This window comes from Gymnodraco acuticeps, unplaced genomic scaffold (assembly GCF_902827175.1).
Source record: "Gymnodraco acuticeps unplaced genomic scaffold, fGymAcu1.1, whole genome shotgun sequence".
Classification (NCBI taxonomy): Eukaryota; Metazoa; Chordata; class Actinopteri; order Perciformes; family Bathydraconidae; genus Gymnodraco; species Gymnodraco acuticeps.
Genome location: NW_022990673.1, coordinates 4,339,225 through 4,619,257, shown reverse-complemented (window position 1 = coordinate 4,619,257; position 280,033 = coordinate 4,339,225). Strand labels below are relative to the sequence as shown.

The window sequence follows — 280,033 nt, the reverse complement described above, 5'->3', positions numbered from 1 at the left end:
GAGGCCTCCTTACAGCCCTTTCGCTCTAGGCCCACCTTGGGTTGCCTCACGGGCAGCGGCGGCGAGGGCTCTGGCGTGGCTCGTCGTCATGACGACCACAACACATCTCGAGCATGTGCGCCCGCTCTCAGAGTGTTTCTCGGAGTGGCAGCGCGTGTGTCTGATGGACAGATGGATGAGCAGGCTGATCAGCAGAGGGTACACCCTGCAGTTCGCCTCTCCCCCCCCCACAGTTCAATGGGATACAGGAAACACTCCTGTCCTCCCAGAAGCTATGTCTTGCGCTCCAATCCGAGCCGCTGGAACTCCTGTTGAAAGAGGATATTTCCAGGGTTCCTCAAAGGGAGGGAAATCAGGGGTTTTCACTCCCGTTATTTTTCTAATCCCGAAAAAGACTGGGGCAATGAGACATCCTCGATCTGTCAGTATTCCACATGCTGACGATCAAACAGGTGCTGGAATGTGTTCACCAGGACGACTGGTTCGCTTCCACCTGAAGGATGCATACTTCCACGTAGCCTACCCATCATCCCAAAACACAGAAAATTCCTGCGTTTTCTCATTTCAGGGAATATCAGACCAGACAATCGTCTGCCGTTCGGATATTTCCTGGCTCCTCCCGTTTTTTTGTAGAGAAGGCTGGAGCCTACACAGAGGAGGGATGAGAGTGTGGTTTCCTCTGGACGACCTGCTATTTGCTGGCTCGCTCTAGGGAGGAAGTCGCTTTACAGACGGTACATCTCGTATCGCATCTGTCAAAGCCTGGGTTTCATAATAAATTGGAAGAAGAGCTGTCCTCTTCCCTCTCTTTATCTGGGAGTGGAATTAAACTCAGCCAGCAAAGCGTGGCTCTCGCGGCAGAGAGTGGAGAAACTGACAGCTCTCCTCCGGCATGTCACAACCCACACAGCCCTCTCCGTGACGCAGCTGCTCGGCGTTGGCGTCAGCTGGTCACGTGATGATCCCCTTGGGTCTCTTCCAACAGGGGGACACTCCAGAGGTGGTTCATTCGCTGCAGAAGCCTGCTGTTTTTAACCTAGCCTATTGGTTTATAAACTGCAGAGCTCGCGGCATTCCTCTGTCCCAGATATGCCTCCTACACACGGTCATAATAAATCTACGAGCACCGTTATAACGCCTCGTGTGGACAGCATACACACACCTCTCATCCTCTGGGCGTGTACGCGCCTCATGATGAGAGACGGAGTGAAATGCAGCGTGTGGAAACTCCCTCGCAGCCCTTTTGCCTCACGGGCAGCGGCGATGGCGTGGCTCGTCACCATGACGACCATTACGGCACATCACAGAGAAGCCTCTCCCCCCCAGCAGTTCCATGGGATACAAGAAACACTCCCGTTATCCCAGGAACAGTGTCTTGACCGGTTTACTACCGCTATTTTTCTAAATCTACGGAAAAGAACGGGGGAGTCGCCCCGTTGCTGTACAATCAAACATGTGTTGATTTGCACAGACAACAGGCCACGGCTATGGAAGCAGATACCTCAATCGCCAGGGAGGAGTACGATCTGCGCAGCTTCTGAACGCAGCCAGGCGGCTGCTGTTCTGGGCGCGCACACACGTTGCTCTCCATCAGAGCAATGTATATTCCCGGCGAATTTAACCGAGGGGCTCGCAGAACGCAGCAGCCGTTGTATGCGAGGAGTATGGAGACTCAGACCTGTGTCACGCACACTGAAAGGCGCCTCATTGGGATTTGGCTTTGGTGTTACGCGCACTAAAGCAAAGCCCCATTTGAACCTGATCAGGTTCCCCTTAAACTGTTTTCAGCCAAAGTAGTAGGCCTACTACTTTTGGCTCTATCAGAGAAAAGGGTGAGTGATTGGTATGCTCTCTCTATGGCTCCGTCAGCTCTCCGGATCCAAGGAGATGGCAGTTCAGCTGTTTTACGCCTAACCCGTCTTCATGCCTAAGGTCATCACAACTCTTTTAGGTCAAGAGTGATCACCCTAGCTGGCTTATTCCCCCCTCCTCACAGGTCGGAGGAAGAAGCTACGTCTAATCTCCTCTGTCCTGTGCGCGCACTGTCTTGCTATGTGGCGCGCACGGCGGCCTGGCACCGTTCTCAGCGCCTGTTTGTGCACTATAGAGAGCGCTCGATCGGGCAACCTCGGTCTGCACAACGGCTGTCACACTGGCTGTGTGAGGCTGTGTCACAGGCATATGTCTCCTCTGGGGTGGAGCCCCCGGAGAATATCAAGGCACACTCCACCAGAGGAATTTCCTCCTCCACAGCGTTGCACGGAGGAATGTCAGTGGAAGATATTGGCACTGCTGCATCTTGGTCTTCCCCCTGTTCATTTATTCATTTTTATTTGAGGGATGTTTCCCATTCCTTTCTGACGCACCCTGTACTGGGTGTCCTGTCGGAGTGAGTGACGTCAGGGATCCAGCTGTGCGCCTTTCTCCTGCCTCTCGACACGCGGAGAGCGGCCCTTTTCCCCTCTTATGAGAGGGATGTTCCTTTTTCCTCTGACACACTTTGTACGGAGTGCCTGGTCAGAGTGAGTTACGTCAGGGATCCAGCTGAGCGCTCTCCTACCTGTCTGATACGCAGAGAGCTGCTGTTCCCCCTCTATGATCGCAGGACAAGGTGGGACCTTCGTCTCTACTTTCTCACAGCGGCCGGTATGTATTGTTCCCAGCCTTCACCCCGTCGGGAAGACAGGCATGTTTTGCTATGTTCCAGGACTCGACGGTAATGCGCCATTACGCATGGCACAACAGGCAGGGGTGTGTTATTGAGCAGGTGTGTCTGTGCTTCTAGTGCCGGGCGGACCCAGTGGGGCGCAGACTACATCATGCTTCGCCCTTAACCCAATAGCGATAGCCTTAGAGGGCGAAGCCATATACGAAATAGAACTGAGGTTACCTACTGTAACCCAGCTTCTATGAGTAAATGGTGCAGCCCTCTAAGCGCTGGGCCCCACTGGCTCTACGAATAGCTGAAGAAAAGTTATATTGTATTTAAACTTTTTCATACCAAGGACCACTTAACCAATAAAAAAACACTCGCGGACCACCTAACTCCACAAATATCCAAAAACACATCGTTTTTTACAAATCGCCTGAAGATTGTACAAACAAGTGGCAACATGTGTGATGAAGGTGCTTATCTGAGCTATATCATGCAATCGAAAGAAACTTAAGCTCGTTTCATTGCGGAGATATTCCCGCGAGAGTGCGAAAAACTTAAATAAATTTATTTATTTCAAATGTGACATTTTACCAATATACTCACGGACCACTAGGGGGCGCTCACGGACCACACTTTGAGAAGCACTGCTCTAGACCGACAATTTTTTGGAGCTGGAAGTGAACCGGATTCCGGAGCTAAGAGGCGGCCCCTCTGCAGTGTGAACAGGAAAAACCGGTACTTTTCAGGCTCCAGCTCCGAGACGGAGCTGAAAACGCGTTGGTGTGAAAGGGGTCTCAGAGAGACACGAGGAGAGTTGGAGCTTTGATGTCAAACACTGATGGTTTATTTGGAGTTACGGCCAGAGAGTTGACAAAACAGGTGGTGTGTCACGAGTTGACACAGCGGTTGCCAAACCAATTCTGAAGAACTCTTTCTGTAGCTCGAGGTTTTATCTAGTTCGGAGTGTAATAATCAACATTCTTCATCAGTGAGACTAAACAAATATGGACCCTGAATATAACTAGAGCTCTCGTCCATAGAAAAGAATGCGCGCCAGGGAACCTTCGTCCCTGAACAGTAAACTACCTCATGGCGGCTTGTGCTCTGTCATAGACTGGCAACAACAATGCGCCCAAGCTGCCCCTCCTTAAGAGAGATAGCAGCAATACCCAAGGCCGTAGACATATGCCATGGGAAAGGAGACAGTGAGAGGAGAAAATTATGAACTGTGTCAAAGGTTGAATACCTAAGCAAATTATTTCCCTAACACAAGGGAGTCAGCTTGGCAGGGAAAAATCGAAGGAAAAATCACCACATCACAAATTGCCAGTATGAAAATGTCATCAAGCTAAAACTCATCATCCAAATGTTTCTCAGAGGAATGACATTACAGGTGACTTTTAAACATGGTCATTAGAGAGGTCACCAAGACGACCATTAGCTTTCTGTCACTCATCTCCGTCACACCTCATTGGTGGATGTTGTGAAGCATTTCTTCTTGTTTTTACGCACCTCAATTATATTTAGCACCTGGGACTTTGGTCTGATGTTTTTCTAAAGATTTTAAAAGGCTCCCCCCCATTCACCCCTCATACCCAGTCAACCCAGCCTATTACCAGAGTGATGGTCAATTGAGAAGATCAATTTGCATAATGGAGCATTAAATTGGGCCCCATCACAACCCACCTCTCAGCAGCGTGCTCCCTTAGAGGGCTGAGAGCGGCAATTGCTGTTGAAGGGGTGGCATGCATCCTCCCTGCTGGAGTATTCTTCCACCATGCAGGCTGGTGAATAAAGCACCAGTCACTGAATAATGTAGTCTCTTATTCATGAATAATCTGTTGCCGGATTGAAAAGTCCATGCTAAAGGAATGCCTGAGTCCAAGACTAAGAACATTTTAAAGTAGAATCAAACCTCAGATTGAGATGTTTCCCCAACTTTTTCCTTTGTTCCTTTAAAAATATATTTCCATACAACTCAACAACATTCTCAATTGCTTTATTGGGAAAACATATTTTGTCCCAGTTTACTGTCACAGCTTTAAACATGTTGTTCGCGTTAATTGCAACAAAACAAAACAGAAAGGAAACATAGTGCATAGTTGAATTTAGGCGACAACACACATAGGTAAGGTTTAATAAAATGTCTAGTTTGGCTAAAATAGGGGAGGTTTTTAAATGTATTTAAGTTACCTTTGTAAGAAAAAAAACCTTTTGGTTTCACAGTGGACAAAAGACCCAATACACACCTACCTTTTCCCTGCACAGTCTTGCGTGGACTGTCAATAGAAATGTGTTTGTGTTAGGTCAAAGACAGATGAAATTCACAAGGCAGTTTCATTGTAATTCATTTAGTGTCATATCTGATCTTCTATAAAAGATTTCTCACTAATTATTCCCATTATTTTCTTAAAAAGGACAGTTTCTTCTTAATGTCAAAAGTCACTCTATCCTCTGTGCTCATCCATTCCCATTATCTTAACGATGTACTTAATTGCAAGGTCCATCCTCATTGTGTGCAGTGGTCATTTTTGGACACAGAGCAGATCATTTTGATTAACACCCACCAAGGAAATATAAAACCTTTATCTTAGGCAGATTAGGTGAGCTTTTAAGAAGCATGTCAGTGCCTAAGGACCTGTGACGAATTGCATCCAAAGAGCTGCTCGGATCTGAGGCCGGCGGGCTGTGATTGATGTGTGCACCGTGTGAGTGGCAGGGAAGAATGAGATAGAGCCGTCATGGCCTTCCTCTCCACCGTGTTGCCTTTGTTTGAGGGGTTTCCTCTGGGGAGAGAGCTGTCCAGTGGACACAATGCTTGAAGCTCCTTGGTGTGCAGGTTTTGTTAACTGGCCATTTGAAATGCCCATTTGGCATGGTGGGAACTGGTGACTGGGAGCTAAAAAAAGAGAAATGCAATTGAATGCACTATTGAGAGGGACTTAGATGTGTGCAGTGCCTCATCCACAGTTGTTCACATAGATGTGTTTTAAAAAAAAAAAAAAAAGTTTTAAAAAACCTTTTCACTATGTCACTTTTGATGAGGAGGGCACTGGGTGTACAAGTGATTTGCTCATATCATGAATAGTAATGGAAAAACTTTAATTCCCATGAGTTACCTTTCCCTGCCACAGGCATCCTGCTGGGCTCCTGGCAGCCCAGCAGCCGCGGCTTGACAGGTGATTGACATTAAAGAACTAAAGGATTCAGAAGCAGTTGCGAGTTTTTGGTCTTATACGTTTTTATGAAGCGATTGTCAGATATGTTTCTGACTTTGCAAAGACCAGACTTGTTTTGGTCTGTTTTGTCTCAATAAGTCTTTATTTGGAGCCTCACACAGCCTGGTTGCTGAGGGGATTAATTGGTACTGCACGAGTGAGTGCAATCTAATTTCCCTCCACCAGTTGATGCACAATATTCAAGATCCCTTAACAGGCAGAAGTGAAATACATCTTAAGGTCTTGTTCCAGTTCAATGTGTTGTCTGGTAAGTACAAGGTGAGCGTGGCGATGCTCACTGAGGCTGTCACTGAGGCCGGAAAGCAAAAACATCCTTCTATCTGACTTGAATCTAACACCTTCTTCATTCCATTTTAAATGTCACGACCAAAAGACAACATGGCTGGGTATTTGCTTCAGATCCACCCATTAGCATAAATAGAGAATCAATTATGTCAGCCCTGATGGAGCTGATTATGCACAGACAATGAATGCTGAAGGAAGAAGTCATAATTACAAGATGACCTATGTCGCCTTTCCACCATCACCAGTGTACCACCACCATGTTGGTATTTCAAGGGTGAGCTGGTAATTGCCTGATAAGAATTGCTGGAAAAAGGAGGGGGGAGCAGATTGACCCCTTTTGCACACCTCTTTTAAAACAGCACACTTGCATTGCCACATGCTGCAATTCCTACCAACTAACATGGTCGCTCTACAAGCAAAACATGACACACTTATTGTATGCATGAACAGCAAAACTTGTTTTAGACCTGTGTCAGATTATTCGTACTGCTGCCCATTCAATGATAATATCCAGAGCAGCGGAGGAATACAATTCAAATGGCTCTATCTCCTGAGGCAGAGATGCTGTGATGTGCCAGCCACTCAGCAGCAGAGCAGTGCACAGAAGTGGGTCTTACTACTACCATGTCATGCCTGTCAGGATGAGAGAGGGGGTAACAGAGAGGCAGATAGAGCAAGCAAGTTAAATGTGCGTAAAGGATAAGAAGCGGGGGGGTTTAACTCTGCTGTTGAATAAAAAGCACAGCTGATAAAACCATATATGCCGGGTGCCAGGGGAAACGTCACCAAGGTAATATTAAAGAGCCACAAATGACTATTTACTAAATGAGAATTGTGCCCACATCTTTAATACCAATCAGGACCAGAGGCCCCCTCTAAGCCGTTCGTTAACCCGTTTGCCGCAATCCCCGGCAGTCCCATGCCTTATCTATGAATCAGTCTTTCTAAGAGACCACCATGCATTTAAAGCAGAGCCGTAGTTTTTGCTTTGACTTTAGGAGATCCACTGCCAGCTGGAGTCATGCTGGGAAAAACGCGATGCAGCCTCCTGAATTACAAGTTATAGTAGCAAATGCGTTTCAAGATGTTTTAAATTATTCATATTGTTGGAAAAACAGCATCCTCTTTTGAGGACAACTTTAAAGGATCTCTTTCCCCCAATCGCGTAATATTGTTGACTATATTATTGAGAGTAATCGGCATGCATGTATGTATCAGTCAGAGCATGAATCAGTGTGAGATCAGACACAACTTCGTCATTTATACTCGTCTGTCTCACCGCTTGCTTTGAAGGGCCTGGCTGCAAAGAATAATGAGGATGGAAGGTAATTTAGGATGACTTGGGTACCTGCCAACACACACATAAAGATAACACCACCGAAGATCTGGAGAAATCATCAGAAGATGAGAAGAAAGTGTAAGGAAGTGGCTAGCATGTGTTTGGAGAAAAAGATAGAAAGTTAGATCATGTAGAGATAGATACAGAGAGCAGTCAAATACAATGTTCTGTATTATGACTGGTATTTGACAGAGTAACAATTGCCTCAAAAATACTTTAACTTTAATGATGGATGTTGGATGTTATCTGACTGCTCTATAACTGTTCATCACTTTTAAATTAACGGTTGGATCCGAACGCATGAATGGGGTTGCTGAGCAACTGTGAGCATGTTGTTGCGGAAAACATGGGAAGCACAGTTGGTAATACAGTATTATATTCTTTTATAATACAACAAGTACCATTTATGCAAAGTGAATGTGGCATGCTTGTTGTACTGATGGAAATCAAATAAATATAACCTAATGGTGTACCATCCCATTGTTGGAGACTGAAATTCATTCTTCCTGCTCATCTCAGAAACAGTCCTTCTTGCAAATCATGCCACATTGTTACCACCTTTTAAGACAGCTGTGCACAATTGTGTCTGGCAGATGTCAAGTCATCCTGGCAAAGCAACACAAATCTGGGACAGTTGGACTCAGGCAACAAGCAGACGGGACATCTTCTAAGTCCAGGCTACCACAAGAGGACACTGTTGATGTATCAGCCCGGACGCTTGTTTATAAATATTGATTTCCCCACCCTTTTTATAATTCCAAACTACTTACTGTAGGTTTAACATAACACGTTTTCGATGAAAAGGTATAGTGGGAATATGCTTTCATCATCATCATCATCATCATCATCATCTGTAAATTGGGTTATTAAATAGTTGAGAGGCCTCTTATTTCATACTCTATCTGAGAGAGTGCGTGTGCGTGGAATATAGTGAGGGGCTATATGGCTATAGCTATTTTACTCTCTAATAACCTCTGTTGAAATTAGGGTTTTGGGGATTGAGATAGCAGCTGATTATCATTCTGTGTTATTGTGATAAGCATGCAAAGAAAACTACACAGGACATAGCCAATTATGAATATGAAAACCTATTCATTGAGTCAAGCCCTATTATATTCAGACTATAACAGCCTGACACAATAGATATCCTCTGCTGATTCCCAAATGACTTCCTGTCATGTTGATACAGATACAGGTTTAGCTGAAGTCCATGGGTGTGGTGAATTATAAATATGGATGCCTAATCACTGAGCAAACAGTATTAGACTACGTGCATTATTCTCTCATTCCCATAAACATCCAGATACATTCACAGTCATTCATGCTGCATGCATGTCCATGCGGGTGTATAATTATCAATGAGGACGTCTAGCCAATGGAAAAAGTATTGACAGAGATTCCTCTGGTATAGCTTTAATATGTGCGTATGTTGACACCTTGTCACCCTGTATTTCACTCAAACACATACAGATGTCAGTATAATATATTTCAACGGTCTCATTATAGGCATGTGGTGGCCGTAAAAAAGGATTTATCCCCTATATTTCCATAAACATCTTATCAGTTTAATCCAAAATAGGGTTTTGTTGATCTTTTTGATTATTGTGAGTTATTAGGGTGGACACTTGATACAGCGTGTGTTCCCAGCAGTCCCATTAACTCACACTTATTTCAAACACAGTTTATTGGATATTTGTGGGAAAGTTGAGTCATTATCATGGACAGATTCAACTCTTTCTCCCTGTATATCTCACTCATATTGGTACGGAGTGGGCCGCAGTATGCATATTATTCTTATTATCATAATATACTTTTTCCATATCCCAAATTCTATGTACTTAACTGTTTTTTACTTATAAGAAATAAGCAATATATATGCACCGACATACATCAATCAATAGATGGCTGCTGACCAATGGAGTCTGTTGCTTGGACATCTTTACACTTTGATTTTTGAATAAACTAGGGAAATTGTGTTTATTAGTATTCTCAATTACTGTTCAATAGTGAACTTTAAAGGTGCTAATTGTATTAACTTTTTCAGGCTAGTTGTTTCCCCCTGCTCCAGGACTGCATGCTAAGCTAAGCTAACTGGTAGCTGGATGAAGCTCTACTGTATATTGAACATATGTTTTCATTGAAGTCCCAGCAAGAGAGCAGATAAGCATGTTTTTTCAAGATATCATGTTATGAGCCTAAACTGGAAAAAACCCTATATATTACTTCAAATAATTAATGCTTATGTTTCCAAAATATGTTCCTTATTGTGTTTCACCAACCACCAGCACACTCAAACACTTTGTGTTTCTAGTATGCAAACTATCTTTCTCAGTGTTGGTGTTGATGGTGAGTACATTAGGAAACCAAAGACTAATTAGGTTGGGAGCTGACACAATTATATATTATATAATTTTACAAAGAAAACAAAAAGGGGGGTCCGACACATCCTTGGAGAGCCTCTGTGCTGCTGTGTAGATGAACAGTGTTAAAAACAGAACTACAATCAATTAAAACAGTCTGACATATTCAACAGAACAATCTTCAAAACAAGGTACATTATTGTAGAAATGCTGTAATTTGTACTATCACTACCATAAATCTACGGATGTCTCCTTATGTAGTTTATTTGTTGTGAAAGAGGGAGTAAGGATATTAAGATATTGAAAATTAAAGCCACGCCCCTAATCACTGGCTTTGCCAACCAACCAACCCCATCGAGACATTGCTCTCTGTCTGTATTCCCATCAACTACCACTCGTCGATCCTGAAATTAAATGTCATGATTCACCAGACATCTATTGCTGTTTCCTCTGAGGTAAAATAGTGGAATATGTTACACGGCTGCTCTTTAACCTCTGTATAATACTCCATATGCCTTCAATCCACTTTCTACTAGTGCTCCCAGCTCCTTCTCTCTTCATCACTGAGCGGGTTCTCATGAATGCATGCTGACCCTGCACGCCTCCTCAGTATGCAGTGTGTGTGTGGGGGTGGGGGGGCTGTAGTGGGTGGTTGTGTGTTTCTGTGTGTGTGGTAGTGTTGGTATATACACAGCAGCAGTCAGGGTGGCGAAGCACTGAACGTGTTATATATCTAGATGTGTGTTCGTATTTAAAGACTTCATGAAGGCATATTAATGACAGGGATGTGACATTGTTTATTTTCTATTATTATTCCATTTGCAAGAAAATATTTAACTGAACAAAGTGTCACTTGAAGTGGTTACAAACTAAATGAGGAATTGTTGTTTATTTAATGATAGAGTATAGTTCATGTCCCCAGTTAGCCTACAGATAACACAATTATAGAAAAATGTTCCTTGTCTTTGTCTTCCTTCCAGACTACTATTACCTCGAACAGTACTGAATCTATACCTCAAAAGCTACATCCTAAATGAGTCCCTTGTTCAGTCATGCCCACTATGCCATGTATCAGTGGCTCCCGACCTGGGGGATGGGACTCCCTCAAGGAGTCCCAAGATAAATCTGAGGGATCGCAAGACAATTTAAATGATGTGAAGAAAATAGTTGTTGAAATACTGAATACTTTAACCTCTTTGGGGCTCTAAAGTCCTTCAATTGAAACAGTCTGCGGGGGAATATTTACTTTGTGGAAGAACTTTTCACATCTTATGTCCACACCAACGCAATAACCTGTGTTGTTGTGTGATGTTGTGTAAAAAAAGGTTAGGGACCACTGCCCTAGGCTGTGTAGCAGACACTTAAGAGTTTACTCGGTGCTGAGCAGTCAATAGAGATTTGGGGTCTTATGCCGTCATTCCACCATTTCTTTTAAATCACAACTGACAGGTGCAATGTCTGACAACTGACGTTTTAGCATCTATTACTGTATTGCAATGAATTGCATTCATTTGTTCATTTGTTCAGTGTTTACATAGAATGTGGACACTCAAATAGAAAGGCTATTGGGCTTTTTTGGGGGCTTTTTTTTCAATTAGCTTGTTACTATATAGGCAATGGGTTTGTTTGTGTCTCTGATCTTCTTACTGTTCTTCTTAAGTGTGCAGTCTCATTTGGCAAAAGGTGATTTAACTTACTGCTATACACCAATCAGTTTCGCAGTATTTTTTATCCAAATGTGATAACGGTTGCTTATCTTTTTTCACGCATGTTGTCACTGCCAAATCTGATCAAACAACACACACACACACACACACACACACACACACACACACACACACACACACACACACACACACACACACACCACACACACACACACACACACACACACACACACACACACACACACACACACACACAGACACAGACACAATGAAGCGGATTGAGTGTTACATTCTTAAGAAAAAGATCACAAAGCATTTTTGGATTTGCATTTGCATACAAATGTTAATTGTCTGAAATGTGCTGTGTACATGTAGCTGTATGAAGTTTGTCATTTTCTAAGTGGGTTTTTGCCCCAGTAATGGCGGTTTTGCAAACAGAAGCTGGTGAATAAATCTACTTACAGTAAACAAATCAACACCTCAGTCATATCTGCCTTGGGCAACTCAGTCAAACTTTTCTTATTTCTTATCTTGCATGCAGGCCAACAACTTCATGCCTATAATATTGATTGAACAACATCTATTGTCTTACATTGAAGTGTCCTGTGTGTGCGTGTGTGTGTGTTTTTTTGTGTGATTTTGTGATTGAGAAGATGTGGGTTTGCTGTCCTGGCTCCAGGATGGTGGAATGAGCTCCCCATTGACATCAGGACGGCAGATAGCTTGCACATCTTCCGGCGCAAACTGAAAACTCATCTCTTTCGACTCCACTTCGAGCGTTAGAACTATTAACGAAGCACTTTTATACTAATAAAGGACTGGCTTATCTAAAGCCAGTTGAGTAGCACTTGAAATGTTTTTGCTCTATGAAACCTGATGTACTTATATGATTCTGTTTTCTTCAAGTTGTATTTTGTTGGTCGAACGCACTTATTGTAAGTCGCTTTGGATAAAAGCGTCAGCTAAATGCAATGTAATGTAAATGTAATGTAATGTAAATGTAATGTAATGTCTGAGTGTTAGTATAGACTGGTTATGTGTCTTCCTTTGTGTGTGCGTGTGTGTGTGTGTGTGTGTGTGTGTGTGTGTGTGTGTGTGTGTGTGTGTGTGTGTGTGTGTGTGTGTGTGTGTGTGTGTGTGTGTGGTGTGTGTGTGTGTGTGTGTGTGTGTGTGTGTGTGTGTGTGTGTGTGTGTGTGTGTGTGTGTGTGCAGCACAGAACAACTGACATGGCTGTTAACTTGGCCACGTCCAAACATTCACAGCTGTTGTGATGTCCTCTGTGGCAGTCTTGACACTCTACACACTTTCATTCTGAAATACGCATTCACAATTAATACTGATTTGATTATGTGCTAACACCATATTATATTGGTTATATGGTGGAAAAGCAGGAAATGCTGAACGTTAGAGAGCGAGGGTACCTCACATCTTAGTCTCATCACATTGCCTTTGATGAGTTTATCACGTCAGGGTTGGCTAATGAGTTTGAAAGGCGAGTGACTGCTTTGCTCAAGGCTTGCTGACAGCAGTAAAAGCCTGTGAGCCCTCCGTGGTGAGGCCTTAGATGTGGAGTGGCCTTGTCTGGGGTTGACAGCTCACCACAATAGAAAAGCCACGCTGGATACACTCTTTGTTATGAGATAATCAATGTGAAAGTGATCAATAATTCAGCTTCAGTCATTTGAGCTGGTCCAATGACTCTTTTTGTACTGCTCCTTTGTTCGTTGTGTGTGTTTGGAAACAGTATTTATTCAAGTAACTCTCTTCATTTCTGCCACCTGGGCTTTGTTTACTTGTTCTTTCCTTACTTTTTGTTTTTGTTTTATCAATTTCATGCTATGATGAGATGCTCCTACATGTAGAATGTCCTTTACATCCTTTACTAATGATTATCAAAAGCATAAAACTTGCCATGTGTCACATACCACTATAGCTATCATCATGTGAATAGAGACGCATGTTCCTAACAGCTAATCTGAAATATCTCGTATCAAATTTTTAAACAGAGGTCAGTTTTAGTCCAGAAAAGTGGTTAGGTCATTTTGACACATTTGAATCTGAAGCACTTGATTGCAGTAAACCAAGCGATCCCAATGGAAATAATCTAGGATTATCCTGTTGCGACACTTATCTGCCACATCTCTGTAATGGATTTCCCCAAGACATCAAGAAGCACAGTTTCTGCAGACTGCATAGACTTCACTGCCTGTCATCTTTAATGCAATGTTATGTCCATATGTGAGAGTGAGATCTCAGAGGATTTCTTTATGCCACTTAACACAAACCAACTCTGCCAGCTTGCCTCACTGGACCTATCTATCTATCTATCTATCTATCTATCTATCTATCTATCTATCTATCTATCTATCTATCTATCTATCTATCTATCTATCTATCTATCTATCTATCTATCTATCTATCTATCTATCTATCTATCTATCTATCTATCTATCTATCTATCTATCTATCTATCTATCTATCTATCTATCTATCTATCTATCTATCTATCTATCTATCTATCTATCTATCTATCTATCTATCTATCTATCTATCTATCTATCTATCTATCTATCTATCTATCTATCTATCTATCTATCTATCTATCTATCTAGGGAATTGTTTCTTAAAATATCAAACAGAAAGTCCTAACCTTTCCAAGTGGCAGGATAAGTACAAACAGACGGTTGCGCTGCCCCTTGAATAACAAGTCAGAGTCATGCAGTGGGAACAGATGGATCAGGTTTAGAGGGGGCCCTGATGAACTCTGGCAGTGTTTCAATCGCCCATAGTGTAGCGTTGTCCTGGCAGGCGAGTGGGGTTTGTTCGATGTGCGTCACTTGTTCCACGTGGAGAGTTGATTATGTGGATGGAAAAGCATCTGATCTGAAGTAAGTAAGTAAATAAGTCAGGTTTATTTGTAGAGCAAGAAAGAACAAAAACTGCTTTCAAACCGTGATATAAAAAAAATCAAAACCATATATTTAGTAAAACAAACAAACATTAACAGCAGAGAAACGAACACTAGACAGCACGAGGCAAGACAGGGCTAGTTTGAATAACTGGGTCTTTATCTTCCTTTAAAAGGCATAAACAAAGAGCCCAGATCCAAAGTCTATAGAATGAGCATTTCAGAGTGTAGGAGCCACCTCTTCAAAAGAACAGTCACCCGAGGGATAACCAGTGAGCTCTGGTCCAAAATTATTTAGTGACCAACTGTGGATGTAAGGATGGAGGAGGTCAGAAATAAACTCAGGTGCAAGCAACTCAAAACGAATCCTGAACTAGTTGTTGTGTTCTACCTCTCATAAACACTTTCCAGTGGGCCTCTCAGATGAGCTCTGGAGCTCGGCCCAGGTATTAGAAGATGTAGGCTAGCCACAGGCCATCGATGAGAATATCTTGCTCCCAGTTCCCTCATTCCATGCTTTCTATTTTCCATCCCTCCCCCTCTACACTCCTCCCTCCAAGTCTCCTAGGCATGCTGCACCTGTCCCTGCACCAAAAATACCTAGGGATGGCAGCAACACTGCAATCTGTCACCTCCAGGGCTTCACTGACATTTGTAATCAGGAGGTGATAGGATCACTGTTATAGACGATATTTACCCCCTTAGCAAACACACTCCCCATACTCAAGGCTTACCTGGGAGTATGATTTGTGGGGATTGTTGTTGTGGGAGTGGTACACACTGGTTTTGGAGAGAGGCAACAAAAACAGGGGCTGAGTTTCCATCTGGAAGCTTTTTATTTCTGCACAGTCTGTTGGGTAGACACGGCTTTGTGGTTACCAAGGCAGAAATACATCAAAGGATACATGTGATGGAGTCCAATAATTGGAGTGTCGGGATTAAAAGCCAATATGTAAAACACACTTTGCTCTTTCCCACCCTTTCATGCTTTCTTAGTCTCACACCAAGGGGGATAATGATTTCTCCACAGGAAAAAAAGAGAGGTTCTTGATGGGTAATGCTGTGGATGCAATGCAAAGAACACAGCATATTAGTGCATTTCATAAATATTGTAGATGTTAAGCTTTATCAGGCTTCAACAGTGTGCATGCCCGTACCAAAAAGTGCCATATGAAGTTTGAGGAAAAATATTTAGTTTGCACCCAACATACTGTATCTACCTGTGCCAAAACGTTTGTTACATCCCATTGGCAGTTTAAAAAAATGTGTGACGAGGGCACATTTCCCTGGCCACTATAACACATTTATTTTGAATCACTGGATGCAGCAGCCTCGGGGAAAGTAACAAACAATCTCTTGAGCAAAGTGTTCTGAATGAATCCCTAATGGAAAATGCATTTTGTTTGTCTACCAGCAATGCAAATGGATAATTACTACAAGAGTGAATAGGAAAAATGTCTTATGACTGTCAGGACCCTGCTGAGGAGAAGACTCACACACAGGCAGATGTTACCCTTAGGCGACTGATCTAAAACAGGAGACCTCACTCCTCCCTCTTCTTACCTTGAAAAAAGGAGGCAAAATTATAAAATCATATCTTTATCTGCGAGAGGAACAGTGTGTACCTTCATTAGTGCAGCTGTGGGCTGTTGAGGCAGACAGGTGAACAGGGCAAGTAATCAAATGAGAAGTTCAAAAATCCTCCAACCCCACCAGAGAGATAAGCTGCGTTCCTCCATCCAACTTAGCTGCTGTATAATTAAGGGTTATAGAGTGTCTCTCTCTCATCCCTCTATTCTCTACTGCTCTTTGTCAGAGGCAGCCTATAAAGTCGGCTGGTGCTGTGTCCCATTTTCCCAGATAAAAAATGCCTACCCCTCTATGGTTGAATAATGGTGTGATGCCCTTGCTGCGCAGCCCCTTGGGGATTATGTTTCAACAGTGTCCTGCCAGAGTAAAGGTTGTGGCAGTAATTAAAACCAAATATTTAAGAGTTGGCCAGCAGTCCGATGCTGAATTTTGAGATCAATGTGAGCCAAGCCCAAGGACCTTGTTGCCTGCCCAGGGCTCTATGTGCCCCACAGAGAAAGTCAAACAGATTGAGTCAGCTGGACTGCTGGTTAACTCAGTGAGCTGTAGGGCTGCAGGCCTCCTGGGACGCTTTTTACTGAAATGCTTTATTTCTCTCAATTCGTAAAATAGAGATTTCAAGTCCTTGATGGTGATCGGCTGAGTTTGAACCCAACAAAATGTCAGATGAGTTTATCATTTATGAGACTCGAGAATATTAGAAGAATATCATATGGGAGTGTCAATTGCTGTTTATTTGTGTGTGTGTGTGTGTGTGTGTGTGTGTGTGTGTGTGTGTGTGTGTGTATGTGCGTGTGTGCGTGTGTGTGTGTGTGTCTGTTTAATGTGTTCTTTGTAACAAACCATCTGAAACTTACATTCTACACAGTGTTTTATAATTAAAGTGCATGTTTGATGCACATGCACACGTTGAAAGACAGTATTATCCCCTGGATAGCTCAGGTCACACAACATCCACATCTGTGTTTGTAAATCCAGACATCACCGTGTTTACACATGTTAAGATCTGCCTCTCACCCAGAGCAAAGCAGCGTCAGAAGGTCAGGAGCTGGGTAAAGGCCAAGGTTTGCTCCAAAACAGGTAGTTTGTGTGTGTGAGTGAGTGTGTTGTTGAGCAAGTCTGAAGGCATTCACGGTATTGCATCAGTTGAATGTATACAAATAATTACAGAATTTGTGAAAAATTCAGCCACTCACATTTTACTGGTAAAACAAGTCTATTTAAATGGACTTCACTTTATCTCTTGCACCTTCAGAACCTATAGAACAATGCATAAAAATAGAGATGAATAGCCTTAATGCTAATCTTTGGATTTACAACAGTCTATCTATTATAATAAGAGCTGCTCAGACGCTAGAAAACTATTAATTGATTGATTGATCATATTCAACACGTTGGTCAACTGTCGTTTCAAACGTGCTAGCCTTGTCATTTGACCTTGACATAGGTGTTAAACGCATTTTAGCATAAAGCTTGCTATCTCGTTCTTGTGACATTTTTAACCCAAATAGTTGCAATTACTGTATAGACACAACTGTTCGATACTGGCCATGGACCAGTGTAACAAGCCCCCTCTGTCCCCTCAATTAGGCGCTTTCACACTGCGGTACTTTTCCCACAAAGGTTCATGTGAACTTAGTTCATGTGAACTCTTTTATCGCGTTCACACCAAAAAGAGCCGGTACTAAAATTAGTTCATGTGAACCTTTTTACCCCCTCGAAAGTCCCTGCTAGAGAGCAGGAGGCGCTTTCACACTGCGGTACTTTTCCCACAAAGGTTCATGTGAACTTAGTTCACGTGAACTCTTTTATCGCGTTCACACCAAAAAGAGCCGGTACTAAAATTAGTTCATGTGAACCTTTTTACCCCCTCGAAAGTCCCTGCTAGAGAGCAGGGACTTTCGAACGGCTCTTTTGTGAGAAAAGAGCTACATTTCTGATTGGCTGGGCGGATTGCAAACCACGCCCCGCAAAACTCCCAAAAAGTTTTGTGAAGCCGCCATTTTATTATCCTCGCATTAACATTATTAGCATTAGCATTAGCCCAGCGCAGAAACGCAGAGAGACTAACTTATGGCAACACAAAATAAAACATGGGAGCGGTGGAGATGAGGAGGTGTCGGCGTTCTGGCGATTTACTCGGAAGGCTTCAGTAGAAGCTGCTGGGAGTCCCAGCAGCTTCTACTGAAGCCAGTCCCTAACTCCGGGGACTTCCGGCCGGGGACTTTGGGCGGCAGTATACGCCGTGAAGTGGTTTGCGGCCTGCCAGTAAACCCAAAGCAGAAGAAGAACAAGTGACGTCAGCGGCTTCATTTGCCTAATCCACCACCAGGGACTTTTTCCAGTGTGAACGCGATCTGTATTTAGTTCATGCAAACTAAAGAGTTCACATGAACTAAGTTCACATGAACCTTTGTGGGAAAAGTACCGCAGTGTGAAAGCGCCAGTGTCTGCCTCTTCCTGTGTCTGCCCTATGAATGCAAAAATAGTAATACCCAAAATAATTATATAGAAGAAGAAATCATCCCATAAAACTTCAAGAGCTTTGGGGCCACACTTATCCTGGTGCTGCAGCCCCTTTTGAGTTGAGTCAGTCTTTTGATTCACTCACCTTAAGTCAAAAAACTATTCAGAAACCAGAATCACAGGATGACTGCCAGCTCACTCCCTGGCAGCTTTCTCCTGGAGGCAGTCAGTGGGCTGGCAGATAACATCCTTTGAGGATCATCACATCCTCTCCACTATTTCTTCCTCAGGCTAAATACTTACTGCAACACCTGAAAATATGTGTGTTTCTCAATCATTTATGCCCTCTGCATTCAAACACCTCAACGCCTACAAAGGAAGGAAAGTGTAAGTCACAGCAAACCAGCAGTAATAACCAAGTTCTGAACACTTTCGAAGGACTTTCATGTATATTTTTTGTAACGTTTTCAGCATTTTTGGTGAACTGATTTTGGAATTGTTTTCCACCGGCTAAATGCTGAGGTTTTTGATGTCAGTGAACTAAATGTTGACAGATTTTTGCTGAAATAAACAAAGCCTCATTTGTTCATTTGTACGGGCACGTCTGCACTTTTAGAGTCAACACTGTTTCTGTTGGTAAATGATCATATAAAGCTAATGTTGGAAGCGTGGTGTAGGAATGGATTTGTTGAAAACAAAAAACATTATAAGTCCTTTCTGCGGAGGGGCTTTTGAGCCCTGCATTCAAAGTCTTTCCATCAAAGGAAGTTCATACACACGGAGGCTGGAAGTGGAAACGGGAAGGCTTATGCATATGTTCACTTTTTGATTAATGTAAACAGCTACAGTTAATTAACAGCCTCAATAAGGCTGCTCAATTGTTTCATGTTAATAGGCAGCTACAAAAACGATATCATGATTATTTTGACCACAGTTAAAGCTGTTCTTTATTAAAGGATATATTTGTAATCGTTGACGCAATTCTTTTACGAGTACCAGTGAAAGTTAATATTTACCTTTTTTGTCTGCCTGGCTGGATGCTTTCCTCTGATGAAGATGCCAGTTTATAATTATGCCATATCTCACAAAATTGGTTTCAATTTTTCTTTACGTTTTGAATGGCTACTGTCTTTCACTATACACCACAGTAGAAGAGAAAGTGCTGGATATGTTTTTCAGGAAAAAGCCTGCCTTCGAGATCTGGGTGATCATGTTTTTGTATATGCAGTCATGGTTAGATGTCCCCCACCTTTGCTTAATACTGTAAGGGCAAAGCACTGAGTCCTCTCAGCGGACAGCAGTGCAGTTTGACAAAATGGTTTTGAAGGCCACTAAAGGGCTCTTTTGATGGCTTCCTCCCACACACAGGCTTTTTCTTTCTTGACCATGAAGGCAGCAATTTCTTAGGACTGCTTGGCAATCAACCTATATCCAGACTTAAAATAGGAGTTCACTTTTTAAAATGACACAAGGACCAGTCCGACGGAGAATCCCATTCAGCTACTGAAGAAAGTGTGTTTCTAAAGTGCTGCACTAGGTCAAGAAAGTCCATGTTGGTGATGTCCAAGTAAAAAAGTGGGTGCTTTACAAGGAATGACCAACCCAGTCTCACAAAAAAACGTGTAATAACTACGTTGGTCCACAACTTGGGACATAGTATTTCTACAAAAACGCCTCTGAAATTGTAGGATCCCTACGTTTTTTTCACCAATGGCTGACGTCTATGTCACGTGATCTTCAAATTTCTCCCTGCAGAAAAAAAAAACATGGCCGAACTTCGTTTTATTCTCGGTGGAAAATGCCTATTTTAAGGTTAGTTTGGCCATTAAAATGCGTTTTGATGTCATTTGATGCAAGAAATATGAGTTGTTATTTCAGATGATGTGTGCAGTGGATGTACATGATCTTTAGTTTGCTAGTTATTACGAAGATTACTTCAGGAAATGGTGTCTATACAACGTTTTCATTGTTACCAAGGTGGTTGCTAGGGACGCTGCTATCAATATTATTTATGTTATGTTGTGTAACTGTTTAATGGTGTTATCTTTATTGCTACCCCCTTCCCCGTACATTTATAGTGTTGGTCCACAGCGCAAACGTATTAGTTTAACAAAATCCGCATCTAAAATTGTGGCATAGATACATTATTTTCCCCTGTGCAATTCTCCATTTACTCAACAATAACACATAATTATCCTTGTGTTTATTTATTTGTTTGATTAATAAACACAAGTTGGAGTCCGTCAGGACCGAGGGTCGGAGCAGCTCATTTGCTTTAGAGAATATTACACCCGGAAGTAAGTATTCTCTCCGCTTCGCTTGACAAACCCTGTGATAGTCCTCAAGCTCTGTGATTGGATGTTTGAGTGTGCTCCGAGGGTTACGCCGAGCGTCGAACAGCACTTGAAATGGGATGGAACCCCTTCCCCGTCAATATATATATATGTATAGTGTTGGTCCACAGCGCAAACGTATTAGTTTAACAAAATCCGCATCTAAAATAGTGGCATACGTTATTTTCCCCTGTGCAATTCTCCAACCCAGTCTCACATCTCACATCACATCGTCATAAACAAATACCGGAAACAGACCGAAAACATTTTTTCAAAATAGAATAATACTTTATTCCGAGTGTGCTTGCTTTTCTCTTTGAAAGTCATCACATAACGGCATTGTAATACACGGTTCGGCTGCATTAAATATTACATATCTGCCGTAGTTCTCTATTTATAGAACCCTGATGAGAAGACTTCTAAACAAACAGGAAGAGCTGCCGCCAAAACTGAAAACGTGACGTGGATCATAAATATATCAGCAATTAAACAACATCTTACATTTATTTTCACACAATACGTCTCCTTGCAGTATCAACACTAATTCGGCTGACTTTTATATTTGATCCAATTGGTAGATAGGCTGTATTTACACCATAAAGGTGCACAGCTGATATAAAGGGACACCTAGTGGTTAAAGCATGTTATTGAATTTCATTATTTGTATTATTAGATATTAATAGGATCCCTATAAAGTATATTTATTACTCGTTATTCTCTACTAATAGTTCATTAAAGACTGTATATCATGACAATTTTGCACATCCCTTTCAAGATTTCAAGATTTTTTAAGGTTTATTGACATATCATATACACAATCGGTGTAGTTATGCAATGAATGAAAAACTTGGGTCGCAGGTTCCTCAACAGTGCGTTACAAGACATCTATCAATATTTGTGTATACCTCCAGCAATGTTAACTATGTTGAAGCACTTATTTTAACTGATATTATACATATGTATTATACTCTTATAAGATGTATGTAGATAGTATAAGAAATGTGCAGAATATGACAGTTTAATGGTGGAGGTATACACACATATTGATAGATGTCTTGTAATCCACTGTTGAGGAACCTGCGACCCACGTTTTTCATCTCCGACCTTGTCAGGTATTGAATAATCAATAAATAAAGAACACAGAATTATTCAATATAAAACACAGAATTTGTGTGATTATACTAAATGATTTACAAATAAACACCACTGCATATTTACAACTGTTACACATGCTGCTGTAACGCAAATGTTTCCAACTTGGGATCAATAAAGTATATCTTATCTTAAGATGATCGATGGCTACTGCCATATTTGCAAAATTTGCCTCTGAACCTTGACAAGTGCATGTTTCAGGCTTATCAATTAACAACAAGAGGGGTCACAGACATAAGACCAGCTGTTAAATAAAGCTCTTCTGACCTTAGCTGTCATGTGGGTATATATTAATGCTGCCCATTATGGGCACAAGCAATTTTCACCCATTTATTAATTATATGTTATAAATTTGAGTGTTCCTATCCCCTAAACCTCCAGGGATGTACACAGTTTAATACTAGCAACTTCTTATTATGGGAAATATGAAAACGTCTTTTAAAACTACAATTCCCAGTAGAGACGTGCCATAGATAGAGAACATGTTGCGAAACACAATAGCCAGCATGTGTAGTTCTGGGGGGGAGGGGACGTTCAAATCCAGTTTTGGACAGTCTGCCGTGGTTCCATCTCATTTCAAGTGCTGTTTGACGCTCGGCGTAACCCTCGGAGCACACTCAAACATCCAATCACAGAGCTTGAGGACTATCACAGGGTTTGTCAAGCGAAGCGGAGAGAATACTTACTTCCGGGTGTAATATTCTCTAAAGCAAATGAGCTGCTCCGACCCTCGGTCCTGACGGACTCCAACTTGTGTTTATTAATCAAACAAATAAATAAACACAAGGATAATTATGTGTTATTGTTGAGTAAATGGAGAATTGCACAGGGGAAAATAATATATCTATGCCACAATTTTAGATGCAGATTTTGTTAAACTAATACGTTTGCGCTGTGGACCAACACTATAAATTGACGGGGAAGGGGGTAGCAATAAAGATAACACCATTAAACAGTTACACTAACAGAAATAATATCGATAGCAGCGTCCCTAGCAACCACCTTGGTAACAATGAAAACGTTGTATAGACACAATTTCCTGAAGTAATCTTCGTAATAACTAGCAAACTAAAGATCCTGTACATCCACTGCACAAATCATCTGAAATAACAACTCATTTTCTCACATCAAAACGCATTTTAATGGCCAGACTAACCTTAAAATAGGCATTTTCCACCGAGAATAAAACGAAGTTCGGCCATGTTTTTTTTTTCTGCAGGGAGAAATCACGTGACATAGACGCCAGCCATTGGAATGAATGGTGAACAAAAACGTAGGGATCCTACAATTTCAGAGGCGTTTTGGTATAAATACTACGTCCCAAGTTGTGGACCAACGTAGTTATTACACGTTTTTTTGTGAGACTGGGTTGGGAATGACAAGAAGTCGAGAAAGAATAAAAACAATGACTGTCCAAGAACTTTCATCAAAAGTAAGCAGGACATTGTTTTGTGTTTATAACCATTTATGTACTGTTGAATGGGACACAACTGGCAAAACCATTTCTATAATTATGTACCCAATTTGCAGCTATGGCTTTAGAGAGCTAAAATTGGGCAGAAGCTAGAAAGCAACACTGCAACACCTCTACTTAACTTTAGCTGAGATTGTAACAACACCACCACAACACTCAACAAGTATACATGTCCTACTTGATCTTCTTTTGTTTTACTGGCTGTCTATATTTGTGATTCGCTCCTGTGAGACGCAATTGGCTGGCGAGGGTTTGGTTGCTCTGAATAGCGTAGATGCCCGTTAGTGTTGATCAGTTGTTTGCATGATTGGGAGGAGCCATTCTGACCTGATTTCATGTTATCTAATGGGAACACTGGTGTGCATTGATTCTCTGAGGGACAATGCCTGAAATAAAAAAGGACCTCTTTTACACAGGTCAAGGGTCAGAGTTTGCTTAAAGATCATATGAAAGTAGCAATAAAAAGCTAACCAGAGACCAGCAGGGGCACTCAGGATCATTTGAAGTGGCCAAGGGCAGAAATAAAGCATGCTAGTGTCCCTTGAACACACAAGACAAGATTAAATAAATGCTTTTGTTAAACCCTAAAGAGCAACCTCACTGAATCGGGATGTTGGCACATTCTGTAAAATATGTTTTGAAACAATCCTAACTCAAGACTTGTGTTAGCATTGTACTCTATGAGCTAATTTTGTAGCGTGACATTATTAACATACAATCTGGGTCAGTGTCATAAATATAGGGCAATTAATTGGTTTGATTTCAGGTCTCTGAATTTAGACCCACATCAGAAAAAACAGATGTACGTATTCCACCGGGAGGACACCAAATTAAAAGAAAAACACAACGGTGGTTGTGCAAGTGCATCAGGTTGCACTTGAGTCTCTGAGGAGAATTTTAGGACTACTTTACTGTAGATTCCAGCAACTTAGAAAATAATTAAAATTAAATCAGAGGTACAACTTACAAATATGTTATTGTAAACATAAATTTGATAATACTATAATTATACAACGAATGTGCTGTTTATGTGATAATTTGATCAACATCATTGTCATTGTATAAATCTGTCATTTAGTATTTGCACCTGTAAAATTGACCAAGGTTTTACTCATAGTAAATGCTATCTGCTTAACTCTCTTAATGCAAAACATGCAAAGTATATGTTTGTACATTACAGTGGTTCCCATCTCTCCATTTATTTAATTGCCACTGCTGTTATTTCTTGTTTCACGGTGCAGAAACTTTAGAGCAAGTGTTTGGAAAACATCCAATTACAAACTAGTACTGCTACATATCCTGCCTATTGCATGCAATTTAAAACAAGTAATTACGATATTGATTAGCCATTGGCCAGTTGTATGTCAATACTTTGACGTGATTAAAACTAGTGTGGTGGTTCTGTTAGATTACATGCTTTAATATTGGTGGGTAAATGGTTCTGTGGTTTAAAGGTGGGGTAGGTTTGAGAAACCGGCTCGAGATACACTTTTTGTTATATTCCATGGAATGCTCTTAACATCCCGATAGCAATGAATATCTGTGCTTTGACAAAAATCCATAAAAGAATTCATCTGTGGAAGCCGTAGTACTGTAAAAAGCCGGCCCGGCTAAAATAACTGGATGGGCTACCTGCCTGTCAGCCTTCCATCTGTGCACAAACTTATCTCGTGCCCTCATTGGTCATGTGCGCATTCATGTGTGTTGGAGGAGGGGCTCTGTAAGGAAGTGGCAGATTTTTTCCAGCTGTGTATTTTCAAATTCTAGTGCACTCAAGCTGGTTTCTCCAAAATTACCTACCCCACCTTTAATAACTACCATGTTTTAAAACTAAAATGTATGTTATTCATCCCATTCCCAACAGCAGCTAAAATGTTGTGAGTTACATATTATTAAATATATGAGAGCTAAGGTTTGCAGACAACTTGTGACTAATTTGACTTATTTCACACATTGCATACATTAATATTTAAGGGTTTAACCCAATGTGCTTATAGTGTAGAATTAGAAAAGATTAAACTAGCCTACTTTTTTAAATTATGAGCAGCCAATAGTAGGAGTGCCATTAGAGAAAAATAAAATAAAATACTAGTATATTTATTTTTGCTTGTGAAGGTTTTATTGCAAATTGCTAACTTTGTTTATGTTGATTATTTCCTCTCTCATTGAACTGATAGCAGCTATCTTCTGTTAGGAAAATATTAAGGGGGTAGTGAGTTGTGCAGTGGTTTGGGGAGGGGGGCAAATAAACTGAAGATAGAGTGTGGACTGTGAAACTGTAAACGCCACGTGGATATAAGTCTCAGGAGAGTTTATCTGCAGCTCATGTCACGCATGGTAGGTAAAATGAAAACAGCATCATTTGAAAAATTGGACAGGACTACAGAGTTAACACATCAAGCTAATAGCTTAAATTTAAAGGAAAATGTTTAAAATGACACCTTTTAGACCTAAACGCTTTATAAAACATCACATGTAGATTACACCATTAATATACGTTTAACTTGAAGCGATACCTCACCTTAAATGTAATGAATCTTAAATACTCATCTGCAGGATTACAACGTGGCTGTTTATAGTTTTATCCTCTTTAGAGAAAAGCATATTTTGGTCATCTGGATCACAAAATATATTCGTATGGCCTCCTAGGTAAGATGCATAAATTATAAAAGTTCCCAATTCAGTTCCTGCCGCGGACAGATTTGACGCCTGTCATACCTCTCTGTGTCTCTCACCATTTCCTGTCTGCATCTCCACTGGGATTTGATGGAAGTAAATCCGAGTAACTGTGATCACCATAGTAACGTCACATATGGCTCATGCAGCTAAGTCAATTTTCTCTGCTGTCCATCCATGTTCACACTTTTTTTTTTCAAAGAAATAACACCAATTCAACTCTTTTTACTTTGCCTGTTCAGAAAAATACCATGTGCACATTACATAATAAAAGTATTGCAAACTGAATTAAATGTAGACATGCCAACCGTAGAAAATCTGTGTCGTTTGAGCTGCTTTGACTGAATTTTGTTTTGTTCTTTTAACAGCACAGTAGAAAGCACTGTTCTACATAGAGTTATCCCTGCATGAAGGTGAAGGTTAAATTATCTGTCAACTATTATGAGAGGTTAGAGTATGTGATGCGTAATCCATATTATTTGACAGGTTGGAGTGAAAATAAGTTGTGATTGGGCTTGTGGTTTGTGGGAATCCAAGATTGGTATGTGAGGAAAGTCTGTTTATTGACAGAAAATCTAGAAGAATGTGCCAGAGAGTATTAACTTCTTCAATCATTTTTGAAATATCCAACGCTGCGGACTTGAGTTCCTCATCCTTATATAATGGGCGGGTCGTGAAGCTGATGTTAACACATCTGAAGCTTTAGCCTTGGCAGAGACTTGATTCAAGTGACCTCTTGTAATTCTCTGGACCAAAGAAATAAACAGAAATCAAAATGATTTTCTATGCAGTGCAATTGATTGTCTTGGCACGCTCCATAATTACTATGATCTGTTTCTTTCTCCTATTCCCCAGGGGAGCACTATAGTTGCTTTCTCACTGTTTGCTGCAGCCTGGTCACTATATTCCCGCCCTGAAGGAGCCTGGGAACAAGGGCAAATCAGCACCTCTGGGGGCTCAGCGGGGGGGCACATCATGGTCTGATGAGACTCGCTTCCTGCAAAAAAAACGTTTATTTATTCTGCCATCAAAGACACCTTGTAATACTAATAATTCCCCTGCATTATCCCACACAAGCATGGAAAGCCTCTTCATTCTTCTCCTTGTTGTGTGCTTTTGTGCGTCTGTTATGCAACACATATGTTCACTCTAAAAACGAATTCAGGCGACCTTTCACCTCCACTTAATTAAATGCATGGTTGCAAGATAAAAATGTGAGTTAATTGATTTAGATAAACATTTTAAGTTGCAAACATTAATTTATTAGTTGTGTTGACGTAATAATGTTGGTAATTACATCAACTTAATATTGTGTGTAATTTGAACTCTGATTTCTGCGTTTAATTGACTTAAAACAAAATTGAAGTTGTAGTAAGTAATGCAATTGGCTTGATAACTTAATTGTTCTACACCTTGAGTTAAGGATTTCAAGTCCACTCCCACTTAACATACCTGGACAAGTTCCCACAGTTAAGACAAATAGAAATATATAAAGGACATTATCATTCAAATACAGTAGATAGCCTTGTAGTTGCACTGTATAAGCAAATTGATGTTTGACCAAAATTAGCATTCTTTGAACCGTGAATAGTTCTGTGAGAGGATACAAAGTAAAAAATACTAATAAAAATACTTTGGTTACTATTGTGATATCACTTTTTATTCAAAATGAATCTCGGTGAAGCAGATCAAGGACATGCTTCTTGAGGTAGGATCATTATTTAGAGTTGTCATTGAAATGCAAGTTGTTGGCAGTCACCCATTCAGAATATATTCATTTAGGTCATTTCTCTTTTTTTCCTTTTTCAAAAATAGCACAATGCAATTGAAGTACGCAGAGAACTATAGCCATCCGCTGCCTTGTCGTGTACCTTGGAGAAAAGGAAGAGGACCTTTTCAAGGAGTTTAGCGACGTAATTAAAAATCTTGAAATAAAATAAAATCCACGGGCCCAGTGTAAAAACACAGGACAAAAGCACTGCTCTGTCAGTTACATTTTGAAGCATATTGCACTTTTGGCCACACCCCAATCAATAATTTCTTAGCAACGTTCAGCATGGATAGGTGTTGACAGCAATGGCATGGGAAAAGGATTGTGTACAATTTGAAAAGTGGCTTCTGCTCTTCACTTAACCAGTTCACATATTGTATGGAACCTGCAAAAAAGATGAGAAGATACACTAAAGCGTGCACGGTTGGGATTGACAAAATCTGTCCACATGCATTTAAACACTAGGCAAAGTACTCAAAAGCACCTCTGTGTGTCTTCAGGACCACATTGCCATGACGACACACACATGCAGACTCAATAGGTGAAAACAATACCAGCGTTGCTTTATCAGCTGGTAATAATGGCTCTGAATTCGCTAAGAGGGACAGTTTAAAAAGAATGCAGTTACCTAATTCATTATCTCTTATGCGCTAACCTATTATTTAATGTGCTTCAAAAGGACATGAATATCGCCTTCATCAGTGACCGGTCCACCCCAGGATCTGACCATACGATGGCAACCATCGTGGTCGAGGGAAACAAATGAATGAGCAAGCGTTCTGCGTTAAATGTGTTCATACTGTTTGAAATAATGACTGTCGGCAGTGTAAACATCTTTGTTACATCTTTTGTATAATTGATGTGTGTGATCTGCAGATTGGTGGCCATTGAGAGTTTGTTTCTGTAGTTCTGGTTTTAAATATGCAAAGGCCTCTAACTTCGTTGTGATGGCAGCATTTATTTGCTGTGTCCCCATTTCCCATGGTAATATGGCTAATGTGTTTATTTATTATTTGGGGGGCAATTTAAATGTGTGTTATTTATCTTTTTTTTCAAGATTTAAATGAAGCTCAGCGCAAGTTCTTTCAGGAAGACTGGGTGTAAATACATTCACTCCGCAGCTGCATATAATCAGCTCATCACAGGCGTTCTCTTTAACCTATTACATTTCACCTCATTCTCCAGCAGCCAATCACAGTGCTGCAGCCAAACTATAAAATGGTTCTCCTCTCTCCTGCAGTCAGCTGTGATTTCAGGTGTTCATGCACCTTATCATATGGCATGTGTCAATAAATGTTCAAACAAAATGAATTATCTCCTGATTGAAACATCATGTGTTGAAATAAACAACTGCAGTTCAAAATAAAAAGTGAATTGCCTAATATTTTTGTTGTGGAATCAATTAATTTCTTTCTTTAAAGGCAAAAACATGAAAAAGCTAAGAAAATAATCTATTGAATACAATATATTTGGAGCAACTTAATTTATAAATGGTTGTAAACTTAAAAACGTGTGTTCACAATGATGGTAATTAAGTACATACAACTTAAAATTCCTTTTAAATCATGTGGGAAAACAAGTTGGAACAACTTAATTGTTGGAGTAATCAACTTAAAAACTTGTATCCCGAATGATGGTAATTAAGTACATACAACTTAAAATTCCTTTTAAATCATGTGGTAAAACTAGTCGGAACAACTTCTTCTTTTGAATAATCAACTTCAAAACTTGTGTTTATAATACCAATTATTAAGTAAGTGGTAATTAAAAACACCTCTGATTGTAGAGGAAAAGCCTTCTCCCCTAACTCAAATAACTTTGTTGCTTTAAGACAATTTCATTAGAAGTTGTCTTAACTCAATAAACATTGATGCAAACTGTTGCGTTGATTTTCTTTGTTGAGCCAAGGCATTTGTTTTTAGAGTGTTGGATGGTGATTGCAGACTTGAAAGGAAAGGGCAGAGCTTTGAGGCCACAAGTATTTTGAATAGAAAGCATACTGTCAACATACAGTGTGTTGTGATAGGAAATCACGCTGGCTTTGAGCTACAGCTTGGCAGATCTTCTTTGTGGGATAATATGCCGGCACTGGGACCAGAGCTGCAGCACTTCATATGCACAGAGGTCATTAAGAACTGCAACGTCTCAAACCCTGGGTTATGTTGTTCATCATCGCTGATAAGCTCTCTGTATCATTACAGTTTTATCTCCAACTTGAGGGCATTTCCTGTTGAGTTCACATTTTTGTGTTTACTACAAAAAGAACAACACCACAGTTTATACACTCTAAGGTTTATAGTCTCCCGAAAGAAGCAGATTTTGAGTAATGTGGTTTATGGAGATATCTGACTCTTTAGCGGCTAAATGCTCCCCTATGTTCACCAGCTAGTCATCAACTTTTAATTTCTCTCCTGTGGTGCTACATGCCGTTTATTGGGTATATCAGAGTTTTTTTTGCTAAAAAGTGATGCATCTGGAAATTAAAATGATGAAAGCAGTGCAACAAAACTAAATGAAACAGGAACATTCAGTTGTAGGCTATAAAATCAAAACAATGTGAAAAGATAACAAAAATGCTTGGTAAAGTTGGATGAAAAGCCATTTCATCAGTTGTAAAAGAAAGCTATTGATTAGAGCAGACATATTAGGAAGAAAAATATCAGAAATTGAAATGTGTTAACTATGTTAAGTAAAATAACTGCAATTACATTTTATACAATAACAGTTTGTGTTGAATCAGAATCTGCGCTATCAACAATTACATCATTTAGATACATTGAGAAAAATACGTTAAAGTACAATGAGCCCTATAGAAATTATAAGAATAATCTAGTATAAAACTGAAATAACCCAAAAATGGTACTTCAGAATCAGAATCGGGGAGAATTGGGTACAGTTCTTTTAATTTGTTACATTGAACTCGCATTGAGTAGGGAATTAGGGCTGACCAGTGTGTGGGGCGGAGACATTGGGGGTCCTGTGCTCTCACCCTCGCTCCCCGCCACCAATTCTTCAGATCAGAGGGGGGAGTGAGTCCTGTTGCTAGGATACGGAGCATGGCTCTTTAAAGGGAGCATGAAGAAAACAGTGAAGCAAACAAATCTCCACACAAACAAACCTGCCTTTTCAGGCGTTGCAAATGACACCATCCACTTTTAAATGTGTCGTCATAGAGACGACATTACAGAGTTTGTCGTTGGCAGGAGGATTATATAAATTAAGGAATTAATTTACAATTCAAAATGCATCAGTGATATTGACATATAGGGCCTATCAGAGGCACAACCATTAATTCTCAATTGTGCATTTTTTCATTGGATGCATTAAAAAAACATTAAAGCTTTGTCTCAGCGCATCAAGAAAACACCCTTTGTGCTACAGCCAGGTGGTTGAAGTTCAAGGCACTTTGTTAAAGTGACTTTTTCTTCCCATCAATCAACAGCACTACTGACCCTAAAACCCCACGCCGTAATTGCCTTCAGGATTAAAATGGATCGGAGCCTCCGCTGAAATCCTGCATGCATTTTCCATTAGTTTTCACGAGCAGGAAGTCTGCAGATGCAGGCTGAAAGTAGGGACGCAAGGAAAATCTAGGATTAGTTTTTTCCCTTCTTATTATCTTTATAAATATTCAAAATACTCAGGGGTGTATACAAACCATACATGCTCCTACACACTGTTTACCATGCAGCGTATACTGTATAGCAGCTTTTTGATTACAGTTGGAAAAAAGGTTGTGTAAACCCTGTGTGATTTTTCACATAAATGTAATATTGTAACAGATCTCTTCTAGGAGATATGATCGCTTTAGGCCTTGTGTTGTCTAGAGCAGGCAATAGATGTCATTATATCAAACATTAGATTACATTATATTAGATTACAGCTGGGTCCCTGTTATGAATACAGAGAAGGTCAAATGACTCACTAGATTGCCTGTAATATGATTACAGTTGAGTCAATGCAGGATAAGAATTCATGAAAGACAAATTATGTCATCAAATGAATTTCACAGAAGCAATGAGTTGTCTTAATGTTTGCTGTGGAAGCCAGTTTGAGATGTAAACACAAGCAGAATCAAAAGACATCAGCATGTTTATAATGCAACGAACCCAACAATACTGTTCACACAGTAATTGGACCCGAGCTCAGTTGGCCATAAATAGAACATTACATGCAGCAACTAAACATGTTTCCCCCCCTCACATTAATGAATATTTACTCCCTCCTCGCCCTCTGCCACGTGCATTGTTTATTTATTTCCTCTCTCTCACACAGTGTAAAGCATGTCCTCGTGCAGTGCTGGGGAGACAATGCAACCTGTTCCCATTAGCAGATAATGATGAGCTGAGTCCTCCTCCAGTGAAAGCTGTAGTTAACCTTGTGTGTGTGCTCACTACAGACAGGCTTTAGCATATATATGCCCCCAATCTATAGTTTACTGCGTGTGGATCTGTGCCGACAGAAAGCAGAAATATGCGTCGTTCTGTATTGCCCATTTACTACTCCCCTTTATCCCCTTATTTTGGCTATTACCATCTCTTTGACTTGTCCTAGATTTCCCCCCACTTGTCTTGACAGTTCCATAAACTACACAGGATCAATAGATGCACAAGACTGCGAGGCTCCACGTTTCTACTCAGACAACAGCAAACTGTATTTAAAAACTGCTTGTTAGTCAAATGTTCCACTCTGTTGCCCTTTCCAGCTGATTCAGTCTTGTTTTCATGTCTCCTTCTCTGTCTTCTGCATTCATTTCAGCTAGCTGAATCAATGTTCTTTTATTTCAGAGTATGAATGGAAATAGATTTCTAATGTTTCATATCGCTGTGTGGCAGAATATCTAAGCTTCACAAAGGGATATCTTGATTTCAATACTCTCAGTGGATTTGTGACTAATAGTCCTTTACTCAATATTTGTTCTGGAAAATCAAATGATCACTTGCAATGGCATGAGGCTTTCAAATGCGCTGCCCTTTGCAGGAAAGCGTTTACTGTAATCCCTCTCACTGAGAAGAGAAGATGTTTGATGTGGGTGTTGTGTCCAGCCAATCCTCGCTGGGCCACTGAAGTCATATCTGTAAAAGCTGCTTGATGAATAACGTTTATGTAAAGTCTGTCTGCCGGGCTGGAAACTTTCTGGTTTAGTGACCCGCGCATTCATCAGAATACCTGCACACGTTGCTCATCATATCATTCCCCAGTCTGATAGGAAACATGAAAATACATTTTCTGTCATTTTGCCGTTGTTTGTGCCTGTTGGATGGCTGGGGGAAGGTGAAAGGAACAAGCTGAAAAAGGCAATTTGATCCCACTGTCAGTTATCTTCATGCATATTGCTCCTGTGAGAAACAACTGAAACAATTTGTTTTTGTGTTATTGAGCGGTGGCTGTAATGACTCCATTTCTCTGCTCGTTCGACACTGAAATTTGTGTGTGGCAGTTCAGCGGCAGATTGCTGATCCAAGTTGTTTCCATCCATAAAACAACACGCAGGGCATTTTGAACCCAGAGGTTTCATAATCAGCATTGTTTTGTATCACTAACCCAGATTTGACCCGCACTGATTTGCAGGTGTAGTCCTATGAGATTTCTAAGGTTTATGCATTGTTCTGTGATTGATGTATTTAAGTTAGCGGCGTGGCTCTAGGGATGGCAGTGTTGGTTCAAGAATGACATTTCTTTGGATCAATTGCCTTTAAATGAAATACAGCCATTCGTGGTCCCCAGAGGATGAATTGTAGTAACATATGATCTTTTGACTTTTCCTTAAGTGCCATTATAAGGATAGAATGTAATATAATGCCCAATCTTATGTTTTGTGAACAAATGCTTGAAAAACTACATTGGAATCAGTTATGTTTCGTAAAGTAACAAGCGTCTTTGGCTCCTCAAAAGTCAGAGCTACCCCATACCCTGCATCAGGCCGCACACATTTCACGGACTGCTGAGGAAGGCTGACCCGAGAGTTAACAACCCTCTGAGTGTCAGTGCCCTTTAACACAGCAAACAACACTCCAACTGAGCCAAGCTTTTCCTTTACCACACCCAAAATGCACTCTCAGACTAAAGATTTAAATGTCTGCCACTTTTAGCAGCTGATCCTTAGTATGGTAATAAAACAGGCCCTCACTTGAAATCTGAAAAGTAAAAAGTCCTGTTATTTTGTCCGCCACTGCAAACCTAGTTTAGGGTTTGAAATCCACACCTTAATAAAATACTATATACTAAGGATAACAACTTGAAATGGGAATATTATAGGCATCAAAAGGGACTTTGAGGCATGTGTGGATGGGTTAAGTCATGGTATAATCAGTCAAATCTAATGGGAGGCATCAAATAAAGGTAATTTAAGGTTAAGATACCAAAAGAAAAACTCATAGGATACTATACACAGAGAAGAGGCCTGTTAATGACCCTTATCCATTTGTCCTTCAAACCCTGACATCATCCAATCTCACTTAGACACTTTGGTGCCCAAAATAAGCAAATCAAGAGAGAAGCAGTTCTCCAAATTCTGGTTGTAGTTTGATACAGATTCTGGTAAATGTCATCCCCAGCAAACGTGTCACCTTGAAATAACAATTTTTTAATCAACATGTTCCTCAAAGAAGTATCCAGGCAGGCAAAGGTAGCACACCTATTTTTTCACCCTTCTCTTTTTAACATATTTCTTTCCAAACCAGCCTGAGCCCTAGTGACATTGCATGCTGGAAAAAAACATGTGGGTGGTTTTTGTCCTCACCCTCCGTCTCATTCACAGAGAGAGCAGGTAACCTGTGTATAAGGGACTGAATTTGCCCAGATATGCCTGCCAAAAGCTCATTTCCCAGAATTACTGTACCAACAGGACAGGTAGTGCTGGTAAAATTATTTCTTTCAGTTCTAGGGGATTCAATTACCACTGAGCCTGGGGCTTCAGTTATAGTAAAAAATATATATCTAAAAGCCTTTGTTGTCTTTGTTTGCAGAACTTATAAATATTCCGTTACAGATAAAAACATGTAGTAGATAAAAAGAATAAATGCATGAGTGAGAGAAATAAACAATGCCTTGAGATGGAAAATTCAGTAGTCCTTAGATGAGTTGCTGGTTTTGGCATATTCATTTTTTTCCGAAGAATTTTAAGGACTTCTTGTCAATGTTGGCTCAAGGGTTAATCTTCAATGTTCATCCTTGACACCTGTCACAGAGGTGGGGAAAATAATCTCTACCATTTCATGAAAATGTGTCCTATTTAACAATAAGCTCAAGAACAGCTACTACATTGAGCTTGTGCTGAGAGGCCACCATGTTTTTAAAACAATACAAGACACAGATTTAATTATATAGTCTTTCATCGTTGACTTGACTCATAGATTGTAAATGAATGTCCGTATCAACCCCCTAAAAGCCAGAGAATGTCCCCAACGTAACTCGAAGTAATGGGCTTTCCTCTCACATTCTGTACAAATGGAAACAAAACAATGGCTGTGCTCACACCAGTCAATATATCAAACAATGACACACAGGCATACTGTATAGGACAGTGCACCTATTAGCGGGGACCTAATGTGTCTAATCTATCACGGTGGACGTTCGATCGTTTCTTCTGCTTCTGTAGACAAAACATCACCTTAGTTATCCATCTTTTTTTTGGTCTTCTCACTTCAACTGCAGCATGTCTCTCCTTTAGTCATATTTGATGACAGTGGATTTAATGTGGCAGGTGCCAGTTCCCGCTTTCCAAGAAAACATAAAGGCAGGCAGCCAGGCAGGCCACAGTGATCTAATTGGAATAATGTATGAAATGAGTCACAGTCGAAAGCAGGGAGTGTTAACTCTCAGCTGTGCCAGCTTCGACAGAGATCAATGCACCTAACCTCAATTCAAGAAAACATTCTTTAATGGATCCCCCCGGGATCTGCACAGAGCCTCTTCCCTTCTCCTTACTTATTTATTTATTTAAATATTTTTTTTCTCCCTCTTTTCGACTGTGGCACACTCCTTTTAATTATCCGCCTGAGGATTACCAGGCCGGTGGGAGAGGATGATTTTTTATCCTGTCACACCAACCAATACTGTTTTTACCACAGTGCTTTCTCTCCTCTTTGTATGTATCCTCATGAATGTTTCACCTGACAGCATGTTAAGGTGACTCTTTGAGCCTCTCATGTTTTAAGGTTGACATCACGTTTTAGCCTAGAAGTGGCTGTAATGTAATTATTTTTCCCCTAGAAATGGTCAAATCAACGTAATTCAGTATATTCTTGACTTTTACTTAATATTTGGAGCATTGCAATTCCTCATTCTGGGTTTCATCACCATTCTTTTCTTGCTTTAATGTTCATTTTCCTCTCTAACAATCACACACTCTTGCAAAGTCGAAATAAGTCTGACAAAAAAGGCCATAACACTGTATTCATCTTTGCACAATACAACATTTTATTGACTTATCACAGATGACATTTTTTCATACAACTGCAGGAGCTCTCTTTGGAAAAAGAAAAGGCTATTGTATTAGGTGTGCTGTTGGTTTAGTGCTTTTCTCGTGCGCTGAACTACTTTGTGTGCCTGCAAGTTGTCGAGTACACTGGAGGACACACAGGAAAAATGAACATCAGAAAACCATAAGAGTTGAGTGACAAAATATTTGCAGATGTGACACAATCTGATGTGCTGCTGGCTCACAGAGAAACATATTTGAGAAAGGAACTGTCTTATAGTTTACATCTCTTCTGTTTGTCCCGGTAGACTTATTAATTATTCATTGGAGTGATACACTTCCAGTCAGGTAAAATATCCCTGAGAAAGCCTGAGTCTGACAAATCTCCTCTCCACAGCCACATTTTTGTAAGTGCTTGTTTCTTTTTACTTTGAGAATCAACACATTTTAAGTAAAATGCCACATGTGACTGTCCTTCATGACCTGTCTTCCTATGTCTTTGTTCATTACCATGAAAGAATCACAATGCTTTTAGGAGAGGAAAATGTATTACATTTGACATTTACAACAATTAGATGCCTGTGTCAGACATAGAATACAACTATAAAATAGTCTGACAGGTTTATGCATCACAGCCATGAATACATCATGTATTGATTTTGATCAACCCTATAGTGAAACATAAGTGTACCATTTCAATGAATATGATTTAACACTTTAAAGTAAATATGAATGATTTGCCTTTCAGTTGAATGCTGTATGTTTTCATTCAGTGAAACTATATATGTTGTGTGCATCAATGATACCTGGAGAATATATTAAATTCATTTCCTCATAGTGGAAATACCTGTGTTGTGTACATCTTTGTTTTAGAACTATGACTATTTTACTGCAACCTCGTACTGTTAAAGGTCAGTGGCGGTCCTAGACTATTATACTGGGGGGCCGTGCTGGGGCCAGTTATTTTATGAGAGAGGCACAAAGGACGCAAAGACGGTGTTCAAAATGTTTAGTTCAGTATAAATGCAGTCCCTGCAGAAAAATCCTCTAAATGGTGTTTGTTTTAGTAACATAACTTATGTCAATCTGGATATTTTTGGCCCAAATTACATAAAATTATCACAGGGGGGTCCAAGTTCAATGTCACAGGTGCACTGGCCCCAGTTGCCCCCCCCCCTTAGATAGGTAGTTATAGTAAATACTTTACAATCTTTTCTGTCTGTGCTGCTCTCATGTTTTGAAAATGAAGCCAAATTTAAAAAAAAAATCTAGTCAACAATGTTGGCATTTATTGTGCATTAAAAAGTGTAAAAGGAGTTATGTGACGCACAATTCAGCCTGGGAAAAAAACTGGAAACATGAAATGGCGTTTTTCGGTTGGTTCTTTCTTTTTTGGTTACTATGATCTTCTACAGTACATTGATGTTTACTGTAATTATCTACAGTACATTGTTGGTTACTGTGATTATCTACAGTACATTGTTGGTTACTGTGATTATTACATTACATTACATTACATTGCATTTAGCTGACGCTTTTGTCCAAAGCGACTTACAATAAGTACATTCGACCAGGAAGACACAACCTTGAAGAAAACAGAATCATATAAGTACATCAGGTTTCATAGAGCCAAACATTTCAAGTGCTACTCAACTGGCTTTAGGTAAGCCAGTCCTTTATTAGTATAAAAGTGCTTCGTTAATAGTTCTAACGCTCGAAGTGGAGTCGAAAGAGATGAGTTTTCAGTTTGCGCCGGAAGATGTGCAAGCTATCTGCCGTCCTGATGTCAATGGGGAGCTCATTCCACCATCTTGGAGCCAGGACAGCAAACCCACGTGTTTTTGCCGATGGGAACTTGGGTCCCCCTCGCAGCGAGGGCGCAGCGAGTCGTTTGGCTGATGCAGAGCGTAGTGCACGCGCTGGGGTGTACGGTTTAACCATGTCCTGGATGTAGGAAGGGCCAGATCCATTCGCAGCATGGTAAGCAAGTACCAGTGTCTTGAAGTGGATTCTAGCAGTTACCGGAAGCCAGTGAAGGGAGCGGAGGAGCGGAGTGGTGTGGGAAAATTTAGGAAGGTTGAAGACCAGACGAGCCGCTGCATTCTGGATGAGCTGCAGAGGTCGGATGGCACATGCAGGTAGACCAGCCAGGAGGGAGTTGCAGTAGTCTAGGCGTGAGATGACGAGAGCCTGGACCAGAACCTGAGTCGCTTTCTGTGTCAGCTGGGGACGTATCTTCCTGATGTTGTAAAGCGTGTATCTGCAGCAACGGGTTGTAGCAGCGATGTTTGCAGTAGAGATGTTAAGATTCACCGATTCGCATCGGTGCACCGGCATAAACGTTCAAGATGCGAGTGCACCGGTTGAAAGAGTGCACATCGGCTACAGTTTGGGTTGAACCGGGTTGAACTCGCGATGCATCGATTGCGTAGCGTCTTTGCATCGGTAAAAAACCGATTCATCATATAAAATTCCCTCATCTTGTCAACGCTCAGCAGAGACGATTTTTGATATTTGCTTCGCCACTACGGAGGCCGAGAGTCTCAATTATCAACACACATGGAAGTTGAGGGGAAAGAGAAACACAGCGCACCAAAAAATACCTACAAATCAAACGTTTGGCAACACTTCGGATTGTTCAAGAAAGACGGTGTAATAGTCCTTTATGCTACATAGTTGACCGCAGGTCATGGAGAGTAATAAGGTATCCGTAGACCTTTGTATGAGGTATCTTTATTACGTAACAGGTCTACAGCCATGATACATAGATCCGTCCTAGATGCGGGCTTGCATACACACAGTATCACTCCGCAGCCGCACCCCATCAGTAACGTCCTGATGGTATATTTGCGCGGCACTATATACTACAGACGGTCAACTTGAAAAATCGCTCGCAAATTGTTAACGATTCCGAGCCGCTTTAAAGTACACAAGTAGTACGAGGAACTTAGCGACGCACATAAAGAGGCGACATGGGGTCTGCGGCTGAAAAGAGAAACATGAAAGTTAGACATACGAGTTAAATCACTCAGTGAGGTGTTCTGTCAGAGAGAGTGGTGTTTAGTTTACATATCATTTTTATCATTATTTTTGCATCGTGTTGAATCGCATCGTATCGCACCAAATCGCATAATGTTGAATCAAATCGTATCGAACTGTATCGCAACAGGGGTGAATCGTATCGTATCGCATCGCCTAGTGTTTCAAATGTATCGTTAATGTATCGTATCGTGGCAACGTATCGAGATGCGCATCGCATCGGCCTCAGTGATGGAGATGCACATCCCTAGTTTGCAGTGAAGGACAGGTTGTTATCTAGGGTCACACCCAGATTCCTTGCAGTCTGAGTCGGGGAAACAACTGAGGTGCCGATGTTGATTGTTAGGTCAAGAGTGGGACAATCTTTTCCCGGGAGGTAGGATTATCTACAGTACATTGTTGGTTACTGTGATCTTCTACAGTACATTGTTGGTTACTGTGATTTTATACAGTAAATTGTTGGTTACTGTGATTTTATACAATTGGGACGTTACTACTGATATTTCTACAGTAACTCCAGAGTTGCTGTAATTTTTGGTTGGAAACACGGTATTATACTCTAAAATTGTATATAGTAATTTACTGTGCACAAACACTGTAAATACCTGTGGATTTCACAGTTTGACATCAAAGCTCCAACTCTCCTCGTGTCTCTCTGAGTCCTGACTCTCCATTGCTGCAGAAGTTCCATTACAATGTATGTACTGTAAATCTTCATCTTGCCTTGCCCTGATTGGCGGTAAGGTTTTAAGGTGAAGGTTTGTTTTGTGACTCGACTCAGTGGTTGCTTGTTGAAGTGACAATGTGTCCAGCCTTTTATGAACGTGTGTGTGTGTGTGTGTGTGTGTGTGTGTGTGTGTGTGTGTGTGTGTGTGTGTGTGTGTGTGTGGCAAGTTTGTTTGTGGAGCTGGACCAGAAAACAAAGTTCGGACAGATTTTCTTACAGTCTGACAGCTGGTCGTTGCATAAACACTAAACAAGAACATATTTTCACATCCTTGAATGTGAAATGTGAAACGCGATGTTCACTGTGACATTACCTTAAGTTATTGTTGTAAATAACATCACATGAGTCACAATTTATGACTCACACAGATTGGTAAATCAATAGATATATAAATAAATATCGTACATGAAGTGATGTTTTCAATGTATTCATGCTCCAGTGTACAGGCGGTCCATATCTTGACAGGGGGGCTGTGAGTAACAGATGTGACAAAGCCTCTCCGCTATCCCGCCTGCATGCCTGGATCTCCTCCTGTCACTCCCATATCATCCACTGGCCACATATGCCACACTGAGATGTGCTGATCAAAGGCTGAGCTGTCACCACAACCTGACACTCCATGCCCCCCCCCCCCCCCCCCCCCCCCCCACCATCTCATAGTGGCTTGTGAAAAAATTGTGAAACACAAACCAAAACATTCCCTCCTTCTGCCTTCTTCCAGTAAAAGCAACACAAATAATACAAATGAAATAAAAGGCAAATACAACTATTTAAAAAAATAAAAATAATATAATAATAATAATAATACAAAAATAAATAATAATAATACTAATACATTAGAAATGTCAAATCTCTTGCCGTACATATGAATAATTTTCTGAAAACACAGATCAATTATGTGCATAAATGTGAGATGGAAGGACAGCAGTCTCCTTACATTTTCTTTGCTCAGCATTAGTGTCAACTACAATACCCATAATTCTATTCAGGCAACGTCTCATTGCTTAAGTCAGATTCACCCTCTGCGGGAACAAAGTATAAATGGCTGCTTTGTCCTCGAAAATTGAGGAGCTGAACTTCTCTCACATCTACTGCCACACGTGGCTGAGTCTATTGTTGCTCAATTGTGATTTTCTGAATACCTTGATTACACCAATCTTGCCAGCAGAGGTATATGCCCTCTCTGCGTGTCCATATGGGACATTTATTATAGTGTGACTGCACTTTCAGCTCTGCTTCTCGTTCTTCTTCTAACATTTTTAATTATACAGTAGGGATGTTTGGAGGACAATGGATGTGACATCGTGAAGTGCAAAAAGTGTGCAATTATTGCAATAATTTGGATCGTTTAAGGAGAGACAATATTTAAGTCTCTATTATATACTTACGTTCTCCTTGTAGCACAGCCCAAACCTATGAATCCTGTTCAACAGCCTCATGACATACAGTATATTCTTTGCTAATGTACTGCACTTAATGTTCAAATCATTTCTAAGCAAGAACAAGTGTTTTGGATGCATACACCATAACAGTTGTAAGACACAGATTTTGTAGAAAATATTTGACATTTACATTAAGACACATTTATAAAAAAAATTATTCAGTTTTGCAAAATCTTCCAATATCATCCTTTTTGTGAGGGGCTGCTGTATCAAGGCCAAATGTATTAACTGAGAGATCCATCCCAGGTGTGTTTTGAAATAAGTTAATCATTAATTAAATGTTTATATTTTCACAAACACAACTCACCTTGATAACATGTGTATAATTACATTAAACTATTATCTCATTTAAATGTTCAATTGTTATCTGCACACTAGGCCATGACTATCTTAAAACTTGATTTATATACAAGCCTTGAAATTGGATTTAAGGTGAGCAGGGAGGACCTTCATCAGACGGAAGTGAACATAGTCTGCTTGTGTCAAACCCAACGGCATCTTTTTAATGCTGCAAAGATGTCACAGTCTGCTTTCTCACTCACCTATTTTCTGCATTAACATTCCTTACGGCCCGTCTACACTACAGGCATAAAAAAATCTTGAAGCTGGGCGTGTCTGAGGCTTGGCGATTTCTCGCGCCCAAGGCGACCAACAACCAATCAGGAATCTCCCGCCCGCCCCCGGCATACAAAGCAATAGCAATGTTAAAACGAAGTAAACTGGATATAAAATCCCCAAACAGGCAAAAACCTACCAGTTTCATCCACTGTCTCTGCCACCTCCCTCCATGCCTCGCTCCTCCGGTTTGTATCCCGGTAGATGAACAGAGACTGATCATACAGCACCGGGTGATTCACTACCGCTATAATGAATTTTCCCTCCATTTTTTTTAATATGAGAAAATGACCTGCGTAGTCTCTCCCAGCATACACGCGGTTTGATTGGCTAGCACTTGTACTGTCAGATTTGCATACGCAGGATTTGATTGGCTGATGCCGATAGATGCTCGTGATGCTTGCAAAGCCATGCCATGCTCCCCACAATGCAGTTCGGCGAAGTTTAAAAATCTTCTACGTCACCCCATTCAAATGAATGGGCGAAGCGTTGAAAGCATTTTTCGATGCCTGTAGTGTAGACGGGCGGTTAGTCACCTGGTAGTCACACCCTGTCTCTCTTTCTCACTCTGTTACACCCATCAGCCCCATTAGTATTTAGGCCCACTTCACTTTCACCTCAGTACCAGATCGTACTTTGCAGCATGCCAGTCTTTCCCGCATTACCCTTCAGATTGCTCTCCCGGTTTCGACCCTGCCTGTCCCTGACCAGCCTGCCTCGCCTGCTCCCTGACCTGTTCTGTACCTGCGACTCCCGTCCTGCTTTCTCCTGGAACCCTCGCCTGTCCCCGACCAACCCTTTGCCTACTATCTGCCGTTTTGTCTCCTACCAGCCTATTGCCTTCAATAAAGCTGGTTACCGACTATCCCTGGTTTCCCGTGTTCTGCATTTTGGTCCTCAGCTCGTTTGTGACAAAAGTGAAGGCCAAAGCACAATTTTAAGAAGATTACTTTTTGTAATTTATTTTGGAAAATGTAGACATTAACAGAGGCCTTTACGCGCACTGTCACATATGTGTTATATTCTTTATACAGGGTATAGGCACAATAGACCACGATAAACACGTGAAGCTCAAACTCCTGTAATAGATTCATGTCATGCAAATGGTTCAGTATATATTTTCTGTTGTCTATTCTGTACACACAACATTTATTGCACGTTCGTCCCTGGAGATGGATCCCTTTTGTAGAGTTATATTTGTATTTATTCATGTTAGCAAACTATGGATAAGCTTAAAATGGGAATAATTTGGGTAAAACTGTGAGCTGCATTTGGGGCCTGTTGACATGTGTTTTTGAGGACAAAGGAAGATGGGGGAAGGTGAAAGCATGTCCTGATTTGCATTCAACTTAGAACGAGCTACAGTGGTTGTGATGTTAAGAGAGGTCCCTTGGGTTTCTCTGGTGCTTATCAATAGTAGCAGTTAAGTGAATACTGTTCAAACAATACCTGTGTTTGTGTTTTATATTGATTTCTCTGTTTTATCCTTTCATAAATGTAAGGACTACAAATGGCTATAAACATTCTGGGCTGGTTGGAGTAAACAGGGTTTTATGGCTCTGTGGGGGAGGTGTAGGTATGCAGGCCTTGAGACCTTTTGTTGTAAAGTGAGCCTGTTTGGTTTCCTGCTGCGTTGCGTCTCCCAATGAGATGACCTGAAAAGATGACCAGCTGACCTAACACCAAACCCCTCCTTCTTACTCTGGTATATCTCCGGTGGATCCCTGGCGTTCGGCCTCTTCTTCACATGCTGCCCTCGGGTGAAAGTAGCTCTGTAGTATGCGGACTAGAGCAGGAGTAAGCCGGCATTACTCCTTAAGCATTGCAATATAACTGTAATATATCATGTTGTATTGTAATGATTGTATTGCATTGTCATATTGCCATTAAAGTAGATTATTGTTAACGGTTACTTTGTAGATATGGATTCCTTCCTGTATTATAACCAGCTTCATAGGAACGCGCGGAGATTTGAAAAGCGGACCAGTTATCCCTCCAAATCTCCAACAAAATGGTGACCCGACGTCTAGAGATAACGAAGCGGAGGAAGAATTCAGACGCTTTCAAACATCTCAGACAATCAGCAGGACTCTGCAACTTTGCAAATAAGGTAAGCAGACGATGAAAGTCGCCTGTCTGTAATTGGATACGCTAAAACTTTAGGATTGTCTGTAGGCGTTTCACAGTGTTTTTATAGTTTAAATGGAATATACAATGCATATTTTACTATGTTAGGAAAGTTATATACAAAACGTAAACGTGGATCGACAGGTAGACGGAAGTCCTGCGTGACGTAAATAGAGCAGTTTGGCGCGGATCTGCAGGTGAATATTCCTGAGTGGCGTAGAAATGGTGCAGTTTGTGTGAATGCGAGGTTTGAATCCTGCACGGCAAAACCTGAAAACTCGATATATCAGATCGAGTCGCCGTTTAAAACTGGGGTTTAAATAACAGACCAATGCTAAAAGCTTAAAGCCAGAGGTCTGTTATATATTAAACCAAGGTAGAGCGTTTCCCTTTGTCTGGAAACTTCTGCTGCTGCCATCTAGTGGCTGAAAGGGGGTATCACACCCTTGAAACTTCTGCTGCTGCCATCTAGTGGCTGAAAGGGGGTATCACACCCTTGAAATTTCTGCTGCTGTCATCTAGTGGCTGAAAGGGGGTATCACACCCTTGAAACTTATGCGAGCTTAGAGTTTAATCATTACATTGCTGGCCGGTATTGTTTGGTAAACTGGTACAAAACAATAAGGGATTGAACATTTTTTACAACGACAGCACCAGGAGATGAGTAAACTCAAGAATCTGTAGAGTGTAAATACATTGTGCAAAACACATTTTACACTCGAACTGTTTGCAAATGTAGACAATATAAATAAATGTTCAGAAAGAAGACATAGGCCTACACTTGATTCAAATTTCATTACTGTGATCCGATTGGTGTGCTCTGCAGGTTTACTATTGTTCGAAGTAACAGTGGGATTTAAAATGAGAGAAGATATGGAGATGTTCTTTCATAGTGTGTGGAATATGTGATGCTGGAAACATGTAAGTATTTCGGAGTTGTGTTGGGTAAATATGTAACAATGGATGAAACAATTTTTGGAGTTAGTTTTTGTAATATCATAAGTAGACATTAATTATGTTGTTTAGATGGCATTTAACAACTAAGACAGATAGTATGATTAGAAAGAGACAGAGTGGAAAGGGTTGGATTTATTTAACATCAGTGTGCTAGACTTCTTATAGGTAATGTGTACCGGGACCTGGACTCCCCCTCTGAGTTAGAAAGGCTTTGATCCCGACCCTCCAAGCAGACAACGAGACCTAACCCAACAGGAGACTCCTCCTTCTCCATCGTACAGACAGAGAACCAGAGCTGAACCAACAACAACAACAAGACTACATCAAGACTGCAGCCAGAACTATCTCCACCTGTGGCATCCAGAACCAAACCAGCATGCTGACATACAGAGAGATACTCTCATCAGCCCCTCAGACAGGACATGAGAGCAGAATCCGCCCTCCATAAAAACAGCAGAGAGACTGTAAAGGAGGAGTGCAACAACAGTGGCATGATGGGGCTGCAGATGTGACTGGGCCAATGGCTGCCTACAAAAGTTACAGCGGATGGATTCAACAGCTGATGGACTGAAGAGAAGACAGAATCAGAGGAGTTGGCATGGTCGATTAGAAGTGAGGAGGCCGGGGTCACGGCTTGAGAAAACCAGGGGAGGAGGAAAGGAGAACGGGAATGAGTGAGTTACACATAAACACACTTATTCACGAAACGCACATTTAAATAACTTGAATTAACTTCATAAATACGTAAAGACAGAAAGATTTATTAATCATTTGGTAAATTAAAAATAGCAGTAAAGAGGAAACTATTAAAGTAAAATGATAATCATCCTAAAACACACTGACAGAGTAGAACCATATTCTTCAATATTTTCATCATGTTAACAAATCATTCTTTAAGACATTTTTATTCACGTGTGAATAAAGTAGTGATCTCATTGGTTAAAATATTGATCACCATTATAAGGATAGTTTTAGGAACCACTCTATAGGACAAATCTTTGGTTGTATTAATGGCTAGTGCCAAGCCACATATTAAATTCCAATCTAGAGTGTTGATTTCACCATTGTGGCATAGTTATTACCAGACTTCGGTTTTAAATCCTTGATAAAGGAGGGAGTAATTGTTGCATGTTCGGACACCCGGGTTCCACACACTGCTAAAGAGTTTAACATCGTTTTTTAAGTAGACCAGAATTATAATGAGCTATGAAATGCAGAGCGACACAGATCCTAGTAATGTTTTGACTCAAGATAATAGTTATGTACAAAAGTTTCTGAAATAGATCATTAGACATTTTAATTAGTAGTGGTACTCGAAGGAAGTGAGTTTTGTACCAAGTTTCAGGAAAAGTGGGAGGCGGAAGTCCCAATGACAAGTGAGAATCATCTTGAAAATTATAGTTGAAATCGTGACATATTTTTGTAGACAAAGGATACTGGCCTATGCTGAAATGTCAAAGTCTCTGCAGAGCACGACACATGGCCAAAAAAGACGGAGACCAACTGACCTTTGACCCTGACCGACAGTGTAACTTGACAAGGCACTGTGGATGACTGACTCTGGGGTGAACCTGACCAAACTTGACATGACAACCAGACAGTGTGAGTGTGAATGTATGCCGGCATGTGATCAGTGTAACTGCATGATTCTAAAACAATAACTAACCAAGCATGTTTTTGGACTAACATATTATTTTGGAGCTCCAAGGGAAACGAGAGGTTTCCTAAAAATTCCACAAAAAGGGGAAACCGCACATGTGATATTTTCCTCTCACATGAGTTGGCGGTTTGCAAATGTAAAAGCTGAAGGACGGAGAGGAACACTTCTTTTCACTGAAGTGTTCACTGTGGAAATAATGATAATAATGTTCGTTATGTCGCTAACCAATTACCTGACAGTTTTTGTTCCCCTCCCATTACAGGCTTTTGTTACACATTATTTCATGTGTAAAAGGGGGGAGTGAGTATAATGTATAAATGTCAACATGGCTGTAAAATTCACAATTTACATTTTTTAAGGATTGAGCATTGAATGTAATTAACCTGCTCCATATCTGGGGATAAGATACTGTTTGATGAATGTTGAGATGTTTCTAAATATTGATTTGAATTATAGCAGGTAACAAAGAAGCAGTGGCCAAGGGGCTACTGTGAAACCGAAGAAGTTGACCTGTGATAATGAGACAATTTTGTAATATTAACAGACATTAGAGCAACTGAGGTTTGAAATGTAGAAAGAACATATTACAGTTAAAGCTAAAACATAGTAATGTAATGAGACAGAATTTAATTTAGACAACATCATGTAACTAGCCTGGTAAAGAAGTAAAAGCCATAGACTTTATTGTTTAGGTCATTATAGGGATATACATTTCATCTAAATTTATAATAGAAAGACATTTGATGACAGTTTGTTGGAATTCTGTATTCATTTGTTCAGCTTGATAATATCTAAGCACTGACAGGTAGAAGCAGTATCACCAGGAAATCATTCACTTTGTTAGCATCGTGATTTTGGTTGTTTTTGAATCCATAACATTAGTGTGTTTCTTTACCAGAAACATTAGCAGTTCATATTATATTTGGATTTTAAATAGGATTTCATTTAAAGATAAACACAGATGCTTGTCAGAAATTCAGAGCTATTGAAATATGTTATTTAGTTTACCTAAAGATGTTGAGGTTCTTATTTAGTTGGCACAATCCAAGTATTAAGATTCTGAAGCTGCACTGGCAGATAGGAGGTCTACAATTAATTTAGAAAACCTGTTTACAGACGGCTGTTGTTTCAAGACACCCCACCAAGAGGCTCCAAGTGGGTCAAAACAGCTGAGCGTAGGCTTGAGGGAGTTGTATCAGATTTCTCCACACAGGTCACCGGCGCCAAAAGGGGGACCCGAGAAGCACGAGGACAAAGTGGCTCAACCCCAGGCTCTCCGACCCCGACCGAGTGACCCAGCGGACCTCTTATGCCGTCTGCCTGGGAGAAAAGGGGGACAGCTCGTACCACGGGAGCCAGTGTGCGGCGGGGAAACCACCTGCTAGGACCAGGGGACGACATCAGGACGGACGTGGCCCGGGCAGACGTGGACTACACGGAAGCAGCAGACTGGAGGAGCAGGACCCTGGAGACATCTCTACAGCATCGACCCGGGAGGCATCATCAGCGGGCCGGAGAAGGAGGACCCTGGAGACATCTCTACAGCATCGACCCGGAAGCCGCCATCAGCGGGACGAGGAGGAGGAAGACATCTCTCTAGCAGGCAGCCCAGAAGCTGCTGTCAGCGGATTTGGGGAGACAAAGACACGGCAAGCCGGGACGGCGCAGCAGAGGAGTCTACTTTGCTCTGATCAGTTCTACCCGTGAAGGGAAAGCTGCATCTCCCCCTCCCTATTAGCTGTCCTTGTGGGCTATTCCTCGGGGGGGGGGGGGGGGGGCTGATGATTCTAGCACTCAGCTACCCCCTCATGGTTCCTTCACTGCCATGGAAAGTGGTGTTCGGTCTCCATGAAGGTTTCAAGTACTCTGAATACCAGCTTCGGATGGATTTACGGACACAGTAGAAAAGAATGACCGTGGGTATATTTCAAAATGCCTTGTCTAAGTTTATCTCTGGAGAAGGAGATAAAAAGGGGGATTTGTAGAGTTATATTTGTATTTATTCATGTTAGCAAACTATGGATAAGCTTAAAATGGGAATAATTTGGGTAAAACTGTGAGCTGCATTTGGGGCCTGTTGACATGTGTTTTTGAGGACAAAGGAAGATGGGGGAAGGTGAAAGCATGTCCTGATTTGCATTCAACTTAGAACGAGCTACAGTGGTTGTGATGTTAAGAGAGGTCCCTTGGGTTTCTCTGGTGCTTATCAATAGTAGCAGTTAAGTGAATACTGTTCAAACAATACCTGTGTTTGTGTTTTATATTGATTTCTCTGTTTTATCCTTTCATAAATGTAAGGACTACAAATGGCTATAAACATTCTGGGCTGGTTGGAGTAAACAGGGTTTTATGGCTCTGTGGGGGAGGTGTAGGTATGCAGGCCTTGAGACCTTTTGTTGTAAAGTGAGCCTGTTTGGTTTCCTGCTGCGTTGCGTCTCCCAATGAGATGACCTGAAAAGATGACCAGCTGACCTAACACCAAACCCCTCCTTCTTACTCTGGTATATCTCCGGTGGATCCCTGGCGTTCGGCCTCTTCTTCACATGCTGCCCTCGGGTGAAAGTAGCTCTGTAGTATGCGGACTAGAGCAGGAGTAAGCCGGCATTACTCCTTAAGCATTGCAATATAACTGTAATATATCATGTTGTATTGTAATGATTGTATTGCATTGTCATATTGCCATTAAAGTAGATTATTGTTAACGGTTACTTTGTAGATATGGATTCCTTCCTGTATTATAACCAGCTTCATAGGAACGCGCGGAGATTTGAAAAGCGGACCAGTTATCCCTCCAAATCTCCAACACTTTTCAGACGGTTCTACCATTTAATTGGGTTCATTTGGGGGATTTCATTTTCTTGTCCAATTGTCAAAGGACATATGGTCTCATGTGCTGTACAGATTGTAAAGCACGCTAAATCAAATTAGTGATATATAAAACATTTGTTGTATTTGGTTTTAAATGGTAGTTTTAATTCATTCCACTCACACCACACTTACCACGTTTTTACCAAGCATTAGACCTATTCCTTATTCATACAGAGGCACTGGGTACATTGTTAATATTAAAGAAATGCAGTGTCTCTGTCTTGAAGTGACTGATTTTGAACACACTCTGCGCACAATGTATAATTTCAGTCATTTCAATGCTTGGCACAAACATATAGTGTTACGTATTCATGCATAAAGCACAACGACGGACAGCAGTGGGCGTGCTGGTACATTTATATTCCTGTCAAACATCTATGTATGCCACATTCATTAGGCTGCATTGTTTTCACTTATATCAGCATCCACAGAGCAAACCATTATATATAACTCTCTCTGATTATTTACTGTCTGAGGCTTGAGAAGCACCGCAGGCCAGAAGATCATTTGTGGCCTTCAGTTGTCTCTTCTGTAATTGAAAAGCAACAAGAAATCATGAGTAATATACAAACAGGACTCCCAGTTGCCTCCTGGAATAAGCAAAACAATTACAGTGTTTCATATCAACACGTTTAAGTATAGTTCACATACTGTAAATGAAGATGGAGAGGTCTTGTGAATGTTTTTTTTTGTACAGGCTAAAGACACAAAGATGGACATAACAACAATCACATATAGGAGATGATATTCCCACATCAGACACAAAAAAAAACAAAAAAACAGAAGAAATAAAGATACAGTATACAGGATAAAGTAGGATCACTTCAACATTTCACAAACAAAAATAGGTTGACAACCAAATACCACCAAAAACAACATGGCAATTACATTTATTGTTCCTTTAATCCCACTCTTCGTTAGAGCTCATTATTTCCCATATCATGGCGTGTTGATCCACCCTTTGATCTTTTGTGGCAATCATTTTTTCCAAAAATAAATTGTATTTTTAATCTACTTTTCAAACACCTTAAATTAAGATTACTCCTTGATTGAGTTTTTTTTCCAGATGAATAGTTGTATTTATTAACTGTGTACGGTCTTCATCTAAAAGCCCAAATAAAATATTAAATGGTGTAAATGTCAATATTGAGTGTCTTCAGCCAATTTTGAATCTTAGACTACAGACTTGCAACATACGGACAATAAATAAAAATGCATATGATCTTCCTCTTCCTCATCACAGAATCTACATAATGGTGTTGGTTCAATATTAAAGATGTTGAGTTGTTTTTTTGTATCGGTAATCTTGTAAAAAATCTTCAGTTGTAAGATTCTTGAATACTAATCAATTGTTGTTTTGTATATAGTTCTAACAAATTGTTTCCAGGGTATCAAAATATTAAAATCATCTTCCCAGAAAGAGCAGAATTTGTTGTGAATGTTTTTCTAAAAGCAGCCCAGGAGATATGTGAGAAGGACGATGCCACAATAAGCTGAATTATGATTGAGCAAAGTGCAAACTCTGTTTATTGTAGTGTGAGGAAGGTGAATTCATGAGGGAGGTCTCATCCGATGACGAGCCAAACGAAGGCTCGGTATAAAAGCATAAACCCAAATAAATACAGAGATCTATGAAACTGCAAGTGTGACCTTGAGGCCTCTCATGACAAACATCCGGGGAACTGTACCCAGACAGTTGGGAAGGGTGACAGGGCAAAACGCTAGACAGTAGAGTCAATTTGTGTCTGCAAGCACCTGTAAAAGCGCTCTAATAAAAAATGTAATGCATTATTATTATTATTGTTTTTCACACTGACAAACATTTCCCAACATCCTCTGTGTTTTCCCTGGCCAGTGCTGAACCAATAATTATAGGCAACTCTGCATTATGCCTTCAGTCAGCAGCTTTCTGCCAGGTTCCACAGGTCAGCCCATCCTGGGGTTAGAATACAGTAGAGGAGCACGAATAAAAGAGAGTGGTGGAGTGCGATTAACTGCTTATTATGTAAAGGCGCTGTGGAAGAGCCGAGGTGAGGCCAAGAGGTCATCGTTTATTTTTCCCGTCCGCCCTGAAATCATTAAAAAGCCACAGGCTGTGGAGTAACAAACATAAATGCTCAATGCAAGAAGCAAATGCTAAAAAAAAAAAAAAAAAAAATCGAACCGTCCATGTTGTTGTACAGCGATCAGAGATTTATTATGACTATACAATTGAAGCCCTCTCTCTGCACTGGTTTTGGATCCACTTGTACATTTAGAGTTCATAGGAACCTCGTTATTCTCTGAGAAGTTTTGCATTATACAAGCTGAGCCAACCTGAAGGAAAGTAGTTCCATGAACTTCTTTCCTTTAGCCTTTACAACAGCATGTCAATAATTCAATCCCACATTCCTAAACACCTTTTCTGTAGATCTGGAAAGTACGTTAACACCTTTATAAGGATCAGTACTGCGGTAAATCATTTGTAAAACAGTGGTATAAACTTTTATGATTAATTTTAAACTTATTTTTTACCATGACAATATCTTCATAATAACATGAAAATAATGAAGTCTTTGGTGATGTATTCAATAGTACTTTGTAATAATGAATGGGAATGAGTACTTGATGTGGACGTAGGTATTCGTATATTCGTAAAATAGAAACACCTCAATTAAACGCCTGCAGCTAGTCCAAAACGCAGCTGCTTGTCTTCTGACTGGCCACAAAAAGCGTGACCACATCACCCCAATTCTGGCCTCACTGCACTGGCTTCCAATTCGGTTCAGAATTTATTTTAAAATCCTTTTATTTGTTTTCAAAGCCCTTAATGGGCTGGCTCCGGCCTATATAGCCGAACTCCTCCATCGCTACACCCCAGCCAGAGCTTTAAGGTCTGCTGACCAGCTGTTGCTGATAGCGCCCAAGACCATGCTTAAAACCCGAGGTCACCGAGCCTTCGCAGCAGCTGGCCCCAGGCTCTGGAACACTCTGCCCCTCCATGTGAGGTCGGCCCAGACACTAGGGGTTTTTAAATCCTCGCTAAAAACACACTTCTTCTCCCTGGCCTTCTAGTCAGAGCAGAGCATGACACCTGACTATTCCCTGTGTTTTTGTTCTTTATATTTCTGTTCTGTAATTATTGTCTTTTATTGTGATTGTAGTAATGTGTTTTTATTACATGTACAGCACTTGGGCTCGACCAAAAATCGCTTTTGAATGTGCTTTATAAATAAAACTTGATTTGATTTGATAGAAACAGTATACTGAAATGGATTCTGTTCTATATTAAACGTTTTTTGGATGTTGCCCAGCGATTTAACTGCAATCTATGAATATCATCAAATCTATACAAGCAAAAAACTATCAATCATTTTGTTTATTGTTTTATATTTATTTTATTTGTAACGTTAAACTTTCATAAAACAAATATTTTGATAAATATCCATTCATTTCAAACACTATTTCTACATTAGATTATTTTACTGCTCTCTAAAAAAAGAATAACGATTACTCAAATATGGAAATTATTTAAAATGCCCATAGTCAAAGATACAGTCCAGTCGTTAGGCAACAGAAGGACCTGCTATTGCAGATCAGTGCTCAAAACTTTGAATAGAACTTTGATCCGAGGGACAAAGTCTTCCTTGGAGAAACCCAAACCATGACTTTATTCATCCTGAACTGCGTCACGAGCTACAGCTACATCTTTGTCAACAATTATTGCTTAAAACTAAAATATAGGTTGGACTGTAATATGGTTAAAGCAGTGTCACATGCCAGTACATAAACAACGATTTCTGTAAGAGAGCGCTTCAGGTGATTAATTTTTGTTTAGAATATAGTTAAAGTACAATTGATAGGAAAGGCCTTACAACACAAATGCACTTTGCTTTGACTCAATGAGGTCTGTGAATGAAAGGAAAATGTATGATTGTTCAATACAAATAAATAAAACCCAGAGACTAGGAGATGGCAGAATTGTATCTCCTGCCGTTAGGACAAAATACTCCACTTTGGAGATGTGATCACTTGTACCTGTGCAAACTTTGTGCATCAGTAAGATATGCATTATATAGATGATAATGCACAGTACACATGAGACCCCAGGGGATGATGGGCAAGGAGGTTTCAGAGGGATGCTGCCAGCTGTCATTGCCTGGTAATTAATTATGCTTGTATAGTTTCTATTTTCACTTCTTTTTCTATTTTAGGTTATGGAAGACAAGATGAAGGCTTATCTTATCTCTGCTAATCTTAATTAAGGAAAGGAAAAGTCCCTCCTCTTTCTTTGAGCTTTCTGAGCAGACTGAGGGCATCTTAGCGGTGATCACAAATGACCCGTTGCAATTAGACCAAACTTAACCTTACTGTTCTGTATATCAATTTGTAATTTCCTGTGGACATAAATGTGTCTCCCCGCTGTGTCAAAAGATGTGATAAAACGAATTAATATCTTTGAGGAAGAAATCCAATCTTAACTATAGGCTAACAGAGTGCATCAAAAACAATAAGCTCACTTTGATCTACTTTAGTTGATACCAGCAGATACAACCAGTCTCAGCTCTGTTCACGTTAACACTTAATACTGAAAATGGGTTAAAGTTTATTTCTCAATAACGGCTGACAGGAAGTAAACCCTCACCCTGCTGTGAGTGTCACCAAAAGACTCCTTTCCTCATGGTTATAAGGCATTTCCTATTCATGAAATCATTTTAATGTGATCTGACAAATGTAAAAGGGCAAATATTAACCATATATGCTGTTTATATTGCTTGTAATTGGGATGAAGTACACATCTGTTGAGTATTTTAACATAACATTGTTTGATTGCATTGAATTGAAACCCAAAAAGGCCCGGTCCACCAGACCCACAAACACTGGCTGAATAACAAAAATATGAACACCACACAAGTGTTAAATACCAACAGAGAAACCTCCACATTACTCATCCCGATGTTGGATCATTTTATTTGTCCTGCTTTTATTTAGAAATCCTTAATTCTCATGTGGTTTCAGTTCCTGCCCTCGTGTGTGTCCTGCCTCCCTGACCTGCACTCACTTACTCACCCGCCTCTGATTTAGCCATTAGTTTTCTCCATTTATACACTCCTTTGTTTCCCTTGTCCCCCTGCCAGACTGCTATTGTTTGTCCTTGTGAGTGCACAGCTTTCCAGCGTGTTTAGCTTCCATGGTTTTTGACTCAGCTTTATTCCCCAGTTTTGGACTATTGCCTGCTCCCTGTTTGTATTTGTTGTTCGGTTCAAACTGCTTTCCTGTGTATGACCTTTTTCAGCAAATACTCTGCCTGTGTTACAATTGGCATACTATTGCAGTATTTATAATGCCAGAAAATATTTAGTGTGTCCTAATACATAGTGTGTCGAGCGCAGAATGCAAAAAATGTTGATGTCTTATGTCATCTGGTTGCATTTGGCTGTGTGCCAGCCAGCCATTATGCTTTTCCATTCATTCTGATCCTTTGCAAACCAGATTTATGAGCAAGAGGGCTTCATGTTTCAAAGCAGTTGTATGTCTCAATTGCATACATACTGCATGTAACCGTACATACTTTCCAAGGGCAGCTGCATTATGCACGAAATGTAAAGACGAAAAGCAGTTTGGGATGTAGCCTTGACTCCTTACCTGCCTCTGTCTGTCTCTCTGCTGTCAAGACTCTGTTTTGCCCAGAACAGTTTCTTCATAATCTTCTCAATTGAAACTGTAAGCTTAATATCACACCGTCCTTGCCCCCGTGTGTACGTCCAGGCATGACTGACAAAGTAGTTTTAATTTGATCACCCCAGCAGAACCAATTTCACTTTGAGACTTTCCACACTTTGTCATTTCCACGTGTCTATCCTGAGGGAGCATTTGTCAAGACAGCCAATTTATCAGATAATAAAATAATGTTAATTAGATTAATTCTCCTGATCATGACCCGTGCACTTTGAATGCCGATTACCGTGTAAACACAATCTCTGTGTGATTTTCCAGGTTGATAGCTGTGTGCCTAAATCAGAGCTCCACACGTGTATCCCAGCGTTTAATGAAATAATAACTTCAGCTGCTGAAGCATAGTCAAGTTTTACTTCTGCCTTTTCATGCCTCTGCGCCGCTAACAACAACTCTCCTGCCTGCAACGAAACATTATCCATCAATTATGGTGTAATTAAGAAATATCTAAGCTTTCGCACCTACGACCACATTACAAATTATCCACAGCTGACTGATTTCAGAGAATTAAAGAGGAAATACAAATGGATTTTTTAATTCGGAAAATGGAGGTAGGCTAATTGAGTTGACCTTCAAATTGTGTTTTATTTAAAATTAACAGCTGAATGTGAATTAGTGAAAGTGTGTGTTGAATACACAGCTATACTTCACAGCTCTGCAATATAGCCTGAGCACTTTCTTTTTCATTTCATGGCAAATAAACCACAGCGGTAGACTACAACTGACATAATATTTATTGCCTTGTCTGTTTTTGTTTGTGTCTTACAGCACCGTCCTAATACAGTAAAATATCAACCTGAACAATTTCTGTATGCAAATGCTAGTTTGTACAACACAGATTTCAAGGAGTGTGTGTGTTATATGAGTTGACAGCAGATTTGCTAATGCACGAACGGCTTGAAGGGTTGGTTTATCACCATCGTTCAAGAAATGTCACCCCCTTTAATGCCAGAGAGAGTTCTTCATCTGAAGCAACCTGTGCATACACGCATGGTCTCACACTGAGTCGTACCCCAGCCTAACCGCATTAGCTCAGCTGTTTATGCATTTAATATCAGCCACAGCGATACATGCAGCAAGCCATGAATCACCCAGAGGACTTTTGGGTGGTATAAATCATTTATATTGTTAAGCTTTCAAGAGGACACAGTCATTTATCCTCAGTTCAAGGAGACGCGGGCAGTTTAAGACACTTGTCAATGACGTGTTTGGAGAGAGAGGAGCTCATAACAGGCTGTCAGGCAGAGATGAGATGGACGCCGCGTACCAAGGCAGTGCTAAAACCAACACCCTCGTGCTTATCTGTGCCATAAAGTGATGCACACACACAGATGTAAAAGATGGAGATTGTGCCAGCAGTCTGTCCTCTGCCTTGCAGCTGATATTGTAAATTATCACCTGTCATATCAGTGACATTTCAGCAAAGACACTTGATGTGGTGATGCTGGAGATATAAACTTTGGGGGGGCGCTATAGGGGAGTTTTGCACTCCATGCTAACGTCTTCCATTTCAGGCGTCCCTCGCTGTTATCAGTATATCTTAAGAAGAAAGATCAAAACATGAAAACAGTGGCAGTATGATGCCTGAGCAAAGATCAGAGCTAGGATAGGTTGATTTGTAATTCACCGCACCTAATCTGCGGCAGGCGAGATGCGTTTGTTGAAAACAGCTCTCGGTGTTGTGTGTGCTGGTAACACAACACACATGCAGCTACCCATATGTTCAGGTTGAAAGTTCAATCGCAAGCATATCCACGCAGGTTTCACATGAAAGTCACAAAGTAATTAAACGATGCTTTATCTTTAAACATATGCCAGTGTCAAGAGAAAATAGCCTCAATTCAGACGGGCAGTAATGAGAAACACCTGTAATTACTTAGAAATGTCAAGTTCTGTGACAGAGCGAGCGAGCGCATGTGTTGGAGACGGCGGAGTGTTACATCTGGTATTAGAACTCATGTCTGGAGGTAAACTGCTTGGTGAGTCATTTGTATTGCAGGTTGCTTCTTTAATCGACTTGTTTCTCTATTGAAGTTTCTCCTGAGGGAGAACTGGCCGAGTTCTGAGATGGAAACAACAGCGAGGGAGGACACACTATTCCCACCTGGGATTGTTCTGTCTCTGTAGCGGTACCAAACAACCTTTAAGCCCACGTTTCCTCACTATGCTGCCCACAAAATGCCACTCTGAGGAAACTAGTCTGTTTTAACAACTGACTTCATGTGGGGTCTGTTAAGAAACTGATATTTATAATGAATGGGACAACATTTGCGAGAACATATAACATCTGTTAAAAGTCAAAAGTCATCCAAATGACCTTTACCTAACATTACTTTGGATCTTCAACCACTGATCTTGTAAGGAAACCATTGTCGCCCTGGTTAAAAGACACCAGTTTTTATTGATTGTAAGACGGGATACAAACTGTCTGTCTGGAGAAGGGTGATAGCACTCTTGTGTTTGTACCAGTGGCGATCCGTCAGGGCCCTCTAGGCCCTCTGTGAGGGCCTAAGATATTCTAAAAAATAATATTTGAAAACAGTTTTAAAAAAACTTTTTTTTTTAAATATTATTTTTTACATTTTGTTGTTGTTATATTTTTCATTAGTTTTAACAAAATAACTTGATTTAATTGTATTTAAAATAATATTTCCAAAGAAATAAATCCTTCGAATCTGCCTGTTTAGTTTCTGTTGGAATGTGAAGGGTTAAATGCCGTCTCTGCGAGTTATGTGAAGACGGGAGAGCTTGTTGGTATGGAATGCCATTTAAGCCAATATTAAATAAATAAATATATACATAAATAATTAAATAAATACATATATATATAAATATGCCTATGAAATAAATTATAAAATAAATAAATTAGGCAATAAATATGTATACATGTACATTTAAATACACATTTATTTATTTCATGGGACTTTTATTTCATAATGACACATTTATTTATTTCAAGAGACTTGTATTTCATAATGACACATTTATTTATTTCAAGAGACTCGTATTTCATAATGACATATTTATTTATTTCAGATGACTTGTATTTCATAATGACGCGTTTCTTTATTTCAAGAGACTCGTATTTCATAATGGCTTATTTCATGTGACTTGTATTTCATGATGAGACATTTCCATTCCTTATTTGCAAATGAACGGGGCGTGGTTAGCTCACAGGTCCAGAGGCCCAGACCAAAGCAACAGCACCACACTGACTACTCGAGAAGAGGAAGAAAATGGAGGAGAAGGACTATAAGGCAAACTACTAAATGAAAATAACAACATGGAAGACGTCGGTGGGCTCCAAGACTTAACTGGTTCTTAACTGGTTCTTATCTGGTCTTATCTGGTCCGCCCAATGCTGCTCTTCTGAGAGCAACCGCTCTGACAGCTCTCTCTAGTCTCTACTGGGAAACAGCTAAAAGTCCTTCTGGAGGTAAGCAACGCTACACATCATGATATGATGAATTGGAAATGGGGGACCCTGATGTAAACAAGACGAAAGTCTTTCTCTGGTCTGCATCCCCTTAACAATTGTATGTTTTGAGCTGTACTGTACTGTACCCAATATACAAGCTGTTAATACACTTTTCAATCAATCAATCAATACACCCAGTCTGAGAGTAAAATATGTCTCGAAGGTTCGTTTTGCTTTCTTACAACGTTAAGTTAATGTTAACGTAACCTTACGTTTGCTAGGAGGCTATCGTTACGAGCTAGCTGTCTTAGCTAACAACAGTTAGCAGCTAACGTTTTCTGCAGTTTGTGTTGCCCCTGAAAAACGTGATGTAGTTATTTAAGGGTATGTTAAATTAACGTTATTTTACAAGTTGAGAGAGTTAAGTTGTGTTTAAAATCGTCAATGTAATGCACGTTAGAGGTTTTGTGTTGGACATGAAGTTAGCTAACGTTAGCTAACTCCACCAGGTTAGCATGTTAAGCTGTACTTTTTGTGGCAGCTAGCTTAATACAAAGAGGGGTTTTGTGCTTCATTGCAAACTTTTCTTTGTTAATCTACCTGAAACTGTAGGGACAGTTTGTTTCTACTCAACTATACAGACCATTGTTGAGGAGATGCAAAACATACTGTACATGAGTTGGGTCCAACATATACCTTGAGTAATGTTACTTTGCTGCTAAAAATGAAACATCATTATCAGATGAGGGCATCACCAAAGTGTGTGAGCCTGTCAGGGGATTTGATCTGTTCTCTGCATGTCCTAAACACTGCTCTGGTATTACTTATCTTGTAACATGTAAGTCTCCCGCTCTTGTCATCTTTCAGGCTTTGCATTTGAACTCCTATGACTGGTTGCGGACTTGAAGGGAACGCCTTCCTGACATCCAGGAAAAAGGTGAGATTATAATACAGTTGAATGCCAAAAGCAAGTTATTGTTTTTAACTTTTTAAATATGATTGTTTTGGGGCATTTCAGTTTTATTGGACAGGCAGTAGAGATCTACTGGAAACAGTGGAGAGGGAGGAGATGATATGCAGCATACGGCCCAGCCGGATGGTTGCTGCTCCGTGTGGAACGTGTCCTATCAGGTAAAGCACTTTGGTACCCAGTTATTTATGGTATTGAGTTTGAATTTAGCTTTTGGAATGTAATTTCCAACTGTGCATTGTAAAGACTGAAAAAACAGCCTCAGGTTAAAGCTTGACATGATTTGGTCTTTTACTTAAGAAGATGTTTGTCCTCCTGTGTTGTCTTATTTCCTTATCTTTCTTTCAGGTGTAACATCTACCAATGGTTGTACATGACAGAGACCTTCTCCGCCTCTTCGCTGTCTTACTAGTCAATCCTTCTGATCAGGTCCTTTCCTGAATAGTGGTACGTTTTACAGTTCAGTGTACGTTAATTTAGTAACTTAATGCTTTACCGCTGTTGAATAAATCCTATATTGCTAGTCATTTCATTAAAACTAGGATTTGTAAACTTTTTGATTCCAATTACAATAATCTTTTTGTTATAATTGTAAAACATATCTTAACATCCATCAGCAATCAATACAACAAATCATCCAACACTAAATAGAAGAAATCTGGACCTATTTATTTTTATACAGCAGCATGTTTTGGGACTGCTCATTGATGTCATCAAGAGCCATTGAGTCTACCTTTTGTAGTCGGCCTCTTAGAATGTTCATCATTTATTTGTATCTTAACATTCCTATAATAATTAGTTTTTTTATTGTTTTGTTCTTTATTTTTGTTGTGAGAATCACTTTGCAATTATTGTGTAAGTGCTATATAAATAGTTATACTAATATTATTGTTGTTACTATTATTAATAATGTCTTCTTTGTTTTCTTTATTCATCGCTGCAGAAAGGATCATGCCAGCCCACATCAAACACCTGATCAAGAGCTTGTGAACCTCACTGCTGCAGACACCTGTGTGATATTCCACTCTGACTGGAACCCTCAAAATGACCTGCAGGTACAATATATATATATATATTAGTGCTGGGGAGAAACGATTATTTTGAAAACGATTAATCGGGCGATTATTTGATCGATTAGTCGACTAATCTAACGATTATTTTTCTGTTGTTCAATTCATAAAAAACGTAATGTAAAAAAAACGTAATGTAAACATTTTTTTTTTCACGATACTGTGTCTCAGGGGATCTTAATATTTAAGAACCTATTAATGTGTTATACCAGATTAACGGAAATAATCTCAGCTAACTGACGATACAAACCATGTTTACCAAAACAAAACACAAGTCTCATAAGAAGCATCTAAATGACCCCTGAGCGAAAAATGCTAACGGACATTGGCACAGAACTCAAGATAAAAGTACCCTGATTACTTATCGTAGCTGCACATACAATATATCCGATTAAAGCTGAGACTCCACAGATTATGTAGGTATATAGTATCATAACTGAGTGATCCGGACTCGCGACAGGGGAAGCAAATACAGTCATCACAACACGTACCTTCACAGAGCTTCTAGGGAGATCGTCTCACCACCGTAGCTGTCAATCTGATCAAAAGACGTGTTCAATGCTATGGTTCAATGGCATTAAAATGAGAAAAAACGCGGCTGAATCGGTTAATCCATAGATTTTTAACGTCTATGTATAAAAAAATGATTGAATTTATAATCCATAATTCCATTTTATGTAAAAATCGGAGAGCAAATGCTAGCTGCTAATGGTAGCCACCACAGCTAGCTGCTGCTTCTGCTAGGCTATGCAGCAGTCTCAGTGAGATATAAATATATAAATATCTTTGCGTTTTGGACTAACTTTAAAATATTCCCATGCTTTTGAAGACCTAGGGCGAGATGTTTTCGTTTGGGGGCTTCGTGCGCAATCCTGTGAGGAGGAGGTGGTAGCCGTTTCAGTCTCCATTGTGTTTGAAGTGCGATTGCGAACTGCTTGTTGCTTTGGGTGACCCACGTGTGTGTAGCGACGCGTCAACGCGGAAATATGTCGTCGACAGCACTAATATATATATATATCTGCTCTGTCCGTCCTAAAGATAGTTCAATAGGGCTACAACAACAACAGTCTTTCCGTTTAATCCCTCGGTTCTTTAAGTGTATATTTTCACATGTAATGCTTAAAAACGTTGAACAGCAGCTGCACATGATGCTCTTTTGACCCCTCTTTTAATTTTTAATTTCAGGCTCAAGCTCGGTTCGTCATCGTTTTGGCCAGTCTAAGGCGGTGAAGGTGTACCGTCTGATCACTAGAAACTATGAGAGGGAAATGCTGGATAAAGCTAGTCTGAAGCTCGGGCTGGACCGTCCCGTCCTGCAGAGCATGAGTGGCAACAACAACGGGGTGAGAAAAATAAAATCTGTCATATTTCTAGATGCCAAGTCATTTTTGGGTCAGTCGCTGTTGCAGTACGCTTAGTTTATTTTCAAAAAGAGTTTTCTAAATCCACTTGTGTAAATGTCTCTCTGCGTCGCCTTTAGCCGGTCCAGCAGTTCTCCAAGAAGGAGATCGAGGACCTGCTGAGGAAAGGAGCCTACGCCGCCATCATGGACGAGAACGACGAAGGCAATCCCTTCTGCTAGGAGGACATCGACCAGATCCTGCAGCGAAGAGCCACCATCATCACCATCACCAGGTATGTTCTTAGCAGCACTAGCCACTTGCGCTTTGTGTTGGTAACCAAGTACTTGGTTATTTGAAATGTAATATTGATGATGTAATAATTAAAACTAGGGATGGGTACCGAGCCCCAGTATTAACGGGGCCCCGGGGCTGAATTATTAAAGACCGTGGTACCGTTAACGTCCAATGTTATCAATCTTTTTATCGTTACGGGAGACATTTAAAAAATAGATGTCATATGTATTATATCTACATAAACATTATATCACAGTCTTACTGCAACTCCGTTTCTAATATGCAATAAGACTACAAAGTGCGTCTATGATTTATTTTCGATCTTTCCAATCCAGACGAGATCTCTCTCCCCTGTCGGTGTGCGAGGGGGTGGGGCAGTTTACACACAGAACCTGCTACATGCATGCAACACACACACACACACACACACACACACACACACACACACACACACACACACACACACACACACACACACACACACACACACACACACACACACGGCGGAGAGAACTAAGCGCCCCGAGGGTAGTTATGTTACCCGTCTTGAGCATGGATGTTTAATAAGAACTGGATACAGCATCGGAGGAGGGGCCTCGTTCTTTCCTATGAGAGCTGCTCATTGAAGTCAAAATGGCCCAACTTTTGAGAGAACGAAACGTGTCAGATTACCCGTCATGCCTGGCTGTCAGAGCAGAATAACCCGTTTGTGCGCTCACAGAGCATGCGCCCCTTAAGCCCCGCCCCCCGAGCACACACTCTCGGCTCACTAGAAAGAATGGAGAGAGAGAATAAATCTAGATTCGGCTTTTAGTGCATTTTACAACTTTAAGAACTTAATGATTCTAGGGCTATACAATAGTTCATACTGGGTAGTTTATTTAGTTTCAAAAAAATTATCCACCGAGTTACAGACGTCTCTTTCCCAATGTTAGTCAATGGGAAAAAGTATTTCTGGGCCGGTCGACGTCACAGACTGATAAGGAAATTGTAGTACCGCCGTTTGGACACAACGAATATTTTCCTCAGAGTCCGGCACACTTCCTGGGGGCTTGGTCTTGAGGTGGAAAATGCTTGTTGCCAATAGTGCAATAATAATTTAGCATGTAAGGGCGGTAACACAAGCTATTTGTCTAAACATTTAGCAAAAGTGCTCCACATTCAGACGGAGGAATGCACCGGGTTCGACTGTCTTTCTAGTAGCTCTGTAGCCCCATCCACGAGTAACGTTTCCACGTCAGGTATATATTATGTATGCTGGCAGCAACACACAGAGTTAACTCAATGATACAAACATGGGTTAATGATTAGAGGTAACAGAGTTAGTTAGTTTGTTAAAGTTACAGCTATTCTGTTTGCAGTTCTATCATCACATAATTGAATAAGATTTGTTAAAACATTGTTGTTTCAGTTTGCTTCAAGCAGTGGCTGCACGAGAAAGACGTGGAGGACCAATAAATGCTGGCCAGATTGGCAAAGACCGGAAGATACATAACAGAGAAGATAATGATTATTAACAAGAAAAAGAAAAAAAATGTTTATAATTTCTTTGTTGCTGTTTACATTTTGAATTATATTTGTTATTTTTAAATCAAATGCATCTATTTTAGATGATATATTTATTTAGATGTAGGTTTTTTTTTGTAATATTATTGTATTAAGTATAATTTATTAAATAAAAATACTGTTATGAACACTATACAATGTCTTTATTTTGATAGTTACCAGAATACATTGTATATTTAATACTAACATAAGCTGGTGATAGATAAATGCTGGTCTGCTGGTATGCCAGCAGACAAATATTTATAAAGACAGGGTATGGCTGGGGTAGGCTACACCCATACCAAGAAATGGCTTAGCCCCACCATGAAAAATGATGTTAAAGTAAGCAAAATAAAGTCCGCCAACTCGCGCGGAGTAAATTGCACAGACAGCAGTTAGTAAGATTGATTTCAGCAGCCACTTGTCTGGAAATACGGAAGACCAGAAACGGTTTTGAAAACTTTTGTCACGTAGTGATCGTCTTCCCAATAGAACATCTTTGATAATGTCTTCTGGCCAATCAGAATCAAGATAACGGCGTGGTGTTGTTGCAGGAAGTCCCGACGGAGAATACTTTTGCTGTAGTACAGGGGTGCACATAACTGGTACGCAGGTTATGTGCGTAATCTGAAATGCGTACCGTCACTTGTGTCACAAAGCGCATTTGCGTACCGACGTACTTGTGAAGCTTTTCCAGAAGGCGGTTAGATCACCGGACGACAGAGTCGGTCTCCGTGTGCACAGACAGGGCTGCTGTTAACGTCGGTCTGTACAACGGAATTGTGCCAAAACTACGCCAACCGGCTGCGGAGGGAGACTCCCCCCTTCACTGGAGAACTGCGCTAAAACAGCTGATCACAACGTTCACGCTCTCTGGTCACGAAGTACTCCACTAGCGCGCCCCCCCCCCCCCCCCCCCCCCCGTCGACTTTCCTGAAGTTTCTAAGTAAGATAGAAATCAATACGTAATGAATTAAAACCCCACAGTTTGATGATTGATAGGTGCTCTCTTTCATTTTGACACACAGAATTTTTTTACAATAAACATGTTAAATGGATATATCCGCCTTCTTTCATTTACCTTTCCATTCCCACAACAATATACATAAATAAATGACATATTTTGGACATAGTTCGAATGGTGATTAATCATGATTAATTAATTTTTAAGCTGTGATTAATCTGATTAAAATGTTTAATCGTTTGACAGCCCTAATTTATTTATTTTTGGATTAGATCATAGATACGTCCATGAGTTAAGAGATGGAATGATATGATGATTCACACTCATGTACAGTAGGTGGCGGTATGCACCTTAAAGTTGTTTGCAATCCGCCAAAAAACCGAGAGAAGAAGAAGTCAACTGGTTTGCCAATGGACAATTTACACCGAAGAAGAAGAAGCGAACATTTCTGGCGGGTGAAATTTAGAGTATCAGATGACATGCGATGTCTGACTCTGAGAATTTAGTAGTTTGCCTTATAGTCCTTCTCCTCCATTTTCTTCCTCTTCTCGAGTAGTCAGTGTGGTGCTGTTGCTTTGGTCTGGGTCTCTGGACCTGTGAGCTAACCACGCCCCGTTCATTTCCATATAAGGAATGGAAATGTCTCATCATGAAATACAAGTCACATGAAATAAGCCATTATGAAATACGAGTCTCTTGAAATAAAGAAACGCATCATTATGAAATACAAGTCATCTGAAATAAATAAATATGTCATTATGAAATACGAGTCTCTTGAAATAATAAATGTGTCATTATGAAATATAAGTCTCTTGAAATAAATAAATGTGTCATTATGAAATAAAAGTCCCATGAAATAAATAAATGTGTATTTAAATGTACATGTATACATATTTATTGCCTAATTTATTTATTTTATAATTTATTTCATAGGCATATTTATATATATGTATTTATTTAATTATTTATGTATATATTTATTTATTTATTTAATATTGGCTTAAATGGCATTCCATATGTAGGTCCCTCTGTAGATTCACAGAGGGCCAGCTATAGTAACTCAACGAGAGAGTAATGTCAAATGACAGTACAATTGACCAATCATATCTTCCCTCTAAATGGGCGGGCTTTATTTTCGCGGACTTTATGACAAGTTCAGCCCGCTGTGAGGTCTATGCAAGTGGTGCAGTGACGCGTCCTAAAACCCGGAAGTAAGCTTCGCTCGGATTCCCTCGACAGAAAGCGGATTTTGGAAAATAGCTGGAAATAAGGTCTGTGGAAAACGAACCTGTTAGATAAATGCACGTTTTGTTCAGCCGGATAATATCCACATGTCTACCCTACTTTTATTATTTTCGAATCATAAATCTAATCGATAGATTTATGATCGATAGATTTATGATTAGCATAAGTTCGTTCATGATGATGGCTCACTTCAGTGATAGTGAGGACATCGTTGCGAAATTATTAACCGAGTCATTTTCAAGATTGAGTTACAATGATAAACTGGAGTGGCAAAGGATCAGCTGAATGAGCCGCAAGTGCTTCATCCAAAAGGACAGGAGGTTGGACTTTGTGTTTCAGTGATTTGATCATCAAAGGTAGGCCTTGTCATTTTCATTGCGGGCCGCCGTGCCGACTTAATTCATTTGTAATTGCTACTTGGCTGTGGGTGCCCTGTCATGATAGGTGTTTATATAAATGATCTTGTTTTGTGTGGTAGAGGGTCGCTGTCATTGATTCGTTTTGCACCCCGGACCGCTGTTTTGATATTCCGCTGAAGTCTACTTGAGACGTAATAACTCTTCTTTTTTCCGAGGGAAGGGGGGGTGGGGGGTCAGAGGGCCTAGGTATAAAAGTCACGGCTCGCCACTGGTTTGTACAGCAGATATAAAAGACTGCAGTCAGAAGCTGTCCTAGCTTAGCTTAGCGTACTGGAAACAGGGTCAAATAACAATCCTGGTTTCCCCCAAATGTAACAAAATCTGTCCACCAGTACCTTCGCATAAATGATATCTTTTAAGGGTGTTTATGTGTGACTATTTATTGGCAGGAAGCAGTAACTTGCTAGATTCTCAGCTGGCTGCCTGGCAACGCATTCTCTTGAGAAACCATTGAGATATAATTAAACGTGTTAATAAGTGTGTTTTAGAGGTGTTGGTAAGCAGATGCTCGGTTGAACCAACCTTTCCAACCAACTAGATCTTCTCCTTATAATGATCAACATCTTCTTGCATCTTTTTCGGCTAAGAGAGGAGCCTATACTCTCAGGACCGCGATGCAGCTCTCAACGGCAATAAACCAACAACGTGTTTATTTTAAGAAAAATAGATACTGATGCTACGATTTCCCAGATGTCAGCTGATCAGAAAGAAAGAACCAGTTCCTTACTACATACAAAATAATAATAATAATAATAATCAAAGAAAAAAATGGATACATACATAAAGAAACAAGTCTTTCAAAGGTTTACTTTTATATTGACTCCAGTTGAATTGAATTGATTTATTTAAAACAAGGGACAGTGTACATTAATCAACTTATTAAAAACATGTAAAAGTACTCGACTTAGCCAAAAGGCTAGTTTTCACCGATCCCTTTGCCAGATGGTAATATACATCCTAAAAGCAATAAAAAAAAAAAAAGTCATGATAATAAATAAAACAATCACAATACGCACTCATACTAACACCTACACCCACACATCAGTGCTGCCACTGTTGATTATTAATGAGCCACTTTTTAATACTGTGCTTGAATGTGTAGTAGGATGAGGATTCTCTTATTGGTTGTGGTATTGAATTCCATTGATGGTATGCGTGGAATGAAAAGACAGCCTGGCTGAATGCACTTTTCCTAAATGGGATGGTGCAGTCTCCCCTAGCCGCACCTCTAGTAACCCTGGTTGAGGTGGGCTTTAGGCTGATGAAGCCAGCCAGAGGAGGAGGAGCCAACCCACGAGTGATCTTATAAACTAAGCAGATGTTTTTGTAAACTATGAGATTTTCCCAGCTGAACAGATTATACTTTTTAACAATGTGACAATGATGATACCGGAATGGCTTTTTGTCTAGTGTTTTGAGTGCTTGTTTATACAGTGATTCCAGTGGTTTTAGAGCTGTAGAGTGTGCAGTAGACCAGCTTATCAGACAGTAGTTGATGTGGGAGAGGACCATTGAGTGAAGGTATAGTTTAGCTGCTGTAGATGATAGGAAGTTTTGAATTTATCTGTAATTTGACAGATTGAACTTCACTTTATTGCAGACCTTTTTGATATGGATTTTGATATTGAGGTTTGTGTCAATGTGTATGTGTACTCCTAAATACTTGTACTCCGAGACAACCTGTAGTGTCCTTCCAGAAAATAAAACATCTTGTTCTGTTATAATGCTGTGGCCCTTGGAGAAGAACATACACACTGTCTTTGAAATATTTGGTTGCAAACAATTATTGTTAAGCCAGGATGTAATATTCTCCAACACATCAGTGACCTTGGTAGCAGCCTCTTCTGCAGTTTTGCCATGAGTAAAAACAACTGTATCATCAGCATACATTAATACATCACATTCTCCACACACAGAAGGCAGATCATTTATGTACATGCTAAACAGGATTGGGCCCAATACAGAGCCCTGCGGTACTCGAGTTGACAAACATAGCGCACTAGACTTATGGTTCTCAATGTGGAGCGGGATGAAAGATATGAATTAAAGAGGTTGGTGAATTCTATAGAAAAATGTAAGTTGAAATGTTTTTGTAATAAGATGTTATGATTAACAGTGTCAAAAGCTTTCCGTAAATCAAGGAACACGGCTCCCACAACCCCACCCCTGTCCATTGATGCCTTAACTTTCTCTACGAAGAAGCATGTCGCTGTTTCTGTTGAGTGGTTAGCCCTGAATCCAAATTGCATTGGATGCAGTGGAAAGGAGCTGTTGTTGAGATGATTGATGATTTGTTTGGCAATCAGTTTTTCAAATACCTTGGATACTATGGGCAAGATACTGATGGGCCTATAGTTGGATGTCATGAGAGGGTCCCCACCTTTGAATAACGGGACCACAAGAGCAGGCTTCCATTGATTGGGAAAACTCCCTTGATTGATTGCAATATTAATGATATGCGTTAGCTTTTAGGGTACTTAAAATTATCCATTGTTAAGGCCAAGTTTTTGCAAAAATTAAAAAACAAGCCAATGAAAAGGTTTCCTTTTATATTGACTCCAGTTAGCTTTTAGGGTACTTAAAATGATCCTCTTTCAGAAAAGTAAAAACAGAGAAGATTCAAAACGGCATTAAGATCAGAGTTTCTGGCTCGCAGCATCGTCTGAAATTAAGTGTGCATTAATTCGAACAAAGGATCAGAATGCCCTCTCTTTAGCCCTAGAGACAGGGTGTCGTCACATCCAGCCAATGAGGGTAAACGCATCAAGCCGGTCCCTGAAACCCTGTGCAACAGGTGATCTAAATTACCCTCAATCAACTCAGGGGAATTGTGACATTACGCTAAGAAAGGACAAATGACAACAGGTACTACAGACTGAGGGAATGCCATGCTCTCCCCCATATATTAAAACATTTTCAAAAAGTGCGTGATAGCTTAGTAAGACACATTTACTACCTATATATCCTATTCCCTTCCATGGGGCCAATTCTGCAACATAACTGGCAACCACAAAGCATGATCTTTAAGTGTTGTGTCACATCCTTTGATATCTGTGTAGCGAGTATATTGTTTTGTATATGAATGGTATTTTATCTATAGGTCAATCCATCAAAGCTTCCCATCATGTCTTTAAAACATTACATTGTTTTTGAATGCTCTGGTTGAGTATTTATATCTGGTTCTCAGGGTTTCTTACCCATCATCTCAAACCTGGAGAACACTGGTTTCCGATCACCAAGGTCAAACAAGGCATTTGGATGTCCTCTAGTAGCTTTGGTGAAAAGTTTTTGCTGAGTTTTTGAGATGTCACAAGGACAGCTCTTATGTTGAGACATCCTTTTGTGCTCTTTATCTGATGAAAGCAGATAATGGATTTGTCCAGAAAGTGACGGCCGTTTTAATGCATCACAAAAAGGAGCCGACCACACACAAGTTTTGAAGGCCAGTCTACCTGCAGATTGATGGGATATATTCCTGTCTCTTTTGAAACAGTAATATAACTGCTAAAAGTCATGACCTTGAAAGCTTTGTGGAATAATCTGTACATACAGTACAGTATAGTAGCTTCATGGCACAGCAGGTGTGTTTATCTCTGAAGAACAACTCATCACACAATGTCTATTTTACTGGAGCAGCATGTTCTAACATTTAACAACATCAAATAAACCAACAACATTTTGAAAGATACACTTACTGTGAGCAGCATGAGTAGACGAGTCTTCATTCCTCAAACCTTAATTTGCTTTCTTTGTTTTGCTTCTTTGAGATTGTATTACCCTTTTAATAGCATGCCATCTATTATGGCTTCCATTTTACCGTGCCTAGTTAGAAAAGGGAGAAGAAAAGCCATTTAAAATGGATGGCTTTCTAATCAACAGGAAGCCACCAAGGCACGCATTGTTCTCTTAAACTGTCCTAATCATCCAACAAACACAATTACCGCCATCTCTTCCTCGTGTGCTGAGCTTGGCCTGTGTTGTCTGACATCTGAAGTCAAGTTTTTACAAACTTTGTAGGATTCTTTTAAAAGTAGGACACTGAAAGGATAGTTTTAAACAGAAGGCTTTCAGGATGTGTAGCAGCATGGTTTGATCAATGGTGAGGTTGTCTCATATGTTTACTAGCATTTTACTGAAATGCAGTCCTGTTTTTGTTTTCTTTGTTTCTGCCACATTGCTGTTATGAAAGAAGAGAAAAAAATCATGACAGGGAAACTTGTGTTATCCCAGCAGGACGTCGAGCAGCACGCTCCCTCTCTGTCACATTGGTTCCCAGACCAATATGCTCAAAGACTCCACTCAGTTCATCTTCATTTAAAAATCGGGATGCTTGCTAAACACACAGTGTGTCTCTGAGCCAGGGAGAGGGTGTTGTTTTATTATTTTTAATTCTTAGGTGTTTATGGGAGATTGTACATCAATGTCAAAACAGTAATCTGCAGCAGCATGAAGCTGGAAGAGGCGGCTGCTTACTGAATGCCTACATTTTCTCCACTCTATGGAGGGATGAAGGTGCACAACAGACTTAACCATTTTATATATTCAACACGTTTGAGATTACATGAGGCTCTTGCTGTGCTTTTCCACTTTGGGATCATACTATATGAAGCTTAGAGGCAGTGTGCATGCCCTGCCAGGATCCATCTAATTACTCCCGCTCATGGGCTGCAGTTCACAGAAACATGTCACAGCGATGACAGTTTCAGAGAAGTCCAACCGCTTGCTTTTGAGCTCCTAAACAAGAGTTGATTAGCGATGCCTCTGCAGGGATGCTGCTCCGTACAGCTGTACAGTTGTACCGACAGCTCAGGTGGATTCAAGTTGTCGAGGAAAAACAAGAAACTTAAGAGAGGGGTGTGAAGTAGCTCAGCTGCACTCTTGAGCAGGAAACAATTCTTTGCTGCTGTCTCTCTCCTGACAGCTGTATTAGGGCTAATCACATGCCGTGTTACTTTGTGGCACCTGGGCAGTAGGACAGAATGACTGCTGGATCAGAGTGAAAACACTGAACAACGATTCAGGGGTGGAAAGAAGCCCTTTGAGAGGTACATTATATAGTAAATATTTAAGCCTATAAAACCTGGCTGGGTTAAAAGTGTTTGATCTCCAGTCATTTGAAATTGACTTTTTCTGGAGCTTACATAAATTACCCTGATGTATTGAAACATCTTTCAACAACATCCTGCATCTGTAGAAGACATTTACACAAAAAACAAGTATTTAGTATTTTCGCATCTAGATGTGACATGTAAATGTATGTATAATGTAAGGCTTTATTCACAAGTCTGCAAGCCTTGGTGCTCAATTCAGATTCATAGCTCTGATGTGATTCTTTGTTTGGCTGTTCACATTATTTTTTAAATGCGGTCGATATCAGATTCCAGTCTGAACTGGTCACGATCATGAACTGCCCTGCAGCCCAAATACCGACAACAAAGACGTCACACACATTCTTGAGATAGCCATAATCTTGTTTTCTGATTTCACAGTAACCCCTTTCACCTACATCTAATCAGGTCATCCATGCACAGATGTTTGTGGCACATTTGAAGACATTCTAATAAGACTCTCCTGAGATATGTATATTATACAGACAATCCCAAAATATCATGCAAAACATAAAAACTTAAAGGTGGGGTAGGTAATTCACTTCAGAAACACTTTTTGTTATATTCCATGGAATGCTATTAACATCCCAATAGCAATGAATACATGAAGTGCTTTGACAATACTGTCATGTGGAAGCCGTAGCACTGTAAAAAGCACGACCAATCATTTTAGCCGCCCCGGCTAAAATAACTGGATGGCCTACCTGCATGTCAGCCTTCCATCTGTGCACACATTTATCTCGTGCCCTCATTGGTCATGTGCGCGTTCTTGTGTGTTGGAGGAGGGGCTCTGCAAGGAAGTCTGACGGTACGTCCACACAGCAGCTTAGACGAATCTTCCACCGCTTCCAACGCTTCTCTCTCCATTGACTTTGAATGGGGATGACGTCACTTTGCCTAGCTTTTCGCCGAACTGCATTGTGGGGGAGCGAAGCGAAGATTTCCAGGATTTCCAGGATTCAAAAGTTGAGCAATGTTCAACTTTTGAAGCTGAGCTGGAACCGTCAGCCAATCAAATCACGTTTATGCAAATCTGACAGTAGAAGCGCTAGCCAATCAAACCGCGTGTAAGCAGGGAGAACCAGACCGCAGTTCATTTCCTCATATTCCAAACGAGAAATTACGGTAGCAAATCACCCGGTTTTTTACGACCAGAACTATTAACGGGATACAAACCGGAGGAACCAGGCATGGAGGGAGGTGGCAGAGACAGTGGGTGAAACTGGTAGGTTTTCGCCTGTTTGGGGAGTTGATATATATATATATTGCTCGCATAAAATCCCCGGGGTTTTTTGCTTTGTATGTCGGGGGCGGGAGATTCATGTGATTGGTTGTTGGTCGCGTTGCTCGCAAAAAATCCCCAAGCTTTCAGACACGCCCAGCTCCAAGATTTTCAAGATTTTTGAAAAGCTGCGGTGTGGACGTACCGTGAAGGAAGGGGCAGATTTTTTTCGGCTGCGTACTTTCAAATTCTAGCGCACTCGAGCTGGTTTCTCCATTCTTACCAGGACCGTTTCTTCCTATATGCGGACTATGCGGGGGCATAGGGCCCCCGCGGCCACTAGGGGGCCCCCAAGCTGAAAGTATATATTTTTTTATATACGAAAACTAGATATAGTCATTTTCTGCACATGTCAATCGCAGTTTCAACTATCTTTTTTTGGAAATTAAAATACTATATATAAATATATACATAGGTACACATGCACTTGGCAAATGAATAATAATAATATATGCATAATTGCATATAAACATTGTGAACACTTATTTTCAAGTGACTTTTTTTACATTCATATGTTCACGCTGGGGTTTGGAACTGCTTTTGAATGTTATTAGGCATTTTGTTATGGAAAATGTTGTGCATAATCAGTACTGTTTTAAGCTGGAGTTTTTTAAAATATGGGAGTTGTGTGTTCATATTTACCAACACCACAGACTATTCGTAATACTTTTTTTAGGATGTTATTATTTTTTGTAGATTTGTTGAGTAAGTGTTTCCCCATATTTCAGAGCAGTATTAAAGGTAAGGGAGAAATAGACTGATATAAAGAGTATATTTTCTTCAAGAATGTTCTTAGTATGATACAAAATACCTATTGTTTTTGACAGTTTAGTCTGTATATAATTTATATAGTGCTTCCAATTGAGTTTTTCATCAACAAGCAGTCAACTTTTTCTATCTCTGTATTGCAAATCCGTATAATGCAGTCATTTCTACTCTCAGACTTTGTATTGAATAACATGTAATTTGTTATGGCCACATTAAGGGATAATGTATTAACTGCAAACCAGTTACATAGTATTTTTAATTCTGCATTCACAATTTTAACAAGATCGCCAAGATTATGATGGGAGCAGAGAATTCAAAGTTCAGGTTCAGCCTCAATATATTTGGGGAGAATTAAAATGAGCCGTCTTTATTTGTAGACAGCCAAGCCCCCTCCTGTGAGTGTTCGGTGAAGCATTATATGCTTACAAATCCAATGTAGGATATAAACACGACTAAACTGCAATGATAGCAAAGCTGTGGCTTGGGTTTTTGGGGTAATAAAGTCCAAATCATCGTTGGGCTGACAGCTGAGAAAATGCTGCATCTCTTGCATTTATTGACATAGAGGAGCCTTATTGTTTACCTTTATAATATCATTTTTTGTAATTTTCAATTGCTTGGTTTTCGTGAAATTAGCCTGTTTTCCTATTAAAGTGTAACAGATTGATGCATCTCCACAGATCATCTTAAAGGCTTCGGAATCCCCACCATTGTAGTTAAAAAAACTGTCAAAACTAGGGCCCCCAAACAGCATCTTGCATAGGGCCCCCAAAAAGCTAGAAACGGCCCTGATTCTTACCCTACCTTTAACTGAATCACACACAAATCTGAATCGGTGCCACTTTACCTGAGTGTAGCCTCCATATCGCCAACAGAGGATGCTGTGTATATGCACCAGTGAAAGATATTTGGGACGATTCTCAGGAGACTCGTGAAACATTTTTGTACTTGTTGAAGTCCAAAGTAGGATCATGTTGAGATGAAAATAACAGACCTGCGTTATGTGTAGGCAGCATACGCATGAGTCATCAGTATGTATGAGTCATCGTAAGAAATGCCACTCTTTGGACTTTTTCAAAGAAATAAAAATGGATAAATCAATTTCTTTGGATGCACGGTTTAAAGAGCATTTAGCTCTACTTTTAACTCAAAGTACAAACCTGTTACTACTAGAGGAGAACACAAAAGGAACAATTTTTATGGTTAAATGTTGACAAGATTGACATTTTGAAGTAGTGTCGGTTTGTAATGACTGCAGGAATTGAAATGTCTCTTTATTAATTTAGGCCTGCTGCTTTGTAGCTCGAGCACCACAGGCAAGAGACATTCAGGAAATAAGGTGAAAACATTTCTATGAATAACACAATTTATTTGGTGAATGATAGGCTGTGAAATACGATGCACACCACTCTGGGTCATTAAAAGGCAGCTTCAGGGAGAAGCTGCATGAGGAGGCATTATCAGGCTTGTCAGCACAGCCTGTCCAAAATAAATACCATTTGCATCTTTCTCCTATTTATCATCTGTTGCATTATGCCCGCTGTCCTCTCTTGCTGCTGATTAAATTTCCATTAGCCATGCTTACTAGTTGTGCTGAGGAGGGTGCTCCTGAAAAATGCTCTTTGAATGTGATTGCTCTGAGAGAGTGGAGGTTGGGTAATGACACGGTGGCATGATTATTTGTTTTGGGATATGCACCGTGTGACAGCGTGCCTTTTCCACTGTATCTCTGGCTTCTGTCTCGGAGGCTGGCAGGGGGTGAATGAAAAAGCAAAGAAGCAGATTGAAGAGGTTGAATACAGAGAAAATTGACGTTTCAAGCTAAAATAAAACATCTTTTTGCATACTGCATTCGATGACAACCACTGCTTGAGGGTGTTCGGGAAAAAAATTATCTCTCAGGAAGCGTGTAAGCCCTGCATCTGCATTAAACATGAACATTAAATGCATTTGGATTTTCATATAAATACTGTACATGTCAATGGTTCAGTTCCGTTAGATGTATGTATTTAGCCTAAAGTCATACATTGACTTGCCTTAGACTCTTGATAAATGCTGGACAGTTGTATAAGGAAATCATTCAGGTTCTGAAACACGAGCATCAGGAGGATTTCTGTTTTATGCTTCTGAAGAAATTGGATGTTTAAATGTGCGGTTATAAGCAGAAATGATGGCATAAACTCAATTTCCATCAACATGAAATCTATAAGCCACAGATGTGGTCAGTGGGATGTGTGATACAAAAGGATAAAACTAATGACCATCCTATACAGATGACCACTTTCAGAAAGAAGACAAAGGACCATGAAGAAATGAAGCTGAAACTTTCTCTAACTAGCTGCAGTTCTCCCTGGTTCCTTAATGGCTAGCTGGATTGATTAGTGTGGGGAGGATGGGCGGCCGCGCGCCCCCCGCCTCATTACTCTCAGTTTGCAGGTGTTCTCGATGCTTCGGTACCCCTGCTGCCTTGGCACAGAGAAGACAGAGGACAGAGAGCAGACCCACCTCGTTCATCTTGCACGCTGTGATGGAGGTCATGCAGGAAGGTGCTCTCGCTCAGAATAAGTCGCTGGGAGTGACAGATGGAGACGCAGAACGGGAGGGAATCAGCTCAGACTCAAAGTGTGTTCATTTGTTTTTCATCTCAGGAAGGCGACTGCAGGCACAACCCCGCCAGGCTTACTTTTATGGTTATGTAAGGCACCCTGACTCCTGGCGTTTGAATTTTACATAATCTTGAAGAAACTGCAAATATGTGTACTGATTGCGTCTTTATTGTAGGGTTTGTGAGTGCATGGCGTCAGATTGGCTGTGGTGGACAAATAATGGACATACAAATAATGCAGCCATTTTATTTTGTTCAAGATGTTCTGAAAGGTATAAGACGTCTTTAAACAGGAGTCTAGGAGGACACAAGGAGCAGGGTTGGGATTCAAGACATGCATGTTAAAGAAACTCATCCTGTGAACTGAGGTGTATCCTCTTTGGAAGATAGCGGCAGCGGCTCCATAGAAACACATCTATCAACAACACACACACACACACACACACACACACACACACACACACACACACACACACACACACACACACACACACACACAAAGGACAAACCAGTGGATTTGCTGGTCAAACACAGTATATTAATCTGGGATTGTTTACTGGGACAGATGTCTTTCCTTAACAAACTATGTGATGATTGGAGTCTATTTATGGACAAAAAGGCCAACCTTAATTTTGTTCCATTATATGCATATTATATATATATAAATATAGATACAGACAGTACTTGTTTGTCTGGGCTTCCTGTTGGATTGTTGTTGGTTGGTTTTGAAATCAGAGCACTAATTAATTTCCCCCCCAAAAAACATCCTAAAATATCTTCATTGTTTCCAGAAGGAACAGCACCTGGTTCATCTCATAGTATCAGCAGCACATCAGTGTTTAATCTGGTTTTGATCTCAGCATGAAGACCGTCCCACTACTTTGATCATTTTGAATAATAACAATAGACTCAGCGGTGGTCTCAGCCTCTCCAGCTCAATGGTGCGGGGCCTTTGATGAATGTGGACGGCACTTGTCACTGCGGTGATAAAATATTGTATTTTTGACAGAGAGTGGTTGGTGGTTCTGCAGACCGAGGTGAGTTCAGTGACAGAGGAACCGCAGGAGAAGAGTTTGAATTGAGGTTATTAACATTTAGTTAATTACAGTAGCAATGTTTCCTCATTATGTGATAAAAACCTATCCGGGCCGCATTACACTTCTATCGAACGTATTTGCTGTTGCGAATTAGTATTATACACCCATAATCTCAGGCGACAGGCTCTTTAAAGTACTTATTTGAATTAAGTCACCAGAGATATTTTAAATAAAAGCGTTCAAACAAAGTTTTGTTCCTATGCTTCATCAAAGTCTGAAGGCGTGGCGTCCAAATGGCCGTCCAGCTTGTCACAGTGGTCCTAATTGCCATGTTAGAGCCGGATCCGCCTGAGACACAGGTCTCATTATTCTCACTTTTATTTCACAAATACTTGCAAATTCTTTCTTCCCGACTTCAGCTGCCGGCACTTATTGTCCCATCTCAGAGCAGAGTAGTTCTGGATCACAAACTCCATCTCCTTACATTAGCATATTCTCTCCAGAGCCCCAAAGTCTGCACTCGCCTCGACCGTCTTCTCAGGTGAGAGGGGGGGGGGGGGAACGTTTTTTCATTAAAAAGAAAAAACGTTTCAGGCTTTGCCGATTGCAGGAACTCTGCGATTAAGCAATGAGCCCAGACCTGTTGTCTTGGTCTCTTGAACTCCTGAAGCCTATTGTTGTGCGCTGCGTTATCTTGACAATCTCAGTGGGCTTTAATTATTGGACCACTTAAAGTGTGTTGCGGAGTTCATCAGCGCTCTGTAACACTCAGGGCTGCCGAGAAAGAAATGTGGGGGGGGGGGGTTAAATACAGTGTAGTGCAGCTTCAGCTTGCAGTGGCAGAGCCAGGATGGAACCAGTGATCATTTTGGGGTGGCATTGAAATCACTATTATATGAACATAAAAATACATCTCACTAGAAATAAGGGGTTATTTAAGGCACCTACAACACACCTCTACATTATTTGGGATTAAGTGGTGGAATAGATCAAATAATATTCGGTATATCTAACTATTTTTTTCATATTCCCGCAGGCAAAGTATCAACGAAGCTTATGGCACATTTCCACTGCGGCGGGGTAGCCCCGTTTAAGCGTCCCCAAGCGTCCTCGCTCAGGCCTCGCTCAGGCCTCGGGCTGCCTCGCTGGCCGTCCGAGGCCGTGGCGCATTTCCATTACAGTTTAGGACCTGGGGTAGCAACGCAGTGTAGGCGGGGCGATCTGCTTTTTTTTTTCTTCACATTACAAGTAAATAGAAGGGGGTGTACAGAAGCTTGGATAATTCACTTTTGGAGGAAAATAAGTTAAATGAATTTTCAGGTTTAGTGAGTAGGCTACATTATCAATATAACATCCTATTAATGTTAATTATTGATGAATGATGAAAGGTTACTAAAAATTGTTTTCTTAATGTTCTAAAATAGTTTGGGCCCCCATGGTGAGGGTGTTTGGGGTGGCCAGGATTCAGCTGGGGGTGGCCGTGGCCACTCCCAGCCACCCCCCCCAGCTCTGCCACTGTCAGCTTGTCCCGGAGGAATTCAGTCCTCACATTTCTGTTCCAGTCAATAATTCAGCCGCTGGATTTAACCATTTGTCATCACTTTGCTGCTCTGTGGCTTTGAGAGGGACTGTCAGGGTGGAGCGGCGGCTCCAGGATGGCCAATAAACTAGAATATTAAGGCTGACTTTCCAACTATTCAACTTCATTAAAAAAACGACACATATGCAAGTTTTCTGGTTTGATTGGCACATCGTTGACACCTGAATGCTCCATCCTATCGTATCGCTAGGCTACCAGGGTGGGTGGAGGGGGTCAGGAGGACGGGACTGAGCTGACCGCCCAGAGGCACAGCAGAGGACCAGGAAGGGATCTCGGGCGGACGGCCCGGGGGCAAGGCAGAGTCTAAGGTGGGGGACTCGGGCGGCCGAGCATGAGGGCGAAGGCAGCGGCAGGAAGAGTCAGGGGGCCGGGCTCGAGGACGAGGGCAGCGGCAGGAAGAGTCAGGGGGCCGGGATCGCGGGCGAAGACCACGGCTCACAGAGGGCCGGGATCAAGGGCGAAGACCGCGGCTCTCAGGGGGCCGGGCTCGAGGGCGAAGACCGCGGCTCTCAGGGGGCCGGGCTCGAGGGCGAAGACCAGAGAGCTCCGGAGGCCGGGCAGGAAGGCGCTGATGGGCCAGCGCCGGAGGCCGGGCAGGACCCGGTGTCGACCGGACAGGAACCGGAGCTGGTGGGACAGGCCTCGGCAGGATCCCCCACGGAAGAGGACCAGGACACGGGATTGGCAGGACTCCCGGCGAGACAGACGATGGCAGGGCCTCAAACGGAACAGGACAAGGGGTTGGCAGGACCCCCGGCAGGAGAGTAGACGGCGGGACCTCCAACGGGACAGGACATAGGGTTGGCAGGACCCCCGGCAGGAGAGTAGTCGGAGGGGCCTCCAACGAGACAGGACAAGGAGCTGCCAGGACCCCCGGCAGGAGAGTAGACGGCGGGACCTCCAACGGGACAGGACAAAGGGTTGGCAGGACCCCCGGCAGGAGAGTAGTCGGCGGGGCCTCCAACGGCACAGGACAAAGGGTTGGCAGGACCCCCGGCAGGAGAGTAGTCGGCGGGACCTCCAACGAGACAGGACAAGGAGCTGGCAGGACCCCCGGCAGGAGAGTAGACGGTGGGACCTCCAACGGGACAGACATACGATTGGTAGGACCCCCGGCAGAGGAGTAGTCGACGGGGCCTCCAACGGGACAGGACATGGAGTTGGCAGGAACCCCAGCGGAACCTCCAACGGACCAGGATATTGGACTAGAGGAGAGACTAGAGGAGGGACTAGAGGAGGGACTAAAGGAGGGACTAGAGGAGGAACGAGAGAAGGGAACTCGAGAGGGGAACTAGAGGAGGGACTAGAGAGGGGACTAAAGGAGGGACTAGAGGAGGGACTAAAGGAGGGACTAGAGGAGGGACTAAAGGAGGGACTAAAGGAGGGAACTGGAGAGGGAACTGGAGAGGGGACTAGAGAGGGGACTCGAGAAGGGACTCGAGAGGGAACTGGAGAGGGAACTTGAGAGGGGACTCGAGAAGGGACTGGAGAGGAGACTGGAGAGGGGACTGGAGAGGGGACTGGAGAGGGGACTGGAGAGGGGACCTGAGAGGGGACTCGAGAGGGGACCCGAGAGGGGACTGGAGAGGGGACTCGAGAGGGAACCCGAGAGGAGACTCGAGAGGGAACCCGAGAGGAGACTCGAGAGGGAACCCGAGAGGAGACTCGAGAGGGAACCCGAGAGGAGACTCGAGAGGGAACCCGAGAGGAGACTCGAGAGGGAACCCGAGAGGAGACTGGAGAGGGGACTCGAGAGGGGACTCGAGAGGGGACTCGAGAGGGGACTCGAGAGGGGACTCGAGAGGGGACTCGGGTAGGAACTGGAGAGGGGACTCGGGTAGGAACTGGAGAGGGGACTCGGGTAGGAACTTGAGAGGGGACTTGAGAGGGAACTTGTGTCGGTCGGTACACCGACAGGACACGGGGAGCTGGCGTCGTCTGGGGAGCCAGCAGGAGACGAGGTGCTGGAGTCGGCCGGTACGCCGACAAGACTCGGGAGCTGGCGTCGGCTGTGGAGCCAGCAGGAGACGAGGTGCTGGAGTCGGCCCGGTACGCCGACAAGACTCGGGGAGCTGGTGTTGGCTGGAGAGCCAACAGGAGACGAGATGCTGGAGTCGGCCGGTACGCCGACAAGACTCGGGGAGCTGGCGTCGGCTGGGGAGCCAGCAGGAGACGAGGCGCTGGAGTCGGGACCATGACTGCTGGAGCCGGTACTTGAGCCGGAACCATGGCTGGAACTGGGGCCGGAACCATGGCTGCTGGGCCCGGTACTTGAACCAGAATCATGGCTGGAACTGGGGCCGGAACCATGGCTGTATGGGCCAGCTCTGGTGCAGGGACCACGGTTGTAAGATCCAGTTCTGGAGCCGGAAATATGGCTGTAAGGTCCGGAGCTGAAGCCTGGATCATGGCTGTGTGGGCCGGTTTTGGAGCCGGAAACATGGCTGCTTGGGCCGGCACTGGAGCCGGAACCATGGCTGCTGGGCAAGGAACCGGAACACGGATCCATGGCTGTGTGGGGTGGTACTGGAGCACGGTACCATGGCTATGTGGGATGGTACTGGAACACGGACCCATGGCTGTTGGGGCCTGTACTGGAGCCGGAACCATGGCTGCTGGGGCTCGGGCTGCTAGCCTGGCCTTGCGACGACTCCTCTTGGCAGCCTCCTGAATACTCCGTGGACCTCCATAAGCCTGACGAGTTCCGGAATACTGGACAGGAGCAGGAACTGGGGCAGAAGCACGGGTTGACTTCAGGCGGAACCCACCAAGGCGTATGGTGCCAGGTTGGGAATTGGGAGACAGGGAGCTAGCATGCCTGGAATCACATGCTTGAAGGAAGTCCAAAATCCAGTCAGGTAAAAACTCAACAAAACTATAGGTTACTTACGTAACCCCAGTTCTCAGAGTAACATGAAGTGAGATTTCTCACTATGGGATGCGCCTCATCGCGGAGCAAACAGAAGCATCAATCTCATTACGCCAATCCTGATTGGCTGGTGATCTTGACGTCAGCGTCAGGGAATTCACCCCCTATAAGTAGCTTGCGCCACGACGCATGCGTCATTCAAAATAAGCACCTCTTCTCGCTTCACCATAGCAAGGAGGGCCGTCTGGTGAGACATCTCACTTTATGTTACTCTGAGAACTGGGGTTACGTAAGTAACCTATAGTTCTCATTCATAACACTCCGTTCGATGTCTCACTATGGGAAATTGTAGCTCCCGTATTGTCAGACAAGGTTATCTCGAAAATCACCAAACCAACCAGAACTTAACAGGTAGAGCTCTGACTCAACCAGGTGCCCAGCACTGCTTGAGTCACACTGGGAGCAGAACGTCCAGCCTGTTAAGAGGCGGACAAAAGTGAGCGGCAAGGACCAGCTCGCCGCTGCACCAATGTCTTGGATGGGAGACATCCTGGACAGAGCCCAGGATGCAGCCAGACCCTGAGTCGAAAGAGCTCGCGGACCCGAGCTCTTGCGAACTCTGACTCGTATGAGCCCCAAAGCAATTGCTTCCGCAAACCAGTGGGAGAGCCATTGCTTAGTAACAGGCTTGCCCTTATAAGGGTTAGCCCAGGACACAAGGGGTTGGTTATTATGACGAAGCACCCTTGATCTGTCCCTGTACGTGTGTAAAGCACGGGCTGGACACGGCAAATCCGGCCGCTGTTCCCCGGAGGAATACAGTGGCGGGGAGGATGCCTCAATGTCAAATGTGGTACCTGAACCAACCGCCTTAAGATAAAGGTAGGGTTGGGCTTCAACCACACTCTGTTTGCCCTGGGGCGAACTGAGTGCATGAAGACTGTACAGATAGTGCATGAGTGCCACTGGCTCGCTTGGCAGCTGCCAGGGTCAGCTTCATGTCACACTGTATTCAGATTGTACCACTCACGGGCCAGGCCCATAGAGCCAAGCGCTCTGGGTGTGGGTGAAAGATCGCCCCCCCCGCTTGGGACAGTATGTCCCTGCGTAGTGGGAGCTGCCATGGCTGCCCGCACAGTAGCTGATATATCTCCGCTAGCCAGTACATAGCTGGCCAGTGCGGAGCTATCAGGATAAGTGTGTGGCGTTGCTCTCTCACTCTGGCCAGAGTTGGGGGTATCAGAGCCAGGGGTGGGAACGCGTACAGAAGGCCCGGGGGCCAATCGTGTGCGAGTGCATCCACGCCTAACGGTGCATTTAGATCGCGCATCGAAAAGAACAGCTGACACTGAGCGTTGTCTTTCGATGCGAACAGATCCACCGCGGCTCTGCCGTAACGCACCCACAGCTGGCTCACAATCCTTGGATGTAGAGTCCAGTCTGCATAAAGTGGTATACCTCTGGACAGTAGATCTGCCCCGAGGTTCATCACTCCCGGTACGTGCGTCGCTCTCAGAGAGAGGAGACGTCTACCGCTCCATAGGATCAGTTTGCGCGCCAGTGTGTGTAACTGGAAAGAACGCAAACCCCCTTGGGGGTTAATATACGATATTGTGGTCATATTGTCTGTCCTCACGAGGACGTGATGTCCCCTGAGGAAAGGCAGAAAGCGTTTTAGGGTGAGAAACACCGCTAAAAGCTCCAGGTAATTTATGTGCGCCCGCTGGAGGTCTCTGCTCCAGAGACCCCTCACCGGGCGACCTTCATAAATAGCTCCCCAACCTGTCAGACATGCGTCCGTGGTGACCACTTTCCGTGAAAGGACAGCACCCATAGGCACACCTCGTACTAGAAAAGTCGGGTGCAGCCAGTGGCGCAGTGCCATTACGCATTTCACAGTAACCATCACTCTCGCGCGGGGTTTAGTTTTAGGGCGGTCACCCAGCGCTGAAACTCCCTCATGTGTAAGCGTCCCAGTCGTACGACCAGGATGGCTGACGCCATGAGCCCCAGCAATCGCAGGCATGATCTGAAGAGAACATGTTTGCGCAGCTGGAAAAGAGCGAGACAAGCTCTGAAAGCTTTCACTCTTTCCGCTGACAAGCGAGCTGAAAAGGGCACCGAGTTCAGGCGTAAACCCAGGAAGGGTATAGTCTGCGCGGGGCACAACATGCTCTTCTCTGTGTTTATTATGAAACCCAGGTTGAGATGGTGCTTTACGAGGACATTTGTCTGCGTAACAGCCTCCTGCTCCGACTGTGCGAGAAGCAGCCAGTCGTCCAGGTAGGTCGCCAGGCGAATACCCTGTTGTCTTAACGGGGCTATCGCGGCTTCCGTACATCGTACAAACACCCTTGGACTGAGAGACAGACCGAAGGGGAGTACTCTGTATTCATAACAGATCCCCTGAAATGCGAATCTCAGATATTTCCTGTGTGGGTAATATACTGGGATGTGAAAATACGCATCTTTCAGGTCGACTGATGTAAACCAGTCGTCTTGTCGCACGAGCCGCAGCAGAGATGTGTGAGTGAGCATTCTGAACTTACATTTTTTTAGATATTTGTTCAGAGCCCTCAAATCAAGTATTGGCCGAATTCCGTTCCCTCCCCGTTTGGGAACGAGGAAGTACTTGGAATAGAAGCCGCCCTGACTCTGCTCGGCGGGTACAATAGATATAGCCCTCTTTTCTAGGAGTGAGAGAATCTCTCTCTCCAGAATATGGGCTGACTCTCCTCGGGCCTGCGAATGCAGAATGCCCGAGAAGCGAGGGGGGGTGACGGTGACGGTGACTTGGAGTCTGTAGCTCCGTGTAACTGTCTTGAGAAACCCAAGCAGATGTCATGAGCATCTCCCGCTGTATGCTCCTTAGAGCCAGCTGAGATGTCACGTCTCTTCCCCTCTGAGTCTCTATTTGTTGTGTTATGGGGCCCTCCAGTGTCTGAGCACTGTGGTGCCCCATTTCGACAATCCCCACCGACACAGCGCATGCCTGTGGCGGTGGTGCCCTTACGGCTCCTGCCTGGGCTGGGGACTTTGGGCGGACTGTGACCTCTGTGTTTTCGGTATTTTGAACCGAGCAGGGTTCAGGGCAGCTTGGACGAAGGGCTGCCGCTGCGAAGGCAGTGGCTGGGCCCTTCGAGGGAGCCAGAGATGGAGGGCCTCATCCTCCTTCTTTTTCGCCTCGCATCTCCTCTGCATGGAGGCAAGAGCAGAGCCGAAAATCCACTCAGGAACGATGGGCATGTCAAGCACATCCTCCTTTTCCCGGTCTGGGAGGTTGGTGAGGTTGAGCCATCTAGCTCTTTCCTGCACCACCATGATACTCATTGTTTTGCCCGTGGCCTGGACGGCGCAGCGTTGGACACGGAGACAAATGTCTGTGACCGCGGCCAACTCATCCAGAACGGCCGGTCCAGGATTACTCAACATATCCTAACAGAGCTCCGCTTGGTATGCGGTTAGCAGTGAGGAAACGTTCAGAGCCCTGGCGGACAACGCTGCGGCTCTGTAGGACCGTTCAGTCATGGTCGACTGGAAACGGTCCACCTTCGCTGGCAGCGTGGGGTTCCTGCTTGGTGACGGGCCCATCCTCGGTAGGAGGTGGGCTGCCACCAGCAGTTCCATCGGCGGTATGCGGAGCAGGTCGAGCCTCTGCGGGCGAGACCATGGTGAGGTCTCGCCGGGAGCTCCCGCCTGGTGAGGCGTGGGGCTCCGTTCCCGCGTCTCTTGCCGCCACCGGGTCCCGGCCTGACACGGCGTGGGATCCCGGTTCCGCAGCTGCCGCTGTTAGTGAGCCCCAGACCGACACAGTGAGGGGCTCAGTCTCTGCGGCGGACGCCCCCGTGTCTTGATTGCCAAACGGCGAATCAGTGGACATGAGGGAGTCCTGTTCCAACAAGCTAGCTTGGTGTGCTAGCCGTCGGTGGAGGGTCTTTCGGGTGAAACGGGCACAATGCCCGCACGAGCCGGGGTTGTCGATAGCCTCCTGGGCGTGTTCCAGCCCGAGGCAGGACGAGCAGACCTGGTGTGAGTCTGTGCCTGCTATCTTCAACCCGCAGCCGCATGACCGAGCCTCCGAGTCCCTGACTCCTCTGGTGTGAGGGGGAGATCTTGTTCGCCTCGTGGCGTGGAGAGGACCCGCTCGTAACAGGTACGTCGTTGAGAGAAAAAGTGTTACCAACCCGTCCTTAATCCGGAGAAAAAGGGACGGTGTGGGTCCTTTGTTCTCAAAGAATATTGACTGGTGTGTCAATATACTTCTAATCTTTTTCTCCTCCGTGAGAGAGAAAAAGAAAAGCGTCCTCGCTACCGTGGTGTCGGTAGTAAGGGGAAGCTAGCTAGCAACAGGTGCGTAGCTAGCTTGAGAAAAATCAAAACCTTACCTTACTTTCCGGGGAAAGAAACGGCGAGGTCGATTTTAATATCGTCGATTTAAACCGTACACCCCAGCGCGTGCACTACGCTCTGCATCAGCCAAACGACTCGCTGCACCCTCGCTGCGAGGGGGACCCAAGTTCCCATCGGCGAAAACACGTGGGTTTGCTGTCCTGGCTCCAGGATGGTGGAATGAGCTCCCCATTGACATCAGGACGGCAGATAGCTTGCACATCTTCCGGCGCAAACTGAAAACTCATCTCTTTCGACTCCACTTCGAGCGATAGAACTATTAACAAAGCACTTTTATACTAATAAAGGACTGGCTTATCTAAAGCCAGTTGAGTAGCACTTGAAATGTTTGGCTCTATGAAACCTGATGTACTTATATGATTCTGTTTTCTTCAAGGTTGTGTCTTCCTGGTCGAATGTACTTATTGTAAGTCGCTTTGGATAAAAGCGTCAGCTAAATGCAATGTAATGTAATAATGTAACTGGCGTTAGTATTACCGTCTTCTTGCGAAGCAGAAGGAGTAGCCGGCGAGCGCCCGTCGACCAAAATGGTTATATTTGGGTTCAGTCTGTGGACCGTTAAGCTTGTCCGGCTACTATAGAGATGTGCTCTGAAGCGAGAAGAGGTGTTTGAATGACGCATGCGTCGTGGCGCAAGCTACTTATAGGGGGTGAATTCCCTGACGCTGACGTCAAGATCACCAGCCAATCAGGATTGGCGTAATGAGATTGATGCTTCTGTTTGCTCCGCGATGAGGCGCATCCCATAGTGAGACATCGAACGGAGTGTTATGAATGAGAACATGGTTTCTCTGCTGCCAACCGGAGCGCCTCTACCAGAGCGGCCCTCTTCTGCCGAACACTGGACGCTCCCTTCCACCAATCGAAGCAGCAAGCCAGATAGAAAGTTAAATGCTGTAATTCAACCTCCCATGGATCATCTGCTGGGTCCATCTTGTGGTCGGTTCGTTCTGTCACGGTAGAGCGAAGGAAGCAGGACCCAAATGCAGATTAACCTGATATACCTTTATTTCAAGGATAATGAAAAATAGAACTAGGACAGACAGAACACTCACCGGTGAACACAGTCAACAACGAAAGACGAACCGACAAAGACAGACAGAAAAACCAGAACTTAAATACACACAAGACTAATCACACAAACAAGACACAGGTGAGGAGGGAGGAGAAAACACAGGGGCCACAGGTGAACACAATCGGGTAATCAGACACACCAGGGAAACTAACGACAGGGAACCACAGACAAAACACAACGCAGACAGAAAACCAAAAACAGATCTAGACAAGACAAAACACCACAAAGACAGATCGTGACAGATTCCAATGACTGTATATTCTTTCACACACAGTGACGTCACGAGCTACCCACAATGCAACACGCGCCATATATATATATATAAATACGCCATTTTCATGGAGGTGCAAATATCCTGGAAGTGCAAATATAAACATCTAGCTAACGTAGCCAGGCAGAGCGCACTAGGTTTTTTTTCTGAATTAAAGACCGAAGAAATCGCTGCATGTCTTCGGATTACATCTCTGGACTTGAGGGGTGTGCTCTAGGTCGTTACCAGCGTAAACTAGAGCTGTGTGGGTTGTCGGATTGCCTTTACAGACTGCGTCGATTTTGGCTGCATCTACGGGAAACACCAGGTGAATACCCCACTTGTCACAATAATATTATCATGCCATTGCATATATGTGGTATTTTAGAGTTGACTAGATATTGATCAAGGGAATAGACTATGATATAAACCCTTGGCCTGCTTGCACCTCGCGTAAAACGGCGGATACCGGAAGTACGGTGTCGCCCTCGGCCCAATACCCGTATGTGTGTGTGAAAGAATCCTTTCTGACTCAGTGTGATCTACACTTTAAGTTAATGCCCTACATATATAGCTCTGATTATGCTCAGATTGCATTTATCATTTCTCATCTGTCCGGCCGTGTGGCTGCATGGGCTACGGCGGAGTGGGAGAAACATTCTGCAACTTGCAACTCTGTCTCTCAGTTCATCCACTCGTTTAAAAGAGTGTTTGCACATCACACACCAGCTGTAGAGAGCGCACAGAATTTGACATACATTCAGCAAAATCAACGCCGAGTGGCGGATTATGCAATTGAGTTCCGCACTATGGCTATTGATTGCGATTGGAATGATTCAGCGTTAAGGGACATATTTCGGAACGGACTATCAGAGAAAATTAAGGATCATTTATTGCTTATGGATCCTCCCACAGATTTAGAAAGTATGGTAGCGGCTGCTATTAAGATTGACAGTCGCATCTGTGAGAGAGATAGAGAAAGAAAGAAGACTGCCGTTTCGTCCAGCGGAACCAGAGGGTTCTCAACAGCTGTTCATCTTGTCCGGAGGACATCATTCGGCTGGTCACCTGCTTCAGAGGCCACAGCGCCCCCCATTGACTCGGAGGAGCCGATGCAGCTCGGCAGGGCCAGAATCTCACCGGAGGAACGACGTCGCCGCCTAGTGGAGGCAAGATGTTTCTACTGCGGTCAACAAGCCAGGTGTCCAGTAAAAGAACAGGCTCACCGGTGAAAGGGAAGACACTGGTGAGCCAATCTGACTTTTTTGACTTCCCTCCACGCACATTAACTCAAGTTATGCTATGTGAAGGTAATCAGGTTATTGAACAGGGGGCACTTGTAGATTTTGGAGCCGATGAGTTTTTTGGATAAAGAGCTAGCTCTTAGGCTTAACCTGACGTTGACGCCAATACCTTCGCCGTTAAAAGCGAACGTGTTAGATGGGCGCCTACTATTCACAGTGACTCATTGCACCACACCTGTAAAAATGACAATCAATGACACTCATGTTGAGAACATAGTTTTTCATGTGTTTAAATCAGCTCAACACCCGATCATTTTAGGTTACCCTTGGTTACTTTTGCACAATCCTGTCATTGATTGGCGGTCAGGGAAAGTACAAGAGTGGGGAATGTTGTGTAAACAGAAGTGTGTAGCCTACACGATCAGAGTAAGTTGATGCTGAAGAAGATCTCCACTTCTAAAGCAGACTGTCACAACGAACCTCTTTCCGACTATTTTTCTGATTACCTTGATTTATCAAAGGTCCCCACATGTTATCATGATATAAAGGAAGTCTTTAGTAAAGCTAGGGCGAGTGCACTACCACCCCATCGGCCTTATGATTGTGCTATAGACTTGTTGCCAGGATCCACGATTCCCAAGGGCCGTCTGTACTCCCTGTCAGCTCCAGAAAAGGGGTCCATGAAGGATTACATCGACACCTCACTCAAGGCAGGACTCGTCCGACCGTCTTCCTCTCCTGCCGGAGCGGGTTTCTTCTTCGTGAAGAAAAAAGATGGTTCTCTCCGTCCCTGCATCGATTACAGTCCACTGAATGACATCACGGTAAAAAACAGATACCCCCTCCCTCTCATTGACTCTGCTTTTGACCTATTGCAGGATGCTAAAGTGTTCACAAAACTGGATTTACGCAACGCTTATCATCTGGTAAGAATAAGGGAGGGGGATGAGTGGAAAACTGGATTTAATACCCCAACAGGACATTACGAGTACCTCGTAATGCCTTTCGGGTTAACTAACGCCCCAGCAGTTTTCCAGGCGCTGGTCAATGATGTACTCAGGGAGTTTTTGAACGTGTTTGTCTTTGTGTATTTGGATGACATTTTAATCTTCTCTCCTGATAAGGAGACTCAAGTGCAACATGTCCACCAAGTACTACAGCGCCTACTGGATAATCACCTGTTCGTAAAAGCAGAGAAGTGTGAGTTCCATGCATCAACTGTCTCATTCCTGGGGTTCATCATTTCTCCTGGACAAATCCTGATGGACCCTGCAAAGGTCAGTGCAGTGGCAGACTGGGCCACCCCCACCAATAGGAAGAAGGTACAGCAGTTTTTGGGGTTTGCTAACTTCTACAGACGATTTATTAGGAACTTTAGCTCTGTTGCTGCTCCCCTTCATGCACTGACCTCACCAGGGGTTAACTTTGTGTGGGGCCTCAGGGCCGAGGAGGCTTTTAATGAGTTAAAAAGAAGGTTTACCACAGCTCCCATACTGACTGTTCCTGATCCTCAACGACAGTTTGTTGTGGAGGTGGATGCCTCCAATGATGGGGTGGGGGCCATTCTCTCACAGAGAGCGGCTGGGGATCATAAGATGCATCCTTGTGCCTTTTTGTCTCGCAAACTATCTCCCTCAGAGAGAAACTACGACGTCGGAAACCGAGAGCTGTTGGCAGTCAAGATGGCTCTGGAGGAGTGGAGGCACTGGCTTGAGGGGGCGCCACAGCCGTTCTTGGTTTGGACCGACCACAAGAACCTTCAATACATCCGCAAAGCTAAGAGGTTGAACTCACGCCTGGCCCGGTGGCAACTTTTTTTTAACCGTTTTGACTTTACATTGTCTTTCAGACCTGGGTCCAAGAATGGCAAACCTCACGTCCTCTTACGCCTCCATGACCCAGAGCCCATGGCCAAGGATCTAGAGCCAATCCTTCCACTCTCCCGTGTGGTTGGGGTGGTGACATGGCCTATAGTAGATCAGGTGAAACGTGTCAATGGTGAGGGGCCGAAACCTAGTGGCTGTCCATTGGACAGGCTATTCGTGCCTGAATCCATGCGGTCACAGGTTATTCATTGGTCTCACACATTACTGCTCACTTGTCATCCAGGGGTCAAGCGGACCGTATTCGTCGTTCGACAGAGGTTTTGGTGGCCTTCCTTGGTTAAGGATGTCTCCGAATATGTGGCTGCCTGTGTAGTTCGTGCCAGGAACAAGCCGTCATCAAAATCACAGATGGGACTGCTGCAGCCTCTCCCCGTTCCCAGCAGGCCCTGGTCTGACATTTAGTTGGATTTTGTCACGGGTCTTCCTCCATCCAAGGGTAACACCACTGTCCTCACTGTAGTGGACAGGTTCTCTAAGATGGTCCATTTTATTGCCATGCCAAAGTTGCCGTCAGCTAAAGAGACTGCTCAGGCGTTATTGACTCATGTTGTCCGTATTCATGGTATTCCCAGAGACATTGTGTTGGATCGAGGTCCTCAGTTTTCCTCCAGGTTCTGGAAGGAGTTTTGCACCCTCCTGGGAGCGTCCGTCAGCCTCACCTCAGGTTATCATCCCCAGTCCAACGGACAGACGGAACGGCTGAATCAGGAGCTGGAGACGTGCCTGCGCTGCCTGGTTTCTCAGAACCCTGCAACCTGGAGCGAGCATCTGACATGGGTGGAGTATGCACGCAACTCTTTGCCCACCTCTGCTACCGGTCTGTCTCCCTTTCACTGTGTCTTTGGCTATCAGCCTCCTCTATTCTCAGAAACTGAGAAGGAGGTGGTGGTGCCATCTGCTCACGCCTTAGTGAGAAGATGCCACCGTGTCTGGGCTGCAGCTCGTCGGGTCCTCCTGAGGAATTCGGCTCGGATGAAGACGGTGGCGGATCAACGGCGGCGGGCGGCACCTACATACAAACCGGGGCAGCGGGTGTGGTTGTCCACAAAGGATCTGCCACTCAGGGTCTTGTCAAAGAAGCTCGCTCCAAGGTTTGTGGGTCCATTTCCTGTCACTAAAATAATCAATCCTGTATCTGTCCGTCTCCGTCTGCCCAGGTCACTACGGGTTCATCCAACGTTCCACGTCAGCCGAATCAAGCCGGTTCTGGACAGTCCCCTGGTTCCACCCTCCAACCCCCCCCCCCCGTGTTGTTGATGGCGGTCCGGTGTACTCTGTCAAACGTCTCCTGTCAGTGAGAAATCGAGGCAGAGGTTGTCAATTTCTGGTTGATTGGGAGGGCTACGGTCCTGAAGAACGGTCCTGGGTCCCGTCCAGTTTTATCGTGGGCAAAGACTTAATCGAGGACTACTACAGGTGTCATCCGGAGGTCCCAGGGCCGTCAGGTGTCGTCCCTAGAGGGGAGGGTACTGTTGTGCGTAGACGGCTTTGCTAAGATTGTTCCCTAGTTTAGGTTTCATGTTATGTGTTTAGTTAGGTTCCTGTTTTATTTTGATAGTCTTGTCTACCCTCATGTGTCTAAAGTACGTTTCCTGCCTTGTCTGTTTTCCCACGGTTGTGATTGTCTAATTGTCTTCACCTGGTGTTGTCTGTCTAGTATACAGTATATAGTTCTCGTCTTCCCCTGTCTCGTTGCCAGATTGTCTTGTGTGTTCCAAGCCTTCCAGCGTAAGATCCTTTTGTCATTGTCCATAGAGTTATCGTCCATAGAGTTAGATTAGTGTATTAGTAGTTTTTGTTTTGTTGCTTTATGTATTCAGTGTGTTATGACCTGTCTACATTAAAACACTTTATTTTGATACTTTGTTTGTCTCTGCATCGTGCATTTGATTCCACGCCCTTGTACAGCCCTAAGAGATTGTTTGGGAAAACTTGGTTATAGTTGGGCATCACTGTGACATTAACTTGAGTTGAGGGAAAGGACAGTTTGTTTTCATGGATAAAATCAGTGACATCATGGTGGTATGACGTCATATTCCACGTGCCAGGTAATGGAAACACAGGGGTGGAAGAAGAATAAGTACTTTTACTTAAAATAAATAGTCCAGTGTAAAAATACTGAGTTATAAGTAAAAGTCCAGCATATAAAATCTTACTCAAGTAAAGTACAAGTACCTATAAGAACAATAGTTGAGTATGACCTTACACCATGTAAACATTATTTGTTTAAAACATTTGACTAAACAATAATTTATACAAAGGATTTTTTTTTCAGCTGCAAATGAAAGACGTAGTGCAATAATATTTGTTTTACTGTTTAACAAAATCATTTTCTTTTTTAAATGTCAGGGACTTGGGTATATATATATATAGGATACAAATAATAAACAATCATAAAAGCATTTAAGAAATGACACAATCCCATTAAAAAGAGTGAACCAAAGGTTGTTTCTACACAGGAACCTCTCATCTCAGAGTATCTGTTCATTTAATGGAAGACTTGGATATTTTTAGTCTGTAACATGTTGTTATGAATACATTATTCTATTCCACGGCGGCTCCAGTGATATGTTCAGTCCAACCCTTTCCTCTTGAACACTGAAAGCATCGTGGATGTGAAGGTCGCTTCAGTTCAACACAAACACAATCACAATCCATCATCAACTGCCATTTATTAGTATCAAACCACTGCTACAAAATTACATCAAACATGATGAAAATGGACTTGCATACGTGCTATACACAATGTAAGCTTCAAAGTAATTAAAGTACATGATTTTTTTTATTTCTGGACAAATATCAATATATATTTATATATATTATATATAGATATATCAATTCCACTTAAAGCCATATATATCATTCCAGTGATCTAGAGCCTATAAATGTACAACTATATCCCTGGTGGCTAAAGGACCTTCAGACACATTTAAGTAAACATTTCCAGACTTCTCTTCAAATGGTTTATCAGCATGATTTGAACATTGAAATTAAACAAGCAAATAAAAAAAAATGAAAATAAAAGTCCATGTAGAAAGATTGTTCTGGTCAACCGCGTGATATTCATTCCCAGTTTTTGTAAAAAAGAAAAAAGAATGGCATATATGGTATCCAATTTACAGAAATAAACCAGAAGAATTGCTGCACCTTGATACCTTGAACCCTGCCAGAGGTCACTCCATTTAAACAAACACCACACAGGAGACACATTTGATGAACTGTGTATATAAAACCATGTGTAATCGGCTTTTCAGGGCATGAAAACAAATGAAACAAGATTACATTTACCGTCAGTCAAATTATGGCATTCTCTCTATGGCAAACCCATTCAATCCTTCACCAACACTGACAATTACCCCGGAGCTTTACGTGAAAACACTTGGCTGCGTGTGATTCAGTCCTCCGCGTCATGGAGGGAGAGACCTGCCTGAGATAGCTTGCTTTAAAACCCAGGCAGTATCTCAGGCTCTGCTTCATTGGCTGGCAACTTATTTTCCACTTCAGTGGAAATAATGAGGGACAGGTTGACAAATTCTTGATGCAACTCCTCATTGACAGCTGCCACACGATCAGGGGGATTTCAAAGGAAGTCACACCAGTCAGAAATTACTCTCTTTTTGTACCAATTGAAAAATGTTTTCTTTCAGAATAAATCCAACTTGCCCAGAGACAGGTGATAGAGGAAGAATTTAAATCATTTTCACTCTCTCTGCCTGTGCTTGTCAGGGAGGAAAGCATTTCCTGCTGTGCAACAATCATATCTTCCAAACTGAATATGAGCACTCAAGAAACAGAGTTATTTTTGATTGTGACATCTCAGTCTGCTGCTCAGGGACGAGCGGTGGCGACTGCAGGAGCACGGTGGCGGCTCCAGGGTGTCGTGTGACACAATCTCCCAGTTTAAACTGACAAAGGCACAGGAAGGGTTTCATTAACGGGTCAAGAGGAATCCCTTTTCAACACCTCCTCAGCGCTCATACTAGCCACTGACGCCTTTGTGAAGAGCCAAACACTAGTCATCCCCATTAGCTATGCCTTAGTTTTACTGCACAATAATGCAGTTTTACTTATATTTGCAAAATAAAACTGCAAACACCCAGCATTGAGTGGTCACATCGAGCATTATGGACTTAAATACACTCTGATCATTTGCATTAGTTGTAATATAAAATGACTCGTTGTCTGTATTTGAAGACTGTAAATGCCACTTTGTATTTAATCGCACAGTAAATGCGCCCCTGTTGCAGCAGCAGACAAAACAAAACACTGATTTTGTCATTGTGTTTCTCACAAGTTTCTCACAGGGACTGGTGGTACATCACCTGCACAATCATTCTTGAGGTTTGTTTAAACTCAAGCTGTGATATTTTTAGAGCATGGCAGGTACAGTATGTCAGTTAGACAAAAGATTAATAAGCATGCCCTTCCCGTAATAAAGAAGGGAAAACAAACTGTAATGACCTGATAATAAGCAGGAGAAAGATAATCTGAGCGGATCTGTTTCTGTTAAATACACATGACTGAACTTAAAGTATGCATCAGTCCTAATTATTTTAATTATCATATTTAACTGTGTTTAATTCATTTGTTTTCTATGCTACTTTGGGGTTACATGTGTTAGAATAACTGTTAAACTTAATTAGTGCTGAAGTTTGCTTCTATGTTGACACATTGAATGCTCAGTTTATGTTACATGTAACAGCCAATGTAATATGAGCAACCAGCTTAAAGAGTGTGGAGCATTAGAGCTTTCTATTAGGGTTTGTTATGACTGATAACATATTTTAAAGGCACATTCAGTACAATAGTTGTCCCCCTTTAAGACTCAGCTGTTGTATCATAAATCCAACGTTGTTAAAATGCAAACAGAACAATATGATTCTGAAGCGACCGGGTGAGAGGAGATTTTTAAATGGACAATTAAAATGTGGGGGACGTAATAATACGCACTGGCATGAATATTTTAAATCCTCTTATCTTAAATTTAAAAATGAAGGGACCCCCCCCCCCCCCCCCCTGGTGTCAGCTGGGGACGGAGGTGAGGCAGTGATCTCTGCAAGAGGGGGGGGGGGGGGGGGGGGGCTGTTTTCAGCTCGAACATCAACAGGACTTTTTTAAACAGGACTTTTTTAATGAGGTAGGTCACACAACCGTGGATTATTAAGAGTGCATTCAGATCAGAGGATACTGAGAAGCCTTGTGCTGTTGTGGAAAAAAAGAGGCATAATCGGCCGCTGATCCACGATGAATGCGCAGTGATTTACGTTCATAAACATCTCCAGATCACACACACTGAGCGGCACACTCCAGTCAATGATGGCGCTTTGCTAACGGTGTTTAATCCTATGTGCTGTGGTTTCCGGCATCTGGGCTCAGGAGGATTTAAGCAGCGTTCCCAACAGTCCCAGCAGTGTTATTTTCATTAGGGTTTAACTGTACCCTCGGCAAATCTGTATTTATCTTGAAGTCAACTTAAAAGACCTTCACAATTCATCTGTGTCTCCAAAACCAGACCAATGTACTGTTACTGATATCGGGCGATAATATGCAGCTGCATAACTGTAGCAAAGATTATCCTTTGAGCCACATATTCATTACGTAGCTGGTTTTAACACCAAAAGGACCATTCTTGCTAATGATTACACAGTCATGTTTTCCTCTCTAGTAAAAGCCATGTTGTGATTGACCTAACCCACTTGAAAAGTGTTGAAATAGCTTATAAAGTCTAAAAATGAGATGCCTAATAACAACGGTGACCCTGCCCCTGATTTAAGAGGAGATATCTGTGTGTGAGGAGAACATAGTGAGGAGATAGTTTACATTTTAAGGAGGACTTTCTCTTAATGGTGCTTTCTGGCTCAAACCCTGTCCCAGTGATAATGACAACCCGAGATGTGGGTTTATAATGTAGCATGAAGACTTTTATTGCAAATTATAGTGAATCAATAAAAGGGATCGTTAATTCCATTATTGAAAAAAGAATTAACATCCAGTACATTTCATATGTATGAATACTAGCATGGTTTGCTTAGACGAGCAACACTCCAGACTGTCACCAATGTGCCACAATAATCATCACGACTCTTAACAGCAGTGTTTTTCAGTTAATCAGCAAAGGTTGATTCAAATAAATCACAAACAAACATAGCCGGCTGGTCTGTAAGAGATTTGTATTTTTCGACCAGGTTTAAGAACCAACGGTTTCGGAAAAAACTGTTTCCATTCATAAAAAGTATGAATATATGTAAAATGGCCACCTCAAAAACACAGGTTAACTTTGACATGCAGCACAACCATACTCTCTGCACATCGGTAAACACGCGAGTGTGTGAAAACTATGACTACACACTGGCTCTAAAGATCAAAAGGTATCCTATTTTCTCCAAATATACACACATTGATTCTGTTCTATAATACTGTTATATTGGTTCACCCTCTCTGTGGCAAAAAGTAGGTAATTTGATTGCAAACGTTTTCTTTTTAATGTACTTGTCTGATAATAAAATCCACAACAGCTATGGCATCTAAATGAACCCGACAACATTAGAAACTATGCCATACTGTGCCTCGTTTCAAATAAATGTCACATATCCAGTTTTACAAGTTTCAAATGTACTTTTTTATACATTGTTTTCATAAAGGAAGAGAATAAATATACTTCTGACCCATTTTCATACCTTAACATTTAAACAAGATCATATGGTGCAGTATTTTTATAATTTGTAAAACAAGCTGATAACAATTTCATTAACAAACAATAAAATCAAATGTTTAGCAGACTCTTAAACAAATCACCACGAAACGTAAAGGTAATAACAGTGTTTGTGCTTTAAGTCTTTTAACTGCGATGGCTATTTCTCTATAGGTTTGCAGTTACAAGTTCATGTGAATACTGCGTGAAGTAGTACTTGTCTAGTCCCTCGATCGTGGGGCAGAATATAACACAGCCCAAATCCAAACATTTCAACCTGTACGACAAATACTGATTTTTATAATATGCAACTGGCTTGTTTTGAAAATACCTGCAAGAGCCATGAGTCGAGAAATGTAGTATTGACTAAATATAATGCCTGTTCATAAAGATAAGATCAGCTTCTGGTTCATGAACATTCAATAAGTAGTTATCTTTCAAACTAATGAGCTTTATCTTATTGAGAGTTTCTGGAAGCTTCTAAAGGAGGTTCATTTAATGTGGATGGTTCTATTAAGGCATTACAGTACAGTATCTGTTTACACCATGAAGTGAAGATACTGGAGGATGATTATGCCATGAGAGTCGAAAATAAAACTGTTTCTAGCTTTGATATGTTTGATTTCAGTGAAAAAAAAGCCACATTTTCGTCATTAAACAACCTCATGGTTTATTTATTTTTTATGCTGGACATTCACCGGCCCAGTGGCGCTGATCGGCTGCTTAAATAAAATGGACTCTCATCTAAAGGAGCTCATTGCACCTTAGGGCATGTTTGCAAGATTTATTTAGTGTTTTGTTGCTCGTCGTTAACATTAAAAGGACTGGAGGCAAAGCAAGTTTTATTATTGTACGTTTTTAGATAACATATATTGGTGTATAAACCAGAAATCTCAAGTAGCATGACTTCTGGCTCTCTGAATGTCCTTTATTTGTTAACTGGGGCAATGCTCTACATATATTATCTGTAAGAGACTGTGATACATTAAAGTATTGATTTATCTGTAAAGAAAAGAGGAATAAAACACAGGAATGCAGAATGCTGCGTTCCCGGAGTCCATTATTTAGATATCTTGCCAAAAGACTTTCAGTGTGCAGCTGCAGGTTTTCAGCCAGATGATGATCAATAGGTTATAATAATAATAATTCATAGCCTAACGCTGTGCTCAGACGCCCACTGGAGGTGGCCTGTTTCAAAGAGCCCAGTCTTTAAGAGAGAAGCGTTCAACAGTTGATCTTGGGCTCTGATTTTTATTCTCAACTGCAACAGTGTGTTGTGACATTCATGTTTGTGGACTCTCTGAAAGAAAACGTGTTGAGTTCATACTGCCGTATTGATATCTTCAAGACAAATGTAAACATAGGGCCGCGATGTTCCTCCCTTCTTACTGTACAAATTCATGAACTGTGTTAATGTTCTTGGTCGAAATGAGAAAAGCTGGTCCCACTTTAAAACAAAAGCCTACACTATATTCAAATATAAAGATACAATACAGTATACTTTCCTACTTTGACGGTTGCCTGATCAAATCTGTGAGGCAGGCATATAACTGAAGGACCCATTTCAGAATACAACAAAGCACACCTTCAACACTGTTCATCCATCTAGAGAGTAATCATGACAATACAGGTCCTAAAAAAGTCCTGTCTTTTTGTTCTTTTGAATTTCTTTTTTCAGTTTTTTTGTATTTTTTAAGCACACTCCATAATCTGAATTTGTATTGATAGGAATCTAAATGTCTTTCCTTTGTTCAACAACCCATAATACATTCAATACAACATTGGTATGGTAATTCTGTGTACTGAGAGACTTGGCACAATTGCTTCTTTTCTAGCCATGTACAAAAACGGATGAAAATGTTTTTGCGCCATCGCCTCCCAGAGCATCAAAGTAACTCATTTCGGGAAGTTTGGGGGCCTTTTTGAGATGATTGGAGGTGGGGGGTGGGGGTGGGGGGAGCACTGATTCACAAGGTGAGGTGAAAGAAGAGAGGAAATAATAATAATTATAATAATAAAAAAAACATCATCGTATTTACATGACAGAAATTTCACCAAAAAGCATAGAAAAAAAAAGGTAAATATCCCCACACAATTAACGCTGATTATTTCCCCCAATCACGGCTTTTCAACAAACTGTACCAGATTGGATTCCAGCCTTCAGAAATGTCAAAAAGGACTCATAAATGCTCTCGACAGTCATTGTGTCCGGACTGGCACCTGCTAGTACACGCTGATGAAGGAGGCGAGCGCCAGCACCAGGCACCAGCAGGCCAGCGGGACGTTTGCACTTCCTGTGCTCCCATAGGGCGCAGTGTTGGGCGCTGTGGGCGAAAACAAGAGAAGCTCTGATTAGTTGTGATTGCACTTTCAACACCTGAAAACCTGCGGGCCTCGCATGGAGCTTCCAAATGGGATGGTTAAACCTGCAATTACTGCGCCACTTTAGCTGTTTAGAGTTGGTTTCTCCATTTAAAGGTGTCATTTATACTTTTATAAGACTGCTGCTACTGTAAAATGAAAGTCTGGATATTTGCTTATGTAAAAGTTCATTTTTTTCATTATTCTTAAGGAGAAATGTTTTTATGGTGAAGTAAGATTTGTTTCTCGTTTAAATATGTATTACAATATGTGGGGAAAAACTGGTTGCCACGCTTTTTCCTAATCTAAAATCAGCCACACATACTTTAAAAACATATTCTTAGCCAATTGTGTAATAATAGTTTAACATTTTTGACCAACCAACAGTTATTGAAATGACACCTGGTGAGAGGTTCAGAGGCAAAATTACTCCCTGGTGCGACAGCTAACAGCTCTAACATATCTTTTCAAAATATATTTTTTGGGCCATTATTAAATAGATGCAGCATTGAAAGGGAATTGTGACAAGGGGCCCAAACTAGACACCATTTTAGGGTCTACACCAGTTCAAAAGTAAAATCTTTAAGCACATACACACCAATAATACAGGTGTTTTATCTTATGAGGATGTGTCAAATCTAGGCTTGGTAGACAGTTCCTCCACTATGCTGCACATGTACTGTAATGGCCGGCCAACTGACCCTGTAATTATTCCTATTGGTCCATAGTTTTAACCTGACTCAAGGTCTAATGAGCCTGAATAATTGAAAACACCTGTGTGGGTTGTAGGTCCTTTAATCTAAAATTCATAATTTAACAGCAACACAAATGAAATGGAGCAGGAAGCACTATCCCTCTCTCTGTGGAAGCGTTAAAGTATTAGGCAGCACTGAATGAAAAAACCCAACTAACTACCGATACTAATATATTCCAAAACACTTGTCTTCCATTTCATATTTTTCTAGTTGGGTGTCAAAACACTTCTCCTCTTTCACATTAGTGTAACCGAAAAAAAAGCCATCATCGGAGAGAGGAGAATAAATGAGGCCAGCACAAGGTCTTCTTTTTCACATTCCTATCAAAGGCTTTGTGTTGTGCTGCTTGTGTTTCTGTGACCAGCAGACAGCCACAGTAATATGACCAGGCCTCTCCGGAGAGCTGCGTCAGGAGGACCGAGAGGGAGAGGGCAGCCTTTCATTTGGAGGGGCTGCTCTGCCTCCTCAACAACAGACACACTCTTTTAGTCTGTAGCTCAATAAAGCACAGCTCACAGGTTACAAATCATGCTGTCCCTCCACACACACACAAACACACACACACACACACACACACACACACACACACACACACACACACACACACACACACACACACACACACACACACACACACACACACACACACACACACACACACACACACACACACACACACACACACACACACACACACACACACACACACACACACACACACACACACTAAGGCTTTGCAAACAGGCTCTGCTCTACCAGGGGAAATCATGTGGTGCACAGCCCATATCAGCAGGGTGCCTCTATTTACACAGCCATGTAATTAGTTCACAATGTAACTCCTCTGAAGTGGACCTCACGTTGCACAAACAAACATATCCAATGTACTTGTACTGTACACTCACAGAAGCTGTCATGGACATACAGTATAACGTCCATATCTTAGTGCATTTCTCAGGTAAGTAGCGGATAAGGGTTGTTCTGCCACTGTGCTTTTTTTTTTAAAGTATTAATTCAATAAGAACCAGAGCTGGATGTCATTAGAGTGGCATACGGCTGTTGGTATGTCAAAATAAATACAATGATTGATCCTTTTTTTACCAACATAAAAGCTTGTTGGAGTCAATTTCCACAGACACACACACACATCCCATTATCTCCTGACACAGCACTGCTTTTAGCTGATATTTTCAAGCATTACTCGCCGGCACTGAAGTTGGTTACCAATTAGAGCGAAACCTACAGCTCAGCTGACGGACAGACAGAGGGAGGAAAAGGGAAGAGTGTAGAATAGAGCGGCACACATGTTTGCAAATGTTGATGATGTGTGTGTTGGATGCACGGCCTCTCCTTGTCTCTGCCTTTCTATCTTTGTCTCCCCTTTCTACCCCTCTCTTTCCCTCCCTTTGTTTCCCTCCTCTCTCTCTCTCTTCTCCTATCCAAAGTACAGGATAATGACACAGTTTTCCTTGGCTGTGAGAGCGAGCCGAGAAATGGTAACCATAGCAACTGCTCCTGTCCTGCTCAGCCGGCCCACTGTTGCCCGAGCCTGAGTGCGCTGCATTGTGCTAGCCACGCTAGCAGAATCATTTGGGTCGTGTGTGTGTGTGTGTGTGTGTGTGTGTGTGTGTGTGTGTGTGTGTGTTGTGGGTGGGGAATAGGCAGATGCCACTATTCCCTTCCTACAGTTTCTCATCTGATCAGTGTCAGAGTAGTTTCTGGCTCAGTAAATGCTGCAGTAATCACATTAATAACTTGTACACAACTGCTCTTCATGCAGCAGTTTAGGGGGCTCGGCAGGTAATCACTGGTGTAATGCTACGACTAATGTTGACTGGTCTAGAGAGCGCAACATAAACCCCTCCGTACTTCAGGAGGGGAAGTGAGGTTGGGCGATAGTCTGTGTTACTGGCTTCCTGCCTCCTTAGAGCGTTTGATTTTAAGGGTGTTTAATATCTCTCATTGTCACTGAGAAAAAAGCAGAGACCTCCATTGTTTTGACTGTGTGGGTTGTAATTTTACATTTTAATTAACTCCCCAACCAGGAACTGCCTGCAACAACATTACTGCTTATTAACATGAAGGGAATAGAGAGGGGACAGAGACAGACAGGAAGCACATTAGAAAGACAGATACGGGGGAGAACACGGAGGAATCAAAGGAAGAGAGAGCAGGGAAAAGAGACAGTGATTGAAAGGAGTGCGAGAGCAAGACTGCAGCAGCAGCGGACAGGAGAGAGAGGAAGAGGAGGGGGGGTCTCTCTGAATGAGATCTTCCTCTTTTGGGCTTGAATTTAATTGCCATGTACATCAGCAGCGAGCTACAATGAAGTAGCGAGATACCAGACAATATATCATAAAGAAACCAACAGTGTCAAGATGCGCAAATGCTGGGAAGACAAGCGGCACTCCAAAGGGAGAGGACTGGGGGAGATAAGTGGAGATGAAAGCGATGCGCTTCGATTACTGTTTTGCAACCGAACTGAAATGAAAAAACGTAAGTCTCTCTAGCTCAAGCCAGATTCATATAAAAATAACAATCCCTAGTTTTCTGCTCTCATTCTGGACTGAAGCCATCAGCTTTAAATAGTGTGCCGGGAGCATGAGCCACTCTCTCCCTCGCTCCTCTTCCCTCCCCCTTCTCACCAAAATCTCCATCGACAGCAGTTTTGTCACCCACATATCATATGCACAACAACTGCTAAGGCCCTGAACCTCAGTCACTGTTGACACAGATAATGAATCATACTGAAATATGCAACAGTGACACTGAATGCAGGGTTTGTTTTGAGTATCATCTCGAGTGTGATGCACTGCACTGTAACTCTGGAACATCATCATTCATTAAGTGATAGCATGAGCTGCTTTCCCTTTCTTCTGGTCGGCCCTTTAACCGTCACACATGCTGGGTTTGAGCTCCATTCAGAAAGCCTCAGTCTTGTTTTATCTTGGGTACAGTTTCATATATATTCCACAAGACAACACGTGAAAAAGCAAGGAGAATAAGACAGAATCTGCCCTGTTTTTATGTTGAATTAAGTCTCTTGATTCATTCTTTTGTAGTTCAGCGGATAATTCCTCCCTTGAGTTGGTATCCTCGGAGCAGGCTGTCATGAGTGGCGCTCAGACGGCAGCGAGCCAGGCAGCATCCCAATCCCCCCGAGGACACGGCTTCAGAAATGGGCTCTTCTGAGCAGGGGGGTGGGGGAGGGGTTCAGTGTCCTTGACCATCCATCGGTGGCCTTCGGTCCTCCCCCCGCCGCTCCCCTGCGAGAGCCCGCATGAGACACTCCTGAGCCAGAACTGATCCTGTACACACCATGCTGTAAATTGGGATAAATCCCTCTACAGCAGGTTCACAGCCGCCACCAAGGGTGTCTTTGACAGTACAGTACAAACTAAAAGCAGGGTTTTTTTCCCAGGGGAACTGCGCTGCTGTTTGGTAAAGAGTTTAAATGGGATATCATGCAACGCTCATGACATTTGATGAGGGGGATGCCTCACCTTCAAAGAACACGCTGTGCTCCGTCGTGTTTTAAATGCTTAAACACCGAGAATGTGAAGCACTTTTAAAGAAGGCGATCAAGACATTCTCCTCGCTTTACCTCACTTCAATCCACTGACAGTGAAATACTCTCCTCTGACGCTCGGCTTGTACGCTCTTGCCTGTAGCAGCCTGCCATATTGAGTTGCCGACCCATCAGCTCATTCATCCCTTTCTCTCTCTATTCCTCTTTACAAGCTAAATGTTCATCATGGCCAGATATGATGTTCAGAACTCATCACCTTCGCCTCCCACTGCGATCATCACACACTGCAGCTCCATGGAGCCTTCATTCACACGGACCTTCAAGCTCATTAGCCCCACCAATTGTTTGCATTAGTGCTAGTAATGAAAAGCCTCCATTAATAAGATGGCCTTCAGAGATCATTTACCCTCCTCCGCCTCCCAGTGCTGCCATAACCTCAGCTCACCCCTCCCTCCTTCCCTCCTTCTCCTCCTCCTCCTCCAGGTACCTGCCAGGTTATCAACACCCAGCAGAATGCTTTTTGGGGCTGGACCCTTTAATAGCTCCTCTCAGCATCAGTATCTAACTGGAGAGTGAATGAGTGAGAGAGACGGGTCACCTGATAGCTTACTGAGTGCGCTCGGGGCTCTCGATTGCAGGCAGGCTCCGGCCTTCGGCTTGACTTAATCAACGTCTCTGCGGGGTATCTGGACGCATAAGAGAGCCACCTCAGCACAGTGTGAGCCGGAAGAAGATATCCCCACAGAGAAGGCGTCCGCAGCGCTCTCCACACAGATACTGTTCTTTTTCATTATTGATCCACTCCTCAGTTAAACACTGTCTCTCTCCTCCTCTAGCTTAAACAGAAAGTATATATATTGAATAGTGAAGTTATGAGTCTGGCATCTAAAATTCAGAGTGACCTACGCGTATGTTTATTGCACCTATCAATTCAAGGACATGCTTGATGCAGGAAACCACTGAGCTTGCAAATGATGTACTTTATATGCACGCCTGATGGATAAATCTCCATTTTTCAAATGTTTCATGAATTTTCCCTTGTAGTTTATTTGTTCTCTTTTCTAAATTTAGAGGGTAAATCCACATCAGCACGTTCTGGGAATAAACAAACAGAAAAAAGCAGTACAGTGGATTGATACTTTGAGCGAACCTTTTTAATCACAGCATTTCAAAAAAGAATAATTACTGCATGACTTTGGATGCTCCCGCTAAATCTGTTTAATGTTAGAGGCTTAATAAAATGCACAGGGACACAAACAAATGGAGTCAGCATGAAGCTCTACTTTTCTTTTTTCTCCCTCTCTCTTCCGTTCACTGTCTCTATAATAATCTTCCGCTCATATTTGTGTCTCTAATAACTCCCAAAGCCCCCCCCGTCTCTCTCTCATTTTAATGCTTATCAGGGTCTTATTTCTGTTCAAGTCCTGCTGCAGGCCCAAAGATGTTGCTGAGTCAGCAGTTGCTTAGCTACTGCACCCCCGTGATGATGACAGCTACAGTCTGGCCGTGGTTATGAGAAATGTGTTACGACAAACCGACGCTACTTGCATCTCCATGAGCGGCTCCATCAATACAGGCCGATAACATCTCCAGGAGGCATCCCCCCCCTCCTGCTCTCTCTGCTGCCCCCCCCCCCCCCCCGCCATCTTCACCTGTAGCATCTTAAAATAGCAATCCCACACTGTTATGTATGTAGGATTATGATAAGACAGCTCTCTTTTATCAATTTCCATTATGGTGCTGATAACACAGCAGGCCTGAATGTTGAGGGGTTAAGTGCATTTCCTTCTTGATGGATATAAGATAACTTTATAACTGCAGACTGGCTGGTTATCACAGTTCACCTGGGGCTAGTCCAACCTGACTGGAATTTACTCACGCTGAGCATCTCTGCACAAGCACACAAGCGGCAGACAGAATTTGCTCAGATGGTCATATTGTATCAGAGCGATCCATATTTTTGTTCATATTTACCTACCCTGAGCTGTTAATTGATTTCTCTCAGATCAATTCAGTGGTTTACAGAGTTTGTTGGACCAAAAAAGGACCAAATCAATTGCCAAGTGATTAGCATTTGCAGTGGATTATTTCTAGCTGAGGCGATGCATAACACTAGAGGCTGCGTGGAGGGAAGGCTCAATCCAAGGAGGCACACGCCATATGTTTACGTTAATTATTGCTAGCTCAAAGTCTGCTTTAGATAGTGTACACCCATAGGCTGTGTGATACATGACATATTCCTTTATTACGCTAAGACAGAACCTGAGGCAGTGAATGCACTCCAGACTCGACTCCCCACCTTGTTGCTGCCTGCCTGCCTGCGGGAGGTTCAGATAAAAGCTAGAGTCCTGAGGTGAGCACCACTGTTTCAGCGAAGGGCATTTTATATAGCAGTCTGCCTCATACACACAAGCGCACACTTGTGTATGCTGTAGCTTCATGGACAATAAGAAAACTAAACTCTAAATGATGGTCCAATGCTTCTTAAATGACCCTCTTGATGCATGTAGCTGTGGGAGATTGCTGTCAGGAATGAGAATTAATTATTTTTGCACTGAAACTAGAAAAACTAATTGTTATGCTGCTGATTAATTCTTAATAGCCTCTGTCTGCTGTCCTGGAGATGTGCTGCACTGAAAAGTCTAAAAGCTAAGTTACTAATGTCAGATGCAGTTAATCTGTAGGACGTGTTTAAGGCAGGAGTGAAGAGTGAATATGACGTCTGTCACATTGATTCTCTTTGGCTGACATTTCTGTGGAATCCCTGCTGACAGTAGGAATAAAACAAGAAGGATTTAGCTTACTGAATTTATATCATGGATGGGTTGGCCTTCATTATACCGTTCCACACACACATACAAACATAGACTATGAAGAAATGTAGTGTCGGTACTTAGATAGTGGTGGAATATGTACTTATTTTGGAAATAATTTGCTCAGAGGAGTATAAGGCAATTGTTCTCATGCAGAGAGATTATCAGTGTCATATTACTATAATGGGACATTTTGGATTAGTATTACTAAGGCATTAACATATGATAACCATTGTATTGATGAATAGTTGAGATGGATCTATTTTCTTCTAAAGTAACTATGTAGGAACTATAGCTTTGGTATAAATGTTATTCAGAAGTACCTCGGTACCTCATTTTGTAAAGTTATGTAACTAACTTCCGATCTTGGTCAATTCCCTTTTACATTAGGTGTGTCTGTCTAAACTCAGCTGAACTGCTTCAGAAAATCAAAACAGATTAAGGATAAACAAGTCACCACCACATAACACTGCCAAATCAAAACAATGGGTGCATTTGAAAATTAAGTGACGCACGTACAGTTTGAGTGCGCTCCAAGCTTAAGACCACTATCTGGAAGTGCTGAATGGTGTGCACTCTGTACAATGACAATAAACAGCTTCATTTTGGGGTTGTATGAATAAAAGGCACACAACATCACCTCACAGTGAAATGTGTCGGATCCTAAAAAAAGCTCTTAACTCTTATCAGCTCCTCCATATACAACTGCCACTCCCCCAACTCTAAAATCCACTTTAGCCTTTCCTCTGCGGGCTTATCCTCCCTGCCACACTGACACTATCGATATGCAACTTTCATGGTTGCAGAAATACCAGAACTGATGATGGTGACACATGCTTTTTCCCTTTGATGTGGGACTGCGCTTGGCGACTGCAGCTCAGAAGTCTGTGAGTACCACTTCTGCCTCTGTGTTCCTGTATTTCACACGAGGTCAAACATTATCGACTGGAATCACTGAGGGGAATAAGTCTGCGTTTACCGACAAATTGGACCAGTGGACTGACCCCAGTTCAACTCAGCCGGGTACCAGGAGCAGCAAATATCAATACGTCTGGTAAAACACACACACACACACACACACACACACACACACACACACACACACACACACACACACACACACACACACACACCACACACACACACACACACACACACACACACACACACACACACACACACACACACACACACACACACACACACACACACACACACACACACACACACACACACACACACACACATCTCCCACAAACAGATCCGATGAAATCACATTTGCATATAGTATTCATCATTAAGGTGACTCATTGCTCTGGTGACAGTGAAGGTGAGTAAGGGAAATGTCAGTTCAATTACATTGCATTCATACGCATAAATGCAATTTTCACAGAATGTAAAGTGTCACTGAGTAGCCATATAAAGGAGGTTAATGCTATCTGTCTAGGAAAAAAAAATCAAAGTTCCACTGGCATTTAAAAAGATGCAATTTTATTGGAAAATATGACCCAGAACCCGATCATTGGGCAACTCTATTTTTGTTAACTTGTATTGTACCTGTATAATGTTTGAGAAAAAGAGTCAGCCATGATTAATTGCATCTACACATACTTATTTAAATTATTTGCATTGTTAAAATACTAGTAAGGATGCTATAAACTAGAACCTTGAACATAACACTACCACACTCAGTAGCTTTCCTAATATTTGTTACAGACTTGCTAAACGTACAGGAGTTTGACCACAGATTGTGTAAGGTAACAAATAATCATTCATTTCCACAGGCTCTCCGTGCATGATTCATGACAACATGTCTCGCTTCAGTCCAACAGTGTTCAGCTACATGTACATGGTAATTGAATAATATTTCACCTTGAGTACAGCATTAATCAATCTGAAGACTCACATACAGCATCTCCAGAAGTCCTCAGGTGTCAATTCCCCATGGCTGGGACACAGCTGGTGATATTTTATATTATGGATACTGTCAACTGATCCCATCAAAAGACCAAATCCTCTCAAGCAAGTCTCTCAATTCTTTACGACCTTCCCATCCTAGTATGTGGCACACAGCCCTTAGCCTATGAGTCCTTATGATTATGTAAATCTATAACAGTGTCTCACAAAAATATAATTCAATTGTAAAAAAAAGTTGTAAAAATGTCCTTAATGTAGTTTTTAGCAATGTCACTCATATGGGAGTACATACAGTATGATGTTGTAGTGAATATTTAAGCACTAGTATGTGTACGTGGGATATACTCAAAATAAGCTGCAGTGCCCATATGCATCTCAATGAAGAAACATGTTACACAGTTAAGGTGTTTTTATCAGGGAAATGCACTTTTGTATATATAACATACATTAGATATACAACAATAAATAAAGTACATATTTTATTGTTTTTTGAGGTCGATTTATCTATCCCTTTTGTCTGGCTAATTTGGAACAAAGAAGGGGTCTGCTAGTCATCACACACCCAAATAAATCATTTAAATGTCAATAAACGAAGACAAATTGAAATTCAGTGGCAGACAAATAAAAGCAACACAAATGAACAACCATGGAAGAAAGAATATCTGTGATCCTGATCTGTGCTGTGATTGCTTGCTGTTCTGGTGAAAGGCACATGGGCCCATTTCCAGTCTTTTTTAGCTGTTTCATGTTGGTGCGCAGATCTGTGGCTGGATGCCTACTGGGAGCCACCCACCATCACTAAGATCTCCCCATGCTAGATGGCATTAGGAATAACAAATGCAGAACAAAAAGGTCTAATCCGCTCGTGTCCTTTTAAATGTGCTGAGACAAATAGCGCCTGGGATTCTTCAGGGCTAATTAACAGTGTCAATGGTGACAGGACTCTGGCTTGTGAGTAGCTCAGCCCATTGATTGTTTCAAACACATTACAGTAATTCAACAGGAAGGGGGGACTCGGATTAAAAAAAAGGACCGTTTATCACTTCAGAGGACCATTGAGCCTTGGTGTATTGAGTCCCGAGATTATTTTGCCAAAGGCATCTTTCAACGTGTTCATTGACCTTACTTCATCATTAATGGATGTAAAGAGGGAGGATCCTTGTCAAAAGCCTTGAATAACTCATCAGCTGCGAGGCCAGGGGAATACTAAAGGGTTAATGGTTTCTGTTTGGGGGCCTTCAAGGCTTTACCCTTAAGCACTTGCATTTCAATTCCTGTGTTGCATGAGAAGAACTGAGCAGGGGAGCGGGCAACTGAGATAGCAGCGAGCTGTGCAGGATGCATAACAGTGTTTGTGCGTGTGCATGTGTGTGTGCATGCAGAAGTGTATCGTTAACTGTCAGCAACATCCCTCCAGCCATCCACCACTAATGCACACATCCATACACGCAAACCACCACCACCAAATGGGAACACACTCGGCTTGTAAGTGCTAATAGTGTGTGTGTGAGAGAGAGCACATTCTGCAATCTTTATTGGCCTCCAGGGGAGTTATCACACGTGGTGAAACCCCTCCAACTTCCACGAGACCCTTTAGTATAAGCAGAGAACTGGCCACTCTCTCGCACGTTCAACAGCTCGGAAATTGAGCCAATAGAACTAACCTTATTTAACGACCAGGCATCCAAGCCATTTCCCCAAAGAGAATGTCATTTCTGAATGTCATGACCTTTTCCAACCGCGTTTAAAAAATCTCCAAGGTCTTCAAGGTGTGGTCTGTCAATAAAAAGATTTTGAAGACTCGTGAGGGGTGGTAAACAGAGAGAAAGGCGATGCATATGTTTAGAGCTTACTGGGTGGTTTATTATAGATGCTGTCATCTGTTGTTTGGCTGATTGAGAGGTGTTTCCTGAGGCTCGTGACAGTGATTGAAGCGGTGTGTGCAAGATGAACTTTAGCGCAAGATCAAACAGCTTTAACAGCGTAAATATGTGATAAATAAAAACAGAGAAAATGCTGAAGGAAATGTGTGTATGTCAGTGTGATTTAGTGTATGTGTTTGTGCACCTTAGTTTGTGATAGGCAGTGTGGACTGATTTAAGGTTGGGAGAAATTGTCGTGAAGTGCAGCTCTCTCTGTCCAGGCGTCTCAGAGATAATTGTCTGCCAGAGTAAAACAACACTGTGCAGCAGAACTTCTGCTCTGAGAACAGAGTTCACTCTGAGAGGGGGAGGGAGCGACTCTGAAGACATCCAACTTGACAAAAGAAGGGAGAAAATAATTAAAGGAAGTATGAGAGGAAGGTGTCTGGAGTGTGATTTGAAGCACTGAATTTGTTGCTGTGCCATAAAGACACGGCGTATGGAACTACATTATCGATAACACAATGTTTTTGAAGGTTTCTCTCTAAATAGTTTGAATCCTACTTAAAGGACAGACAAAACGTTGTTTCTATAGGTAAATACACATCTGAGTTGACAAATATGACATGTGGGGTGCCTCAAGGCTCCATCTTGGGGCCTATTCTCTTTAACATCTACATGCTACCACTGGCTCAGATAATGAAAAACAACCAAATAAGTTACCATAGCTATGGGGATGACACACACATTTACATAACCATTTCACCAGGAGACTATGCTCCAATTCAAACACTGAGTAAGTGCATTGAACAAATCAATGACTGGATGTGTCATTACTTTCTCCAATTAAACAAAGATAAAACTGAGGTAATGATTTTTGGAGCCAAGGCACAACGTATAAAAGTTAGCGCTGAGCTTCAGTCTGCAATGCTCAAAACAACAGATAAAGCCAGACATCTAGGTGTCGTCATGGACTCTGACCTGAGTTTCACAGTCACATTAAAACAATTACTAAATCAGCCTACTATCACCTAAAGAACATATCTAGGATTAAAAGACTAATGTCACAGCAGGATTCGGAAAAACTTGTCCATGCTTTTATCTTCAGTAGACTCGACTACTGTAATGGTGTCTTTGCAGGTCTCACTAAAAAATCTATTAGAAAGCTGCAGCTAATTCAGAACGCCGCTGCTCGAGTCCTCACTAAGACTAAGAAAGTGGATCACATCACTCCTGTTCTGAAGTCTTTACACTGGCTTCCTGTATGTCAAATAATTGATTTCAAAATACTGCTGCTGGTTTATAAAGCATTGAATGGTTTAGGCCCAAAATACATTTCTGACCTCCTGCTAAATTATGAACCATTCAGAACTCTCAGGTCTTCTGGGACTGGTCAGCTTTCTGCCCCCAGACTCAGAACTAAACATGGTAAAGCAGCGTTCAGTTATTATATGCTCCAAATATCTGGAACAAACTCCCAGAAACCTGCAGGTCCGCTGCAACTCTGACTAATTTTAAATCCAGGCTGAAGACTTTTCTTTTTACCGCTGCTTTTAATTGAACTATTTATATCTTAAACTGCACTGTAACTTTTTAGCCAATCATTTTAGCCGGCCCGGCTAAAATAACTGGATGGCCTACCTGCTTGTCAGCCTTCCGTCTGTGCACAAACTTATCTCGTGCCCTCATTGGTCATGTGCACGTTCGTGTGTGTTGGAGGAGGGGCTCTGTAAGGAAGTGGCAGATTTTTTCAGGCTGTGTATTTTCAAATTCTAGCGCACTCGAGCTGGTTTCTTTAAAATGACCTACCCCACCTTTAATATCTTGGCTTTTTAATGACTGTTTTTAAATGCCATTTTGTCACTGGTTTTAATTGATATATTCAGGCTTATTATTTTTAGGGTTAAAGTCCCCCTCGTAGGTAGTTAAAGTCATTATTGGGGTTAAAGTCCCCTCGTGGTTAAAGTCCCCTACGTGTGCCGTTTTGGTTTCAAGACCCTGGTTTGCGGAGGACACCAAAAAAGTCCTAGAAAGACAAGGTAAACTTAACTATGTGCATTTGAAAATAAAAAAGAAGAATAGTTACGGCGAAAACTAAAAGGTACCATGGGGTCAGATTATAATTTTCCAAAGGGGGGTTCGTTTAGCATGAAACACTTGAAATAACTAAAGGACAAGTTAAACAACAAAGAGGAAAGAAAGGGAGGTGATAGAAAACTATTTCTGCTAAAAAGTTAGCAATGATTGTGAGTCAGACCTAAACATTTCAGAGGTGTGTATCTCACACTGCACTGTAACTTTTATTTATGTATCTTTGCTTTTAAATTAGTGTTTTTAAATATAACATTGCTTTTAAATGAGCGTTTTTAAATGTCATTTCATAATATGTTTCTTAATGCTCTTAATGTCTTTCATTTTTTAAAAGCACTTTGAATTGCCTTGTGTTGAAATGTGCTATATAAATAAACTTGCCTTGCCTTGCCTTAAGTGTAAGAAGTCGACAGACTTAAATTAAAAATCTCTCAGTGGACAAAGATATGGGAGTGCATTAAACCCTTCATAAGGAGCACTAGTGAGCCCTCCTATCACTTTTCCTGCAGTATGATCTTGAATACAAAGTGGAAACCAAATGTTAAAGTTATGCTGTTTGTGTCTAAATTGTTGAGATGAAGAGGGGATTGAATTCTGTCTCAGTCAAAGCCGCATTACATGCAAATCAGTAGCTAACACAGTCACATCTGTGATGACTGGTGTTGAAAGTAAGAGTTCAACTTCAATCAATGGAGAAAATCTTTTATACAATGTCATCATGCCGACTCAACTCTTTTTCACTGTGCATTTAACAATGGTCCAAAAACAACAACAGACACAAACGCTGGTCTTACCACTATATCACTTTCCACTTACATATTTAATGATCTGGATCAAATATCAGATTTTTGCTATTTTTCTTTACGCTAATGTACTGTTTTAAATACTGTGAAAATGTACAGTGCAACAAAAAAACAAATAAACAGATAGATTATCTGGAGTAGTGTTGCACGGTGCAGTGGCGTGCACAGACATTTATAGGGGCAGGTGCTCAAGAGAAAAAAAAGGGCACCTTCTGAGTCGTCGTGGCGGTCTGGCGTTCGCCCACGCGCGAAATTGTGCGTGGAAATTTGCCGGATAATGGCGGATTTTGTTAGTTTCTTTCCGGTTTTTGGTTACTCCTTCCATCTCTCCCTCATTTTGGTCATCATCACAGAGCACTGTTTCTGAACATGGTGCTGCTCTGGACTCTGACATTTCTGCTTCATCTGTGTCTGACTCAGAGATATTTTCTATGGATTTGTCTCCCTCATCTTAGATGGACTATTGCAGGACAGCAGGGGGCTGCTTCCCTGAGCCTGCTGTAGCTGCCTAGAATACAAACAATATAGAATATGAGGTTTATTTCAATTATTTGGGTAAGGAAATGCAATGCATGATAACATTAAGACTCACCAGACTTTAACTGTCATGGCCAAAACTCAACACCCTACCACATAGTTGTTGTTTTTTTGTCATTTGGTAAGTAGCTTCATGTCTGATTTAGTATCACTTAGTGTGGTTAAAATAAATTGTGGGCCTCTCAATACAATTATATTATTATTTATTATTATTATTATTATTACTACTATTATTATCACAGTTCAAATCTGAGCATGAAAGGGCTCTAGACAGACAGTGTGTCCCTTAACATGACTGACCTTTCTTCTTCATCTTCATCATTGATGATGGGTAAGGGTTCATCAGGCACATCTGCATCCTCAACTTCCTTGCTGGTAGGCTCAGGCTGCTTTACCCAGGAGAGCAGAGAGCTGCTTCCCCGGGCTGCCTGCTGTAGCTCTCTTTTCTTTTCTTATCCTGTCTCTTCTTGGCATTATTCTACAAGTGGTAAATGCAAATGAGCTAAAGCAATGTACTGCTCTGCTGTGCATGATAATTAAGGGTTAATCTCCTAGAAACATTTAACAGCAGCATTAATGTAAACCTATAAGGTTACTACTACTTATATTGTACTTTATGAGGCATTTTTACTTTACTTGAGTATTTCCCATTTTCAATACATTTACTTCTACTCCACTACATCTCAGATGCAAATATTCTACTTTTACTCCACTACAATTATTTGAAAACTTTAGTTACTAGTTACTATGTAGATTTTGATTAAGATTATTACAAAACATACATTTAATCACTTCAGCCCTAGCATAATGACGCATTGTGAGCGTGTAGATCTGCTATTTTCAAAAGTGCACAACGAGACTAAATGGATGGATGCAAGAAAATAAGTAAAGTTATAGTTTAGTTTGGCATCTGATTTAGGGGACTAAACAATACACTCGTTGTATTTGTTACCTGGTGGCAGTGGCGGCGCCAGAGTATTTTTGTTGGGTAATCTATGGTAGGGCTAACCCATACAGTGGTGGGGCTCAAGTCAGTATTTGTAATGTAATTACATACACGCTATATCGCCCCCCCTTGACAGTGAAACGCCAAGCGTGAGGCTTTTATTAGCTTTTATTAGTCTCCTTTTATCAGCTAAATTACATCGAGAGCAACAGGTGTGAGTTAAACAATACAATAGCCTATTCTGCTAATTCCACGTTGTTACAACATGCTACGCAGCGGCAGAAACAAGAAAAGTTGGCATATAGAATTGACACGGAGAGGGAGAGAGAGAGAGGGAGAGTGAGGGAGAGAGAGGGAGAGTGAGGGAGAGAGACACAGGTAAACAGAGAGAGACTGTCACAGCACACAACAGGGGGGTATACTACGAAGCAGGATTTTCGCTTAGCCGGCTAAATTCAGGGACAACTCCGGCTTTCCGGTCCTACGAAGCTGGTTCTCTTTTTAGCAGGCTAGATCTCCATGGTAACTTGTGCTGTGCGGCTAACCTGGTCGGGACCAGGTTAGGTTGCAGGCTAAGAGCTCAACTCAGTGAAAGCACTGCCTGCTGACCAATCAGAGCTCAGTGTGTGGAGTTTAAAGCGATCAAGTCATATTACAGGAGAAAGGAAATACAGAAAAGCTGCCGTTGCAGGAAAGACGGCCGGCAAAAATCACCGACTGTGTGAACGTGAACATTAATAGAATATCACCTCCATCTTCAGAGCAATCTGACTATTATAACATTAGCGTTAAGAAAGCTTACTTAAATATCTGCCACAACATAAGTAACCGGATCAGAGTAACATTAAGTACAGTCCGCGGCATATCACTTCATAATGTATCATATATCTCCTTATCTGAGTCAGTTGAGCCGTATCTGGCCTTGCAACACTCACAGTGTCACATATGTATGCAGAAGTATTATTTTAAGCAACACATTAAGTTGACGAAACACTCGAGTCAAATGTAATTAAAGTCAGATCGTGTTTTAGACGGGGCAGTGATATCATAAACCTGTTAATGTACGCATTCAAACTGTATTTGTGCCACACAGCTATGTGGCTTTTATCCTGGATAAAGTGTTTAAGTCATGGATGTTCAAAGTTTAACTTCTTCATTTTTGACTAGTATTAAAGTTCACTTTTCATTCAGGAAGTATGACGCGCTGCGCTGTCAGTACGCTTCTCCATGTTTGTGATTGGTCGAATGCTCCAAATACCACCCCTTTCATGTGAACGCGCACCTAACTAGATAGGACACGGCTGGCTTGAGAGATCCACTTGATAACCAGCGTCGTAGTACAGTTTAGCGAGAGCGCGTATCTTTTGGATTAGGCCAACCGGCTAACTCAAACATATCCAGGTTAGGTTGAACCAGCTTCGTAGTACAGGCCCCAGGTGGCCTGTGTCTCTATTGTCATACAAAACACTTTTTCAAATGACTATTACAAAATATATTCAAAACTCACTATTCACTCTTCAGGTGGGTCGTGTGACTCTGGCAACTGTTCGACTTGTACCTCAATGCGAGGGCGTTTAAGAACAAATCTATCCATCCGAAATATACAATTAATCCTAGAAGTTCTGCTGATGATGTCTGCTGCAATTTACTCGGCGCGAGTTTTGGGGACTTTTCACTGTGAACGTGACGTATCGACGTATCAGTGCATGCAGACCCAACGTTTCGTTGCTCTGATTGGCTGTAGGTCTATTCATTTGTAGGCATTTTGATCTGACCGCGGCCGCGCTGATATTATAACGCCAGAGAATTTTCACACCTTTAGTGTATAAAACTCCCCCACTACTTAGACTATTCCTTGCACACCTCTAGCATAAGCCCGAATGGTCTCAACCATATTGCGTCAGTAACGTGCACTTGTTGTTACAGCAGGATCAGTTTGTGTGTTGTGGAGACGACCGGTAGATTTTCGCAATCCGTGTTCTCAACATGCTTACTCTAACATAATTGTTCATGGTCGGGCTAAGGTAGGGCTAAGGCATTTCTTGGTATGGCTATACCCCAGCCATACCCTGGCGCCGCCACTGCCTGGTGGTTACTTACTTGGTCGTCACTAGGGCACTTTTAATCGTGTTGCTGCCTGCTGCTGCACCACACACCCGCCGTGGCCTGTCTGACTGACTGTCTGCTCTGCGCGATGCGCGTTCACGTTGAGAGCAGGGAAGGGAGGGGCTGCAGCTAGGGCACGTACGGGAGTGCCGCGGCACGTGTGGGGATGTCTGACAAAATTACATCGCGCATTTGGGGCATTGTTGTATATATTAGAAGCTTTTAATCCAGAATTGATCGATGTTACCATGAGCCACATACAGTACACTGTAAAAAAATTAAATAAAAAACTGTAAAAAACGAACTTTCAAAAGGGCACATTGCTGTCCTGAGGGAAAAACGGGCAGGTGCTCAAGCACTACCTAGAGTCTATGTGTGCACGTCTCTGGCACGGTGTACCGATACTTGAAAGGTACCGCGATACCCTGCCGTTAAAAACGGTACGATTCCTCCGTTTCATTAGTATCGGTACTTTAAGAATGACGGGGGAAAGTACTCCGGTGAGAAAGCGCCGTTTTAATAAGAGCCGTGTGTTCAACGCTCTGCTTCCACTCCCTGCCGTGCCTGCAGTCCCGCCCCTCTCAAGCACGCTCTAAGTCCCTCCCCTCTCTCGTGCACGCGGCCACGCTCTAGCTGCCAGAGCATGTGAGAAAACGAGAAGCATGGCTGCAAGTGGGCGTGCAGCTGCCGCTGCGCCTCGGCTTGTTGACAAAAAAGACGCCAGAAGCGAAATTTGGAAGTATTTGAGCTATATCTCTGTCAGTGAGGGCAAGCCTACGGACACCACGAGGCCTGTCTGTGAGACATGCAAACCAAGGGAGCCAACACATCAAACTTCGCTAAGCACCCGCCGACCGGAATCCAGAGCTGTTTAAAGAATTTAAAGACAGACAGGTTAGCGAATGTGATAGATAACATAATTACATCATGCTCAAGCCCATGCCCTCAAATCTAAACGAACGTTTTCGTAGTTTGACGAGGCAATTAATGGCAATGATAACTGTCTAATATGGCTATCTTTTTAGCTAACTTACTAATGTGGCTAACATCTGCAATATACATGTTGTCAATAATTATTTATATTACTGTACTATTACATGTTAATAAAATATTAAAAAAATTATATTTTATAAAACAAAAAAGTTGTTTGAGATGATGCTTAATTTTATTTAATACGAATTATTGTCATTTATTTTGTTTATTGTTCTCATTGTTTAAAAGTTTGTGTTATGGTTCTGGTGTGAAATAAAGCACAATAATTACATTTAAGACTTTTTAAGACATGTATTCCCTTTTTTTTAGAAAAGTATCGAAAAAGAATCGGAATCGCAATTCTTGACTTGGTATCGGTATCGAAACCAAAATGTTGGTATCGTGACAACACTAATCTGGAGTGTCACTAATCTGGTGGTAGAGAGAAAAGAAGACGATTGCGCAATTGACTAGATTATCAATAAAACAGTGGCTTAAAGAGTCTTCATTGTATTATGTATGTACTGTATGTTTAATATAAATGAGTGAGACAAATCCTAGAATATTACAATATTGCGCATATTAGGAAGGAATGGATTTAGCAGAGATTGCTTTAGGAGTCATTATGTATACTATCTTTACTGGTCAGTCAGGGTTTGTTTAGAATGGGAAAACTAATTACTGTGTAATTCCCAACACTTATCATGGAGTGACATATATGGAAGAAGACATGTCAAGGGTTGCTAGGATTCCTGTGGTTCAAGTAGTATCACGATAGTTGGCCACAAAGACTCTGGCCCCCTGGCACAATCACATGAAAGACAAGTAATCTGTTGGCAGCAGGCAGCTGTTATATATGAATATAGAAATGAAACCACACAACAAGCTGCCCGTCACCCGTATTCACTTGCTCGCAGGAAATGGTTAAACCGTTAGATGTCGGACATAAGCTGAGTATTAAATGTGTTCATAAGAATATCAAAGCATTGAGAGGCAGTGTTCATTCCTTCAACAGAAACGAAAACACATTTTTTTTAAGATTTCTTCTGCAAGAAACGTAACTAGAATATGAAAAAATAGCATGTCATCAAATAATTTAACTTAAATGTAATGCAAACACATTCCCTAATTAACCCTTCACATTCTTAGCATTTTAAAAATTGCAGATTTATAAACCAAATTCATATACAATCGTCTTGATGTATTAGCACTGATAATGAAAGATAATAGTATTTAAATAGCTGGGACAAACCACAAAACCATGCTGGCCAGTGCGCTGACTTATCTAAGCTAGAGAGCTAATGTCATCACCTAGTAAGTAAGTAATCGTTATAAGGTTTTTCAATGTGGGTGTAATTGTCAATGGGCTATTTTTATTTTTTACAAGCTATCTGTAGGAATGATTGCATTTATTTTAGCGTCCAACATCAATATCAAGGCATTATTCCTAATCAATGCATCCGCTGCAACTCTAAAACTAAATCAAGGTTTGCGAGCGAGTTCAGTGAAATACGTGCAGTGGAGAATTCAGGTAGCAGCACTGCTGTAAAGGAACAGGACTGACAGCGAGATGTTTGACTTTTACAGAAATGAGGTGACGATGGAAGGTCAAATAAGGGGAAGAAATAGCATGAGTTTGGGAGTAACAACCAAGGACACTGACTCTGTTCTATTGCAAAGAGGCACCGTGTGCATTACATTCTGTTAAAAACAAGTAATTGGTGTCTTTCTGCTTAAGTAGTAATAACATAACACATGTAACCATGGTTACTGTACACATAAAACACAGCAGGCTTAGCCTCAGCGGTGACAAAAACAGCAACAATGCACAATCAATATGAGGCTAAACAATTTATTAAATTAAAATGACTAACATTAACAACAAACAAATAACAAGAATGTGAATTGTAGTTGAAAGAAATACAAAAGATTTAAATAACAACATCCCGTTTTGTAAGATAATGCAGGATTGGCACTTTGAAGCTCCAGATGTGTGAATATGTAGTCTAGCTGACGTCTTAATGAAAGCTGAGCTGAATATAAAAGAGAAGAGCCTGCTAACAACTGAGCGAGGCTTGAAGAGTGCATTTACTGTATTTCGAAGGGCATTGACAACACGTCCAAGGCCTTCTCTCCATTACCGCTAAAAGTGTTCTCTCTTTTGCTTCAAATTACATCCATTTAACATTACAGAAAAGTGCTCTCACCAGAGAGAAGAGAGAGGAAAGACCTGAAGCGCACTGCACAGTGTGAACCCTCTGCAACCCACAAGCTGGCCAAAAAGCCATCCTTTGTGATTTACAGCATCCTCTACTGTTAGTGTGTTGCTTTCTTCAATCATCCTCCTTAATGCACTAACTATTAGAGTCTGTCCAGAAAGAGAATATACCCTTGTGTCTCAATTATAGACCAAGACTGAATCTCTACAGAAGCCTTTCTTGGTCATAAAAGGAAATTACTATCCATGTTCTGCTCCAGCTCTCACACAGCATCTGCAGAGTCAGGTCTGTTGTTGGGACTAAAACTCATCTTTCCAACTGAACTGTCTTATTAATCGCTCTGACTGCTGTGGCAAAAAAGCCAATTAAAGTGGGAAAAATATTTGAATTGACAAAAAAAACAATCTTCTTGTCCCTTTAACGGTGACTTCCCTTGTGTGGTCTTTTCTTCTTATTTGCCAAACTTTCAATTGAAGAGTGAGAATGGAAAACAGTGTGCAACAACAACATCTACATCAAAACCGGGGAAGGGTGTCACAGGCCTGAAAGCGCTACAATGCATAATGTACTTTGATCTTCGGGGTACAGATGTGTGAGATTTGGTGATCTGCAAACTCTGAAAAGTTATGCTAGAGAAAAGGAATATAAGTGACAGGGACAGGGATAAAAGCACCGCCTGCAACAAGAGCTCAAATGAGAGGTGGGAATAAACACATAAAAGAAAAGAGATTCTTTGGAACAATTTTAAATCTGGATGGCTCTGACAGGTCTTAGTTTTAATACCCACTAAAAATATTATCAAAAATACAGAGAAAATTCCATAGAAGATGCGGAAGAGAAAAAGTGAAGTGTGTGAAATAGTTAACTTGTTCTTCTGAAGACAGTTATTACGGTTCCTGTGTGCGCCGCTGCGTTTCTTCTGTGTGTGCGTGGGACTCAAAGCATGACCAGGTTTGCCGTTAACGGCCGAACACTCCTGAGGAGATGCGAAGTGGGAGAGATAATCAGAGGCAGAGAGGAGAGAGGTACATGTGGGAGCAGGAGAATGAGAGAACTGGAAACAGAGACTCACAGAGAGATGTGGGGTAAGCAGAATAATTTGCTGAGAGGAGAGACGGGCGACACAGCAATTTATATCTGAGACTGACAAACAGGTGAAAAGCAACCCTGAAAACAAGTCTTTGTGGGGGGTACAGCAATGCCAAGGCCCACGAGACAAAAACCTGTTTAGATAGAAAAGATTTGAGGAAAGATAGGTAAGTGGGACTCTGTTAGAGTTCAAAATGTGTGCTTAATGCTCCATGAGGGTAGCGTTGCATGTGGGTACATTTGATGGTCTATGTTTTGTATGATTTGCCTTATGTTACTATCATTTATTAAATGTATGAGTTGTTAAGTAGTGCTATTCTTTCTAAATGATTCAGCAGTATGATAATACATATAATATCCATTGTCACCCAGAGGATTGTAAGCATATTCTTGTTATTAATACTAGGGATCGACCGATATGGCTTTTTCAAGGCCGATACCGATACAGATTATTAGTAATCAAGGAGACCGATAACCGATATTTGGAACCGATATACATTTGCAATAAAATCAGAAAATCTTGGTGTCAAAATGTAGAATATAACACAACTTCATTGAAATGCCTTTAAGCATATGTTTAATTAACTTTTCAACATCTAAAGAAGTGTTTTAAGATGTGTTTTAAAACAAAGCCGCATCAGAGCCAAAGTTTTATCGGCAATTGGATAAAGAAAATGCCGATACATATAATCTGTAAAATGCGGAATATTGGCCTCGATAATCGGTCGACCCCTAATTAATACTGGCCAATATTTGTATTGGGGAAAACATGGAGCTTGTACGCTGCCTGACTACAGCGTCTTTCTGAGTGGAGGTGGACAGTTCACTGTGCATACTAACTACTGCTGCCTGCACTGGCACTGAATGTTGATTTTTTAAGCATATCTTAAGTGTTTCACAATTAATTAACCAAAGCAAATAAAGAGAAAGAGACATCACGTTGTCTTTAAAGTAATGCTCCCAGCACAGTAAATCCCAAATCAATTTCATCGTCGGTTTCTCCTACACTTAACTAATCAGTATTAGCACTTTAGAAAGTGTTTTAGGGCACTGTAATAAAAAGCCCAGGCAGCCACAACTTAAGAGAACCTAAGTCATAATGACTCAAATCACACAAACAACTGTGCACCAATCAGCCAAAAAGCAAAAATAACACTTCCTTTGATTCATTCTCATTAACATGAATTACTGAGAGAAAACAGAAGATCATACGGCAATCATAGCATCCGCTGTTATTATATAAAATAGGCTTTCATTTTCCAGGCATGGGTACTGATGATCAACTCAATGAACTCTGGAAACACTGCCATACTTTGATGTTTCCGAGGATAGTGCTATCAAGAGTGATAATTAGTGGTATTACTTAGTGCTGGATGTTTCCTGTAATATTTGGATAATTTTGCTTTCCTATTTCCTTTTCATTATATATAAAATATATATGAGGATTGGAAGAAATATCAGTTTTATTTTCAGTGTACCGTCACTACAGGTTTTTGACTTAGGAAGCTACAGGCCTCCAGTTACACAGAACTAAAACCCATCGTCTTTTCACATTGTCCAAGGTTTTCGGGGTCAAATATGATAGATGACATGCCATCTGCTTATCATGCCCTTCCAGAGATGATTGTGGGAGTTAGCACTCGGGTAAAAATGAAGGTCAGCCTATCACTTCAAAACAAACTGTAAGGGACAGGAGTCAGGGTGGCGGTGCGGTGGCCAGAGACGGGTAAAGAGGGGAGGGTGGGGGGGGTTTGCACGGCTCTTGATCTCATCACCATACAACTGATAAGGCTGGTAAAAAATGCACAGCCAAGAAGGATTATCTGAGGGTAGCTCAGCGTGTCTGACACCAGACATGCTGGGTAAAGAGAGGCTGTTTACTTTAGAGTCTTATCGAGGAGTTAAATACTGTAGTCCAGTCCTCTAGACTCTTGGATATACAGTACCAGTCTATTCAGACACGACGCTGACGTCAGCTAATCAGTGGGAGATGATTCATTCCATTGAATATTTCATAAATGCAGCGTATTTATAATTTCATTAGCTGGGGGTGACTCACAAAGCCGAGTATTCAGTCGTCACATTGATGACTATTGTATTGTAATTGCCACTTGACTCGACTTAACTTTAGCACTTCTGGCTCGTGCTTGTGGCTACAGAAGAGTTACAAAACAATTTATATTGGAATAAAGCCTCTTAAAAATCTGGTGCCTGCTTCGATTTTGACTCTCCAAGTTTCAGAGTGCTTACATGCTAGCCTTAAAAAGTCTAAAAAGACAACAAATGGGAACCAAGTTTGGTTTGAAAATAATTTAGGAACACACAGACGATAGTGTTATGTAACTGGTGTTTTATACTGATGACGGGAATGAGGGTGAAACAAAAGACAGCCAGATCCATTCAGCTTATCCAATGGGATCCAGGGAATTCAATATCAATCTCTTATTATCAGTGTTCTCCTGCTCAATGTCAGAAATAATCCGGATGGAAATTAAGGACATGCTGTGATAGCAAAAGCATATCACTGTGTCTTAAATCAAAGATACCATTAACAATACTTTAGTATCTTCATCCATGACTGTTATGAATATTTTACTTTTTTGTCATCACTAGTTAATTCAGGATTACCAGCTCCAAGTATCCATGTGGACATGTAGCATATGTTTGCGCATATGTTTTGTTTGATTATATTGCAATAAATTAGTAACTGCTGCAGGGCCCAAGAGCAGGAACACTCTCTAACTTTGTAGTATTTTCACCAAAAATATAAACATTATTTTTGGTTTTTACAGTAATGCACTCTGAGTTAAATATGTTAAATATTTTTCAGTGAATACGAGAAGCAGTTTCTTCTTTTCCCTGGCTCTGATGTTAAGCTTTCATGTGGGAAACGTGAGTAGAAAGCGAACGACTGTTTGATGTGACACCATATTGACAATAGCCCCACAGACAAAGTGCTGTTTCAAACAAAAATAAATACAGGGAATCTTAAAGGTCACTTTTCCCCTCACAACCAGGCAATAAGCACCAATATTCAGACTCAACAATGCAGTGCCTCAGTTGAACTGGGAGAACTTCGTAAAACTTTAATTTTAAAATATTACTTCAAACTGTTGCCCTTTTATCACTATCTATTCCCACTAAGGCTGAAAAAAAAATATGATAACACGTCCTCAACTTTATTACTTTGAATTCAGGAAGCTAAAGATGCATTATGTTGTATTCCCAAAGTTAGAAAATGCTGCAACAGTATTTAGAAAACAGTTAGCCGAAGATTTAATTGGCGAAAGTAACGCATTACATGGATTCAAAGACAGGTTGAATGTGCGTATGAAGTTTTTCCAGTAATAGTTGGTCTAATATTTACAAAGTGATGGCCAAGAGAGAATATTAATTAGGAACTTAAGAGAAAAGGCCCAGTTGTTTATTTATTCAGGAAATCAAAAAATGTGCCTTGGGCTCCGACTTGTACTAACATCAGATAACTGAATAAAAAATTGGAAAAGGAAACGTAATCTTGTTTAAAGTCATCCAAAGAAGACGTCACCCGAATTTCAGACATCAATTAGCCAGCTATCCTTTGATTATAGGAAGCTTTACATACTGCCTAAAATAATTTGATTAACCCAGCTCCCTGAGCCTTGGGGAGCTGAGTGAGTGACTTTTGGAGGACTTTGGAAGAATATTAAATAAGTTAGATTATCTCTTTGACGTTATCCTCCGGACCTTACATAAAGAAAGATATATGACCTACTCACATTTTAAAGCAATCGGAAAATAGTCCACATTAAGCTTCTGAGACTTATTTTAAACAGCTACAGTATGTACAGACATTGATTTCACAAACATGCAGGGCTTCCACTCTGGATTAAAAGTGAACAATTCCTAAAAGGTTGCTCCATCACTGATCCTCTCAAAGTAAGTTCTGTTTTAATGACCTACTCCACGATATTACTAAGACACATAAACCTTCACGGACTCATCAATCTTTTCTTTCTATCTCCTATAGCTTCATGCCTGGCTTGGGGGAGGGTTAAACAAATGCTTCACAGTGCCAGGCAAGCATCAGAGTCATCTCCTTCCTCTGTAATTAGTTCTGATTATACCAGATATTGTAAATAAATAAATAATGCCCCGTGAGGATGAGGCTAAGAACAGGATTAATAGGGGAGCGAAACAGTGTGGAATCAGTTTCCACTTAGCTACACTCAGGCTGCAGGAATTGTGTTTATTTGGGAGTAAACATGACACATGGAATGAGAGAGTACACACACATTATGTATAATGCATGTAATATTTCTTGAACCAGTACACTGGCCGCACAAAAACAAGAAATTGGGCTCAGTACAGTGTTAAGAACATTGTTTTTCCAACTGTCAAGTGATTTGCGGAGTGAAAGCCTCAGGGAGCATATGCTATTATCACAGATCTACATTTCATTGGGATGACAGGGTGGCACCGGAGCCAGAATGCTTTTGACTATAGGATCAGTGCTTTAACGTTTAGGGAGCAAAAACAAATCCATATGCTAAAGATTAAACAAGCTTAAGTAAGTCTTTTATTGTGAACAATATGTTGTATATTACCATTTTAAACAATAGGCAGTGTAAACGTTCATGGTGCGGTGAAATAAAGAGGAAGCAATTGAACAGATGGTTTCTATTGATGTCTACAGCCCCCTGACGAGTGTGAAAGTATTGTATGCCATTTATAACATGAGATAAGACAAGATTTTTCTGACGCCCAAGAGATCCAAAATACAGACTGTGATTAAAGCAAACTATACAACAAAATAGCTTTAAAGAAGTTGCTATATTGATTTGTTTTATTTATAGAGAGCCAGGTTGCTCTTTTCCAAATGATTCAAAAACGTTTTGCTAAGCTAACAATGGCTGTAGATGTATATATAATATACAAACATGAGTTGGCATCAATCTTCTCGTCCTTTAGTCTAACTTTTGAAAATAACATAAGAAAAACCTGCACCCTTAAATGTCAACTATTCCTCAAATACATTTTCATAATAATAGTATAACAGTTATTATGAAAAAGAGGTAGGCAGCGCTATATTTATTAAAAAGCCAGGTTGTAAAAAGTAATACTATAATATCCGAAATGTCAGGGTAAACACTATTTTTAATATGATCATTATTATTAGATTTTACAATGACCTTAAAGAATGAGAAGGACATCTTATAATAAACAGAGTTATAAATGTGATAAAGAGAATGCAACTTTAAGATGTTGTTAATTAAAGCATGTTAGTGCTTTAAAACCCTTCTCTTGCGTTTCGGTTCAAAAGTGACCGAGTGAACTTTGTTTTTGATCATAGATATTGTGTTTTTCATCCAATTGCCTCAAGACATTATGTTATCCTCCGCACTAGGCCTCTGAACATATACAATTGATGATCACCACTTGCATTGTTTTTTTGTGTGATGTATTCAACAGTGAAACACCTATGATGTTTTTCGGTCAGAATTGACCGCCATAGGAAATTAATGGGTATGAGTGTATTATGTTCATCCTGCAGATTGGAAAACACACACACACCACACACACACACACACACACACACACACACACACACACACACACACACACACCATGTACTGTATACATCACTTCAGGGGACATTACATTGACTTACATGCATTTCCTGGAGACTTATCCTAACCGTAACCATAACCAACACATGCCTAACCCTAACCCTTAACCTTACCCTAACCCTTAACCTTACCCTAACCCTAACCCTTAACCTTACCCTAAACCCTTAACCTTACCCTAACCCTAACCTTACCCTAACCCTAACCCTTAACCTTACCCTAACCCTAAACCTAACCAAGTCTTCACCCTAAAATGAATGATTCCCCTCATGGGGACCTCCAATTTGTCCCCATAAGGGAGGCGAGTCCCCACACGTGACTGTGTAAACCAGTGACCACCAACTGGCGGCCCGCGGGCCACATCCGGCCCGCCAGACATTCTCATCCGGCCCGCACGACGGGGGTGACTGCGGCGTGGTTACTGCGTCCGCAGTACCGGAGTCCAACAGAGAGGCAGCAGCTGTGGGACAGTAGACTGCGTACTGCAAAACCTTCCCTGCCTTGAAGAAGAAGTGATCCTTCGTTGTGAAGAGTCTGGTTTGTGCGCTCCGCACCACAGCAGCAGCCCCGCTGCGACAGAGTCCAACAGAGAGGCAGGAGCTGCGGGACAGTAGCCTAGAAGCAGGGTTGGGTTGTAACGGAATACATGTAACGGCGTTACGTAATCAGAATACAAAATCAAGTAGGCTAACTGTATTCAGCTGGCGTTACATTTGAAAAATGAGTAATCTGATTACAGTTACTTTCAAAACCTGAAGTGAATACTTTTGGAATACTTATTGGAATTATTGGTGGAAAAATTTCCTCACAAATGTAATATTCATTACCGGCAGAACTGTGTGCACACTGCACGGCGCTGCAGCATGTCTGTGAGCGAGAGAGAGATGCAGCGCGTCTGTGAGCCCCGCCCCCGCACGCAGAGATGAGAGAGAGATCTCTTTTAAAATATGTTGAAAGTTAGAAACGGAGATGGTTAGATAATGTGGAAGATAACGTTTATATAGCATTTCTTTATTGTCGAAATGATGACATTTCATAACGGATCAAATCAAAGTGAATGGCCTGCTGCTGCTGAATGCCTGGGGCAAGTGACTGGAAAACGTTTTAAAAGTTATAACATCGTTTCAGATAATAAATATAATGATAATTCATTCTATTTAGGGGCGCCTTTCAAAGCACCCAAGGACACCTTACAATCATAACATATTCTAAGGAAAGGTTTTTAAGACAGTACAAAGAATGCAGTCCGGGTGATGTTTTTTTATGTGTGGTGCAGATGAGAGGGAGCTTCCAGAATGCCACCAAGATGTTGTGTTTGAGTTCTTGATAAGCGCATTAAAACAGTAAAATAGGTGTCCTCCTGTTCACCAAAACATACCCATCTGTTATGGAAAAGAAAGTATTCCAAAAGTATTCTAAAAGTAATCTGAATACGTTAAAGTAGACCCGATTCCAACGTTACAGACACGTAACTGTAACTGTATTCTGATTACTTTCAGAGCCATGTATTCAGTATTTAGTAACTGATTACAGAACACTCAAATCCCCCCCCCCCCCCCCGGTCTACAACTTCAAAATTCTGGACTATATAAAAATCGCTGGCCCACGAAGGTGTCTATTGGATACATTTTGGCCCTTGGACAAATGTAGTTGGTGATCCCTGGTGTAAACAGATGTAGGTCCCCACAAGTATAGTAATGCTAGGCCGCACACGCGCACACACACGCACGCGCACACACACGTGCACACGCGCACGCGCACGCGCACACACACACACACACACACACACACACACACACACACACACATTGCTTATGTCCCCCCACACCTTCCAGACAAAACAAGTTACAGGAACCTCTCACATTCTCGTGCTCACAGGTGCGAGCTCTGGCCCCTCGAGAAGAAAAACCTCTCACTTTCTCGCAGTAAATGCCCCTCCCTTACTGTCTCTCATGCTTTATATTTGTGCCTTGCTCATATTTGACTCATTGACACAATGAGTAGGCGACCTATTAAGCGATTTTCTGTCAGAGAGGCTCTGGACAAATGTTTTGAACCAGCGATAGAGGACGATGTCTCAGAAATGGAAGACAACAGCGATCCAGACTATGAGCCTAACCAACAGTCAACAGACCAGGAAGCGGCCCCTGAGGGAGAGGCCCCTGAATATTTATTTTTCTCTAAATGTTCTTTGAGGAAAACAGTATCAGTGTCTTATTTTATATTCATCACAGTGAATGCAGTGAATGCTGAACTTGATGGGCCCACCGGTGGGTCCGGACCATATATAGTACATATAGTTGAAAGTACACAATGAAACACTGACTTGCTTGTATCAAATCAATACATCCCAAACATATTGGAACGGGAATAATCTCAGCTACAACACCAACTAAAGCATTTCCATCTCTAGTAAACACAGCCTACATGGCAAGCATTTTATAATATACGGTAATGTACAGTAAGCACTATCTTTGAACTTACTGCAAAATTATAACATGAAATTCACCCCTGGTGTCATTCTGTCTGTCAACCCTTGATTCTACTTGCTTTGACTGTTCAAATGAGATGTCAACCATCAAAATTGGATAAGGGGTTATCACTGTGCAAAACACACCGGTCAATTTGACCGAAAATAGTATGCGAAGGGGGGGTATGACCTAAGCAAGAGAAGGGTTACAAAAACATCAGTTTGATCTATTGAGATAATGCTACAATGTGTGAGTGTTTGTATCTTTAACTCTCAAACACTCACACATTGTATTCAGTAACTTGGAAAAGCAGATGTACATGGTATACGAACCACCAATTTAATACCTTGTTATTTTGACATATGAAATGTACAGTTCCCATTATAACGTTTATTATTGATCAGAATTAGAAAAAAGGAAATGTTCGATGGTGACCTCTGAGTGTGGAGCAGTTAGAGACGTGAGCAGCGAGTGAGTCAGGTCCGGCTGAGTGGGAGTGGGTTAAGTCTTGGTGTGAGGGGGTCACAGCTGGCTGAGGCGGTGGTCACAGTTGCTGTGACGGCAGTGGGCACAAGTGAACGCCTGAAGCTTGGCTTCTTGTTGTTAGGTTGGGCAGAGCTGTGCCGGCCATCTGCCACACTTCATCATGGAGGGGGTGGGAGGAGTTGTTCAGGACGGTCGTGTCCATCATCCTCCTCTCAGCCTGCAGACTGTGCAGTTCCAGCCCGACCACAGAGTTGGACTTCCTTATTATTGGCATCACTAGCCTTCATGCCACACACCAAATCCAAGAACAGTGCCTCTGACCACGGCTGACTTTCAGCAGCCTGCCGCGCATACTGAAGGATGTCAGTTTTCCTCATAGAGAGGGTTGTGATATTTGCCATGCTTCTTTTTTTCAGCCATTAACCTTTTGAGTTTTGTTGATAAAAGCTTAATGTTTCCAACAACTCAAGATAAACTACTACTATTAAAGTGTAATTAGCATTGCAGAGAAGTCGGTGATGAAACTGTGTTGATTGTATCATGTGGATACAGTCCAGTTTGTAATGTAGCTCCAGCAGCAGCAATTTTGTGACAAACAGTTGTGACTTTGAAATATCATAGTGTTCAAAATCAGAGTCAAAACTATTAAATATCCAGCATGTACTGTAAATAGGACCTAATTACTTTTACAATTACATAATGGCCTGCCAGATCTATGTTTTGCTTATGTTGTACTGGCACAACAAGGTTAGATAATAAAACACAATGACTGATGTTGCCTATTAACATTGTTTTCTTTATGTAATTTGATTTTTCTTAGTTATTTGCCCTTGATCAGTGGCCCGAACATGCACTTCAGGTGCAGTGAGGGATGAACAATTGTTCCCACTTCACAGATTTGCTTACCTAACACTTGTTTTGGAAGCGCATCTTCCCAAACTCATTCACAGGGGAAAAAAGGAGATAACATACTGTACAATTCATTATTAAACTTGATTGAACAAGGAGCCATTTGCAGGGATCTAAAATAATTCCCTTTGCCAAGCCACTTAGTGAGGGCGCCAATCAAAAAATTAACTTCATCAAAAAACAACTTGGAACAAAACAAGAACAGTGGGATGCTGAGTGAGTTTATCTCCACGATTGAAAACCAGTGGTGTTCCTTTGGACCATGAAATTGTCATTTGTTCTGCAAGTGTTACATCAAATGAGAGTTCAGGGTCATGCCAGGACTGTTCGTTGCTGCTAAGCTTATTTTATATGTTATCTGAGGTAATCTCCATGGATAATTATATTTGGCTCAGATAGACAGGTAGGCGAACACGTGCTAATCCAGGCCTGTGTGTTCATGAAACACAACATGAAACAATGGTAATCCATCCAACACGGAACGGATTCCCATGCAGTATGAATCCTCACATGTACTGTAAGTGCAGGTGCATATGAGCATGTGTGAATATTTCAGGATGTTTTCAATTCAGTGGCTTTGGTGTCCCTACCAGTGAAAGCTTTTCAGTGTGAGTGCATTCCAGCATGTTCCTGTACGCATGAACAGTATTAAGAAGAAATAATGTAACCATAGTGAGAGATTACATTCTGTGACTTGCTTAAAACCATTAGAGAGAGAGAGAAAAGACGACCAGGCAGAGGGGATTACTCCGAGCTTGAATGTGGAAGCGCAGAACATAGTGAGGAGGGGGGGACGGCACAAGGGCGACATTGACAGTGTAGCACTGACAACAAGCACTGGCAGCAGATCAGGTTAAAGAGTCTGGCAGAAAGCCAACTGAAAGAGGAAAGCACAGCGACAGAAGGCAGAGAGGAGGGATATAGGAATATTAAGACAGAATGGGAGTGATACAACTAAACAGACAGTCCAGATTCCATCTTACAAAAAACAACAAAACCAAAGGCCTTAGCCACCAACAGCTTCCTTTAATATACACTGCATTTAGAACTAAGGAGTGGGAGATTGGTGGTGTTTGAGGTGAAAAAGCCATACAGAGAAGAAGAAGAAGAAGAAGAAGAGAAGAAGAAGAAGAAGAGAGAAAAGAAGAAGAAGAGAAGAATAGAAGAAAGAAACGAAGAAGAAGAAGAAGAATAAGAAGAATCCGAATAATCATCCTCCTCCTCCTCTCCTCCCCCTCCTATCCTCCTCCTCTCCTCTCCTCCTCCTCCTCGCCTCCTCCTCCGCCTCCCTCCTCCTCCTCCTCACTCTCTCTCCGCCTCCTCCTCCTCCTCCTCACTCTCTGCTCGTCTCCTCCTCCTCCTCCTCCTCCTAAGAGCCGCAGAAGAAGAAGCCATTAGCATTATGAAATCATCCACCCCTGCCTTCGGAACCCCACTTTAATGACGCTCTACTGTTTGCTCCGCGTGGGGTGGGGTGCCGGCGTGGTAATGAAAGAAGGGTGTTTTGATGACACAGGCTGCGGGAAGTATATATAGCCACGCTGTAAAAGCCAAACCAAAAAATAACAGAAAAGACAAGGAAAGCAAATAAAAAACAAATAAAGGACATACAAAGTACACCCAGCAGGCATTCCAGCCAGCCAATTGTTATAACTCAAGATGGAGGAGAGGATCTCAGCTGGGGTTAGTATGAGGCAGCGGACCTCTTTGCTGATTCGGTGTACAGCATGGTGACATATACTGAACCTGGGCTTGAGACAAGCACTAGTGGTCGTGGGTTCAATAATTGCTACAGGGGAGGAGAGGGGGGAAGGGGGAGGGGGAGGGAAAGAGGACATTCATGTATTATTAACAGAATGGAGACGTAAAAATAAAGATGCATGCAAGGACAAGGGACAGGGAATGGAGACAAATCCTCTCCATGCATTAAGGACCTGTGTCTATATGGCAAGATGCACTCCACATGCTCATAAACAACATCTTTTATCACACCAATCGCCTCGGATGTGTACGGGTCACTGCCCAGGAAAAAGGAAAGGAGGGACACCTGGGGAGCTCGGGCAGCTTCTGGGCTCTGAAGGGTTTTATGATTGGGTGAAACACTTTTGTCACACTAATGGTATGCTAAACAACTGGCTCATTCTCCATGTCCTTCTTTTTGGTTGTATGAACCGGCCGAGAACTAAAGGAATAAGAAAGGGTCTTTTCCTGTATTTTGAAAGGGAGGTAATTCAACAAAATAGTTAACATTGCTAGTTAACACTTATCTCTACAAGATCTCTAATCCTGCTTGGATAGTGAAATGTATCATCATTCACTCGTATTGTTCAACGGCTTCTTTTACATTCTTCACTGTTGTGAATTGGACATTTTCTAAATACGTTTCTTTGTAATATAACATTTTCGTCAAATTGAAAGTTTGATGTAGTCTATTATTATTACATCCATATGCATTGTTTAGAGGTTTTAATATTAAATTGCATGACAACACTAATCAAATGAATGCAAAAAAAAAATGCAGTTGCTTTTGATTGTAGCTTGGCTATCTACAAATGGCAGGGTTTCTTGAATTATGTCCCCTGCTGTGCTTGTGACGATTCTCTCTGTCCTATCAGTGGACTGCAGTGTTGAAGCTCCACTTTTTGGTATGAGCTTTGAACATCAACAGTGGTGGTACCAAATAAAGTACCAGATATTATCAACATATTTTGCTACTGTAAATGCAACCCAAAGAGAAGGGTTCCAAGCAGAGTTGAGTCTTCAGTTTGAAGTGCTTTGTGGACGTAAACTACAAGAGTCCCAATCTGATTACCTTATGAACTCTTATAGGCTGAGCTACTGGTGGTATTTAGGAAATGGAATAATATAACTTCCTGAAATGTTACTATAGTGTGTCAACTATAATAGCTTAGTGTGTCCACGGAAGGATGGCAGGAGAACACCTTCCTTACTTTAGAAGTGCAAGAGTAAAATGTCACACCAAGTAGATCCTATGCTTATTCATATGTATGGTAAACATGATAATAGATGCAAGGTTGTGAATAAAAAAAACGAGGTATGTATGGCTGTTTTAACACATAGCCAAAAAATAACTGGGGTTACTAATACGAGGTACTTAAAAATGACTTGGCCAATTCCTTTGATTTCTGACTTTCCAAAGTTTAAAGCTCAACCTATTCCCTGATGTGCAGCATCAATTATTCACTGCTGTTTTGGTATAAAGAGATCACTGTAATATAAACATTGCAGCCTATTTGATCTGAAGCTTGAAACAAATAAGTAAATAGCATAGCTTTCTGTTTGGTAAACAAGCTCTTAATTCAAGATAAGCTGTGACGAGCCTTGTGCAGTGACTCATTCGGGAGCAGATTCTAGGATGTCTGGCAAAGCAAAGCTGTACTTTACCATCAGAGCTCAAAGTGATTCAGTGGTTGGACTCATAGGGATTTTCTTAGCTTTGAGTATGTGGCACACCAACAGTGTGACTTACACTACACTTGCAGCTGAAAAACTATTTTCTACTCTTCAAAAACGTGAAAACCACCTTTTCCAGAAGGCTTCATGGTGGAGGAGGAGCTTATCCATCACAAGGGAAACCATAACACCCATGATAACACCTCACAAAAGAGAAGAATAATACTCTATACTGTTGCAGTTAGCTGCTGTATATAGGTCATGCAATACAGCAGAAGCCTACTTAGAACCTCCATTTTAATCCATTTACATGGAAAGGGGAATTGGCCATTTCAATTGTGGGGCAAAAGGATGCACTGTCGTCCTCACCGTGCTCTCAATCTGTTGTACGTTTTTTTTAGAAGCAATCTAACAACTGGATAATAACTATGTTGACTTTTAAATTGCTACTGATATGCCAACAATAATAAAAACATTTACTTTCATTTGATTTCATCTTTCTTTTTGATGGGGAAACTGTGTAGGAATCAGTATTCACACTTGAAATGATATTCCTTTTCCTCAGTATATCGGTGGGAAATGGTCAAATGTATCTTCTCTTCCACAAATGTTTTCCACTTAAGTACTCCTGTGAGAGCCCATATGTGAAGCTAGTTTCGTTTGAGTTTTTTTTCATACAGGCAGGCGGGTACTATCTGATTAATACTTGAGCATGGACTCACCAGTGAATCATTTCATGAGCTCTCAGAGACTCGTCCGTTACTGTGGAACATCTTTTGACATGCAATCTCTCCCTCATAGCTCCACCACACTGACTAGGGCTCTTTCTCTAATTCAGCAGAGCAACGCATCATTTCACGCAGTGTATATGGCAGTCGACCTTGCACTGCCTGCTCACTTGCAAGATAAAACACATTAGTTTTCACAGCTATTTCATTTCATGGATTGCTATTCTCTTTGTTCTCTTTAGACGGGATAATGCAAGAGATTTAAAGAACATGAATTGTAGGAATCAATGTGCACGTGGGGCCTCGCTCGGTTATCTTATCAAAAGCATAATGAGGAGTTAATGCTAAAGCTGCAATGTGACGACTCAAACAGCTACAGTACAGTATATAAGCGGTTCGTCCTTAACATGAGATGGGTACAAGTATAGTTTTCAGCAGAAAGACAATATAGCAATTTAATAAGACCAGATCAAGACAAAAACCCAAAAGAAGTATTCAGCAAAGTGGCTGAATGTGTTGCTAATTTTTTAGTATTTATGCCAAAAACAAACACCTGAGTAATTACATGCTGAGTCAATAATATTGATCCTAATACTATCAAACCTCCTCCGACCAATGGCTACATTTTGTGCTAAAGTGAAGTAGAAGTCTTAGTTATTACCTAAATAAGAAGGAAGAGGATGATCCAAAGAAACTCCAATTCATCTTCACTGCTCCATTTGAGTGCATTATCGAGTTATTCTTCATGCAGGGACACATTCCTTGTGTAAACTCTTTAGCTATACTATTTCACATTTTCCTCACAGAGCCCTCAGTGATGATGGAACGGTCCGTGTTAAAGACTGTGTTAATTAGTGAGCCAGAAAATTACTTATTCATCCTATGTCCTTTTTAATGCTGTCCAGAGAGTGTATCATCCTGTGAGCATCAACTGGGCTCCGTCATCCAAGGATGAGCGTTCTTAGCAGTGCATCTGGCCTCCAACATGAGTCTGCGAGGTCGGCTGGGTATAAAGTCCATTGCCCGCTGGGCTGCAGGATGAACACTCTGTTTCAGCACCAAACATTTCCTCATCGCAGTGAAACGGGAAAATGTTAATGGATTTTCTGATTGCCTAAATATGGAAATTCAGGCATTCAAATGATAGGTGAATGGCACAACACTGTAAGGGTGCTCTTGAGGGAAATAAAGGACACTGCAACACCAGCGTGTAATTTTTTTTTAGCACATTTTGATATGTGACTATTTGAAAATTAAACCACCTAAAAACTATGTCAAAATAATCCATTGTGTTCATTATAAAACACTGAAATGCAATCAGAAAAAAAGATGAATACTGCCAGGATCCAGCTGGTTTTATGAGCAATTTAGCAAATGAGAAGAGGAGGTAGGTATTTTACAAAAGATAAAAACAACTTGCATAAACATGCCTTCCAATCCCCACATGGCTCCAGTATTATTTCCCTGCATTATAGGCTGCAATCATACACCAACATTTCAGGTATCACCTTTAGCTCCCATTTTCCTGCATCTCTGCTCCATGACTCAGATACAATCACACGGTTCGAGAACAAACAACATAATCAACAACAATGGCAGAAGAGGAAACATGTTGAAATGACACGTACACATGGGGTGATTGATAAGCGTGACAAACAACATGAACTTCATTAACCAACTAGCCAGCATTGTCTCTCTTGCCTGAGGGAGGCTGTGCAGTGTCGGAGAGAGAGAGAGTAACTATTTTTCTCCCCCATCAGTCTCTTCCGATTACTGGTTGGGGAGGGGAGGAGGGGAGAGGAGAAAGGAGGAAATGAAGGCAGAGGTATAGGCGGAGAAAATCTCCTCCAGGACTAAGCCGAGGTGGGCTGGGGGATAAGAGCTTGACCAATTAAACTGGAGGATCCTCAGAAAATTGGAGTGAACGGCCTCAGTCTTTTCATCGAAGTTCACTTCCATCAAGCACATCAAATGGGAAGTTGAAATAAGGATTGCCAGTTTGCTCTGCTAAAAGCATAAAGCGTGTGTGAGTGCCGTCTCTAGATAGTGTGCATGTGCAAGGAGAGACTGTCAGAAACACAACCGGACAATGCTTAGGTATATAAAATGTTTTTTCCCCTGTGTTCTCTTGAACAGACAGGGGCTCCAGAAACTTCTTATTAAAAAAAAACTTTTTATACAGTTTTATACAGTATTTATTTGTATTCTACAGGAACACGGAGGCATAACTTATGGATGACTTCATATTAACCCCAGTTTCTGCATCATGCATTACCGTTACATTGAAGTCCAAGGGCTATACAAACATTTAATACTTTACTTTGTATGAAAGTATAAATAATTGGAAATAGTGTAACCATACAGTGGTATTATATACCAATTGAAAGGATAATACAAATACTGTCAGTTGTGTACAAATAGAGCACAGAGATATGCCATCTCAATGTACCATGTTTGTATGGAATTGAAAAGCAATGCTCATAATGGTTTAAAGAGTCTCAGTATTCCTGCGATACCTTCAGAACAGTGGTAAATGATGCTCAACAACCTTGAATTTAACGGTGATATATATGAAGGACACAGTCTGGGCCCAGCTCAGTAGTATGTCTGTTTATTTGTAGAAGAAAATAACAAAGTATTTTAAACCATCAATCATAAACTAAAGATTATGTAGACTTTGTATGCCTGTAACACAGGCTATTCTCATTAATGACTAGATTATAAAACATTATCGCCGTCACAGTGTGCTGAATCAAAGCTTTTTACCGCTCACATCTGTAACCGGTTGGGCTGTTAAAACAGAAGGTTTCTAATCTTCTGCTGCTTTAACCTTAACTTTCCCCATGATCCAAACTCAAAAAGACCATGTGTTTGAGGAAAACGCTATATAGTACACTAATTCCTAAACAAAAAATTGCAATGCAAGCACTTATGATGTATACACTTCTGGACATTTCAGCAAAACGATATGGTTCATAATCAAATACATGCTGACTGTAACATCTGCCCACAAAACTAACTCATTTGGGCAAGCTGTGGCTTCTTCATGGCAATAACTTTAATGTGCAATGTCGAACAACTCAATAAGTAAATTAACAAACACATCAGCATATCATACTGCAGCTGGTTTAACACACTCCTCATTTGTAAGAAACTGACGATCCAGTACCACTCTGCGGGTTTTGTTTAACTTTACTGCTTTGGTTTTGTACAACTGCTAATACAGACCGACACTATTAAGCTATGATTTTCTCCGAAATCTGAAACCTCATTAATTGAGATTACTTTTCTATTGTTACAGTTAGGCTATTGAGAGAAGAAAACCTGCGTCTTGTGATTGAATCTAACTGACTGAAAATAAATCACAGCAGGAATCAGACCTGTGAAATCTCTGGTTCAGTTGTGATGAATTAAATACAATATTTAATCTGCAAAAATATATAGAGGCAGAACATCTTCCCAAGTTATTTCTGATGATGGGTATGCAATCATTCAAGCTTATTTTCCTGCTAATTGCATCTTTGTTACTAAACAGCTGTTCAGAAGTGCTCTTTTCTGCTTTATTATTTGTTCATTCAATGATTATATTGTGTATTGTGTTATTCAAAAAGGAATCAGAAATGAAAACCTTTTTGCAAACACAAACACAGAGTACTTCAACAAGTAGTGACAAAGAGGATGTATGCTTTTGTTCTGCTCCGAAGAATTCAGTTTGTGTTTTACCACCACTTTAAATACACAGCTTAAAGTGGTACTTAGCTGAAAGAGATCACAATCCCTGACTAATGGATAAGCAGCACAGAAACCCACTTGGTTTCAACACAACTGGCAGAATCCAAACCAGCACATCCGCACACAGTGACGATATAGCCGTCAAGAATGCAGAAATAAGCCAGAACCTACCATGTCAACCTATGCACAAAGCCAGGATGCAAATTGTGTTTCCCATGAAACAGAAACCAAACATGCTGTCTTCTAGTGGCTGCTTTGGACGGAAGGCAGTGGAGTTTTCTCTCCCTGAGAGAGGCCTTTCCAGAGTAACAGTTAATCTCATCAGAGATAATGGCAAGCCTTTTCCCAGACTGATTTAAAGTGGCTATGTCAGGTTAGAAAAAACATGATTTACACTGCTGAAGGATAAGCACATTTAAACTTCAGAATCTTGAAAATAACCCTAGTGCTTTGTATTTCGGTTTATATTTAATAGTTTTACCTAGTGGATGTATTTTAAGAAGGCTATTTGAATTGGGTTGACCTCACTAGACCCTATCAATTCATGCACAGTAATCAAACCTTGTTATATAATAAAAACATCCAAATAAACTATTGCGCACAGATAAATACTCAATTACTTCACCACAAACCACCCACATTGTGTTCGCACTTAACATTCACCTCGATGTATGATGCTCTATCAAATATGCATGCCCTTTTCCCTTTCCCATCTCGCTCATCAATAGCTATCGACTGGTTCTAAAATAGCAATCCAAAGTCACCGGTGGTGAAATCTAACCTCTGGGTTTTGTTATTTGCGTCAATGTACTGGTGAGAGCGCTGTGGCGATTGCATGCCATTTCTCATTAAGAGCGGCAGCAGAATTGGCTTGTCTTCTATAAGTGGAGATCATGAGAGAGAACAGAAGAGATGCTGTGTGTGTGCAAGAAAGAGGATGATAGAGAGGAAGAATGAGAGACAAGGGGGGGAGGACAAAGAGTAAGAGAGTGAGATAAGAGAATCAGAGAGACGATGCCTACAATAGAGAGACAGACAACAGACAAAGAGATAAAGAGAGGGAATGAAGGAGAGAGAAGTTGGGGGTGGCAGCACAGGAAGCTGCTCCTGACTATTCTGAGGGCTGCTTTGCCGCTTCTCCCTTTGAGGCCCTGCTAGTGTCACATTAAGATCATCCATTTGAGGATCTCAGACAAGCCTTTGATGTTCTTTGTGCATACACAAACAGGAGAGTGGAGTGCTCCTTTGACAATTGCCAACTCTACAGAAATATATTTTTCATATTCTGAATAGCTGGCCTGCTAGGGGACAATGTTATCATCAGAGGGTGCAGCGCAAACTGGTGAGTAATTTAATTCACCAGTTCATATTTCATCACTGACTACATTTAATGGAATTGTTCAACCATACTAACCCTCAAACGTTAAGGAAGAAAATATGTTCACCCTCCACTTTTGCAGGTTGGCAGATAAAGCAGGTGGAACAAATAGCTGAAATGCCAAACAGTGTAGTCCTAGAAATACTTGAGTGCAAGTACAAGTTTGCGAATGTGTGTAGATGGTTTTGTAACATTCTTCGAGAACTAAGTTAAAAGCCACTTCTCATAGAGATTCAAAGATGAGCACAGGGGAGTTGCTGTGGACTACAGACCTTAGAATGTGTTCAAAATGAGTGAAGAGGATTTCCCTCTTTTGAAATAGAGGAAAATGTAACCCTGTTTGTGCACCAGGAATCCAAACAGCTTTGTAGTCTTCTCTGTTGATTGACCTGTTGACAGACCCTAGCTTTTAAGCACTACATTGGGAATAAGGCTTGGGGAATTTCAAAGGTCCTTTTATCTTTTTAGATTTTGTGTATCTGTATTTCAGAACGGGCCTATTAAGGAAACCAAGAACTTCATTCAGACATTAAAATCACCAGTTAGTCTTTTAATAGACTAATAGCCTTGTTTTCATTCAAATCTAGAGTGTATTACTTTTCAGAGGCTTTTCAAACTCAAAGCTCTCTAAAATGATTGAAAGGAGGTTTCAATACACCACATCACCTGTCCCAGTGCTCAATCAGGATCTCGTCATACAATGGCATCTGCCTTTACTGTATGTGTTGGCTTTCCTATAAGGGTTATCTGAATAATTGATCCTATAATTACTACTTTGTTAATATCCTTTGCTATTCTTTGCTAGAGCTTTGTCACAGATGATTTGATACAATTTATTTGTTTATCTCCCCTTTTTTTCCACAATGACCAATACCCATTGCACTGTAGTTGTAATACTCTAATGTTGCCCTGGGTGGAGAGTTGACAGCCACATGACTCAATACATATCAAGCCCACAAGCCCTCAACCGAAGGGTAAAATGTTGTTGTAGTTGCTGCTGCCTGAAGAATGAACCTGGGTTCATGCCATGATAAGCAGCTGTTTTTTGTCTGCACCTGTTTTGGGAAAGCTTTTGTCTATGCTTCAGGTGGCTTAGCAAATCATCTATTTTTCAGTACCTGCATTTATAAAGAATCCTTCTCTAAATCGTGTTAAATATCTACAGTCTATTGCTGATGCACCACCAGTTTAGCCTCTGATTATTTGGCCTCTTCGGATATCGGTTAGAGCCTCATGGCGTCTTGAAAACTGTGAAATGCCTGACTCTCAGACCTCTTAAAAGTCTGACTCATACCGCGACTTAGCATTCAACTTAGCACGGCTGACCCGTGTATCTTCCTTTGTACTGTAATTGTGATGCTGTTACCTCAAAACTACATTTGCTTTTTGTAGGTGGTGTTTTTGTCCAGTACACATGCAGATGTAGACTTTAAAGCAGACACACAACAACACCCACACACACAGACTTTGCAGCGATAATAGGCAATCAACATTCACAAAGCTGATGACAAATAAACCATTTCCACTGGTGACATGTGAGCCCCCAGTTGCAGCACTGGGTTTAATGTTAGCTTTTCTTCCAATATAAAGAATGCTGTGGCAAAATGAAAACATTCCTGAGCACACAAACCCCCGCTGACATCCACACAACCTGTCAGCCCTCTCACTCTCCACCACACCAGTTAGCTACAAGCAGATAGAATGACAACTTACGAATGAGAGGCACACTGGCATTAGCCGTCCCTAGCTTGTTGGTGGCGACACATGTGTAGTTCCCGTAACGATCCTCTGTCATGTTGGTCACTGTGAGGACTGATCTGGAGCTGAGGCTCTTGATGTCGATGCCTTGACCCTTGTTAATCCTGAAAACAGAACACAATCGCAAGAAATTAAGTCACACACAATGAGTCAGTTGGAGGTGCGCCTTGTGTCAAGGACGGTACAAATGTTTGTCGTCCTTTATTGGATCTTCAGATTGTACAGTACTTCATCATCCTCTTCAACAGATCTATTTATCCCTTAGACTGTCACGTCTGCCTTAGAGAGACGCTTTGAAGGACTGAGAGGGGAGAGAAATGACCCAGAGTTGAACCAGCTGGGTGCCACTTGACATGTTGTTCATTGTTGTGTTGCAGGTGCAGAAGGAGTGCAATAAATCCTATTCCAGTTGTGCTTGGCATTAGGATGGAAGCCCTGAGAGGCAGGATGGGAAAACAAATGTAGGGGCAATGCTTGATGTCTAATCGGTTTGATATTGAATTACTTAAGCTTAAACTAAATTAACCATCTGAGACTCAATGTAATACTGAGGTTGTTTTTAGCCTCAAATGATATAATGATCTTAACTTTAGATTAAAAAAATTAATGACAGCCTCTCAAAGACAGTAATGTTGGCCGGCATTCCCGCAGGTCTCAAAGGCTAAAATGTATCTCATACATAAGAGTTATCGCCCAAATATTTTTTTCTCCACTCTGCATCTCATTGTCTTCTATTCATCTGTGCCTTAAAATTGAAAAATGTTTTTGTTTGGTGTCGTTCCTGATAGTGAGATTAACAAAGATGATCGGGTTTGATTTCATTGGTGTGGTTGGTTTTACAGCTACAGTATCACCTTTGAAATCATAAATCATAAAAACCAGTCAAATATTTTTTCTGTTGGCCTTGCCGTGGCCCCCTGGGATCTTTAGCTTGGCTGGAGTTGCTCTGAGAGGACTGTGATTGGAAACACTGTGTGTGACCTTATGTCCAGTAAATAACTGTGAATCTGTTGTTTCCCCTCCCACGGTGATCTCCTCCAATGTAAGCTGAACGTTCACTGATAATCTTAGCGGGGGTCTTGCCTTTCCACTATTTTAACATCAAACTAGTCAATGCTCCCCTTTGTCAAAGTGAACGAAACACCCCCTACCCACGCACAATAACACACTCAACCACTTCTATTCAAGAGTGATTTCCGTCACACATCAAGAGAAAGACTTGGTTGTCAAAACTGTCACTCTATTTCCGACAGAGATAGGCTAGCAACAGCAATATACTGATAGTATGGCTTCATCCACACTCTAAAAACGAATTCAGGCGACCTTTCACCTCCACTTAATTAAATGCATGGTTGCAAGATGAAAATGTGAGTTAATTGATTTAGATAAACATTTTAAGTTGCAAACATTAATTTATTAGTTGTGTTGACGTAACAATGTTGGTAATTACATCAACTTAATATTGTGTGTAATTTAAACTCTGATTTCTGCGTTAATTGACTTAAAACAAAATTCAAGTTGTAGTAAGTAATGCAATTGGCTTGATAACTTAATTGTTCTACACCTTGAGTTAAGGACTTCAAGTCCACTCCCACTTAACATGCCAGGACAAGTTCCGACAGTTAAGACAAATAGAAATATACAAAGGACATTTTAAGGTGAGTGCCATCTTTTGTCATTCAAATACAGTCTTGTAGTTGCACTGTATGCAAATTGCTGTTTGACCAAAATTAGCAGCCTTTGAACTGTGAATAGTTCTGTGAGAGGATACAAAGTAGTAGAGGCTACTGTGAGAGTAAACATACTTTGGTTATTGTGATATCGCTTTTTATTCAAAATGAATCTCGGTGAAGCAGATCAAGGACATGCTTCTTGAGGTAGGATCATTATTTAGAGTTGTCATTGAAATGCAAGTTGTTGGCAGTCACCCATTCAGAATATATTCATTTAGGTCATTTCTCTTTTTTTCCTTTTTCAAAAATAGCACAATGCAATTGAAGTACGCAGAGAACTATAGCCATCCGCTGCCTTGTCGTGTACTTTGGAGAAAAGGAAGAGGACCTTTTCAAGGAGTTTAGCGACGTAATTAAAAATCTTGAAATAAAATAAAATCCACGGGCCCAGTGTAAAAACACAGGACAAAAGCACTGCTCTGTCAGTTACATTCTGAAGCATATTGCACTTTTGGCCACACCCCAATCAATAATATCTTAGCAACGTTCAGCATGGATAGGTGTTGACAGCAATGGCATGGGAAAAGGATTGTGTACAATTTGAAAAGTGGCTTCTGCTCTTCACTTAACCAGTTCAAGTATTGTATGGAACCTGCAAAAAAGATGAGAAGATACACTAAAACTTGCACGGTTGTGATTGACAAAATCTGTTCACATGCATTTAAACACTAGGCAAAGTACTCAAAAGCACCTCTGTATGTCTTCAGGACCACATTGCCATGACGACACACACATGCAGACTCAATAGGTGAAAACAATACCAGCGTTGCTTTAGCAGCTGGTAATAATGGCTCTGAATTCGCTAAGAGGGACAGTTTAAAAACAATGCAGTTACCTAATTCATTATCTCTTATGCGCTAACCTGTTATTTAATGTGCTTCAAAAGGACATGAATATCGCCTTCATCAGTGACCGGTCCACCCCAGGATCTGACCATACGATGGCAACCATCGTGGTGGAGGGAAACAAATGAATGAACATTCTGCGTTAAATGTGTTCATACTGTTTGAAATAATGACTGTCGGCAGTGTAAACATCTTTGTTACATCTTTTGTCAAATGGATGTGTGTGATCTGCAGGTTGGTGGCCATTGAGAGTTTGTTTCTGTAGTTTTACAAAAACTTTACAGATTTTACATATTTGGCACTGGTTTTAAATATGTAAAGGCCTCTAACTTCGTTGTGATGGCAGCATTTATTTGCTGTGTCCCCATGTCTCATGGTAATATGGCTAATATGTTTATTTATTATTTGGGGGGCAATTTAAATGTGTGTTATTTATCTTTTTTTCAAGATTGAAATGAAGCTCAGCGCAAGTTCTTTCAGGAAGACTGTGTATATACATTCACTCCGCAGCTGCATATAATCAGCTCATCACAGGCGTTCTCTTTAACCTATTACATTTCACCTCATTCTCCAGCAGCCAATCACAGTGCTGCAGCCAAACTATAAAATGGTTCTCCTCTCTCCTGCAGTCAGCTGTGATTTCAGGTGTTCATGCACCTTATCATATGGCATGTGTCAATAAATGTTCAAACAAAATGAATTATCTCCTGATTGAAACATCATGTGTTGAAATAAACAACTGCAGTTCAAAATAAAAAGTGAATTGCCTAATATTTTTGTTGTGGAATCAATTAATTTCTTTCTTTAAAGGCAAAAACATGAAAAAGCTAAGAAAATAATCTATTGAATACAATATATTTGGAGCAACTTAATTTATAAATGGTTGTAAACTTAAAAACGTGTGTTCACAATGATGGTAATTAAGTACATACAACTTAAAATTCCTTTTAAATCATGCGGTAAAACTAGTCGGAACAACTTAATCTTTTGAATAATCAACTTCAAAACTTGTGTTTATGCTACCAATTATTAAGTAAGTGGTAATTAAAAACACCTCTGATTGTAGAGGAAAAGCCTTCTCCCCTAACTCAAATAACTTTGTTGCTTTATGACAATTTCATTAGAAGTTGTCTTAACTCAATAAACATCGATGCAAACTGTTGCATTGATTTTCTTTGTTGAGCCAAGGCATTTGTTTTTAGAGTGCAGACAGCCTAAATACTGTATAAAACGGCCTTTCCCATGCACAGTAAATGGGAAACAAAGTGTTGAAAGTCAGTGGTAATGTCGTAAAGACGCCACAAATGTTCTGCGCTGAAGTCCTTCTAGTAAAGTCCTTTCTGTGCTGTGGAGTGAATGAAGAAATCACCATTTAGCCATATAAGAAGTCACAAAAAGAACGAGTCCTTGAATTAAGTAAAGACTAGAATCATGCCAACTTGCCTCCTTAGCAATTTGAATAAATTGAATCCAACCCATAATTACAATTAGCACAGTGTGAGCTGATGATTGAAATTGTGCTCACCAGGAGTGGGTAAATGATGGGTAATGGGGGTAATTTGGTTTTCAAATTCAAGAACTGACATTGATTCTAGGCTGATTGATGTATATGCTGCAAATGATTTAAGCCGCTTGCCAGCAAACATTTTATTAAGATGCAAGGTGAGGACAAAGCACAAATGACTCTTGCAGGGACATTTGTGTTGGCTCTCCCTGGAGGATGGACAAATGGCACAACAAACAAATGCATTGTCTCTGGGAAAAAACAAACAAATGAAAACCCAAACTTTCTAATCGCACTACGACGCTTACTTTTCGACAAAGAAGTATGACCTAATACTGTCTCAAATCAGCAGATTCGTATTCAAACGGTTTATCATAACACACCTTGAGAACCTCAGTAATAACAGTAAATATACATTTTAATTTTGTATTTGTTTATTTTACATTTACTTCCGAAAGAGGCTTTGTGGTTTTTATTGAATTACTGTAGGAATAGTTCACAAGAAGTACAATTTACATTTTAGGCTTTTCAAGGATTGATTAACTGTAAGTATTAGATCATGTGTGGCACACTTACTAAACCCATTTCATACTTGAGCTAAAATGACCTTAAACACTTCATATCACATAACCAATTGTATAGTATCCATAGTCCTACAGGTGTAATAGCCCCACATTTCTAGTGACAACCTCTTGCCAATGTAGTTCACTTCTAAATGCAAATAAATGCTGACTTTATGATTTATATTTCACAATAGTTATAACCATCTGTTATGAATGTTTTCTGTACTTTTTTCAGAAAATAATTGATACGCCCGCTCACTTCAGAAACTCTTCAGCCATGATGAGCTACAGTATGATGTCATGCAACAGTAAAATGACGCAGCCACATCTAGTGGACATTTGGGGATGTCAACAACACACTTTATTTAGACAGTTAATACAATCAAACTGGGCTCACCTTTTTTCACCCTTGTACCACTCGAATGTTGGAGGGGGGACAGCAGCTGCCTCGCACCTCAGCAGAGCCGTGCGTCCCAGACCAACTCCATGGCTTTTCATCTCATGGATAGTAGGAGCAACTGGAGGAGACCAACAGAGAAGTTTCTGGGTCAAACATACAGTTCCAGTCAAAACAACTATGTGTGGTATCACCAGCATGAATGCATTCTAAAGGGAAAGTTATTGGTCCTAATAAAACAGGAAGCCCTGATGATGGAGGGTTGTTGAACTTGAGAAAGACAACCTTCAAATTCGTGATCGCTGCACACACATTATAAAGTGTCAATTCAATACTCAGAGTCTACAGAGGCGGAGTTGGGGAGGGAAGAGGGCATCCATCCCCAATGTTAGAAAAAGAAATGAATTGCACTGCACGGTGATAAATGGCTTAATGGAAGTTCAAAGACTCAATGGCACAGGCAGGTTCTGTGAATACAAAACGAGTCTCCTTTCATGTGCTGAAATGTGTTGTAAAACTCTTTGCCAGTGTCATGAAGGCAGCTTTGCTTATAGACGTTTTTCTACCGCATACCCGTCCTTTTGTACTTCAAATATTTACTGCTTATAGTTACACCTTTAAAAAAATCATATTAATTAATTGAGGTTATATAGACTTACAACAATGGCATTCTGCTGCATGAGCTTGAACAAAAAACAACAAAGAAGCACTTTTTCCATTCCCTTCCCGTCAAATAATAGGAATACAAATGTTAAACTTGTTATAATTATAACAATTGGCCATTGTTGGTATGATTCTTGATTCATAAACTGGCCAAACAAACACAAAATGACCCTCTTTGAAAGATGGAGGAAAGCTGTGCTTGCAGTCAGTAGCACTGTTCCTCACTGAACTGACTGAATGCATACAGGGGTCCATGCCCGCTGGAAACGTTATGACTGGCTTCCTGCTTCTCCATTAATCAAAAGGAGAACCAATCATAATGATGCACATGCTTCAATCTGACATTGTTTATTGTGTAAACTTGGCTTGACTCTCACCAGCCTGAAAAATAATAAAACTGCTCTAAACAATCAGATGAACAGTCATTTGACATACAATACAGGCTAAATTACTTTGTGTCATTCACACAGACTCTGATTAAAAGCCAATTATACAGGAAAAAACTGAAACTTCCAGGGTCAGTTCTGCAGCTAGCAGTAAATTGCCCAGCCATGTCTGAGAGTGAGATGTGGACTATTTAAATTCCTGACAATGAGCCTTTCTAAGAGTAACCTGTCAGTCTGAGATCTGTGACTTTGCCGAGTGTGGGAGCATGGCCCCTGCCTGCAAACATTCCAATTGCATATGCAAATATTCTGGACAACCTCAATATGGGCAGCACATTGGGACACACCTTTAAGTACTAACTGGCAACACACTCCCAAAACGGCATACAGTGAAAAATTAATATAATAAATGTCTATTCCTACTTAATACAAAAAGTATTGTGCAATTCAGTTACATTTAAGTAGCCACATGCTTATATGTGGCTTATATGTTTATTGCTGTGAGATAGACATAGTGCCAACCGGAGAAAATCTGCATTGATAGATGAGGTGGGATCCAACAGATCTGTGCGAGGTGAAACAGATACATGTGAGCATTTGTACATGTGGCGTGTGATCATGTCTGAGAGGCGCACTGAGGCGACATTGCACTCTGTGATGATGGATGACTTACTGCCAACCTTCTCCTGTATCCTAATGAGCACATTCGTATGACTAGTGTATGTTGATTTTCTGTCCTTGCTTATGTGTAGTAAGTATACAGTTATTTCCTTTCTTCTGCGACTGGGCTGAATAAGCAGAAGGCATTTAGACAGTGATTCGGGCGCTGAGCTATGCTAGAGCTTTTCCTGTTCATATATCATTGTAGGAAATGTTGGATGGCGCCATGCTGGGGGGCATTAGTAGACCTTGACGGGATATCTGAGCTGGCTGTGTGTGTGTGTGTGTGTGTGTGTGTGTGTGTGTGTGTGTGTGTGTGTGTGTGTGTGTGTGTGTGTGTGTGTGTGTGTGTGTGTGTGTGTGTGTGTGTGCCCCTGTTACTTCAAACTACCCATCTCAAAGCATCAACTATCTCGCACATGTTACAGATTGCTATAAAACTGCAGCTATTTTGTTTATCATAATCAGTATTAATGTTACACAAACCATAAAGACAACCAACTTAAAAATGACTAGTCCCATCAGCATCTTTGCAGAAGAGCAACAACAAGCTAGAGCAAAATGGTGTCTAATGCATGTGACAAACTCACAATGTTTGCATTAAAAGAGTACTAAGAAGAGATGTACAATATTTAAAGGAAAGGAACAAGGGTAGACAATTGTAACAGTACTCTACAGCACAGAAATATAAGCCAATAAAAAGTATGACAAAATCAATGCAGTATGCCGACAGACAGGCTTAAAGAATCCCTGTAATCCTCCATTGGTGTCATTGTGCGGGGCCATTCATTATGTTGAATCTCTGAAAGCACCAGGGTGACCTGGCTGTCGGCCGAACAGTAGCTAGGACAGCGGACATGTTGGCCAGGCAGGTGTGTCAATACTTGAAACCTCACTCAGGGAGCCAGTGTCTTTTATGTTAAAATTGAGGACTGAATACAACACTGGGAAACTGTCCAAATGTGTTCCTTTGATATATTTGAATAGTTGTATTTCTTTTTTCAAACTTGGAGCATTTTTATGTTTTCCCTTTATTTATTACCAACTGGATCAGCTATTTGCCAACAAAAATATGGATTACCGTCCTTCATTAAAAGTTGGCTAAAATCCTGGCAAGCATCAAACATTTAAACAACAGAGTAATTAAGAAATAATTTGTTATAAATATCTTAAAATAGCACAAACAGTATAAACAGTATACTGTATGCCATATTTCCTAGTGGTGTGAATAAGGAGAAGTAACTTTGAATATAAACCCTGGTTTCTTAATAGACCAATGTCGGTACTAGTTTACGGTTCATGTATAATCGTCTCGGCACATCTTATAAAAGTTGACAGGAAGATAGCTTCTATGCTTCAAATGACTACAATTGTTTAGTAATTGTTCGTCTCATAACTCAAGTCTATAACTTTTGCAAGACAATGAAATTGAGAAAAGTACCTACCCATAATGTTGTAGGTGGTCCAAAAAGCTGTGCTTTTATATACATATCAATAATATCAAGTCTTTCCAATTTAAATCCTGGCCAGGGTCTGTTAAGACAGATCACAGCCATAAAATCCGGTCCAATCCAATAATTCCAATTTCAAAATGCTGGCATGTCCTATATCATCATATACCGTACAATATACTATCAGAATTTGGAGGGGGTAATGCAAAGTAGTGCACTAAAAATCATGAGGGCCCAATAATCCAGGTAATTTAGTGTCTACAGCATGCTGTGGTGGTGCTGTAAATCATGCCTGGAGTCATGGCAACTCCACCAGATGGGGTAAGGGGTTTGCTCTAGAAATAGCACAGGCATGTTGGAAAAATGGGTGCTGTAAGGGCCTCCCGGGTGACAAATGGCCGGTTGTGAGTCGATCACAAACAGACTTCTATTACATTTGTATAATGCTGGGCTTGACATCAAAACAAAGACGATGTCTCCAGTTGTACATCTCTATGACGAGCATGAACACAAGCATGTTAATGTTGAATACAAGGGTTAACCTTTTCTCCATCTAATATTAATGGACAGGGTTTGTTCAGAGAGCATCGCACCTTAATGTACAGGGCCTCACCAGGTCGCCTGTATTAAGTAATCCTCCTGTGACTATTAATGATTAATTGCTGCGATTCAAGACTGAACATGATTTATTTAGCTAGAAACTATTATTTGCCAAGAGAACCCAGAGAACGCAGGCTTTTTAATTAAAAGATCAATTAATAACCCTACCTCTTCAGCCAGATTTGAAAATGAGTTTTCATTGCAATTAAGAAATGGACTCATCAGTGCATGACTTATCAGCTTACACACAGAGACACTGTTCCCCACTGCCATCTGCGGGCTTCATTGTCCTGTTTTTTTGTCAGTAAGGAATGGTTTTGCTGCCAAGATTTATTAATTAATTAAGATTTCTATTCAGGAAAGCTAGGGAACATTGTGTTCCTTCTTTTTAAACAATGCAAGGCATATAAATAACCGGCTTAGTGTGCAGGACTGTGAGGTTTGACAGCACCAGGGATTCAATATATTGTCTGTCTCAAACTCTAAATGGTTCAAGGTACCCAAATCCCCACCTATTTTACTTAATTAACATATTAAATGATGGGGTTGCTGGTGGAGGACCCCACCCAACCAGGGCAAATGGAATTATTATTCCCACTACAGGAAGTTTTAGTCAGTCACCCCAACCTGAGTAAAAACACATAACATTTGTGACAGTGATGCGAAAAGTATGTTGTTTGCAACCTGATCTCACCAGAATGCGTGACTCCACCACGACTCCTTAACACCGCATTGCGTGGTGGAGTCACGAACTTTGCTACATTTACGTGTATGCACCACACAAACAACCCCAATGTAAAGTGAATGAGGCTCCTTTGTCGTGATGCACACACGCATTTCTACAACGTCCAGCAGTGAGCATTTATTCTATAAAACGTTTTTGAAATCTACTTTATAGCTTGTAGTAACTCACGGGAGGCTTCTTTTATTTTATTTGTATTCATAATAATTTGTATTTTTCGTCAGAATGTATTATGGCAACCCTGTCTCCTAAAAATTACGTTCCCACAGAACTAAACTGCATTCTCAATTACGTTTAGCAAGAAACGTATTTTCTCTAACGTTACGTTCGTTATGAACGTATCTCAAATACGTTTATTTTCTACATATCTTCTAGAAACATATTTTCTCCCACGTTACGTTTCTTATGAACGTATCTTAAATACGTTTATTTTCTACATATCTTTGCCATTTATTGTCTTGCTTATAATAATGATAATAGTCATTTATAAATATCATTTTAGAGCACACATTTGAAATCAGTAGGCGAGGCTGTAATTTTGCCAGCTGTTACTCTCATGAGCGAGGCAGAAAATAATAGTTTTAACATGCCAAAAAGCTGCTGTGTCGTTTATTGCACCTCAAACATTAAAACAAATCCAGAGTTACGTGTTTCTGTACTTCCTCTAAGAAGAAAGGACAGTAACAGAAGATCTCTGTGGCTTCAGGCTTGATCGCCGTTCAAATGACAGCGTTGGTTTCCCCAAAAGTGATCGGGGCTGTAAAGTGACGTAGATTTTACTCTCATCTATTATTCAAAACCATTCTATGTATTCTAACGTAATTACAGGCCAGTGTTTTATCTTTTTATTTATTTGTTTTTATTTTAAATCGTATAATGTCGGACTTTTTTTCCCATCTGTGAGGAAAAGAAAATCTTTTTTTTCCTTTTTTTTTGTTATTCTTTTCTAAATAACACACTGTTATTTACTCAACAATAACACACAATTATCCTTGTTTTTATTTATTCGTTTAATTCCATAATATTGGGCTTTTTAGCATGCTTTGTAGCATGCTACAAAGCATGCTAAAAAGCCCAATATTATAGAATTAAACGAATAAATAAAAACAAGGATAATTGTAGCCGTAAATAAAGTCACCGGAAACAGATGTAGGCCTATAAGGGACATTTCGAGCGATACACACCACAAACCCACTGAACAAATTACCCAAGATCCTCAGCTTGAAGCTCATTGATTGGATGCTTTAGCCGCAATACATGTTGGGATATGATGTTAATGCGATATAATATCCGAAAACATTTAAAAAAAAAAAATAATACTTTATTCCGAGTGTTTTTGCTTTTCTCTTTGGAAGTCATCACATAACGGCATTGTAATACACAGTTCGGCTGCATTACATATTACACATCTGCCGTAGTTCTTTATTTATAGAGCCCTGATGAGAAGACTTCTGGACAAACTTGAAGAACTGCCGCCAAAACTGAATATGTGACGTGGATCATAAATATATCAACAATTAAACAACATCTTGCATTTCTTTTCACAAAATACGTCTCCTTGCAGTATCAATAGTAATTTGGCTGACTTTTATATTTGATCCAATTGGTAAATAGGTTATATTTACAGCATAACGGTGCACAGCTGATAGAAAAGGACTGATTTTCTTTGAATATAAGAATGTAAATACTGAGTTGAGAGAATAGTCAGGGGATTTGGGTGATGGGAGACACATCTAGGGAATCACAATTTCAATAGCTGACCATTAAATGACGGACATGCCTTTCTGTCTGTGATGTTTTACAAATCAGATATTAATGTGTAGAAGTAAAACATGAGAAATAGTATAGCAATATCCTGTAAAATTATGTAAAAACATGAATAAAACTACACATCTTCAGATGTTATACATACATAAGTGTCCTACACTAATAATACAAAGTAATTTTTAGTATGCTGTGTGTACCTTGTGTGCACCACCTAGTGGTTAAAGCACGTTATTGAATTATTTTTGTTGAATAATGTTATTTTTGTTGAATAATGTTATTTGATGAAAAAAGTTTTAGTATTAACAGTACATAATTTCAGGGGAAAGTAGAAGGTCAATGATAGAAATATAGAATATAAAAAATCAAGAAGATACTGTAAGTGATCTCTACAATAAAACAGTTTAGTGCAGGATGTACAAAGATATTAATAGGAGGATGTTAGGATCTGTCTGTGTTGTAGTTTTGTATGTCTGGTTATGGGTATTTTCATCCTTGTATATTGTCTGGTCCTTCTTCCTGTGTTTTTCCTCCCGTCGTTAGTTTCCCTGGTGTGTCTAGTTGTCTGATTGATTTCACCTGTGGCCCTTGTGTTTCTCTCCCCGGCCCGGCTGTGTCTCGTCTTGTGATTACCCCTTCCTGTATTTAGTCTTGTCTCTTCCTGTGTTCAGTGTCGGTTCGTCTTGTGTTGTGAGTAAACTGCGGTGAGTGTTCTGTTCTGTCTCTGAATATTGTAGCCTTGAAATAAAGGAATTATTTTGTCACTTAAATCTGCATTTGGGTCCTGCTTCCTGCACACCGTAACATTACGAACCGACCAACAATGGACCCAGCGGATTTTAATTTTGATTTGGACTTGTTATCCCTAGAGTACACTCCTCAGTGTCATTATGCTGAATGGAGTAGAACCTTGGCTAAAAGGGACAAAGAGGCTGTCCTCAAAAAGGCACAAATGGAGGTGGACAACATGCCTTGGTTGAGAGACTCATTGCCTGAGTTTCTCAGAGTTTTCTCACGCAGCCCTGAGTGCCAGTCTCTATTCTCTGACCCTTTCTTGGGATCCCGCCTGGCGTTTGGAGGTCCACGGAGCCTCCAAAAGACTTCTAAAAGACGCAAGGTCAGGAAGCCAGCTCGTACTCAGGTACCGGTCCTAGCAGCCATGTTTCCGGCTCCAGAACCGGACCTTACAGCCATGTTTCCGGCTTCAGAACCGGACCTTGCAGCCATGGTTCCGGCTCCAGAGCCGGCCCATACAGCCATGTTTCCGGCTTCAGAACGGGACCTTACAGCCATGTTTCCGGCTCCAGAACCGGACCTTACAGCCATGTTTCCGGCTTCAGAACCGGACCTTACAGCCATGTTTCCGGCTTCATAACCGGACCTTACAGCCATGTTTCCGGCTTCAGAACCGGACCTTACAGCCATGATTCTGGCTTCAATTCCGGCTCCAGAGCCGGCCCATACAGCCATGTTTCCGGCTTTAGAACTGGATCATACAGCCATATTTCCGGCCATTGTTCCAGACCTAGTATGGTCCCCAGCAGCCATGGTTTCAGCTCCAGTTCTGGCCCGAGCAGCCATGGTCCCAGCCCCAGCTGCCACAGTCACCTCTCCAGTTCCCCCTCGAGTCCCCTCTGGAGTCCCTTCTCTAGTCCCTCCTCTAGTCTCCCCTCTAGTCCCCTCTGGAGTCCCCTCTCCAGTCCCCTCTGGAGTCCCCTCTCGAGTTCCCTCCTCTAGTCCTTCCTTGAGTCCCTCCTTTAGTCCCTCCTCGAGTCCCCTCTAGTTCCCCTCTCGAGTCCCCTCTCGAGTTCCCTTCTCTAGTCCCTCCTCTAGTCCCTCCTCGAGTCCCCTCTCTAGTTCCCCTCTCGAGTCCCCTCTCGAGTCCCCTCTCTAGTTCCCCTCTCGAGTCCCCTCTCGAGGTCCCTTCCCTAGTCCCTCCTCAGGTCACTTCTCTAGTCCCATCTCCAGTTCCCTCTCGAGTCCCCTCTCCAGTTCCCTCTCGAGTTCCCTCCTTTAGTCCCGTCTCTAGTCCCCTCTCTAGGCCCTCTTCGAGTCCCCTCTCTAGTTCCCCTCGCGAGTCCCCTCTCGAGTTCTCTTCTCTAGTCCCTCCTCTAGTCCCTCCTCTAGTCTCTCCTCTAGTCCCCTCTCTAGTTCCCCTCTTGAGTCTCCTCTCGAGTCCCCTCTCGAGTCACGTCTCAAGTCCCTACCCAATGTCCTGGTCCGTTGGAGGTTCCGCTGGGGGTCCTGCCAACTCCTGGTCCTCTTCCGTGGGGGATCCTGCCGAGGCCTGTCCCACCAGCGCCGGTTCCTGTCCGGCCGACACCGGGTTCTGCCCGGCCTCCTGAGAGCCGCGGTCTTCGCCCTCGAGCCCGGCCCCCTGAGAGCCGCGGTCTTCGCCCTCGAGCCCGGCCCCCTGAGAGCCGCGGTCTTCGCCCTCGAGCCCGGCCCCCTGAGAGCCGCGGTCTTCGCCCTCGAGCCCTGCCCCCTGAGTGCCGCGGTCCTCGCCCTCGGGCCCGACCCCCTGACTCTTCCTGCCACTACCTTCGCCCCTCCATAACCCCCTTTTCAAGCTCTGCCTTGCCCCTGGGCTGTCAGCCCATGCCCGTCCTCCAGACCCCCTCCACCCACCCTGTTGGCCCTAGTTTTGTGTCCCTCCTCCGGTCCCCCTCCACCCACCCTGGTGGCCTACGATGGTCATTCATTGCATAACTACACTGTAGTTGTGTATGATATGTCAATAAACCTTTGACAATCTTGAAAGGGATGTGCAAAATAGCAATTATATACAGTTTTTAATTAACTATTAGTAGAGAATAACGAGTAATTAATATACTTTATAGAGATCTGCAGATAAATGTTTAGTCTTCTCAAGCACCAACTATCAAATATCTCTCCTGATTGTTGGCACTTGACAATCACCTTTCCTGAATTTTATTCAGTTGTAACTAAAGTCTGCTTTATGGGTTGTTTATATTTCACATCATTAATCAGAATCTGCAAAGTATCTCAAATAAATGTAGTGGAGTAAAAATACCAGGTTAACCTCTGAATTGTAGTGGAGTAGAATTACAAAGTAACAATGAGCTGTCATGTGGGTATATATTAATGCTGCCCATTATGGATACAAGCGATTTTCAACCATTTAGTAATAATTACATGTTTTAAATTTGTACACACCAATGTGTTTCCTATCGCCTAACCTCCAGGGCTGTACAGTTTAATACTGTCAACTTCTAATTTTGGGGAAAAACGAAAACTTCTTTTAAAACTACAATTCCCAGTAGAGACGTGCCATAGAGAACATTTTGCAAAACACAAGCCAGCATGTGTAGTTCTGGGGGGGCGTTCAAGTCCAGTTTTGAATAGTCTGCCGTGGTTTCGTTCCATTTCAAAGAGCTTGACGCTCGGCGTAACCTTGGCGCACTGCCACTCCAACATCAAATCCCAGAGCTTGACGATTAATCACAGGGTTTGTCAACGGGACTGTAGTCCCAAACGATAGCTGGGGATTATGGGTAGTGTATCATATCCATTAACAACACCACATCTGGCGTCACAGAGATCTTCTGTTACTGTCCTTTCTTCTTATAGGAAGTATAGAAACACGTAACTCTGGATTTGTTTTAATGTTTGAGGTGCAATAAACGACAGCAGCTTTTTGGCATGTTAAAACTATTATTTTCTGCCTCGCTCATGAGAGTAACAGCTGGCGAAATTACAGCCTTTCAAATGTGTGCTCTAAAATGATACTTATAAATGACTTATCATTATTATAAGCAAGACAATAAATGGCAAAGATATGTAGAAAATAAACGTATTTAAGATACGTTCATAAGAAACGTAACGTGGGAGAACATATGTTTCTAGAAGATGTGTAGAAAATAAACGTATTTGAGATACGTTCATAACGAACGTAACGTGGGAGAAAATATGTTTCTAGAAGATATGTAGAAAATAAATGTATTTGAGATACGTTCATAAAGAACGTAACGTGGGAGAAAATATGTTTCTCGCTAAAGGTACACTGTAATTGAGAATGCAGTTTAGTTCTGTGGGAACGTAATTTTTACGAGACAGGGTTGCCATAATACATTCTGACGAAAAATACAAATTATTATGAATACAAATACAATAAAAGAAGCCTCCCGTGAGTTACTACAAGCTATAAAGTAGATTTCAAAAACGTTTTATAGAATAAAAGCTCACTGCTGGACGTTGTAGAAATGTGTGTGTGCACCACGACAAAGGAGCCTCATTCACTTTACATTGGGGTTATTTGCATGATGCATACACGTAAATGTAGCAAAGTTCGTGACTCCACCACGCAATGCGGTGTTAAGGAGTCGTGGTGGAGTCACGCATTCTGGTGAGATCAGGTTGTTTGTTTGTTGTGAAGTTATTCGGACTAGTAACAAAGAAATTGCAGACCAAGCTAAAATATGAAGTTGCTGTGTGTTAATCTGTTTTAAACAGTACTAGCAAGGACATTTATTCTGCAGAAGATCAAGATTATGCTCACTTATTCATGCCCCGCATACAGCAAGGAATCCAAATAGCAATCAAGACGAGAGCTTTGGAGAGATGTAGAGGGATGGATTTACATCCAAACAGCTCGAGGGTACTGGCTTTAACTCTACTTAGGGTTGGATCAGAATCCAATTCTGGAGGGGCGTTCAAGTCCAGTTTTGAATAGTCTGCCGTGGTTTCGTTCCATTTCAAAGAGCTTGACGCTCGGCGTAACCTTGGCGCACTGCCACTCCAACATCAAATCCCAGAGCTTGACGATTAATCACAGGGTTTGTCAACGGGACTGTAGTCCCAAACGATAGCTGGGGATTATGGGTAGTGTATCATATCCATTAACAACACCACATCTGGCGTCACAGAGATCTTCTGTTACTGTCCTTTCTTCTTATAGGAAGTATAGAAACACGTAACTCTGGATTTGTTTTAATGTTTGAGGTGCAATAAACGACAGCAGCTTTTTGGCATGTTAAAACTATTATTTTCTGCCTCGCTCATGAGAGCAACAGCTGGCGAAATTACAGCCTTTCAAATGTGTGCTCTAAAATGATACTTATAAATGACTATTATCATTATTATAAGCAAGATAATAAATGGCAAAGATATGTAGAAAATAAACGTATTTAAGATACGTTCATAAGAAACGTAACGTGGGAGAACATATGTTTCTAGAAGATATGTAGAAAATAAACGTATTTGAGATACGTTCATAACGAACGTAACGTTGGAGAAAATATGTTTCTAGAAGATATGTAGAAAATAAACGTATTTGAGATACGTTCATAACGAACGTAACGTTGGAGAAAATATGTTTCTAGAAGATATGTAGAAAATAAATGTATTTGAGATACGTTCATAAAGAACGTAACGTGGGAGAAAATATGTTTCTCGCTAAAGGTACACTGTAATTGAGAATGCAGTTTAGTTCTGTGGGAACGTAATTTTTACGAGACAGGGTTGCCATAATACATTCTGACGAAAAATACAAATTATTATGAATACAAATACAATAAAAGAAGCCTCCCGTGAGTTACTACAAGCTATAAAGTAGATTTTAAAAACGTTTTATAGAATAAAAGCTCACTGCTGGACGTTGTAGAAATGTGTGTGTGCACCACGACAAAGGAGCCTCATTCACTTTACATTGGGGTTATTTGCGTGATGCATACACGTAAATGTAGCAAAGTTCGTGACTCCACCACGCAATGCGGTGTTAAGGAGTCGTGGTGGAGTCACGCATTCTGGTGAGATCAGGTTCTTTGTTTGTTGTGAAGTTATTCGGACTAGTAACAAAGAAATTGCAGACCAAGCTAAAATATGAAGTTGCTGTGTGTTAATCTGTTTTAAACAGTACTAGCAAGAACATTTATTCTGCAGAAGATCAAGATTATGCTCACTTATTCATGCCCCGCATACAGCAAGGAATCCCAATAGCAATCAAGACGAGAGCTTTGGAGAGATGTAGAGGGATGGATTTACATCCAAACAGCTCGAGGGTACTGGCTTTAACTCTACTTAGGGTTGGATCAGAATCCAATTCTAGGAAGCCTTCTCTTTTGAATTGTAAGCCACAGTATTTCAATGGATACCGCAAACTGTCGACAAATGTTCAACCGAGACTCTCTAATGTTTAAATACTCCAATACTAGTTTTTATTTAACTACAATGAACATGTATCGTACCTTTGTTTAATCCACCAGTGCAATCCACCCAGCACTGAAGAAGACGTACACACTCACGCAAACACACACAATATGAAGGACATAAATGTAAATTCTGTGTACAGCTATGCAAATGTTATATTGCACAATGATTCTCAATAAGAAATGCTAATGTTGTACAGACATTCTCACACCCCACTAATAGTTGTTTACTTTCTTATCATGACTTGACATACTGTAATAATTCTAATACAGGGGGTCATGAAGATGTATCTCCTGGCCACGAGTACACCTCTTATTTATCAGAGATGGCTGTGACTCCCCTGAACAACTCTGTCAGGGGCGTGCGAGGGGCATGTAGGGGGAGTATCTAACCGGGCAGGGATTGAATTCAAAACAGGCCCGGGTGCTTTCCAGGGAAAGGCACGGTTGGAGCAAACAAAAGACAAGGTGTTGTAAAGAATTTGAAGTATTCACAGTATGCCTCTGCATTTCAATTATGTCCAGAACTCCATCAGCACTGGCTGTAATTGCTTAAAGCACGTCTAATGTGCATGCTCATAATTCCTAAAAAATGATCACAGTTTTGTTTGGCCAATTACTGCTAGCGGAAGAGAAGGTGAGGTGCTCTTCTTTTTATAAACACGCTATGGTCAATATGTGAGCTGGATTCACAGCTGCAGGCTGCTGGAAGAGGAAGGAGGCGTATAAATGGCTGGCAAACTTAAAAGCATACAGGGCATCGCTTCACTCGGAAAAGCAAGTGCAACCTTGCCGTGAAGAGAAACAAGTGATGTGGAAGAGGGAGAGACGCCAGCGCAGTACTAGACCTGAGCTTTACACCGAGAAAGGAATGGATGAGATCATACAGATTCTCTCAGCAAACAGCATGAAAGCACACAGAAAAAAAGTAAAAAATAGTATGTCAAGAGGTACCCATTTACACTTCAAAATGGGTGCAAAGACAATGCCGTAAATATTCTGCTCTAACTTTCTCAGAAATGTGGCGGTTACATAATCAGTGGCTTCATATAAAAAACAATTTGCATAAACATAAATTAGAAGAGAGACAAATATCTAGTAAAAGCCAGGATCTTCCTGCTCTGCATCAATAATTCAAACATCTGTGGTGCTAACATGGCATCGGCCGTCTTCTTTACACATTTATTTCCTGCAAATTGACTTGCGGCAGCTTTGTTATTATTACTTAGAGAGATGGAGAGACGATCTGAACATCTGCCATGGTTCCAGACGGCTTTAGATGAAGCACCTAAAACAGTGACGAGCAAATGAAATGTAGCAAAACAAGACAGTTGGTTGTCTACGTACCTTCCATGTGTAACTAAAGTTTGTGCAAACTGCCAAAACCCATCTTGCAACATGATGCTCAACCTCTGTAGTGTCACTCATCTAACAAGAAGTGAGAGCCGACAGCTCTCTCCGCCTCAACTACAAAGCAAGGTCAGACATCTTTGATTTTCCAGCTTGAAAAATAAACAGGTTTTCATTATTATTCTATGTGTATGTAGTTGGTAATGGACACCTTCATTCTACAACAAGGTGGCTTCATTAATTAATCAAACAGTGGCTTTTTATCTCAGGCGGAGGTTTTCCACGGTTGTTTCCTTCTCATTCATCCCTCTGACTTAGACACCTAGATGTGATATTTATGCCTTTGTGTCACACTGTGCAGTGAGAGTTCCAGCCAATAATGGCACCCACCTGCAGCGAAGATGAATATGTAAATTTGAAAAAGTAGGTCAGAGATCAGATTTCTTCAGGTAAAATCACTCCTGAAATATCCTTTAGTCAAGCAGGGCTTTTGAGCCAATCTGATTCTAATATCACTCTCTGGATGACCGCTGTTTTAGTATGCAGGCGTCATCCATTCATCACCAGAAGTATAAAGACAAGAGACAAAGGCATGCCAGTCTTTTAAGCCTTTGTATAATTCCAACAAAGGTTACATGTGCTGGACTTAGCACTTAGAAAAGGCTGCACAATGACAATGCCTGAAACCTTCTGCCTCCAAATCATCGTATCATAGAAAGCCAAATGGCAGGCTTAGTGTTATGGACTGCCTGGTGTTATTACAACTCTTAAAATGCTAGAGCTTAATTTTGTTTTCATTACTTTGGTTTGCTTATTTTAATTAGTGGCCTTAATCTGTAATTAGCCTGCAGAGGTCAACTATACTCTTAGCTTAAAAAAAAAACAATTTGTTTTGAAAGCAGAGAGAAATTGTGTGGACATGTATTTAATTAGACTGTTAACCCATGAAATGTTGGTGTCACATGCTTGCTCATTAGAATGATAAAAGAGAAATAGCGCAGGCATGGCTGATTGATGTTTATGACTTGATTTAATTAGCAAGAATGATACTCTGAGAGGACCAAAGCTGATACTGATACAGTGACAGTACACTACTAAAGCCTCTTACATAATTAGGCAACCTCCAATGAAACTGGAAGAACTGTATGACAAGAAGAGACCTAAAGTCATTTTTTCAGTCATCATTCTGTTTGGTTATTTCCAACAAAGAGTATTTATTTAAAAATATTCCAACTGGCACAATTCCAGTAGTTGATTGACAAGCCAGTAAAACTGACACCTGCAGATTCTCCCAGGAGAACCTTTATGAAGTTCAGTGGCTGATGTTGTCTGCTGAGTAAAACATCTGTATGAACATGTGCCCATACAGTGTAGTTTGCTTTTAATACCGTTCATTACTTGCTTCTTGCTATGTAATTATCCTCTCTTGTTTGAGTTTCTGTGTCAGCTCACATCTTTATCTTAATTCCGTTTTTGCCATATTGAGCCCTCATCAATACCCCCTGCTCCTGGGCACTGGGTGAATATAGCTTAATGTGTGACAGTAAAGCATGAATGATACAGTGGATTGGGATATGGTCCAAATGCTTCTCCCTTTTCTTCACAGAGGGAGGACTGCACCGGTGGAGAGGAGGTAGTGAAGAGTGGCCACCAGCTGGATCCAGCTCCGCCTGCTGTGGCCATATCAGCCGCTCCAGTGGACAACTTTAATTTATCTATTCTGCCCCTTTTCTTTGTAAATGAGCAATTGTCGCACGTCTCCAAGTGGGAGATGTGAGTAAACTTTCATAACAATACAAGCAAACCCACTAAAGAGAAAGATTAAACACTATTTAAAGCTATGACATATTAAAGTTAAGATTTTTCAAACAGCTACCTCTCGGAGCCATTTGAAGGTCTTAACAACTAAAGGTGCTTTGTGCAGCTTAATGTCAGCGATGTGTTTTGTTTATGCAGGTCTCATAGTTGCGCAGCACTTGGAATGCTAAACAGCAGCAATAAAACACGGGACCTTTCATGTGTGAGGTGCTTGTGAGGACAGAAAAGTCTGACTATCGAGTTACATGTTGGCTATAGCTCAAACAGGACGTCTAGAATTATGAAACATTTATCAATTTAGTAGGAGGGAGCTCTGTCTTTTACACTTAGGCTGATAATCTAATGACTGCAGACCTATTTAGAATAAAAAGGTGTCAGAAAGACATTGTATATGCACTTAAACATGTAAAGGATTTCCATCTTTTATGATTATAAGTAAAATGTTACATTATGGTTTAAGATTACATCTTCTGCCTTTTAAAACCCATTATTTATATAATGTCCTTGAAATCCTGCTGCTCCTTTTTTTTATCCAAGTCAACTGTCCAAATTGTATTTATTATACCACATAGCATTTCAAAGAAAGGAACGTGAAGTGTTTCAAAAGACTGGGTGATATACGGAGCCATTCTTCAGTCCAGCAGGCAGTAGTCATGTTAGAGTTACCCCATACAGTGACCTCCTTTAGACATTTTTCAACTACCAAATCACTGCTATAGCAACAGGGTTATATACAAATCATATTAAACAGACATTATAACCCCTTTTGAAGTCAATATATAACATAGTACCATTTGGACTTATTGAAGGAGTAAAAAGATATCTGGACAATTCTGCTCAATCATAAAAGACGAGGAGCAGGTCAGCGACAGGAACAGCTCTGTAGCTCTGTCAGCCTCAGATAACTCCGGCAGAGGGCTTAACACTTGACTACAGCCCACTCCCATCCAGAGTATCGCTCCGGTGCTCACTCTGTGGTGACTTTGTCTGACAGCAAGGAAAGTCTTCCTAATCAATTCCCTCAGTTTGGAAGCTAAACCCACATAACCCTACTGTCTCGCTTTAAAATACGGCGTCCAGCTATGACAAGCCTTATCAATCACTGTGAATATCTCCTTTGTTCTGCAGCATAAAGACACTGCCAGTTGTCAAAGCACTTGTCATCCTTGAACCCATGTCTCAGAAGGTCTATAAATAACTGGCATCGAAAAATCCACCACTCTCAGACCCAGCTCATTAGAGCCAGACATTACAGAGAAATAATGGCCACAATGGCTTGGTTTTTATAACGAAGCCAGAATAAATTCTTAACTCACAGAGGTGGAAATAAAGTTAAGCCATTATTGTTTTGTTTTTTTAAAGAAGAGTTCATTCATTTAAATACTGTGTATGAAATAAACCATCTTTATTTCCTTAAACCTGCATGATTAGCTTTCAGGATATGACTCAGTAACTGGGCCAGGGAGAGTGCTTTTTTTCCCTCACTCTTCATCTCCACCCTGTCCCTGTAGCCGACTGCCTGTTAAGCTCAGCCAAAAGTGAGATTTAGCACAGGGCATCTATGCAGAAACCTCCATGAATAACAGTAGAGTATATGAGCACTTTTAAAAGGAGAAGAACTGGCAATAATTGTCAAGCGCCCATTCCTGCTCAATACTTACGAGCAGTGATTTCCATATGACCACCACAGCTAAAGTCCAGTATCATTCATTAATGCCCCGGCTCCTCATTACTGTCTCCTCACTCTTTTGAAAGACTCATTACCTGCATAATGGAATAGTGCTTAGAACAGTCAGACCTTTCTTTAGTGTGAATTAATCACCCACATGCACGGACAAAAAGGGAATTCTCACATTAAATATTGAGAAACCTCAAGCCCTAGCTTTCTACTTTTTCAAACTTCTAGAAGGTGTACTCTCTTGAAGTGCACCGCCAGGTACATGACACTGGTATCATTGGTAAAAAACTGGTACCCCGCTGTCTTTCATGTGTCTGCAAGGCCAGCGTGGACAAAACAGAGTAAGGAAGAAGAAAGAGATACACTTACAGTTGACTGTGACTTTCATTGTTTTGGTGTCAGGAGAGGCGATGTCATTTAAAGCGCTGCATTCGTAGTCTCCAGCCTGGTCCCTTGTGATACCGGTGATGTTAAGATATTCACCGCTGTCATACTTCCTGGCTGGAAATAGAAAAATGGAGGCAAGTACTTACACTGTGTCCACAAAGAATACAAACAGAGCACACACACACTGTACATATTAATACACTGTATATAGCTGAAGGCTTTTTGCAGCCTATGGTAAGATAAGATGGTGGTTTATTTAGAATAATATCTTTCAAGTTTAACCCTGAGTAGAAGATGTAATGCCATTAGGTTTTCTACTGAACTCCTGATTACCTTCCCTGCATTCTAAAATAGAAGAATGCACAGCTCATTGATCCATTTATATTGACATGGTAGCAGGAAATTAAATATTGGTCTATTCCCAGTCATCCATTCATCATTTGCACCACACCAACGCAGTTAGAGCTACTTCCCGGAAGACAGACAGATTTGTTGGCTCAATGCACATGTCAGTGCTTTGTAGTTAGCCAACAGTGCCAAAGGCAGAAGCAGCAAAACACCATGACTGGCATATTAGCTGGAGGGAGTGAATCCGACAAACATGTCCACTCCGATCAACAAAGAAACATTGAAATACCTGTATGCTGTACTCTAATATTGTAGTAAATAAATAAATTGTTGGAAATGTATTCTTAGTAAGACGTGAACAAATTGTAATTGCAAATAAGTTATAATCAGATACGGTATTCTGTCGGGTGTAATAGTGTTTGAATAATCAGGATGAAATTAAGTAAAGTTATTTAAATTAAAGATTGGTAATGAGCCAACAAGCCATGGATAATTGCATAAAGGTAAGATAGTTGTATGGATGGATAGATGGATAGATAGATGGATAGATGGATAGATGGATAGATGGATAGATGGATAGATGGATAGATGGATAGACAGATAGATAGATGGATAGATGGATGGATGGATAGATGGATGGATGGATAGATGGATAGATGGATAGATGGATAGATGGATAGATGGATAGATGGATAGATGGATAGATGGATAGATGGATAGATGGATAGATGGATAGATGGATAGATGGATAGATGGATAGATGGATAGATGGATAGATGGATAGATGGATAGATGAATGGATAGATGGATAGATAGATGGATAGATGGATAGATGGATAGATGGATAGATGGATAGACAGATAGATAGATGGATAGATGGATAGATAGATGGATAGATGGATAGATGGATAGATGGATAGATGGATAGATAGATGGATAGATGGATAGACGGATAGACAGATAGATAGATGGATAGATGGATAGGCAGATGGATAGATGGATGGATGGATAGATGGATAGACAGATAGATAGATGGATGGATAGATGGATAGATGGATAGATAGATGGATATATGGATAGATGGATAGATAGATGGATGGATGGATAGATGGATAGACAGATAGATAGATGGATGGATAGATGGATAGATGGATAGATGGATAGATGGATAGATGGATAGATGGATAGATGGATAGAGGATAGATGGATAGGCAGATGGATAGATGGATGGATGGATAGATGGATAGACAGATAGATAGATGGATGGATAGATGGATAGATGGATAGATGGATAGATGGATAGATGGATAGATAGATGGATAGATGGATAGATGGATGGATGGATAGATGGATAGACAGATAGATAGATGGATGGATAGATGGATAGATGGATAGATGGATAGACAGATAGATAGATGGATGGATAGATGGATAGACAGATAGATGGATAGATGGATAGACAGATAGATAGATGGATGGATAGATGGATAGATGGATAGATGGATAGATAGATGGATGGATAGATGGATAGACAGATAGATGGATAGATGGATAGATGGATGGATGTATAGATGTATAGATGGATAGACAGATAGATAGATGGATAGATGGATAGGCAGATGGATAGATGGATGGATAGATGGATAGACAGATAGATAGATGGACAGATGGATAGGCAGATAGATAGATGGATAGATGGATAGATGGATGGATGGATAGATGGATAGGCAGATAGATAGATGGATAGATGGATAGACAGATAGATAGATGGACAGATGGATAGGCAGATAGATAGATGGATGGATGGATAGATGGATAGGCAGATAGATAGATGGATAGATGGATAGATGGATAGACATATAGATAGATGGATAGATGGATAGACATATAGATAGATGGATAGTGTTGTGCGTAGACGGCTCTGCTAAGATTGTTCCCTAGTTTAGGTTTCATGTTATGTGTTTAGATAGGTTCCTGTTTTATTTTGATAGTCTTGTCTACCCTCATGTGTCTAAAGTACGTTTCCTGCCTTGTCTGTTTTCCCACGGTTGTGATTGTCTAATTGTCTTCACCTGGTGTTGTCTGTCTAGTATATATAGTTCTCGTCTTCCCCTGTCTCGTTGCCAGATTGTCTTGTGTGTTCCAAGCCTTCCAGCGTAAGATCCTTTTGTCATTGTCCATAGAGTTATCGTCCATAGAGTTAGATTAGTGTATTAGTAGTTTTTGTTTTGTTGCTTTATGTATTCAGTGTGTTATGACCTGTCTACATTAAAACACTTTATTTTGATACTTTGTTTGTCTCTGCATCGTGCATTTGATTCCACGCCCTTGTACAGCCCTAACAGATAGATGGATAGATAGATAGATGGCTATGAAATTGGAATACTCATAATGAAACCAATTTGACGGGGTGTGCTTGTATAATAAATGGATATAGAATCTCAGCATGCAGCACTGTGTATGTTTATTAGATAGACTGTGGCAGATTCTCGCATGACCAGAATTAATTTCCAAGCCAGTGGTTCTCAGTGTGAAATCTATTTATATACAACTACACAGGGTGGTAATGGTGGTTGGGGATTGAAGGTGTGTGGATGTGTTTGGAAGGCATGCGGTACAAACAGAGTGCACAATCTAGAAAACTGAGCCCAAAATACCGCTCACAAAGCAGCAGAGACCCGACACTGACTCAGCAATAGCTCACACAAGAGGATCAAGAATGAAGACACTCCATTCTTCAGGAGTGGATATACTGTCATTTTGTGCTGCCAATCTCCTCTGCAAGTGAGCTGAATTCTTATGTATTGCCACTTCGTTATTCTGCAACCATGGTGGCTTTTATCTACTAGCTCTTATGTCAAAAACTTGAAACCGAAGGCATTGTGGATAATGAGCTTTCCTGTCTCTTCTCACACAACGATGGAGTCCCAGAGTCTTGGCAAAGATATTGGTAGCCATACAAAAACTGCATAGGAAAGAAAAATGTTGATCCATAAACAAGCACCGGATGTGTCTGAAAAACAGAACTCTGTTAATATGCCAAGAGAGCACAGGGAGGGAGAAACAACTAAAAGAGCTCTATTGTTGTGAAGGAGTATGGCTGAGAGCTCATTGCACCAGTGAAAAGAATGTTTACTGTAAGTTGTGTTAAAACACGTAATCCCACTGATGTGGAGTAGGGAGTGCAGTATAGAAGTGATCTGATGGTGCTGTGCGAGTTTGTACTTAAAAAATAAAGTATGTATGCAGACTATGTCAACATGGCTCAATTTGTGGTCATTCTTTAACCTGTTTATATGACTTTACCTAAATCATGGGAACATATACAGACAAACCTATGCTTTCAGTACATGATATTATGGGAAATGTGACTTTTGCACATCTTTTTCAAGCAGGCAATAAGTAAGAGAGAGGACTGGATTGAAAGATTCAGAATGTTTTTGTCAAAATGTGTCTAGCAACATCTAGGATCTCTACAGACAAACAGAGATCGGTCATCAAGTGTTTTTCAGAACTAAATCAGAGAGCTGAGGATAGCTGCGGGTTACATTTACTGAATGCATTACAGTTCTGCAGTCTGGATGTAAAGCTCTGTCGACTGATGTGGCAATCCTTGCCCAAGGTTCTCCGACACTTTTGGAAAGGCAAGGTTGAGAGCAGGAGTGATCCGTTGGTTGCATTCTACACACTGGACCACACTTAATAGACCTGATTTCAGCACACAGCACAGTCCACATTATGACCAACTGTGTTAAAAAGCCTTGAGAAGTGACATTTGTTTGCTCTCCACATGGTAATGATTACTGATGTAGTTTTCATAGAGCTTTAAATTGGTCATATATGCACATCTCTTCACCAGAGTTCCCATTAGAATATTCTTTTGCCGGTCAAAATGTCCGTTAAAGTTGAAATCTTCCGGACAAATTAGAAAAGTGCCGGTCAGGTCTTTTTGTTATTTATTGAGCTTTAAAACAAATTGATATGATTCGATATTAAACAAACTAATTATAGTAGATTAACTATTCAAAAGTGAACAGTAATTTACAATAACACGGGAATAATAAACGGAGCGCTCTCTCCCTCTCCTGACAGCCCGTCAGTATCATGCAGCTCGCGGATCCAGTAATGAGGGACCCGACAGTAAAACTAAACATATCTATAACTAGTTTAGGTAGTTTGAGAGGCAATTAAAATAGCTACGTGTGATATTCTAACCTGAAGAGTGTGTTTTGTCCGCTCACCGCTGCATGTGATCATGCAGAGCTGCAAGTCGACTCGTCAGCAGCAGCTGATCTCTCTCTTCCGTCAGATTAGACTTTACTCGCGTTTGTGTCCATATCGATCAGATCCAGCTAGTTCTAGCTAATGATATGACTACCTGCTGATTAAAAGACACCTAAACAATAAGCGTTGCTATGCAACCGGGCGAGGCCACAAAGTATAACGCAGCATTATGCATTTGTTTACATGCCCACCGGAACCCCGAGGCATTACCAACAGATCATCGCACAATCAACCCATACTGTACAGGACATCTCTTTCTCCACATTAAGTGTTAGGCATTATAATTGACTATTCTTGTCTGTCACATACTCTTTTGTCTGTCACATACTATTCTTGTCTGTCACAAGTGGCGCAACTGATGCGTTATTGCGCTAAGGGGAAATTATTTTGACCGGACATTTTGACCGGAGAGATTTAGATTTGCCGGTCTTCAGCATATTTATACCGGTCATAGTCCGATAATTACCGGCTAACGGGAACTCTGAGACCAGGCCCGGACTGGCCATCGGGAGAACCGGGAGGTTTCCCGATGGCCTGGCCTGCTAAGTGGCCTGCTGGCCTGAGGATTTTTTGTATGTATGTATTGTGAACGCAACGCTGCGCAAATGTGGGTCTGACTCTGCCTCACAGAGGGTGACTGGCTGTCTACATGATGTGGCCTGCCGACATGGCCACTTTCATACAGACCATACACTAATGCCCTCGATTGGTCTCTGTGTGTCATTCAAGCTCGGGAGGGTGTGTGTATGTGTGGTGCGAGCGAGCGAGAGAGAGAAAGCGCGCGCACCGGTTACGTGTAGGCTATTGTTGTTGTTAGCATCTGGTGCTAGCTAGCTGCGCTAACGGATATAAGGAGCTGTTTCAACAACAAGGTGGAGGAGAGTCCTCTCCTGTCAGACTGAGAGACTGATAACTACAGCTCAGGTGAGGTAAAGGACTCTGCTGAGTGTTTAGATAGTTAACTTAGTTCTCAGTGGGTCTCACGGTTTGGTCACCATTCATGTAAACACATATTTCCATTTGAGGGGGGAGTGATTAGTAAAATATAGATGAATAATAATAATAAAAACGTTAACTAGGTGAAAAAATGTAAGATAAACTTTAAAAACTTGTTGAGAGCTAAAACTAGTCTTTGCTGCTGCCTCAAAGAGGAGAAGGGGGGAGAGGAGGGAGACAGGAGAGGCTGGTTCAGGAGCACAGACACACTCACAACTATAAATGAACCAAAAACAAATAAATAAACAAGTTTCAATGTTTTTTCATATTGGATATGGTATGTTATTGGTTATGGCCATGTTCTTATGATTTTATGATTATTTAAATGTATACAGTTCTGTTTCATATAGGTGTAGTCTCTCTCTTTATTTCCCCCTCAAAATGCACCAGATTGATGCATTTAAGTCCAACATTTAAAAAAAAAAATAGTAACCCATCTCCATATGTTTATTTTTTGGTAGTAGATTTAGAGGGCTATCACTATGGGCCGCAACGCTGTAAATATTGACAAATAAATCCAGCAAAATGCCACAAAAAACTGGTAGTAGCCTGGCTGGGTGTATAATTCCCGGCCTGACTTATTGTCCCAGTCCGGCCCTGTCTGAGACACACAACATTATCAGTATCAACACAATACTGAACATTATTATGAAAGCTGATGGGTGTTTAGTTAAGTTTACATCAGGAAGGGGCTAATTATTTCGGGGGAAATCAGGCGACAATTACTCATGACTGATGCCATGGACTCATATTGTTTGTATTGGTAAAATGTGACACATACTGTTTGTTTAATTATGCACCACTGATTCCTAAAAAGGGGTCAGGATGTGTATATATAATATATATATTCGTCAATGGTATGTGTGTCAAAGGCAGTGGCGAACCGTGGCTATCACAACTGGACCTTCTGTAGACACAACCACCCACCCCCCCCCCCCCCCCCCCCTCCGCGGCATTATAATGTCCGTCTTTTCACTGAATTGTCGGTACTCACAACAATTCCGCAACAACTTCATCTTCACCTGTTGCACTTGTCATTTCAACGTTAAAAACAATAAAACGGCATGAATTGCTTCGTTGCATTCGTTCTAGATCCTCCGTCTCGAGCCAGTTAACTAGCAGGCCTTCTAGAGTACCCTGGAACCGAGGGAAACTCTGAAAGAATACGCCCATTGGCTACAAATCAATATATGATTGGTTGATCAAACTGTCAGTCCAAACGTACGCTCTCATTCAGTGCAACGGCCAGGGCATTCGATCAAGGATGTAGAATACCTTGGTTGAAGGATATTCTACCCAGAGACCCAGAACGAGATCTGATTGGTTGCTTTCTTTTCTAACACAAAACCACTGAAATGTGTAGTGCATGGTCCGAGAAGGACAAACAAATCAACGTAACACTGTAATATTACAGATCAACAACACAGATACGATTGTCATTTATTCATTTTATATACATTTTATTTATATAATTAAATCGATTTTTTGTTTGTTTTATCTGAGTGTTCCGGGGTATTCTCTGAATACCTTGAAGGCCCTGACGGTTCGCCACTGGTCAAAGGGTAAAACATAAAAAAACAAAGTACATTGTCATAGTCTCCATATTGCAAATACAGCCTTTAATGCATTTTTGTGAAACATTATTGGTTCCACTGTGTCAAGCTTCTTTACTATGATAAATAGCCAAATGTTTTATCTAAATCACAGAAGCCTCCCAACCGTTGCTGCTTTTGTCTACTATTGTGAAGCACTTTGTGACTTCCGCTTAGACAGCTGCTATATAAATGCACTTTATTATGGATTATAAAAAGAACTACAGACTTTAACAGGCTTGTGTCTCAGTGCCCTATACCAGCCCCTCAGCCCCCTCTTACACCAAGTAGATACCATGGTTGACCTATACACTGCCCTTAATGCACAGTTCCAGTGTATTCCACTGTAATGGGGAATTATGATACGCAGGATGTGGAAATCCACTGTGTGCACTTGGGTCTTTTACTAGGGCAATGAAATTAGAAACAGTGACACATGAGGGAAAGTATGCCTGATGCTTCCAATGCAATTTACCAAATGGCCGAATCAAATCTATTGTTCCACAGGAAGCAGACTTTTTGTCTCATCCTGGGAAACACAATTAATGACTTATTTGCCACTGGGTGATGCATTCGATTGGTTGATGAATAGGCCAAGTAAGAGCAATCAATGTGTGAAAAGAATGAACGTTTATAGAAACAATACTCATGTATGAAATATATGACTCATGTATGAGATGGTGTTGAGCCAAGTCACTACCAGCAGGATGAGAACAGAGACAGACTTTTTCCATTCTGTCCAACAGGGTTGCACAGCCCCTCCAGCTATAAATATTTGTATAATTATGCAACAGGAACTTGGATGCCATTGACAAACCATTATGATAAACATCAATATTATTTATAAGCCTCTATTTTTTCACTCAGTTCATCTAAAATCAGGGAGAGGGTTGCACTTGCTCAGGAGAAATCTAAATGCGATTTTCTTGGCTTAGTTTACAGAAGTGCACGCAAGACAGAACTGTGCAAAATCTCAAACTCCTCTCATGTTGAGAGTGGTTTATCTGATTTTGAGCACTTCACTTTGACGTAAATGTTTTATAAAGTACACATCTAAATGAACAGACTAACATTTTTAATGCAGTTAAGACTCAGCACTGTGTTAAAAACCACTCCAGTTTGAAGGATTTGTATGGTGCATTTTGTGGATTACAGCAGATGTAAATGTTTTGCAAGTTATTTCCTTTTTAATCTCCTGACAAAGCTCCTGATGTTTTCTTTTTTGTTGAAAAAACCCAAACTGTCAATGTTGTTCTATTCAGCAGAATAGAACTTCACTCTACTGGACATATCAGTTTCATCTCATACTGCTGCCTGATTACATTTGTGTGTTTTTCTTCAAGGCAATGACTCTGATGCCAACCCACCAGAAGATATATTTTTCCTGTAGCTTTAAGACTTTTAGCTAAATGAAATCTCTTAGAAGTCTACGACCTAAATTATTATTTATTACAAAAAATATGTATTCTAATGATTTTGCAAAGTAACAACACATGCCAAAAAAAGGCTCAAGAAAGATCAATAGAAGAAAATTAAAGTAAGTCCTCAGATGCCACTTACAAGTGTAGATTTCATGATAAGAGAGTGGGTAAGAAATGGGCCGCCTGTGCTTGGTTGACCATACATTATGATACAAAACAGCATCTCTCGTTGACTCTTTGAGGCCTCCAGCTAAGTGCTTCGAAAATCAGAGCCTATACTTTGATTCAATACAAATACAATTGACAAAGTCCGTTCTGTATCACTTAAGATTGAGGATGCAGAACAGGTCAAATATACACTGTAGAGTAGGGCGATGAAAATTAATGAGATCATTCACAGCAGGAATGATGCTTAATGTCACTCTACATCCAGCTGAATCAGCGGGACAGTATTGCCATCTGTGCCTTAATTATGGTAATGTATAACAAGGACTCAAACCATATAAATATGAAGATAAACTTTTTTTAAAATACAGAAAATACAGTTTGAATGCCAAACAAGGTCACCTAACATAGCAGGTCACTCCATTCTTTTGAGGCGTCAAAATAAGCCATGTCAGTAATCCAGGTTACACAATACCAGTGCTATAGAATTTGCATTAATCAATCAATTGCAGTCATTTTAATATTAAAAGTCCTTCCTGTGGTTCTTCTAGGAATACATATAAATGTAAATCTCAATGTAATTGGCACAATGTAAGGAGCAGGTGTGAGTAATAATGACTCCCACATTCAACAGCACCCTTTAGTCATATCAACAGGTGGTATGTAGGCTCCCAATTAAACTGATGGAGCTACAGTATTTTTTATTACAGTACATCTTTGATGTTATAAAACATTTGTCAAGCTTCAAAGATGAGTTAAAACAAATGAAGTATGGTGGAGGATATAACATCATTACAATGATTGTATCAATTTTGCAAAGCCCACAAAATGCCACAATCGTAAATGACAGCATTTGTTATTGTGCTCTTGAATCTCACATCCCTGTTATAACTGTTTCTTTATAATTGTTCTTGATGCACTCCCTTTCCCTACGCTGTGCAGAAGTATGTTTGTATTTTCAAATGTTTCTGGCTGCTCGAAAAAAACACTTTAATTAAATCTAAGAAGTCTGTTGGTAACTGCAGTTCTGCAGTTTTTTCTGTGAAACAGATTAAGGCCTGTAACATGCAAAATAGGGTTGATATAGCTACAAAATAATAACTATACAGCAGAAATGGTGCTGCTTATTTCTACACTCATGACGTGTATCCAACCTACAGTATAGTCACAGTCATGTGCAGTAAGGTTGAAGAAGTAAATGATTAACCATTACCATCAGTAGTCTTTCCACTAAGCTCATTTGAATATGATCGGAAGGCTTACGGCCCGTCCACACAGCGGCGTGCGTTGACGCTTGCTGGCGGGCGTGTCTGACACTCGACCAACAACCAATCACATGAATCTCCCGCCCTTGACACACAAGCAGCGGTTTGATTGGCTAGAGCTTGTACTGGCATATGATTCGATTGGCTGACGCTTCTGCCGAGGCGTCAAAAGTTGAACATTGCTCAACTTTTGCAGCGAGCCACGCCAGCAACGCTCCGCGTCGCTTCCCACGATGCAGTTCGGCTAGAAGTGACGTCACCCCTTTCAAAGTGAATGGGCAGAAGCGTTGGAAGCTTCAACGCACGCCGCTGTGTGGACGGGCCGTTACTCCATGTTTCTGTGTCTTTGCTGCCAAATTCATTTTCACATCACAGACAAATTCTGTTGCTAAGCCTTGATAAAAATATATGTAATACTGTCCTGCATTTGCAATTTGAATCTTTTTGAGTTTATTTATTTGTTATTGAATTAATGATGATCTGAAATGACAGGAAATATTTGTTTGCCAATATCATCAATAAATAAAATGATGTATCAAGAGCGGTTCAAAGTTTAAAATATAATGCACAACAAATTGTGTTTATTATACTGTAACATATCTGATGATTGACTTGTTTCCTAAGTATATATGGCCATTGGTCTCCTGTTTAAACTAATATAGATAGTTCCGAATCAAATAGACACATTTCTATTTGAAAAAAATCTAATTAGAGGGCAGTCTCTCTTGATAAATGGAATCCAGTATATTTAGATACATCATCCTGCCCTGGCTGCAAATGGTACTCCCATTGATTATAGCAGGCAGCCAGCTTTGCAAAGGTCAAAGAAGCCATTAAACAAGAATGGCCTCCTTGATATATACTTTGAAGAACATTACAGTATATGTTGAATGCTCAACCTAGACATAGAAGCAAACCAAAACAGACATATCATTATGTATCCTGAAAAAATAGGAAAAATAAAAGATGTAAGGAAAAAACTCTGCTGTTAATGCAAAACCACAAAGAGTCCAAACAGGAGTTTTGTGTGAGTGCATACTGAGATATATTTGAGAGACTTGCAGAGGCCCTTCTCACCTGAGGGACATGTCACTCCAAGCAAATTAAAGAAATCATAGAGAGGTTAATTTGACATTCAGCGCCAATGCTTGGTAAGTCCCGTTGCAGTAAGCAATTTCCCACATTGTGTAGGAAAGCTTTGAGTACACTTCCTTCAGGGCTGCAATACGCAGATAGGGCAGGCATCGCTGAACAATCCATTATAGCATAGAGCAGCATTTTCTACATCAATTTATCCTTTTAACTCTTGAAAACGAAGAACAACCCACACTGCTACATTGTGTGCTTCTGCCTTCTGGCCCTAACTCAAGGTGTGGGCCAGAAGTAGGGGTAGAATCACACTATGTGCGGGGCCTGCCTGAAAAACAGGCTGTTAGTCTGCCTTGATACATAACCCCTACACTGCTCCCTGGAAGTCAATCTCAGGTAAACATCCAGAGTGAAAATGGGTCTTAAGTCTTGTCTGATCGCATGTGCTGCCACCAAAACGACTTTCTGTGCTTACATATTTAGCCAGATAAACTGCAGGCAGGGAAAGAAAATTCTAGGCGCCGGACTTGGTGGTTTGAAAGATCTATGTGACTGTGGGATCGCGAAGGATTTAAGTTCAAAGTAAGAAAAACCTTGTTCTTTGGAGTATACTGTAGTGTGTAACAAATGAGCTGAAATGTTACTCCACATCCAGCTCAACTGTGCTTATTTTCATTGAATGAACTGTCTCGGCTGCAACAATGTGTGGAATTGAATCAATCTGTCCAGATTAGCCAACGATTGAATACTTAACACAGTGCAATATTTAGCCATATCCCTTTGTATGTATTCAGAGTTTGTGGCTTTAACAAGAATGTAACAGAAACACCTGAACAAGTGTTTGTTTATCTACAAGTTTAGTATGTGCTACAGGAATCATTCAGAAGAGTCAAATCAATCATACTGTAAACCAAACACTACCACTAACCTTGTGCCACACACCTTTCAGTCTGTTGCAAGGAAGTATAACTTTGGCAGACTGCTAGTACTAAGACTCTCATCTTGTCCCTACATTTATAAAATATTCCAGGAACAATGCAGAGAAAAAATAATACAACTAAAACACTAACTAGGGTTCCGGCAGCCGAACACTGTAATGTTTTGAGATCTATTTTAGACATAGCCACCAAGACTAATTATTTCACGTGTAAATAATCAGTCGTAGTTCTGAAGCCCTCTGTTTTCGATGGGTTTCTCAACATCAAAAACACTTAATTCACTCTATTTTAGAGGATGTTGGGGGTGGGCGTTAAAGAGTTACAAAAAAAAAAGGTTACTGCCGATACTAATGAACTCAACTATGGCTGCCAGCACCTATTAAATATGTGTAGAGTGGCAGTAACTCAATATCACATTTTAGTTTTAAAAGAAGGGTCTACTATTCATCATGTCACTAACACTTCAATAAAGCATGTGCCCATTGAGCACCTCTTTAGTTTGCAATACTTAGCTCAACAGCTGAATGGGGAAGTGTTAGACATGGCTCCCGCTGTTGATATCGGAAATGTAAAATGCAGCGTCTAACTCTTTATCTTTCACCTCCCATCATGTTTAAAGCGTGCTCAAGTGTTCATTGCAAACTATGAGGAGAGGAACCCAATGCTGAATGAGAGATCCCTGGTGAACAGACCGCCAGAAACCTGTTTAGCATCTCTTAAAGAGCTGCCAATTTCAATGTGACATGGAAGGCACAACTCAAGGTAAGTAGTAGGGATATAAAGCCAAGTTTGAATAATTCATTGCGTCGTTCAACTTGAAAGCGACTGAGGTACTGTACTCTTCACTTGCTGTTGCGACTAAGTTCAGGACCAACCAAGTTCTGTCGGATCCAGCTTTAAGTAAGCTGCAGCAGCTATACTGTAGTGACTCTTCAATGTACAGTGATGCAAACACAGGTATGGTGAAAAAAGAGAGAACAATTTGAAGCAGAAAAAAAACAGCGTAATATACCATCTGACAAAGGCCTGTGCTATAATGCTTAAATTAACTGGCTATTCTTTATAATATACTCAGATCAATAGGAGACAGAGATGTTAAGTTATAAATCAAGGGTTTTTATTATTATTTACAGCAGGGGTGGGGAACCTTTTTCCTTTCAATTTTTACAACATCCTCCGAGGGCCGTACAAATGATTGAACTCAACCTCTGCTTAAAAAAATTAAAATCACAGCCCATTCATTTGGCCTTTCTTTCATGTTGTTCCAAAAAAAAGCAACCTCTTAACCCATGACTCGCGCATGCATGCATGTGCACAGTTGTGGCATGACCACCAAAACAGAAAGATATGGACACAAGATGTGTGCAAATGTATTTAGTATCCATGTGAACATGATTTAAGTGGGGGGGACCTAACCTCCTCTAGGGGGGTCCGGGGACATGTTCCCCCGGGAAGATTAAAAGCATCAATCTGGTGCACTTTGAGAGCAACATGAGGAGATCTATGGATACATCTCAACACCCATTTGAAACAGAACTGTAAGCAGATTCTTCTTTTTGGATATTTTACAAATCACTCCCCTTTCAAACTCTATTCTTGTTATTTTTAACAACTTTTTTGTTACTGTCATACAGTATTTTATACCTGTTTTTTATTTAGTCTCTAATGTCTCATTAATAACTATAATGATCATATCAAGGTGTGCCTTAACCTCACTGAGCTGAGGTTATTTGAGCCTCTCAGGAGAATTCTCTTCCACCTGGTTGTAGAAAAGCTCTTTAAATTAGTTAGCATAGCTAGCTAACCAGATGCTAATAACAACAGATCGCCACTGTGCTTACAACTAAAGACACAGCCACGCAAACACTGCAGTGTGTACGGCTCCTTATGGGTACTGCAATATTTGAAGAGTTGGAGCGGCGTTCCGGTGCTCTTCGTCAGCACTCTAGTCTACACTCTAGTCTACACTCCTTTCAGACGAGACATAACCACGTGAAGACCATAGGTGAAGACCATAGATCAGTGGTTCTCAAACTTTTTTCAATCATGTACCCCCTTTGAAAAAAAAATTCAGCCAAGTACCCCCTGATCAGCGCAAAAACAATTTGTTAAGAAAAAAAGCCTATATAAAGAGGTACAGTACAGCGCTGCACCATCGGTGTCTGATTTATTAAAACAACAACATTGTAACTGAGAAACACTTAAATGCTACATTTTAAATGTTTACAATCCATCACTAAATTCATGGCAAACCAATTTTAACATCATGCAATAACACAGACGACATTAGTTGCATTGAACTGATCTTTTTAATAAGTTGTACTTACAATGTAGTGAAACATGGGCTTGAGCTTCACTGAGGATCCTTGTCATTCTGACAGGGAGGCAAACTGCAGTTATTACACTCTGCGTTTTGAAATATGTGTAACTCTGTTAATATAAAACCCACACTGCTCAAACTTCCTTACATTTCCCAAAATTGGTATATCTATTTATTTATTTAGGGGCGTGGGGAATGAAGAGAAAAAAATATATGAGCATTATTGCTTATAATAATGATAATAGTCATTTATAAATATCATTTTAGAGCACACATTTGAAAGGCTGTAATTTCGCCAGCTGTTACTCTCATGAGCGAGGCAGAAAATACCCAACCAATTATATGCATAATGCTGCGCTATACTTTGCGGCCACAAGCCGTTGCCAAGCAACGCTTATTGTTTAGGTGTCCTTTGATAAGCAGGCAGTCATATAATTAACTAGAACTAGCTAGATCTGACAGATTTGGACATAGTGTGAAGTATAACCGGACGCGAGAGAGGGATCAGATCAGCTGCTGCTGACGGAGAACACGCAGCTCTGCATGATCACAGCTCCGCCGCTGTGACGGATCGTTGAGTGGAGCAAAATTAAATACACTAAGAGTTAGACCTAACACACTTAGCTTGTTTATCTACTCTGGAACAAGCTATACTAGTTATACATATATTTATTCTTTACTGTCGGGTCACTTATTACAGGTTCAGCGAGCTGCACGAGACTGACGGGCTGTCAGGAGAGGGAGAGGAAAAGAGAGCACCCCGTTTATTGTTCCCATTGTATTATCCAGAGTTACTGTAAACTTTTGAATAAAGTAGTTCATCTACTATTAGTAGTTTGTTTAAATGCATTACTTATGTTGTTTTTTTCATTAACATAAAATAAATCTCACGTACCCCCTGCAGTACTGCAACGTACCCCTAGGGGTCCGCATACCCCCATTTGAGAACCACTGCGGCACTGTATATATAAATGGACGTAGTGTCCGTGACGTCACCCATAGGATTCTGCAGAGTTGCCGTGAAGCCCTTAGTAGGCGGAGTCGGCCACTAACGGCTTGACAGCAATGTCAGAGTCTAATCCCGCCTGCTCCAAATAAGGGCAAAGAGGCGGAGCTGAGGCGGGACCTGCTGCCTCCGAACTGGAAGTAAACAGAGCTAGCTCAGGCTAAGAAGCTAAGCGAACATGAAATACATGCATACCAAGTTACTGCTAACAGTGTAGTTCCCCTATATAAACGTTACATTCATCTGCAAGAGAATTAGCTATATTTTGTTATTCTTAATGCTTGTCATTCACACGTTAAAAAAATAAGTACCGATACATAGCAGAACAATTGTGGCGATGTTCAGCTTAATAAGCCTTGTTCAACATAATTTATTTAGCTAATACTACAGCAGGCGAACCAAGTCTGCGTTTCGCTCTGGTTTCGCTGCATTCCTTGATCTCTAGTTATAACGACGGACTCCCACCGCCCGGACCTAACGGAGCCGCAGTGGGCTAGCTCCGGGACGCCGGCTGGAGCTAGCCCCCTGCTGCTCCGTTAGCTCCGGCGGCCACCACTGGGATAATCGGGTCCCCTATTAACATTTGCTCCCGTTTAGCATTATGGGCGTCATAGCCATAGACTATAAAAGTCTTACCCAAGGCTGAATCATAAACTAAAATGTATATGTATGCATAAAGGGTTACGTCCTTAGCTGGCTAATAAGTAACAAGCTAAGCTACCAACACACAAACACCTGCGAACGGGGTTAACATGTATAATATTATCATTTTAGACTTCTTGGAAGTTCTGTTAGTACATTCAAGCGCACAGCACGACATTTTAATTGTCTGGTATTTGTAACAATATTCCCTAAAAGGCACAATCACCACGAACATGGCTAAAGCTAAAGTGTCAAGTACAGTACTATGACTAACTAACGTTGTAGCCTCTATGGTTGTAGCCTAGCAGAGTGGACAAGTTGCTGTTAGCTGACAGTGAGGCATGTACGTGTCCATCAAAGTAACCACGCCCTAATTTATGCAAACACTTTAAGACCTAATATAAATAAAAGGGTCGTGTTAGAAAACAATTTACTCACAGATTCATAATCATGAAGGTGGAATCTAACTATATCGAAAATAATATGTATTGCATCCATGGGTAGATGTTTTTTTCTGCTGTAAAGTTGGGCATTTTAACATGGGGGTCTATAGAAATTGCTCCTTTCTGCAGCCAGTCCCTAGCGGACCATCTATGAACTGCAGTGTGTGGCACTTCCGTATTGGCGTCCCGGCTGTTCCCCAGAGTTTGCCGCTTGGTGAAGACACGTTACGCTCGTGTTGTGTTCAAGGAACCTGTCCTTGGCCAGGAAAAACAGGCACTCGCTTGTTTAATTATTTTGCGATCTAGATGTCTTCTTCTTTTTTGAAGTGAGAAGTTGTCCCCCCGCCACCTTTTTTCAGAGGGCCACATACAGAAGAATATATGAAGGTCTGGGCCCCTCACTAGAGGTGAGGTATATTGCCTCATATGCTAAGTTATAAGTTAGCAAAATCAATCAAATGTAGGTAAATTAAGTTTGATTCTTGAAAATGCTGTAAGAAACACAACAGCCTACGTCACAGCTCTCCATAGGGTTTCAGTTATTTAGTTTGCAGCTCATGCCTTAAAACAGAAGCTTCAGATTGCTTATAAAAATATTTGTTATGCAAATAAGGCTTTTTATATCAACTAAGATCAGATTGAAAATGTTTCCAACTTGAATTGATTGCATTTATTTGAAGAGTGGGCACACATGAATACTGTGATATATATTTGTACATATATATGTAACAAACACAAGTTTAATTTGTGGGCCATATTTCATTATACTATTTGAATTAGCTGAGGGCCGTTTCAAAATGGGCATTTGGCCCCCGGGCCGTAGTTTGGACACCCCTGATGTAAAGGATGATACTGTCTGTTTCTTGGAGGGAAGTTTGGGGAAGATGTGCCTTGCAATCTAAAAATGCAAAGGCAAACAAAAACGGTGTGTATATGATATATGTACACTAAAGCAGCTACTTAAAGACAAACAAGAGAAAAATGTGTCCCAGCTGAGTCCTATCATAGGAAACTATCAAATATGTATTCTAGTATCCTAGTCAGCCTTTTCAAAGGTCACACTTCTATCCCATGGATTCAAATCTCAATTGAAAGAGCTTATCAAAGCAATTTTGCCGTGCTGTGTTATCCACCCAACCAAACCGGACAGAAACAGACTCTGTTAAAGGCTACTTCACCCCCCTCCCTATGACCTATGGGAGAGTGTCAAGGAACCACAGCACAGGACTCCATGCGTAAGCAATACCCTGGAAGGCTGACATGTCACCCAGATATTGTGAGCTATAGGAGTAATGTAAGTAGAGATGTCGAGAGCTAAATAAAAAATGACGGAGTGGCTTCTAGCAGTATTACCACTGTATGACTAAGAGTACTTCTTCTTTAAATTAAGCTTTCAGTTTACCATAAACATTGTTGGAGAAGATCAGAATCCTAGAGGAGGAGCTGAAGGGTCTAAAATTAGCTCATTGATACTCATAAACTTGGCAGCTTCCCATTCATTATTTTCAGCTGGTGATTGAATGCAGCACTGTAACAGTCGGGGGTACAATCCTTGCTCAAGGGCACATCAACAGCTGTTAATAAGGTTAGGGCGAGCATGAAACAGTCACTTTGCACATCCAGATTTCACCAGCTGATAAAGGGACTCGGACGGGCTTTCCAGTCATGAGCGCACTTATCATGTAGCAATCATCCCAAACTCCCGAGGTCTTGACTGCCAAGCACATTTTGTACACGGTAATTAAACTGTTACACAAAATACCAATGATGATTTAAGCACATTAAGCTCCACACATATGCTGCCACAGTTTTTTCTCCCAGCAGCATGTCAACTAAGATGATCTGTATGTCACAAGCACTTCCTAAAGTTAGATTTTCTCTGAATAAAGAATATAAAGAAAGACTTTATATGCACACTTACTAAGCCAAATTATCGTATCAATAAACAGTTTGTGGCCACACTTCACTGGATGCAGAAAGTGTATTATTAGCTGGCAGTTTGCTGGTTGGCAGGAAGTGAAAAATGCGAACACAAAACAGTCGGAGTGGGAATAGGAACTTGACAGTCAGTCAGGGCAATTTATCATCCTGTCAAACTTCACTGACTGCTGCAGCAGAACCATCCACAGTGCAAAAAAAATCACGAACCTCACCCCAAAATGGGGAGTGTTGAAGAGAGTAAGGTCCACAAATAAAACCTGCCATGTAGACACATTTGTGACTTTATAGCCATTTCACCTGCTTGGCCTCACGTCACTGAAAGCTATTTCTTCCACCAGATACAAACAGCAAAGGTTTTATGATGGGGTGTAACAATATGATCAGATGTTAAAGCAATTCATGATTCCAAACGTATGGTTCGTTACATTAATACATACAATGTTTGAAGGGAGAAATATATAAAAGTTAAAATGTGTTATCCCCTTCCTTCCCATTTTTTTTTTAACAATTAGATACTTCTATAGATTAACTTAATCCAATACACTTGCACATATTAAAAGAGTTTGAGTTAATAAACTAAGTTTGTCCCCATAAACCTGTATTTTATAAAAAATAATAATTGGAACAGTATCCAAGCTTTATTTTTGTCACAAACACCATCCACATTTCTAATTTGGTGAGAATGACAATACTATTTAATCATTAAAATATCATTGTAGGAGTTAAATCGTAATAAAGAAATATTGTCCCAATTAAAAACAAAAATAAATTGCTGGATTATATAACTTCAGTAATGGGGGACAATTATTTATTTTGTTTTTAAGTATGTGTTGTTAGAGATTTAAAGGGATAACTGGTCCGCTTTTCAAATCTCCGATACAGGAAGGAATCCAGTGCTACCAAGTAAACAATAATCTACTTTAATGGTAATATGACAATGCAATACAATCAATACAGTACAAATTCAATACAGTTCATCTTTGGGATCCCGAATTTACCTGCACGTGAGCCAGCCAGAGGAAAGAGCCTGAACACCGCGTGTGTGTCTGTGTTTATACTCTTTGACAATGGGAGGAGTTATCAGATCCTCCCATTTGGACCTCCTTGATTGGCAGCCCCAAATATCCCTAACACCTCCGACCTTAGGTTTCCCCAATCACTGTAGCTAGATCTAAGTTGAATGCAAATCAAGACATGCTCTCACCTTCCCCCATCTTCCTTTGTCCTCAAAAACACATGTCAACAGGCCCCAAATCCAGCTCACAGTTTTACCCAAATTATTCCCATTTTAAGCGTATCCATAGTTTGCTAACATGAATACATACAAATATTTCACTACAGTGTACAAAAATAGTATTCAAGTAGTTTGGCTGCAGATCTGCTGCTTTCTGATGGGTAATTCATAACTAAGATAAATATTTCTATAAATGTGGCTACACATTCAGGTTGCCTGTGCAGTGGCTGGAGCAGACTGTTCTTCATATGCAAGAGATTTAATGGATTTCCATCGATAGGTAATTAGCCTATTACAACCTTTCAGTTGTACAACGTCCTTTAGACAAATGGCCCTCACTACAAAACCTGACTCAAAGATCCCATGGTGAATGGCTTCCTTTCTGATGTGAAGTGAGACAGTCTGTGATTACATTTAGTCCCGGGCCCTTTTATTTGACCAGCATATCATTTATTTCCCGGCATACTTCAAAGTGTGGAGACTTCAAAGTAGAATGAGTGACTGCCACTCGGACTCTAAGGATGGCTCTTTTGATCATCTTCTGAAAACGCAATCAGGGCAAGCACACCAGAGAGGAGGATTTGACAGCCATAAGATAAATGCAGTCATCCTCATAGCTATCAGATAAGCACAGCATGCTCTAATCCATTAATATGAAAATGAGGGAGGACTAGCATTGGCTGGGTGGGGGCTTTGCAGCAACAGTTAAATGCTTTGGAATGAGTTTATCAAAGGCAGGATTCAGTATTCAAAGCACTTAATGGTGTATGTGTGCTCTGACTAGCAGCCAACTAAATACATTATTATGATAATTAAAATAAAATCTTTGTTAATTCACCTTAAATGATGGTGTGCAAATTGCCAAATAAATCACTGGGCCCCTACAGTGAAGAGAGCTTTGTTTTGTATACTTTATATCCTTAATACACATGAGCAGGATGTACTATGGTTACACACTGGCTTAAACGAGCAACATAATTCATGGCTTGGTTTATCTGTTGTTGTTACTTAGCGGTTTAAAGAGTGGCATTTCATATTGGAATGAACATAGAAGTTAGAAGTAGGAACATTAATGTTCTAACTGCTCTACAGCATATGAACAAATTCAGCATAGATTAATTATATTTAAAAAATAACATGTATTTTCTTCAACTGATTGCATTACTTAAAGTAAAACCCTATAGAGGTCATCAGCTAGCTCGAAGGATATGTTAATATGATTTTAATAAATCAATACGCAAATATACTGCTGAAGTGGCTAGTTTCATGTGATATGGTCATCTAAAAGAAAATGTTTTATTATGCCAGGCACTTTTTGTGCTTTATTCATCTTGAGTCAGAATATTTGGAAAAAATAATCCCCTCAGGTCTGAACAACAACTTAAAAACGAATACAACACATCTTAGCGGAATCCATGTTGTTTCAACATTATGACTTAGAGCTCCTGAAAACACAGAAGATGGAAGAACGACTTCCCAACTCAAGCAATGGGAGCATCCTAGAAGCATGTGAATGCACCATTGGCCTAGGTTTATGCTCTCCGAGTGCCCTCCTTGTTAGTGTAATTGTATTGTAAATCTTTATCTAGCTATCCCCAAAGTTAGGCTGAGGTTGAGAGGGCATACATGCAATTTTAAGACATTTGAATAAGTTAGTCCCTTATCTAATCGTTGTATCTCTTAAACGTTGGCCAGTAGGAGGAACCATTTGATTGAACTGATTTACAGAAAACCACTAATTGACTTTTGCCTCTAGCATTAGTTACACTGCACTAGATGGCATTGGTATTGAAGAAGCTCAATAGTCAGGTCTCACTGATATTGTATGTTTATTTAAATATGAATTACATCTATCCATTACACCTCCCCTGTTCTGTCATGGATCCACCATTACATTACATTACATTACATTACATTACATTTAGCTGACGCTTTTATCCAAAGCGACTTACAATAAGTACATTCGACCAGGAAGACACAACCTTGAAGAAAACAGAATCATATAAGTACATCAGGTTTCATAGAGCCAAACATTTCAAGTGCTACTCAACTGGCTTTAGGTAAGCCAGTCCTTTATTAGTATAAAAGTGCTTCGTTAATAGTTATAACGCTCGAAGTGGAGTCGACCACACCAATGTCTTTCTTCATCCCTTCCCCCCTTCATCAGCAACATAACTACCAGTCCTCTCTCGTCCTCTGTCTATCACCTATTGATCCTGTCCATGTCTCCTCATTTCCTCTAGCAATTCATCCTCCCATACGTCTGTCCATCCATTCATCCGCTTGCCCATTCATTAGCATAGGTGTGTGAGAGGTGAAGTGAACTCACCTGATGGGGTTATGTGTCTCCAGGAAATGCTTGGCTCAGGTTTCCCACTGGCTGTGCAGATGAGCGACACATTGATGCCCTCATTTACCGTGATGTCAGAGGAAATGTCGTATATCTTGGGTGGAACTAGACAAAAGGAAGAAAAAAACAAGATTAGAATTTTCAAAAATGCAACCTCTAGCTCACCAACATCATTTATACATATTGTATATTACATTAGAGAGTAAAGATTGAAATTGGATTTATCTCTCACTTTTGGTAAAATCATACCAGGTACCTTATACCTTATGTCTCTATGGTTCAGTTGGACATTGCCATTATGTTAACCGTCTCTAAAGGGGAGGAGGATTGGATTTTCCCTTGTCAAACCAAAACATTATATTTTTTAGGAGCTAGAAGTCATACTGTAATGACAAGGATAATAAAAAAGATTCTAATTGCAATAATTGTTGCATTTTCAAAAGAAAGATGGTAACATGCCTAGTGAACTAGAGCTAAATTAGCAAACTTATCAACTAACGTCACTGTCTTTATTCCACACTGAGTACATTTGTTCTCATACTACCAAACTTGAGATGTATTTGTTAGGCAGTAATGAAGGGCTGCTTTCAGCTGTCTGTGTCTGCTAACAGAGCATGATAAACGTAACCTTCATTTTAAACAGTGATGTCATCGTGGGCATTATTATTTGTATTATTTCACAGTAAACCGTAAGCAGAGATTAAGCCGTCGACTGTAACTATGTATAATATTTCCTGACGGAGCTTGGCAGACAGTTGGTCCGCCCACAAATCCTTCGTTTGGCTCTATCATTTCCCAAACAGCTATTCACAAGAACAAAAAGCAGACCTTTTTAAATGAGTGAAAGAAAATGAGACGAGGGCAGTGATTCATTGGTCTGGAACTAGAATACAGGGAAGCTTTGTCTTTTTTGAGTGAGTGCAGCTCATCAACAGTCTTTGCTGGACATCACTTAAAGTCATAATTGGCAAAGTTCTTTGCACTTAAATCTTAACGGTGCTTTGGTGTTAAAAGCTTCGGTATTTAGGCCGCTGAAAACACATGCAGCCACCCACAAAGGCATTTCAACACAACCAACTGAGAACAAATCCTGACACACACACACACACACGCATGCACACACACACAAACACGCATGCACAGTTGCACACACACATATACACAGGCTTATGAGACACTATTTTAATCTGCAAGATTTGAATCTCAGAGGGAGCTTTTCTGCAGTGGACTGTGCCATACAGTAATGGCTTCTCAGTCGTCTGGGGCTTCAAACTATTCAACCCTCTGATCCCTCCTGATGCTAAAAAAAACTAACAAAAGAAAAGTTGATTCAACAAATTCACGAGTTCTTCTTTCAAACTGCCAACACTTTTTGATGTCACAGTATTCTTTTGTCATTGAGCTCTGTCCAGTTTAGCTGCAGCCAACCTCCTCTTCACTCTATTATGGGCAACAATACAGAGGATGTGGCTGAGTGAATAAATTAACATTTTAACTGTACTAAAAATACTGATTTGTGGCCTGGACCCCCTACCTTACCACTGCTACTCAACATAAAGCCCATAAAGACTCTGAATACATTGACTGTATGAGCAGCACTAATGATATATTAAGAGATAATAGATAACTGTCAAACACAAGATGGTGCCTCATTAAAACAATCATTACTCATATAACTGGAAGCTATATGGTGCAAGGAAAAAAACATCTCTGATTTACAGATGGTACCACCCCAGCGAGTGTTGACCGAGCCGCAAACCGGCAAAATGCTCAAAGTTATGAGGGACTGCCCATGAGAACATTCTCATCACTGGAGTTTTTTGTGTTTCGGGGATAGGCGTCATCTCTGATCCACAGATCTCGATCTAAATGAGATGAAAGCGGACCTTCAATGGGAGGACCGGAGGTGATGTTGAATCTAGGTTATTGCTTGTCAGACTCCTGTGTTTACTTGCTGTAGGACCCCACTGTTGACACATCTCCTCAGTGTCTGATAGCACAAAATTGAAAATGTTGGGGTTGTCTACTGATCCTATCCTGGCAGAGGACCGAGAGGTTTTCTAAGGTTAGGATGAGGAGCCCTCAGTCTTTCAGCTCAAAGCTACTGTAGAAGTGCTTTACTGCATAATAATGTTTGCTGCAGCAGAACATAACACAAAGTAATAAAGAGAATACAAGATCAATAGAAATCAGTCAAACTATAGAGAAAGGGGAATATCTGTGAAGAACAGCATATACTTCCTCAGACACTAATCCAAGATTTAGTTTCATGTCTTCCAAAAACTATTGTTCTTGAGTATCTTTAAGTATGAAGCAAGACAACAGTTTTAAAAAGATTGACTATTTGCATTTTTATTTTAGTAACCGCAAACATATGTTTAAGTTTGCGTGAACTTTTAGAAAATACAAAAATGGAAACAAAATTAATTACAGGTTATTTACTTTTTGCCAGTGTCCTTAATCTCAATGTACTGCTCACTGTTTAGTATGAAACATGTTGTATTATCTAGAGAAAAGTGAATGAGTGATAGAGGGACTTCGGACACAGTTAATGCATAAACAAAATATGATTCTGCCATCTGTTGTCCCTCATTAAATAAACCCCATCCTAAACACGATCGTATAGTGAGTCTCGTTGCTAGGTAACAGTGCTGAGACAATGCAAGCACTGTTGGTGAGGGGCCAAAGGATGGACAATTGATATTGAGGGCTAAAAGTGGGTTTCCAGTTAGAATCAGAATCAGAATACCTTTATTCGTCCCACAGAGGGGAAATGTACATTTGTTCCAGCAGAAAAAGAGCCAAAGACAGCTTAAAGTTTAACAAGAAGTATGCATAAAAAACAGAAACAAATATTAAAGATAAAAAAATGTTTTTAAATTAAAAAAAAAGAATTACACAATTTACAAAATACAAAAATACACAGCCTGTAACAGTTCTGAAGATGTAGTAGCCCTATTGCACGGTTATTCACAGAATATATATATATATATATATATATACATTGCACATTAGCAACCTAAATGTATTTTAAAAACCACACTGACTAAGGACAACATTTGGTTACCGAGTGACTGCAGAAATAAAATGGTTTGTCAACTTTTAAGTGTTGGTTCTTAATGGTGAAACTTATTATTTGGCAATTTTAAGATTGATTTACGATTGTTGATGACACACTTGGCTTATTCATATGAATGTGCATACGTTTGTGTGAGTGGTGTTTGATCAGAACAGTTTACATAATATCATCAATTGCCATGTTAAAAGTCTATCAGGAATCAGTCTTAACATTGTAGGACTATGACAGTGAATGGGACTTGAGGTTGCTTCACCTTTACCTCACTTGACAGCACTATAGCTGTTTAACAAGAGTGTGATGCAGAAACTCAGAGCAAGTATGCATAACATGTGCATACAACATTACATAATTCAACCTTGGGTCACACTGACTCAGATAATGTCCTGCCTTTTCTTTGCATTTCACACCGAAAGAGAAAATAATCCACCTGCATTTCATGAATTGAACCGAGTCTACAGGTAGTGTCAACAATTACAATGTTCCTCTTTGAGCTGAAATGATACCGTGGAATAATTTAGTGAAGGCCAGTGTAGTTCCTTAGAAAGCAGCATAGTGAAACCTACCTTACCTTGGCATACTATAATATAATACAGTTTAAGTGGAGCAAGTACAAAAAAACGTAATTTAAGTCATGGACCTCAAAGTACAAGTATCATTGCCGTAAAAGCACTGCAATGATGTTACAATGACACCGACTAAAGCTAAGGAAGCAAAGCTACAAATTAATATTAAAAATACCAGGGAAAGACAGCTATTTATTTATTTAGCTCTTTTTATCACATACAACATTTGCCTCTTAAACTCATCAAAAAACGCGTCGTATCTCACCATTAAAAAACAAACTAAAATGTGAATTAACTGCTTTACGAGGGGTTATAAGCTGGGCTATGTATTTTTTCTGAACAGTTGCTATGCAACCATCGAAGACTCCAGAAAATGATTGCCTCTAGCAACAAAAAAAAAATGTTGGGCACATATCCTGTTCGTATTACGTCAGTTTTAGATTTTTTGCACCAAATAAATTATTTATAGGAAATATATGGTATTGGTATTTATCTTTGCCAGAAAGCAAATAAGCACATTTTCCAAAATCTCAAGCTTTCCTTTAAAAATGTCCCAAATCCAGAGCTTTTTCTAATAATCAGGTTGAGTGTTTTGCCAAACAGTTCCGTCTTCGGTTAGAGTAGGCTAGAGAAAGATTGTGGGTATGTCTGAGGTGCAAATTATTTACATGGATGTTCATCCTTGCTGTAAAAAGCCTTTTAGACAATTTCTTGGTTTACCACATTACCCTGAAAGCCTACAAAGTCCATTACCATCATTTTTTACCTAGTGTGCATCTCACTGAGTGCCGTATTATCCCTTTTACACCTCCTCCTCCTCTTGGAACATCACAGACTGTCGTGACTGTGCTGCCCTCTGAACAACGTATATAACTCATCCCTCAATACCTACACACGGCTGGTTGTTTTCTTTTGGTGCTAATTCAGTAACTATGCTATGATTGTCATGTTTTCCCATTCCTCTGTAATTTCCCCTTCTCTAGCTCTGCGGGAGGTGCTGAGAGTGAACTGCCACAGCTGATCTGGGCGGCATCATCTCCCTCCTGGCAGACGCCTCCGGTGAATAAATAAGCCTCTAATGACGCCACCTTGAATTACGGAAAGGCTTAGAGCTGCAGTATTGAAATGCAGGGGTTTTTCTTCTTGAGCTGCAAAGTGGGATGCACACAACGGTGTTCTTCTATGAATTGAGACAGGTCTCTCCAGGATGACTTCTGATACCAAATTGCAGGACCCCATTACTGGGTAAACCTACTGCCATCCAGCTTTCCAATTAGAGCACAGAGGGGAAGCCAGGCCACTTGTGGTAATGGATGGTAGTATTGGCTTTGGGGAGGTAGAGTCAGGGAGAGCTGATAGGGAGGGAGAGATAAAAGGAGAGGAGACATTCCTGCTTCATTTTCTGTAATTCAAATGCTTCATTTGTCCACCATCATCCCACACACACACACACCGCAGAAGTGGTGGATATGGAAAAGGTGCTGTAACTGCCCTGGGCATATTTATTGTCCAAACACAATACGATGGAATGGTCTCATTAAAATGCAGATGCTTACTGATCTGAGGCCTGATCATCCTTAATCAACGACATGCGGCACTTTGAAATTGGATTAGGGGCAGATTTGAGTTTTTCTTACCGCTTTGCTTGATACACTGAACAAATCCTGAGGGGATCTTTAAAAAGCTCCTTGCAATTCTAAGCTTACTAACACCAAGGCTTCCACAAACTGCCGGTTGTTTGAGATGACATTGATACAGATGCATAATAATATACCTGTAAAATATATGTGTGTTTGCAGGGCGTAATATACACCTCAGTAATGAGACAGTTTGCACACAGCTATTCCTAGAGGTTTTCAATTCCCTTTCCTCACTGCAGGCAGCAAGAAAGAACAGACTTCCAGCCCGGTAATTAGGTGTCAGACACGGAAACTAAACATAAACAGTGACAGATTATATTACTCAAAGGGATTACCTCCATTTACAGTGTCATATATCAGGCACTGATCATTTGTAGTACTTAACTTTGGAAAAAGTTTATCCGAGTACAAAGAGAAATCTCTCACTTTTGGCAAGTTTTATCACTGCACATTAGGGCTGTGCGATTATGGCAAAAATCATAATCACGATTATTTGGGTCAATAATTGATATCACGATTATTTTGACGATTATTCATTGACCATTTATTGAACTTTAAAACAAATAATATTTTACCAATAAACAAGATCAACAAATATGTTGGAGCGCACTTCCAAAACCATACTAAACATATATTATTAATATGATAAATACAAATAAATTAGACCAAAATAAATGAAATCAAACATGTTGCAGTGCACTGTCACAACCTACTGAAAACTCCTTAACATATAGCCAACATTTTGGTAAAACATATTCAACATATTCCACTCAGTTAAACGTTGAAGGCTGGCCAACCGTCATGGTCCAGAAGTAACAGGAAATAAATGTTGAACTACAATTTAAGACCAAATAAAAATGTTTAGGCCACCATGGCAAATGCTGGTAGGGCTGCTCATGTCATCTCTTAAAGATTGTTCGCAAGAAACACCAGCCTGTTTACATGGTCTGGTTTCAGAGATGAGCGCAGGCAGGTGACAATATTGCCACCTGTACTGAAGACCCTCAGCCACGCCCCGACACATGGGGTGACGCCGGCCAATCACAAAGCTTTGATGCATTCAAGTGCATTATTCTGGCACAGGAAGATTATGTTACAGGACATTAACGATAAAACAGAATATTGTTGTTCTATTTTTAGACACATCTCGCGATCGGACTGGTTGGGCACCCCTGGGCTAGACCATAGGTCTGTTTGTGGTGGCAAGTAGTCAGCTGAAGCCACATCTCTCTCAACTTCCCCACGGCATTTGTCATATAGTGCAGGCAGCGCAGACCTGCTGAAATAATACCGAGACGGCATCGCGTAACGCTTGTCCAACGTGTTGACAAGTTGCTTAAAGCCCTGGTTGCTAACAGTGCTAACTGGGCACATATCTTTAGCGATGTGAAATGTAATGGCACCTGTAATATCTCTGTGTCTCTGCGAGCTCGTCGCGTAGGGCGTTGCTCTGTACAATGCGTCCTGAATCGATGACTGTGATGATGTGGTGGATGAAGTCGAGCGGGCATCTGCTTTTGTTGTATTATTATTGCCCGGTCGTATTGCACTTTGTGGTTGTATTTCAGATGATTAAAGAGATTGGTTGTGTTAGCGTGTGGTGCCAACACAACCTGGTAACAAATCCTGCACTGTACTTTGTTTTGCTCCACGTCGGACTCCTGAAAGCCAAAGTACTTCCAAATAGTGGAAATAGTTGTACCCTTCTTTTTAACGAGTTGCTGCTCTTGATCTGACATCTTCGCTCGCGCTGAACACTCACAACACATGTCACTCCCACGTGGCCGAGTGGGCTTTTAGGGAGGGGTGAAGCGCACCCAGCAAAAATAATTGTATTTTGTCAATTATGCTGTTTTCATAATCGTCGCAAACCATAATCGTAATCGCGATTAAAATACGATTAATTGCACAGCCCTACTGCACATGACAACACACATAACCTCAGTAACTGGGGAAATCTTCTCCCTCCAATTTATCAATTCGTATTTTTCATAATAAAGTCATAATGTTATAGCCATAACCCTCAGCTAGTTGATTTACAATGTATGTATAAATATGTGATCCTGAAGAAAAAGGTTGACTTGGTGTGTGTTTTGTGTAAGTAAATGCATGGACTCATGCCTATGTGCCTGCTGTGTCTGCATTCAAATAAAAAAACATACAGTACTTGACTTCCAGCCTGTAAACTTTGAAAGTCATTCTCTCTTTACCTCCAATATCGCCTGCTGCTCTCTCATGTTGTTATTAAACATATCAATCTCTATCATTTCCACAGAAAAACACACACAACCGTACGCCAATAATAAAAAGCAATAAAAATGTTCTCAGGAAAAAGGATGTTTTTATTTTTCTTTCCATTTATTTGAGCCCAGAAGCAATAGAGGAGGAGGACTAAGTGCTGGAATAGCAGGGCCAAGACATAAAACCTCATTAGCCCTTATTGCTTGTCTAGTTTTGGCATCTGTTCATATTCTAAGATCTCCTTGTGGCTAAGATGTTGGGTAGGTTAAAAATGGAGATGTGGAAAGTTGTAGCAGACAGCATACGACTAAAGACACAAATAGATTCGCAGCAAGTGCACATTAGCTGATGAACATTATTCCATAATGGTATCATTATGTATGATGAATCAAGTGATTTACCCTATTAATGTACTGCAGGAATCCGCCTGAGGCTCTGTTGATAGTGTAGCTTGAACTTCCAGAGATTTGTGTATTTGATATACAATTTTGTCTTGTATATAGCTAGTGCAAATATTTTTTTTTAACATGGGATTCCTCCGAGTAGCTTTACATTTGTAGGTGTGACCTATTTGTTATTTTTATTGCTGCCCTCCCTAAGCCCATATATCACTGTATCACTATTAATGTACCTGGCACACATTCTTACGGTATAATCTTTGCCCATTACTTTAGTAACCCTGAAGTTATATTCTGCTCTTGGTTTATTATAGTGGCCCTATTCTTTTGCTTCAAGACAGCATTTCTAAGATGAAAATAAAAGAAATGACCCCGATGATAGGTTTAAAAAAAATGAACCTTTAGACAATTCCACCTCAAGTCTTCAAATTGACAGAGACAGAGAATGTTTTTGCTATGTTCAAGTCCATGGTTATTTGTTTGAACAGTCATTGTTTTCAGTTGTCTTCATTGTTTTTGTGTATATATTGGTTAGAATAATAGTCTGCAAGTAATTATATCTTATTAACATGCACATTGGTAAGTGGCAGTGCAGTAGATAATAACAGACATGCTATTCAGTATTACAGCACAACATAGTATCACAGTGCATAAAAACAAGGGTTCTTCAAGCTTTATTTAAAACTGTCTCTTTAAATCGGCCTGGAAGTTTGTACTAAATTATTCCTTTCTTCCCCACTTTATTTTCTGATATCAAATCATGTTTAATTCAAACGTTTTCTGTGTTCTTATGTGCGTTGTAAACTTTGTTAGAATCTAAGAAAAATTACAACGGTGATAAGTACACCTGTTGAGCAAATGGACACCTATTTAAAAGTTGTGATGCCGTTGAACTGATAGTACAACATTCTAATGGAATGTTTCTGGTCCAATCAGATTATGTTCACTGTTAAACATGCTAGAAACATGCTTTTTCTCTTTACGAGAACAATCTGAGAAAACTATGAAGACCATTTTTGTTCAACTGGTAATTAACCATTAGTTTATGATAATATTCCTGTCATGACCTAATGGTGCAAAAATAACATGCTTCCGCAAATGTCACATCCGATACATATGATGAGTAATTGCCAATGAAGTTAACGATGCAGAAAGCGGAGAGCTTGTTACCAATTTCATGCACTTCTGGGGAATTCATGAATTAGGGGGAAATCAATTGGTGAAAATGAACTTTTGGAAATACCTTGTGAGAGGCAATTAATCTTCAATGGGAGAGCTGCACTGGGCATGTAATTCAAAGATAAGCTATCACCCCGCTTATTGAAATAGTTTCTAATTTATTCATGCTAATCAGTGTCTTTCAGCCTCAGCATCTTGCTTCTGATAAACAAAATTCCGCAGCATGGGCCACTTTGTTTTCACTTTCAAGGATGATCACTGGTTTCTCAATTAGCTGCGTGGCTACAAAGTGTTTTTGATAGGCGCAGCCCCGCACACGCCTCATTTGAAATGCTTTATTGTCGAAATGAAACACTGAGCCTGTCAGAGGGAGAGCTGCTTTCCAACAACGAAATATCAGTTGGTGACCAAGCGACCGTTGCTATGGGTGATGCTCTGTGCATCTCAACTCTCAGCCCATGTTTTTGTGTGAGTGTGTGTGAGTGTGTGTGTTTGAAATGGATGATCTGATGTGAGGGCACAAAGCTCTGTCTCCATCTGTCGAGCCTTGATGCAGCGCTAAAAGTCAAAGTTCAAACTTTAGAACCTGGGTCATGATTAATGGGGAGAGCAGTTGGCAGCGAACAGACGCACACTTCATCCCGTTAAAGCCCCTGCCACACTGTCCCGAAATTGACACCCGATGGACACACGATAAAGGAAATGTTCAAATTCGGCTGTGATCGTAGCAACATCGGGCCATTCGTGAGGGCATCTAAGCCATCGTATGACCGCCGGTGGAGTTTCTCAGGCTCCGGCAGCAACTTCGTGAGCGGCAACTTCGTAAGGCACTCGTGAGGGCATGTCAAATCGTGTCATCTTCGTGTTATCATTGGTGCATTCCCCCTCACTCTGATCGGGGCGAATGCCCGATGGCACCGATGATAACAAGATGCCCTCACGATGGCCTTACGAAGGGCAAAATGGACACACGAATTCAACACGAAAATGAACCTTCGCAAGGTCCTTCGGCAATTTTTTGGCATGCCAAAGATTTTGCCACCGCTCACGAAGTTGCTGCCGGAGCCTGAGAAACTCCACCAGCGATCATACGATGGCTTAAGATGCCCTCACGAATGGCCAGATGTTGCTACGATCAGAGCCGAATTTGAACATTTCCTTTATCGTGTGTCCATCGGGTTGTTTTATTGCACAACAAAATCATGTAAACAACCCAATTTGTGTTCTCTGAAACTAAAAAGGATATAATATATTATTTTGAAGGCGAGTTGACAGAAAGTTGTTGTTGCTATGGAAACAACATGACGGAGAAAACTTAATATCTTCTACATATAAAGACGGATAAAGTAAAGAACAAAGTCTGAAAATATCAGTACTGTATCATAGTACTTTAACATAATTGTTTGTGTTGCCTTTGTGTGTGGTTCGGGGCCATCTTCGTGCGAAATTCACAATTCCATATTCGTGTGTCCATCGGGTGTCAATTTCGGGACAGAGTGACAGGGGCTTAAAGGGACGGAGCGTGGCTCAGCGGGCGGTTGGATCCGTTCTTTACTGGCTCTTCGCTGATCAGTTTGTCATACTTCGACTATGTGATAAGTTATGACAGACAAAAGGCTTTTAGTGCCACTCTGCAGTCACAATTTTCATCAATATTCAGGGTCCAGATTCAAGATTGAAAAAACACTGTCGATCCAAACCCATCAGATCAAGCATATTTTTGAATGCCGTTTCATTGAAACTCTCTTGGTGCTTTTGGGAAATGTATTCTCAGAGATGTGGAAAACTTTTTTGCGCAAAAAAACAACAACTGTCATATATCTCAAAGTGCCTATGATAGTTACGTAATGGTCTTTTAAAATATGCAAGTTTGGGCTTTTCTCGAGGTCTTATTATCATCGGAGCAATCTGCAATGGATCTGGATCTGGATTAAACTCTCTACCCTGTCCTTTTTTTTTAAAATCCAATTTTCAATAACATGATGTTATTACCTTGAAATATTAATGACTATTTATGGTTTTGTCATTAGGTAGATAGGAAGCCTGAATCTTTCAGTGAATAGTTGGTGGGCAAAGTTTAATGGTAAAAGGATATAAACAGATTCACTCATTTGTTTTTCTAACCTTCTTCCTCTCTCTGTCCTGATATATTTCCCTCATTGGTGAGTCATATAAGTCCATGATAAATAGCAGTGGCTGCCAAACAATTTAAGGTTCAAGTGATGGAAAGGATTAGTGATTATTCTCAGTGTGTGTGTGAGTCTAGGTGCATGTGTGTGGTTTGTGCACATCCACAAACACTGAAGGTGTGTGCATATAGTGTGTGCTTTGTTGTGTGTGTGTGTGGTGTGTGTGTGTGTGTGTGTGTGTGTGTGTGTGTGTGTGTGTGTGTGTGTGTGTGTGTGTGTGTGTGTGTGTGTGTGTGTGTGTGTGTGTGTGTGTGTGATTCTCAGATGGTACCCGGTATCGACTGCTTTTCTTTACAATCCGCCCCGTGGGGCTGCTAGCAGAAGATTTGGACTAAACAACACGTAGGTGATTTGTACCCACTGAGGGCGTTGGAAAGGCCAAAGTCATGACTATTCAATAAATTGCTCATTATGAAAAACCCTGAGCTTGTACAATGTGGAATACAGATGTCAGTTATTGCTGTGTAACTCTAGAGCACTGATTGTTCGAATAATGATGTTTATAGAGCACATCAGTGATCACTGTAAATAGGAAAGTGTCTCTGATTAGACTGTGTTTGATAATACATCGGCCTATAATTAAAGCTGACCACTGGATTCTGGAGAAAAGCGGGAGCTCTTCTGCAACTGGACCCTAATACGGCTCCGAGTAAAGGAAGCAGACTAATGGAAGAGACCTCTCGCTGCTCTGTAATTGCACTTTGGACATCAGATGAATTTCAGGGATGAGACAGGCAGACGGCACCCCACTGCTGGTGGCCAGTCCACATTCAGGGTGATGTATGCAACAGTGCTGAAGGGCCAGGGAGCACAGCCTGTGATATTTATCTGGCCAATTAAGGCCAGTGTATCCCTGAGATGCCTGCCAATGTATCATCTCCAGCAAATCCCTTCCACAGCTACCCCAATATTGATGAAGGTTGATAAGCACCAGAGGACTGTGAACGGATCCACATCGAAGTTAGAGAACTCATGTCTCTGTTGTGATTTACTGAGAACCAACTGTTAAGCACAAGAAAGTTTAAGATTGCTCTCACACCTGTTGGGGTTTTCTGGCATTTCCAGAGAGGCTCACATCTCACAGAATCTAATAAAAATAGTCTCAGAAAGTAAATACAGTTTATTACAATTTCTTAACATAACACATTGCCATTTACAAAAGAAGAAGGGCAAGGGAGAGCTTTTGTCCATGTCCAACTAAGCATTGTTTTAATGTTAATCTTTGATTGACTGACTGTTTAAAGGTGGGGTGGGTTCTTTTGGAGAAACCAGCTCGAGTGCACTAGAATTTGAAAATACACAGCCGGGAAAAATCTGCCACTTCCTTACAGAGCCCCTCCTCCAACACACACGAACGCGCAGGTGACCAATGAGGGCACGAGATAAGTTTGTGCACAGATGGAAGGCTGACAGTAGGGGTGCAACAACTAATCGACTTAATCGATTAAAATCGATTACCAAATGAGTTGCCAACTAATTCAATCGTCGATTCGTTGGTGACGTCATCACATGTGTTTTACACGCTGTTAAACTCCAACGTTATTGGTCTTTTTATCGGTACTGGAGACATTTAACAAATATATGTCATGTATTATTGCTACAAAACATTATATCGCAGTCTTAGTGTCGCCAACTCATTTCTAATATGCAAAAAGACAAACAAATGCGTCTATGATGTATTTTCGATCAGACGAGATCTCTCTCCCCCGTCTGTGTGCGAGGGGGCGGGGCCGTTTACACACACGCAGCTGCTACATGCAGCAACACACTGCGGAGATGGCGGAGAGAACGCGCTCCGAGGTGTGGTTAAACTTTACCCGTCTCACACGAGCAATTTGTCTAAACATTTAGCAAAAGTGCTCCACGTTCAGACGGAGAAATGCACCGGGTTCGACTGTCTTTCTAGCAGCTCTGTAGCCCCGTCCACGAGTAACGTTTCCACGTCAGGTGTTATGTATGCTAGCAGCAACACACGGAGTTAACTACATGATACAAACATGGGTTAATGATTAGAGGTAACTGAGTTGTTTATTTTGTTAAAGTTTCAGCTATTCTGTTTACAGTTCTGTCATCAGATTATTTAATACGATTTGTTAAAACACTGTTGTTTCTTTTGATGTGAAATATTATTTATTTAATTTAAATTAAAAGCTATGTTAATTTTGTTCAAAATGTGTTTAGTTAATTTAATAATATATGTATTTTTGAATCAAGTATTCATCTTTATTGTCTTCATTGTTAGTTTCCACATGCCTAAAACAACCTCAAGCTAAATCTAAAAGTTGATGGCTAAATAAGAGGGTTTGAGAAATTGTGCAAGGCATACAGTAATAGTCCGAATAGTCGATTAATCGTTTCATTAATCGATAGATTAATCGATTCTCAAATTAGTCGTTTGTTGCAGCCCTAGCTGACAGGCAGGTAGGCCATCCAGTTATTTTAGCCGGGCCGGCTAAAATTATTGGTCGTGCTTTTTACAGTACTATGGCTTCCACAGATGACATTTCTCTATGGATTTGTTGTCAAAGCACTTAAGATATATCATTGCTATTGGGATGTTAAGAGCATTCCATGGAATATAATGGAATCTCGAGCCGGTTTCTCAAACTTACCTACCCCACCTTTAATTGTTTAAACAAAAATAAAGGACAAAAAATAGTCAAAAAGTCCAATCTAGTTTCCAATGAACTATTAGAAACAGTGAGTGACAAAAGAGGTACATTTAGCCTTGATATACTTTACTGAGTGCAAGAACAATACACAGGGAACTATTATATGTTTTTGCTTTGGTACAACCCCATTAAAATAATCTGAAGCTTATGTTTTTGTATAATTGTAAACCTGCATTTCAAAGTGAAAAGCGCAACAAAAAAGAAATCAGCCTGCTATTCACTGTGAGTAAAGTAGGTCCAACACCATCACACAGAGTGCAATCAAGGTTTTCATAATGGGAAACTCTGAATTTAAAAAGGAATAGAAACGGTCATTTTGAGCGATGCTGGTTCAAGGAAAGGTAGTTTTAAATGTGCAGCGGTGACACTGCAACTTTCTACCTTTATGTTAAGCTGTGTTACCATAGACCATTCCAAGTGCCCCAAAAATGCCTTAGTTACTCCCCACTCATGTTGTATCTATTCCCTCTCTAGAGAAGAGAGACGTGAGAGCTGAGTGGCTGACCTTTGTCCTTACTCATTTTAATTAACCGTGGCTAATATCAGCCATTTCCGTGATGAGGACTCACATTAGTGCGAGTGCACAAATACACATTCACCGACCCACACGTGCATGAAGAAGCACACATGCATATGCAAACACATTATAGGGGAAAGAGATTTACAGGGGCTAAGATAGGGATTCACAACCAGACACACACACAATCACAGACACACACACCCAAATGACAATGATTAGTAGCTAACTAAATGTCAGGGGCCATAATGGCAAATCTGTTCCTTTAGACACAGTCATATTCTCTCTACACTTTCCCTGCAATATTAATGGCAAGCTGCGTTGTTTTAATGCAGTATTATTCCCCCAAGACTCTTGATACACAATTATTCAAGCTGGGAATAGTAACACCAATTCACTATCCTCTCCTCATAGCACTTATAACCCATAGTGCATAAGATAACTACAGGGATGTCACAGTGAGGGTGTTTCTATTTCGATAACAAAAATCTAATTTACAAATAAAACAGTAAATCTTTATAAATCAAGGGTTATTATACATATCTCATTAAATAAGACAAGACCATACAATAACATTTGGGCAAACATTCAACTGCATGTAATTGTCACGTACAACCATTTTAACATAACCCTGGTTTTATCTAATGAGCAAAGGTGTAGTGCTGCTGGAGTGAACTGGCGGGATGCTCAAGCTCTTTTTATTTTCCAAATGAGAAATAGAATATTTCGTTTGCGTAATCCGGTTGAAATTCATAAAAAAAATGTAAGCCTTGAAGATCCAATCATCACTAAAGCATATGTCATGCGAGAGAGCCAATATGGTGACGGAGAATAAAGATCAGCAGGTGTGCAGATTATTAAATAGCAGTGAAACAGCTGTGCCAATCACAGTCAAACGTGACAACGACAGCTCAGCAAACAGAAAGCCCTCTGGATGGTCCTGCGTCACAACATTAACACATTTCCACAAAACTGCACCCAAAAACTGAGGGAGTCAAATCTCCCATTGGGTAGTTCCTATGATAACATTAGAAAAACATTTTTTTAAATCGATAATTTGATGAAACTGATCAGACCTGCTGCATTCACGTGCTGCTAGGGTTTCATAAATGAAAACAAGCCAATAATGAACTGTACGTAGCCACACATCTACAGTATTGAGTGTCTAATAGAGGTCGAGCATTTAGTTTTTGGTATGTATTTGGTTGATGGACAAAAGACTACGTTTTGACACCCTGGAAAATGAAAGTTTTATCAAAGGACTTTGACACATATGTAATCCTCTCCCAACTGCTCATTATTCTATGAGAGACATTTTAATGTACATGTAAGCCTTTTGGAAAAAGCTATTACTCAGTGAGCTACATTAACGTCTTTGTTAAGACCTGTGGACCTTGTTTCCTGAAATGGCTGCACATTTAGAGAATGAATTCTTCAGGTGTTCATTTTTTAGAACACTTATAAGCTATTATAAAAAATTGCAAGTCTAATAGCATTCAATTTCATATTTGGATGAATAGCAGAGTATTGAAAAAAATGTAGTTTTCATAAAATATAGAGGGTTTAACATTAAACTGTTGAAGCTGCTTGACATTGGGTTTAAGTGGGAAATAGTTTAACCGATATGTTCACAAGGTGCACTCTATTTTTAATTGAATAAAGAGGAAGGTAGAGCTAGGTTGCAATTATGCTTAACTTTATAGTATTGATATAGCTAATACTCAGGAGGAATCCGCAGCAAAGCGGTATTAAATGAGGTAGAAATGTCATGGAGAATGTGTTCATTCTCTGGATTAATTCAGAGGGCTGTGTTAAGTGTAGTTGACAGGACTGTATTTTTGGACTGAGGTCATGAGAAAATGAATATTAAAAAATGCACCCAGCAATTAATGAGAGTGGCAGAATCATGGCATATTAAGAATAAACTGCAATTTGCTGGGCCTTATTATACCGTGCTGTGTAATTATACTCCATCTCCATCCTGACATCAAAGAGAGGAGCGACGACCTGGAGGTTTAACCCTCCATTTTACTACTTGCTGAGAAACACTCGCGCACCGACTCACTCAATGGGCGTGGGCGATGAGTTTTTACAGTGGATCCGCTCTGATCCATATTAATGTTTAAAGCATTTTCATCACATACAGGATTATTCCTCACATTTTTGAAAATATTAACCCTACAAAGTACTTCATCACACAGTGGCATCTGTAAAGCCTTACATCAAATCATTTTAAGATAAACAGCACTTCATTTCAATAGAGCATGATCCTGTAGTAGTTTGGTAGCAGATGCATGCGGGGCACAGGCACTTTGTTATTATAAAAAGACGATTCCGACTACAGTTTCACAGAGAGTTACATTTTAAGTTCAAACCTCTGCCTATAGTTTTAAGCTTTCCGAGATGGAAGCTTGATACGCATTACCTCTGCCCATGTAAGCAGTAACTGCTGAAGGGAAGTGTGCTCCCCCCTCACGGTGACAAGATATTCTTAGATGAGAGGTGCTGTGCATATTTAACACATTATCACATCTACAATCTTAATTAACAGAGAGGGGGGAAGAAGAATACCGGCTGAGATGGAGAAAGTCATGTGATGTGTAGAAGGGCGGGTTGGGCCTGATAGCAATCTCTCATTCCTCTGTATCCTACATCAGATAGTGGTCAGGGTAGACTGTAAATAGGTCAGCGCATCTATGGTGGAGATGAGGATATGCAGATGAAGACCGGCAGTAGAGTAGAGCAGTAAAACAAGAAGGAAATAGCTGGTTAGGACCAAGGGTTGACGATGATCATAGTTCAGAGGGCTGTCGGTGATGTCACTGATATCGCAGTTTTACTCCGTAATCAGTGCACGGCCACAAGGCAGAGCCCACTTAGTTTAATCTTGTTAAGTCAAGTATTTAAAGGAAGGGTTTAACTGCTCAGCAGTTACCTTTGCCAAATGTACCTGGCGGAAAACATGGACCCTTTTAGTAATACAGCGGACACCGATGGCCCTGATGATTACATGATGGTTATTGCTTTTGGCTGAGATTATGTGAAAGACCCATTTAGGCCCTGGAGGATCTCAAGGTGTGTAATATTTCCACTCCCCGGATGATTGGTGTGATGCTGCAGCCACACTTTCCAACCCTGTTTTTTCATCACTGTACAGAGCATTGCTATTCTCATATGTTTCACCGTATCCACTGGTGTGTCATTACTCTCACCTGTACTATATTGATTTATTTTTCACCACCACCATATAGAGCTTCTGATTTGTCGGAACTCCAACATTTCCTCACTTCTCATGGGTGCTGTTTAATGGCAATGAAGCAATGTGAGTGGGAAGCATGAGGCAAACGTTACATTTGTGGAGGTGACACAAGGTCTCTGAGGGCATACATGTAATGCAGAGATCATATGTTTCTTCTAGATGAGTGAGCAGGCACTGCCATAATCTAACCTCCTACTAGAATGCAGCAGCATGTGATTCATGTGTTAAGAAGTGTGACAATAACGAGAAATCCCTGTTGCTGTTAAACTGTTGTAATGTTCAAGTAGGGGGAAACCCCATGGGATGTTATTGTAAATAAATATTTGTCTGGCTCCAATGGGAAATTGAATGGGTATTTTATATTGACAAGAGATTTTGCTGACAGTGAATGAAAAAAATGTTGGAAAGACACTTCAACAATTGTGACTTTAACAATTAGAACTTTTAGTGGGTTCCCAACATCACTAACTCATCATAATCACTGATCATAAATGTAATGTTTGATTTAAAGGATTCATGAAGCGAAACATTATATTTCTCCAGCTTCCACACTTGTACTTTAGCATTCTTCAATTTCGACCTTGCCCCAAAAACTGGAAAATAAAAGCGTTAGCAGAGCTGCAATAACATGACCAAACTCAAGAAAGCTAACCAGCACTGTGCTGACATAGATATACATTCCAGATAAGCATAATTGTTCGGGGGATGAGCTGGTCAAGGACCCTACCATTGCATATTTCCCTGAATATACTGTAATCCCCGCATGCTCCCGTTTTCTGTGTTACTCTGCATGGTGCACTGCCAAGCAAAGCAAAAAGTGACAAAAAATCCAGAGCCATAAAATCCTTTCACTTCAACTGTAACATTCGTGTTGCAGCATTAATACACGTTGTATGCTTGGACTGAGAAGCCCAGATTAAAGTGTCTGGCTTGTTCTCTTCGCTTCCCCTTCGGCAGATAAAAAACAGCATGCTCCCAGAAGCATCTGCAACATGACAAAGCTGCTCCCCTGTTACATCTCATCTGTAAAGAAATCCCTCTGTCCTCCATGAGTGGGCTTAGGAAAGTGTACACAAGTGTTGCACAGTGACAGGTAATGATTCACAACACATGGAGTTTTGACAAAGCAAATAAACAAAGTACAATAAGGTGTGATGTATAGAGGCGCAATAACAGCACACGTATGTTTGTATGCCGCTTGCATGAATAGAGAAATTGCAGAGTGCCTGGCAATGTAATGAACCAATTTGTACTACCTTGAGAGCCTGATGGAGACGTGACCATAGGCCTTGATCAGCTGGAGTGAGTCATCTGTTTTTCCACATACTTCCTGCCTGCAGCTCTCAGTCTGATACACAGCTCTGTAATGGCGGGCCACTGATTAGCTTGATGACTTCACAGTAACAGCTTTGGATAACACAATCATAACACCATCAAGCTTTGTTAAAAGCTGCTAACAGTAAAAGTAACAAGTACAAAGCATATTTGTGGAACTCTATGTTTAAAGTATTTTTTCTGTGTGTTGTCCAATCAGCATCTCAGTGAAAACATCTATTTTTGTGTTGTCAACGGTTTAAACATGTTTGTGTTATTGTTGATTTGTTTCAAGACTCTATGTTGCAAATGTGTTATGAAGCTATACAAAAAGCTGTTGGTCAGGTTTTATAAAACAAACTGCCATTTATAAGCTTTAATTAACAACATTTGTTTTTTGTGGAAGAATTAATATAAATGACTGAAATTAGTAACATTTTAAAATTGTGAACTGGAGGGCACCAATTGGTATTTTGAGGTCAAGCCGTTGCCAAATCTTAGCCACTAGGTCACATCCATCAGGAATTCTGGGCACTGCAAAACGTATTATAAAGCCGACAGCTGGCACATTAGCGTCGGTTTGATTGTGGCCATATGGCCAGTGGTGAGGAGCTGCCATGACCCAAAACACCCCTGGTAAGATTCCCATTACAGAATGTACTTCAGAAAGGAAACATCTACAAAACATGATGGTCCTGTAGTGACCATTACTGCATGCCAAGCAGCTGACTATGGTTCATCACATGTATATTTAGAAGCACAGTGTGCTCTGAAGAAGAGGTAAAGTGACTGTTTGTGTTAGCCAAGGCAGCTCTGCTAACCTTCGGTGTGAATGACATTAATTGTTACTCAGCCACTCCAAGTCCATTAACTCTGGACTATACATGGGGAAATAACTCCACTGTTTCGAGGGATGAACAATCAGTTACAATTGACACAATAGGGTACAGGAAACAAGCAACTTGTAATGATGGAGAATACAAAAGCTTATAGACTAACCAATCATTGGAGTTTCTCGTCATAACAACTCAACTTGATTTTATCATCTTAGGGCAATTCATGATAAACACTCCACCAGCAACTAACATCTGGCCCTGCACTGATATGACTGTATTTCTCCTGATCCTTAGACACTATACTAATAGTATCTTGTGTTGCCAAGTGCAGATATGATACCAGTGATCTGTTATTCAAAAGACATTCTCCTTGGTAGATGTTTTCTTTTTTTCTTATGTGATAAAAGCTTCCCAACAACAACAACAAGAAAAACTACAGTTTACCTTGGCTAACCTCAAATGACACTAATTCAAAGTAAAACTGTGCCATTGCCTTCACATTCAAATGCATGTATTGCAAAGCACATGTAGAGAGGGATGTGACAGCGGTTACTAACACATCTAAATGAGCTTGATGGATCAGTTAAAGTTGGATGGAGGGCCTTTGTACGCAAGGAGGTTAGCTTGCTTGAGGAAACCCTAACAAGACATAAGACTGTTGATGGACACATTGGCAGTGGAAGCCATTGCCCCTGTGACCTTTCAGCTATAAGACATTCACTGTTACTGCAAAGGCCTTGGTGCTCTGACAAGTTGACAAGGGGCTGAAAGAGCATGCATACATGTTTTAGGCATCGAGTTAATGTGTGTCTATCAACAAACAGTACTGTAAGTAAGGCGAGTGAGGTTTGTTGCAATCTTATTATCAGGCACATTGCTGCCAGTTTAATAGCCAACCACATAAAGAAACACAGTGATCCCAGAGACACATTTAAACCATCCACTAAACCACAGCACTACCCTACACCCACTCACGGTTATAGTGCAAGAAGATGGATGTTGACATATGAAAGTTATCAGGTTATAAAATATGGAATAATAAAATGAGCAGAGGGTACACTGCTTTCTGGGTTATTGCTCATATGTGCTATTTGTTGATGTTTTCCTAATGAACACTTGACAAGGTAAATGATACATTCGTTGACTCTTCTGTTCATCCCCGGTGAAATCTGAATTCTCACAGGATGACAGTTTACCAAAACATTGTCAAGCATGTTGTTTGTGAATTGATGTGACTTTTCTTCTTCTTTTTCACAACATAGAGTTTTTGTACTCGGGCACTTTACTAATCTTACTCCATATGCCGTTACAGCAATACCAGCTGGAGAGCGCTTCCTCTTACACATATCAGAGCTCACACTACAAACAGTGTGTATGACCCTTAACTCTTCTATTAATACGATGCTGCCGGTGTGAGAGTATGCATATTTTAACATTATGTTCCCTTGAAATTCTAACCATGGCTTAAGTAGAGTAAGACATATTTGTTATGCACTTGTTATACATCTGATATGTACTTAGGGATACAACTAAGGTGTTAAATGTGTACAATGAATCAAGGCACATTATTTTGTGGAAGAAATGTTTAAGTTAAAAAAAGAAACCTCCTTTTGACATGTTTTCTGATGACAACATTTCTATTTAACCGAGGCAGAGCCAAGTGGACCGTGCACACTGTACATCTTTGATTCAGCTTACCAAAGGAACACAACAGGCCCTGGGAAGATGGATTTGAAGTGAGGCTGTTTTCTCAGCTAATCCACAGTCTGAGGTATCAGCACACAAACTAAGCCACCACCCTATTACTCCGCCAAGTAACAATTAGGATGTTGTCGTCAATTAGCTCCCTGTGCCCACAACAGCCTTCTTAATGTCCCATAAAACACAAACACACCTATTGACCTTGTTAGAAGCAGACATCCAGAAGATGAAGCCCAATTTGGACAGCCTCTAAAGAGCTTAATGGGACTTTTATTATGTTAAAGGCTGAAATTCAAAGCTTTAACACCTGCTTACCAATCCAATGACACAGAGCATATCAATAACTAGGGATGCTCCGATCAGGGTTTTTGGGGCCGATCACCGGAATCAGTATTGACCGATACCGATCGCCGATCCGATCATAGGGTGGGCGGGGGCTATGGGGATCTTCCATTTAAAGTGATGTTTAAAACTCAGTTGGTGGAGCTCATTTTTATATCGCTTCAGTTTATAATAGTAACGGATCAAAAAGTTCAGATTAATTTTTCAATACATGATGCGCTTCCACAAACAACAACCAACATAATTATTACATCAAATGAAATACATTATTCAAGTTTACATTAACTTTGGATAATAACACGGGAGAAATTAGCAGAAGCGCTCTCTTTTTCTCTTTTCCTCTCTCCCTCCCCTGACAGCCCGTCAGTATCTCATGCAGCTCACTGACCCAGTAATGAGTGACCCAGTGAAGAATAAATATATTTATAACTAGTTTAGCTTGTTCCAGAGGTAGATAAACTAAGTGTGTTAGGTCTACCTCTTAGTGTGTGTTCGCTCCGCTCATCGGTCCGTCACGGCGGGTGGAGCTGCAGGATTTATGCTTCACACACACGTTACATACCGCTATTTCATTGTCTTTTTCGGACACCTTAAAATACTGCCAGACCGGTGAAGCCATTTTGGCGAGCTTGTTTTGCCGCGCACAGAGAAAAGTGTCATGTATTTTACGTCATGTGATCGGCTCTCCTGATCGGCCTTTATAGAGAGCATAGATCGGAGCATCCCTATCAATAACTATATAAAATCAGTGTTTCCCACAGATCTGAAATATACTTGGGCGGGGTGGTGGCAGCGGGCGGGGGGGCTGCGCAAAAAAAAAAAAAAAGTTTTCATTTTGTATAATCATTTTGTATAATCATTTTGTATAATCATTTTGTATAATCATTTTGCGTAAAGATGGCACTCAAGGGCACACTAGTGGTGGTGTTCCTGGCGGGATTTGAACTCACAGCCTTCCGATCTTCAGCCCACCTCACTATCCATTAGATCAATCACTACCCTCTCAAATGGAAATATGTGTTTACATAAATGGTGACCACACCGTTTGAGACCCACTGAGAACTTAAACTAAGTTAACTATCTAAACACTCAGAGAGTCCTTTACCTCACCTGAGCTGAGGTTATCCCGAGCTTGAATGACACACAGAGACCAATCAAGGGCTTTGATTTATGATCTCTATGACAGTGGCCATGTTGGCAGGCCACATCATGTATTGTAGACAGCCAGTCACCCTGTGTGAGGCAGGCCACTTAACGAGGCGAGATCAGAGCAAGGGAGCGAGGGATCATTGTCCACAAGTTAATCGATCGCAGATGGCGTCGTGGTCACAGACGAATAAAAAAAAAAAAATACAAAAAAAACTTATTAAAAAAAAAAGGGTCGCGAAATATACTTGGGCGGCCGTTAATATACCTGGGCGGCCCGCCCAAGTATAGTCTATGTGTGGGAAACCCTGAAAATGCATTCAAGAGTCGAAAGATTTACATCCTATTTGTAACCTGCTGGGACAAAACCCAGGGAGGCTTGATTAAAGTTACATAGTCTGCCTCCAGTCATTAAACAAACACTTTTACTCTGTGTATCATAGCCCACGGGCACAAAATGTACCCTAAGATGTCAGATTACCTCTAAAGAAGAAATGTCTCCTTGAAAAAATGTTCTTATTATTTCATAGAAAGAATAGCTTGGGCTCTTGTTCTTACTAAGAGTATAAGAGAGTGACAGATATGTGTGCTGCACAGATGGTATGGGATACACCTGTGACCAATAGGTACAACAAATGGACAACAAAAGACATTGTCGGATTTGCTATATGGATGGCTTAATGATCAGGGAAATAAGTGACACAACAAGTTATTGGATAATACTGTAATATGGTAAAGTCAGATAGAAATCTCAAATAAAAGCAAAAAAAGACTCGCTCACTTTTTGTCCTGATCCATTTATATAAAAACCTGTCTGAAAATGAACTGATCAGATTTTGGCCACTTTGTGATGTCATAACGATTTTCTGTGTAACCATTAGCCAATAACCAACCACCAAGGTAACCCCCCCACCTTATCACCTGAATCTCCTCCTAGAGCACCATTGTGTTCTTTTTAACCAAGTATCTCTCAGAGGGGCGTGGGGAGTGGCTCCTTATTTTCATCTAAAGTAACACTTCAGAGACATGTTTTGTATATATCTGAGACCTATCATATATTGATGAAAAACAGTATAATAGGTGACCTTTAAATATTGCACCCACCCATCAAAGAGCATGGCACTTATACTGTAGGTGGAGAAAACTGAAATCCAACATTAATTGATAATGGAAAATAGGATTGAAAATAATTGAAATTATCTTTTATTACCAATTAATATACACTAGGGGTGTAACGGTACACGAAACGAAATTTTGAGGTTACAGGCGGAACGTCTTGGATACTCTCTGGAGTACATTTTTTATACGGGGTAGAGAGGCTGTGTTGAAGGAGGCACGTCAGGAGGTTGCTCGCAAGCCCGTATAAAGCCCGTACCGAAATTATTCGGTACGGGCCCTTCGGTTCGGTACACGTGTGTACCGAACGAATATAACGTTAAACGTAAAATATTGAGAACGTGAACAACTTTTTGTAAGTAATTTCAGGTGCTGCGTCGTAATTTGCTCACATTGGGTTTAACGCGTCATAGTCATTTAATTGGACGAGAGGCATGCTATGAGAGCTGACCACAGGGATGCATTCAAATGTAGTCAGTAATTTGAGGAACTGTCGAAATGGCGAACGCAGATAAAGTTGAGCTCGAAAATCCTCCAGCATCATTGAAGTCTCCGGTTTGGGAACATTTTGGTTTCGCAGTTACGTATAAGGATGACGGACCGGACAGGTGGACCGAACCAAAGCTGTTTGTCGGCATTGTTCAACTAAAATTGGTTACGCGGCTGGCAATACATCAAACTTGCACACTCTTGAAAAGGCATCACCCGAACGTGAATATCACCGGTACCAAAAGAAAAAAGACTGAAGTGCAAACCCAACTCCCACTAGCATTTAAGCCTCCACCACTCGCAGAAAGTTCAGACCGAGCCAACGCTATTACAAACGCCAAATATCCTTATGTTTCCATGTTAGCGAAGCGCTACCTGGCTGTATCTGCTACCTCTGTCCCTAGCGAGAGGGTTTTCTCCACAGCAGGAGACATTATTAGTGCCAGCAGATCTGCCCTTTCGGCAAGCAATGTGGACAAGTACATTTTTCTTTTAAAAAACACGAAAATACAATGACAAGCAAGTCCTAATGTAAAACTGTCTGCTTAGGTACTAGTACAGTACAGTTAAAATACAGATTATTTCAGTTCATCGAAATGCTGCACCTTAATGTTTATTTTATTATATTTTGTATTTATTTGAGTGATTGTTCACAGGTTAATAATAAAAAAAAAATTCAAATTTATTTTTTATGTTTTGTGATAATTTTTTCTGCTGTACCGAAAACGTACCGAACCGAACCGTGACCTAAAAACCGAGGTACATACCGAACCGAAATGTTTGTGAACCATTACACCCCTAATATACACACACGTAACAAGAACAACACTCATGCTTGGACAAGCGCCTGTTCAGCACAACAAATACATACCTTTTACAATGAGGTTGAGGAGCTTTGGTCGTGGGTTGCGCTCACTCTGAATGGAGCATGTGTACTGGCCGTCGTCAGAAACATCCACTTTCTGTATCTGAAGGCTGTGTACTCATGTTTGTCTCCAACGCTGGACACAATGGACACACGTGGGTCCACAGACCACTTGTCGTTTCCTGCGAATATGATGCTTGAGCGGTTCAGCCAGGCTCCTTTAGAGATCCCATCCAATAGGTAGCACCTAGAGGGACAAGAGACACTTCAGTTAGATCTGGAGAAAGGCTCTGAAACACCACTGAGGAAAGAAGATGTGTTTCTTGCTGACTAAAGACTATTTTATCCATTAGAGACGTTATGTCTCTCGATAGTAAATATTCTCTCAGGCCTCAGCAGACTATTTTCGCAGTTAAACATAATTGTGTGTGTTCTGAGATTTGAACTACAAACAAAACCTGAAGATGCTTTCCTTATATTGATTTTGTAATGCAAAAACAGGATATGGACCAAGGGAAGTATCACATTTTAGTGAAAGGCAGAAATGTGTAATGTACCAGTCAGAGCATCATAAAAGACAGACATTTCAGCACCTCAATGTGACTCAACCAAGCTGCGTTAAGATTCGTTTTGACTCCAGACTAAAATAGCCAGAGCTATGACTAATAGCTGTGCATAAATATGGGTTCTTGTTGCTGGTGGACCTTTGAAACGGGCAAATAAATATGGTGATAGTCGGCTTCTTTTTCCTTAATTCCTTTTATGTCCAGGTCATTGAAAGGTCTCGTTCAGCAGACATAGATATCTGTATGCAAGAACTTGATTTAGAGTGCTTCATGGCTTCAAAATGTTTGAGATTTATATATATTTTTTTATAAATGTTTTCCTCTCAATCATTAATAACATTTCCTGCATCCAACCCTGTGAAATATAATGTAAGAAACCACTTAGAAAGGAACTGTTTAGCTCCACTCTCACTAGCACTGTAATGGGGATGTTCACCTTTCCGAGCTTTGAAAAGCTTGGTTCTTAAGTGAAGTAAGTGAGTATGATCTTTGACCTGTGACTGTTAAAAGGGCATCAATGCATCAGGAATAGAGTGATCACTCAAAAATAATATGCAGTATGTAGAGGAAACTTCTGTGTAGCATGCAGTGGAGTCACCGACTCAGGAAGGAGACACGGGAAGAGTCGGAGCTTTGATGTCAAACCACTGTGATTTATTTGGAGTTGGTACCAGAGTATTCACATCACAAATCCAAGAGTCAGAGGTTCTGACTCCACGGTAGAGTTGCCACGTCAATTCTGGAGAGCCTCTCTCTTGCCAGCCCATCTAACTGGTTTCGCAGAGAGTAAACAACATATTTGAGGAGATAGCCTAAACAGTGTGGGAACACAGAGCTACTTGCCTCGGACACTTATGACCTCGAAGATTTCACCTTGGAGTCCACAAATACAGAGAAGGAAGTGTCCCAGTGTACCCACAACACAGACCATCTGTATCCCAGTATTGACCGGTCACAGAATGGGAACAATAACATTATTGGCTAAGCCGCCTGTGTCCTTAAAGAAGGTAAACAGACATCGAGGTTTGTCCTGTATGTTACTAATTGGCGTCTTATGATAATTATTTCCACAACACAGTATAGAAGGTGAAGAAAAAAGAGGACACAGCTAGGTGCAAAGTAATGAAAATACCGATTGGTTACATGGTACAACTATGGGTTTTTCTACACAATTCCAATTCCTCACTATATACAATTGATGTATGGTTATTAACCACAAAGGCATTGTAAAGTCCTTTACCCTATGCATGCTTCATGTTGGGAATATTTGCTCTGGGTCTCTGCTTGGAGGTTTTTGACCTCCCATGGTATGTACAACATTGTGAGCCCCCACCAAGGTGGCTTGGTAAAGCGTCTTTGGGTTCAAGAAAAGCGCTATAGAAATATAATGTATTATTATTATTATTATTGGTTATAACTGATGCTGTTTGAGGTGGGATATACTATTTATAAAGCTGATGTGTCTACAATGTAAAGTTAGTTAAAGTTTATGTTATGACTTTGTCCATGCTTATGAACTTATCTGGTATCAGAATGTTTTATACTCAAGTATGGGCTGTTACGATCTCAGGCACTTAGGATGTTGGACCCAATTGCAGACAGGGAGACAGAGGTAAAGTATTGGTAAGATACTTTATTTTTCCAAAAAACACGATGAACAAAAGAAGGTCACTAACTAATCTCAGGATGAGATGACAAAAAATGAGACCAAAAGGAAAATCGCTCACGTAGTGAGGAACAAAACTATTCTTGAGCATTAAAGAGCATAGACCTGACCATGGCAAGAGACAATACGAACTGACACTGAACACTGGGAGACAGGGGAATTTAAACACAGGGTAACTAGACACAGGTGGGAACAATCAGGGGCGGGGCTGACACTGATGAGCACAGGAGACACACAAGGAGTGACGGGTGAAAACAATCAGGAAATTAGACACACCAGGGAACTAACGACAGACATGAAAACACAGGGAAAAGAGACCAGACAATATACAGGGAGGAAAACATGACAAGGAGAATGGAAAAACACCCACACCTAGACACGTGACATGACATAATAATCCTGACAGAACCCCCACCTCAAGGGACGGATACTAGACGTCCCTAAACAACACAAACAAAAAATCCAAAAGGTCCAGCAGGGTGGGTGGAGGGGGTCCGGAGGACGGGCCTTGACTGACAGCCCAGGTCACGGCAGAGGACCAGGAAGGGGTCTCGGGCGGACGGCCCGGGGGTAAGGCAGAGACCATGGATGGGGTCTCGGGCGGACGGCCCGGGGGCAAGGCAGAGTTCAAAAAGGGGAACTCGGGCGGACGGCCCGGGGCAAGGCAGAGTTCGAGGAGGGGGTCTCTGGCGCACGGCCCGGGGGCAAGGCAGAGTTCGAGGAGGGGCGAAGACCACAGCTCTCAGGGGACCGGGCAGGAGCCGGTGTTGACCGGACAGGAACCGGAGCCGGTGGGACAGGTGTCGGCAAGATCCCCCACGGAAGAGGACAAGGAGTTGGCAGGACCCCCGGCGAGACAGGTGATGTCGAGGCCTCCAACGAAACAGGACATGGGGTTGGCAGGGCCCCCGGCAGGAGAGTAGTCGGCGGGACCCCCAACGGGACAGGACACGACACAGGGCCGGCAGGACCCCCGGCAGGAGAGCAGTCGGCGGGACCTCCAACGGCACAGGACATAGGTTTGGCAGGACCCCCGGCAGAAGAGTAGTCGGCGGGGCCTCCAACGGCACAGGACACAGGGCTGGCAGGACCCCCGGCAGAAGAGTAGTCGGCGGGGCCTCCAACGGCACAGGACATGGGGTTGGCAGGACCCCCGGCAGAAGAGTAGTCGGCGGGGCCTCCAACGGCACAGGACACAGGGTTGGCAGGACCCCCGGCAGAAGAGTAGTCGGCGGGGCCTCCAACGGGACAGGACACAGGGTTGGCAGGACCCCCGGCAGGAGAGTAGTCGGCGGGGCCTCCAACGGCACAGGACATAGAGTTGAAAGGACCCCCAGCGGAACCTCCAACGACACTTGAGTAGGGACTTGAGTGGGAACTCGAGAGGAAACTTGAGAGGTGACTTGAGAGGAATCTCGAGAGGGAACTTGATCGGAGACTCGAGAGGTGACTTGAGAGGGAACTCGAGAGGTGACTTGAGAGGGGACTCGAGAGAGGGCTTGAGAGGGAACTCGAGAGAGGGCTTGAGAGGGAACTCGAGAGGTGACTCGAGAGGTGACTCGAGAGTTGACTCGAGAGGGGCCTTGAGAGTCGACTCGAGAGGGAACTCGAGAGGTGACTCGAGAGGTGACTCGAGAGGGGCCTTGAGAGTTGACTCGAGAGGGAAGTCGAGAGGGGACTTGAGAGGGAAGTCGAGAGGGGACTTGTGTCGGTCGGTACGCCGACAGGACACGGGGAGCTGGCGTCGGCTGGAGAGCCAGCAGGAGACGAGGTGCTGGAGTCGGCCGGTACGCCGACAGGACACAGGGAGCTGGCGTCGGCCGGAGAGCCAGCAGGAGACGAGGTGCTGGAGTCGGCCGGTATGCCGACAGGACTCGGGGATCTGGCGTCGGCCGATGAGTCAACAGGTGACGAGGAGCTGGAGTCGGGACCATGACTGCTGGGGCCGGTACTTGAGACGGAACCATGGCTGGAACTGGGGCCGGAACCATGGCTGTATGGGCCATCTCTGGTGCAGGGACCATGGCTGCATGGGCCGATTCTGGAGCCGGAAACATGGCTGTAAGGTCCGGTTCTGGAGCAGGGACCATGGCTGCTGAGGCCGGCACTGGAGCCGGAACCATGGCTGCTGGGCAAGGAACCGGAACACGGATCCATGGCTGTGTGGGATGGTACTGGAGCACGGTACCATGGCTATGTGGGATGGTACTGGAGCACGGAACCATGGCTGCTGGGTCCGGCACTGGAGCCGGAACCATGGCTGTTGGGGACGGAGCAGAAGCCTGGACCCTGGCTGTGTAAGCCAGGTAATGGAGTATGGACGCAAAGCTGCGTGGGCCGGTACTGGTGCACAGATCCATGGCCTTGTAGGCCGGTTCTGGAGTCGGAACTGGGGCTGGAACCCTGGCCTTGCGTCTCTTAGGAGTCTTTTGGAAGCTTCGTGGACCTCCAAACGCCAGACCAGACCCCAAGAAAGGGTCAGAACATGAAGACTGGCACTCAGGGCTACGTGAGAAAACCCTAAGCCACTCGGGCAACAAGCTCCAGAGCCAGGGCTTGCGAGCAACCTCCTGACATGCCTCCTTCAACGCAGCCTCTCTACCCCGTATAAAAAATGTACTCCAGAGAGTATCCAAGACGTTCCGCCTGTAACCTCAAAAGGGCTGAGTCTGCTGGGTCCATAATGGTCAGTTCGTTCTGTTACGATCTCAGGCACTTAGGATGTTGGACCCAATTGCAGACAGGGAGACAGAGGTAAAGTATTGGTAAGATACTTTATTTTTCCAAAAAACACAATGAACAAAAGAAGGTCACTAACTAATCTCAGGATGAGATGACAAAAAATGAGACCAAAAGGAAAATCGCTCACGTAGTGAGGAACAAAACTATTCTTGAGCATTAAAGAGCATAGACCTGACCATGGCAAGAGACAATACGAACTGACACTGAACACTGGGAGACAGGGGAATTTAACTAGACACAGGTGGGAACAATCAGGGGCGGGGCTGACACTGATGAGCACAGGAGACACACAAGGAGTGACAGGTGAAAACAATCAGGAAATTAGACACACCAGGGAACTAACGACAGACATGAAAACACAGGGAAAAGAGACCAGACAATATACAGGGAGGAAAACATGACAAGGAGAACGGAAAAACACCCACACCTAGACATAGACACGTGACATGACATAATAATCCTGACATGGGCAACTGGGTTTCATTGAGTAATTACTTCATTCAACTTATTGTAGAGCAGTTTTCCACATAAGCTTTTCAATGTTGCTCAATAGAAAGTACAAACCTTCAGTTTAGCCACAGATAATCAAACATCTCTCAATAGGCTGTATTTTAGGACCAGACTGCGATTCCGCTGTGACCATTACCATGCCTTATGCAGTTTAATTTCGAAAGCTTATTGCACAGACAAAGGTTCAGTCAATTGTACAACATGTTTTTGCTTTGGTCATGTTTTTATGAAGATAGTAGTTTTACTCATCATTCCAAAAACCCGTTTGGCCTGAGGAAATCACATCATAGTCTGTGACAAACTGTAATAATGAATAGGAAAAGACGCAATGAAGTTTGTCTCTTTAGCTGTAGTCAACATGCCATGCAGTACGCCAGCACCAGAAGTAAAGCCACCGAGGAAATCAGTTTGGCACCAACCACAAAGCTCTTTGCCCGCCATGCCAAGAAAATGTCTGTCAGGAAAGCGAGTGGAGGACAATAGTTTAGTACAGGCTCTCTAAGAAAAAGCACTGCCCGAGAGGAATTGTTAAAACCAAGTGGCAAACTATGGAGAATGGATGGTAATACAAACCACACAAGAGGGAAGTCCAGATCATCTGGAAAGTCTGATTGGGCCTTGCTTTGTCCATTGACCCCCTGAGCCAAGTTTTACCTAGCCCTTAAGCAGCAAAGTGCAAATGTAGCTCTAATACTATTTAAAACTTGACCTATGTTAAAATTAGGGATGTCCCGATCACCTTTTTTTGCTCCCGATCCGATTCCGATCATTTGATTTTGACAATATGCCGATACTGATTTTTCCCGATCCGATCTTTATGCAATGCATTAAGAGAAAAAAAAGGTAGCAGATAACGGCTGGTCATCTAACGCAATGAATTCAGCTATCTTGGCTGTTATTTTTTTGGCCTTTTCACTGTTCTGGGGCAGTTTCTCTTTCCTTTTAAAAGTCTCTGAAAGTGTTGGTTGTTTCAGTGCCGTTACCTGAGTGGCCGCTGTGTACTCGTCGTGTTGTTGTTGGTGTTTGTTTCTCAGGTGGCGTATTAGATTGGTCGTGTTGAACGTAGCTCTGTTCTTTCCACCACGCGGAACCTCCGCCTTGCAAACATTGCATCTGGCTGTTACACTGCCTTCGCTTTCAATTTTATAATACTTCCAAACTCCTGACATTTTCTCTGTCCCGACTCCCGAGTCACCAGCTGAACGTAGCCTCTTGTTAGCTTACTGCTACTATTAGACACTGCGCCCACTCTGTTGCCAGATTTGAGAGAAATAAGCAACCAGGTCTGAAAACAAGCCCAAAAGAAGCAACACATACATGATGTTGTGTAATTTTAAACCAAAACTAAGTCCTCAGGATGACTTTAAGACGTGAACATGGTCATTTTTGTTTTGTAACATTAAATTTAAAAAAAAAATATTTTATATAAAAAAATTAAAAAATTAAAAAAAATTCCCGATCCCCGATTTTTTTCTCCCGATTCCGATCTTTTGAAAATCACGTGATCGGCTCCGATCCCCGATCACGTGATCGGATCGGGACATCTCTAGTTAAACGGTATTAAAATACCAAAAATCCAAATAATTTAAGATTATTTTTCTACCTATTAGAGACACAGCTTTGAATTGTAGCGAGGCTTGCAACCTATCTACCTCAACAATCAAAGCCCTCCAGTGGTTTATAATTAAACACACTCCAGTGGGACCGCTGAGAATTACTAAAGGCCTGAACACTAATGCACAATGCACCTGCTCAGCCCTCAACCACTGATGGGAACAACTTGGGCTCTCATCATTAGATCCTTGTAAAAACAGGGTAACTTTATAAAACGCTTTTTATTTGGTGTTGATTCCTCTGTTTTGTCACCTTAAAATTCCATTTCATAATCAACTGTCACTACATATAGGCTTGAAAGGCCGCTGTTACAAATGTGAACTCCTTTAAAAAGGGTATTTACGGCTGATAAAAGTATCAAAATGTCTTAAGCCATTGTCCTGCAGCATATATTGTTATAATAGAAGCCGACAACAGCTGCCGTCTGTGAAGAAGGACACACCTTTAGCAGCCACCTTCCAAGGATAGATGTGAGATTAACAAAGCCGTATGGCAAGAGGACATTTCAGCCTGCCAGCATCTTCACTCGGATTCTTGACATTCTTGATGATTCTGTCCTTTATTTTCTTTCCCTGTTTTGCAGTTTGCTTATCACTGCTGAGTGTCTTTGCACTCTCCCTCCGAAAATTATTATTGTTATCTCGTGGTCCTTGTAATCTCACACCATGTCTTACAGATGCCTGTATCTATACACCCCCATACAAAGTGTTGTGACAAAACAGACCATTTTTATAAGAGCATATTCTTTAAGATGTGTTGTTTACTAAAGCAGATCTTTATTTCCAGATATCTTAGGGACTACATTGGAACCCATCAGAATGAATTTGACAACCCTTATTGGTGGATAAAGGCAAAAAACGATGGCTACAGAAGACATTTATATTCAGCCGTTTTGTAATTGAATTGCAGTTGTTATTGTCACTGGACTTAGGCCTGTCGCGATAATCAATTCATTGACTTATCGTACGATAAATAAAAATGAACTCGATAACTTTTCTGACCTCGATAAATTGCCGTTTACATGCGTGTTTGTTTACATAAGGATGTGACCAGCATTTTAGCCAGGCGCGCTGTGGCTGCCGGCAAGGATTCTAGTGATTCAAATGCTTTGTTTTTTAAGACCTTTCAAATAGTGGGCTTCTGTCTTCAATATCTTTAAGAGGAACAAATCTTAACAACTAATTAACTTAAGCGTAACAAACATGATTAATCCTGTAGTAAAAGCTTGGGAATAAAAAGGAAATTCATGTTATCAGCCAGGTCTAATTTCTGCATAATTTCCCTTGTTCATCCCCTCAGATAGGCATAGCAGCAAAAAACTGCAAACACATAATATGGGCTTTGCTTTCATCAAGCCCCTTTTCTTTCGGAGCCACCAGGATACAGACTTCCCATGGTTTAAAACAAAGCTGAGGTAATTATTCCAGACTCTGAGCATCTAGTCTGAAGCAGCTTTGACATCTAAAACATGCACTAATTGATACTTTTCTTATCCCTGCTTCTGACGAGCGACTGCAAACAGGCTCATTACATGCAATTTTTTAGGGGGATTTTGGCTCACAAATAACAGAGTTCAATTCAAACCCCAGTGATTACGCACAATGTGCAGAAAAAGGAAACTGATAAGCCTACCTCACATGAATGGAACATGGTGACAAATCATTAATTACAGTATGGCAGCTGGTAAGAGAAGCAGATTGTAATCCGTTTAGCCAAACTCATTCAAGCTTTTTGATCACATGCCATAATTAACACTGGGGCATCATTCTGACCCAGATTCTTATTTGCTCTATACAATTGTTTACTAGATTCCTCAACTGTAAACATCCTTCCTGGCACCAGCTCCATAGATTCCGCCTTGGAAACATATTCCAATGTTTCACAGTCTAGTAGTTCGCATTCAGCAGATTTTTTCCTCGACATTTGGCAGAAGCAACGGCTACACTTCTGGATGAGTCCCTCTGTATTCTGAGATGTGTTATTTATTATGTAAGAGTTATATAATAAATAAACAAGACGTTTATACTGCAAGCCATGCAGACCTTAATGTAAGCTCCCTATTATCACTGTTTTTCCTGACTCAAGTCAAAAGGGAAACAGCATGTTGGCCTCCAAGCTGTACCTTTGTTCCAAAAAATACATGTTTTAGGACACATTTTCTTTGTGATTAAATAGAACTTAAAAAATATTTGTATTTACATGTGTGTGTAAATGATGTACTATCGAAACTCTAAAAAATGTATATATATTTTTTTTGTTCTTTTTTTCTTGTGGGAGCCCCACCTAAAGCTACATTTATCTGGCAAAGAAGTTACAATAATCCGAAACGTTGGATAATTTTAATAAAGGGAAAAGTTAATTAAACAGGAGAACAACAGTGCTGATGGTGCATTACACTACAAGCGAGATACAGGAGAAAAAAACTGAAAAAATCCCACTTCCAATCACATCTTGTCTGAATCAAAAAGAGCCACACTCGACACTCAAATCTATCAAAACGGTCAGCCCTGTATCGTATCTGTCCTACCGCATTTTCAATGACACTTAATCACTGCAGTATAAATGGAGCTTTAGCCAGCGAGAAGACCACCTGGAATATTTCAGTCAGTGTTGAACTCAAGTGCGTCAGAAAATAAGTGGTGCACAGTTTCATTGTGGTGGAACATCTGCTTAAAGACAATGCTTTTGTGTTTCTGTTAATAGCAGCAACTACCCTACCAGCTTGAATAAAGAAAAGTGTTTTGAAGGGTATAATGAGAGAGATACACTGCCATTAAAATCTCAGAGCAAAAGCTTTTTAATAGTCAAGTCGGGGAGGGATGTTTGAATCAATTTTAGCAGTTTCACACATAGGAGAGAGAGGAGGTGATGACTGTACCTGCAATGTAAGCTCGGAAACCTTTACAACGACTCAGTGCCCTCAGCAGAGCTCAACTGTTCAATGAATCCTCAAATGAATGAAAATGCATTTCACACTGACTGACTGGATGTTGAAGCACTAGTGAAAGGAGGCTAGGTGTGATCCGTGTGTGAAAATTCCAAGTCTCTTCAGCTGTGAAGTCAGAGAGATCGTGTCTTTTTTTAGATTGTTACGGTATTATGCTGTATAGTTACAATAAAGAATATCAAGAAATATGGAACTAAGACTGCTCAAAAGGCAGTATACAGGGCTGCAACTAACACATTTTCTTCTTTAATTATATTCTCAATAAATAAATCGATTATTATTTGAATGATTCATGAAATCCCAAGACCAATTACATGCCTTTTTATCGTGGATATGTAAAGCTTTTAAACGTTAAGTCTAGACTAGACAACATCTGTTGAATCAAAACACGGCATGGGGCTTCTCCAAGAGAGGCACTGTTATGTTATAACATTGACTGGAGCAATACTGTTTTTATAAGAATTGTTGCACATTCATTTTATTTTTATTCAATCGTTTAATCAACTGATAATGAATACAAATAAATGACCAGACAGAAAAATAATACTTTTTGCAACACATTAAGCTTGCTATTCTGGTTGTAGAAAATGGCACATTCAGCTCCTTCATACTGTATGGGAAACTTCTAATCCAGTTCATGTCATCCGTGCAGCTATCTGAAGGCAGCAGAACTGAAATGTTGAAAATCTGCAGGTTTGAGATGTGCCCTACTAGAGCACTCTGCCATTACGCATGACGTCCACTCACAGACAACATGAGTTCCCAGAGAAGCCGATTCTTAATTTATTGAGCTGTGATCATCTGTCCCTGCCATTGGCTCAGTTTTCCTATCAGCAATGAGAAGAAAAATGTGATTTGTATTCACCATGCCCTTTTGCACTCTGCACGTTGATGCACATACATGAACCAAAGAGCAGGTGAGCAGACCTAGACCTACCACTCTGTCATTGCACTTGCAGGATTCAAATAAATTCATTTTTTAGGGAAAGTAAAAATCGAAAACTATCTTTTTGTCTTTGTTCCAAGAATGTCCAATACATTGGTAATTTTATTATTTATTAGGTGTAGCTTTTGTGTCTCCCTTCTTACCTTAAACATACATGCAGGTTTGTGTCTAGCAGTGTGTTTTAGGGGTGGGGTGTTGAATTGTTGCAGAGAATGAGGACATACTGTAGTGCTTTGCAACAAAGGTACAGAGCACCAGGCTCTTAATCCCTAATATAATCCTGTCGACTGTGGCCGGAGGGACACATCTGAAGCCTTCCAGCTATAATCCACGCTGACCCAATGCTGAAACTAACACCTAACATCACAGGCACAGCAAACAGTATAACAACTGCCTCATAGCTGATACAAAACTACAAAATACAACTTGAAGTGTGGAGACTCTAAAGTTTATCTTTTTTTTTTTTTTTTTTTCATTCAACTGAGATGGAGCCTTTGACTGAGGGAGCAGCGAGATATTGTCAGATAACCAGACTACATCTCAAATGGACTGGATACTATAACAAACTCTGTACAGCCTCACCTTGTCCCCCACCCCCCCTTTGGCTCCCCTCAAGGTGCACTTGCCCTCTTCCCTTCTAGAGCACACATATGAAATGGCCTGTTGTTTCAGTCTAAAAGCAGCTGAGTCAAAGCAATGTAACTTGTTAAAAATGATATCTCCTGTGTGAACAATTACAAATGGATATTCTTTCTTCCACCCCTCACATCTGCAAGATCACACAAGATGTTTATTTCAAATTTGAGCAAAAATCAAAACCAGTCTTACAGCAGAACTAATTCATGTACAAAAAAGCTGCAGACGAGTAATCTCTGGATTAATTCACATTATTGAATTTTGTCCATGGATCGACATTTACTAAATTAATTCAAATTTCAGTGAAGAAGAATAATTTTGGCTAAAAAATTATTGTTGAATAAATAGTTGAGAACTGGAATTCTGAGAGGATAAAGAGAAGACTTTGCTGAGGCACAATGGGCTATTGAACCACAGAATAAGTACAATTGAATCACAATATATTAAATAAAGATAAATATGAATATTATTTCACAAAGTGTACTCAAACAACTATGACTAACGTTTATTTTTCATAAATGCACACGTCTTAAAAGGATCCAAACAAAGGTAAGGAGAACATAGCCTGAACAGATTTACTGGTGAACAGTTCTCATTTGAACTTGCTGTAGCATGACTCACATTGATAAACACAGAGGAGATGAATGACTGTATTTTTTTCATAAAATAGAAATATGCTGCAGGCTTAAGACATATTTTTAAATTCATTTTAGTTACCTCCTGGCATTCCGCAGTGCAAGGCAGGCACAGTATGACTTATTGCATATTACACTCTTGTGTACCAAGCTTTTCACATTTCAGAAAGGCATTTAGAAATGCTTCAAAAGTTATCTGAAGAGTCTTTCGGCAACTGAATGACAGCTGGCTAAACAATGTGGTCAACAAACCACTCATCGTCCAGGTAAAGTTAGGAGGGAGTGTTAACATTGAGCTTTAAGAGCATTCTTCTTTCAGTAGTAATCGACTTGAATCATTAACTGAGGCTAACGCGTCCCTGAAGTGTGAAAAAATAGCTGCTATTGAAACTACACTTACCCGTGCAATTAAGGGACTTTAACCTTGTGTTAAGTTCACACTGGAAAAAGTGCGTGGGGGTGGATTAGGCAAATGAAGCCGCCGACGTCACTTGTTCTTCTTCTGCTTTGGGTTTACTGGCAGGCCGCAAACCACTTCACTGCCGCCCAAAGTCCCCGGCCGGAAGTCCCCGGAGTTGGGGACTGGCTTCAGTAGAAGCTGCTGGGACTCCCAGCAGCTTCTACTGAAGCCTTCCGAGTAAATCGCCAGAACGCCGACACCTCCTCATCTCCACCGCTCCCATGTTTTATTTTGTGTTGCCATAAATTAGTCTCTCTGCGTTTCTGCGCTGGGCTAATGCTAATGCTAGTGCTAATGCGAGGATAATAAAATGGCGGCTTCACAAAACTTTTTGGGAGTTTTGCGGGGCGTGGTTTGCAATCCGCCCAGCCAATCAGAAATATAGCTCTTTTCTCACAAAAGAGCCGCTCGAAAGTCCCTGCTAGAGAGCAGGGACTTTCGTGGGGGTAAAAAGTAGGGATGCACCGAATATTCGGCCACCGAAAATTATCGGCCGAAAATGGTTTAAAAGGCCCTTTCGGCCGAAAGGGTTTTAGCACCGAAAAAATATCACCGAATGTCAGAACAGGCTTACGTTGGTAACCTAACGTGTTGTTGTGATGACGTAATAAAGACGCGGCGACCATGCTCGCGGCTGGCTCACAGGGGGGGGACATTGACCGTTGTCATCGAGATTGCCCTGAGCCTTTAACAAATCGTATTAAATAATCTGATGACAGACTGTAAACAGAATAGCTGAAATTTTAACAAACTAAATAACTCAGTTTCCTCTAATCATTAACCCATGTTTGTATCATGTAGTTAACTCCGTGTGTTGCTGCTAGCATACATAACACCTGACGTGGAAACGTTACTCGTGATGGAGCTACAGAGCTGCTAGAAAGACGGTCGAACCCGGTACATTCCTCCGTCTGCATGCGGTGCACTTTTGCTAAATGTTTAGACAAATTGCTCGTGCTTACATGCTAAACTCTTATTGCACTTATGGTAACAAGTATTCTCCACATCGAGACGGGTAAAGTTTAACCACACCTCGGAGCGCGTTCTCTCCGCCATCTCCGCAGTGTGTTGCTGCATGTAGCAGCTGCGTGTGTGTAAACTGCCCCGCCCCCTCGCACACAGACGGGGGAGAGATCTCGTCTGATCGAAAATACATCATAGACGCATTTGTTGTCTTTGCATATTAGAAACGAGTTGGCGACACTAAGACTGCGATATAATGTTTTTTAGCAATAATACATGACATATATAAATGTACTGTATGCATTCAAAAGTGCTGAATAAATGTTTTATGGACCCATAATAGTGATTATTATTTAAGTTAAGTTTTGCCATAATCATGTCTATTTCCATAATCAGGTAGCTGAACAACATTGGTAAAAAATGTATACATTATATATATATATTTCTATTAATCATTTTTCGGCCTTTCGGCATTCGGTTTTTGGCCAACTGTTTCCTATTTTCGGTATCGGTTTCGGCCAAGAATTTCCCATTCGGTGCACCCCTAGTAAAAAGGTTCACATGAACAAATTTTAGTACCGGCTCTTTTTGGTGTGAACGCGATAAAAGAGTTCACATGAACTAAGTTCACATGAACCTTTGTGGGAAAAGTACCGCAGTGTGAATGCGCCTACTCTTGTTAAAAAGCTCTGTGGGTTAAGCCTGTATGCATCACTAACTTGAATGGGGCTTATTCATCTGCTAACTAAAAACTACACTGATGTGTACCCTAATGTGTCTGTCAGGTAAGGAAAATGTATCTTCCATTTAAATTATTTTGTCCGTCAAAACTGATCGTTCAGTTGATGTATTGTTGTAGCAGAAAGAGGGACTGAAAACTAAGCAAACACTTGGGGGACATGATTTATAACTTATAGGAAAGTTATAAATCATGTCCCACAAAGAGGCACATCCATGACACTCAACTGCTGTCCGCCAATAAAACAGTGAGAGGCATTCACAGCAACACGCTTTTGTATTTTTCCCCATCAATGCTTGTAATGACTTACTGGCATTTGACATTGACCATGAATGAATGAGAGTCTGTGTAACTGTTTCCATATGTAAAGCAGTGACGGGATATTATACGCAATAACTGGGATGGAGAGGAGAATATGACATATTACTGCATTTCTGCTGTGTATTAAAGACTCAAGAGAGCAAACTGAGACAAGCAGTGGGTGGTTGACATCTTGAGACGAGCACACATGGAGTTTGGAGTTCTAAAATATTGCCTGGGCCATGGGAGGCTTTTAATTATGCTGCATTTCATTTAAAATATGGTATAATGTGTGGGCAAAATAATATTCGAATAAGAGCCATAAAAGGCTAGAAAAAAGTTTTTTAAAAAATGTTTCTAATGATGTAGATATATCTTTAACCTTTGGACTGCACAACCAACTGTCCAAAACAAAGTTGTCAACAATTAAGCTAGAACCAGAGAAAAAGTTAGTTATGATAATTGCCAACTAATATTTTGTTCATCAATTACAGTAATCAACTAATTAACTAATAATGTCAGTTCTAAATTAATCAATGAGCAAGAAAGCCCTTTAGTGGCACCATGGTAACCCACATCCTAACATTCATAAAGGGGAAACACATTCAGGATATCTCTCCAGTCTCCAGGAAATATTTTATCAATCTCTGGCGGAAGCATCTGTATCCACAGGCCACCGATAAAGTGTACAGAGTGATGTCAATATGTTACGGAAGTAAACAAAGGAGTCCAGTGGAGATGGGGGGGGAGAAACTCTCTCTGGCATGATCTTTGGGATTTTAGCCTATGCAAAACAAACTTTATTCCAGACTACAAGGGAAAACCCCAAAAAGAATAATATGGCCTGTTTTAAAAAAACAAACATGATTGCTATGTTTTTAACTGATATGCTAAATAGTTTGAAAGACAAACGCAATAATTCGGTCAAAGAATTCCCTCCAAAATATATTTGTTTAGCTTTTTAGGACATGTTTTAGAGGATTTAAAACGTTCACACAATCCTTCGGAGGATTGCTGTTTTCGTGTGATGTAGTGGTTCTAGTGACATTTCTGAACACGGAACGCATTTTTTAGCATCTGCTTTCCCAAATCTTGCCACCCGTTCTGAGGTAGACTATTTGCTCTGCGTACTTCTGTGACCGTTTCTGAGCTGGCAGGGACTCCCCTGAACAGCCCAGCAGGGACATCTGCCTCCCACCACCATCTGCGCCCAGGTCTTCCTAATCCCTCACTCTCTGTCAACCTTCTTCTCTCTGCTTTCTCACTCTTGCTCTCTAACTTCAAGCATGTATCACACAGCGGAAAGATCCAATATAGTCCTCAATCTATGAAGACAGCTGAAGAGTTTCCCATCACTTATAAATAGGGCTGGGTATCGTTTGAATTTCCACGATTCTGATTCCGATTCCGATTCCACTTTTCGATTCCGGTTCTTAACGGTTCTCAATTCCGATTCTTTGAGGGGTAAAAATACATGCTTCTTCCACCAAAAAAATTAAATGTATTCGAGAAACTTTTACACAGGTTAGACATTAATCAGTCTGTTTATATTCACTGCTATGTAACTGTAACCTGAGAACCACTGAAGCTACAACAGTGCAACAGTCCAACTTTTAAAGGAACCCCCCCCCCCATTTAAAAACAGTTCTTGTTGAGAAAAACAAGCATATCTGCCTTCTCAGGCATACCGGGAAGAAATGTTTGAACATTTTAAAGTAAAATGCTTAAATCTGGTGCACTTTAAGCAGAATTACTAGAGACTAGATCTAGGGGGTACAACTCTAAACACCCATATGAAAAAGATCGGTTTACATTTTAATAATTAAATAAGTAGCCTATGTGAACATAACCAATAACCTACCATAGCCAATAACAAATACATGTAACGTATTTTATTTTTGTTGTTCATTCATATCTTATTTTACTATTTTATTTATGCATATGTTTTTATCTCTCCAGTTTAAAACGATATGTCTGGTTTACTGTCCTATAGTATACATTGGAATGATTTCAAACCTGTTTTATCCCAATAATTATAAAGGAGTGCCTTGGAAATATGTGTTTACATAAATTGTGATCAAAACGTTTGAGACCCACTGAGATAACTTAGACTAAAGTGAACTATCTTAACACTCAGAGTCCTTTACCTCACTGAGCCTCTCAGTCTGACTGGAGAGGACTCTCCCTCCACATCATTGTAGAAACATCTTCTTCTTCCGTTAGAGCAGCTAGCACCAGATGCTAATAACAACAGCGCCCTCCCTTTCTCCCTCGCTCGCTCCCACGCACACTCGCACTTTGGCTGTGAGCTGTGGGTGCCAGATAAGCCAACATCCCCCATTTCCATCACTTACAGCGCCCATCGTACAGGGCAAATGAAAAGTGTAACCGGGATGAAAAGGGTGTTACATTTACTTAATTATGAATGTTGTTACATCAAGGCCGAAAATTAGGATGAGCCCCAACGGTCAAAACAAATTTTCCCTCCCAGAGCTGTCAGCGCAGCGCCTCCACAGATCTGGTGCCCTAGGCTAACATGGTTACGCTGTAGGAAGACTAGGTACAACGCTACATTTCCCGCCCCGCTGCAGTCATACAGTAGGCTACGGAGAGCGGCGAGAAACATTTCCTCAGGCATCGAAAAGCGGAACCGAAATTCACATTTCTAAATGATGCCGTTGGAATCGAAATGTTGGTACCCAACCCTACTTATAAATGACAGCTGTACTTCATAGCACAAAAAGTGGGTCGACATTCCGTGGCTTCTCAAGAGCACGATGTTTTATTGAGGGGAGAAGAAGATGTGATCTATGTTGAGTGTAGAAAAAGTTACCAGAGACAAGAAACAAAAACAGCCAAAATGATTTTGTGATTGATTAATAAAGGTTATAAAGGGTTTTTTTCTTCTAAATTGACTGATTGTTATTCAGGTCCACTCCTCTACCTCATTTGTTTGTGCTTTGAAGTGTGTGTGTGAGGTGATTCCTTTCATCAGTATGTGCCTAGTTGGGTATTCTGCTGCCGAACAGTTTACCTTCACCACTCACCGCCCAAGTGGCAGGTCAGGCTTTGCAGTGCGCCAGGGAGAGCGAGGGAAGTGAAGTCGGAGGGATAGGTCAATGCTGGGTGTGGGATGGAGTCACTTTTCCTCCTGTGTGCCTGGGGTTTACAGATGATTTTACAGTGCTCTCCAACAGATCTTAAACTGCAATATAAATCAGACACTGACCTGGTCCAATACTTCTATTTTACTAGATAATACAGCTGTACAGTTCATCCTGTATACATTAAAGTATTTCTAATCAATAATGTATGCGCATGGCAATTGAATGGGGACTGAACATTGTTCTGAAAGGCCATTTTTCGAAAGCCCAATGTCCAAAAAAGCAAAATCTGACTAAGCCCATTTGTCCTAAAACGTGCTATCCGAAAAAACAAATGTCTATTGTTTCTAAAAGCGGCCATTGATCTAAAATTACACTCTCTTCCTGCTAAAAACTGAAGCATTGTGGTTTCCGTACGGGACCATAATGCCACTATGGCAAAAGTCAAGTCATGGCATACTCTAAGTCTATATTTCCATCGGACTTTCACTACAATTTCACTCCTCATGTTTGATCATTTCATCTGAATGTTACCTGTTTGAAATAATTTGTATCGTCTGTTCAGTGTTTAAGATGTATTGTACCAACTTCTTTCCTCAGTAAGACCCGCCTTCTCACTATTAAAGACAACATGATATCCTGTGAAAAGTGTTCCCATTCTGTGTCTACATTGTACGATTAGTTGCAGAGGGAACATTGTTTGGTCAATCTGGCACTGTTTGGAATAGAAGTAGCAGTTTTCAAGAAACAGATTGATGGCACTGCATACAGTCACTGGTCACCAAGCCAACACTGGCATCTCTACAAACAATAACAGCTGAGGTGTAACAGTGTCTAAGCCTTTTTAACACACATACAACATTTGCCATAGAATGGATGCCAAACAGCCTACAACTGACAGAAAGCTTAACTAATGTTGGTGCAATGTTGTAACGATTACAGATTGTCTTGAATGTAGTGCCATATGAGGTTATTGAGTTAGTGGCATATATAACATATTTAGATACTAGTGAAAACGCTCCATTATGGGGTAAAATATAAAGTTGTGCACCAGTGGAAATTCTGATGTCTCCATTAAAATCATAGTCATTGGTAAATACATCTTTGGATGCTATATTTCTATGTTGAATTGTATCATATTCATTCTCATTCCAGAACTGCCAACAATTCCAGGTTTCATCTATGCTCACTATTTCTTGACCATACAAACTTAGTCTTATTATAAACCGACTCTGTAACAACAAAAATAAACATACTTTATGTGCCAACAGAGATGCATTTGGTCACGAAAAGTATTGGCTTACATTCGTTGTCGACATATATTTGGATTTATAAAACGGACAAGTCAAATCAAGCAATCTGATTGGTTCTTAGTCGTGATATAATGAGCGTATTTCACGGGTAGAATTGTAGTTACTTTTCACAAGTCATGTATCCCTCTGCGTCTGAGAAAAGCTACAACCGTTACAACTCTTACATTACGTCTGTTACGAAACTAACTAACTAACAAAGCTTAAGATGGAAACATTTAACTTTGACCTCCGGGGTGGTCTTACTATGGAGGAGTGGATTGAGCAGTGCCTATCTCCAGAGAGAAAAGCACATAAACGACGACATGCAGAGCTGCGTGAAGAGCAGGTAGACCAACTGGAAAAGTACCACCATTCAAAAGCTTTCTGATGCGGGTCTTGAAACAAAGCAGAGAAATTATGACCGTTAGTGGCCACAGGTGCGAAAGCACTCTCCAGAGCTAATGGAAGCCGAATCTCGGGGACCGGAGAAAGTGGAGCAATATTCTCGCCACGCCAAGCAACAGCCTAGATTAGAACAACCTCAACCTATACAAGTAACCACGTAAGCCATGCTACTGATGCTGGACAGTTTTTCAGTAGGTGCACAATAAACGGCAACATACAAATGAATGTAAATAAATAGCCAAATAATCGATCAACGCTCTCTGTCTAATATGTTCGCTTGCTGTTAGTGTTGTTGCATAGCAACCACCTCGCACTATGTTTTGTGCAGAAGGCAACGGAGGGACTATTTTATTTTGAACGTCATTATTTACAAATAAAAACTATTTAAATTAGAGTGTGTATTTTTCTTTCATATTGCCACACTTGGTAACCGTTTTATAAAAGCAATAGCTCACTTCAGGCCGTGATATATGGTCATGATATCACGGCTTCGCGTCGGGCCGAACCACGCCCTTTAACTGTGATATAATGACCATACACCACGGCCTGTCGTGAGCTATTGCTGAATTCTATCAGGGAAAATTTCAGGTGATGTAAGCTCTTCAATGTTTGCCGACAACATGGAAAATTCGATGCTTTAAAAGTCCCTGTCATCAACAATAACAGTAACAAAGGACTGTTTGTTATTGCTTTCCTGCAGGGCTTTATCCACCCTTTTTGATGTGCTCTGTCCATGGCACAAATGGACAATCCTTCATTGTCAGAGGACATTGGAACCCCTGCACAGCCAGATAGGTACGACCACATTCATCATCCTGACAAAGGGAAATAAGCAATTGCCACAGCACTTAACTGCTTTCAGTCATCTGCAAATATTGGAATAAATACATTGCACAGAGAAGAGGTCCCCCTGGGCACAGTCATATTTTACATGCCCTATTTGTGCTTGCTTGATTTAGGGACAGTCCTTTTTCTCTCAGTCTCGTGGTGTTTCAAACATTCATGCAGTACACGCGCAGTTCCCTTTCTTAGGTTAGAGTGAAAGAACTGGTTTGTACGGCACAACATTTCGGCATCCTGCTTTAACAGTAGTGAACACTTCATCCCAAACAACAACTTATATCAGAGCTATGGAGCATAGGCATAAGGTGTTTGAGGAAATATCTGCACATCAATTTGTACTTTTTCAATTGTCATTACTGAGTTAGGCAGATTTTTTAATGGCAGCCACGGATGCATCGTGCTGAACCTCCCTATATATTATTCATAAGAAATGTTGTGAATATTGAAATATGTTAAGAATTTGTCAGCATTCATATTCTTCTTTCAGTATGTTTCCACGTTAGCCTGTTTGTATGTGCAGGGGCGGCAGCATGTTGGATGAATACAGAAATTCAATGAATGCTCCTCTGCTTAAAATGCAGAGCTTGTGAGTTGGCAGGGACCAAAAAGTCCTTAGTTAAGCTAATCGTTAGTCCATTTGGCAAGGATTATACTCAGCTTAGGGTTCGTCCCACGAACAAGGTCTCTGATTCATAACAGTAATTTGACTAAGTAATTGTATTGATAGAGCAAATAGTCCACTCCAAGATTGCCTTAATCACTTTAAGGGCTCTATAAGAATACAGTAAGAGTAGGAGTAAAACACTATTACTGTAATTAAAGATATCAATATGCCTCTAGAGTGTGTGACAGCTAGCTGGGTTGACATAAGGACACCATGAAAGGCATGAATCAAAAAGGAGCAGTGTTTCCGCCAGACCAGGGCTGAGAGGGTGTCCACCCCGAGAGCAGGGGGGGGGGGTGACGTCACGTCGTGTCACGTGACTTGAATTTTTGAATTGAGCCGTCCCTTAAGTTATAGATACTATCTCTTTACTTATTAGTGATGGGAATTCCGGCTCTTTTTAGTGAGCCGGATCATTTGTCTCGGCTCACTAAGAAGAGCCGGCTCTCTCCGCTCCTAAACGGCTCCTTAACGGCTCCTTAACGGCTCCTTAACGGCTCTTCATTTTGCCACAGTTTACCAAGGAGCCTCAGTTTCGGCCGCTGCGAGGCTCCGGCGCTCGCAGTTCACGCGCGTGCTCCACTAGCACCCCCCGTCAAGGCTCGCCGGCAGTACACTTTCCGTCACAGGAACACGCTTTGCTGGCGGCGAAAATAATCCCACCAGACTCCTTTGTCCCTCCAACAGAGGGATGTCCTAGTCCTTTTTCCTTTTTGTCATTTCAAGCGATAAAAACTCGATCTTCTCTCGAATTATTTATTTTTTTGGAAGCCCTCAGCTCGAGTTCAGGGCATTCCGAGCTGAATAAGGGCCTCAAATGACGGCACAACGCCCCCCTGGCGGAAACGCTGAAAAGGAGCCAGCAAGAGTCCTCACTTCCTGATGGCAGCCAAGCGGGGGCACAACATGTGTTAGAGAGGCACTTGTTTACCTCAAATCACCTACGCTCAGAGTCTGTTGCATTCACTCTAACTCACTAAAGTGGTGGTCAGCAGGGTGAAAACAATCCAATTCTTCCAGGATTGTTAACACTGGTATCCATTTTGAAGAGGCAGTCAAACAATTCAAAGCTCTGGCCTGAGCGTGCACGTTAAGCTGGACCAAACAATTTGAGTTTAATGATAAACAGAGAAACGCTTTTAAATTCACTATGCCCTTCTGGAGGTTTTCTTCTTGTTTGGTAGCTGACGAATTTCAAAAATATAGTTGTGTTTTAACCATTAAATACTGGTTTCAAGGAATACCTCGTTTTATAAGGAGTAGTTCATTTTTGTCCCTTTTTTTTTTTTTTGTGTGCAAAATGATGAAGTTGGTCATCCAAATACTACAATAGGAGTTCCTTAACTGCTTTAGAAAGGCTGTTCACAGTCGTCTATGTTACATTACCAAAATCAACCGAATGGATGCATGTCGGGGGAAAAAGATTGAAACCATTTAATTTTGAAAACTCCCTCCTGCAGCATAATAACCAGACGATCACGTGATAACATTAACAGCTAAACCTACTGTATGTGTTGCTTTTACACTGGCTCTTCCTCTGAGTAGAAGGATTGTGATTATACAGATACATCATATTTTCTAACATATAGAACATTATATAGGGTATTAACAGCCAGAAGCCTTTAGTTCAGTGTTTGGTTTCTGCATAAACTTACTGGATTGAAGCAGCAAATTAAATTTGAGACGTGAAGGTAACGTTTACAAATGATTGATGGATAGTTGAAAGAATATTGGAGGAAAACAAAGTTATGGAGACTAAATTACATAATTGTGTTTTGCAGAAGGGCAGAGGTTTACCCAAAACCTCCATTGTCGTTTGTTGTGACAGTTGCCTGTTACAAAATGACCTTGTTAAGCATAATTTGTTTGGGCTTAATGAGCGTACTGTTGTGTGGGACAAGAAATTGCTCTCATTGTCTAGAAATGTTCTCCAGACAAGCTTACAGTGTCTGGATTAAGAAGAAAACTAATTGCCAGTGAGAATGATATGATAACTTTTGCAATATTCTTCCAACTTATTAAAACACAAAAAACATCAAAGAGCAGCAGCAAACACATCACATTTCGGTTTAATTCAATAACGTACTAGAGTCCTGATCAGTTGCTATTCTTCCCCTTAAATCTCCATAATGACAAAACCAATCAGAAATCCTGGAGAAAATGCCTTCTCTTGCCTATATTCAATCAATTGCATAAAGTCATTGCAACGGGCAGGGAGAACAGCACAGCACCAAAAGCAGCACCAAATTGGCTCAAAAACATATTAACTGTCATGATGTTGTAGTATAAATCTTGTGATTTGTGCCTGATTCTTCTCTACTGATGCCAGAGTAGTGAAGGGGAATAGTAGGAGAATGAATGTCTGTAAGCTAACAGGTTCATTAAATCCATGCAGCATTTGGGACTTTAACATATTGGCAACAAGGATAATAATGGTAAAAGAGAAACACCCAGCAGAGAATCCATCTCATCCCTTCCTTGGGCATAAAATGCCTCACCAGCTCTGACTGCTCATTACCGACATTGTACCTATTCAAATGAGCCTATGGCAAATGAGCATATACACAATTCTGATCTCAGGGTTTTTAGATGGGGGCTGATGATTTTGCACAAGATACAAGCTCCTCTCATCAAGCACCGAATCACAAAATCGGTTCTGTATTTCTTGTCAAACTAATTCCCGTTCATCATGCATATGACTGAGATCACAGCAGTCTCGTATACACCAATTCCCAAACCCGGTTTATAGAATATGTAATTTCGGCTGAAGGTAAAATGGCTGATAAGAAGTAGAGGCGGCTAAGCTCCTAAATTGGATGGTTACAGGAGTGAAGGAATCTAAATAAAAGGTATGGGCTGCAGCCTGTAACCTGTGTGAGTTTTCCTTATCAGTTTATGAAACAACGCAATTAGTTGAAGATGGCCGCAAGGTTTACCGAATAACCCCATTAAAGAGAACAGTGTTAAATAGGAAAGCGCCTAAAGGCAAATGTAATGGGTTTTTCCATTGACACGCTTTCTATTAGACGGAAGAGAATGCTTCCCTTGCTCTAAATTCAAGCCTTGGACACCTTGAGAAGGATGGAAGGTATGTCTTCCATCATTTATGAATTATAATACTCACAACATAAATGATAAAACCCAATCCAACTACTGTGCGTTATTCCTTTAACTCTAAACATCTTGCAGGAAGTGTGTCTTGAGAGCCTGGAAGCAATCTGGCTAGTCTGCTTTTTAGGGTGATTGAAGTAAATATTTAGCAAGAGTTATTACAAACACTGGCCCAATACATTTGGAAGCAAATAATATCAACACTGAGAAAATCAGGGCTTAATAGAATCTATTTTTACACACAGCTTAGCATAGCATGGCTGAACAGAGCTCTGCGTGCTTTTTGCTTCCAACATCCGGGGGGTTGGTTTGGTGAAGTCCATCACAGCACAGATGTCTTTCAAGTGACTGTGTTAACAGGTTGACACAGTTCAAATAACGCAAAAGATGTATTATATGAATTCTTAAAGATGTCCAGTCTTATTAGGTTTTTTTTATCCTCCACTTCTGAGTTTACAAAAGCAAATGCATCTCACCCTGTAGAGGAATTCCAAGAATAGCTTGCTCATCTTCAAAGATAAACGTATTGATGACATTCTATTGTAGCTCTGAATGAGCCCCTGCTTTTAGGCACGAATTCCCCATTAAAAAAATACAATAAATACATAGGTGGGGAAGGTTATCCCATTGCTGCAATGCTACAGCATATTATACACACCTACTGTGTGGTTGAAATCATTACTGCTTTTACTCTGATCTCAAGCAAGCAAATACAAGTTTCTTGAAAAATAAGGCCGCATTAATGGTAGAAAACGTGTTTAATGTGTGAAAAACGGTTTATCTGCTCCAGTTGGCGCTGCAATTAGAGTAAGTTGTTGCAATGCAAACATTACATTCCCTGCCTCTGCCTAATTGATTCAAGCTGTCCACTAACTTATTTGTTTTTTTTGTTTTGTCACATAAGTTGTTCAAGGTTGTGGAGAACAAGAAGAAGAAGAAAATCCCTTGTGGATGGAAGTTAGAACATCTCAAATTGCAAATAAGGTAAATCACGAATCTTTGTAGAATACAAGTTTTAACAATTAGGTTTTACATTGTAGAAACTTTCTTAGAGCTAAGAAGAGTCCAGTGAGTAAGAGTGAAGCAGGTGTAGCCAGGGAGAGAAACACAAAGGGTGACGGTGAAAGTGTTGCAATGGAGGGCTGACAAACAGATAGGAAAAGTGAGCTACCTATTTCTATTTCATATAATCTTAGAATTGTCTGGCAATGCAAAACAACGCCTGAAACAAAACAATGCACCTGAGTGAGATTGCTGCGGGCACAGCATGCAGGGCTTTCCCTCGTAGGAGAGCCTGAAGTGAAAACAATAGAAACTGCTGAATTATGGACAGCGATCTCACTGGCCCATGAGATTCAAAGTAGCTATAGCAGCTGAATCGGAAGGCAATCAACCAAAAATGTGATCAGCAGGTTAGCTGAGAAAATTCTAACTTTGCAGAATAGTTTTAAAAAACGAAAAGAAGCCTGAGCTTGGTCTGTGAGGACAGGCCCACAGAGGTATTAAAAAAGAAAACTAAGGCAATAATACTTGTATGGCCTTTTCACAAGTCCAAACCATTTCGCTAACTGCTAATGGTTGTTTTTGTGTAGCCGCAAATATATCACAGACATATTTTGTCTTGTTAAACCCTAAGCAAGTTCAAAGGAAACAATGTTTTATATTTTCTTTTAGTTCTTAACTAAATGCAGGGCAATGCTGTGATTCTGCGTTTGATCTGAAAACTGAGTGCTCAGTAAGTGGATTTGCAATCGGAGCTATGGTATATGCTCATTTCTGGTGGGGCTATTTTAGTATGAAAGCCTGCAATCTGTTATCAACTCCCTGCGGACTAATGGGTGAGGCTAATTCCCTGGCTCAACACTAGTCCCAATCAAGCTGTAACCAAGCTGCCATTTGATTGGCACACACACACAAGCCTTTTCTTTTGGACTGCATCCACACACACAGGGCTGCATTATTTCTGAATAAATAAACAAAACGAATCATCATCAAGAAATCCATGTAATTGGTCATCATTAATGATCCCATACTTGTAATCCTAAAAATTCTTCATCTTATGATAATTTCTCCCCCCTGCTAAAAGTCATATTTCCAATCGGCGGTTTTCTAGAAGCTCTGTTGTAAGACAGTGGCTTTACTGAATCTGACATTTGATACGATATATGTTCACTGGAAAACAGGGTGCATTTCAGAAAGCTCACTAGGTTGCCACTCTGTTATAAACCTAGTAACCACTGACCTTGACAGCAAGATAGGACAGCCCCCATTCTGAAGGCGAGATTCTGATAACAATGTCATCCATCATACTGGCACTGAAACCATCACGCAGGTCAGGAACCTCAGGATGGTAGTGAATTCTCACTTACACATCATGTATCGTGGACACACACACACACACTCTAACAATAGGAAAAGCTGGCAGTATAGTCCTTTAGCCCTCAAAGCATACAGCAGAATGTTCATTTTTGTCAGCGATTAATGATGTATGGAGCGCCATAGCGTTGTGGGAGATAGGGATGTCAGTCAAACCCTCCTCCTAATGTCACTCTCTCTCGCCACACACACAGGCAAAATGTACATCCATGTACACACTTGCCTACAAAGCCGTTACACGCCCATACATGTGCACGACTACACACACATGAGCTGGATAGTGTTTGGCTCCTTCTCACAGAGCTTGATCTATCCATTTCTCTCCCGCTCCTATTTATTTTCCCTGGGCTTGGCTGAGATAGTGTGCAGCTTCAACGTATCACCTCCTGACAGAAAAGACCTCAATTCCCCACCAGTACACACTAACAAGAGAGCGAGAATCCTCCTTACAGCATGTAGGTCAGCCCTGCCTTTCATGACTGTGGGTTTAAAGAAGAGGTTTATTACTAGTAGATCCTACCCTCCCTCCCACGGACACTTTTGGTCTAAAACAAACATGCTTCTCCCACCTCAGTGTGATGTTTTATGAAGAGCACATGCTGCCATTCTGTGAAGCCATGCTCTCTGAAACACAGCCAAAGTCATTGAACTCTGACCCTGAAACGCATAAAAAACCTGGCTAGCCTCAGGGATTTTGTGGAGTCATATCATTTGCTTTTCCCTAATCAGTAGAAATCTCCATTGGCATAATAACATTTTATACCCCTGCTCATGACTGTGGTACAGTCATCACAGATGCCATATGGACATTAACATCCAGATAATGTTTTGTAGGATGATTTGCAAGTGATGAACTACTGCTTTAATGGTGGGACGAAAACTTAATTACCCAATTTAACTAATGTTGATGACTTTTATGAAGGGTGGATGTCAGACAGTTGGATGGTACAGCATAGGCCATATCATGTATGCTAACTTGGTTGTGTTATTACAGTCCAGAATGACCAATTTAGTCATGCAGATATTGTGAAAGGTTGAATAAAGCCATAACTACAAATACATTATCATTTGGCCAACGTGTCTTTATCACCTTGTCTCCCTGCTCCATGGGAGGGCAGTTCCTGTTATACCCTGTATTATATTACTGTACACCTCCAAAAGGACAGATGATCTCATAGCATTTTCAACATGGACTTTTTCTGAAATAGAACAGAAGGCATAAAAAGAAAGAAAGCAATCATGCCAGGAAATCTAACCATCATTTAAATGTGAAGTTTTAGAAGTTTCATACATCATAAAATACCTCAAAGATAATATTCAGAGAATATGTTTTAAACTGTCATTAGTCCTGACACTGTCAAGACTTCAACAAAGCAGTGCGAAGACTCACTAAATGAGAGGTATTTAATTTGATGATGAACTAGCATTATCATTATACCCTCCGTTCAGAGCTAAGTACCCTTTTTTGGAAACGTTTCAAATCTCAAAGCCAGTGTCACACTATGGTTCCGTGTAAAAGCCAAGGTGGAACAGTTGGCTTACACAAGAGGAAGGGGAGGTGGTGTAAACATTGGACAGGATCAAAGCACAGTATTTGTCAGAGGTCATGATGCATTATCTGGCATAATTGCAGCGTTTGATGAATGGCAATCATTGGCCCCTAAAGCACACTCATGTGCCCACCCAATGATTGCGTGTTCCACGATCTTCCATAATGTAACTCCTTAACAGATCCAGTTTAACAGCTTTGGTGGTTATATAGATCATCAATAACAAATGTGTTTACAATTGATATTTATAAATAGGTTTATTTTTAAACCAGCTTATTTCTTATTCATGTTTATGAACTTCCCCAGCTTGTTCCTAACCCCAAGCCTTTTAATTCCTGTTGAAATAAATCTTTAAACCTATTCACATAAACACTGATGACACCAACCATGGGAACAATTTGGCGTTTCGTGTACTGATAAAGCAAACACTAACATAGACAACAGGAGCAGAGAATCAAACCGCCAACCATAGGTTTTGGGGGTCACCTGACTACCTGCTGAACAGAACAATCCCACGACTTAATCATTTCATATAATATAGGTGGGCAGTTTTAGGTCAACTATACTTAAACAGAAGAAACACTGCATTTGTTGTGGTCTTCTTCTAGCCAAGGATTTAGTTAGCTAGTGAGTATTTAAAACAATGGATTCGGGATACAGTATCACGTATTATAATGCTGCGACTCACTGATGTGTTTCTGAATGAAGATAATTGGTACAGATAAGTAGAGCTGCAACGATGAGCTGACAAATAATGTGTCTGCTGTCAGAAAAGTAATCTGCAACTGGATGATTGGTTCACTTTTAAAATAACTTTTATTCAAAGTGTTAAAATCGAGTTTGGAATGACAAAACTAGACATTGAAAGACATCTCTTTGGACGTTTAAGAAACTTGATTGTTTTTTATTTTTTCAAATTAATTTCTCACGATGTATTGACTTTCATTTTGAAAATAATCAGCAAATAAATTGATAATAAAAATAATTGTAAAGTAGAACAATACACATGAATAAGTAATATTAGGCTTTGACTATACAGGCTGTATTAGCTAGTGAGCTCAGTCATACAGTTGGCTTTGCTCTATGCATAAGGATGAATTATAGAACAAAACCTGATGTATCCTTTAGATGCAAATGTGATGAATCTCCTCTCTGTATCTACTTCTGAAAATATAAAACAATGATCAAAAGAAATAATTGCCCTTTAGTGATGCCTAGAGCTAGTCTTCAAAGCAGTCAGTTTCAGTGCTGTCTGTTGTCATTCCTGGATTTGGCTGGCCACTGTCACTCTCTCCCGCTTTCTCCTTCTGCCAGATAGGGAAAAGGGTTGGATCGAGCCTGAAGCTGGAGTGATGAATGATGACACGCCTCCTCTGGTGCACACTTCCCTGCTGACGCACTGCTACACTTTTCAGCACTAATTGGGCAACCCTGCAAACTCTCCTCCCAGAGTATGTAGGGCCCGGGTCTGAGCAAACCATCCACTCAGAGAAGAGTCTGGCCTATGCCGCTCTGATAAAGCACTGCCCACAAGCCTCCAGTGACAGCAACACACCGTGGCCCTGTTTACAGTGTAGCGCACATTTGCCATACACGAGCCATAAAATCTGACAGAAGATAAGAACCTATGAGTATCCTTTTTCTACCTATGTATATCTACCTGCAGGAAAAGAGGCCCTTTTGCACTAACAGAATACATTATGATAGGGACTCCAAACAATGACAAAGCAATGCTATCCAGACAATAGCCACTTGATTTTCCCCATGACTGTGTTTTGGGGCCAAGGTTCTTTCTGGGGCTCACATTGTTTGTTTCTCCTCACTTCATCGAGGGTGACTTACATAACCTATGGGATGCGTATAATGCATTTATGAAGATGGATATTAACTGACACAACTTAGATTAAGTGGCCCCGCTCAAGGACACATCAGCAGTATCCTCGGCGCCTGCATTTAAACTGACAACCTCAGTATCATTAATCCATTTAGAGCTTGGAGGGTTTCAGCAGAGTAAACAGACGGCCAGTGTCCTTTCAGAGTGTTTGCTAAACAGCACGGCATGCTCAGATCATGAATTCATCCAGAATGTTCTGTAATGCCGGCCCAGGCAATTATTAAGCTTGCAAACCATATGGCAGGCAAGACATCTAATGACAGTGCGCTGTATGTTCACGGGTTTTCAATGAAGGACAAAGGTTCAGCTTATGTTTGGAGAAATTGTCGGTGCGCACTGAGGCATGACTTATCTGTGCAATTGGAGAGCATAAAGGGTATTATGTAAAAAACCTTCCTGAATAAATATACATGATGTGCCTCTAAATCTGATTACAATATCGAAACAAGTGGGGAGAGCCATTACTGTCATGCTGCTCTCAACAAACTCAATCTCTTGCCTGCTTTATCAGCAAAATGTTGTTGTTTTCAGTTTTTAAATCCATTTTCCGTCTCATTTTCTCTCTTGCCCTTTTCTTTCTTCCCATAATTCTCTTCCTTTTATCTACTGCTTTTATCCCTACGTAATTGTTAATGTTTATGTGTCTCTCGGCCCCCAGACTGTATAATAAGAACCTGTCACTCCCTCAGTGGTGGAGTAAGCTAAACGAAGAAAAAACTTCCGCCTATCGCGTCCAAGAGAATATCAGAAGACTCTCTATTGAGGAGGAGGTGGAGATGATATGGACTGAAGCTTTTGAATTTATTCTCCGGCTGGCTTTCGGCTGAGCTTAAAGAGGCACTACTGAGGACAAACTCACAACTTAAGGTAGCTGCCTCGCCTTAGACAGACTTGCTAGTTGATTAGCTGTTTCTAATGCCCCGGCCACACGAGGACGAAAACGGCCGTTTGCGTCACTGTTTAGTGTCATATAGACCATTCGGCCACACGAGGACGACCGAATACGGCACTAAACGACTGAGGAAACGATAACGGGTCCCAAGGTGGATAGAACGGCATACGCAACGCTCTCGGTTGGGTCCAACGGCTCCGTGTGTACGCCCTATACCAGGGGTGGCCAACCCGCGGCTCTCGAGCCGCATGCGGCTCTTTGCCTAGTTTCATGCGGCTCTTCAGTTCATATCGAATTGTATATGTGTGAGTTTGGGGGAGAGACACTGACTCCTGACTAGTGTTGCACGGTGTACCGATACTTGAAAGGTACCGCGATACCCTGCCGTTAAAAACGTTACTATTCCTCCGTTTCATTAGTATCGGTACTTTAAGAATGACGGGGGAAAGTACTCTGGTGAGAAAGCGCCGTTTAATAAGAGCCGTGTGTGTTCAGCGCTCTGCTTCCATTCCCTGCACTGCAGCCGTGCCTGCAGTCCCGCCCCTCTCAAGCACGCTCTAAGTCCCTCCCCTCTCAAGCACGCTCTAAGTCCCTCCCCTCTCTCATGCACGCGCTAGCTGCCAGAGTATGTGAGAAAACGAGAAGCATGGCTGCAAGTGGGAGTACAACTGCCGCTGCGCCTCGGCTTGTTGACAAAAAAGACGCCAGAAGCGAAATTTGGAAGTATTTTAGCTATATCTCTGACAGTGAGGGCAAGCCTACGGACACCACGAGGCCCGTCTGTAAGAAATGTATTAATTTGATTTAATACGAATTATTGTCATTTGTTTTATTTATTGTTGTCATTGTTTAAAAGTTTGTGTTATGGTTATGGTTCTGGTGTGAAATAAAGCACAATAATTACATTTAAGACTGTTTCCCTTTTTTTAAGAAAAGTATCGAAAAATAATCGGAATCGCAATTCTTGACTTGGTATCGAAAACAAAATGTTGGTATCGTGACAACACTAGCTAGCTACTCCTGACAGTTAAACATGATATTTAGTAGGTCTGTTAAGTATTGAATGCTGATAATTCTGACGTAATTTGTCCGGTCAAAGTTGTTTGGGCTCGGATAAAATCGCTCCGTTACTTTCGTCCCGTGTTACTTTCGTCCCGGCTCTCCCTACGTGTGTATGTGTGGTGTCAGGAGTCAGTATGAGAGGATGACAGCGCGTCTAATTTTGATGTGGCCCAAGAGCCAATCACAATAATACCTGTGATGCAGTGAACCAATCACCTTTGAGGGGGGGGGAAACCTATCGTTGATTAAACACTATCCAGTGTTTCCCCTACCATTGTCTTGGAGGGGCGCTGCTTCCCGCCAACGGAGCCCCGCGCCTCCCCTGGAATTCAAGGTGTTTAAAAAATATATATAATTTTTTTTTTTTTTTAATATATACATAGCACCAAATTGCAAATAATCTATAACTACTGTCACTTTTCACATTGAACATGTGCTCTTTTATTAAATAAACTAAACGCTTTCATTTTAAGTTGTGAGTTTAGTGTTTTTGACCCTAAGAAACACTGATGCATTAATCAATACCAATAATCCACAGCTCCTCTCTCTGCTCCAGAGGATTTAAAAAATATATATCCCAATGCCACAAAAATGCATCAGTGACGTGGTTGAAATCTTGTCTCCAGAAAACAAAAAACTGAAACAAGCGGTATCAGTGACTGTGTGTTTGATGTGGCTCTTTGCAGTAAATAGAAAAAAATTGGCTCTTAACCTCTGACTGGTTGGCCACCCCTGCCCTATACGATCATTTTCTGATAATGATGAGGCAATAGCCCCACCTCTCCCCACCTCTGCTGCTCACCCCCGCGTCAAAGTAAACTGCAAACTGAATTCAGATTATTTATCTTTCTCTCAATATGGACATAAACGCGAGTGAAGTCTAATCTGACAGGACGGAGACACGCAGCTCTGCTCACCTGCAGCTCCTCCCGCTGTGATGCGGCGGTGAACGGAGTAAAACACACACTTCAAGTCAGATCATCACCCTTAGCTATTTTATTTATTACCTCTCAAACTACCTAAACTAGTTATAAATATGTTTATTTTTACTGTCGGCCGAGTCACTCATTACTGGATCAGCTGCTGCATGAAACGCGCGCTGTCCGAAGAGAGGGAGGAAAAAGAGAGGCTCCGTGTATTTTATTATTATATTATATAGAGTCGTTATTCATTTGTTTTAAAGCTCAATAAATAACAAAGAAGACCTTTGACCGGCACTTTTATAATTTTGTCGGAAGATTTCAACTTTAATACACGTTGACTGGCGAAAAACTCTGCCCGGTTCCCTCGGCCCCCACCGTGGAGAATAAACAGAAGGGCAACCATGACAACCATGCTTCTTCGCTGCTTTTGCGGAGGAAGTTACAGCGCCACGTACAGGCTCCTGCATATGTACTGCAGCTTCTCCAGCGGTTGGAGCTAAACGGAGCGGTCTCGTGTGGGCAGACACTATCCGGATAACTATTGCGTGTGGACGGAAGCTTGTTTGCGATTGCGTTTGCGTTAATCCTATGCGTTTAGCCGTTTTCGTCCTCGTGTGGCCGGGGTCTAAAACCATTTATGTAAGCTTACAGCGTGAACAAATCGTATTGTGCTTTTAATCTCTACAAAGGAATGTCTGCATGAATTATTAATGAGGCTGTAAACAGTATCCACCTTATTTATTAACTGTGAGATAAAAAAGATATCTATCTGTGGAATAATTTAGTCAGAAAGGCAGCAGCGGAGTTGAAAAACATGGAAGTGCATATTTGAGCTGATCGCAGAAAGTAAAAATCTATTTGGAGGAACTGGCAAGTGTCCGTCTGAAGTGCTCTGAACATTCCCTCACAGTGAATGTCTCCTTGCTGTCGGATGGAGTACGGTGTAATGTCTGCTTCAGCTGTGCTCAGCAGCAACTTACTATATCTCTATAATGCGTAAAAGTACTACAACTATACTGTATAACAAAAACACACCAGTGCATAGTACCACCAGCAACAGTATTCGTCTTTTGCACACAAACACATTCACCTTGAAAACAACATGTTTGTCAGTCAGTCCAGACTGTTTCATACTGTCGGACAATACTTTGGATATTTTTGTAAACATTTTCCATGTTTTTGTTCATTGCCATGGCAGCTGTAAATACCAATTGACACTGCATCGGAGAGTGACCAATTTTGGTGAGAGTGCTTAAAATACTGCCAGACTGGTGAAGCCATTTTAGCGAGCTTGTTTTGGCGCGCACAGAGAAAAGTGTCATGTATTTTACGTCATCATTTTACGTCATGCGATCGGCTCTCGCGATCACATTTTTAGAGAGCACCGATCGATCGGCAGAGAGTGAGTATCGGCCGATATCGATCGGCTGCCGATATCACTTTTCTCTGTGCGCGCCAAAACAAGCTCGCTAAAATGGCTTCACCAGTCTGGCAGTATTTTAAGCAGTGTCCGAAAATGACAATAAAATATCGGTAAGCAACGTGTGTGAAGCAGAAATCCTGCAGCTCCGCCCGCTGTGACGGCCCGGTGAGCGGAGCAAAACACACAAGAGTTAGACCTAACACACTTAGCTATTTTATCTACATCTGGAACAAGCTAAACTAGTTATAAATATATGTATTCTTCACTGTAATGATATGAAAGTTATATCAGTGCTGAGGACTCCTCACTCTATAAGTAAGAAACTTAATCAGAACAACTTTTCCAACTAAACCTTCGGCAAGAGTATGAAAAGTGCTATGCCAAAACAGGTTGTGACGTCATGTCGTGTCACGTGACTTGAATTTTGAATTGAGCCGTCCTTATAGATACTATCTCTTTACGTATTACTGATGGGAATTCCGGATCATTTGGCTCGGCTCACTACGAAGGGCCGGCTCTTTTGGCTCCTAAACGGCGCTTCATTTTACCATAGTTTACCACGGAGCCGCTGCGAGGCTCCGGTGCTCGCAGTTCACGGGCGTGCTCCACTAGCACCCCCCGTCAAGGCTCGCCGGCAGTACACTCTACGTCACAGGAACACGCTTTGCTGGCGGCGAAAATAATCCCACCAGATTCCTTTGCCCCTCCAACAGAGGGATGTCCTTGTCCTTGGTCCTTTTTGTCATTTCAAACGATAAAAACTCGATCTTCTCTCGAATTATTTTTTGGACGCCCTCGGCTCGAGTTCAGGGCGTTCCGAGCTGAATAAGGTCGTCAAATGACGGCAAGACGCCCTCCTGGCGGAAACGCTGATCTGTACCATCAAATAAATGTTGGCTTGATTCATTTTCTAGTCTCTCTAGATTCTAGAGAGACTGGAAAATGAATCAAGCCAACATTTATTTCGTAAGCAGTAAGTATCCATGGGTGAAACTGTTTCATAACCACATCCCACCCAAGCCGTTATGTTGTGGTACGCTGGCATCAGCAGTAACACAACTAAACAAATAAAGCATTTGGCTGAGATTTTCCCAAAAGTGAGCCAGTACATACCACTGAAAGCGTTTCCACATGAACTTGTTGAATGGGCCTGAGGTGACCATGAAAACAAAGATGACAGGATTATCCTCCGTGGGCTTTCAAAACAGTACCCATTAGTGACTGCACCGGCAAAAACGAGGGTGAATATTCTGAAATCGAAGTGACACTCACAATGTGCTGAGAGGAAGGCAGCAGGGGTTTTGTGTTGGAATCAAAGAAAGTGCCTGGATTGAGGTTTGTGGAAGAAAGACGTGGCCCACACACTTCACTGAAGACAACTGGCTGTTTTAAAGGTTGAAGAATGTAGTGTTGGAGCTGGAAACTGATTGAATGCCTGAGGGGAGTTTTATTGTGCCACCTTAAGTGTCTCTGCAAAAACAGGGAGATGAAACAGTGTATGGAAAATCCAACAATTGGCATGCATATTTTAACATGACAGAGGTAACGTAGCCGCATACACTGTATTATCAACAAATGCATTTCATTTGCCTGGATGCTAATTAAATCGGAGCTGTAATCTCTCTTTTCAACATGCTGACTAGGTATAATTTAGGAAGAAAAACACAGCTTGACATCAATACAGAGAACCTAGTTAAGGTAATTACATGTTGTTCTGTAAAGCTTGCAAGTAAGTTTAATGGAGTAAAAAAGAAAATGTAAAATTGTAGAATTGCTATCTTTCTTCTTGGTCCAAAAGCTTTTGAATTATTAGCATAGCTTTTAATGCTGCCAAGCTCATACTCTGTGGGTATGAAACTCCAGTAGAGGAGCATTCTGCTGCTAAGAAACTTGTCTACAGCCCTGAATAGCTGGCTGGGTCTCTATGCACATGCAAGATCATAATCATTATTGATTATTCAGAGGATTATTTTCCTGAATAATCAATGTAATGTTTAATGTACAAAATGTCCAGAAAATGTTTTGAAAAGTGTTTGTTACCAACAATAAATACAAATTAAAGAAAAAGATATGCCCAATCTGTCTGACAAACAGTTCACAACCCAGAGATATTAAATGTCCACTAAGGTAAAACTGGAAAAAATGGGGACAAATTAATGTTTGTCATTGTTTCTTGGAGAATAAATCATTACAGATTAGTCATTAAATCAAATATATACATTTCTGTTAATCCACCAATCAATACTTATAATTGACTATAACTGTTTTATCTCAACACATAATCAGACAATACATTATGATGTAGGCATACTTGTTTTGGAGCATAAATATTGCATTACCCCAGGGTTGGATGGTTCAGTGGAGAGATACAAATAGTGATACCCAAAGTCATTGTAGCAGAAAAATCATTATTTAATTAATTAGGTTCCTGTCATATTTAAATATGGATAATTGGACAATAACTATATGAAAAGCTGTAGGATTTTTGTATCATACTTTTTTTCCTCAAAAAGTATTATTTATTTGTCTAAACGAAGCCCCCACTTACCCTTATCAATGGGGGAAACACTACAGTACTAGCCAAAGCCTTTTGCACATTTCTGGTAATGCAAACTTGACCTTTTCTGCAAGTGCTTCACAATGAAAGCTTTTTACAGGTCAACAATGTGAAGGTTTTATTGTGAAGCAGCTACAAATACCTCCAGCCTTTGAGGCTGACACAGTGAGCTCATATGATCGAAAGGTGTGAGCAACACGAGAATACTTCAATGTGGACAAACATCCAACCTCGAGCATGATGGTAGTACCTTTTACTGGGCAGTTTGCTGTGCCAATATCATGGAATTTGATCATAGTAAGGTTGACTGCAGTCCTTGTTCATACTTAAACGAAATAGACCAGGGTAAACAGATACTCTTTTAAACAGGCACTGAATGTGGACTGTATGAAATAATGAGAAAGACCTAAAGTACCAATTAGATCATTGATCAGTTAAAGGTTCCCTATTATACTGTTTGTCATCAATATATTATAGGTCTCAGATACAAAACATGTCTCTGAAGTGTTTGGCTCAAAATACCAAACACATCCTGCATTGTAGCATCCCATAATCCCCTCTGTTTCAGCCCTGTTTCAAAAGTGCTGATTCTCTGTCTGTTGAGAAAAGTGAGGGAATCTTTTTTCCTGAAACTTGAATCTCTTTACACAGAGGGGACACATGTTTATGTATAAAAGACATGAAAAAGTGGATTTTGCATAATAGGTCCCCTTTATGGACTAATATTTGACTTCACTTGATTTTCATATCTCTGATTTATTGGGACCCCTTTGTTGAAACACCGTTGTCTGCTTGATATAACAGAACAGAACATGGCTAAGCTAACATGCTTTATACAGACCAAAGCCACGACCAAGTCTCTAGGTATTTACAGAGGATATCGGAAAGCTCATTAAATGAAAAGGTAGTAACTGATCACACCTACATTTGCTTGGCTGCAGTACTTTCCTTTATATGTAATACAATAACAGAGAGAAAGAGTTAGCAAGGTAAAAAGGAGGTGAAACAGAGGGAGGGAAAGGAAGAGACGCAGCGAGGGAAATTGAGAGATTAAAGTCCCATTATGAAGAGCGAACCCCCCCCCCCCCTCGCATCTAAAATTAGAATCTTAATGAGTGGCAGTCTCATAGATCATTCGATGAATTCACTGTTTAACATTAGCACAGATTTAGTCAATCCTCCTGCCATGGTGTGGTTGGGACAAAGCCTGACAGCCTATTAATGCAAATGTATTTCGTCAATCTTTTTTCAAGAGCTTTACAGTCTATTGTAGCCAGAAAATAAAATATGTTTCCCTCAAAAATAACGGAAAACTTTCAGAGGGGTCTGTTTAACCCCATTTTAAGTACTTATAACCAAACATGCTATTAAAAAATGAATGTTTGAGACCTTTTCCATGCCATAGGGGAAAAACCTTTGCATGAATCTACCGGAGAAGCCCACATCACGTTTTTTGCCAGTGCTTTACCTAATAGCCAAGGCTTCATTCATAATGTTAAGATTCAAATTATTATTATTAATAACTTACAGACACATAGCGTGCAATCTTCCACCCTATCTCTCTCAGATACACCAGATACTCAAAAGTCCATTTAGTTTAATCAATCAATGATTGTTCTGCAGGTCTCCCTTGAAAAAGAGATCTACTGTATGATCTCAATGGGACCAATCTGGTTAAATAAAGGTTTGAAATGAAATGAAATGACAGTAGGTCTAGCCTTTCAAAAACAACTCATGTACTGAATTTTAAAAATACTTTCATGCTATCTGTCATATGCAAAGGGACACACGCTACATTCAAGGCTTCATTTTATAATCTGAATAGAGAAGCTTAGAAGCATTGAAAAAGACAAATATTGTTAGCCTTCATAAAATCATGGTCATACTCTAGTGCAGGGGTGCCCAACCTTTTTTTAACCGAGAGCTACTTTTAAAGTTACCAGTCTGCCGAGATCTACCAGTCCAAAGGTCCAAATAGAGAGGCGTAGCCATTACTGACAGCCTACCAGGTAAATACACACTTCTACTTGTATAAAACAGACCTTTGTACAATGAATACTTCATAAAATACTGCAGATCCTTTATCTTACCTCTTTCTAATCTATACACATACAAGTATTTAACTGAAGTTACACAACAGTGTTGTTGATACAGAGTTGGAGTTTATTCACACGTCACATACTACAGTGGGTAATGTTTTCAAGAAACATTGAACAGTGCTGCCACATATGACACAGGAACAAAAGAAAAGACTCTGAACCCTTTCTTTGCCATTATATAATAATAGTGTTGCTACAAAAGTATACATTCTGCCATAATTGTGGTCTTGTGTGTGTGCGGACTGTCACTCCTGTTGACACGGACAACGTCAGCGAAATAGTGCCCACTGCCGACCAGCCACGCCCCGACACATGGGGTCACACCGGCCAATCACAAAGCTTTGATGCGTTCAAGTACATTATTCTGGCACAGGACGATTATGTTATAGGACATTAACGATAAAACAGAATATTGTTGTTCTATTTTTAGACACATCTCGCGATCGACTGGGAATCTCCCCGCGATCGACCGAACGCGATCGACTGGTTGGGCACCCCTGCTTTAGTGGTTTACCGTCTTTTTCTTTTCACTCTCTCCTGCCAGCTTATCAAACTTACCCTGCGTTGCTATGATGCTTCTTCTAGTGTCTTATTGAGTTTGTAACTTGATTCTCTGGCCGGGTATTTTTATCCTGTTAACATTTAAGCGTCTTTGGGTTCAAGAAAAGCGCGATAGAAATATAATGTATTATTATTATTATTATTTAAGATGGCGTAGGTTACATCTGTGCCACAAGGAAAATGGCCCACAATCTCTCAATTCAATGTTTATACTGAATTTAGCCAGGTCCAATTGGCTGATGATCAATCATGGCATTTGTAACAGGAGGCATTCAATAGTTCCATTTGTCATGGCCCCCCCTCCTCAACAACAACATTAAATAAAAAACTTTTCAGTACATATGCTTTAGTAATCCAGCAGTACTGCAATATCATGTAAACAAATTAGGCCAATACTTACTGGGCATACATTCCTTACAGTATTAATGATGTATTTCAGAAATGAGCAAGACACATCGGCTACCTTACCTCCTGACCCCACTGGGAACAATGGTAGCCGTATTCTCATGGATATTGATTTGCTCCAATGCTTCTTTCTCCATTTACTAATAATTACAGATGCACACTGTCCAATTACTCGGCTCCAACAAACATTTACAGCAGTCTGAAATCCACACACCCATTATGCAGATGAGAGAGAGAGAGAGAGAGAGAGAGAGAGAGAGAGAGAGAGAGAGAGAGAGAGAGAGAGAGAGAGAGAGAGAGAGAGAGAGAGAAAAACAAAACCCAAAGCCTGCTCAGGGCGACTCCAATTAAAATGATTTAGCCATGCCAACATCGAGTCAATGAATTATGACAATATGTATCTACTTTGGCTGCCATCGTGAACTGAAGTGTTACGAAAAATACTGTCAATACTTCTTTCTTCATTTTGGATAATTTCCTTAAGTGACTGTTGAAATGTAATTATAAAGATGTATTTGTATTGAAACATGTGACACCCATTGGAGAAACTGATACGTTTTAATCAGAGGAACTACAGAAACCAGAAGTTATGGAAATTCTTCTAGTCTTTAAGAATGCCACATTCACATTATCTCATTCAGTATAATAGCATGCGTTCCGCTTTTACTGTTCCAACTCTGAAATGGTGGTTCCAGAGGGAGATGCATGTTTCTACTGTTAACCTAAGATACAACACTAATGTTGAATTCCATTAAAGGACGAGAGAATACCCTCTACAAGAGCTGAAATCCCTCTGGACTGTTTTAACTCAATGAAGGGCATCGCTAAGACAACCGCGTGTCAACACTTCTGATTTATTACTCCTGTGGGATCAAACTAATGTTTACCTTTTGTCCCTCCAGCTTCAGACCATGCTCACATATAAAGATCTTACATTGAAGATAATGACATCAATCACTCCATCCTAGGGGGAAAAGTCCCATGATGATGATTCAGTCTCACTTCCAAAACCAACACTCATTGGAAATAGGCTTATAACATTCAGAAACACATCGTCTTGGTGAGATATGTATGGCGTTCTTGGTCAATCAAGACTGCATGACATATTCACTTTCTACATTGGACTAAACAGAGCTGAAGATATGATGATGCCTCCTGTAGTGGTTTCACGTTTCCCAGTTGCTTACTAAAGGTTAAGGTGTTTCTCATGCTCCGCATACCAAGTACGCCTCCACTCTTTGTTTCAAAGTTTCAACTTCACACAGGCTTCATACAGTGATGTCAGCAGGTTTTCATTATAACCTGCTGACATGAGAGGCATAATAAGGCTTGCTGGTATATGAGCAGGCTCAATTTAGGAGGCCCAGATGAGATTATGCAATGTTGTCAGAGTAGCACAACTAATTATCATGAAACACAAGGAGATGCTAACTGATTGATTAAGGATTGTAATTGAAGGGGCTCTGAGGAATCGTTGCAGCTCTCTGTGATGAGAGACAGGAAGCATTGGCATATGATTTAGAACAGAAAAGGCTGTACACTGTTCAACACAGAAACAGGTTTATTTCTAATTTACTATATTGAAAATCAATGCAGTCGACAATCTGCCTAAGTAGTCTGTTAAAAACTCCAAACACTTAAAGCGCTTGACTGCTCAATTAATACGCGACCAAATCACAGCCAAATGCAGCATTTAAATAGCAACTTGTTTCCAAGACAAACTTATTTTGATGTATAATGAGTACACATCTCACCAACAGACATGTTTGATAGAAAAAATTCTGTTTCAACCTCACTTTAAAATTGGCCAAAAGATAACCTGTTATTGCCTCTCAAGTCATTCTCTGTCAAGTTTAATTGTGAGGCTTAGCTTTCTCACAACACACAAAAACACTCCTCTGAGATTTTTCTGTAGAATTATTGCAATTACGTAAAAGCTCACAGCTGGATACGGGTAAAAGCTCCATTTTCCACCCTAAATCATTTCCCCTGTCCCCTGTAATTGTAGTGATTATAAGAATATTAGAAAGACACTTTAAAACCTAGCATAGCATCTACTGTATTGCACTTGAAAGATGTTCCTTAGGAAAGCATTTCCTTTTAGGCTATAATTCACTGGGGCACTGAATCACTTTAGTCCTAATTGAAATATACTAGAAATAGAAATGCTATATTTTTGAAAAGTACAATAGATTGACTTGAATATAAATCAAACTCATTGAGATTGTTTACAGAGGGTTTTAGAGTTTTATTTGGCTTTCATCATATGTTGGCACCCAAACATACACTGAACAAAAATATAAATGCAACACTTTTGTTTTTGCTCCCATTTTTCATGAGATGAACTCAAAGATCTAAAACATTTTCTATATACACAAAATAACCATTTCTCTCAAATATTGTTCACAAATCTGAAAAAATCTGTGATAGTGAGCACTTCTCCTTTGCCGAGATAATCCATCCCACCTCACAGGTGTGGCATATCAAGATGCTGATTAGACAGCATGATTATTGCACAGGTGTGCCTTAGGCTGGCCACAATAAAAGGCCACTCTAAAATGTTCAGTTTTATCACACAGCACAATGCCACAGATGTCGCAAGTTTTGAGGGAGCGTGCAATTGGCATGCTGACAGCAGGAATGTCCACCAGAGCTGTTGTCCGTGAATTGAATATTCATTTCTCTACCATAAGCCGTCTCCAAGGGCGTTTCAGAGAATTTGGCAGTACATCCAACCGGCCTCACAACCGCAGACCACGTGTAACCACACCAGCCCAGGACCTCCACATCCAGCATGTTCACCTCCAAGATCGTCTGAGACCAGCCACTCGGACAGCTGCTGCAACAATCGGTTTGCATAACCAAAGAATTTCTGCACAAACTGTCAGAAAACCGTCTCAGGGAAGCTCATCTGCATGCTCGTCGTCCTCATCGGGGTCTCGACTAGGGCTGAACGATTAATCGATTTTAAATCGAAATCGTGATTTGAAATGATGCGATTATCATCGCAAAGCCTGCGATCTTTTTTGTTTTTTACAACAACAAAAAATTGTTCTTGTGTCTCAGTCATCCACACCAATCAGAAGTGCTGTGCTCCACATGTACCAGCCATTGTTAATCAATCAGAAGTAGCCCATGATAGAAGGTGATAGACAGATTGATCCAATCACCTGCCAAGTGCTTCTGAAAGTGCCTGCCCTTTCCAAATGGCTTCCAATGGAGCTTTAGATGGTTTGGTGAAACAAATCTGGGTCAGGTTAGTAATGCTCCATCACATGTTTCTATTACAGGGTGAATCTTAAACTGAAGCTTGACTTAAAGCAACCCAACGGAAGTTTCATGTAAGTTTAGTTTTTTCACTTGTAGCTCGGGCTGCGGGGGTGCTAGAGACGGGAGTACGTTGATACGACCTTCCTAGCCGGAGTTATGGCCGCATTTTACAATAAACTTCCGTTGGGTCGCTTAAAAACAAATATCGCAATTCGAATCGCAATCGCAATATTTGTCAGAAAAATCGCAATTCGATTTTTTACCCAAAATCGTGCAGCCCTAGTCTCGACTAGTGTTGTCACGATACCAACATTTTGGTTTCGATACCGATACCAAGTCAAGAATTGCGATTCCGATTATTTTTCGATACTTTTCTTAAAAAAAGGGAAACAGTCTTAAATGTAATTATTGTGCTTTATTTCACACCAGAACCATAACACAAACTTTTAAACAATGAGAACAATAAACAAAATAAATGACAAGAATTCGTATTAAATCAAATTAAGCATCATCTCAAACAACTTTTTTGTTTTATAAAATATAATTTTTTTTATATTTTATTAACATGTAATAGTACAGTAATATAAATAATTATTGACAAAATGCCAATTGGTAAGTTAGCTAAAAAGATAGCCATATTAGACAGTTATCATTGCCATTAATTGCCTCGTTTGTCACAAAATAAATTACACTTGTTTGACTTAGATTTGAGGGCATGGGCTTGAGCATGATGCAATTATGTTATCTATCACATTCGCTAACCTGTCTGTCTTTAAATTCTTTAAACAGCTCTGGATTCCGGTCGGCGAGGTGCTTAGCCAAGTTTGATGTGTTGGCTCCCTTGGTTTGCAGGGATCTAAAACATTTCTCACAGACAGGCCTCGTGGTGTCCGTAGGCTTGCCCTCACTGTCAGAGATATAGCTCAAATACTTCCAAATTTCGCTTATGGCGTCTTTTTTGTCAACAAGCCGAGGCGCAGCGCAAGTTGCACTCCCACTTGCAGCCATGCTTCTCGTTTTCTCACATGCTCTGGCAGCTAGCGCGTGGCCGCGTGCACGAGAGAGGGGAGGGACTTAGAACGTGCTTGAGAGGGGCGGGACTGCAGGCACGGCTGCAGTGCAGGGAGTGGAAGCTGAGCGCTGAACAAACACGGCTCTTATTAAAACGGCGCTTTCTCAATGGAGTACTTTTCCCCGTCATTCTTAAAGTGCCGATACTAATGAAACGGAGGAATCGTACCGTTTTTAACGGCAGGGTATCGCGGTACCTTTCAAGTATCGGTACACCGTGCAACACTAGTCTCGACCTGACTCCGGTTCGTCGTCGTAACCGACTTGAGTGGGCAAATGCTCACATTCGATGGCGTCTGGCACGTTGGAGAGGTGTTCTCTTCACGGATGAATCCCGGTTTTCACTGTTCAGGGCAGATGGCAGACAGCGTGTGTGGCGTCGTGTGGGTGAGCGGTTTTCTGATGTCAATGTTGTGAATCGAGTGGCCCATGGTGGTGGTGGGGTTATGGTATGGGCAGGCGTATGTTATGGACGACGAACACAGGTGCATTTTATTGATGGCATTGTGAATGCACAGAGATACCGTGACGAGATCCTGAGGCCCATTGTTGTGCCATTCATCCACGACCATCACCTCATGTTGCAGCATGATAATGCACGGCCCCATGTTGCAAGGATCTGTACACAATTCCTGGAGGCTGAAAACATCCCAGTTCTTGCATGGCCAGCATACTCACCGGACATGTCACCCATTGAGCATGTTTGGGATGCTCTGGATCGGCGTATACGACAGCGTGTTCCAGTTCCTGCCAATATCCAGCAACTTCGCACAGCCATTGAAGAGGAGTGGACCAACATTCCACAGGCCACAATCAACAACCTGATCAACTCTATGCGAAGGAGATGTGTTGCACTGCGTGAGGCAAATGGTTGTCACACCAGATACTGACTGGTTTTCGGACCCCCCCAGACCCCCCCAATAAAGCAAAACTGCACGTTTCAGAGTGGCCTTTTATTGTGGCCAGCCTAAGGCACACCTGTGCAATAATCATGCTGTCTAATCAGCATCTTGATATGCCACACCTGTGAGGTGGGATGGATTATCTCGGCAAAGGAGAAGTGCTCACTATCACAGATTTTTTCAGATTTGTCAACAATATTTGAGAGAAATGGTTATTTTGTGTTTATAGAAAATGTTTTAGATCTTTGAGTTCATCTCATGAAAAATGGGAGCAAAAACAAAAGTGTTGCATTTATATTTTTGTTCAGTGTAGTTACAACACGTGGCGGTAAATAATGGGGGTTATCTTAAAAATCTCTATCATCTTCCTAAAATGTGTTAATTAGGAAGCAAGAATAAAGATAATTGGTTTGGATTTTCTGTATACAGTGTATAGGTTTTAAATGAGATGAGTGAACCCCACTATATGGCTCATTTTCATCCAAAGAGCATTTGATTTATGTCATGAAAGTGTCCTTCTGTTTCTTGACAAAAAAAGAAAAAATGCCACACATATTTGAGATTAATTCTGGTCTTATTTGAGGGATAACGCTCATTTCAGAAACAAACAATTCAAAACAATTCAGCAGGCTCTGACTTTCAAGTGGATGCTGCTGCGGAGGTTAACTGGAGGTCTTAAGGAGGAGGCAGCCGCTATGAAAGACTTCTCAGCCGCTGATCTGGCTCGTCACCTTACTGGCTTATTTCCAGCTGTACTGAAGAACATCAATTGAAGATGGATGCCAGAGTAATGAATCTGATTAATACTTTAGTATATCCAGCTTCCCTTGGGCAACAGGGCACAGACCCACAGCGGTAGCAATATGCCTGCTTTCTTGTGTTTCAAAGAAAAGGTCAGATTTATTTTACATAAAAAAGCATGAGTTTCTCAATGTTTATTGTATCTGTGCCTGAGTGACTTCATCTGGGAGCCCCTCCCCATGCTCATTGTTTTGCATCATGATACCATATATTCACTCTCCAGAAATGATGTCATATTACTTGCCCGGCACTTGATCCTTGAGATGTCCGGACCCCGATGAGCATAAGACTGTGCAACAAAGCAAAGAAACAAAGCAACATTGTGCTGACAGCTACATTGATCGCATTTAACATGTTAGCAAACAAGCGAGGGAATTTTGGCATTTAATTAACATTGACAGACTCAGGTGTGCCTACAAATATGTCAGAAGAGGTAGCTTTCCCCAAATGAATGCATGAATATCTGGCAGCTAACCAGGCTGTTGGAGATGAAGAAGCCTATTCTTTTTAGAACTGGCTGGCTGTGGCCTAATTAAAAAAAAATGATGAAATGCAAAAAATGCAGAGGGAGCCTGGCAGCCATGGTTATGGTCTGTGTTAAGGATATAGTCAACAATTATTTCTTCATATTGTGTCCTGTGGAGTTTTAACACTTGATATATTTCTGGGGGGGGGGGGGGGGGACACCAAGCCATTTAAACTGGATGTTGTCTCTGGCTCAAGTGCTTATAGAGAATGTCAAGACCTTTCAAAGCCATAATAGTGAAACAGTTGAGGAAAATGATACATGGCAGTGTTTTTTATGTGCTGGATAAGGCAAAAAAAACGCAGCTCGAGTACAATCATGTACAGCCAGAAAAGATTTTCATCAACTGGTCTGTTGACATGAGGCAATAATTTTAGATTTATACGAATACCAGACTTTCAAACTAGTGACAGGTCAATTTTGCACCATTACAGAGACTAGGGCCCGTGGTGCAGGCCTTATTCTGTGGCTGTGGGCCAACTGTCAAACTAAATGACGAAAATAAGCTTGGATCATTGTTTTATTCTTGCCGTGTACAGCCTTGCTCCTATTTATTTCCCTGGTTCCTATTTTCTGCCTTTGAAAAATATAAAATGTCACTTTTAAAGAACAATCAGTTTACCTTTTGTCTAGCTCTCGCACTACACATAATTCATTTGGAAAACATAGAATACCAGGATAAAAAGACAAACATACTTTAAGAATAATACTGCAAATGGCATCTGTATGATAGCAGCAAATGCTTAAGATTTCAATCTGCCCGGACTACATTTCTAGACACTCGCTCTTTGCTGTTGATTACAGCTGTTTATTCATGTGGAAGAGGCTGCCACTGATACCGTGTGTTTCCTGACAGCATGGGGAACTGTCTTTTCATCTGGCTGTCCCCCTAAAATTCATAGCCAGATGAGACATTTACTGGGAAGAGTCGAGGTTTGTTCAACTGAATCCAAATGACATGAAAACAGCAGAAGGATGTGGGGAGAAAGGAATGCGTGGCTCATCTTAAACAATGGGGTCTCTATGGAAGCTCATAGCTTGCATGCATGTAAAAGAATGCAGCATGCGTGCATAACATGAATGCACTGACGTAAAACATTGTAGAAGCAGCAGCCGGATTCATTTCAAATACAAGGTCCATCGTTAGAGGCTGAATGGCTTAGCTTTAAACTAATCAAAAAAGATTAAAAAAGGGTGAGGATGCACATGCGTACCATTACTCATTGTCAAGAAGTTCAAATCATTTAATTGATGTGGACCCACTGTCCAACGTGAATCAGGGCAGCAGTAATGCGGCGCTAAGAATTAAAGAGGTGGGGGAAATGAACATATGACAGCGGACGCACCTCACGGGAGCTACTCCATAATCCAGAGGCAGTGACTAATTGCATGCTTCTGGGTTTGTCAGTATTTGAAAGTGCTCACATTTTTAGCCAGAAATCAGCTAAGGGCCACAGTAAAATTGCCTTCTAATAGTCTGAGGTCTCAAAACGCAACAAACAAGCACTGTTTTCTGCACAACATTGCTAAAAGAAATTATTCATGCTTTAATGCCCGTCTCTAAAGACCAGGGGGGGGGAAGAAAGAAGGAAGAAAAGACTAAGCCATGATTCCTCGTGGTATGAGAACATGACTGAAACAAGACACAGTAGGCCTTTATTATCACTTTGGTGATGACAGTGTTTTGCAACTGGATGCAATCTCAAGAGGCAAGGAGAACAGTTTAAGAGATTTGCAATCTCTATAAGGTCAACAGGTGCAGGCTCAGCAAAGTGATAACTTCACAGTGGAGACGTTCACGTGAATGAGAAAAGGCCAATAACTGGTTATAGCGAGTGCTGCTGAATAACCATTAATTAACCGTAAGAACCTGGTAATGGATGCATCTTGAACATGGTTTCCCTATCCATTTCTAAGGCATGAACTGAGGCGATGACCCGCTTGTTGAGTGTTGCCTTACTCAAGGGGTGGGAGGCAACTTGTTTATTGAGCTGATTCATAGCCCAGGGATAATCTCTGGTCCAATAAACCATAGGGATTCAGGCGTGGCTTCTGCTACTGATCACAGTCGACACAGATTGACACCAGGGAATTAGACGCCCTCTCTTAAGAGACAGTCAGAGCAGAGGTGTAAGTCTCTTTGATGCGACGGCCCTTAGGCATGGTTAGAAACATGTTAAAAATAGTGAGCGCCCCTTAGCTGTTGCCAAGGTAATTCTGTGATGATAAGTAGCAACACATTTAAACCACACTCATAGTAAAACACTTATCTTACAGCCACTTATGATGACCTTATGCCACAGAACCAATTCAGCTCTTCAGTAATCAAGTATGAGACAACAATGACTAAAAGCCAAGCTGAGTGGAACTTTAGACGGTTAGCTGCTCTGTATTCAGGGCCACACTGAGCATCTCTCAGTCAACATCCACACAATTCATATTGAAATGGAGCAGGCCTGCCCCCTCAGCCTTTTCTGAGAGCCATCACAGCGGATATTTGATATTGGTAGAACAAGATATTATCACATAGCTTTTCAAAGATTTAAAAAAAATGTCCTGTGTTTAGTATAGAGTTATGATTTCTCTGAATAACTGAAATATACTACACTGATGTGTTTTCCTAGTATTAATGGTATTGATACATTCGCATTGAAAGTACTGTAAACTATTTTGACATTGTTGGTGATGTGCTAAGAATAAAATGTGCAAAAACTCCCAAAGTGCACTAGTCCACGCCCATGCCCAGTCAGTGTGTGTATTAAGAGGCAGCTCAATCTGGCAACGTAGCATACGTGATGGAGGGAAGATGGGGGAGGATAGGGGAGGATAGGGGAGGATGGGGGAGAGAGCGCGTCATTGCCATAACTCGATTCTGATAAACAGCCACCACAAACACACTCTTCAGCCTCTTTTTAAACTGCGACATCACACTGTACACTACATTCTGCAAAACTGTCAGGACGGCACTAAATAAATAGTTCTGTTTTCGATCTTCCGCTCCTGAAAATGTGGGAACGACTATCATGTAAGAAGTGATATGCTATGTTGGGCTGTTAATTTGGTTAATTCAGGCGACATGTTCCCACCTGCAAGAGGTTATAGAATCAAACGCACACCTAATAACACAACAACGCTGGTAGCTCATGTGCACAGAGGGAAAGTATGTTAGAAAACTTTGCCGTTGCACCTGCCTCTGCACAGGAGCGGCGTCCTGCGTAGCACTGACCGACCCCCAGTCAAGCGAAAACAAGGACGGAATGGAGGGAAATGGCCTATTGTGTGTTTATCGCAGGCGCTGTGCGAACACCCCGTTTAAAAGTACTTAAGAGACATGTTTAAAACGATTAACTGGTGTTAAGGAGCGTGTGCGGGTGAGAGCTTTAGAGAGCCCCCGACAGAGAGTGAGTGTGAGCGGGAGAAAGTGAAGTTGTGTTCGCTTGTTTTACCTCAGAAGAGCCGTGTCGCCTTGTCTGCTGACCACACTTTCCACCGAGTAGGGATAGTCCACAGTTTGTCCAGCGGGCAAACAGGACGGCAGAAAGCAGCACAAGCTGAGTATTATCGCAGTTAGCCACTGACCAGAGACACAAGCATCCTGCACCGCAAACATTATGTCCATGACAGCTGTGTTGTGTTGCCGCTTTTCCCCCAAGTCTTCTTGTCTCGATTAAGCAAGGAGTTCAAAAAAAGAAACGTCGTTTTTATTTCCACACTTTTCCTCCTCGGAGCCCCGTAAAGAAATGGTCCGCAGTACAGTTTCCCAGGTTTGTTTTGCTGGATGTGGAGCCCACTGTGCGGGGAAGTGTACTCTCCAGTGGCTTGCACACCATCTAGTGAGGAAACGCGATGTAAAATGGGAGCAGACCTAGAAGCAGACAACCCCCAGGCTCTGATCCTGTTGCCATGCGGCCGTTTCCCGGGCAACCCGTTCCCAGTGGCTTGGTGATGGAGCAGTTAAAACGAGTAGGTATTGATACAACCCAGGAGCAATTAAAGATATCGACTGGAGAAACACCCCCTATTTATTCCCCATAAGAAAATTAACAATCTGAGCATTTGCTGGAAATGGAGCTAACTGATGGTGACGCAGGTGCATCCCATAGGAATACTATGGGAAATACATTATATCACAGAAAGTATACTCAAATGTGCATCATTTGATGTCATAATTTATAACCTGCGAGTGTAAAAGTGCAATTTAAATTTAAATGTGGTGCATACAATAAGAATACTACAGGAAAATACATTATATCACAGAAAATATATAGTGAAATGTGCATCATGTTATGTCATCATTTGTGGCCCACGAGAGTAGGCTAAGAGCAATTTTAAATACAATTTAATAAAATAAAATATCCTGCAATACAATTAAAACAATATTACAAGCCCCTTTTGGGAGATGTTGAGAATATTAGAGTGATATTTCATTTAGCTGGGAAAACTGCAACTGTGACTGTATTCACACACAGAGAGAGACACAGGGGACATACAAAATGTGTTTTAGAGCAGTAGCCCTGTGTATCATGCTGCTCTAAGCCTTTTGACTTAGCCTACATAATACTTAACAGACTGTACAGCCGTAGCCATGGAAATGACATACATTTGTCAGAGGTGATATGTTGGCATTGCTCCTCTTAATTATTGCACATGACACATGACTGGTTATGCACATTACACAACTTCCCTGTGGATCTTTCACAGAATAGTAACAGAAAAGACTAGATAAAAGCAGTTAGCTTTTGTCACTACTTCAGAGAGCATGTGCTTAAAATTGACTCAGTTAAAGATTTTACACAAGTTATCATACAAATTGAAATGTAGGGATATTGTATATTGGTGCTACAACCAGTAAGTAACATAATATCTCCTGCAACAATTCCATGGAGTTGTTTTATCGTTATTTTTGTTGTTTTATTCCTGATTTTATTGATCAGTTTTTGGTTTATATGCTAGTATCCTATTATTTTCCTCCAGATTCTATAAAACACTCCGTCCCACTTTATTCTCATATTTTGTTGTTAATAATTTCCCCAAAAGGATCAATATAGTTTTATGGTATATTATCTTAAAATCCTATATCACAGACCACAGAGAATATTGCCGTCAGTGATGTTATCAAGATGCACTCTCTGGACCTGCTCCATGGAAATTTAACAGGGTGAGCGCCTGTGAACTGTTTACACTGAAACAAGCTTGAGACTATTGCCTTGCCTTTGGTTTCACACCGGAAAAGGAGTCTTGATCTCCCATAAATTCCTTCTGGGTGCTGGGAGAGCTGCCTTTCCTTCTTCGGTTTTTATTTTTCTGAGGAAATCGTTTATTGCAGTGGAATGAGAGAGTAAGTGTTGGGATACAGAGGGGACAATTCACTGTTAAAAACAAGTCAACATCCAATGTTCCATGACAAGCATGCATTATACAGGGGTCCTGAAAAGTTCATCTTGTCGTGATTGCATAACTGAAGCTCCCTCTACTGTTAATAGCTGTGATAATACCGTCAATACTGACCCTTACACTCTGGTTTTCTGACAGAGGAGTTTTGGGCTTAGACAGTGAGATATTTTCCATCCTTCACTTGTCAGTCACAACATTGATTTCTTTTTTTTCTGAGCCCTTCAAGTTACCTCCTAAAATGAACCTTCCCATGCATGAAAGCTATAATTACAATAACTCTATTTTGTGTTAGTGCACTGTGCAGATGGGAGAGAAGACTGGCAGCCTCTAATATTCGACTCATAATAACCTAAGGAATTATGAACAAGATGAAAGAGATCAGGCGCTCGACTATCACAATGCCTGAGCTGTTCTGAGTAATGGATACCTCAGACATTTCTTCACTGTTTTCACAACCAGCGGTCTTTTCAAAGCAACAGTGAAATCAATGCATGCAATTTGCTTTAAAAGTGATTGAATGAAATAACACATACACCAGTTATCCCTTGACAACTGGTAGATTTAAATATAAACTACTACACAGTGTAATTTGTATCAGGTGAAGCATAAACCTAACAAAATTAGCTTTTTGTGTTTTGGATATATTGGTCTTTAAGACGATAGGCAGCATTAATAGCACAGTTATTTTCTTAATTATTTATGCTAACGATGTCACAAAAACCACAGAAGCATATGCTGCCTTATTTTGACTCTACTGAGCATAATGCAAAATGCCTCAGCAAATATCCTTTATGGCTTTTATCGCTGTCTTATATAGCTTCACACAAAATACCAACTTTAGTTTATGGGACTAATTTATAAACCTGAGTAATGCAGCATAATGAAAGCTATTGTTTCCTGAAGAACGTAAATGCATGGTCCTTTTTCTGTAATAGCGATTTGGTTGGCTATTATGATAATGGCTGACATCCTGCAGGGAAGTGTGCCAATCAATCAGACCAAACGCCAAAATATTAATGCTGAGCAGTTCTATTAAATGCACCCTGTAGCCTGAGGTTTACAGGACACAACGAAAGATCCATGGGGACAATAAGTAAGAATAACTAATCCCCTATTAAAAGGATCAATGTGTAGTTGCTAATATCCAAGACTGTATTTTAATTCATGTAAAATTATAACCCTGGATGTTGAACAGCCTTCCATCTACAGTTCTGAATTATTTAAATGTTATTATAACAAAAGGGCATTACTGGTTGCTGTGATTTTTTTTCTATGACAATCTGATTAAAATCAGCATTATTAATAGGACAACTCGTGATTTTTGTTTGCTCTTCAACCAAATATTTGTATCGATTGATATATAAAAACATTTTTACAGAAGAAAAATCCAGTGAATTGAAATCCCCTTGTCATGAGGTTGCAGCGCAGTGACTCCCTTCCTGCAGTGATGCCTCTGAAATTATAGTAAAATGACTCCAGTGGGGCTAAATTAGCTTAAAATAATAAATAACACCCACTTGACATTGTCATTCACAGAAGGATGATTAAATATTGTATGTTGCTCTCATTTCAATAAAGGAGAATCCAATATTCCAAAGTATAGGAGTTGACAGCTGTTATCCCTATTGTTAATCTTTAACTAATGACACAATATTAACAAACAAAAGTGACCTGAATACACACCAACTCTGCTGTGACATTCAGGTTTCAAAAGAGACTTACCTGAATCCTCCGGGAAATAAAAAAAAACAAGGCAACCTCAATGACTTTGTTTTGCCCTGAGTTTTTCACACACACAATTCCATTATGTTATATAGTTCAACAACTGCTTCTTGTCTGAGTAAAAAGTAATGTGTTACATTTCTCAAACTGTACCTTACTGTCAAAGTCCAAATGCACTACATAGATATAGTGGACAAAAACTTTTGATATATGTAGCCCTCCAGCAGTGATTTATTTTGAGCCTCCACCTTCTTTGCTGCCCATGTGGGGCGGTGCAGGAGAAGAAAGCCTATGACACTCATGAGTCACAACTACATTTGTACTCTAAGACAGCAGCACCTACACATTTCATGCATGGTGGACTGTTCAAAAAGTTCTTCAGTCATCAAATATATCAGAATCTGTTAGCCCTGCGATTGGAGTTTACTTTGAAGCTTCTCCAGGATGTAAATCAGTCAGACTAGTGAAATTAAAAGATAGAGGTAGTCAAAAGTTCATCTTGTCATGAAATATAGCACTGAGAAATAACTGACTTCTTTCAGGACATAGTGTTGTTTCTTGTTAACTCTCATCCCTTAAATGTGGAACAGCTGTTGGGAACAGTTGAGTGCCCAGTTGGCTGGATGCAGAGTGGTCCGTTGTGTATAAAGAATGCTCAAGGCTACATAATAATGAGACTCTGGGAACCAAAAGTAGATGAAGCCACATTTGAAACATCAAAACACTAAACAGATAATTTACTGACAAGAAAAGTATTTTATAATAAAATGTTACACCAATTTGTACTTACACTTGCATTCTAATTGTTTTAAAGGTCCCATTACATGCTTTTCCGGTTATTAACCGTCCCCTTGTGTGTTATGTAGCTTTTTATGCATGTAAACCAGTAACTGCTAGAATCCACTTCAAGACACTGGTCCTAGTGTACCATGCTGTGAATGGTCCTGGCCCTTCCTACATCCAGGACATGGTTAAACCATACACCCCAGCACGTGTCGTGCACTCCGCTCTGCATCAGCCAAACGGCTCGCTGCACCCGCACTGCGAGGGGGACCCAAGTTCCCATCAGCAAAAACACGTGGGTTTGCTATCCTGGCTCCAAAATGATGGAATGAGCTCCCCATTGACATCAGGACAGCAGAAAGCATACACATCTTCCGGCGCAGACTAAAAACTCATCTCTTTCGACTCCACTTCGAGCAATACAATTACTAACAAAGCACTTTTATACTAACAAAGGACTGGCTTATCTAAAGCCAGTTGAGTAGCACTTAATAGTCTAATAAATATAAAATCATTGCCAGTCTTATCAGTTGCAAGTGTGTATTTGTTGTAATAATGACAAAAACACAATACATTTCACAGTAATGGCCTATAATAAAAAATAAAAACGATTTCCTTAAAAAATGATGATTCGTCATCACGCTCGTGACCCCGCGGCGAGCTGGGGGTGTGTCAGTGACACACCCACGGCCAGCTCACCGCCCGCCGATTTTGCGGCAGCTCTTTCCCTCAAGAACGCTAACGAAAATGCTCTATAATGGAAGGAAAACGTTTTTTACTTGACTTATTTTCTAAAAAGAATATAATTCACAAGAAGAAAGAGGCTAGCAGCACCGAAGCTACAAGTGAAGCTGCTACTAGCACTACATCATCAAGAGCCGCCTAAAGACGTGGATAATGCTAGCTAACGTGCACGTTAGCTGCATACCCCTGGCTAGCTCAAGTTCACCTTTCCCAGAGGTATGGACGGAGGAAACAAGAGGCTACCTGTGGATAGACTGCAAAGCTGGGAAACTGGGCTGCTGTTCATCCATTTCGGATTTATCAGTCTTCAAAACGCAAGGTGTGTGTGTGTGTGTGTGTGTGTGTGTGTGTGTGTGTGTGTGTGTGTGTGTGTGTGTGTGTGTGTGTGTGTGTGTGTGTGTGTGTGTGTGTGTGTGTGTGTGTTGTGTGTGTGTGTGTGTGTGTGTGTGTGTGTGTGTGGTGTGTGTGTGTGTGTGTGTGTGTGTGTGTGTGTGTGTGTGTGTGTGTAGCAGCGCTGTCTGCTTATTTGCAATGTAGGCTAGGCCTAATCAGAATCATTTCAAATCCAGATTCAATGTTTGCATGAGTAGGCTATATTTTTCGTTTCGTTTATTTAATAAGTTAATTTCAGGACAGCTTTGGGAATTTTGTTTGTTTGTTATGAGTTTTAAATAGATTTTGAAAGTGGAGATAGAGAGAAGCAGTGCTGTCTGCTTAGTTGTAGCTTATGCAATTTAGGCCTATAAATTGTTGTAATTTATGTGCCAGTGTGTCCATGGTTTTGAGTCTATGTGTGTGTGTTGAGCGCAGCGCGGTCTGCTTTTTGAAGTACAGTAACTAAAGTAGGACTAAGCATACCGGTAGTTTCTGTGGACCTGTCTGCCCGTTTTGTGAGTGCACTGCGCGCGTGCGCACTTGTGTGGCATTGTTTGGGATGACCTAATTAAAATAGCGTCCCCCCAGTAAAAAAATCCCCACCACACCACTGCTTGTCTTCATCACTGTGAAAACAAATGTGGAAAAAACAATTACTTTGATTACTTCACTGGATTATTCTTTCAAAAATGTAACTCAAATCAGAAATAATTCCTCCATTTAGCACATATACACACATATGTGTATAGGCCTACTGTTATTTCACACACGCTATAGTATATATATATATATATATACATAGACTGATATACAATACAGCTTTATTTATAAACTGCTAATAGTCAATGTCTGTAGAACTACAAAACAGCATCCATTTGGCGTGTGTGGAATAACAGTATATATATATATATATATATAGGCTACTGGGTTGATATACAATACAGCTTTATGTATATACTGCCGTGTTATAGTCACGAAATACAATTAATCTATGTATACGTTCACCAACATGATGTTGCCATTGTTTTAGTTTCTCACGGAACGATAACGCTACAACAACAAAGTGGCGTCCATTTTGTATTTTGCGAGTGTGGAATTACTATAGATTACACCAAATACAATAGATACAAACAGAGAGAGTACATACCTTTCCTGATGTTCCTAATCAGGGTTGCCTGCTGTTGTCTCTGTGTTCGTCGCTGTGTTGTCGCTTCGCTGTGTTCGTTGCTGCTGTGCTGGAGCGGTTGGGCGGCTGCTTCTGCTACGTCTGTGCGTAAAGCAGCCGCTGCTGGTATTATTCATACTACGCAGGATCCTATCTCTGGAACCCATTGGTCGATTTGGGTGATTGACACCTTTTTTGAAACTTTGGAGCCAATAGAATCGAGGGGGAGTTAGTAAATCCCGCTTTACACTTACGTCAAGGAGAGAGAGGCTTGCGTAAACAGCACGTGAGAAAGCCTAAACCCCGGACTCCAAAACGTTATAGGCCTACCTACTCTGCGGTCATGAATGTAATGATGGATTATCAGGAACAATTCTAAAGTGACTAAGAGACATTGGATTAACCTTGATCAGCGTTTTTATTCCCTTGAACACGACTTTTGATCACAAAACAGCAACGGTAAGACATAATTATTTGTATGGTTTAGAACACTGTTGTTGTTTTCTTGCTCTGTTCTGGCTGCTAGCTCAGTGAGTTTGTGTCCTACCGTGATGATACTTATATCAAAATAATCTGTGGAGTATCAGCTGTCAGCTGATATGTAGTTTGTGCAGAACATATTAAGTTTTAAAGATCGTTTTTGCTAGTTAGCACCGGAAGTAGCATCAGCCTGTTTTCACTAAGGGCTAATGCTAACGCTTCTTGTGAGACTTGTGGTTTGTTTCGGTAAAAATGGCTCATATCGTCAGGTAGCTGAGTTTTTTCCCGTTATTTGAGTATAAGACATTCATAGGTTTTTAAATATTAAGAAGCCCTCAGACGCTGTCTCCTGCAGTGACGCGTTTTTCCCCCGGGTATCGGGGGGGGCCGGTGTTGCAGTATAAGTTGAGTCATGACAACTGGCGACATTCTATTATTTTCGTCATAGGAATCCGGGGCGTGTACATTGAGGACCAATAGATACAGTCGGCAAGCGAGGGAACGCCCACAAAACGTCACATCCAAACATGTGTACGTCTGTAGTCAGCACTTCATTACAGGTAACGTTATTCACACAATAACAGTGTTACATTGTTTCCAGTGGCGACTGGTCATTAGGGGCAGGTGGGGCACAGCCCCACCTAGTGTCAGCAGAAAGTATTAAAAGTAATGATTACAAAAAAATGCAAAAGATAAATTAAAAAATATATAAAATATATTTTAAGATCATGTTTATTCATCTGATTCGTCTGTACATTGCTGTTTTTAGTCAGTGTTCTTCTAATTAGTGTCTACAGTGTGTGCCTATTGAGCTGTTTTGAGCCATGTGGGACAAAACCCGATCCTGCCCCTCCCTCTCCCTGTTTAAGTCAATGGTGACTGTAAAAACTACACTGCGCATGCTCAGAGTATTGTCCTATTTAATTGTGTGTGGCAAAAAAATAATGACCATAGGGGCATAGTGCTGCCATCCCCACCATACGTCATCTCACATAATTCAGAGCTGATTGGCTGTAAGTACGTGTGCCGCGAAAAGTGTGGTGTGTGAAGAGGAGGAGAGAGAGCTGCAGTGAGGCGTCCTACAACCCGGAAATAAACTGCGCATGGCTTCCCTCCACAAAAAAGCAATGATATTTCTCCATAGGATTTTAGAAAATAGCTCCAAATAAGATCTGTGGGAAACAAACCTGTTAGATAAATGCACGTTTTGTTCAGCCGGATAATATCCACATGTCTACCCTACTTTTATAATTTTCGAATCATAAATCTATTGATTAGATCAGATTTATGATAGACTTTTGAAACTACAAGAACATAAGGAGGAATTTTACAAAAAAGTAATGGAGATTTTTGTCCAGAAGGATAGGCAAATGGACTTCATCTTCATGTCAAGGTAAGACTGCAATTTGATTGAAAATGGGATCTTACTAAGAGAGAACAATTCAATATTTAAATGATAAAATTACATTTTTGGGTATCCTTTTGTTGAACTGTCTGTTTAAAATGAATTGAAGCATCAGACAAAAAAAGCTTTTGAAAATAATATGATATTTTGATTTAGGTCAAAATATAATATTTGTAAACCTGAAGAGTCAGAGCCTCACCAGCCATGAACCTCACTGCAGAAGCTTATATATAGACATCTAAGTTTTTTGTGCCCCACCACTTTTGTACATATAAAAACGCCACTGATTGTTTCGTAGTTAACATGAATGTTCAATTACTAGTTTTAAGAGAAGTTAACTAACTACTACGTTATGCAGGCTACCTTGCTTGAGTATACAAAAACACAGCTATGCTAACAACACTGGTGGTAGCTTCTGAGCTTTCTGCAGTTAAAATGTATTTCACCCCCTTCTATCCCCTTCTAATTTCGTTTGTGAACTGTCTTGCCCTAGGCTTAAAAAACGAGGACATAGCCCACCCAGACTACACACCATCGCTGTTCCCACATAAAAAGACAAAGTCTCCCAGGTCAGTACTTCAGAGGCTAGAGAGAAGGAGGAAGCGTGAGGGTGTTCAGTCTGCCCAACCAGAATCCCCAACATCAGAGGGCCCAGCACCAGAAGCTCCCATACCTCTTCAGGAGTTAGAGAAAACAACTTTATGAAGAATTGTATAATTTAAGAAGAGAAAGAGATGAGGCCATGAAGGAGCGAGCTGAAGCCATCAGAGAATTGGAGACGTTGAAAATGTCGGTAAACACTGTGAGAGAAAATGACACTAAATGTAAAGTCATGACAGGCCTGTCATGGACAGTATTTGACACTCTTCATCAGTACCTGGTACAGTTTGTTAAGTCACAGAAAACATCCAAGATGTCAACACAAGACCAGCTCTTTATTACTCTGGTGAAACTGCGGCAGAACCCCTCAACCGATATGATGTGTGGAATATTTGACCTGGCACATAGCACTTTCCTGGATGTATTCTCCCGATGGTTGGATGTTATGTACGCCAACATTTCTTTTTTGATTAAATGGCCTGATAGAGAGTGTATCAGAAGCACAGTACCAGCAGAGGTTCTCTTCCAGTACCCTAGAGTGACTGCAATTATCGACTGCTTTGAGATCAGAATTGAACACTCAAAGAAGCAGAAAACAAGGTGAGATATTTTTATTTTTGATAGCATGCATAAAGTGTCGGGTTTTTGTAATACTTACCTGGCTGTCTGTGTATATGTACACAATTTATAGATAAGTATTACTAACGACTGTCTCTTCTCACAGAGCTATCACCTACTCAAAATACAAAAACTGGACAACAGTGAAGTATTTCATTGCATGTCACCCATCTGGCTCAATCACATATCTCTCCAAAGGCTGGGGAGGGAGGGCTTCAGATGTGCATATTGTAAGGAACTCAGACTTCTTATCTCAGAAGTTCCACCATGCAGGAGATCAGGTAACAATTTAACTATTTTTTTTCCTTTTAATTTAAAGGAGACCTATCATGCTATATTTAAATGATATAGTGTATGACCATACCTATATAAGGTATATTTATACATTTTATTTTTCAAAATACCAAACAGATCATTTTTTAGCCATGCCTCGTTTCGCTCATTTTCGCTCTATTCCAAGCCTGTCTTTGAAAATTCTGAGCAGCAGCTGACCACGCCCCCCTGCAGAAGAGCGGGGCATGAGCCGGTGAGAGTCACGTTACCATGCTTGCTGTGATTACGAGTGTGGAATAAACATGTCATCTCAGAGCAATGCATGTGTTCAAGCATATTATCAATTTGATCCAGAGACTGACCCTGAAGCAGCGGAGGTTTTGGTGGAGGTGCAAAGATCTCGGTTGCAGCAGGACGTTTCTGAATGGTTAGTTGACAAGCTGTTGTCCCTATTTATTTTTACTCTGTTACGATGCGTGCTACTTATTCCGTTCATATTTTGGCTAATTAGCAAGAATGCAATGTGTACAGTTTATAACTTAGAGTTTGTAACGCAAAAACAGCAATACATATATATATATTTATAAAGGGAGACATTCATATTTTCAGCTATATATACAATGGCCTCATTGCATTTAATAGGTTTTACAGTCCCTTTTCTTCCAACATTGTGCAACAACCGTTGGAAAGTTCAATAACTTAGGGTGATAAAAAGTATAACTCCAACAACACCTCAGTTGTCAGCAATGTGTGTAGTTTTCATGTGTTTTTAAAAGCTCAGTTATTGACTTCTTTCTACAGGTGTACATGTGCAAATTGCGCCACGATGCCTTCTGAACGGAGAATGTGTGCTGCATGGAGATACCACAGGTAACATTTTTTGATAGCTTCACTAAGTTGTCTGTTTAGAGAATACATTTTCACATGTCATTCAATATATGTTTATCACACTAGGTGTCAAGACGGATGCAGGAACTTGAGGACTCTGTAACCTGTGGTGGACCATCCTGGATTGGAGCCTGTGTGCCTGAATGTGTTCTCCCTGCAGAATGCATTGAATATTTACAGAGCTGAACATGGTGGACTACAGTTGAGGCAAATAGAGCAGTGAGTGGTTTGTTTGTTTTGACTGAAATTGTAAAACGAATGCCAATATTGTTCATGGAAATAAATACTGGTGTATATGGCTTTATGCAATCTTTCATTCTGTCATTGTACATGTACTATTATATACTACACAGCAATGGCATAACACACCCATGTGTACGACAACAAAAGTCCACACACAACCTTATGCTTTTGAAATCAGAATATTCTTTACCCATCCAAACATGAATAATCACGACACATTTGATATCAACTCGGAACTTTATTGTCAAAATCAACGGTTCTTTGAACCCATAAAAAAAACTAAATGTACTTGTATTTTGTATAAATTACACTAAATATATTTTTTATAATGATTTCAGGCGTCACAGGTATCTAGCCACAGAAGCTTTGTGAGCTGGTGCTGGGGCTTCCTTGGACGCAGGATCAGAGTGGTGATTCCGGCCTGCGTTGTCCTCAAGGAGGCAGGAGTTTTCCTGATCCGCAAAATGTTCGATGTTGGGTTCAGACAGCAGCCAAATTGAACCGTGTAGCATACCCGGCGATGACCTCGTCCCTGTCAGGTCGCTCATAATGGTGCAGGGTCCACAAAGACTTGGTCGAAGATGAGGTCCATCAAGTTGGCCACGTAGCCTGTGCAATGTTAAAAAAAAAGCACAACAAAAAATGTGGTTTAGATTAGTATATGCATGTAAAACACTGAAAGTTTTTTCTAATTTATATTTGTAAATAGTTGTATAATAAATATTTTAAACACTTACGGAATGTGGGGTCAGTCTTTACTGGTTTGCTCTTAATTCTCCCTTCCTGGCCTTTGGGAACTGCAGTTTATACAGAGGGTTTCCAGTGGATGTTGGCTTGTGCACGCTCAGCGTTTTCATTGTATGTGCAGGGCTGCCAAGGTACAGTCTTTCATTTCCGCCATGATAAAAAAAAATGTAAATAATAGCAAAGGATGTACAAATTGTCACTAATTAGTAAGTAATGTGAGGTGCTGGCCTGTAAAGAAGAAATACATAGTTATAACAAAATCATCTCAATTTAGTATTCAGGATGAGAAAATACTATTTGGATAAATATAGTCTGAAATCCCAAAAGATGGGGCTTTAAAACTCTCTATTTAGCAAAGCTCTTTGCTTAGCCTTTTCCAATCTGAGTTAGTTTTGAACCGTAACGTGCATGCTGTGTTTTCTGACTCAATACAGATGATATGTTTGGAGAGGGGCTGAGCTCAGTAGACTGACTGTAATGAGTGCTAGCCACTAATTAGCCCTGTTGCTAGGTAAGGCCTTGTCACAACAACATACCAACGGGGCTTTAGCTCCGTTTTAACTCGTGGTGTGTGGTCCCCCCCTCGCATACATACACACAGTGTTGTATCCTCACACACCCCCATTTATATTCATGTATAACAAGTAAACACACAAAAGCTTTTACATATAACGCTGCAAAAAAACGGCATGTCTCATTAGCGTAGCGTAGCTTACAGATCGATGATATCTGATCGTTCTTACAGACTACAATCACAAAAGCTTTTACATATAACGCTGCAAAAAACGGCACTTACCTACAGAAGATTACGTTTGTTATTATAACTTACTCAATATGATTTTAGAGGATACAAAATACTAATAAATAGGAGAATAAATACTTGTGTTATCGGCTAGGGCGTGGCTTTACAGCCTTCACACAGATCGCCATTACGGCAGTATGTCTGAACATGTTAGCAAATGCCTGATAATTAAAATAAAAGACAAAGCAAAGACTGCGGAGCGTACAATATAAAATGTTATAAAAACATATACACACCTAACCGATTACTATTTGGGTTTGAGGCGACATTGATACGGCGAAGCTACATGCTACATGCTACATACTACAAGCAAGAGATAGCTTTATCAGGAAAAACACCGCTAAATAAAAACTTACACCTTCAAAATTGGATGTGTCCTCACTGGCCTGCTCCCGGATGGTTGGTATTGATCCCGGCAATGCACGTGGCCGTGGCTCATTCCCCTGATAGGTGGAGAGTTGACCAATAAGCGGAGCACGTCTCTTTGTGACGTAGGAAAGTGTTGAAATCTGGATCCGTTTTTTTCAGATCCGTTTCAGCCACTTTTTTAGAGATTTGGCGAAGGAGGAAAATAGAGAGGGTTGTGTTTTCTGACACTTGGTGAGTTCCCTGGAACACCGGGGACACATATTCATGTATAAAAGACGTCCAAAGGTGCATTTTGCATGATAGGTCCCCTTTAAGTCTTATTTGTGAATTTATTATTTACCCATAGTTACCATTTTTGAGTTGCTGTTGAAGTAAAGTAGTGTTTTTAAGTATTTGTTATGTTTATTTCAGATTTTAGCCGACAGGGGCTTCACTTTGAAGGATGACTTTGCTGTTCTGGGTGCTCATCACACCGTCTTTCACGAGGGGCCGAAAACAACTGTCAGCCGAAGATGTTGCAAATTCTCGTGTGACTTCGAACATCAGAATTCACATTGGTAAGTATAGAATCAGCAGTCAGATTCATACAGTAACATTTTAATGTTTTTGGTATTCAGAGTGTGCTGCATCATCAAATCACTGTTGCTACTTGCCGCTGACGTGGTTCACATTTCCCTAACTAAATTAATTACTGTAACAGTACAGATCCGGGTTAACAAGTGCTGAGACGTTATTCAATTAATCACATCAACGAGTACATGTGTAATCCCTACTTTGTAGGGTGTCTTAAGATAACATTTTATCTTAAAAACATGTTATTCTATATTTAAATACATTGAACTGTTGTTCACATTTAGTGCAATATCAAGAGAACAGGATAACAGGAAGTTAACAGGGATCTTTCTTCACTTTAACATGAAAAATAAACACTAATTATAGGACACAATGCACTGACGATATGATATAACGGTCAACTGTGCTACTCCTGTGAAACTCGAACATAACAATGTAGCTAAACAGCATTTTAACAACAAATATGTGATATGTGGTCTGCAGAGAGAGTAATTGGTGCCCTGAAGAGCCGGTACTAAATTCTGGATGGCCCACTTCCTCTGCGCCTGGTGAAGAGACTGCAGGATGAGAGACAGAAGAGAGAAGAGGCCATGATTGATAGGATTGTGCATGTCTGTGCAGCACTAATGAACCTGTCTGGCACTGTCATGTACAACCGTTACAGAATCTGAGAGTAAGAACAAAATCAATGTGCAGTAATTTAATAATGAGCATCAGAGAACAATATTTTATGCAACTTTTTTATACAACAAAGAAGTCATTATTGTTCCAATTGTGCCATTAACAGGTTTCAGTTGAGACATAATGGATCTTTCTAATCAAAACCACCTGTTGTTTGTCTTTCCACAGGTCCCTGAACTGATCTCCGTGCTGCTCTGCTGCTGCACACCCTGTCACCCTGCCTCTGATGCCTGTCACCCTGCCTCTGATGCATGACGCTCTGCCTCTGTTGCCTGACGCTCTGCCTCTGATGCCTGTCACCCTGCCTCTGATGCATGACGCTCTGCCTCTGATGCCTGTCACCCTGCCTCTGATGCCTGACGCTCTGGTCTCCTGCCTCTGCCTTGGAATGCCTGTCACCCTGCCTCTGATGCATGACGCTCTGCCTCTGATGCCTGACGCTCTGCCTCTGATGCCTGTCACCCTGCCTCTGATGCATGATGCTCTGCCTCTGATGCCTGTCACCCTGCCTCTGATGCCTGACGCTCTGCCTCTGTCGCCTGACGCTCTGCCTCTGATGCCTGTCACCCTGCCTCTGATGCCTGACGCTGCCTCTGATGCCTGTCACCCTGCCTCTGTCGCCTGACGCTCTGCCTCTGTCGCCTGACGCTCTGCCTCTGTTGCCTGACGCTCTGCCTCTGTTGCCTGACGCTCTGCCTCTGATGCCTGTCACCCTGCCTCTGATGCCTGTCACCCTGCCTCTGATGCCTGACGCTCTGCCCTGATGCCTGACGCTCTGCCTCTGATGCCTGTCACCCTGCCTCTGATGCCTGACGCTCTGCCTTTGATGCCTGTCACCCTGCCTCTGATGCCTGACGCTCTGCCTCTGATGCCTGTCACCCTGCCTCTGATGCCTGTCACCCTGCCTCTGATGCCTGACGCTCTGCCTCTGATGCCTGACGCTCTGCCTCTGATGCCTGTCACCCTGCCTCTGATGCATGACGCTCTGCCTCTGATGCCTGTCCCCTGCCTCTGATGCCTGACGCTCTGGCTCGTCGCCTGACGCTCTGCCTCTGATGCCTGTCACCCTGCCTCTGATGGCCTGACGCTCTGCTCTGTCGCCTGACGCTCTGCCTCTGTCAGCCTGCACGCTCTGCCTCTGTTGCCTGAACGCTCTGCCTCTGATGCCTGTCACCCTGCTCTGATGCCTGTCCACCTGCCCTCTGATGGCCTGACGCTCTGCCTCTGATGCCTGACGCTCTGCCTCTGATGCCTGATGTTCTGCTGCCACTTGTGTTGCCTGATGGGTCACTCCCTGTGCTGCTTTCGACTGGACTGTGTTCTGCCTACTTAGCAGAAACATATACAGTGGTTATCATAAATGAGTACACCCACTTTGAAAATAAGACAAGAACAATTTGATCAACAATATCAACAATTATTATCTGATTAGTATCAAAGTCACAAGTATAGACAATATTGTACAGCCCATTATTCATTCTATTTGTAGCCTATGTATGTTTTCATGTTGTAAATAAATGTATAGGCTTTGTGATATTTGATTTTGTACATATAGTCTAGTAGTCTATGTTGATACTGAATGAAATAGCTATAATATGCTTCAAAATGAATTGGTATAAATAAATATGTAACTCTGTCACAGTGACTTATTTGTTGCCATGTTTACACTGATAGGAAATTCAACCACCTACCTGTGCATCTTTCAGCTCCCGAAGTTTGTGTAGTATGTGTTGTGTCCAAAATGTTTGCATCACATTAATGGCACCACTGATGAAGTCCTCATCTCTTTGTACTCTGAATATCAGGCAGGTCTGAGGAGTCCAAGTGATGAAGTCTGCATACATCCGTTTGGTAACAAACATCTGCATTTGGACCTATCAAATGCAATGCAATCATCATAACACTAATATGTACATTATAGACAGTATGCCATCTGTGGATAATTATCTTGGATAATTGCACAAAATGCTGCAGACTTATTAGAGGTGTGCAGGTGAAATATTGAAATACCTGAGTGAAATATGCATGACTTCTCTTTAAGCTTGTCAGACTTTCCAGATGTCCTCTTTTGTCCTCAAGCCACTGTTGATACCCAGTAGAGGTGTCTTGCCCCCACCTGTAAGGACACTTAGCCTCTATAACACCCTCACCACAGCAGTCACAGGAAACATAGCCATCACATGAAACCCCCAGGTATGGCATAGTTTGGCAGATGCGGAAGCCAGCCTTTGCGGCTTCTCTGTCACCCTCCAGGATAGCTTTACATCACATCGGAACAGGTAGGTATCCGATGAAGGTAGTTTATGATGGAGCACAACTCCAACAAAGCCACTTGTAAAAAAGTTGTGTGCCTCCAGGGACCGATAGTTCTTTAGGCGTGTGTGTGTAAATCCCTGCGTGATATAACGTACCGAGTCGTCCATAACCAATATGTATATGCAGCTCATGATGGCTATTGTGAAATAACAACCATTGTGTGATGAACAAATTCACTAAAACGTGCTAATTTCCTTGTTAGACATATAAATTATGTGAGGTTTAATTCATCAGTTAACGTGATTTTGTAGTGATGGCAGTTTGACACTGAAGCTTCGAACGGAGCTTCAACCCTGGACTTCCTATTCCATAGAAGCAGTGCTTCGAAGCTTGCTTCAAATCACGTGACATATGACGTCCGAAGCAGCAACTGCTTCAAATCACGTGACATGTGACGTCCGAAGCAGCAACTGCTTAATTTCCTGAATGAATCACTTGACTGGTTCACGGTCCATTCACGCGATTCAATGCACTGCCTCTCTCGATTCTGACAGGTTGAAACAGTTTCAAACTTGAGTGCTTCAACACTTTATGACCGCTCTAAACAATGCACAATGTGTGGGTTGTTGTCGTAGTTTGCGTTGCTGCTGTTGAGTTGTTGTTGGTATTGCATTTGATATCATTATAGAGCAAGCCAGGAAGAAAGATAGGTCGTTCTGGCTCGGGAAACACTTCGAAATGTGGAGAAGTTGTGAACAAAAAGACAATTATCAGTAATATAAAAACAGTTCAATATTTCAAGCAATAGATAGCCCAGTGGGTACAGCCGGCGGCCCGAATACGGCGATGTCCTCCGCTGGTTCAAATCCCGGAATGGACGTATTTTAATCATTGCTTTTCAACTTTAATAACTGATAAAAGGCCCAAAAACATGTCTAGCACTCTCTAGTCTCTTCTCAATAACCCAATACACACAATTATCAATCTTTAATTGCAAATAGAACATGATATTCAGTCTTAGTGTGTGTGTGCATCGAATATTTTTCAAGGCAAAGATACGTTAAACCCACTGCAGCCTTGCACTTCGCCAGGAGAGGTCGCTGTAACTGAA

General features: G+C 41.2%; 2 protein-coding genes across 2 annotated transcripts; one reads left to right on the top strand and one right to left on the bottom strand.

Annotated features, from left to right (window-relative positions):
* Positions 1–93,546: 93,546 nt before the first annotated feature.
* Positions 93,547–262,769, bottom strand: negr1 (neuronal growth regulator 1). The gene is given in 8 exon segments (XM_034229797.1): positions 93,547–99,906; positions 142,017–142,165; positions 147,104–147,224; positions 164,752–164,883; positions 186,783–186,908; positions 212,356–212,461; positions 212,464–212,596; positions 262,251–262,769. Coding segments are annotated over 8 exon segments (1,041 nt in total). The 5' UTR covers positions 262,424–262,769; the 3' UTR covers positions 93,547–99,805.
* An 8,771-nt stretch (positions 262,770–271,540) lies between these two features.
* LOC117555176 lies at positions 271,541–277,894 on the top strand. The gene is made up of 4 exons (XM_034229961.1): positions 271,541–272,072; positions 272,197–272,371; positions 275,824–275,969; positions 277,789–277,894. Exons 1-4 carry the CDS (start codon positions 271,615–271,617, stop codon positions 277,892–277,894), a joined length of 885 nt encoding a protein of 294 aa, XP_034085852.1. The 5' UTR covers positions 271,541–271,614.
* Positions 277,895–280,033: the final 2,139 nt, after the last annotated feature.

Excerpts from the sequence above, each read along its gene's own strand:
- LOC117555176 (XM_034229961.1), top strand. The coding sequence starts at position 271,615 with ATGAAGGAGCGAGCTGAAGCCATCAGAGAATTGGAGACGTTGAAAATG. Across the intron at positions 272,372-275,823 it reads TCCACCATGCAGGAGATCAG|ATTTTAGCCGACAGGGGCTT; the intron begins GTAACAATTTAA and ends TGTTTATTTCAG. Across the intron at positions 275,970-277,788 it reads GAACATCAGAATTCACATTG|CCTGCACGCTCTGCCTCTGT; the intron begins GTAAGTATAGAA and ends TGCCTCTGTCAG.